Source organism: Podarcis muralis, chromosome 7, assembly GCF_964188315.1.
Source record: "Podarcis muralis chromosome 7, rPodMur119.hap1.1, whole genome shotgun sequence".
Classification (NCBI taxonomy): Eukaryota; Metazoa; Chordata; class Lepidosauria; order Squamata; family Lacertidae; genus Podarcis; species Podarcis muralis.
Window position 1 is genome coordinate 52005243 of NC_135661.1, and position 256323 is coordinate 52261565.

General features: G+C 43.2%; 4 protein-coding genes across 18 annotated transcripts; 2 read left to right on the top strand and 2 right to left on the bottom strand.

The window, feature by feature from the left end:
• Window positions 1-29178: 29178 nt before the first annotated feature.
• Window positions 29179-160401, top strand: SMPD3 (sphingomyelin phosphodiesterase 3). Of its 6 annotated transcripts, none has more exons than XM_077931741.1 (10): window positions 29179-29367; window positions 30735-30912; window positions 70560-70654; window positions 119591-121217; window positions 132991-133066; window positions 140726-140881; window positions 143485-143574; window positions 144159-144222; window positions 148606-148768; window positions 149453-160401. In XM_077931741.1, exons 4-10 carry the CDS (start codon window positions 119871-119873, stop codon window positions 149552-149554), a joined length of 1998 nt encoding a protein of 665 aa, XP_077787867.1. In that variant the 5' UTR covers window positions 29179-29367; window positions 30735-30912; window positions 70560-70654; window positions 119591-119870; the 3' UTR covers window positions 149555-160401. The 6 variants fall into 6 exon arrangements, with proteins under 6 accessions (XP_077787867.1, XP_077787868.1, XP_028595401.2 ...); XM_077931742.1 differs by lacking the exon at window positions 30735-30912 and adding an exon at window positions 77232-77309; XM_077931745.1 differs by lacking the exon at window positions 30735-30912 and adding an exon at window positions 77232-77309 and having other exon boundaries at window positions 29213-29230.
• A 6760-nt stretch (window positions 160402-167161) lies between these two features.
• Window positions 167162-202377, bottom strand: PRMT7 (protein arginine methyltransferase 7). 2 transcript variants are annotated; one of them, XM_028739565.2, is made up of 18 exons: window positions 202259-202377; window positions 200015-200183; window positions 198567-198603; window positions 196166-196315; window positions 194201-194309; window positions 193764-193876; window positions 192974-193215; window positions 191843-192023; window positions 190410-190537; window positions 190046-190184; window positions 182204-182287; window positions 180848-180895; window positions 180501-180590; window positions 179552-179713; window positions 178924-178998; window positions 171185-171345; window positions 168564-168660; window positions 167162-167419 (listed from the first exon to the last, which is right to left on the bottom strand). In XM_028739565.2, exons 2-18 carry the CDS (start codon window positions 200107-200109, stop codon window positions 167258-167260), a joined length of 2073 nt encoding a protein of 690 aa, XP_028595398.2. In that variant the 5' UTR covers window positions 200110-200183; window positions 202259-202377; the 3' UTR covers window positions 167162-167257. The 2 variants fall into 2 exon arrangements, with proteins under 2 accessions (XP_028595398.2, XP_028595399.2); XM_028739566.2 differs by lacking the exon at window positions 202259-202377 and adding an exon at window positions 201955-202198.
• A 758-nt stretch (window positions 202378-203135) lies between these two features.
• Window positions 203136-210778, top strand: SLC7A6OS (solute carrier family 7 member 6 opposite strand). The gene is made up of 5 exons (XM_028739569.2): window positions 203136-203394; window positions 205908-206282; window positions 208677-208871; window positions 209605-209722; window positions 210077-210778. The coding sequence occupies exons 1-5, from the start codon at window positions 203224-203226 to the stop codon at window positions 210199-210201; spliced, it is 984 nt and encodes a 327-aa protein (XP_028595402.2). The 5' UTR covers window positions 203136-203223; the 3' UTR covers window positions 210202-210778.
• Window positions 210779-212833: 2055 nt separating this feature from the next.
• SLC7A6 (solute carrier family 7 member 6) lies at window positions 212834-243580 on the bottom strand. Of its 9 annotated transcripts, none has more exons than XM_028739563.2 (12): window positions 243378-243580; window positions 239108-239260; window positions 234586-235154; window positions 230142-230267; window positions 224701-224845; window positions 223249-223372; window positions 218960-219063; window positions 217439-217535; window positions 216579-216728; window positions 216165-216348; window positions 215755-215868; window positions 212834-214448 (listed from the first exon to the last, which is right to left on the bottom strand). In XM_028739563.2, exons 3-11 carry the CDS (start codon window positions 235130-235132, stop codon window positions 215777-215779), a joined length of 1569 nt encoding a protein of 522 aa, XP_028595396.2. In that variant the 5' UTR covers window positions 235133-235154; window positions 239108-239260; window positions 243378-243580; the 3' UTR covers window positions 212834-214448; window positions 215755-215776. The 9 variants fall into 9 exon arrangements, with proteins under 9 accessions (XP_028595396.2, XP_028595390.2, XP_028595389.2 ...); XM_028739557.2 differs by adding an exon at window positions 241888-241948 and having other exon boundaries at window positions 212834-215868; XM_028739556.2 differs by having other exon boundaries at window positions 212834-215868.
• Between the last annotated feature and the right edge of the window lie 12743 nt (window positions 243581-256323).

A 256323-nucleotide genomic window follows, 5' to 3' on the forward strand; every position in this document is an offset into this window, starting at 1 on the left:
ACACCAAAAATAAGGAATGCATTGTAAGACCATAAGAAAATAACTATTACCCATGTCAAGACATTCACTGTACTTTGCTAGAATATACGATTCTTCATTCGTATTAAATCAACATATTCACTTGAACAGGGGTGTTATATTTCAATACTAAACAAGGCACTAATCTTTGAAATAAGAACAGGTGGCAAGCCTTCTTACCAGGCAGGTATCCTGTTATTTATCTCTATTATGAAAAATAGGCATGCCATTTTTGCAGCAGCTAGAGATTTAAAAATAGGATACGATCCTAAATTAAAATCTTAATTAAGGCTGCAATCATAAACATCCATACTTGGCTGTATATATTATTGAAACCAATGCAAATTATTTCAGAGATATATGTTTAAGACATGGATATCCATGAGGAATATGAAAATGCACCTCTTTGGAATGATCTGATATGTGAAACAGACCTTGATGCCTCAGAATCTTCTTCATTTCTTTTTTTGCCCAGCCAGATACAACATTTCAACATAGGGAACTGGTTTATACTGAGGCAGACCACTGGTCTACCTAGTTCAGTACTCTCTCAGAAGTAGCTTCCAAGAGTTTCAGACAGGAGACCTTTCCCCAGGCCTATCTGGAGATTCTAGGGGTTGAAAATGGGACCTTCTGCATGCAAAGTACCGTATTTTTCGCTCTATAACACGCACCTGACCATAACACGCACATCGTTTTTAGAGGAGGAAAACAAGGGAAAAAACATTCTGAATGAAACAGTGGATGTATCATTTTTGTGCTTCATGCTGTGGCCACAGACATGTGATCTGATGGTGAATTTGGGGTGACCCAATGCAAAAATCCTGAGAATTCCTGTGGATCCATGCTTTGTAACCACGTTTTTGCACCATTGCAGCCCCAGGCAACAGTGGGTGCGTGCTTTTTTTGGTGCAGGCTGTAGCCATGGACATGCTATGTGATCTGATGGTGAATTTGGGGTGACCCAATGCAAAGATCCTGAGGATCCATGTGGATCCATGCTTTTTAACCACGTTTTTGCACCATTGCAGCCCCAGGCAACAGTGGGTGCGTGATTTTTTTGGTGCAGGCTGTAGCCATGGACATGCTATGTGATCTGATGGTGAATTTGGGGTGACCCAATGCAAAGATCCTGAGGATCCATGTGGATCCATGCTTTTTAACCACGTTTTTGCACCATTGCAGCCCCAGGCAACAGTGGGTGCGTGCTTTTTTTGGTGCAGGCTGTAGCCATGGACATGCTATGTGATCTGATGGTGAATTTGGGGTGACCCAATGCAAAGATCCTTAGGATCCATGTGGATCCATGCTTTTTAACCACGTTTTTGCACCATTGCAGCCCCAGGCAACAGTGGGTGCGTGATTTTTTTGGTGCAGGCTGTAGCCATGGACATGCTATGTGATCTGATGGTGAATTTGGGGTGACCCAATGCAAAGATCCTGAGGATCCATGTTGATCTATGCTTTGTAACCACATTTTAAGTGGGGAGTGAAGGAAAAACAAAGAAGGGACATGAGAGGGGTGTGCAGAGAAGCAGCTGGCTAAGAATGCTGGAGAGGGATTTAACGGGTGGGAGGAAAGAAAGGCAAAAGTTCCCACCCCAAGCCAGCCATCTCTCTCTCTCTCTCTCTCTCTCTCTCTCTCTCTCTCTCTCTCACTCTCCCTCCCTCCCTCCCCCTCTCTCTCCCTCCCCCCCCCTCTCTCCCTCTCCCTCCCCCCCTCTCTCTCCCTCTCCCCCAGCAGCACCGGAGCACAGAGAGGAATTAGAAAGAACGACACTCTGCTTGCCTGGAGGGGAGGGGCTTTCCCTGCTCTTTGTTCCGTTTCAGCAATCACAGCAACGAAACAGAGAAGGGTGGGCAGTAAGACCCTGAGGCAGAATGCAGGAAAGCTGCCACTTCCTCTTTTCAGGTTTCCCTTCTCCGTGACTCGCGATTTGACTTTTGCTTGATTTTTTGGCTCCAGGGACCACACATTCGCTCTATAACACGCACAGACATTTCCCCTTCCTTTTTAGGAGAAAAAATCTGCGTGTTATAGAGGGGAAAATACGGTAGATTCTCTGCCACTGAGCTATGGACCATTCCCTTGATATATTCAAACGCCACCACTGACTGTAATTAGGAGTACAGTCGTACCTTGGATCTCAATCGCCTTGGCTCCCTGTGGCGATCACACAGGGCCCCTGGACGTTTAACGGTCTATTGATCCCTGTGCCACCACTGTGCTCGCTTCCCTGCTGCCACCAACCCATTTCTCTTGGGTAAAACACTGAGTCCAGACAGTTGTTAAAATTGAACCAAATAAACAAGTTTATTTTATAAACATTAACGAGTTTATGGTTTCCCAGATAATATTCCTGTCAGTATCTTAACTTTAGTTTCTTTACCGGCCTATACCTTCCTAATACCTTCTGACTGATTATCTCAACTGTTTGACTGACTCCTCTTAACAAATTCTCTCACTCTCTCACATCAGTCTAGCCCAACCCACAGACTTATCCTCTCTGTCTCTTCTAACTCCAGACTGTCTTCTCAACCACCCTAACTCTAACTCCTAACTCCTCCCCTTGGGTTTCCATTGGTTAGACATTTTACAATTAGTTAACCCTTTCCTTATGAACCCAGTATGATGTCACATACCTAGGAGGGCAAACGGCACATCCCGAACAAATCAGCTCCCGATTTGGATCATGAATGGTGAGGTTTGCGTACTCTCCTAATATATATTTTAAAGATAATTTTATTCTGATTTGATTGTTTGCTTTAAAAAATCTGAATATAGACAGGATTGGACAGTCTTTGTATCAATCACTAACATGGACCCAGAAGGTAGACTGGTGCAACCCATCCCTCGTTCTAGAAGCTGGAGACAGCAGAGGCAGAGGAGGCAGGCCCTCTGCAAATGCGTCTTTTATGACCGTTTGAATAAAGTGTCTTCAAAAACTTGACCCCTTTAGGGTGAACAGTGGGATACTAGTTCACCTCCAATCACTACTACAGCGTTGCTTGAGGTCTTGTTATATTTTTGCTGGAGACCAAGTGAACGGCTTCCTTAAGGAAAGAAGCGGAGGTGGTGTTTGTGTGTGTTTTAAAGCATGTGGGGCATATTTTAGAGGAAAGCATTTGAAATATTTCACACAGGGATTACAAAAAGCTTAATATGATTAGAACTTTTCAGAATATCCACCATATTAGGGTCTTGGGTTCTTGAGATTAAGTTCCAATGTGCCAAAGTGGAAAAAAACAACACAACTTAACTGTCAGGTAAGAATTTCTCAAAGAAAGAGCAAAAGGTTATTCTTTGCGTAGCCGGATTTACGTCAAGTCCTAAATTCTAAGGGACAGGTTCTGTCATATCATGTGTCAGGATGTCATCTAGAACAGGGTTTCCAAATCTTTATCAAGGCAAGTAGCCGCAGGTACTGCTGACTCTTAATATTTCACCATACTGAAAAGTGGGTAGGAGATTCTGCATCTGTGTAATGCCTGCCTTTCTCAGACCTGCTATTTATTAATTGGACTTCTTACCCAAACTTCACCATACGGTTCCAGGGAGGGTCGCCAGAGCATGTGATACTGAGCTTGATGGACAAGTGGCCTTATTTGCTATAAGGCAGCACTTGTCTGTAATGTTGCACTCCTGAGGTACAGGGCTTTTTACTATCTCCCCATTGCAGGGGAGTTTTTTTTGACCAGGTGTCCTGTTGTTATGGGACATATCTGAAAGACCATTTCAATCATGAGATTAGGAATGATGCTCAGCAATTACCCCCTTTGAAGCCTTCAAAGGTGCCCAGGCATAGACTTGGCATGAGAATTTGCTTAGCAGGTATAATATTCTAAAGTTCTAGACTGGAGTCCTGAAAGAGTTGATCATATTCTGCTCAAGTCAGCACTGCCGAAGTTCTTGACCTGGGATTGACAGGTGGTCATCCCTTAGGCCAGCCTTTCTCAACCGTGAGCCCCTAGATATTGTTGGACCACAACTCCCATCACCTCTAGCCAGCATGGCCAGTGCTCAGGGATTTTGGGGACCCAAGGTTGCGAAACGCTGCCTTAGACATTAGCAAGGTGAAGTCACATGCTGTGACTATGAGAGGCAGGGTCATGAGACAGCTTCACATGCCATCTCATCATCCATCCCCTTGATATTTATGGGGGGAGTCTTAGGACCTCTGACTTGTGACTCACATGAGAGCTTGAGGCACTGGCAATGGGAATTCAGTATAGATCAGGATGGTGCTATGCATTAACCAGCCCCAACTGAAAGTGGGTCATTCACTGTTGTGTCTAGGGGTTCTCCAACAACTGATGGAATGTAAGAATGAAGCAATCTGGAAACTGTTTTATTGTAGTTGTGCTGAAGTACTCAGTAGTCTGGCTTGCTTAGTTAGAGAAGTCTGTGTGTTGGGTTATTGTCCATTTTATGTCTAATACTTGCTATGCAATGAATAAAACTTGTACTCTTCACCCCAAAGCCTGCCTGTTGCCTCTGAATCCAAAAGAGCAGCTGCCCTTAGCAGAACACCTGTGTGCTTGCCTGACCAGTCTGCTGTCCAGGTGCTCACTACTGATGGGCAACTTTAAAGCCTGTCTCTCTAGGCTTCTCCATCTTTAAACTGGACTTGCACTGGACAACCTTCCACACACAGGGCTTCTCAAACAAAGAGCTGTTATCTGTAAAGAAGAACACATGGTTGCCCTCCAGCAGAATAATTCTCCTCTGTTCCCTCCATTATTTGCACGCTTGAAGATTCCCAACTCTTAAGTGACAAGCTAGGCCACGTCTTCCCCACCATGGCAGGGGACTTGAATAATACATAGGGGATGCAGAGAGAAAACCCTGGTAAAACTTTAGTGCACAAAGTGAACAGATAATACAAGTATGCAACATGAGCTGAAAGGAAAGAAGGGTTGTTAGTTTTGTGGGCCTTCTTTCAACAGGCCTTGTTCAGAGGCATTTTTTCTGAGGGGGACACAGAGGTATCCCTAAACATTTTGTGAATCTAAGTTTGGCCTCATTGAGGGGCAGTATTTCAATATGAGTAGGAAAATGAGAGTACCCCTAAACATTTTTTTAAGAAAAAAAAAGCACTGGGTTTAGATCCACAAGAAAACTCCAGCACAGTTAAACAGCTAATAATAATAATAATAATAATAATAATAATAATAATAATAATAATAATAATTTATTTATACCCCGCCCATCTGGCTGGGCTTCCCCAGCCACTCTGGGCAGCTTCCAACAAAATATTAAAATACCACAATACATCAAACATTAAAAGCTTCCTTAAACAGGGCTGCCTTCAGATGTCTTCTAAAAGTCTGATAGTTGTTGTTCTCTTTGACATCTGGTGGGAGGGCGTTCCACAGGGAGGGCGCCACTACCGAGAAGGCCCTCTGTCTGGTTCCCTGTAACTTCGCTTCTCGCAGTGAGGGAACCACCAGAAGGCCCTTGGCGCTGGACCTCAGAGTCCGGGTAGAACGATGGGGGTGGAGACGCTCCTTCAATATACTGGACCGAGGCCATTTAGGGCTTTAAAGGTCAGCACCAACACTTTGAATTGTGCTCGGAAGCGTACTGGGAGCCAATGTAGGTCTTTCAAGACTGGTGCATTTGCCACCTCAATAAAATTCATGCCACCTGCCCTGGTTGCTACTAACACACACACCCACCACTTGGCTTGTTGAGTGACTGGCAACAGAATTAACCCTTAATTACCTCTGCTGTTGCATTTCCAGCTGTTGTGGACTACATTTCCCATCAGCCTTAACTAGCACAGCCATTAGGGAAGATTGCCAACATTCCCAGCCCTTGCATACGAATACATTTTACAGAGAGAGACTGTGGGTTGGGAGCAGCTTTTGCTGACTGGCTGTTGTACTCTCATGTTGTACTCTGTTATTGCAGACAAGGAAGAGTGACAGCATTTAAAGAAAAAAACCCAACAACTTCAGAGCAGATGACTGGCCACAGCGGCGACAGCTGTCTTACTCCCGGTCATCACCCAGGATTAGTGAAGGAGCTACATTCTTAGTACGTTCCCAGATTAATGTTGAACAGTGAGGAAAGCTCCTTAGTTACAATTAGAGGCAATGAGGTTATGCTGGGGCAGCTACAGTGTTGTCCAGCCAGTTTCCAAGAAAAAGAAGGAACAGGCAAGAATTCTAACAGGGCCTTAGGCTTGTTTTAATCATAGTTGGGAAAATCAAAGTACTCACAGCAGAAAAAAGCCCCAATGATTCCACAGGTCAACAAGCCAACCATTTAAGAGCACCACAGCCATTGCAAAGCCATCTGCCATCTGGAAGAGACACAGATGGTCAAGGAGAGGGTCCCCTCCCCATGACTGTAAATAAATGTCTCGTCCTTGGTCATCACAAGGCCCATGGTTATCTGCATCATGATGGGAACAGCAACAGTTGTATGGCTTGGCTGATCTATTTTTTATCAAATAGACAGATAATGTTAATGGAGTAGACAAATGTCTTTTCCACATCCACTTTCATCATTGGCTCATCTGCCAAGGAACCTCCCAAGCATCTGCTACACAACCTCAACTCGTTGCAGAGGCTTCTGGGGCATGTTCTATAATATGTGCTCAGTTCATGGAGAGAACCCTGGTGAGAACTATTGACCCTTACTGCCACTCCATGTGACAGGTCCAGCTCCTAATTTGAGGGGGTCCCTGGCAATGAGACCTTCAGTGAGACCTTCTCCTATGTCCCCTGTTGCGCTTAAGGCAATGGCAGCAACAGGCACCCTAATCAGTGCTGGGCAAAAATGCAAGTATATTTAACTTGCATTGCATGATAATTAAAAGCCAGAGGACTTCTCAATCAAATATTATTTAAATCAATAGAAAATGTGTGTATGCTGTAATGTATGAAGAGTGGTGCAATAGGTTTTTCCACAGTGGTACATTGTCATTCTATGCCCCCCTGCCTCTTCAGATTCATCTCTGTTGTGTTGCTAACATTTGTATCTGTTTAAGTCAATTTTAAAAGCTCTAGACTAGAGGGTCCCGTTCCTCGCATCTGCTGCTTCAGCCAGCTTCCTATTTTGTTACTAGAAGCAAATCACCACCGAGTGATCAAAGGTGATGCCTTTGTCATGTTCTAGATGCATTGACCTACATTATGGCTTGCACTCCAGGCTATGTATTCCTTTGAAGTACAGAGGGACACTGAAAGCCTTTCTTTTACATCTGCTCTGCAAAGACATAAAACAAAAGCACAGACAAGTAAGAGGATTTAACCTCTTACAGGAAGATTCTTTTCCTTGCATCCTTTCAAGTATTAAGGACACGCCTTCATCATTACCACCAATCCCAGGCACTTCAGGGAGGCTGCCTTTCTGCAGTCAAGATGGGGTGACGTGGGGTTCAGAGACTCTGCACCTATGGAATGCTCTCACCAGGGAGGCTCACCCAGCATCTACATAATGAACTTTTTAGCACTTAGCAAATACCTTCTTATTTTTCCCAGTTTCTCAATCTTAAATATCTGTTTGGTGCTTTTTAGGTTCCCTTCTCATAATGCCATTCTCTGCAGCTAGTTTTAAGGAGAGCCATGGTGAATCAGGCCAGTTGCCCATCTAGTCCAGTATCCTGTTCTCACAGTGGCCAGCCAGATGGAAAACCTGTAAGCAGGACCTGAGCACAAGAGCGCTCTCCTCTCCTGGTAGTCAAATGCACTGTTGTCTCTGCCAGTGGAAGAAGAACATAGTCATCCTGGCTAGTAGCCACTGGTAAATCTTATGTCAGGGACTGGGCAGAGGAGGAATGGTGGAGACCACCTCCCCAGCTTGACCCTTCCAGGGAGGAGGAAGGCAGTTTGGATTTACAACAGGGGTTTGAGGGAGGTCACAGCTCAGAGGCAGACGAGGGGGAAAGTTGGGAAATAATAGGAGAGGAGGAGGAGGGAGAGGAAACACCAGAGGGGTGACAGCTGATGGACACAGTGTCTTTTGAAAGCATTCCAGACCCCCCCCCAAAAAAAACCCCCGGCAAGCTTTGAAAGTAGGAGAGCAAAGAACTCAAGGACAGAGGCAGTGATGAGATTGACGAATGAGGAAGCGGAAGTGATGGGGGGTGGAGATTCACTCGGGATGCCATTATCTAAGAGGCTGGGTTCTATAGCCTCTCTCTGTAAATTCTGAATAAAAAGCAGGCGGTAAGAAATTTCCTTGCCTTTGTACATTCCTGGCAACCTGCCGTGGGAGTCACTGGCAGCAGCCTTCCACAAATTTGTCTAATTTTCTTTTAATGCCATGCAAGTTGGTGGCCATCATTACCTCTTGCACGGGCAAATTCCATGCAAAATTCCAAGTTGGAAAGCCATATTTCCAGCTCACATTCAGGTATCCTGAACTAAACTTGAGGAGTGTGTAATTACGTTTGCCTGTTTCATTCCCACCATTCTCTTGTCTCTTCTTCCCTTTGCAAGACTTTGGCACATAACTGCCCATCTCAAAATGTCTGGTCCCATTTCCAGTCGTGTCCACCTATCCCCCTGCCACCCAGAGCCCAACTCAAGAAGGTGCCCTTCAGATGCTGTTGAACTACAACTCCCGTCATCCCTGACCATTGGCCATGTTGACTGGAGCTGGGGGAGGGGGCACCATGTTGTAGAAAACTACTCAAGTCTTTCTAGTAGTTAAGCCCACAGCTTTCCCCTCGCCAAGAGAGAGAGAGAAGTTACACATGATGTTGACAGTGTGGTTAGCAATGACACCCTGTGCTTGGAATCACAGTGGTGAATTGGTATGCTGCAATGTGGGGAGGGTGGTCATCCATCCCCAGAACAGGTGTGAATAGTTTGCCACTTTCTAGGCAAGAGTCCAAGAGGTTTTGCCCCACTGCTTTCCACTGGAAAACCAACTCTTTCGTGCTAAATTGGAGCAAATGTCAAATCCGATTGACATTTGCTCTGATTCAGCGGTAAACAGTGGGTCTCCCCGGAGGAAAGCGGAGGACAAAGCAGAAGTTTGGATGAGCCCCTGGTGTTTCATTTTTACAGGATGTCATTTCTCCAACTTGCTCACTTGTGCAGAGGTTTTTCTGGTGTGACCCGCCAGGACTGCTTCACACCATAGCTTATTACTCTGCCGACTATCAGCTTCAAAAATGATTCAGAGACTGACTTCACGCAGAGCAGTGCAATGAAAAAACAACAATTTTCAAAAGTATTTTCATCAAAGGGTTGAGGGGAGGATATAGATATTAAAAATATTTCAATTTAAAATTAGCCCCACTCAAATTCTTTCCCCAGTGCTAATGAAAAATCCACTTTAACAAACCCATTATGGTAAATTCACAAAGCATTAATCATTTGAAAAATGGGGCCTAATTAACTGGTGGATTAATTAAACAAATCAACAGAGGAGAGGATGAGTTCTCCAAGTAAGCAAAAATATGAATCAGAACTTGCTTTCTATTTTTGGTGGAAAAGATGTGTGTGCATGCGTGTGTATATTTATTTTCCCTTGTTGAGGATTTTGAAGTTTTCCGCAATGTTTGCATGTACTGAAAGGAAAAAGAAGTCTCAGCTAAAACGTAATTTTCAAGGTGGGGACTCTTCCTACAAGTGAGCTGGACAGTGTGTTTTGCTCTTTAACTGTATATACGTTGCAAGTTAAATGGCCTTTGTGTCTTCTGCATTGGACACTTTTCCATTGCCAAAAAGGGGTTGGGGTTGGGAGAAAGACTGCACAAAAGTTGCATAGGCTAATTTGCATACATGCAAATTTAGAAACAACAGCACAAGAAGAGCCTGCTGGATCAGGCCAATGGCCCATCTAGTCCAGCATCCTATTCTCACAGTGGCCAATTAAGTGCCTATGGGAAACCCGCAAGCAGGACCTGAGTGCAGGAATCCTGCTTTGCAGGTAGAAATCTCAGGTTCAGTCCCCAGCATCTCCAGGCAGGACTGAGAGCATCCCTTTCCTGAAAGCCTAGAGAGCTGCTGCTAGTTAATGTGGACAATGCTGAGCTAGATGGACCAGAGGTCTGACTTGATAGGCAGCCTCCTCTGTTACGCCCATGCACAGGGAGCAAGGTGCCCAGATCCTGTTGCTTGAGCCCTTGCTTCAGCTCCCCTTTGCCCTTACAGTGGGGTCGTCATTCAGCCCTGTGTCCCAGTTTTTAAAATGTTTGCGCAATCTTTCCCTTGTGCTGCACTCATTCCCCACAGCACAACAGAACATCTTCCTTCCTTCTTGCTCCTGTCCAACCAAGGCACTTCTCCGGTCTTTGCATCCCTGCACTCTGAAGTGCCTCATTCTGAAAGAGGAGCTCAGCATTTTTGCATAACATTAGCTAGCCCAAATTCAGATGACAAATTCTCCTTGGAAACATGAAAAAGCTCTGCATTTGAAATTCACAGCGGTTTGCCATTTCTGCAAGGAAAGTGAAACTAAACCAAAGCAGCGGGTGCCAAATCAAGGCTTTGGACAAAAAAAAAGAGCAAAACGCCACAAAAATCCTTGGAGGAAAAAATATTTTGAGTTAAACATGGTGTGTTAACCACTTTGTTGAAAAAGCAGTTTCTGAAAGATGAAAGTGTGTTTGTTCATGTCCCCACTGACTGTTCGCTCTGAAATGTTTGTGCCTAACCAAATGGTTGGTTCATTCTCTGGAAGGGTATTTTTAAATCCCACATGCAAGCCAGCCAGAACCTGGGATCTTACTCTAGAGGAGCATTGACAGTGAACAGTGAGTCATAAGCATTTTTCAGATGCTCAGAAAACTAAGTGACCCCTTACACATTGGCTAAACAATCAGAATATATCACCAAAAAAGGGGAGTGCAGATTTTTATAAATTTGCATGTGCTAATTTATGTTTGTAGATGCAAATTTAGATATTATTGTCGTCTTATCCTGAATTCATGTTGGAAGTAAAACAGCAGGGATCATTCAGTTCGCAGCTTAAGTTAATTTTGCTAGTGGTCAATACAACTAGCCAAGAGGGTGCCAGGTGAAGGTGTTGCTTAGCAACTAAGTAGAGTGGCATGATATTTGCTAAGCTGGCACACACTCTGATTGGCTGTGCAAAGCTGTGGGAGTTTTTCCTCTGTACCTTTGATTGAATGTCTCCCTGCAATATACAAGGCTTGAAGTAAGAAACACAAAACTGCTCTCAAATACACAGTTTTTGTTTAGTTTTCCTCAGCCATGTGTTATCACCAGTTCTTTTCTCTCTGGGCTCCATCTGTGTTTCAACAGGACTTGGACTGAGAAGAGTAATCTCTGTGAAGTAGGAAACAGGGCCACTCGAAAATGAAGAACTCAGGACAGACATATATGCAGATTAATGTCCCCCTTTCTCTTCTTCCTTGGTGATTTCAGTGGTCTGGTCTAAGTTCCCCACCCATGAAAATCTAAATGCTTGGAATGTATCCACCAATGGACAATGTTTGGTAGGCAGTATGAAGCCTCTGGAATGGACAGGCCTGAGCTGACTGCACAAGCATTAGAAGCCCAGTCATGTGCTTTGTGGCATCTCCAACAGCCAACACTCAGCATCCTGGCTTACCTAGCTTCAGCTGAAAATAGGGAACAGCTTGTAGTGCTGTTCAGACCGGTGTTGCATTGACTTTTTTGCCTGTCTGTTTCATGGGGAAATTTGCAACACTTTGCAGAAGGATAAATCATCTCAAGTTGTAAAATGGACTACAGATGCAATATAAAATAAGGTATTCAAATCTGAAGGGGCAGAAAATTGATCAGCCCCAGAAGTGCTCCCATCTCTTACTTATATTGCAGGGTGCTATGGGAAATGTGCACTTTCGACAATGAAAAGTGCTATGAAATATGCTTGGGAGCGCCTCTTACAATGCATCTGCTCATGACTGGTTTTGTGCCATTAGAAGAAGAAGAAAAAGAGAGATCAAGATCTGGAGGGGTCCCTCCTCCTTTAAGCCATCGCACAGTTAACTGGGGTGTCTGTGGCTTCTCCCCCTCCCTTGACCCGGCCTGGGGCATTTTCACCCAGGTGTCTTTAGATGCTTAATTTGGATAGTAATCTTGAAAAGATTGTCAGACTTCATATCCGAAAGGTTACCTTTGCAAACAGCCAAGTACGTAAGTAAATAGAAGTCATATGATTAGTTGCCTCATTGAATCAATTGGATTATTCGCATGGGCGATGTTATCCCCTCTCTATGTGCTGTATTGATCACAAGCTTCCAGGAGAATGGGCAGCAGTGGGAATAAAGGCCACACAGCAAAATCCTAGTTTTGGAAGTGGAACAGCCTTCCACACCCTCCAGATGTTTGGACTGCAACTCCCATTAGCCCGAGGCACCATGGTCATGCTGGCTGGGGCTGATGAGAATTCATTTTTACACGGAAAATTTATTTGCACAGAAAAAAAATACGTCTGCCCCCATAGGATGCTTTGCCACATAGTGTTTGAAGTAACCAAATAAACTAGGGCTGCACCAATGGGGGTGGGGAAATACAAAATATGGGAGGGAATGGGTTTTTTGAAGGTACACAGGGCCCCCATGTACATATTTTCCTGTTATTTTGACTGCAGATTCTCCCCGCCACCTTCTCCTCTGTTGCTTCTTCGCTGCCCTTCTGTTCTCTCCCAATGAACCAGGGGTCGTGTCATTTGAGAGATGGCACTGCAATGCTACAGGACCCATCTAATTTGGCTATGTAGCATTGGTAGGGAGGACTATACAAAAAAAAGTCAATTGAAATAAAATGTGATAGTTTCTGATATGTTGGTTTTGTAAACTGCCCTGGTGACAGGTGTTGCCACATGGGAAATTGGGAATGCCGAAACTTTAACTGCAGGAACCAACCTGAAATCTCCATGTTTGCATCCCAGATGTCACCAATATGGTGCCCTCCAGGTATTGTTGGACTACCACTCCCATTATACATGATGTTTGGCACTGCTGGCCAGAGCTGATAGGAGCTGGAGTCCAATAAATTCTGGAGGGTGCCACTTTGGTTACCCCTGCTGTACCCAATGCTTTTTTATGTGGGTACTCAAGGGCACGCAGTACCGGCACCCCCCCAATGTTGAAAGTGTGACATTTACTGTAACAACTTCATGGTGAGTTGTTGTTGTTTAGTCGTTTAGTCGTGTCCGACTCTTTGTGACCCCATGGACCAGAGCACGCCAGGCACTCCTGTCTTCCACTGCCTCCCGCAGTTTGGTCAGACTCATGTTTGTAGCTTCGAGAACACTGTCCAACCATCTCGTCCTCTGTTGTCCCCTTCTCCTTGTGCCCTCCATCTTTCCCAACATCAGGGTCTTTTCCAGGGAGTCTTCTCTTCTCATGAGGTGGCCAAAGAATTGGAGCCTCAGCTTCAGGATCTGTCCTTCCAGTGAGCACTCAGGGTTGATTTCCTTTAGAGTGGATAGGTTTGATCTTCTTGCAGTCCATGGGACTCTCAAGAGTCTCCTCCAGCACCTTTTTTTCCTAAAAAGAGAGCACTGTCTGTATCAAATCTATGTTTCCTCCAGGCGACAATCCTATGCACACAGTGGTGCAGGGCAGGCCCAAGACATTTTGGCACCTGAGGTGAACCACAAAATGGTGTGTGTGCATCCCCTGGCCAGGGAAGAAGGGCTGAGGGAAGATCTACATCAAGAACAAGCGGGGAATAAAGATCTACATCAGAAATAAGGAAGGAGTAAAGAGCTCCACTGGGAACGGGGGTAGGGGAAGACCAGCAGACCTCCTATTGGGCAAAATGTTGAAGTGGCACTGGTGGGCAGAACTGGCCTCCAAGGAGCACACTGGCAGCAGTCACTGCTACCGCAGCGGCAGCAGCAGGCAAGGCATTCCTTGGAAGCCAGATCTGCTGCCCCTGTGGATCCTGCTGCCTGAGGCGGTTGCCTCACCTTGCTTCTTGGCTGGTCCGGCCCTGCAGTGAGGGCATACTTCCGAGACTTTTGATAAAGGTCGCCAGAGGACCATTTGACTAAAATCCACAAGATCTAGTCGCAATCGAGACTACTCACAAGCCGCCATTTTGCAGTCTTAAGTCACTGTAAATCCGCAAATCAGCTGCCAAATTTCCAGAAACAGAACTCTTGACAACCACTGTTGTTTATAAAGCTATTTTATTCATCTTCATCCGACGGCATTTTCCAGGCATCCTCTTGCGAGAGGCCATTTTGCATCTTTCCGGATTTGGCTCTTGTTAGGGCCTTGGAGAACCACATATGCTGCCCTGAGCTCCTTGGAGGGAAGGGGATTAAACTGTGCCAGGTCTTGTTTTTGGCGAAGAGGAATAAGAGCTCTTGTTAATTCACAAGCAACTTCTTTCCTGATTAGAAAGAGATTGCAAAAGACATTTGCCAAGGGACTATTGGAGGAGACCCCCATTAACCTCCCCTGAATAAAGCTTCCTCTATCAGCTTTATTCATCTCACCTCTCAGGTGTGATTACTAGGGATGAGTTCAAATTCCATTCATTCCAAAAGGAATTTCACAATGAACAAATAAGTATGAATGGGTACATCTCTTATTATTCATAGTGATACATATTAATAATCATGCCTGCTTGAGGTGACTTTTTTCTTTTTTCTGGAATCAGTGGTGGTGGTAGAGGAGGTGACACTGGTGTGCTAGACTCCCAAGTATGGAAGAGAACCAAACTCAGGTTCAAGTCCAGAAGTCAAGATGCCAAAGTATGAGAACAAGGCAAGAAATTCATAACTGAACAGAAGACATGATGATGTCCGAGCAGTTGGCATGCCCCTTCTGCCAAGCTTCAAAAGATGGGACAAGCTGTGCAAGAAACCCATGCTCTGTTGGGGCAGGCACATCTGATCCCAGCTATGAAGGAAGCACCTGATTCTTGACAACAAGGCAGTCTCCTGCCCTTCTACTCCAGCTCTGCCACCACTGCCTCCTGTTAAGCCCCTCTCTTTGGTTGGTCAAAGCACTCCTCTCTCCATTATGCTCCCTCCTTTCTGACATCTTGAATCACAAGGGGAAGGTCTCTCTCTACTATCCCTTCCAGCCACCCTCCCAATCTGCTCCTCCTCCTCTTGCATCTGGCATTGCCAAATCATGCCAGTTCCTGATAGAGCTGATGGGCCCAATACATGGTGACTATTCCTGGTGGCTGCTATTTTATTTTCCCAGAATGCCCTAGATATTTTGCCATTCTTGACAATCAGAAGCCTTTTTGAAAAAAAACTTTATTTGGACTGCCATTGCCACTCCTCAGAAAAAGAAATATCTCAGAACAATGCAATAGATGGAGCATTCTGGGAAAACAAGAGGGCTGTTGGCAGTAGTCGTGACTGAAATCTGCTCTGCTCCCACAGCCACCACAAGAAAGACAAGGAAAATGTAATGAAAATGAATGCAAAAGTATTGACCTAACCATGTTTCTCATACAAATGCATAACAAAGCATAGCCTCTGGGTCTCCAGGTATAGCTGCATTGCAGCTCCCACGAGCCCCAGCCAACATGGCCATGAGTCAGAGATTATGATTAGTTTATGATGAATGTTCACTGCACTGATGTTTTGTGAGAAAGGAGTATACAAATACTTTGATGAAATAATAACACAATTTTTAAAATTACTTTGATTTCTTACCTGCCATTCACCCTAAGGTCTCAGGGTAGGTTACAACAATTTAAAAACACAATATTAAAAACAGTTTAAAACAAATTACAAGGCAAGCTGGGATACAAGCACAGAGACAATTGCTAGGGTAAAATGTTGTGCCTTGAGCATACAAGCGAAACCATATAATGAAGGTACTAGGCACATCTCTGTGGGGAGGAAATTCCACAACTTAGGGGCTGCCACAGACAATGCCCTCTCCTCCTACCACCCAGATACATGAGGGATGCAGAACTACCAGGAGGGAACCTACTCCTGATCCCAGCAGTGAGAATTGGTCCAACAGAATCTGAAGGGCCACTGGTGACCTACCCCTGCTTTAATGAATTAAAAGGAATAGTTCATACTGAAAATAGTAAAGAATAATTAAATGAAGATATATGATCGCTAAGATGTATAAGACTGAATCAAATACCGTATTTTGTGCCCCATAGGATGCACCGGCCCATAGGACGCACCTAGTTTTTTTTGGGAGAAATAAAGAAAAAAAAATTATTCCCCCCCAGGTGCGGGGCTGGAAGAACCAGGTCGGGGAACAGCAGGAAGGCGCGCTCCGCCTCCCCACTGTCCCCCGAGCTTGTGGGGCTGGCGATGGGGAGAAGTGCGCTGAGCCCGGGACTGGAGGCAGCTCTGCGCAGCCATAGGGAGCTGGGCGGGACTTCGCGTCCCGCTCCCGATGGCCGCGCAGAGCTGCGCTGAGCCCGGGACTGCAGGCAGCTCTGCGCAACCCTCGGAGCCAGTCTCCCGAGGGTTGTGCAGAGCTTCCTGAAGCCTGGAGAGCGAGAGGGGTCGGTGCGCACCGACCCCTCTCACTCTCCAGGCTTCAGCGAAAGCCTGCATTCGCCCCATAGGACACACACACATTTCCCCTTCATTTTTGGAGGGGAAAAAGTGCGTCCTATAGGGCGAAAAATACGGTAAGTGCTGGAGATGCAAAGAGGTGGTGGGAACGTTCTTTCATATGCGGTGGACTTGCAAAAGGGTAAAAGAGTATTGGAAAATGACCCATAATGAATTGGGAAAAAAATGTTTTAAAGTACTTTCCCCCCAAAACCCAGAATCCTTTCTGTTGGGGATAATTCAGACTGAAATTCCCATGTGTCAAAAAAAAAAAGGTTATTTATGTATGCTATCACTGCTGCCCATGTTTTGTTAGCCCCAAAATGGAAAACGAGCGAGGTCCCAACTGAAGAAGAATGGCAACTTAAGTTGACAGAATATGCACAACTCGCAGACTTAACATTTAGAATAAGAGAACGAGAACAACACATGTTTAAAGAAGATTGGAAAACGTTTATTGAATATATGGGAAATAATTGTGTACAGCTGAAAATGCTGGCAGCATTAAGATAAATTCAACAGTGTAAATAAGTTTTGATGGATGCAACAATGGAATACTGGATGGTACAGTTTTTGTCAAATATACAGGGATTTATGATATGTGAAATGAACCATGGAAAGAGAAGAAGGGAAGTCATTGATATCTTAAGGATGTAAAATGAGTATCTTAAATTGTAAAACAGAAAACTTAATAAAAATATATATACAAGAGAATAATTAAATGACGGGGTTGGGGAGTCTTGCACACTCCCACTGATGTTATAACATTGCAGTGGCCTTGAGCGGAGACTGCCAGACTGTCTCCTTAATGCCATAAGGACATGCTGCGCTCCCTTGGTCCTCTTTAGCTTTGCTTCCCGTTCATGCCTTGACCTTACCTCCAGCCTTGTCTCAGCTTCAGGCTAGGCCTGTGGCTAGATTCTGGCAGCTGCGTTCGACAGAGAGCTATTTACCCAGAGGATTTGCCTGGTCCTTCTAGTGCTGCAGATGCAAATAGTCAGGATTTTGTGGTTTCTTGCCAAGGCATCAGAAGAAGGTGGATTAGGCTGGAACCCTTAAGTTGCGGATCTTCTTTTGTTGCCTCTCTGATGATGCTCTCTGCAATTATGCACATCGATAGAAGGATTAAGATAGAGAAAGTTTAGCACAGGATCACGGGAATGTAGGAAGTTTCCTTGTATTGTTCCAGACCATTATTCCATCTAGCTTTGCATTGTCTACACCAGTGATTCCCCAAATATTTTCGGGCCACTGCCCCCTTGGCTCCATAAACTCATCTCCAGCCCCCCTCCCTGCTCTACCATATAAAAAGCATTATCCAGACTAGCAGTTTTCATGAGCCACCAAGGAAGATAATAATACAATAAACTTCAAAACAGTAACAGTTAATCACACACTTATTCAAAATCCAATTAAATTAATTCAACAAAACTGAAGAACTTGATCCAGTGATACTAGCTTTTCTAAGTCTGATAGTCATTTACACCTCCAGTGCCCCCTGCCACCGTCTTGCCTCTTAGTGCCCCCCCAGGTAATCCTACCACCCTTCAGGGGGTGCTGCTGCTGCTCACTTTGGGAATCACTGCTCTACACCAGGCATAGGCAAACTCGGCCCTCCAGATGTTTTGGGACTACAACTCCCATCATCCCTAGCTAACAGGACCAGTGGTAAGGGATGATGGGAGTTGTAGTCCCAAAACATCTAGAGGGCTGAGTTTGCCTATGCCTGCTCTACACTGACTGGCAGCAACTGTTCAGGATTTCAGACAGGGGACATTCCCAATGTACCTAGAGATGCTGGAGATTGACCCTGGGACAATCTGCATGCAAAGCAGATGCTCCACCACAGAGCAACGGGTTTTCTCAGTTCCACTGGGACTTCTCTGCTCCAAATGGCTTTCACTCTGCATTGGCTTCTCCACCCAAATTTCCTTCTATGAATTGGCACTAAGACAGAACTGCCATTATACATACGTGGGATGACAAAGCACTGCATCTAGAATGCCATTCGGTTGCAAAAGCAGCATCGCCAAAATCCAAGTTTGCCTCAGTGTTGGATGTGGGAACTGTGATATATGCCAGGGGGCGCTGTGTTTTCAGTGCACTGCTTTTCGGACCTCTTGAACTCCTGTCGTTTGCATGCTGTGCTGCTGAGCAAGTCCCCCCCCCCCCATTCTTGTTACGTAGCAATAAAGTGCAGTTGTGTTTGAGACGCCTCCTCTTTCCTGATTTGTTCTCCTGCTACCCCAACATGAACACCCCTCCCTCTGCAGAGGCCCAAAGTTTCCGCCTTGCAAAGTAACAAAGTCCAGACTGCTGACATTGCTCATCTGCTAGGTCACACCTGCTTCTTCACTTCTTTACCCTTCTGTAAACAAAATCTATTCACACACACACACACGTACATACACACGTAACTGCTCTGCCCTGGTTGCCATGCAGTTGCTAAGGTATAAGTTATTTCTTATCAAAGTTGATCCAACTGGATTAAAAATGGAACATTACTTTTAAAAGGATAGAGCAGAATAAAGCATTATATGTGAATATATCGTGAGCATAAATGTCTTATTAACTTACTAGGTTGCCAAATACACAAGTTGGCCCTGGTGCTTCTGCTTATTAGGTTTGCCAGCTTACTAACATGCTTAAAAATATAATATGCATATTAATCATGTCAGGGCAGCCAGTCAGAAAGCCCTGTGTCTGCAGCATTTTTGCTTGTTACTGCATCCCTGTACCGGGTCCTTGGTATGTGTTTGTGTGAGGGAGTAAAAGAAAAAACCCTGTGCTGTGTGTCTCAGGCCTGATCACCCATGGCATACCCAGCAAGGATGTTGTTCAAATTTTACAATACCGTTCCACTCCAAACTGGGTCTGTGAAACCGCCTCCCTTTGAAGCCCAGGGAAACCCATACAGCCACGTCGCTGCAAATTTCTAAGAAAACTCTGAAGACTCTTGGTTCCATCTTGCCCTTAGATAATGTGCCCTGCAAAAGGATGTTTTAAAGAAGCTGCTGGCTTAACATAAGTGTCAGGAAACAAGAGCTTGATTCCTTGTCAAAATGTGAGTCATCTGCTCCCTGAGCCCTGCGGCATTAGAAAAGAGTGGCCTTGTTACTTATAAGAGCACACACAGCCCACATTTTCACCTTCATAATTTGGGTGGGTGATACCAGCACAGGGAGACTCAACATTAAAAGGAAGATTTACACAGCTCCTGAGGTAGTTGATGAAGCAGAGAGCCACAACAGGCGTCACAATCAATCCCAGAGAGGTTAAAAAACCAAACAAACTCCAGAGCAGTCATGAGAGTGAAGTTTGAACCTGAATTTGAAGGGGCAGTTTTAACCTTGTGTTAATACCGTGACGAGGAACCTTCTTCAGATCTAGGGTCACTTTTCTTTCTGGGCAAGATTCCAAGGGGCACATCATGTCAGTGGTGGGTGGTGCCAGAGGCAAAAGTGGGTGGAGCAACTAATGCAAATTCTACCTTTGTACAGTAGGCTAGTTTCTACACCTGCTCAGACACATTGTTCTATTTGGGCAAGCAGGAGGCATTGACAGAGTTCAAGGACATATCCTAGCCAGGCAAAAATACTTTCAGGGTGTGAATCAGGGCAGGGGAGGGGGGTGGCGTAGGGAGAGATCCAAGGGCCAAACGGAGTGCTTGGGAGACCATTTTCAGCCCCTGGGTCTGTGGTTCTCCCTATCAAATTGTCCCTGAAGCTGGGGGATGTGGGAGTAGGCAAGTCCCTTTATCACCCCTGTGTTTTCTTCCAAGGGTTTCTTACAGCGGCACTGGAGAACGGGAGGGGGGCAATTTAGATCAGGAAAATAGCACTGGGGAGCACAGGGCTGCTGCAATCAGAATTGCCTCCCCGCCCCCTTTTAAGAAAACCAGGAGATCTGATTACATGCAACATCTCTTCTGGCTGTTATGAAGCATAAGGCAGAAGAAAGAGACACGACAGCAGATTTGATTCAGGATAAATGGCAGAACTTCTTATGCCCTGTCTGTTCAGCAGGAAGCCTTTCTTATTTTTCAAGAATAGAAAGTCTCCTTTAATTTTACTGTATTTTGCAGCAATGTTGTGCTCAGCCACGATACCATTCTGTGCCATCCAAAGTCATGTTGCAGAATATAAAAGAGTGATTAAAAGGTAATTGCTGGTATTGGACTGAAGAAAGCTTTGCAAAGTTCCAGCTGTGTCTTCAGATGCTGTCAAGAGCTCCTTGATCCCTTACTCTCCCCTTCTGCTTTACAATAGAAAGTGCCTACCGGGCCCCAAAATATTGTCTGATTGAATCTAATTTTTAGCCACTGACCGAAACTGTATTGATGAATAATATTCTTGAGCATTTGTTTTAATTTTTTTAAGTGTCTGCCATGTAAACATCATTAAAACAACAACAGCTATCTAACCTTGAATTTTATGTGTGCATATATGCATTAAATTAACACACATTTATTAATTGTCTTATTTTAAGAGGAGAAAGAATGCATCACAGAAGCAGTTAAAACTACAACAACCACAACAAAAACATGCTGTGGGGGTGGGGCTACACAAGGAACCCCTAATTTGGTCTTCTCATCACAACCCCCTGTCTGTTCATCTGTCCATCCGTCTGCTCTCTACAGGTTTGGCTACTTCTTGAGGTATCACTGCCAAGCTTGGCATGAGGGTTCCCAAGATGGGGGTGGCCGCCTTCAGGCCGGGGGCCATTTTGAATTCAGGTGACAGACTAAAAAGTGACCTTGATGTGATTTTGCCCAGTTTTAGGCATAGGTTCTGCTATCTCTTGAGATATCGTTGCGAAACTCTGCATTCAAGTTCCTTAAGTGGGTGGGGGCAGCAGTTTTCATTCATGTCTGGATACTGGGCACCATTTTGAATCAAGATGGCAAGCCCAAATGTGGCTTTGGCACAACGTCACCCAATTTTTGGCAAGATGGGTCCAAATTCAGAAATTACACCATCCATTTAAAAACCGCTACTATATTCTTTGGGTTCTAAAAATTCCTGGGCAGTGCTAGGCACTTCCCCGCTAATCCTAAATAATCCTAATCCTGAGATCCAATGTAGGATGGTAGTGGCCCCGGTTGTACAGCCAGAGCCTTGGCAACTGCCCAAGGATACTGGTTGGGAGCACCAGCCTTCCCAGCCTGCCATCAACCTCCTAAGATGCCTACATGCCAGGTGGATGTTCATTTTATCCATCCAAAATCTGCCTAAGGACATTTGGGGAAACTCTGACCAATGTCCCAATCCCATTCTTCTGTTTCTGTTCTACTTTTTGCTCTTTCTCGGTTAAGAACATTGTCTTCCTTTCCACTGTACAGAATTTGGATTGTTCTCTTAAAATGTTTCTCTCCCCCCTCTTTTCAAACTCACTTATAGAGCAATTTATTTTCACCATATTGCTTTGTGTGCTGACTGCACTTGGAACATTGTTTGGGGGATAAGAACTCTCCGCTCCTGTTGCAGCTTGAGAGCTGCCAAGATTCACTGAAAGAGCCTCATATCACACTAAGTGCACCCTTAGCAAGGAGAAATCCAAAGCAGTAGTAGAAAATGGCAACTGGTTCTGGCTCAAGCCTCAAGTCTGAAGGGGCTTCTCAGTTTGTCCCCAGAATAGCCAATGGCTGTCAATTATATTTTATTATTACCATTAGTTTCAAGTGGCTTTCAGTGTTGTTTTTTTAATAGAGATACTGAATTATTTTTTAATATATATATTTATTCTCTGTTTTCAATTGTATGTGTTTTGAATTATGCTGTGAGCTGCCTTAGGTTCTGTACCAGAAGAAAGGTGGGTTATATATATGAATAAATGTGTTAAATGAAGTCCTACTTGGAGCAGACCTATTGAAATCAATGAACCTAAGTTATTATTATTATATTTAACCCTGGGATCAATGGGTATAGGGTAGTATACAAATTTAATAATAAATAAATAAATAAATAAATATCCTGCCCCCCAGTCCAGGACTCAGCAAATTAAAACAATACAGATAAAATACAAAAAGGTAAAAACATATAAGATAATCATTAAAAAGTAATTCAGCTCAGTCATGTTTACCCTAGTATAGTGGTTGGAGAACTGCATTGCAAAATCTGGAAAAGTGAGAATTTTAAAAGATAACTGTGTTTCGGTTCACGTATTGTTTGGGAAAGTGTGAACTGGCTTGCTTTTTCTTTAAATGCAGAAGGAATCCAATTTCTTCCCCACCCCTATCTTCTGAAGCACCCTGAAGGATGCTTAAGGGAGATATCAGTTCTCCTGCAGGGACGCAACAGGATTGCTGGGGTTCAACTTGTTGGAGGGGGATTTCCAGCCGGTGGCAGAGAACAGAGTGACTCCAGGAGACATAGGTGTGAAAACCCAAACAAAAACGAAGACTTTATTACTAAGCAAATAAACACAAACTCTGGTGGATGTTATTCCTGCAGGCAGGCAACAAAACTCAGCTTTTTTCCTTTATAGCAACGGTCACCTGCAGCCAATTAATCCCAGAAACTTCTTAAAGGTATACACACATGTTTCTGTGCCGAATGTCCTCTAACACCCCCTCTCATTCAAACAGAAACAATAGTATTTTAAACAGAACAGAACATATTTACATATCACACACAGCAACTCCCAACTTTGCTACCAGTCGTGCATGTTTTTCAAAGGTTAACGCTTTTGTAAATACATCCGCCACATTTTGTGTACTTTCACAATACTTCAGCATTATCTGGTTCTGTTTTACATTTTCAGCTACATTTTGATATTTAATTTCCAAATGCTTTGATTTGTTTCTAAACTGGTCAGACCCAGACAAAGTTATTACGGCTTGATTATCTTCCATAACTTGAATAGGATAATTACACTGTACGTTTATATCCTTGAGGATCTGAACATAAAATTTAACTTCATTACATAATTCCGACAATGCACAGTATTCGGCCTCTGTTGATGATGTGGCCACTATACTTTGTTTTTTGGATTTCCAACCTATTAAAGAATCTCCAAATTGAAATACCATTCCAGAAATTGATTTTTTATCAGGCAGGTTGGCCCAATCGCTGTCAACGTAACACTGCAATTTGGTGGATCCTGAAGATGGTAATCTTAAACAATAATTAAGTGTTTGCTTTAGATACCGGAAAATACGTTTTAAACCTTTCCAGGCATTTTCTGTAGGACAGCTTACTAGTCTGCTTAGTATTCCAACTGCATAACTCAAATCTGGTCTGCTCCACAATGAAATGTATAATAAACTTCCAATTATTGAATGGTACATTTCAGGATTTACAGGTTCTGTGCATTCTCCTTCATTTTTGAAAAAACCTATTTCCATTGGGGTTTTTACTCCCTTGCAGTTTTGCATATTGTTTCTTTCAAGTAATTCCATTATTTTGTCTTTTTGACTCAACAAAAACTTCCATCGTTTGTTCTTTGAATTTCTAAACCGAGATAATTTTTTACTGGACCCAAATCTCTTACTTTAAATTCCTTTCTTAGTTGTTCTGCAAATTTTTCCACTTGCTTGTCACTTTTTGTAGAGTAAAGCAAATCATCAACATAACACAAACACAATTCTTGTTTATCACCCTTTCCTTTAGTGTACAAGCAGTTATCAGCTAAGCTTCTTTTAAAACCAAGATTTTTTAAAGCATTATCAAGACATTCGTTCCAATTTCCAGCTGACTGTTTGAGCCCATAAATTGCTTTGTTCAGCCTATATACAGAATTCTGTTCTCCTGCCTCAAAACCTGGCGCTTGATTCATAAAAATTTCTTCTTGCAGATTTGCGTTAAGATAAGCTGTTTCAATATCAAAATGGTTTACCTTAAACCCACGTTGTGCTGCAAGAGCTAGCAATAAACGTACACTTTCACTCCTTGCAGTAGGAGAAAAGGTTTCATCAAAGCTTTCACCTTTTCTTTGAGTAAAGCCTTGTGCTACCAGTCTGGCTTTGTACTTAACATCACCATCTGCCAAGTGTTTTATTTTATACACCCATCTACAGCCCACTGCCTTTTTTCCTTCTGGCAATGGCTCAATGGTAAAGACATTGTGTTCTGCTAAAGATTTCATTTCTGCTTTCATTGCATTTTTCCACCTTACTATTTCCTGGTGTGGTAACTTTAAAACTTCCTCATAATCACGAGGTTCCTTTTTCACATCAACAGTTTTAACTTCTTGTATAGTAAACCTTTCTGGAGGTACCCCCTTATTGCTTCTTTGTGACCTTCTAACTTGAACACTCTCCCCCTCTGAACTATCTTCCCCTTCTGATTCACCCTGCTCAGGAGAAATTGGTTCAGCTTTAGGAGATTGTGTACTGGGATCCTCATCCCCTGAATCCTCATCACTGTCACTTTCAGAACTTTCTTTAATTTGTGGCTTTTCTTCCTCAGATTTCACAAATTTATCTGTATCATCAGAAGATAACACAACTTCTGAATTTCCATGTAAACGAACCCAACCATCTTGCTCACAAAACTCTGCATGTCTTGATATTACAACTCTGCCACGCCCTAGTGCAAAACGATACCCCTTTGACCAAGTTTGATAGCCAACAAACCTAAGTTTCTTTGCCTTGGGCTCTCCTTTCCTTCTCTGTCCTTTTGGGATGTGAACCCAAGCCCAGCAACCAAAAGTTTTAACATGGTCCAAAAAGGGTTTTTTCCCATAAAGCAAAAAATGAGGGGTGTTGTTTATGGTAGAATGAAACAATCTGTTCTGTATGTAGTTAGCACACAGAATTCCTTCCCCCCAATACTTCCTGGATAGGCCAGAATCACATAGCATTGAATCTAGCATTGTTTGTAAAGATCTTATCTTGCGTTCTGCAACTGAATTTTCTTCAGGCGAAAAAGGACACGATTTACGGTGACAAATACCACTTTTTTTCAACCAAACTTGGAGGGCTTCAGACATAAACTCGCCTCCACGGTCACTTTGCAACTGGGTAACTTTGTAGGGAAACTGCCTTTCTATATAGTTGACCCAATTCTTAATCAGTTGACCGGTTTCACTTTTGTGTTTTAACAAATATACCCAAGTATACCGGCTATAATCATCCACAAGAACCAAAAAAAACTTTGCTCCTCCTTCAGACTCTGCAAATGGCCCACAAAGGTCTGAATGTACTAAAGCAAATGGCCTCTTGCTAATTCTAGTACTTTCAGGATAAGACCCTCGCTTACTTTTAGACTCCTTGCAGGTATTGCAGTCTAGAAAAACTGAACATTTTTTCATTTTAATTCCCTTGCTTAATTCTGGCATTTTTGCAATACTGCGGAAATTGGCATGCCCCAAACGACGATGCCACAGATGCTGGCACTCATCATGCAAGGCTCTATTACAGGCTTTAACACATGCCCCAGACTCACTTACTAGCTGGTCTTTCAAAACAAACAAACCATTTTGTAGTGACGCTGTAACCACTTTTCCAGCTTTCTCTATTCTACAGCCTGAACCAGAAAAGGTTACTTTAAATCCCTGCTTAACAAGACTTGTAACTGAAAGCAAATTATTTTCTAAACTTGGTACACATAAAACATTGGTAAACTTGGTACTTAAACAGTTGATATTCACACTACCCTTTCCAGCTGACTCATGCACTGTTCCATCAGCTAGTACTACATTTACAGATTTACAAGGCTGCTTTTCTACAAGGGTTTGTGCAGACTTAACAAAAATGTTTGTCGCTGCTGAGTCTAAAATCCAGTCTTGTCCATCGTCGTGACTGGTGCCTCGAACTGCTGCAGAAACATACTGGACTCGACTCTTCCTGTCTCCTCGCTTCCCAGCAAACGCAGGCCGCCCTTGTCTTGTATTTTCTTCCACAGACACAGTGCACTGTCGTACTAAATGCTTGGTTGACCCACAACGATAGCATCTTCTAACTGTGAACGCTGCTTCCTCTCTGTGGTCTACAACCTCTTTAGGTTGCCGCTCCTCATCAGTTGCATATCTTTTACTGGACTGCCTCCCATTTCTGGAGTTACGGTGAGGGTTTGTGGCCTTCTTCTCATGGCGTCTTTCCTCCTCATCAAGCAAACGCCTAGTTAAGAAATGCATTGTTAATTGGCTTTCTGGGATTGCTTCCAGAGTCATCACTAAATTGTCCCATGACTCAGGAAGTGAAGACAGCACAATATAAACTTTTCTCTGTTCAGAAAAATGCTCCCCAAGTTCATTTAACTGTGAAAATAAATCACGCATTCTTTGAAGGTGTGTTGAAACACATTCACCCTCACTTAGTCTGGCTCGGTACAGAGCTCTCATTAGAGTAATTTTGCTGCCAGCAGTGTCTCTAATATGTATTGCTCTCAGTGCTTGCCAAATCTCACTTGCTGTTTCAAGGTCTCGCACATGAGATAACTGAGACTTCTCTAAACTCAAAATTAAATTGGCATAGGCTTTGTCCTCCAGCCTTTGGTCTGCTTCATCTACTTCTTCATCCTCCTCTTTTACAGGAGGGTTAACAATAACAGTCCAACATTGTTCTTTCTTTAAAAATGCCTGCATCTGTAAACTCCATGACATATAATTGGACTCTCCCAGTTTCTCTACTGGAAAATAGGAAGCTCCCCCTTGAGCTCCAGCTCCAAGTCCAGCCATGGCACCACCCAGCTTTCAGCTTTCCACTCAGTTCTTACTCACACGTGGCTTGAAGAAATGTTCGGCTCCTGGTCCCAAACAGACACTCCCTGCCGATGCCTTCACACAGCCAGCTGCTTGAGAAACGCTGAGTTGCTTCCAGTCTCTGGGTTCTTTTCACGCTCTGTCTCTGCCCACTCAGGACTGGGGACTGGGCCCATAACCTGTTGGAGGGGGATTTCCAGCCGGTGGCAGAGAACAGAGTGACTCCAGGAGACATAGGTCTGAAAACCCAAACAAAAACGAAGACTTTATTACTAAGCAAATAAACACAAACTCTGGTGGATGTTATTCCTGCAGGCAGGCAACAAAACTCAGCTTTTTTCCTTTATAGCAACGGTCACCTGCAGCCAATTAATCCCAGAAACTTCTTAAAGGTATACACACATGTTTCTGTGCCGAATGTCCTCTAACACAACTTGGGAAGCCATGCTGCGACTTTAAATTTCCTGGTGTGATGGTGTTCCCCCTGCCTGGTGTTCGTCCCTCCCCCTTGCTTGTCACTCACCTGTTCCACTGCCTGTCATGGCAAAGGGCTGTTGAGAATCCTGGACCTCAGAAAGCAGAGAGGCAAAGATGCCTGGATACAGGCAGCAGGGAATGAAATCAGAGGGCCTTTCATGTGCATCAAAATCCTCCCCAACTCCAAATGTTTGCCTGCAGGTTCTAAAGATAATCATTTAAATTGTGATTTTCATGCAGTGGTGGCCAACCTGGAGGGCTTTAAAAGGGATCCATGGAGGATATGGCTACCAATGTCCACTAGACTATGGACTACCTCTAGTGTCGGGGTGGCAAATATCTGAATACGAGCTGCTGGGGAACATGAGTGGAGAAAGTACTCATGTCTTGCTTGCAGGCTTCCCATTACAGCATTCGGTTGGCCACTGTGAGAATAGGATGCTGAACTAATTGTGCACTTGGTCTGATCCGGCAGGTTTCTTGTGCTGCAAAACATCAACTTCTCACAAGCCCATTTCAGCTCTATTTCAGAAAGCCGAGGAAAAGGCACATGATAATAACAGTGCTCCATTTCACTTTTTAGCAATTATGTGCATTTATACATCTGGAAGACACAACTGGCCATATGGTTGGCTTGACCACTAGCCTCAAGGATTAAAAAAGAGCATCTGGCACTGCAACATCCTTGCTTGCTTTTTACTCTGTCCCTCCTAATTACCTCAAGAGGCTTCTTTATTTATATCCTCAACTCTGCTGAGTGCTGGATTTCAGATGTTCTGGCTTTCGTATCCCCACTGTAAACCAGATGCTGGCCTGGGGACTGGAACCACACTGTTTGCAAGGGATTCCTGCTTTCAGGCCACTCAATAATTTTGTTGAAAACTGATTGCTAAAAAAAATATGTCCACAGGCATATCTGGCAGTACAGCAAAGGAGTATGTATGTATGTATGTATGTATTTATTTATATCCCACCTTTTTCCCAGACAGGGACTCAAGGTGGCTTACAGCTTAAATAGAAACATGTACTTAACTATGTACTCAAATTCAAAGCAGAATTCAAGGGGTTATAATTATTATTCCACTTCGCATTTCCAAATAAATCATGGCTTTAATACCAACCCAGTTCTTACAGCTACCCCTTTGAGACCACCCCACCCCCCCATGTAAGTTTGAAATGGACCTCAGCGACTTTCTTGGTTACAGGACCTTCCCTCGATACCTTATCACCTTTGCACACCAGGCGATAGGAGCTTGCCTGTCTCATGGTGGTGGTGGGGGAAATAACTCCTGGCAGGCAAGCACTACAACTCCCAGGACCCCCTCCTGCAGAGGAGCGTGCGAGAGAGCGATCCGCCGCAGAGGTGGCTGGGAGATGTAGTCCAAACCTTCCTCTTAGACTCCCCGCTTGGGAGAAATAGTTTCCTCCTTTGGCTGGCGTCACTTGTGTGTGTGTGTGTGTATGTGTGTTTTGGGGAAGAAAGAGGGGGTGGAATTGGAACGATCGCTTCAGCATCAATCAGCCAGGCGGCGCATCCAATGGGAGAAGCCGGGGGCGGAGTTGGGCGGGGATGAAGGATGGAGCCTGCGGTGGCCACGGCGGCGGCGGCGGCTGGTGCAAGAGAAGCGACGCGCATGGGTAGGCTGTGTGTGGAGCTGTTCAGCGCAAAGGTGCTGAGCCTCGCTCGCGCTTAAGGAGGCTCCGCCGGCTGCTGCTGCTGCTCCCTTGGCTGGCGGCATGGGACTGGGATCCGGCTTCCTCCACTGCCACGCACAGTAAGCGATCGCACCTATGCAAATATATATGAATGTTTGTATGCGGATTTGAGAAAGGGAGCGATCCAAAGGGATCTCGCTTTTCGCGTGGCTGCTCTGCTTGCCCGCCTTCCTGCTGTTGTGCGCGGGTGTGGAGTTCCAGCGTGGGGAAGGCGATCTGGAGTAAGGAAAAAGGGAACGTGGTCCACGCTGCTGCCCCTCCCCAAGCGCCTGCCTCTGCTGTTCCGGAAGGGTGTATGTATTCATATCCTTTGTGTGTTTGCTTAAGCCTCGGCGCGCACGGACACTCCTTGCGTCCAGAAGGCGCTGCGAGCAGGCGAGCAGATCGCGGCTTTATTCCTTTTATGCACTGAGGCGGGGTCACGCGAGTGGTGGCGAGACTGAGGATGCCCCCACCTCAATTATTATTTTTTAAAAAAGAATAACTTGAGGGGTGCGCTGAGTCGGTCCACAAGTCCCTGCAGGCACGTCTGCGGGGAGGTAGTACTATGCGGGGTGAAGCGTGGAGTAGAGTCACTACTACAGCCATAAGTAGGAGGCGGTGGGCAGCCCAGATTGCAAAATGGTTCCCTTGCATCGTACAGCCCCTCTCACCAACCTGCCTCCCCCACCCCTCAAATCTCCCCCAAAATCCACGGTTAATTTTCTTCCACAGATTAAATTTTCTCATTCAGCACTGTTTGACTGAGGTAGGTGGGTGGAGAGAAAGCTAAGCTGGGTTGGGCGTTGATCCCTCGAAGCAGAGAGGCGGTGGGGGAAATCCAGCGTGGCTGTGCTTATGGCCGAACGGCAGACCTGCCCTCTCCTTTGTGATTTGGTTTTCCCTTTTCTTTCTTTTTTGCTGCTGTCTGTTGCACACCAGTGGTTCACGCCACAGACTTCTGTGCCTAGCGACAGGGCTGGCTGTGAATACTGAGCAATGCCATATGCCATCAAGCCAGGAACATCGCCTCTGTGCTGATATCGCACCCCTCTCCCGGGCTCTCAGTTCTGGTGCCCAGATCAACCCTTTGTCCCACACCGGGTGGGTTGTGCTGCTCGCAGTTCTGGTCCTGGGTGGATTATTGTCGCTTTACGGTTTTCTCAGTCGCCAAGGAGTAAAAAGAGGTCAGCAGCACAGCAGGGGGAACTCGGCGAAGTGCTTATCTGGGCGTGGAAAACGAGAGACAGAGAGATTGAAGTTTAATCAAGGAGCAGCATGCTTTCCATGCCAATGAATCATGGGGCCACGCAAATACCTCCTATGATTTGCCTTTGGCTGTGGGGGGAAAGAGATGCAAAACTAGCAGAGAAGCCCTGCCTAATCCAGGAGGGAGCCAAACGCAAACCAATTAGCTCTCTGCCATATGGCTTTGTCTTTCTTGCAGCCTACCTCTGGACTGTTCTATCCAGGATGCCCATCTAACAGATAATCTGCAGCATGCAGTGCACTGGAAGTCAAAAGTACTCAGAATATCTGTTGATAAAATGGTCAGAATAAAATGTGTATCACAACAATAACCAGCCAGGACCCAGAACAAAGGTGGTTTATTTCAGGATAAGCTGGTGGGTGTGTATCTGTATCTGTGTGTGTGTGTGTGTGTGTGTGTCTTTTAATAATGTCAGCCATTTTTATTTGATTTGATTGTTGCATGAATGGTTCTGTTTGCCATTTTCTTTCTTTTTCTTTTTTTTTTTAAAAGCAAAGCTCTGTGCTTCTTTTGTTGGTGTGTTTGCCCATTTGGCTCTCTTGGGCAGCCTTCTCTGCCTGAAAGGCTTTCCTGGCGAGATTTTGTGCATGCCCCCCCCCTTTCTTTCTGGGATCCTGCAGGAACAGAGTCAAGAAGATTTCATATCCAGCTGGGCATTTTTGCATCTGGCAGCTGACGCGTGTTCAGAGTGTGCCAGTGTAAGAGCATCTTGGTCAAGAAGAAAGGCTTGCAGATCATTGAAGGAACACAGAAAGGGGAGGTCCCTTTGGGATTGGTGTCGTGTCCTTTATGTTTCCAAACACTCTTTGTGATTCTTGGGATTATATCATTCAAAGTAGCTTACTGAATCCGGTCCTTCTTTATATACCTTAACTGCCTTGTTCTACCCATGATTACTGTGGTTGGGTTCACCGCCATCCCGCCCCTTCTTTCATGCTTCTAGGTGGAGTGGAGAGTCTTGGCTCACTGTAGTAGCATAACACTTAAGAGTATAACTGTGAATGCAGAACTGGGGGGGGGGGAGTGATAATCAGTCCAGGTTAAATAAACCCATATAAAGGGCTGTGAACTTGATTGTGTGCTTAAGATGCCAATACCAATGTTCAGATGTTGGGGGGGGGGCACCGCCATGTGTAGTAAAATGCCTGCTGTATAAAAGGATAATTGGCTAACTAGGTATAGCATAGTGTCAATAAATGGAACATTCCTAGCCTCTGAGTCAGGCATAGGCAAACTCGGCCCTCCAGATGTTTTGAGACTACAACTCCCATCATCCCTATCTAACAGGACCAGTGGTCAGGGATGATAGGAGTTGTAGTCCCAAAACATCTGGAGGGTGAGTTTGCCTATGTCTGCTTAGTTGTCTCCAACTAAGTTCTACTCAAAGTAGACCTACTGGAATTGATGTACCTAAATTTGTCACATCCATTAATTTCAGTGTGTCTTCTCTGAGAAGACCTCAGTCAGAGACAACCACCTGGCTTTTTGACCCCTTTCAACAGAATGAATAAGTGTTTCCCCTCAATGCATCCATTTTAGAGAGTGGGATTAATCAATATATAGAGCATGATACTCTTAATCTCAAGGTTGTGAGTTTGAGCCCCACGTTGGGCAAAAGATCCCTGCATTGCAGGGGGTTGGACTAGATGACCCTCATGGTTCCCCTTCCAACTCTACAATTCTATGATTATTGTTTTATACTTTCTGGGTGGCCACCGTTGTGCCTGTGGGTTCATTATAAGGAGTAGCTTAGGAATTCAACCATGTAGTTATTGAAAGTAAGAAATCAGCCTCCAGATCTGTCACTGTTTTGACATTTTACGGAAAGCAGGTATATAGCTCTTATGCTGTGCACAGAAGCATAGGAAGCTGCCTTATACTGAATCAGATCTTTGGCTCATCTAGTTCAGTAATGCCTACACTGACTGGCAGCAGCTCTCTGGGGTTTCGGACAGGGAAGTCTGTCCCAGTCCAACCTAAAGATGACAAAAAATTGAACCTAGGACCGTCTGCATGCAAAGCAGGTGCTGTACTACAGAGCCACAGCCCTCACTGTACAGAAAATAGAGTCAGCTGAGAGATAAAACAGAAGAGTAGATCTCCCATGTGGTACTGGGCTTTACTATTTCATGCTATCCAGCCTTTCTCAACCTGTGGGTCCCCAGATGTTGTTGAACTACAACTCCCATCACCCCTAGCTAGCAAGACCAGAGCTCAGGGATGATGGGAGTTGTAGTCCAACAACATCTGGGGACCCACAGGTTGAGAACCACTGCTTGAAACGGAGGGGGGGGTGTCAGTTGTAGAAATGCCATACACACATTAAATGCACTATTCACGCCTAAAATTATCATGTCAAGGAGAAGGTTCTAGGCTTGTACCTTTTGACCATATCTTAATTAAGAGGCAATGTTTTTTAAGGGAAGATGTTTCAAACACGAGTTACACCCCCCCGCCCCCACAGACTGCAGTGGTACATCCCGGCAATAGGTACACCCCACAAGGGTTCTGCTCATCTGGTCCAGCTCTTAGAACCACTTTCCCAATGTGTCTAATGGAGTGCTTGCTGCGCCCACAACAGCAGCTCCCAAAATACTAGAGAGGAGGGACATGGCGCCTTTCAGGTGTCAATGGACCTCAGCTCTCACCAGTCCCAGCTAACATGGCCAGGGATTAATGGGAAACTGGGAGTCCAATAACATATTGAGAGCCACAAGTTCCTTACTCCTGCACATCTATTGGCACATATCACCACTGTCACTGGCCCCCTGGTTGCATCTATGATGGACGTATGCAGGGGGGGGGGGGATACACAGCACATTTATGTTGTATGCATGCCTGTTGAGGGAGGGGTGCTCCCATATCAGGGCTGGCCCAGCACATTGAGCCATTGAGCCAAAATGGAAAGTGCTGCCTTTCCCACCTTGATGTCACCTTGATACTGACTCTTCCCCGACCCCTGATGCAAGCTCCTCTTTTGCTTCCACCCCAACTGCCGAGAAAAAGGGGAGAAAAAGGAGGCCTGGAAAAGAGGCTGGGGGTGTGTGCCAGTGGCAGTGGGGGTGGACAGAGACAGAGGAGGATGTGAGAGGGGAGTAGGAGGCAGTGGAGGAGGCAGGCAGTGAGCAGCTTGCTCTTTGGGGGCCCAGATCTGCCTCCCCTCTCAGTGGTCCTGAGCCTGCCGCCCTGAGGAATTGCTTCTGCATTCCTCATGGATGTCTTGCCCCTTTCCCATATTGTTGAATACGGGAGTGAAGAACACCCAAATAATTTCCAAGTCTGAGCCCTGTGGACCCAGGATCGGTCAAGACCTGCCCTTGATCCCTGTTTAGGCAGTAGGGCGGTTCATAAAAAACCTTTTTTAAATGGCTGCTCCAAAGGTCTTATCTCACTATACTAGGGATTATATAGCTATATCTGAAATTTCATGCATATCAGTTAATATATCGACCCTCCTCCACAAAAATAGCTGTTTACTTGGCCATTTACCTATGTCATGAAGGCTGAAATTTCAATTCAGTGGAGCAGGGTCAAGATATTAACTGATATGCATGAAATTTCAGATATAACTATATAATTCCTAGTGTAGTAAGACCAGACCTTTGGAGCAGGCATTTTCAAAAAATAGTTTTTTATGAACCGCCCTATTAGGCAGTGATTTTAGATATGCCTGCAGCAGCATGCTACAAAAGGCAAAGTTGTTGCTTTCCATAGCTGTCGCCTCAGTTAAACTCCTTTCCCCTGGCGCATACCCTGCCCAAGAGACATAGCTGAAAGGCAGCTTGCTGCTCTCTCTTTTTGCACTCAAGGGATCCTCCCTTATCACTTTAGACCTCGCTCAAGGAATTCTCCTTTGTAGGTTTGTAGTGGCTTCAGCAGTTTGGCATCTGGGTCAGGGCTAACCACTTTGCCCCTCCTGTTACTGACTTGACAAATCCCGGTCTCCCAAGTAACCTAACCCAGCAAGGAACAATAACAGATATAAACCTTTGTTTTTGTTTAAGCAAGCTTACTGCACCCAGACTTGTAAATGTGGTATGTTATTTTAATACACCATTTTGTTTTATGATGCGTATGCTAAAAACTGCTGGTTTTATTTATATTTTGGATTTTTTAGATCGTTTTTAACATCTGATTTCATCAGTAGTTAAAGAATAAAACAAAATAAAATGCAAGCACAAAGCCTGCAGCTTGCACAGAAAGTCACATGCAACATTACCTGCCTAAAATTGTGGCTGTGTGCTCAGTGCAATGTCCCTCTCCTCTGCACCCCAGCTACAGTTCTCAGGGCTCACTAGAGAGAAAGAATGTCTATTAAAGCAGGATGTTTTGGAACCCAGTTCCATGTTGCTAAAGAGGCAGATCTGAAGAGCTTAAGGCCACTCGTTTGCCCTTGCAGGCATCTGTTTCTGCCAACTGAGGAGGACGCTTCATGCATCTGATGATGTAGACCAGCCTTTCGTAAACTTGGGTCCCCAGATGTTCTTGAACTACAGCTCCCATTATCCACAAACACTGGCCATGCTGGCTAGGAATGATGGGAACTGTAGTCCAACAGCATCTAGGGACCCAAGGTCCACCAAAGCTTTGCCTGTAGGTCTCCAAATCAGTTTGCAAATTCTTTTTTAAAAAAAAGTCATCATGAAAATTCATCAGCGTTGCAGTCCATCCCCCCCCCCCAAATATGTATGTTTGTATGTTATTGTCATCAATATATCCATTTTTAGGCTCACTTTACTGGAGTGTATCCATTTTTGTACATCTAACTGGGCTGGAGAACTGCATTGCAATGTCTAGGAAAGTGCTAATTTCAAAGGATGCATTTCCATTTGCGTATTATTATTTTTATTGCAAATTAGTTTGATTCACATTTAATTCCAAATTTCGCTCCCATCCCTATGCCAGATTCATTGATATTTTTTGTTGTAGCAGACTGATTTGAGAACCCCTCTGAAAACCATGATTGCATTTTGCATAGAATTCAACATCCTCTGTGCGAGAGATGGTGGGTGCTCTGATCTTTTTGTTTTCTGCTTTCATTTTATTAGAAGGTCTGTCTCCAATCTTATTTTTAGCTTCGCAATTTTGCCACTCGACTATCATATTCCCAGGACTTCAGCAGCCCAATAGATGAACAAGTATTTCCTTTCAGTGTTTACAACTGAACGCTTCCCTTGTTGCGCTAAAATACAGGACAACTACATGACAAGGGAATGTCGCTGAAGCACTTTCCGTGCTAACCTGATTGAACAAGGAAAACAGAATCATACTGTTGCCCAAGGCAGGAGACACGTTAAAAAGAAACTTCGGGCTGCGATTCTAGACACACTTGCTAGGGAATAGGGTCATTCAGACTGGAGAGCCATGCAGACATGGAACATTTGCCCAACAGCCACTCCGTGTGATGATGAGTTCATATGGGTGGCAGCCTAATAGGCTTGATCTTCAGCATTATTTTATAGATTTCACTGATCTGTTAGACAACGTATTGTGTGTGTGTGTGTGTGTGTGTGTGTGTACGGACCTATATCTTCTCACACCAGTTTTGCAAAAGAAATCCTGCAAACACCCTCCTTTTGCAAACTTTCTCCTTTATATCTCAATGTTCTGGGGAAATGATCAGCTGATATAGCAAAGACAACTCTGGCTACATGGTTACTTGGGAGTAAGTCCCACTGAATTAAATAAGGTTTACTTTGGAGTAGAGATGCACAGGATTGAAGTGCTGGTATCACATTTTATACAGTAGAGGTTTGATTCCATGGAGAACTACGATTCTTGTTATCTGTTTGCCTGTCTATCATCGGCCTGTCTGTCCATCTGCCTGTCTATCAATATTCTTCAGGGTGTCTTTTAACCAATTGATTAATCAATCCAGTGAGCTTGCAATGTGCATTTCTAGGAATCATGGGCAGCTGAGCAAGGCATACCTCAGTGAGTTCCCTGGTGGAAAATGACTTTGCCTCACCATGCACCTCTGCAGGAAAGGGGCCAGAGACTAGGGGAAGGTGTTTAACGAATGCAGTGCAGAATACTGGGAGGCTGCCCATATGGACTAGAACCTTACAACCTGACAATTATTTCATTATCTGTTCATTTACTTACGGAGTTACTTATATTCATAGCCTGCCTTATAAACATTTGTTATCTGGGCAGCCTACAGAATGAATATAAGATTATAAATACAGCCCACCCACAACTTGCATGGGAATGAGGTTCCAGTGATAGTGTGCATATCTTGGAACATGAGCTACCTTACCTTCTGGAGGAGGCACGCCAAACAAGTCTTACTCCACAAGCAAGGCAGCTCTCTGGGCTCTGGGACACTTGTCAGGAGACATTGCAAGGCCATCTGAGTTCCTGCAAAATCTCTCGAGAGCCTTCAGAGCCTGTGCAAGAGCCTCCCAGAGCAAGGCGGAGAGCTTAAAAGTGCCTTCCGTGCTGGGAAAGCCCTGTGCAAAAATAGCTTTTAAACTCTCCACCTTCCATGCATCAGATCTGTGTGGTTTCAACTGGCTGATCTTCAGCCATGTAAATTGCACATGTCAAACATGTGGGAGTTGTGAGTCTACTGCACAGCCAGAGCCGGCCTGCCCATGAGGCGGGGTGAAGTGTGTGCCTCAGGCGGCAAAAGTGCAAGAGGTGGCACTTTCCCTGCCCCACTTCCTCCGCCAAGAGCGAGCCGTTCCAGCACAGGGGCGGCAGGGCCAGAGGCAGTGATTCCCATTTCTCCTCAGGTGGTGAAACAGGGTGGGCTGCCTCTGTGTACAGCCACGATACAACAATTGAAATCAGAATGCAGCAGAGGGCAGCAGAAAATAAAAACTAGGCTGAAACAAATTTACTAGTTCACAACAGATTTCAAAGGCGAAGACAAATTTTAAGAGGCATGCAAATTTTTAAAAATGTATTTATCTCACATCAAGTTGACAACAAGATAGACACTAGGTTATTCTCTCACAATCCAGTTGCCACCACGGACACCTGCAAAAAAAGGAAGAGAAAGGTTCAGAAATTGATAGATCCTAAAGAGAGATCTTTATTAGATACTGATGTGAAAATTCAGAACATAGGGGGGTTGGACTAGATGGCCCTTGGGGTCCCTTCCATAATTCTATGATTCTATAAGCAGAGTAGTTCTTTGATTTCCTATGTTCCTAAGTGAGGTCCTAGAATAAGAGATGTTGGGAAATGCTATTGTACATTCATTAGGGAAGATTGCCCAAAGCAAGATGGACAGAGTCGTATTTGATTTACTCTAGCCCTCCATGAGGACTGTCATTTTACTCTCAAAAAAGAAAAGAAAAAAGCACCCATGTGAGGGGCTGGTTTTATAATTTAAGGTCTTGTGGCAACATCTATCCAATCTGCTTGTTAAACAAATGCTTTGTTAATATGAAGCAGTAAACAGAAGGCCTTTCATACCCCTAAATCTACTACAGCAATAACAGTGACTTAAAAAGTATGGCTTTTCACTCCAAACACTGGCAAACCGGAGTTATAATTTAAATGTAAGTAATTCCTGAGAGGGATATTTTTGCAAGATCGAATACAAAACAGGGTAAGGTACTGCAGAGAGAGCTTCTAATTCTTCTTTCAATGAGTTACCATTACACTGCCAGGGTGCCATCTCAGTGAAAAATGAAAATTAGAAGCTGCTCATGTTTCAAAGAGGTTTGTGGTGGTCTCAGGATTTTGCAGAGGCTGAAATGGACAGGTTCATTAATTTCAGTGGGCCTGCTCTGAGTATAACTTAGTTGGATACACGCAAGTCATATATTGAACAGAATTAGCTTTGGAGTTATACATACTGTATTGTTCTTATAATTTCATATATAACCTGCACCATTTGTCCTTGATAGCTCATTGCGCTTGGGCGATCTCAGAAAGTATGCAACAAATTTGCATTATCTGCTGTACATTTCCAGGATTAAAATTGATTTTCTGCATAGAGTTTGTTTAGCTTTGTAGGTATCAAATTGTGTCTCCCTAATTGATACATTTAATGAACTTAGACCATATTTGTAGATGTGAGGGGAGGAAATGCCCTCTCCACTGTTTACCTATGTAGATCAGGCGATGAAAAGTTGTTCTCAGCATGCACAGAGTTGTGTGGAGATGGTCTTGCAGTGTTTTAGGTGAACTTAAGCAGAAGTCCCACCAGGCTGTTTCTGGGGCTACAAGACTTCCCTTGTGGAAACAGGGGGCGGGGGGGCGGGCGGAGGAGATCAGTTTAGAGATGAAGGAAGAATCAACAGATTTATACACAGAAGCTGGTTTTCTGATCCATCCAAGTTCTACCTATACGAGGCTACCTCTTGCATCAAGTACTTGCTTATGTCTGTACATCATTGTAAAGAAAGAAAGAAATCCTGACTATTTAAGTGCACAATGACACAGAAAAGGAATATGTATATTAGATACATATAAAATAGTCAAGCCCCATGCAGTACTATATTTCTGCTGCATAATTTTAGAAGTATAATTGCATAGGTATTTTTATGCAGTTATATGTGTTGTTTATGTGCTGGTTACTGCAGGAAACCTGGAGTGTATTGGTGTGTGTGCGTAATATTAAAAGTATAATAATGTATATACATAATATATGAGAAATTTTAGCATGTGTGGATAAGTGCACCACTGAGACCTTCATCCCTAGAGCAGCTGCAGGTGGTGTCTGATTGATGGGGACAGGAAATGCAGACGAGGCGTCCTTCCTGCTTTGGCTCATGTGGAGCAACACAAGAAGAAGAACCTACTGGACCAGGTCAATGGCCCCTCTAGTCCAGCATCCTGTTCTCACAATGGCCAGCCAGAAGTCTGTGAGAAGCGCCCAAGCAGGATTTATGCACAATAGCCACTCTGCCCGCCTGTGGTTCCTAGCAACCATGACTGAGAGGCCTACTGCCTCTGATAGTGGAGGTGGAACATGGACACCATGGCTAGTGGCCACGGATTAGTTGCCTAATCCTCTGTGAACTTGTCTAAGTTAGTGGCCGTCACAGCCTCCTTTTAGAGCAAGTCCCACAGTTTAACTATATGCTATGTGAAGAAGTCCTTTCTTTTTTCCATCCTCCTGAATGTTCCTTCATTGGATGCTCAGGAATCCCATGCTATGAAAGAGGGAGAAAAACCTTTCCCTGCCCACTTTCTCCACGGCATGGATAATTTCATAAACTTCTGTCGTACTGCTTCTTATCTGCCTTTTCTCTTAACTAAAAAGCCACAGGTGCTGCAACATTGAACAGGGACTTCATTGGAGGGCTCAGGGTGCAAGAATCAGCATTTGCAGCTGCCGTAGACGGCTCCCTTCACGTTACACCGGGAAGAGCAAATCACTTACTTCCTGTCTCCCTGAAATAAAATAGAAGCCAAATCAATCCATAGGGATGTTTCACATGGACATAATAACCAGTTGTTTACATGTTTACCTACTTTATTGTAAATCCTACTTGGAGGTGCCAGGGATTGGGACCTTCAACGTGAAAAAAAAGGACCTACCGTGCAGCTATGGCTCCTTAATCAAGTGTAACACTGTGTTTTAAATTCTGAATTTTAAAATTGTTGTAACCTGCCCTGGGATCTGCTGGTGAAGGGTGGGTAAATACTTTAACTATTATTATTATTATTATTATTATTATTATTATTATTATTATTAAATTAATTAATTAATGTGTTCTTGGAGCAGTTAATATAAGTATATGTTAATGGCAATATGGGAGGAAGTAGATGCTGGGTTGGTATTTGGAGACACACACACACATTCTCCATAAAGTGGAGAAGTAAGACATGTTCAGAAATTTTATTTTTTAATTAACAGGAATTAGACAGCTTTGGCACAAAGACCAGAGCAAGGCATTCCGCAGAAGAGGTTTATCAGCCTGATGTATAAATGCTCAAGATATAATAATAATCTGTATAATATGCACTAGGCTTCCAATTTAGGTTAATTCCTAAGCAGTGAAGTCACTCTGGTTATAGCTTGCTATCTTCAGGAAAATGGTTTTTGACTGGTCTAGAATATCCTGAATAGTCTTTTGCAAATGAAACTATAATTTTGGAGGATTTCTCATTTGGAGTGTGAACAACTGCTACCTTTTTTTTCCTTAACAGGCTTTGCTCTTCTCATTTTTCTCACATCTTTTATTGATTCTCTCCCCCTCCAAGCTTTGTCCTAGAGCAAGTGGATTATACTAAATGTATTTCTCATCCTCAAGGCACCTCAGCAGTGGCTCCTCTGTGCCTTATACTCTCTCTGCCTGAATGTAAAACTAGACTCTGGATGATAATGTTTAATTTGGTACCTTTGGCAATTCACACTATCATTCAGCACATCCCTGGACACTTTTTGGCCATGGCTGGAATGCACCACTATTCCCATAACAAAGGGCCATCTGAATCATTCATTGTACACAGCAATTACATTTTCTTCTTTTTGGAATGTTTGCTGTGGCATGTGGACATGCATAGGAACATAGAAAGCTGCTTTATACAGAGTCAGACCATCTAGCTCAGTATTGTCCATACTGGTCCGATGCCAAATCCTATGGAGAAGGTGGCAAGGCTGGAGGCTGGTCAAAAGTTGCCTCAGCACAGACAGTTCCCACTTATTCCAGCAAAGCTTGCAGCCAGACTGAAGCCTTTTATGCTTCTGTCTCCAGATTACCACTTCCATCCTCCATACCTTAAACAGCCTGAAGATGGGTTCTCCTCCTACTCCATTCCATAGTCTTCTTCTGGTGTGCTCCTTTTGTCTCAAAGCTGGTGATCACAGGACCATAGAATTGTAGAGTTGGAAGGGATTATGAGGATAATCTAGGCCAACCCCCTACAATGCAGGAATATGCAGGAATATCCCCATATAGGGATTGTGATGGCATCAGAGGAGTGCCAATGCAGCCCCCCACTCCAGGTCTGGATCACTGCTAGATTCAGAAGCCATGAAAGCTGGTGAAAGAATTCTCAGAAATGGTTTTGGGGCAGGGGAGTTGGCTGAAGGCAGCAGCAGAGGGAGAAAGAATTGGGCCTCTACACTATGAATTGAGGGGACTGAGAGCATGTTGGCAAAGAGCACCCCCAAAACCTGGAATCAATGGTGCTCAGGGTGGTTTTTGCCTCCCCAAGTAACTGAACAGTTCTGAAGACTGTTCTAAAAGAGTCTGAAAGATTACGGTACGTGGGTGCAACATGAAGATAGAGGTAGAGATCGGTGAATCTCTAAATTTCAGTTTCCCTCATTTTCCCAACCTTAAGCTTTCTGCTCATTTCCACATCAGTTTGTGATCATGATTAAAAACAAAACAGAACTCCGCATGAAAATGTGTATCCATTTTTGTGTGCATTTCACCTGATCGACACATTTTTGTATGTAATTTTGCCTGTTTTTGCAATAACACGGTTGAAGCAGTCAGTTGTCCCCATCCTCCTTCTGCCGAGTCGTTTTGGAAGACTTTACTTCTGGACCCAGCCGGCACTTGACAGGAAAGGTTTTACCTGCCCCTTGGAGCGATCCTCGTTCACAAAATGGCTTTGCATGATTAATACCTGCTTCTCTCCAAGCACCAACTATTAGGGGATCATAAAGGCCTTTTGAAAACCAAACACCTTGGCACTGTGTACAAAGCCCGCTTAGCGGTGCGAAAATGAGGTCCAAAGAGCTGCGGCGGCTTCCCAGTGGCCCTTCCGTCATCTCTCGGGTTTCAGATGTTGCTTTAAACATGAATAACTCTTTCTCCCCCACCAACCCAAGTTCCTTTTAAACCTTTGTGCTGAATATTATTGAAGAACTCTGAACAAAGGGCAGAGGCTCTTGTCTAATGAGAGGAATAGTGTCCCGAAGGATTTTGTCTGATGGAATATTCATTAGGCAGACTGCCAGCCACAAGGGTCCTTTGACAATTGCTGGGTCCCACTAAATTTGGATGCAACAAAGATTTTGTGCTACTTCTTAGCATGCAGTCAATGAATCCTTGCCCACTTTTGTTTTCCCACAAAGAATGGGGTGTGTCACAGAAACTGGAGCTTTCATAGTGCAATCCATTGACTGAGGTCAATGGGACTTATTCCCAGGTAAGCATGGATACCAGAGGTCAGCAATCTTTTGGGTCCTGGGGGACATTTGCCAATGGGAGAAGCTGTCATGGATGCTACACTTACATTGCAACAAAGCATATACTGCCACTGATTCCATGGACTATGACAGAGCGCCTCTTTCAAGACAAATTCCAGGAAAGCCTTCCACACTCAGCAATTTATGGGCATACCATTAAAAAAACAAAAACAAAACCCAGACAAAAGGAATTTTATAAATGATTTGAAAACAGCAGAATATAGGTTTTTAAAGAATAGAGACATATGTATATGTGCATTGCTAGTACCTTAATATGCATTGATAAAACTTCAATACCTCCCATCAACAAAATTTATCTCAGGGTGATTTACTAGACACACACACACACACACACACACACACACACACACACACGATGCAGATAATCACACATATAAAACCGGCCAATCTATAAAAAAGAGTCAACAATATGTAAAAAGAACTTCAGAATCTTGAGCCGATGCTTTTTTAATATAGATATATTATGTCTAAAGAATGCAATGGTGGCGCCAGGTGAGCCTTTCAGGAGAAGTTGGGACACTACAGTTGATCAGCCATCTTCTTAGTTGTCAGTGACTTCTGTAAAACATGTGATTCTGTGTGGCCAATAAAGTTCCGTGTTGGTCACAATGTGACATGTCGCTCATCACACCAGCAAATCATGCAGCATGCAGGTGCCGTGTAAGGAGATATTTACCTGCTGACATCAGACGATCACAACTAGTAACACTTGAGGAATTTGTGAATTCCATTACAAACTGAAATGATTTGCACTGTCATGGGGTGCAATTGGATGGGATCATTGCATTAGTTTTCCTGATTATAATGCTAGCACTTCTAGCCCAGGTTCTAATGTTCCCTTTACACTGCATTAACTACTACATTATGGAACTGTGACATTTTGATCAATACACTGTCATGTTTTAAATGGAAAGAAAGAACTGTACTGTAGAGATCAGAACATGATCCTGAATTTTGTCATGTGGAATTGCAGTGCGAAAACTCCTGTAATTTTCCAGGTTAATGAGGTTGACCCTGTAAGCAAATAACACAGAAATGAGCATGAAATTTCTGCTAGATTCCACTCCTTTTCCAGAAGTGGCTTTTACATTGTGTGAAAGGTCACATAAAATGTCGAAATTATCAGCTAAGGAAACATAGGGAAAGTGTGATAAAGTGCTGTCCAGACCTCACTATGAACACTTTGCTTCAAAATGGGTGCTCAAACCCTTAAAATGTAAGTTCCCTGTGAGAGACCAGGATGAAGATTGGCAGATTTTGTTCAGGGGAAAAAGGGAAACTAAGCTAAGCCTGCTTCAAAACATGCTTCAGAGCATGAGATATCTTCTGAACTAGTTCCTAACCTAAGAACCTTCAACCCACCAACTGCTTTAATCCCAGTTGGGCCTTCCCTGACATTCCCCCTTCCCATAAACTTTCACCCTGACTCCTTGACCTTCATGCTCCATCCTTCATGCAGTTCCCTCTTCTTATCTAGTCACACTCCAGAACACAGTTAACTACAGCACCTCCTGCACTAATATGCAGATTGCAACCTAATTATCTATGGGCTTCCACCATTCTGGGAAGTTCCAATGTAATGCTCAGCTCAAAAACTGCAAGTCCTTTTAAAACACGTATTTGGAGAGGCAACACATTTACGAATGTGTATTTAAATGTGCTCTTTTTTGTGTGCACATTATTGCCGAATTGAGCAGCATGCCTACATAAAGAAGAGACATGGCCTGGAATTAGACTGATTCAGCTACCCCTAATTACAGTGACAGGATCCAATTGGAAAATAACACGAATAAAAAGTGGGAGGGAAGCAAAGCTGGAAATGGCTCCTAGGTTTTGCAGAGGGTGAAAATGAATTTAGAAATAGGCCTGTTGTTTTGCTTTTGCTGTATTCTTAACCCGGGCAACACGTGTAGTGTTTGCTTGGCCATATAACTTCTGTCTATCTTTGCAAAGGAACATAAGACGTGAGCCCCATAATTGGATCACACAAAAGACCCATCTGGTCCAGCATCCTGTTCTCACAGTGGCCAACCAGTACACTACAATATCCTCTTTGAGGTGAGGTGAACAGAACTATACACAGTATTCTAAGCAGGGCCACACCATAGATTTGAATAATGACATTATGATATTGGTAGTTTTCAAACCCTTTCCTAATGGACCCTAGAAAGAAATTTGTGTTTTTCCCAGCCACTGAACACTCGGTCAAAATCTTCACCAAGCTGTTCAGAAGACTAGATCTTTGGCTTGCAGTAGTGTGATGGGACAGAACCATAGATCTGCCCTTCTGACATGGGCATTGCTGCACTGGCCTCAGGCAATGGTGAGGATCTTCTAATGCATCACCTAATATACACATCCTTGTATGCATCTTTGCCTAAAATGTGCATTTAAAAGCAGCTTTCCCAAATGCGGTACATTATTTTCATTAATATAAGCATTTTATGCACTTTCCTCTAATATATTTTTGTGTGTTTAATATATGTTTATTTAATATATATTTAATATATTTATTATTTTTAATATATAATATATTGATATGTATTTTATATATATTACGTGCATTTTTTATGTGTTGAAAGATTGCAAGATTCAGGAAAGTGCAAGTTTGAAGGATAGCTTTGTTTTGGTTTGCAAATTGGTTTGGTAACTACAAATTATGCAGTCTGAATGACTTTCTACCCCATTCCCACATGCAGGTGCGACTTGTTTATTTTTAAAATCCATGCTTCCGCAAGTGTGAAATTTCTGTCTGTGGTGTTGGATCCGTGTTGACTCCTTCACATTTTAAGTTGTAAATTGTGGCTTGATGTTTCAGCCTTCGAGGGATGAGCCTGCAAATGTGTGAACCAGTTCTTAGATTAGTTAATTGCAGTTTTTTTCTGTTTCTGTTGCCCAACATACTACTGAGATGAGATCTCTGGGGATAATTGCTGCCCTGCCCTGTTATTATGCTTTGTTTGAAACGAGAAGTCTTTAAGTGTATGTCAGGGCAAACAGTGTTCTGATTTGCACAGCACCTTATGAACAAACAGACCCATTTGAACAGGGGGTGGAGTGGGGAAGGGAACCGTGTAATTATGCAAAAGGAGCAACCTTTGTGAACAAAGCTACATAGAATATGCAGCACAGACACACTTACCAAGGACTTACAGTGAGAGTTTGCTCTAAGGAATTGTATCATATTTATTTTGGTCAATGGTCCACTTGGTCCCAGTGTCATCAATCTGACCAAAAGCAGATTCCAAATGTTCCCCAGGAGGACTTTTCCCCAGTTCTGTAAGCCATGGCTGGGGTGGGGGAGAAATTTGATTCTGCTTGCATTTAAATCTACCCAATTCAAACTTTCCAGAACAACATACAAACCGAAGCATAGCTATTCTTTGAAATTTGCCCTTCTCCAGCTTTTGCAGTGCACGGGATGTGTACAAAACTGAATGCGTGCCTAAACATGCATATATTAGTGACAGTGGGAGAGGGTGAAAACAACATGACATTCAAATAACAAATAACCATTGGCCATGCTGGTTGGGTTGGGGCTGACGCGTGTTGGAGGCCAGCAGCATCTGAAGGGCATCATCTTGGCCAGTCCTCCTTTACATATTCACTGAGAGAGGCCATTGGCCTATCAAGCCTAGTGCTGTCCAAGGTCTCTAACAAAGGTCTTTCTCAGCTCTGTTGCCTGAGGTTCTTTTTAACAGGAGATTCCAAAGATTGAACCTGGAATCTTTTGCTTACATGTGTTTGCTTGACCACTGAACCATGGCCCTTCTCACTCCAAAATGCCTGTTTTATTTAGATTGGAGTATTTGAGAAAAACATTTCCCTTATGAAGCTCTGTTATCTTTGGGTAAAAGCAATTTGCACCGGAGACTGTTCACGAGATAGCCCAATATGCTGTCTTCAAGAATCATGTATCTCTCATCCCTGTGACATTCCCTGGCTCAAGTATGTATTTTTTTTTTTCAGATTTGAGATTCCCCACTTCTTCTGCTATGATTTTCAGTGTGAGCTTTGGAAAAACTGGCACTACAAATTTTTGGGAAGTCAGTGCTTCCTTTCTGTTCCTTGGTGCCCCTAAAGCCACACACACACACACACACACACACACACACACACACCACTTCCTCATCTATCATACAAGCTATATTTACAGCAAATGTGAATATTTTAGTGTGCATTTGGGGAGTGCAGTCGGAGCTTGCTTTGACTCCAGTGGTTTATTGCTGTGTGCTACTGATCTCTGTGGTGCATCCACCTTACCCTTAGAACAGCTGCAGAGGTCTTGCAGCACCTTAAAGATCTTCCTGTGGTGAAACCAGACTAGAATCGTCTGCCATGACATCCTGCCCTCCTTCAGCAGACACACGGATGGAAAAGAAACGTTTTTTAAACTGCTGAGCCAAGTGGCTATGAAATGTAGGTCAGTTCTGTTTTTCTACAAAGCCCAAATGCATGTAACATAATTACACAGTAACCATTCATAACAGCAGTCGCTGGTGATAATCTTGCTAGCTATAGCATGCTAATTAATTTAACCACTACAGTGGGGGATTTCTGATGCAGTCTGAACCACACAGAGTCAGATTTACTGATGCCCTCTAGTTCTGCAGTTTACATTTAAAGCTGTCCTCGTATATGTGTGTGTGTGTGTGTTAGCTGAGTATAATTATTTCTATACGAAGATGAAGTTGGCAAATGTTTAGATGGACCTTCTTGGCTCCATGGCCAATAGGCAGGCACCAGTGGCAGGTCTGCGGCTGAGATGTCACCTGGCCAGGTTTAAAGAAGTTTGATCATTGTGTTCCTGCCCCAGCTGGGATTTTTTCATTCTTTTTTCTGTTGCTCAATCACAGAAAAGACAGTCCTTTCAAAGCTGCATATACCCGTATTTAAATGAGGAGCAGTGGAGAGAAAACTCCCAGGAAAACAAAAGTGGGAAGCCTCAACAGAAGTATCGTGTCCAGATCAAGGGAAGTAATAGCTTCACTCTATTCAGCCTTGGTCAGACCCCCACCTGGAATCTCACGTCCAGTTCTGGGCACCACAGTAAGGAAAGGATATTGAGTAGCTGGAACATGTGCAGAGAAGGGCGACCAAGATGATAAAGGGGCTGGAAACCAAGCCTTATGAGGAATGGTTAAGGGAATTGGATATATTTCACCTGGAGAAGAGGAAGGTGGTGGATTCTCCTTCGTTGGAGCAGAGGTTGGATTGCCATCTGTCATGGATGCTTTAGCTGAGATTCTTACATTGCAGGGGGTTGGACTAAATGACCCCGAGGATCCCTTCGAATTCCACAATCTATGATTCTTGGCTAAAAAAACAAAACAAAAACAATTATTGCCTTTAAAAAATATATATCAGTGCATACAGATTGGAACCATCGCTTACTGCAGGACGGTAATAAAAATCTTTTAAACAGAGGATCCCAGGTTTGTAGCTGTGCCCTGAGAAAAACAGTGCATGCAAATCACACATAAAGAATGGCCAGCTTTGGAATTAAAAGAAAATATATTTACCCATGGGCAGGACCTGGGTGCAGATCCAGGTCAGGTGGGGCTATGACTGAATCTTGTGGGTCATGGGAGGATCGTGGGTGGAGCCTGTAACAAGTCATGGGTAGTGCCTGGCAGAATCTTCATTCCGCTGATTTTTCAGACCACAGTACTGGTTACCGGGTAGAATACTGTTTTGCTGGTACAATATGTCTTTCCACTGTTGGAAGCAGTATGCCTCTGAAAACCAGCTGCTGGGGATAGCTAGTGGGGAGAGTGCTGTTGTGTTCAGGTCCTGCTTGCGGGCCATGTGTAGACATGCAGTTGGCCAGCATGAGAACAGGATGCTGGACTAGATGCTGGGCAACCAGGCAGCAACCCAGAAAAGAATGCAGCCCATAGAAGGTTGCCCAGAAGGAAATGGGCGCTTGGGCAGGCGGGCAGGGGGGATTCTCCCACCCCTGATCAAGTGGATGGAACACTTTTCAGATCACCTTTCATATTCTAAATGGAACAGAGAGTTTCTCCTTCCTAATAGGGGAGAAATTTGTTTCAGTTCACATTTAAAGACTAACTCATACTTTCCAAAATTGTAAGTGAATTGAAATGTACCCATTCTTCAAAATTCACGCTGAATTTTGCAAGGCACTTCTCCAGCCATAGAATGGGCACAAAATGCATATACTGGGGTAAAGTGTGCATAAAAATGCACATATCAGAGAAAATAATATGCAAAAAAGGCATTATATTGGGGGGGGGATGAATGCACAAATGTGTACTTTGGGAGAAATTTGCACTAAAATGTTGAAAAATCTTAATGAGGACTTTAAAAACCCCCTCAAATGTATGTGGAATTGTGAAGAACTTAGTTGGAAAAATGAGAAACAGAGAGAAACCAAAATGGACAGCTTCGCCCATCCCTGGTTCTGTTGTACAAAAACTGACTTGAGAAAAGGAATGATAAAATGTTCCATGGTCTCTATGCCATCAGTGATTCACTGGAAGCAGCTGTAAACTAGGAGTAATTTCACCCCGACTGGTGGTTTAGAAAGCATATGGGGGCAGGGGGAATACAAGCCTCTGCTGCAGAAGCAATAGCCTAAAAATGGAATCGCAGGCACAAACTATTTTTATTGACATGACATGAGGACAAACCAAAATAGCCTCCGGGGACCGCTTTGTTAGAATGAGTGGATGCTGAGGACAATGATTTTTCAATGAAGCTAGCGAATTTGCATCTGTCCTCAAAAGGATAGAGGCATTTCATAAGTGTTCCCTGCCTGTATCAACAGCGTTGTCTGTGTCCTCCTTCCAGCAAAGTGTACGACAACACCGTCATTGCCTGCTCCTAGGAGCTTCCATTGTTTTGTAATTTTGCAACGTCCAGAAGCCACCGAGGGTGTCCACAAATGAACTCGGCAAGGGGTGTGTGGGAAGTGTGCCTAGTGTTTTTCCCCCATGCATTTGTTGTTTCGTGGCAGACAACAGCATTTGATAATGAAGGGAAATGCCAGCTTCGCTCGTGTGATCTGCGGGAGGCAATGGCACCATAGGGCTCACTCCGACATGCCTGTGGACTTGGAAAGAGCTGGCTTTGCAAAGAAAGCGCACCACTCCAGTGTTGCCAGGACACAATTTGTGCATCATGTTTCAGGGCACACAAGAACTGTCAGTGTGGTGCAAGAACAGAGGTGGGACACCTGTGACCGTCCAGGTGGTGTTGGACTGCAACATCCACCAGACCCTGCCTGCATAGCCAGTGGTCAAGGATGATGGGACATGCAGACCAGCAATATCTGGAGGGCCACAGGTTCCTCGCCCCTGGGATACAGGAAGGCTGGGGAACATGTGGCTTTCTCCCCACCCCTGCTCTGGAAGTAAGCCTTCTGAGGTGTAGAATTGAAGTGTGCTTCCTGTTTATAATTCAGTAAAAAGAAATTAATGTGCCCCTGTTATGAGATGTTTGGGGAACTTTGCTGTATAGACTTAATGGCTATATTATACAGTGGTACCTCTGGTTACAAACTTAATTCATTCCGGAGGTCCGTTCTTAACCTGAAACCGTTCTTAACCTGAGGTACCACTTTAGCTGATGGGGCTTTCCACTGCTGCCGCCCCACCGGCGCACGATTTCTGTTCTCATCCTGAGGTAAAGTTCTTACCCTGAGGTACTACTTCTGGGTTAGCGGAGTCTGTAACCCGAAGTGTTTGTAACCCGAGGTACCGCTGTACATTGGACTGCATGGTGATTCTATATAACCTATGGGTATCATTCATGTAGCACAATTCTAAGCATGTTTACTCCTCAGTGTGCTACACTGTATTCAATGGAGGTTACTCACAGAAAAGTGTGCAAAGGATTTCAGCTATGCCTGCCTTTTTCCAACTTCCTCCTCCTTCATTCCACCAAAACACGACAGGGAGGAGGATGGAGACAAAACCATAATTAGTTGACTCCACCTCTCATTGGCTGTGGCTCCCCCTACTGTCAGCCTCCCTGTTTTCACCCTACAAGTACCAATGGGCGGCAGCCGTTGCTGAACCAAGGATGTTATCTGCGACAACCACATGCCTGTGGGAAAGCAGCAAGTGGGATTTGAGCACAAGAGCATTCTCCTCTCCTGTGTTTTCCAGCAATGGGCATTAAGAAGCATTGGTGCCCCCAACTGTGGAGGCAGAGCCAGCAGCGTAGCTGGCCACTCGGGTGCTGGGTGCAGCCCGCATGTCCTGCAGCCGGAGGCGGGACGAGCCGCCCATGGATGCGGGGCAAACTGCCCATGGAGGTGGAGTGCACTGCAAGGAGCCTCTCCACTGCCTCCCCCTCAGCTGTAGGGTGATGGAGGGAGAGGCGGAGGGCAGACGCAAGTCCCATGCTGCCATTTAGACAGTGTGGAATCTGCAGGCGCCCAAGCCACCATTTCACTCTCAGGAAAGATGCGTGGCTCAGGCACGCTGCAGGCCTCGCAGTAAGTGCTGGCCCTCACGGTGTGGTGCCCAGTGGCAGACACATTTTGTTAGGTTTGCTGATTGAACTAAAAAGTTTTGTGAGCCCAATTTTTATTTTTATTTTTTTAAACTCCTATTTTTGCCATTTTGTCCCCCCCCCTTAGTGATGACACCCTGCTTCCTCCGCCACTGTGCAGAGCATAACCATCGTGGCTAATAGCCTTCAATAGTCCCCCCCCCCCAATCCATGAAATTGTCTAATCTTCCTTTAAAGCCTTCCAGATTGCTAGCCATCACTGGCTCCTGAGGGAGCGAGTTGCATAGTTCCCTATCCCTGCTATAAATGTTGCTGTAAACATTTCACCTGCAGCTAACTTCACAGGGGTGGCGATAGTGAGGTTAAGCAGGCAGTGCTGTGAAGGGCAATGTCAAGAGATGATGTAAATATTTCAAAGAGCTTGCTAACTTGGAAAAAAAACACCTTCATTATCTTGAAAAGCAAAACCCAAAGCCATATTTCAGTTCAACAACTACATACATATTTCCCTGGAAGCATATGGTATCCCATATGGACACAATGGCAAACAATGGCAGCCCACTAGGTCCTTCCAGAGGGATGGAACATAACACAAAGAACCGCTGCAAAGGAAGATGATCTGAGTTTTTCCAAACAGAAAGTATATAAAGCAAAGAGTTGTGCTGCTTGATGAGGTGGCTATGCGAAGCTTTTGTTTCACAGTGTAGTAGCCGAGTCAGATAATGCTGGCAGCTGTAATATTTTTATGTACAGAAAATGTCAGTGACGCATGCCTTTCAGGACTGAAGATGCTCAACCAATGTGTCAGGCAGAAATAAGCCTGTTTTTTGGTGTGGGGGTGAATGAAATGTAGCAAATCTTCCCTAAGGCAGGTTTGGGTAATCAGGGGCTCTGTGGCTGAACATGGTAAGGATTTGGGTCAGGAAATGAGTTACTATGATTTTGCCGCTCAGGCTGACCCATTTACAAGGAAGCCACACTGTACTCAAGGCATATCACATGCTATAGTGGGCCACAGGGCTAGAGCCAGGGTGGAGCCAGGGAGTGTGGGCGCTTAGGGCACTGATTCACCCTGCCAAGGGTTGGGGGGGAATTTTAATATTTAAAAAAATGGAAGCATGTTTAAAGGACAGGGACATTTCTGGAAATTGTTGCCAGCTGATATTTGGTTCAATCGTATTCCTATTGTTTATTGTTATATTTGATTGTTAATTCAAACTTAATTCTATTGTGTTTTATGTTCACTTAGTATGGTAGGTGAATCTGGTCTGGGACTGTAATAAATTTCATTTCCTTTCATTCAATCATTCCCCTCCCCATTAAAAGATTTGCAATTCATTACTTTCAGCTATTTTATAACTATGTTTTCAGTTTCTTTTTTGGTACTATGTTTTTAATTTTGACACCCTTCTTCTCTTTCTCCTAATTCTTAATTATTTACTATGCTGTCTTGAGATTGGGTTGTAAGCAGAGCTCTGTACTGGCGGCCTCTCAAAATTCTCCACCATATTTGCGGACTGGGCAATGAGGAAAAATTTCACTAACTATTGAGGGGAAGGAAAACATCTTCATGTTTTTTTCCTCAGGGGCAGTGGCGTAGCGTGGGTTGTCAGCACCCGGGGCAAGGCAAGTAATTTGCGCCCCCTAACCCGTGGATTTGCGCCCCCTAACCCATGGATTTGCCCTAACCCCAGATGTTGCGCCCGGTGCGGCCGGGCCCCCCTGCACCCCCCACGCTACGCCACTGCTCAGGGGTGGGGACCACCATTAGCAAAAGCAGTAACAGAGCTTCTTTCTTTTTTCCTAAGTTAAAAAACAACAACTATGGCACCAATTGGCACTGGGTTGATGGCCATGGTTACCATTTTGAATCCTCCACAATGCCCCAGAGACCTAGCAGTATTTCAACACAAATTGCAGCCACCACCAAACTATTATGGCTGCCCTGGTCTGCTCTGGTGGTGCAAAGGAGCCCAGGGAGTGAGGAACTTTCTTCAATAAATGCTAGAGGTGGACTGAAGCTTTCAGAGCCTCTGCCTCCCATCCATCTCTCCTAGGCTCCACCCTTTTTTAGAGAGTCAGTCTCTCAAAGGGCCAGCCCTCTCGTCCGTAACTGGGCACTCCTTGTGTGCTCACTGTCCCCTGCCTGTTGTGCTTCTTATGCAGTTGGACTGGTGGGGTAGGATGAGAGACACTCAGATCCTTGGGCCCCGGGGAAGTTGCTTCCCTGGCTCTGGGTCTATGGGCCTTGGTGTTGCAGGACCTAATCCAGAAACTCCTGTCTACCAGGCACAGCAGCCCCATGGTCACCAGTATCAGGTGCTCAGTCACAAACCTGGATGCTCTCCATGGGTGGTGATGCTGCAGCCTCTGACTCGGTGTCTTGGTTTCTGCTGAAGTCCAGGGCCAGGGCAGTGAAGGAAAGTGAGTCAACATTCTGAAAAGTGGCCTTATGTTTCAGGGGGCAGGGAAGTGAGGGGGCAAGAAGTAAGAAATATCTCAGAAAAGAATGCTTTCTGGGAAATTTCAAATGAGCACTAATTGTAAGCCTGCATAGCACATTGCAGTTGCGAAGTGACAGGCAGAAAGATCCAGTAGTCCGCCAAGACCCTCAACAATTTTCCAGCGGTCTGGGCAGAGGAGGAGTTTGGGAGTCGCCATTTTGGAATACTGCTCCCTATCGTCTCTGGTCATTGGCTACACTGGCTGGGGCTGATGGGGTGGGTAGAGTCCAAAATATTGTTTGGGGGAAGGCTGCAGTAGGAGAACAGAACCCAGCACCATCTCCTGCTTCCCTTTGTACTCAGAGTTGCTTGTCTTCCTTCCACACCCCATACTGCTGTGTGCAAGCAAGCAGTGGCTTCCATTTGTATCCGCTATTGCCATGGAGAGAACCAGACTTCTCCTTCCCCCAGCTCCCCAGCCATGCACAGCCCCTCCCTCTCTCCCCTTTAATCACCCCCGCTCATCATAATGACAGGCCCTTCGCTAGCAGGCTCGAGACAATGTGCTTCAGAAAACAGGAGAAATGTATTCATTTAATTCCTTTCTAGTTTTCCCCAGAACCTAATTACAGGAGTGAATTTTAAAGACTCAATAATCCCAGCCAGGAGCATGACCTCCTCTCCTGAATGCTTTAATTTGGCAACAAAGCAGACCACATTATTCCTTGCCTTTACGATACGAGAGCCACTCCGGTTCCCAAATACTTTGCTACAGCCTGCATTGTCTGCAGCGCTTACGGCCTGTCGCCTGTGAATTATGGCATTCCGGCAAGAGCGAAGGCGCAAGGAACACAAAATGGCAATGAGCTTAACCAGATGTAACAACTTCTTCAAACCTCGACTCACGTGGTTTAAAACCGTAAAAAATTAAAAAAGCAACAAATTATTGTTCGTTTCACACAATGCGAACTTTATAAGAAAGCAGCAATCTCCATAAATCATACTTTGACAAGAGCCATTACATTTGGTCTTACAGCTTAATCTTATTCCAATATCTAACAAAGGGTGGAACCTTAGGCCTGTGGACAAATGCAGCCCTCCAGGCCTCTCTGACTGACCCCTGAAATGCTCCCAGGCCACACTCCCTCTTTAGCCACCCCTATCTCCTTGGGCTACGCCCCTCACCAGCCCTGCTTCACACCCTCCTTGAGTGTTTTTGCCTGGCTGGAATGTATCCTTCAACTCTGATTAGGCCTCTTGTTTACCTGGATGGAGCAGTGTGTGTGTGTGTGTGTGTGTGTGAGAGAGAGAGAGAGAGAGAGAGAGAGTAGAAACCAGCCTAATGTACAAATCTAAATGTACATTTGATGCTGTGCACACTTTTGCTCCTGAACCCACCCACAACTTTTATGCAGCCCCTGAACGTTGACCAGATGGGAATGTGGCGTTTGTGTTGAAACGGGTTTCCTACCCTTGTAATAAAGCTGTGACAATGAGACTTTTGATTAATTCTCACCCTCTCTCAGAGCCGATAGGAAAGCTTATGGTATGCCAATATGGTATGCCACCTCTTCCTCCTTTTGGTAATGTCTGTTGTTTCTAATCTTTTGCCACTACAGGTGGCGACCATTTTAAGCACGTCCAACTGAGGCACAGTTGACGCCACTTGTAGTACTTGAGGTGGACTTTCAGCTTCAAATTCACTATGTCTGGTAATTCCCATGGGTTTAAAAGCTTCAAAAGTGATGACATGCTGGTGATGGATTTCTTACCCACCCTTCACCATAAGATCCCGGGGTGGATTACAATATAAAACAGCAGTATTTAAATGTGTTAATATAATAGAGTGAGTCTTAATAACCCCCCACATATCTGAGGTGTCAAAGGCCAGGGTAAAGAGGTTTTCATCAGCATATGTGGAAGTTTTACAGTGATGATGCTAGACAGAAATTCAGGGCTGCCACAGAAAAAACCATGTCGCAGGGTGGCCATTCCCCACACATATCAATGCAATTCCAACTATCCCTCTCCCCAGACCACACCCCTCAGAGGCCTGCTCCATGCCACCCTCAAGGTGCTTTTGATTGCTGAGAATGTGAGATAATGCCCCTTCTTTGTCTCGATGGAAGATGGCGAGAGGTCTGTCTCTGTGCAGAAACCTCTGACTTTTGCGAGGTTGGAATGCAGCCTGCTGCATGAAGCTAAGAGCCACAACAGTTGCTTCACCCACTTTTGTCTGTGGCCCCACCAATCCCTGACATGTAGCCCCGGGCATTTGGTTCTCGGATGGAAAAAGAGTCGTTAGTAACAGATTTATTATTAATCTGTAGAGAGCAATAACTTCTGCACAATGCACTGGGCGCGGGAGGAATCAGAGATCGGAGCCACTTGTCTCTCAGGGTGATGTTTTATTTTTCAACACTTTTTATTTTTATTTTTACTTTGCAGTACTGTTTAAAAGCTTTGCTGTACCCATGAAGGGAGAAAGAGGAGGGGGAGAACAGGAGATTGTTTGAGGCTTGAAAATGGAAATCTAAATATAGCACATGTCTAAATGGGAGCGTTGCTTGTATTCCACCACCCTTCTCCTTCAGCAAGCAGGTTTCGCTGGCGATAACACTCCTGGGCAATTGCTTTCTTGATGCTGTGATTGCTGGTGAAAGGAGATAATTTATTCCAGAAGATCAGCAATGAAAAATGGGTGGGTTGTGGGATTTATTTATTTTTTGCGGAGCTGCTTTTTCAGGTATGCCACCCCCCGCCTCGCATAGGACCGTTTGTCACCCAGGGATGTTGAACCCATCCAATGCCAGAACTGCCTCTTAGCGGTGCTTGAGGAATTTGATCTTATCACATTCCAAAATGAACTGATCTCCCATGCAGATCAGGCCATAAGTTGTTCTTAAGATTTTGCACTTCTCTGCAGGCCGTGGCTCCAAAATGCATTGAAAGGTATTTTATTGTGGGCTGAAATACTTTTGGAAGTGAGTTATTTGTGGAAAAGTATGTTTCAAGAAGAGTTTTGTGGCAAGTATTTTCAAACGTATGTATTTAAATACATATTTAAGTACAAATTTTCAACCAGATATAAATTTTTAAATTATTTATTTCATAAAGTTTCTAAACACCTTTATTGTAAAAAACAGAAAACCTCCCTCAAATATTAATACAGATGCAAAACAGAACAGACTTCGGAATGAGCACATGGGAAACTGACCAATTTGTTGCACCTGAACATCCTTTGGGGACTTGAGATGTGCAGCTCTGGGAGCAGCTGATACCTCATTGCTGCCCCTTAATATATTGGTCATTAAAAAAACCAACTGCTTAGAGATATACAGATTTTCCCAGATGCATCAGTTTGTTCTGCTCTGAGTTCTGATTCTCCTAAGCGTCCTGTTTAACTGGAATTTCTCATATTAATTCCAGCTTTGGACCACAAACCGCTTGCTGCAGCTTTCAGTTGATTCAGTTCATCCGTCATTCCTCCTCTGTGTTACCAGTGTGTGCATTGATACAACCCTGCCAAAAGGCTACCTAGCTGTGGTCCTAAGTACAATTTCTAGATTCTTGTTGTGCAATGTTTACCAAATGTGTGATTTCTTGATTATTGGTGCAGTGTTTTACCGAATGTATGGTTTCTAGATTAGCTTAGTTTTCGTGTTAATTGCTAACAGGAAAAAAACCTGTTTGCAATCCCATAAACCCAGAAAATTGAAATTAGGGACGGTATACTGGGGCATATACTTACTTCCTGCAGTTTTCATGGGGGAATAGAAGCACCCATGTGTGGAAAGGGTGGGGGAGTAGCAACCTGGTCCGATGATGTTTGTTGTTGTGTCACAGCACACCCACTGGTGTGAATAAAATGTTGTGTGGCATGCCAGTATATTGGTCAAAAAGCTACATAACACAACAGGTACCCCCGTGCTTCCCCCCCCCAAAAATCTTTAGGGGTACTTTCATTTTGACTCAATAAAATCACAATTTTATAGTTCAAATCGGGCGAAAAAATACAGTAAGTGGACAAAAGTACAAAGATTTACAAAATGTTTAGGGGTATGTATACCCCTGCATACCCCCCGCCCCGGAAAAAAGCACTAGCTTCCCCAGTATAAAAGGGGCGTTTGAAAACAGGACAGAAGCACTAGCATGACAGTCAGGGCAATTATCACAATATTCCCTACATTTGAATGCACTCTAAGTGAAACTGAAATGGACAGGTTTCACAGCCTAATGAACTTGCTGAGGTTTGCTGCTCCCCCTCCTTCATTACAGCGGACATCCCTGGACAAAGCAGAATTCAATCAACAGGTAGGAAGTTCTTTGAGCTCCTGGATGTTCCCAGCTATTCTTAGGTGCCTGACCTTTCTTCAGAAGCAAGAATGAACTTTATGTTGTCCCTGTGAATAATGCAAAGTTAAATAATACGAGGATGTTGAACATAGTTTTAAGAATAACAATATGGATTCTTCCCTTCCCTTCTGACTGTACTATTTTTAAACCAAATTCATTGAGATATGTTATAATTTTCCAGCTGTGAGCAGCTCAGCTAAGGTATAGGCAGTGCGAGGTCTGTTTCCTCTCTGTCTCTTTTCTAATAATTAGGAACCTAGCCAAGCAATACGGTAGAAGAAAACTTAATTTCTTCCTTTAATTTAATTTGAATAGAGAACACTGTTGGGAACATAGCAAAGCCATCCTTTTTCATTCAGTAGTTTGGGAAGCTCTCCCAGATTCTACCGCCCAGAAACGTCTCCTAGTCAACGCAAGGGATGAAAAAGGAACATTCTTCAATTAGCATCCTACAGCAAAGCAGCAGTGCGTGTTGCTGACGAAACCCACGCGATGGAGCTTGTGCGGCTCGCATGCCCTCTTCCAAGCAGTGCTTTTGATATTAGAACAGAGGGTGCAATGTTGAGCAATTAATGGATAGACTGGGTGCTTAATTGACAAAGAAATAAATTTGAGCACCCGAAGATTTGAGCATTGTACACAGCGCGTAACATGACAGAACCTGCCCAACAGTTTAAGGCTGGCACGGGAGACCTGTTTCAGCCCAAAGGCTGAATTCCCTTTAGAGCAGCCTTCTGGGGGCCCAGTGGCAGGAATGGGTGTGACCTGCCCAAAACTAGGTAGAGCAGCACAATCAGCTGGATAGCTCAGTTGATTAGAGTGTGGGGCTGATAATGGCAAGGTTGAAGGTTCAATTCCCATAAGGGACAGCTGCATATTCCTGGACTAAGGTGATCCACAGGATCCCTTCCAGCTCTATGAATCTATGTGGCTCTTGCCATCATACAGTAGGCTGTAAATGCCACAGAAACACCAGTTGCTTCCACGCACAGCCTCTCCATCTTCTATCTAGGCAAGCAAGGGGCATCTTGTTCCCATTCATCAGTTCTCATAAGGATGGTTGTGGTGTCTCTTGAACCAATGGACTAAAGTAGCAGCAAATTTGTGTGTCTGGCTGCCTGCTGTTGCTCCATCCATGTACAAGGTGCTTTACAAAGAACAACAGAGCACAGAGGAGGAAAGAAGGGGAGAGAAAGATACTATCAGGCTCAGCAGAGAGTGAAGAAGAGATAGCTGGAATGGAGTGAGAGCTGGAAGGGCGGGGGGGGGGGGAGGTGTGAGAGGTTGGTCCATGTAGCTCACTACTGCCCACACTGACTAGCAGTGGCTCTCCAGGAGGTTTCCCGAGACTTACCTGAAGATGCAGACAAATGAACCTGAGACCTTCTGTATGCTAAGTTGTATCACTGGGTTGAATATTCAGTGACTGAAAGGAAATTCGCAGGAGAATAGTGCTTGAATTTGTTTTTACCCTAGTAGCAGCAAATCCAGGTTTTGAGGGGTGCTTGGGCAAGACACCATCCATGGAAGTCCCCTCTCTCCATGAGTCTTCCACCTCAATGTCCTCATTCCCTGTTGCTGACGTGCCTCACTGTTGGTTGCTTGCATGCCGGACAGTGCCAGTGTGAAAATAGGCAGGTCCAGGTCCTCCCCGCCATTGTTGTTTGTTTGCTCCTGCACTCTGGGCCAGAGCCAGAGGCAAGTGAACAAGCCGTTTGAAGTGGTGACCTGTCAGTGCGCCCACTGCTGGTCTGGAGGTCCTCAGCTGGTGCCAAATGATGCCTTGACATCCATCTTGCACTGTAGCCAAGACAAAATGTAGTACAATTGCAGCTTATGCGCATTTAACTTCCACAATTTCAACCATGCATGGTTGAAGACTGGTTGAAATTCAAGAAGTTATATGCAAGCTTATAAAGTAAAGGGACCCCTGACCATTAGGTTCAGTCATGACCGACTCTGGGGTTGCGGCACTCATCTCGCTTTATTGGCCAAGGGAGCTGGCATACAGCTTCCGGGTCATGTGGCCAGCATGTCTAAGCCGCTTCTGGCGAACCAGAGCAGCGCACAGAAACGCCATTTACCTTCCCGCCGGAGCAGTACCTACTTATCTACTTGCACTTTGATGTGCTTTCGAACTGCTAGGTTGGCAGGAGCAGGGACTGAGCAACGGAAGCTCACCCCATCATGGGGATTCGAACCGCCGACCTTCTGATCGGCAAGTCCTAGGCTCTGTGGTTTAACCCACAGCGCCACCTGCGTCCCTTCTGCAAGCTTATAAGAGAGGTTAAAAGCTCATTTTGCTTCATGTTTTCCCGGTGTGGAAAGGGCTTTTAAGCTCTTTGCCTTTCTTAGGAGAAAAGACTTACTTGGCATGTGAGTTCAGGGATGCTCTTGCGAGATCTCAGACTGTGTGAGTTCCCATGGGAACTGCTGGCACCAGGTGTCTTGTTGTACCAGGTATTCCCAGCACAGAAAGAGCTTTTAAGCTGCCTGCCTTGCTTGCCGGACAAGGCCCTCTTATTGTGCCGGCTCCAGAAGGCAAGGGGTGCTTATGTGGTGGTGGTTACAAGGGGGCAGTTTGAGTATGCACATTTTTCTGTATACGTATATTCTGTATATATGTATTTTCTGTATATTTCTATATGCCCCCTTGGAACCAAACCTCCACAGAAGATGCACTCATACTGTAGTGGGTTCATGGTTAGAACTTGGGTCTCTCTGCTCCAATTCCAGTACTATATGCATCCAGCAAACTATGCATCAAGAGAAACCTTTCCTTCCAAAATGCCTATGTCTTTACAGAAGACAAAGAAGCGACCTTAGTTTTGTGCAGCTTAATGATGTATTTTACCAGCCAAGCAGGTCTATTGTTATTTCCTAAGAGGTTCCCTTTCAGCTTGCGCTGAATGTGTTCATTTAGGCTGCAATTGCACTTTTTATGCATTATTCTTGGGCCCCATTATTTTGCTTTTTGAGAAGAACAAGCCATTCTACTTCCCTGTTCTCTTGATGATAGATTTTAAGGCTCCTGCCCTGCTCAAGAATGAATAGCGACATGAATTTGATGACTGTTTCTGGGATATAACTTATTGAATTGCAGTCATAGGAAATTCTGCTTACCCAGGAAAAACCCACAATATGCGCTCAGCTTGGAAGCAGGTTTTAAGTGACTTGGATTGTTAAAATTATTATTGAGGTACAGGGAAGGACGGCTTCATTGCTAGACTGGTAAAGTTTCATAGCAATTTTGCATGCTGATAATTTTTTTTTCCATTCAGAGGGCATATGACTCAAGCACCAGGGCTGTGCACCATAATTATGCCAATGAGGGTTTATTTGCAGCCGTATTTCTGCCCTGCATGTAAGAGTACCAAGAAGAAAATCAGGCCTTAAAAGTTCTGAGAATACAGCTTAGGGGAGCATACACATGTTTAAGTTGTTGCAGAAAATATGGACCTCATTGTTATTAGTCTTGGCAGGAAACTGATGGCAGAAATGTTTCTGCTGGCATTTTTCAAAAGTATAGAGGTAGATTCGGGCCCCTCCTCCTATCCTAAAAGCCCCACCTTGATTGATTGTAAACAGCTTGATGCCAGGCATGTTTCCTTCAAAGAAAAGGTTCAATGAGACTTGTGGAGATGAAGAGCTTGTGAATCTTAAAGCAGTGGAGAAAGCCGTTGGTTAGTAGACTGTAATCAAAGTGTCAGAAGGGATTTCAAGAGCCATCTAGTCCACCCCCTGCTAATGTAAACAATCTGCAGCTGCCGGTAGATGGCCATTTCGGTCCTGTTCTGCGCTTGTCACATTCAGTGCTGCCTCTGCTCTGCCATAATTCAGCTTTCACTAAAACCCGGGTTGTTCATCTTACGATCCACTATGACTGAAACTCACTAAATTAATTATGTAATCAATAATATAATTGATTTCAATGCATCTCCATGGAAGAAAAACATTAAAAGCAATGCCCCCCCAAAAAAAACTATTTAAGGAGCATTTGCAGGCTAAAGAAACAATAGCAAATACTATTCTGCATTCGCTACCATGATTTCCATTCCTAACCTCCAACAAACATGCAAATTGTAGCATGTTCCACTCCCATTTTCATTTCTAATGGAATTCTCCAACATCCCTAGTGGCCATCAGAAATAGAAAGAACCACCTTCTGTCAGCCTATTTGCTGCATCTATAATGCAATTTGCAAAAGCAAGCCTGCCCTACACTAGTGGCATAAGAGTCTTACACCATACTTAAGATGCTTCCAATATTTAATAATGTATTTATATATAAACCACCCTTCCCCCTCAGGAGCTCAGGATGCTCTTCCCCTCCTATATGATCCTCACAACTATCCTAAAGATGGTGACTTGCCTAAGGAGCACCTGGTGCATGGGCAGCCAGTCTGGTGCCCTCTATGTGGGCTGCAACTTCAGTCATCTCTGCCTATTGACCATGCCAGCTGAGGCGGATGGGAGCTGTAGTCCAAAACATCTGGAAGGTGCTACGTTGGCTACACCTGACCTAGAGAGTGTTATACCTGCATCATTTGAATCTGGGTCTCCTCAGTCATTGTATCTGGCATTGTATCAACTGTACCATGCTTGTTTTAAGAGACTGTCCCCGTAGGGACAATATTGGAGTCTGGGGGCTCTAGTCAGCTAAGTGCTTTTCAGAGTAGACTCATTGCTCTTAATGAAACTAAGTTGGTCCTGACCATCAACTTCAATGTGTCTGCTCTGAGTAGGACTAGAATTCCACCCTGGGATAATGGACTCCAATATCTGATGGAGACTCCTCCATTACTTTCAGAGGGTAGCATGATGCAATCTAAGATTCTTCAGGTAGGTAGATTTACCTTAAAGAAGAGACATGTGGAGGTGGTGGATTTACCTTAAAGACAAAGTGTTTGAGGGTTTGTTTTTTTAAACAACAACAACTGGCCAATGGAGGCAGCAAATGCTACACCACAGCACAGTGTCATCTCATGGATTATTCTCTTCCAAAAGAAATACAACAGGGCTACTGGTGCCTGAAGTGGTGCCAAAGCTTTTATTTTATTCCACCCCATGCAAAATGAAAAACAAAAAAACCATTTTATATTTAAGGGAAGACTAAAAAGGTAAAGGTAAAGGACCCCTGACAGTTAAGTCCAGTCGCAAACAACTCTGGGGTTGCAGTACTCATCTCGCTTTACTGGCCGAGGGAGACGATGTTTATCTTCAGACAGTTTTTCCAGGTCATGTGGCCAGCATGACTAAGCCGCTTCTGGGAAAACCAGAGCAGTGCACGGAAATGCTGTTTACCTTCCCGCCGGAGTGGTACCTATTTATCTACTTGTACTTTTTTGGTGTGCTTTTGTTTTTTTAAAAATATTTTTATTAAGTTTCTTTCCTTACAGTCAAGAATATACAGAATAAAGACAAAAGACAAGGAACAAAGAAAGAAAAAGAAATATATAACAATCCAACTTTCCATAATGTTTTTAACAATCCAACTAGACTTCCTCACATCCTCCAAACCCTGCGTTCTTTGTAATAAAAGCGTCAGCAATTTTTTACCTTGTTCCAAAACTTACTGTATCTTTCAATTATCATGTTTCTAAATTCCCAATGTTGTATCCCAATTCTTGTACATTTAAGATAAACATAATAAAATTATTTCATGTTTCCACTTCTTCTTTCTTATAACTTAGTTTTCAATTCACCTAATCGAGTTGCTGAAGCAAAAGTTTCCTAATCGTGCACATTTAACATTCATACAGCTTATAATGTTTTTGCAAGTAGTCCTTAAATTTTTTCCAGTCCTCTTCCATTATTTCCTCTCCCAAATCTCGAATTCTGCCTGTCATTTTTTGGTGTGCTTTTGAACTGCTAGGTTGGCAGGAGCTGGGACCGAGCAACAGGAGCTCACCCTGTTGCGGGAATTAGAACCACTGACCTTCCAATCAGCAAGCCCTAGGCTCAGTGGTTTAGACCACAGCGCCACCCACATCCCTAAGGGAAGCCTACTCTCACCCAAAAGTTATTTGAGTTTGCCAATCCCCCAAATCCCCAATACCTCCTTTGGTAGGTTGGGATGGGAGAGAGATCTTATCCCGTTCTTATTTAGAGGATTTGCACTAAAAGGATGAATTATGGAATTATGGAGAACTAAATGTAAGACTGGGAAAATGAGAACCCCCCTTTTTTTTGTTTTAGGAAAACCAACATGGACAGATTCACCCATCCCTCTGGGTGGGTGGGTCTTCACCACTAATCTTTGTAATTACTTGGTCCAGAGTACAGATTTGTCCAACTCTTATGTTTCAATGTGTTATGAATCAAGCATTTATTCCCCACAAAGTACTTCTCTGGCTTGAACTTTTCAAAAACATGTTTCTGCAAAATATGCCAGGTGTCCCTTAAGATTTCATTTATTTATTGTCCAAGACCTGGACATGAAGTACAGTTGTTGCTCATACACAGCTGTGAAAAAGCCTTCTAAAGCTTATATATCTTCATGCTCCAGGGAAATGTGCTCAGCTCTCTAACTCCCAAGGCTCAGAAGCCTTTCCTGAGTTGTGTCCTGTATCAGTAGTTCAGGGAGTGCACAGTTCCCTGGAGAAAGAGAAAGAGAAAGAGAAAGAGAAAGAGATGCATTTGTGGGAGAGATCAGGGGTCTGTTTCACCTGCAATTACTGTCCAGGACTTAGGCAACTGTCTCTCTTTCTCCCCCTCTTCCTCCCATATCCCTATATATTTTCATTGGAAAATTGAGGTGTTTCAGCAACAACAAGGAGAGCAAAATGAGTCTCGCAACACTACACAGATGGAGATAGCTCTCAGAAAATATGTGAACTTTTGGCTCGTAATCACCAAGCAAATTCCAAATTTATCTGAATGGTTTCCACCCACCACAGGTTTAACTGTGTTGTCAGGGCAGATGCTGAGAGGGGTATGTGTGTTTCTTTTAGCTCAGTGATACAGTCCGTACCTTGTGTGCAAAAGCTCCCAGATTCAGTCCCCAAGATCTCCAGACAAGGCTGAAAAAGACCCCTGCCTGAAACCATGGAGAGCAGCTGCCAGTCAGCGTAGACAATACTGAGCTAGATGGACCTCTAGTCTGACAATGGAACTACTAAGAGGCCCCCTCTGGCAGTCCTTGCACCCGAGGAGGTCTGTAGGGAAGGAGGCAGTTTTTCAGCTCTTTGGAGCCTAAGTTGTTTGGGGTTTAGATGCTAATGGGAGCGCCTTGAATTGGGCCTAGAAACAAACTGGCAATCGGTGCAGCTATTTTAGAACAGGGGTTATACAAGTTCTAAATGGAACACCAGCTGCATTTTGGACTCTTCTTATAAAGGAGGTGCTACCAACTAGAGCCACTTTGCTTGTGTCTTGATATTGGCAGAGACTTTTTGCTAAACATCTCCCCTTGGCGTGTCCTCCCATTTCTTGAGACTGCTGCCTCCTTCATTTTACTGAGGAGAGCACTGTTTTATTTATCTGCTTGCACATTCCTGTTGCTAAATTTAGGGGTAGGGAGAAAAACTTTAAAATGCAAATATTTGGCTGTCCAGCTACAGCGTTCTGCTTCTCAAATGTGTCTTTTAGGATATTTTTAAATATATATTTGGAATGCAGTGGAAATGTACAAAGAGTGGTCTCTCATGCTGTGTCCTGTTAGGACAATGTCCTTCTATCATGTATAGGTAACTTTAACTGTGCAAACTTTGCTCCACAGAGGAAACAGTGAGCAAAACACAGGAAAGGATGGACTCTTTGAGCTGAAGTGCAGGAGCAGATAGGCCCTCAGTATGGATGTGCACTGACCACAGGATTTGTCTTGGATCCTGGTTTGGTGCTTTGGGAAACAGTTAAAAATAATCAAAATTATATTTCATTTAATAATGTGAATAACTTTGCTTTAAACGTATTAGGCTACCTGGGTGTGATCAAGCCAAAGTTCAGCACCAAAAGTGTGGTTTTCAATGGGGCTCTGCTTAGAAGAACTAGTATCTTGATCGTGCTCTCTGAATTTAAGTATTGTCCCCATCTTAATCCCTACACCCCGTTCTAGATAGATGACCAGACCAAGCTCTCTGAAATGAATTGGAACTGGGCAAGGATGGGTCACGCATCCAGCTAGCTCCTCAAAAATATTGTGAGCAGCAGCTTACAGGAATCCTTCCTACACGTTTGGGGCAGGGAGGGGAAATGTTTGTGTTTTGACCCAGTTGTACAAAGAATGCCTTCATCTTATCCCGTGGAGAATAAAACTGGTCTCTGGCACTCCCCAGAATATCTCTATCTTGGCCCAGCCCGTGAGCATGGGCAGTTTGTATGGAAACCCAAGCAGGAGGTTGAATCAGGAGCCAAAGGAGTTTATTTCCAAGAAGGAGGTTTGTTCCAAGCAGGCACATGTATGTGCTCAGGCATGAACAACACCTTTGGCAGCTCCAGGGGAGATCAGGATGGTTGCTAACACATGAGCAGGATAGCCTTGGATGTTGCTTCAACAGCAGCGTGGAATTCATTGAGGCTGTGTGCTGACATATCAGCACGATAATCTAAGATGTTGCTTCAGCGGCAGCCTGAATTTGAATAGGCCGCATCTCTGCCACCACAAGCAGAACCTTCTTGTATTTAAAGTGGGTTGTTGTTGTTTTTTTACAGCAGTGGCTCTGATTGTATTGAGGAGGGGAATAGTATGCCTGAAGGAGCATCTCCACCCCCATCGTTCAGCCCGGACACTGAGGTCCAGCTCCGAGGGCCTTCTGGTGGTTCCCTCACTGCGAGAAATGAGGTTGCAGGGAACCGGCAGAGGGCCTTCTCGATGGTGGCACCCTGTGGAACGCCCTCCCATCAGATGTCAAGGGAATAAACAACTATCTGACTTTTAGAAGACATCTGAAGGCAGCCCTGTTTAGGGAAGTTTTAAATGTGTGATGTTTTGTTGTGTTTTTAAAATTCTGTTGGGAGCTGCCCAGAATGGCTGGGGAAACCATGATGGGCGGGGTTTAAATAATAAATTTATTATTATTATTATTATTATTATGGCTTGGTCATGGTTTCTGGGGTGGAGCTTGAGAACCAGAAGATGATGTCAATGTGACCTCTTCAGGTCATAGGATGAACTACCTCGGGGAAGGCGTATTCGGGGTCTGCACTGGGTGTGAATCCTTCCCTCACTCAGCCACTCCATTAGAGTCTATAGTCTTATCACTGAATGTGGAAAGCTTAACCCCAGGATCACTAAAATCCTTAGTGAAACCAACTTGAAAGATGTCGGGACAGAGCTGGGGAACGGCTGTAGCTGAGTGGAAGAGCATATGCTTTGCAAGCAAAAGGTTGCAGGTTCAATCCCTGCCATCTCCAGGTTGGGCTGAGAAGCCCTAGAGAACCACTGCCCCTCATTGTTGACAATATTATCCAGATTGACCAATGCTCTGACTCAGTATATGTTCTGATGACAAAAAGTCCATGAGACCTACAGTCTTCTGGAAGTACCCTTAATGCCATTTTTTTCAAAGCAAGGGTGCTGTTTCATTTGCAATCCCCAGTATTAATCCAATGAAAAATCAAGGGTGTGTAGTTTGCTTTCACAAAGAAGGCTTTGGGAAATCCAGGGCATTTTCTCTTGAGAACTAAATTACATTCTCTAGCTTTTCGCTGCTTGTGTATGAATGCGGGCCCTTGCTTTGAAATGTCCTGTGAGGCATGGAACGATTTCATCAAGAAAAACCCACAAAATCTCCGCCCACCCCTGTCTCTTGTTGCCTGGCAAATGTCCAGCTGAGGAACCTGGACAATCTCCGGCAGAATCATGTCTCTCTGCCTAGCATCTCCTACATTCCTCTCTGCTTATTGCTACTATAGGAGTGTACAAATCAAGTACAGTAACTCCATGGGAGAGCACCTGCTTTGTATGCAGGAGATCCTAAGTTCGATCCCTGGTATCTCTGGGTAGGGCTGGGAGAGACCCCTTGTCAAAAACCTGGGGGAGCCCTGCCAGTCAGTGTAAACAGTACTGAGCTAGATGGGACAATAGTATAAGGCAGCTTCCTACATTCAAGTCCTGATTTCAGTCCTGCTATGTTTGTGTATCCGTACTTGGGGTGACATGCTTTGGCAGCCTTTTTCTCAGATACTTGAACGAGTCTAGGCAGAAACACTTGGAGGGGCTGTGAGTGACTTCTGCTATATGTACTGTAGCTTGATTCCCCCTTGCTGACTGCAGCCAATTTCCATCCTCATCGCAATCTGTAAAGGTGCAAATGTAGCTTTTCACGAAGACTTCTGGTGCTGACTTCCTCCGAAAGACACCAGCCTTGGCAATTGTGCAGTGAACTTCCAACAGATTGACAGAAACTATTCACCGGAGGGTGGGGGGAGTATTTGCACACATCAACATAGTTTCTTCGTCTAAAACAAAACAAAACAAAAATCAATAGCAATTCTTGCTGCCGGACCAACAGGGGGAATATCTGTTTACAGTCCTTACTGCCTCATAACTCTTGGATTTGATTCTACCTGGTCCATGGAGGGAAACTTTAACACTTAGCCAGCCAACGGAGTCACTCCTGAGGGTTATGCTCTCTTATAGCCTGTAGCCATATCAGAATTAGAAAAGGGAACCAATGTAACTCCACACCCATTGATTAAACCGAGGATGGAGCACTGGTGTATTTTCACTGGGAGAATGTGGACAGGAAAGATTCCCATGTGGTTGAGGCCAGGGAACTATGTATGAGATTATGTATCGGTGTATATGCCATCAGCATCACTTAAGAATGCATTTCCCCTGTTTACCATTTTTAAATGATTTTAAATATATATTTATAATATATAAAATATATTTATTGTTCCTAATAATATGCAGAGATGTTTAGCAGAATGTTATAGAACACTGCAATAATGCACAGTTATTTTGAATAGCCTATGAATTCTAAAAAATGCAAGTTTAATATTTTATTAAAAAGCCACATCATCAGTCATTTAAATATATTTCAATATTAATATTCTTCATCATCACCTTTCCCCAAGTTATTTTACTATTTCATTTACATTCCCTACTCTTAGACTCCCCCCAGCAGAGACTTGTTCTTTGTTGTGCCAATGTAGAATAAACAAACTCATTTTTTAAAACTACAATCCCCCCCATTGTTCCACTATTAACATGTGTGTTGCTAAATTTTTTCTTGCTGATTTCACTCCCCATACGGTGACAACATGGCTAGGTAGCAGAGCATATGGTTTACCTGCAGAAAGTCCCCAGTGCAATCCTTGGTATCTCTAGTTTACAAAAGGGAGCATGGAGTATGTGATCATAAGAGCGGGATTTGGGAGGGGGGGACTCCTGCATGAGAATGTGGAGAGCAAGGGTGGGTGAACCTGTCCATTGTGGTCTGCATGCCCAGGTGTCTCCCCACCCTATGGTCTGCCAAAATTCCACGAATAATGAGACATGACACTAGTGTTTGGGTCAAATCAGGCCACAACTTTTATTGACCACAGATGTAAGACACTGGGCGTAGGCATCAGGGCCTCCCTCATTGGATTGTGAAGGGCAGGGTGAGTGCTTCCACCAGGAAGGGTGAGCGGACTTCTCCCAGTTTCTTACTTTCCAGATCTTCACTTCTCCAGATTTCTAGATCAGTTTGTATTTTTTCAAGTTCTCATGAAAACACATCAGCATTTAAGTGCAAATTTCTCCTTCTATGCACATTTTAAATGTAATCTTGTCTAATATACATATTTTGCAAAGCAAGTTTGCCTAATATCATGTCTTTTTCCACGATATTTTATGTGCACTTTAGCCTAATATAATGCATTCAACATTTGGAGAAGTGTGAGTTGGAAAGGCTGGCTGTGTTTTGGTCCCCATTGTTTTGGAAAGTGTGAATTAGATTAAATGTGAACTGACTCCAATTTATCCCTCATCCCTAGGGGAGTATTCCATCCAATTCTGGTGTAGCCTATGGACAGGTGGCACATGGGTGTCCTTTTCTAGCTCTGCATTATCTTTTTGAGTTGGAACACATTATTTCATCGTTGTATCATTTAACAAACTCATAAAATAAATCGTAGAAACCTTATGCTCTGGTTTTGATAGGTCAAAGGCATTTATTTTGAACTTGGCTATTTAATTTTTGTCCACTGTAGGCAAATTTTTCTTACAAATTCCTTGTGGAATCTTCCTACCTTTCTTCCTTTTCCTCTCTCTCTTCCTCCCTCCTTGTGCGTCCCTTGATTTCATGCATGTCAGATTTGCCCATATGAATCAGACTCGCATATTAAATCAGCATTGAAAAAACCAAACAACAATAACAGCGATGCACAGTTTTAGCAATGTTTTCCAGAAATAACTGAAATGTGGCTGAGACAGTGTTCAAAATAAAATTGAAACTGTGCAAGTTACACAGACGTATTTTTTTCAGGCAGAGAAATAAATACAGCCATGGATAACAAAAGGTCTCACAAAGAAGCACATAGTGATTTTACATTTCACGCTGTGACATAATCCAGCATGATTGTAACTCAGAGAGGGAGAGAGACGTCTTGCTCATTCCCAAATCTTAACAAGTAACATTGAATTATATTCATTTTATTTCAGGAAAGGAACCCGACTTTAACAAGCTTATGCTACAGAAGGAAAGGCTGAATGAATCTTGAAACAGGGAGCCCAAGACAGTAGCAGGTCTTTTTCAGGTGAGTCACTTGTTTCTATAGTTTATCAGAATTTCAAAATGTACCCTTAAAAATGCTCTACAACAGCCTAGAAGAAATGAGATGGGGCTTCAGGCTTATCATTATTACGACTACTGTTTAGGGAGTTAAGTTCACCTTAGAACTTACATACCTTGGATACTAATTTTGTCTGTCCAGGTGGCTATTATATTCCACTGGAGCATTCAGGTTGTGCAGTACCACTCCCACCCTCATGCTGAAGTGGTCCGGCACAAAAGCTGTGGCGTCAAAGGAAACCAAGATAAGCACAGCGACAATTTGCAGTGTTGGGAACAACATAATCCAATCAATAATTTCACATCTGTAGTGGGAAAGGAAACCTTGGTTTCAACTGAGCTCTAAGCAATCAAATCAAACTTGCTGATAAATTCTAATTCAACAGTTTTTACCATAGACACTCCCTCTGAAATATTTTTTGTTGGAATTTGATGACTGTGAGGCCAACTGCAGAGTATCCTGGGTGACTGAAATTTTATCCCTCTGGATTCTGAATGTTGCCATTTTTTAATGTCTAAATTGGGTCCATTTTATGCTCTTGCATGGAGATTGGCCCTGTTTCTGGTAGAGGAGGAGGTCAGTAGGGCATGAAATCTCAGTGACTCAGGAAAACGTATTTCTTTTTAATTACATGGACCCTCTTTATACAGTTAATATGTGAAGGTGACTCACATCACAAGAACATGGTACCAGTGTTCCTGCCTCAAATTGACAACATTGGCTCTGGTTTGGGAATTACAGAAAAAAAATTATAAGGGATTTTGTACCTAGTCCAACCCCTATAGCAGGGATGGGGAACCTCAGGCCCTCTAGGCTTCTCTATCTGGCCCTCAGAACTCTTCCCAGGCCACACCCCTCACTGGCCCTGCTTCACATCCCAAGTCTTTTTCCTTGGCTTGAACTCTGGTAAGGCCTCTTGCAAGTCAAGTAGGTGACTAGAGAGGGGTGTGCTTGTGTGTGCCATAGGTGAAATGTACACATGCTGCCCCACTCACTTTTGCCTCTGGCCCCACCCACCACTGGCATGTGGCTCTGGGAAGTTTTCTCAAAGGGAATGTGGCCCTTGAGCTGCAAAGGACCTCATCCCTGAGATATGGGAAACACCCATCAGATGCCTGTCTCCTTTCTCTTTGAAGTCTTTCAGCAAGGGAAGGCCCTTCAGGCAACACCAGAGAGCAAAGCTTTGGATGAAGGCGCACTATGATGATGTCACAATGACATGGAGAGAAACCATTGCGGGGATGCCATTTTCAGTGGCCTCCCTGTGTTGCCCCAAGTTTGTAGATCTTACTCGGACAGGGAATGATGCTTGGCTCCTGTGTTTTCTCGGGCTTTTGAATGCATTTTTAAAAAAAGCTTTCTGTTGTAGTATTTCATCTCCTATTGCTTGTGAATTGTATTTTAAGATATGTGGTTTTCATTAGCCAATCTGACCCTCAGGGGAAAGTGCCTTGCATTTTACAGGATTGTATTCTGCACAGAGAAAGGTAGCTCACGGACATTGGGTGCTTATTCTTTCCTTTGCTCTCTGTACTGAACGTGCGAGGTTATGATTTCCAGCCTCTGCCAGTGAAGGAAACCAGGCCATGTGTGAAAGAACAAATCTTGCTCGCTGTTAGCATTTGACCTTTTAGAAAACTGATTTCCCCAATTTCCTGATCCAGGCATCGAGGAAGTCTTACCAAGGGAACATTCACAGAGTATTCGGGGAGGAAAGAAAGAAAAAAGAATCATTAATAATTCAAATTGCCTGAATTAAGGCAGCAGGTCCATTCTTTATGCAGTGTTTGAATTAGTATAATCTTATTTCCTTTATTTCCTGTGCAACCTTTTATTAAATCCCATTTTGTCACTGCACAGCATTAGGTCTCCCTCCTCCCACCACTCTCTGAAAGAGGAGATATGGTAGGCGGAAGTGCTTCCAAAATACTCCTCATCCAAATTTCTCCCCAGATAAATTGTTTATTTTAAGCATGCAAACATTTACCGTTCCTCAACAAGTCCAATGTAGCTAACAATATAATTTAAAACAATAGCTCAACAGGGGTTTAAAAAAAAAAAAAATTGACCACAGCAATAAAGCAGACAAAAATGAAGATTACTCAAAGCACACCCATTGAAATTAATGGAGTTTACCTAGTCATATCCATTAATTTCCATGGGTCTATCCTGAATAAATTTTGCTCAATACCACCCTGTGGTTCCAAGGCAGAAATAGGGAACCTCCAGGCCAGGGGTTGAATGTGGCCCTCCAGGCCTCAATATCTGGCCCTTAGAACTCTCCCCAGACCACACTGCCTCTCTAGCAAACACACTCTTTACTGGCCGCTGCTTTGTACCATCCTTGAGTGCTTATGCCTTTGAACATAGTGCCTTTGAGCATAGGTTTGCTCACAAGGTGATGCTGTCCTTGGGCTGAAAAGGTTTCCACCCTCACCCTCCTTGAACAAATGATTAAAATGAACACCCATCGACACCCACCCACCCCGCAGTCCTCAAATCAGTCATTAACCCACCCTACGTGCACTTAGGTTGTCAAAAGGTGCTTGCCTTCTGCCTCCAGAACATGCTATTAGGGCAGCCTCAGCCACCTTATCCTCCAAGTTTGCCCTTCAAATATTGATTTGCCTTCGTTGCTCACACCTTAATTACATTGATCTCGTTTGCACATACTTGTCATTCAAACTGCTTAGCAATTAGAGGAGGGTGACTAAGGAAGGTATTCATTTACATGCAGCCAGGTAGCGCTTTTATTTAAGAAAGTTTTCAATCTTCGAATGTGTTTTAATATGGTATTGCATGCTTTCCCCTTCAAATTGCATGTCGCTTTGAGGCCAAAAAAAGAAATAAAAATGCAGCAAGCAACTATAAATAAAGAAAGAAAGTAAGTAAGGTCTATTCATGGAGGAGAGGTCCATTGATGCCTATTAGCCATAATGGCTATGCTCTGACTCCACAGTTAGAGGCAGCCATGATTCCAAATACCGTACCTGTTGCTGGAAACCACTGGAGGAGAGAGCGCTCGTGTGCTCAAATCCTTCTTGCAGGTTTCGCACAAACATCTGGTTTGTCAGTGTGAGAACGGGATGCTGGACTAGATAGGCCATTGAACTGATCTAGCAGGCTCTTCTTCTTGTGTTGTTAATGTTCTTGTGTTCTTAAGGTAGATGTAATCTGTCTCCCGGGACACGGGTGGGGCTGTGGGTTAAACCACAGAGCCTAGGACTTGCTGATCAGAAGGTTGGCGGTTTGAATCCCCGTGACGGGATGAGCTCCCGTTGCTCGGTCCCTGCTCCTGCCAACCTAGCAGTTCAAAAGCACGTCAAAGTGCAAGTAGATAAATAGGTACCACTCTGGCGGGAAGGTAAACGGTATTTTCGTGCACTGCTCCGGTTCGCCAGAAGTGGCTTAGTCATGCTGGCCACATGACCCGGAAGCTGTATGCCGGCTCCCTTGGCCAATAAAGCGAGATGAGTGCCGCAACCCCAGAGTCTGCCACGACTGGACCTAATGGTCAGGGGTCCCTTTACCTTTTTAATCTGTCTCCCAGCCTCATCTCATAATTGTAGGGGAAAGAAGTCACACTGCTTAAGAACAGTAGTATGTCTTTGAATACCAGTTGCTGGAGAATATGCGTGGGAGAGGGGGAAATTGGGACCATGCCCTGCTTGCGGGCTTCTGATTGGCATCTGCTTGGCCACTGTGTGAAATAAGGTGCTGGGCTAGATAGGCCTTTGTTCTGATCCAGCAGGCAACAAAAGAAGTGCCCTGGAGGATCAGACCTAAGGTGCAAGCATAAATATGCAAAGAGGGTGCCTCTGGGGAGTTTCCATGCAGGCCATGAAGACAACAGCCCTTCCTCCCTTACATGGTCCCAAGGGGTTTCAAATCTAAACTGACACAGAGAAAGGAAAAGGAAATGGAGGAGGCAAAGACAGGAGAAGAACATGGATTTTTTAAAATTACAGTAACACATATTTTGGCTTGAATACAGCAGGGAGTGGAGAATATGGGAACCTGCGGTGGGGAGGACCTACCTCACAGGACTATGACTATGAGATAACATATGTGAAATACCTTGAACCATCAAAAGTCCCATTATAACATAACATAACATAAAACATAACACAACACAACACAACACAACACAACACAACACAACACAACACAACATAACATAACATAACATCATAACATAATTTTAATATTGCTCATTGGCCGAAATGGCTTCTAAGCAGTTTCCTAGTATACAACGAATTAGAAAAAATATAGCCACACACATTTAAAATGCACAATAAAAATAATAATCAAAACAATAAAATGAAACACCCATAATTAAAATGTACAATAAAAAGCCAATCAAGACAGCATAATAGTTGAAACCGCAATTAAAACAATTTACAGAGGATGTTCAAGCGGATCAGGGGAATGCTTGTCTAAAGAGGTGTGTCTTCAAGAACAAACAGAAAGCCAATACTGATGGAGCCTCTCATATTTCAGCAGGTAGAGCATTCCACAACACTGATGCTGTCAGTGAAAAAGCCCACCTCTGTGTTACCACAACCCAATAATCACCAGGCTGTTGCAAAAGTAACTAGGTTCCATCTGTTAATCCTTATGGCCCTACTGGGTAGTGGATGAGAAGGTGGTCTATACAGTCAGCAACAATGTGGGATGAGGGCTACTTTACATTAGCACAACCCCCAGAAGCCTCTGAAACTAGAGTCACAACTGTATGTGGTGAAGATTGCTCAGGACAGATTTTTGATGCAAAGGAGAATTGGTGAATAGGCATTAAACTGGCTGAAACTGGGCAAAAAGCGCTCCTAATTTTATACACCAGGGTCTGCACAGTGGTGACTGATCAGGAAAGAGGTTTGGGGGTTGTGGTAGATCAGTCAAAGAAAATACTGGCCCAGTGTTTAGCTGTGCTGAAAAAGGTGAATTCCATATTAGGGATCATTAGGAAAGGAATTAAGACTAAAACTACCAATATCATAATTCTGCTATATAAATCCATGGTTTTTTGAATACTATACGCAGTTCTGGTTCCCCCATGTAACGCAAGCAATGCACAAAGGAGATGGGGGGCAGTTTTACTGCCAATAGTATTCCCACACATGTTTCTCGCGAGGCAAGATATTACACACACACCTTCAATATGTTTCCTATATTAAATTTGATTAATTAAGAAATAAAATTTATGCTTTTAACCGCCCCCTCTGAAATGCCAGGTTTGCAAAAAAAGCAATGTGCCTGATTCTAGAGAGCAAAGTGGAAAGAATCAGATGACTGTTTAAAGAAGCAAAGAGTCAACCATTCATAAGAGCTCACAGTTTCCATGCCAACGCAGTTCCCTAGGGGATATCTAAGGAGAGACAAATGCCGTGAAATTTCTACAAAGCATGCTTAGCTTGGGAAGCCTTCTCCAGAAGGCTGTGTGTGTGTGTGTGTGTGTGTGTACACACATCCCACCTGTCTCCCAAACTGATTTTGTAATGCCACGATTTGTATATTAGTGTTCAGTCACTTTGTTCCTGTCATATCCCCCATCACCAGACCCTTAATCCCACCACCGTCTCCATAATATGCAAGAGCAGACGCCAAGGGTCAGGCTTCAGGGCAAACAAACTCTCCTTCATGGAAAGTTATGAAAGAATAGCTGAATGACTGCAGAGATATCGCCTGGTGTATGATTTCATTTTACAGATTTATAAACCGCTTCACAGCTTGAGGCCACCCAAGTGGTGCCAGTATCCAGACACATAGATGTTGGCGCGTTTTACGGTTTATTTTAATTATCTTTAAATGTTTTTAACTGTTTTAACATTTCTTCTTAGAGGTCTGACAAAAATCAAGCAGTATAAAATGTTGTTAAATAAACATGCCCACAGCTCTGCATCCCGCAACCATACAAGTGAGACGAATCATTGCAGTCCAAGGGGCACATTCTAGCCAGATTAAAGCACTTGAGGAAAGTGACGGCAAGGCCAGTGAGCAATGCGTGACTCCCAGGGGCGAGGTAGAGAGGCCTGTGGTTGCATTTGGACCCCTGGGCCTAAGGTTCCCCATACATGCTCTATAATCTCCTAGTGGCTCAAGCAGGCTAATCCCCACCCCTCGCTCCCCCAATTTTTCTTTCCTCTCTGTCTCCAGGTTAATACTTTTGACATTCCATAGTTTAGCTGTCTCCACCATAGACTTTATTGCTGGGCTTGTTCTAGTCCACTTTATGGGGTTCTCTCCATGAATCGACACCCACATCTTCCATTATAGGAAATGATGATAATAGAACAGGACTAACAGATAGATACACATCTCTGACTGCCAGGTCTGCAGCTGGGTGCAATCCGCTTGAAGCAGAATCTGCTGCCATCCCTAACAACCTACTCCTTTGGATGCCTCAGGTGAGGACCGCCACTTTGAGGTTTTTTGTTTACAATCAAGTGGTATATAATTTTTTACGAAACAAAATAAATGAATAGGTGCTCGTTTTCTGATATGGAGATTTCTCAGCCGATCTGGCATTCCATTTTCTTAGGTCTGCATTGAAGATCCCCTCATTTCAATATCCATTTGGAAAGTAGCACGTATGTGATTCAGCTGAACATCTTACCAAGTTTGTTTATTGCAGCTCTCTTGGAAATTAGAAGATTTAGTACATAAAGGGAAACACTGTGAAGTTTATTTCCCCTTCCTGGTGCTTTTTCAAACACTCTAGAGAGGTTTTTGAACATCCTTCAAAAAGCCTTTGCAGCTGCAGAACTTACCAGTCCTCTTCCATTCATCTAAATTAAGCAGAACTTTCCTCCCTGCTCACATAAAGGTTCTTTATTCACATTGGTCTTCTGTTGCTGGAAACAGTGAGATTATCATGTAGTCAATGAGATTTGGCTATGTAATCTGTGGTCAAACAAACCTAATTCAGAGCGAGGGCAAAATCTTTACTCTGCAACAGTTTTAATTGCCCTCTGTGGACAGTTTTGGGACCAGTTCTTTTTAACTTTATCATCGGTGATTTGAAGTTAGGAGAAAGCAGTAAGGTGGTCAGGTTTCTTGATAATCCCACAGTTCGAGGTGTGTGTGTGTGTGTGTGTGTGTGTGTGAGAGAGAGAGAGAGAGAGAGAGAGAGAGAGAGAGAGAGAGAGAGAGAGAATTGATGCACATTGGGACAAAAGCTCTCAATTTCACATACACACCCTTGGAGTCTGAACTGGTAGTGACTGACCAGGAAAAGAATCTTTTGGTTTTGGTCAATAAGTTGATGAAAATGTTAACCCAGTATGCAGTTGTTGTTCAATATGCAAATTTCATGTTAGGTATCATAAGGGATGGAATTCCTTGGCTGAAATCTGATTGGCTCCACTCTTTAAAATAATGGTTTTTGATATGATGGGAATCCTATATGTGGTGTTATAGCAAAAACGGACCATTCACATTTATTTATTTTTATGATTTTATAAAATTTCCTGGGTATCATTAGATTTTACAGTGATGGAAAGATAAACTTGCATGTGTGAACCAGCTACAAATAAGCCCTTAGTCAGGCCTTTTATGGTGAAGGAATCTAATACAGTGGTACCTGTGGTTACATATGCTTCAGGTTACATATGCTTCAGGTTACAGACTCCGCTAACCCAGAAATAATACCTCAGGTTAAGAACTTTGCTACAGGATGAGAACAGAAATTGTGCTCTGGCGGCACGGCGGCAGCAGGAGGCCCCATTAGCTAAAGTGGTGCTTCAGGTTAAGAACAGTTTCAGGTTAAGAACGGACCTCCGGAATGAATTAAGTACTTAACCCGAGGTACCACTGTAGCTCTCTTCATACACTGAGAGAGAATGCAGGCAGGCTGAAAGTGGAAGGGGGCCTTGCCTCTTTTCATGTAATATTTACATCACCCACCCACTTTTGCCTTTGGCCCCATCGACCACTGGCATGTTGGAAGGTTGCCCAACCAAGAATGTGGCCCTTAGGCTAAGCAAAATCCCCCACCTGGACTTTAGTCCAGATCCATGGAAATGGGTGTGAAGGGAAACAGTGTGAATCATCCAGATCCCAAATGCAGGCTGGCCAATTTAATACTATTGAATATTAATAACAGGAAAAAACCCAAAAATGGGGATTTGATACTTGTCAGTCATCCTAGCATTTTTGAACTCATTGGAAAGAACATTGAAAGGCAGGAGCACATTTCATTCTACGCAAGCATTGCCTATAACCTTAATTTTTAATAAAATGAAAGCAGAAACTTTTGGGAAATGGCCCAGAATATCACAAAGGGAGCCAGCCTTCACAGCATTGAAGATGGATACAACACTGGTTATATTTCAAAAAGGGGGAAAGGACACCAGGCTATTCAAGCACTGCAGAGAACACGGACTGGCCATGTTTACATGTTGACTCAGGTTACCTTACTTTTCTTTGCATAAGACTAGGGTTTTTTTTTTTTTACTAAAAAATAATGTTAAAAGGGGGGGTAGTCTTATACACAGGGGCAATCTCCCTCCCCCTTTTCTTAATTTTGAGTCCGCCAAAATAGGGGGCATGTTATACACGGGAGCTTGTTATACACGAAAAATACGGTATGTATTAATTACAAAGGAACAACATGTACAGTGGCTATGTATGTGCTCCTAAGACAAAGCATTTAAAATCTCAATTATTAAAAACCAAAGCAGGCCATCCCAAAGATTTTGCAGAAGGGAAGCTGGGCTGGGTTAGTCTGCGGCAGCAAAAATGGCAGCAGTGTCTTGTAGCAACTTAAAGACTAACAAATGCTATAAGCTTTTGCCATAATACATTTGTTAGGGTGGCCACCAAGTAAGTTCTAGTTAGAGTAGATCCAGTGAAATGGACGGACCTAAGTTAGTCATGCACATTAATTTCAGTGTGTCTGCCCAGAGTTGGACTATCATTGACTACAACCCTTAGTCTTCAATGTGTACCAAGACTAGTTTTTCATACCAGATACGATGCTTTAATCCAGGCTTACCCAACCTAGTGCTCTCCTGCAGTTTCTGGACTGTAACTCCCATAATCCCTGGCCATTGGCCATGCTGGCTGAGGCAGATGGGAGCCAGATGTTCTACAACATCTTTAGGGCACCAGGTTGCTTATACCTCCTTTGTCACCCATTGTTCAGGCAGCCCAGTTGACGGCGCCAGATTGGAACGGTAAATTCTGTTCCTGCCTCTTGCTAAAGCAGGAAACAAACATTGCCTTCTGGTATACATGTTAGAGCTGCCTTTTGGTAATAACGTGTCCAACTGCCTGAAAACGGAAATTAGCCACCTGATTGAAAGCGTGCCTTATAAATATTAACTATGACTTGCCTTCTAAATATAGAAAGCATATTAAAGCATCTCGCTAATAAGCAGATGGCCTCTCTTTCCCACTTGCCATCATTATCCACTCCAGACCTCTGCTGTGACACTGAGGAGAGGAACTCATCGCTTGACCTTATTTCATCTCTCCAATGGATTACTTGGGTAAATGCGGACAAGGTGTGGAGTCTTGTGTTTACAGCTGGTGCCTACCCCGTCCCCCACAACTGAGTCTTACATAGGTAGCTGATTAATACCACTGGCCCACCTAGTTCAGCATTGTCTACAGTGACTGGAAGAGGGTTCAGCAGTCCTAACGAGATGGTTGGCATTGAACCTGGGGCCTTCTGCATGCCAAACACATGTTCCACTGCTATAGCCCTATTCTTCCAAATAGGAACAAAATCGGAGGCTGCCTCAAACAGAGTCAGACCATTGGTCCATGTAAATCAGGAGGGTCTGCACTGACTGCCAGCATCTCTGTAGGGTTTAAGACCATGGAGATCTCCAGTCCTACCTGAAGATGCTGGATGTTGAATCAGGGTCTGTCTCCTTGCAAAGCTGATGCTCCGCTACATCTTCCTATCAAGATAGGGATACAGGAAGCTGCCTTATATTGAGTCAGACTGTTGGGCCATATAGATCTGTCTGGTCTACATTAACTGACAGGAGCTCTCCAGGGTTTCAGATGGGGTCATTCCAGTCCCTAACTGGAAGGATTTAACCTGGGACCTTCTGCATGCAAAGCAGATGGTCTACCATTGAGCTAGGACTTTTCCCACTGAGCAACAGTGGGTTAAGCTGATCGCGAACAAAAGCAGCTCTGTATCATCATGCATATGACCCAAAGAAGGTTTTTTTCTTTTTCTTTTTCTTTTGCACAATACCTTGTCAATGCTTGCCTATGCATTTTTAGTTTGGGAAGGAAAAGTCACGAAGGAACCAAAGAAAGTGACAGCTGCATCAAATTGCTCAGGCTTAGGGCTCTGTGCAAACATTAAGAACAAAGGGATGGAGAGAGAGAGAGAGAGAGAGAGAGAGAGAGAGAGAGAGAGAGACTGCCATTGAGGAATTGAGGATTCCTAAGGTATTGGTTCTGCTTTGGTATACAAGGATAGTCAATTCAGAACTCCAAAATCCAGGAAGAAATTTCAGTGAGGACAATTTCAGAAGCATCCCAAAGGCGTGTTCAAAATGTAGCCTTCTGCAAAGAAAGGAATATGAAGTTCACAACAGATGGCAATGATAAAAGTGACCTTTCTGACTTTAATTATGGTAGTTGCTGGTTTCAAAAATAATACTTTATACTGTGTCACCTTAATTCAGGATCACCCAATAACCTCTTTACTGTGATGCTTCAATGTAAGTTGTTATTTTTGTTGTTTGCTTTTATTTCATTTTTCACAATTTGTATTATGTGTGCTTATATTATAGTTAGCCTGCTTCACACTTCCTTCAGCAATTTGGGAACTGAAATGTAACTTCCCTTCAAAATTCTCTAACAAAAAAAGTGTCTATAAAAATGTGAATATTAGGGGAAAGTGTGCATGAAAATGCGTATTTTAGTGAAAATAACATTATAATGGATCAAATTATAAACATTTCATGCCAAAGTGCATTTATTAGGGGAAATGGCATACAAAGAAATGTGCATATCAGGAAGCATGCACACTCAAATGCTAATAAATTTTCATGGTGACTTAAAAAATAATAATTCAGAAACTGATGCAAAAATCAGATGAAACTGACCTTAAGATTGGATTAAGATTCCCTTAAGATTGGAAAAGTGAGAAGTTGCAAGATACCAAAACTGTCAGATCCATCCATTCATAGTCATGGATTGTACTGGAGTGAGTGGGGCACAAACTGTCCAGGCTTAATCTAGGGAGAATTAAGACAAGAGATGGTTGTTCAGTAACACAAACCATCTTTATTCTTCTCCCCCGTTGTCTAAACTTTTAAATCAGCTTGCATTCCAGCAGAGCTCCAGATTATGTTGTTCTTGTCGAGACTTTCCCCTGTCTCTCTGCTGGATGCTGAAAGCTTTTGATCAATATAGTGTAGAAATCTTCTGACTGACTCTGCCAAAAGCAGCCTGCAATGAGCACCGGTGACTGAAATATTTAACAGTTGAATCTTACCTATAAATCACTTGGAAAAGGTGGTGAAGAGATACATAAATACTTAACGATTGCTGGCAAACTGATGAGCTGGAATTGTAGCTGACGTCACTGAAAATTTGTTGCCACCACAATCTTCATTTATTTGCAAAGCCTCAATACCTAAGGAAATGGAGTGTTCTTTCCCTTTCATTAACTACTGGTGGCCTACAGGTAGAATAATAGAAAACTCAATATTGCCATGTCCAGGGTTGCATGGCATTAAGAGAGAGAGAGGGAGAGATCTAGAGTGGGGGTGGGGCAGAATCCATAAGGCTTGCCAGGGAATCATAAAAACCTCTAGAACAACTTTGCAAACTTGGTGCTCTCCAGATCTTTTGCAATCTGACTCCCACCAGTAAACCTCCATCCTAACCAGTACAGAGCTAAGGGACAAAGATGGGTCCAGGAGCACCCGAAATTACATACCTGCTCCTTCAGAGGGAGTGCAACCCTGACATTTATTATGACATAACCTTTCTAATTCTTTCTAACACGTGTGCCACAATAAACCATTTAGTCTTTCAAAATTAAGCAGGAAGCAAGTTTAATATCCAACAGATCTTGCCCTCCCCCTGTTTATGTCACCATGTGGAGGCTCCATGAGAGGCCTTGCTGGATCAGACCAAGGGCCCATCTCGTCCATCATCCTGTTCTCACAGTGGTCAATGAGATGCTGATAAGAAACCCATAAGCGGGACAATGGCACCACAGCTCTCTTCCCAGCTACTGGTGTTCAGAAGCATTCTGCCTCCAACATCAGAAGTAGAACACAACCTTTGCTGTTCATAGCGATAGATAGCCTTATCCTCCAATAATTTGTTGAGCCCCACATTCAAAGGCAACCATCTTGAAATAAATGCATTGAAATAAATATGGGAGGATTGCTGAACATTTCCCTGTAAAATATTCTTCTGCAAAATGCCCCTAATGATACTATCTTTTTTCACATCTCTGAGGGTGTGAGGCTAGCCTTTAAAGCATCATTTTTGTACAGGACTAGTAAAAAAAAAAGCACCCAACATTGCTGCATAATTAAGCCTTGATCAACAGCTTGCTTTTATAATGTTGCAAAAGGGATTGCCTCAGCTTACGGTTCACTTCACTGGGAATTTTTGCTTCCTGGACACATTTTGTGTTATTTTTAAGTGGTATTGGGGGGGGGGGGGGAGGCAGGAGTGGAGAAGCAATGTTACAGTAGCCCCAAATAATGAAACAGTGAGGATCCTATTTTCCATCCTGTGCATAACCCAGATCCACAAATCCCTTGGCACCCACAGCTCTAACGGCAGGATTTTACGCAAAACTTCCAAGTGGCGTGCCAACATTGCCTTCTTAAGTATTAATAATCGGCATAGGGCTGGCACTGTTATTCTTTGCAATAATAAAGACATTTAAGAAAAGGAACAGCTTGTGTTGCTAATTTTAAATACTTAGTCTGGGGAATGTTGATCTTAATTTTATTCCCAGTAAGAAAATATTACTGAGCGGGAAAGGAGCAGTCATAAGAAAGAGAAGGATATCACCTATGAATAAGTGAGAGTCATCTCCCCTTTACAAAGGAAAAATAGCAGGATATGTTGAAAATTGCTGCATCCCAGAATGAATTCTCATTCACCTGTTTTTGCCCTGTGGCAAGATAACTCAAATGGGTATGTGGTCAGCAATGTTTAAGCCATACATGGAGTCTAGCTGAAAAGAGAGCGGTGCCCAATTTTTCCTGCGTTGCATCAGGATTGCATGGGATGAAATTCTATGTGTGTTTAAACCGTACCTGAAAATAAAATATAAAGTATTGGAGGCTTATTTCTTCTTTTCTTTCTTTACTGGAAGAAAAACCCAGAGCTGCTACAATAAGTCAACGCAATGAGATTCACTTCCCCAGCAGACTGCCCTGTGGGGAGGGCATATAATGTAGCATCACTACTCCCAAAAAATATTCTGCACTTTACATATTTGTAGTATGTACACCCCACCTACTAGCCAAAGTTCACTAGGCATCTTACAACAGATTGCAAATACATCAGAATAGACAAGAGTTACTAGGATAGGGCTGCCATACATCCGGAATTTCCTGGAAGTATCCTGGATCTATCAGAAATAGCATTCAATGTCCAAAAATTGGTGAAAATGTCTAGTTATGACAACCCATATCTGAAGTGTTGCTTTTTTGGCGAATTTCCTCAAAAACTTCCATTTTCCTCAAAAACTTCCATTTTTCTTCTGGGGGAAGATTTTGCAGAAGAAGAAGAAGAAGAAGAAGAAGAAGAAGAAGAAGAAGAAGAAGAAGAAGAAGAAGAAGAAAGCTTTGGCTCGGGTTGTAATTCAAGGCTTGTTGTTGTTGTTGTTGTTTAGTCGTTTAGTCGTGTCCGACTCTTCGTGACCCCATGGACCAGAGCACGCCAGGCACCTCTGTCCTCCACTACTTCCCGCAGTTTGGTCAGACTCATGCTGGTAACCTCGAAAACACTATCCAACCATCTCGTTCTCTGTCGCCCCCTTCTCCTTGTGCCCTCCATCTTTCCCAGCATCAGTGTCTTCTCCAGGGAGTCTTCTCTTCTCATGAGGTGGCCAAAGTACTGGAGCCTCAGCTTCACGATCTGTCCTTCCAGTGAGCACTCTGGGCTGATTTCCTTAAGAATGGATGCGTTTGATCTTCTTGCAGTCCATGGGACTCTCAAGAGTCTTCTCCAGCACCATAATTCAAAAGCATCAATTCTTCGGCGATCAGCCTTCTTGATGGTCCAGCTCTCACTTCCATACATCACTACTGGGAAAACCATGGCTTTAACTATACGAAGACCAATGAGCCGTGAATACGAAGACCAATGAGCCAATGAGAAGACCAATGAGCCATGCTTGGAATGCCACACAGATTATAACTAGGCCAAATTCATATATTCCAATCCAAACTGGGTAATTCTGACGCTTGGCAACAGCATTAGTTCGCAGCAGTTCAGCTCTCTTTCTGAGCTGGGTGAAACCCCACCTTTGGGGCTTCTTCTTATTTCCAGCCTATAAGATGGAAAAGTCTCTTGACTATGCGACCTTGAATGACCTGTGGGGGTGTTGAGAAGCATCCTGCTGGCTGCACACTGGCTCTTTGGTCAAGCAGCCAAGCCCTGTGGCTGCCAAAGCAGACATGAGGTGCTTGTGCACAGAATATCTCTGCCCCCTGAGAGTGGCTGTTTGCAGAAGCTGACCTCTCCGCCGCTACCTCACAAAGACATTTGGTGTGCATTGGCCTAGCGGTGTTCGCTTATGGGTGATAAATGCCTGCATGATTTCCATAGCTGAGGTATATTCTGAGCGACTGTTTTTGGAACACCAAAACTCACAAAGCCTCCTGTATGCATTTTTGTACACATTACTTGGCTGGAGAACGCCACTGCAAAATGTGGAAAAATTTCCAATCTTAAGTTCAGTTCACACTTCCACATCAGTTTGTGGGTTTTTCTTAAGTCCTCATGAAAATTCATAAGCATTTTAATGCAAATTATTCCCGATATACATTTTTAAATATGCACATTTGCCCGATGCATTTTTGCACGTTATTTTCATTAATGTATTCTGTTTTATGTACACTTTACCCCAATATATACATTTTTGTACACAATTCAGCATTAGAGAGGTGCATTGCAAATTTCAGAGAAGAAATTTAAAGGATAGTTGTGTTTTTGGTTCTTCTATTGTTTTGGAAAGTGCATAATTAGGAAGCTTTGCCTTCTAGCTCAGTTGGTAGACCATGAGACTCTTAATCTTAAGGTTGTGGGTTCAAGCCCTACATTGGACAAAAGATTCCTGCATTGCAGGGGGTTGGACTAGATGACCCTCGAGGTTCCTTCCAACTCTACAATTCTATGTGTGCTAACTGGTTGCACAACCATCTTTAACGGTTGCACAGCAATCTCTGGTAATGTCTTCTCCCATGCAACAATGTTCCACCAGCCGAAGTCTGCCACTTAGTGAATGGATAGGCCCCTATTTATTTCTCCGCAATGTCCACTTCAGCGCCAGTCTCCTCTCTGAAGGCTTCTGGAGCCTTCAGGTCTGGCTTTCGAAAGCTTTGGCTGGCTTTTCTCTTGGACATAAATCCTTGCTTGTAATGCCCTCTTGGAACACAGAAGGATGGGCATCCTAGGACTTCCTGTTCCACTCTCATTTTCTTCAGGTCCATCCAATCAAGTCTGAGTGGTTTTGAGTTATTTCGGCCAAAGACATCTGGCCTTTTCACTTTTATTACCTTGTTGGTCCCTCTTTGGGCCTTCGTATTGGCAAGGGCACACACTGATCCCATCGCAGGAACAGTCTCCCCAGCATGGAGCCTGCAATTTCACTTTTGTCTCCTTGCTTTTGAGGCCACATCAAGCTTCTTGAGAGGAAGCATGTTTTTCTGCCACAGGCAGGGATAAATACTGCTTTCTCTCAGCCCTCATCTGTGATCTCAGCTGCTAGTAAACAGTGGCCCATCTTTCCACGAGTCCTATTTTTCTTCATTATACTCCTTGATTTCCTGACAAGACACTTTTGTTACGTTTCCTCATGTTGCCTTTCTATATACTGGCCCCCTTTGGATAATATAAACCACACTCCTACTCACTGTTACTCCAGACCAAAGAATATGTAGTGTCATTACTGGAAAGAGCACCAAAGAGAAATGAAAAATAACAAGAAAGAAATGCCCAAGGGTGCTCCAGTCCATAATAATAGGGGTTTCTAAATTTATATCTATAACAGTTACTTGATTGCATAAAAAGGGACATGAGCAAAAGTCTTTATTCCCTTCCATTCATGGTTCCTGACCATATTTTTGCACTACAGATCATATTCTGCACATCATGCTTTCCAGTCTGTGCATATTTTTCATGTCCTTCCAGCCTGGGATTGCTTCTTCCTTTCATAATGAAGAGCTGCTGGTTTGTTTTGAACAGCAGGGAGTTTTCTAGAAGAAAATATGAGCTCAGCTTCATTCCCAGGCATTTGATTAATGGCAGGAGGCCAGGTTTTCAACAGATACCCAACTCTATAGGTTACTTATAGGGACGGATGAAACTGTCCATTTTGGTTCTCTCTGTTTCTTATTTTCCCAGTCTTTAGTCCAATTTGCCAAATTTCCACATCAGTTTGCAAACTTTTAAAAAAAATGTCTTTGTGAAAATTCATCAGCATTCTAGTGCATATTTCTCCTAATGATACACATTGTTGTGTGTAACATTATCTAATATAAACATTTCTACAAGTAACAATTTCCCCTAATATAATTCATGATTGTATGTTATTTTCACTAACATTTTCATTTTTGTGCACACTTTCCAATAATATGGACATTTTTTGTATATCACAATTTTCAGAGATGGATAGATGTGTTTTGATCCTGGAAGTGCTACAACAACAACAACATTTATTATTCATTCATTTCTTACCCATCCTTCACCATCAGGTCTCAGGGGAGGTTACAGTAATTTTAAAATACAATATTAAAATCAGTTAAAACAAAAGACAGTCAAGAGACTAGGATGAATACTGAGATATATGCCCCAGGTCTTAGAGGCCAGGAAGCACACATTCAGCATATGACAAAAGTTACATAATCAAGGTACCAGACATATATTACACTCTTCCAAGCCCCAATCACTCAGACTTCCTCAGAAAGTGGTGGACTCTCCTCGGCTGAAGGTTTTTGAACAAAGGTTGGATGGCCATATCTCCAGGATTCTTACAACTGTAATTCCTGCATTGCAGGGGGTCAGACTAGATGACCCGTGTGTCCCTTCCAACTCTACAATTCTATGATTCTGAGAATGGTGAAATATAAAGGGGTGGAGTCAAACTGAGCCAAATTTATCCTCCATTTTTCATTATTTAACGCAGTGGCTGATTCATCCCGGGACCTCCAAAAACAGCACGATTAGGACTCCCCTCTATAGATTCATTAGCACAATGGTTAGTCCAGCCTTGACCCTGCTGAAGCACCACGTTGGGCAAGGTTGTATGCGAAGATAGGTTGCATATCTCCTCTATGGGTGAGAAGACTTGCTAGGAAAATATTGCAATGATTGTCAGCAAGAGCTAATAAAGGAAGGAGAGGAGAAAATAGGCTTGAAGGCTGAGATCTCAGGGGATGAGTTGGAGGCAGCTCAAGATGGGATCCATCCTAATGAATTCCCAGGATATTATTTCAAAGTGCCTCTAGTACTGTCCAAATCAGGAAACCGTAATACAGCCTTGCAGAAATCATTTCTTTGCTGCCGGTTCTGAAAGTACTATAGAAAGTGTAAATTTTCAAAGCAAACCACCAGAAGCAGAATGGTCTAGCAGAGCTTGCAGGTGGCAACGGCGAGGGGGAAATAAAAGGCAAATGTTCCTTTTTTAAAATGCCTCTTTCCTCCATTCCACATTCATGCCCTCGAAGGAAATCAGTGGCTAATGGGACTGATGGAAAGAGGCACATTGAAATATAATGTGAGCTCATATCCTTGGGGCTGCATCCAAAAGCAGCAACCACCAATTTTGGTCTTCGTAAAGGCCCTGGTCTATATGGCCTGCCTGCCGGTGTTTTGCTTTTATTTGTTGCATGGCAAACTTGTTCCATAGGGCTTCTGACAGTCTGTCTATCTAGACAAATTTTGTGATCTATTTTGGCTGGCAGGGTCTCAGTCAATGAACTGCCGGGTCCCTGCTCCCCTTTTCAAAGGGAATTCAAACTGGTGTCTAGTATCTTCAGCATTCTAAGCTATGGGTCCCACCCTCCAGCTGCTGAATTGGTGGCCAGGCATTCACAGGGGCTTCTCAGTTATAGGGTATGCTTAGGGCTGCATGTCAGATGTTGCTGGGGCCAGAGACAAAAGCTGGTTGAGCCACAAATACAGATGTTACTATTGCACAGTAGGTTAGCTCCTACACACCTTCCCAATTGTCCATCCAGGCAAACAAGAGACATCAGAGTTGAAGAACACATGCATAGCTCAGTTGATAAGAGCATGAGACTTTGAGTCTTCCAGGAAATGCACAAGCAGACCATGAAAGCTGATACCCCACCATCATTTGCTTCAGCATCTGGTATTCAGGGTCATATACACTGACTCAGGAAATAGAGGATGTATTCAGTGTAGCTAATAGCTACCAATGAATTTACCTATTTTTTAAAAGTTATATGAAGCCCCTTTCGGGTGTTCTTCTGTGTACAATGAATAGGGGAGGGCTGCATGCTTCAGAACCCAGCCTAAACACATTCATTCAGATGTCTATAGGGGACTCCTGTACATATGCAGGGGCTCCCTACAGATATTTGAATGAACCTTTGGAGATCAGGTATAGAGCAGCAGTGAGCCCCCTTCCTCTACACATGCATTGTACACATAAGAACACCTGGAAGGGGATTAAGAGGCTAGTTCTGCACAATGTAGCAGTGAGTTCCATAAGCTTATTAGACATTGCACTAGATGACTTCCGAGGTCCCTTTCAAATCGATGATTAGTCTTGATTGCATTTGTGTTTTATGAAGGACAGACTCCGCACCTAAAGAGTGGGTTGACATTCGGGAACAGGCAGATGCATGCATAAAAACATACTGAATGGAAAATTATGTATTTTCCCTGCTTTATGACAGAAGCCTTATGTGGCTATGGCTATCAGATTGCGACCGCCTTTTCCTTTGGGGGAGAGGAGGAGGGAACGTCCTGCGATCATCATAAATCATTATCCCTATGATCCAAAGCACACTGCGCTTTCATTTACCTGCTACCAAGATCTCAGCAGGCTCCCATTTATCATTCTATTCTGGCTCTTTCCCCTTGAATATAAATTTAAAATTGCCCTGAATCTCTTCAGCTTGGAAAGTAAACTGTTCTCGTTCGCCGCATGTCTTGTCCAACCCTGCCATGACAGATCAGTTCACATGTTATCAGAACGCAGCAAGCTTCCTGGAGCTGCTGCCGAGGCTCTTTGGAAAATGTGCTTCCAAGTCCCAACCCAGGAAGATGAGCTGCTGTAGCCATTACTGGTGCCAGACTATTTTGCACCCTGGGCAAGGCTAACTACTTGCACTGCCACAATTTATTTATTTTTAGCTAACTTCAATTTTCAAAAAACAGGTGTCCTGTAGAAAAAATGAAAGGCACAAAACTATATAACAAAAACTAATCTCTGACCCGCAAAGGTCAGTATTGTATTCCTCTGAGGTCTGTGCCCTAGGCAGCTGCCTGGCTGGCCTAATGATCACACCAGCCCTGGCAGTAGCAGAGTAGCTAAGAGGCCAAACAGGGAATTATGCTGCTCTGCACTATCCGTCTCTGAGGCTGAGATTGCTGAAAACTGGATGTTTCTAGGGACGGATGAATTGTCAGTTTCTATTTCTTTCAGTTCCCCATTTTTCCATTCCAAACTTGTGATTCCTGACTATCAGAAGGTTGAACTCGATGACCATTGGGGACACCTTCCAACTCTACAGTTCTATGATTCCACAGCTGAAAGTGAATGAGATGATAACAAGGCTTTCAAGTTTGTTTAATGACAGGTTAGCATAGAGGAAAGCAGAGAATAATGGGAAATAGTTAAGTAGATGCTGGGTGCTTCTTTTCTTTGATGGGGTTCCTACCTCATGCTAGTTAAAACTTATTGGCAAAATCAGGGGTCAGCAGGGGTCAGCAACCTTTTTCAGCCATGGGCCGGTCCACTGTCCCTCAGACTATGTGGTGGGCCAGACTATATTTTTTTTGGAGGGGGGGGGAAATGAATGAATTCCTATGCCCCATAAATAACCCAGAGATGCATTTTACATTCTACTCATGTAAAAACACGCTGATTCCCGGACCATCCGTGGGCTGGATTGAGAAGGCGATTGGGCTGCATCCGGCCCATGGGCCTTAGGTTGCCTACCCCTGGGCAAGATGCTTTGCATTTGTATTCAGAGTGTATAAGTTGCATTTCAGCTGACTGAATATCTTCCGTTATAAGCTGAACAGCTCCTTGATTTTAATGTGGGTTGTTGGCCGGTTGGTTGGTTGTTTGGTTGTTTGGTTGTAAGTTGCTTTGGGCAAGATAAAGTGACTAACAAATGCAAATAAATAGATAAACAAATAAACCAACTAAATGTATGTCCTCAATTTTTTAAGCAATATTAAGCACCATTGTTGAGTTCAGTAGAGCTTACTCCTAGGGAACTCTGCATAAGATTGCAATTATGCTGATACTCATGAACTGGGTATTATGGTATGTACTACTGCTGGTGTGTGAGAGTGAGTGCGTGTATCAACATTGCTGCCTGAATTTTTGGACTTCTCATGGAGGCATGGCTATTATTATTATTATTATTATTATTATTATTATTATTATTATTATTATTATTATTATTATTTGTATGCTGCCTTTTCCCCTGCTGTGCGGACTGCAATAATGAGCTCTTGCCCTTGAACATTCACCAGATGCTGGGGATTGAACCTGAGACTTCCTGCATGCAAAACAATCAAGTAATGTCCTTTCCCCAGCATACGCTGAATCGGCCCATTTTCTTTAAGATTCCTCAGTATTGTCTCTACTCTGGCTAGAAATGGTTTCCCAGGTTTCCAGGCAGAAGCCTTCCTCAACCCTGTCTGAAGTCCCCAGGAATTGAACCTGGAACCTTCTGCACACAAAGCAGGAGCTATGCCCCTTCCCCATCATTCTGTATCCCTTTGGCTACGGATTCTTATGAACTGCCATGTACAAGGAAGGATCCCTCGGAGAAAGCCCTCCAAACAGATATTCCCCTCCAGGGGTGAAAGTTGGTTCATCTGTTGTTGGAACAGCCTCACGGTTCTTTACAGCTCTGATAGTTTTCCATTGCCGTTCACTGTAGAGAGCTGTGCTTTCAGTGCTCAGAGTCTCCAGCTTGATGCTGTTTGGTTCCTCCTATGGGTATTACCCAGAATTCATTGCAAATGTTCTGTAGGAACTGGGCAGAATCCCCCCACTCCCAGCACTGTTTATTTCCATTGATACCGCTGAACTAGGTCAGTGCCTGTCCCAGAGGAGGTCTCCATAACGTCACTGCAGTGAGATGCTGAGAACTGTTCAATGGAATCCGTGCTTCCTGGTCATGGATGCCAAAGGGAAGGTTGAACCACTTGACTGTGGAGGGGGGATGAGTTGGTATAGAAGCCAGAGACTGACAGCAATGCTAATGCAGCAGAGGTTCAGATAGCAATTGCTGCCTTCCCTTTGTGCTTCTTTGTCAATCCGTTAGTCTTCTCTTCCCCACCCCACGTTTTCCTGGAGAGATTCATACACAATGCTTTGCAAGAATACAAGAGCACTAGCTTGTTTTTAAAGACCACACACAATGCTGGCATGTTAAAGAATGCTTAGCAGGAAGAAAGGAACCAGTTCATACAATAATGGATTTGTCTGGAAATGTACGCATTGTCGAGAGGTAGAAGCATTCAGTTGCCAGATCAGTTAGATGGGGCGGCCAACATGGTACCTTCTAGGTCTTGTGGACTACAACCCCCAGCATCCCTCACCATTGACCATGCTGGCTGGGACTGATGGGCATTGCAGTCCAAAACAGCTGGAGGGCACCAGGGTGGCAAAAGCTGGCTTAATTGATTAGAAATATTTTCATACACTCAGAAAGCAGCCCTGATTAATCAGGCAGCAGTTTTAATTATTATTATTTTAGCAAATATTTTAAATACAATACATATATAAATTGCATGGGGGAAGTGACATTTTAAAAGGCTCATTCCCTCCTTCATGGGAAAGAAGCGGGGATCATGTCTCTAAAAACAATGGATATTATAATTTCATAACTTCAGGCCTTCCCCATCACCCCCTGTTTACATTGGTAGGATGCTAACTGAATGAGGCTTCCCCCATTGTCCTGGTTGCTGAACTGATCTGTTAGTCACCCAGCCATCCGCCGCTGCCTTCTGTGTGCACATATTGGGTATGCAAAGTGTCCCCAAGAGAGGCCTTGCTGTGACTTCTGCAATCTAAGAGGGAAAGTGTTTTTGGTGGCTTGCCATGAAATCACTGGGATAAATCGTGCAAGAGCCATTTGGCACTTCAGAATGCCTGCCAGCAAATGCCTCAAGGTGGACGTTCCCAGAGGATGCTGCACTGTGCCAAAACTGGTGTTGCTAAGAGCCCCTGGTTCCAATATCATCTGAAGCATTATATTTTTCATTCATTCATTATTGCATTTATATCCCACCCTTCCTCCAAGGAACTCAAGGTGGCATACTTGGCACTCTTCCTCTCTATATTATTCTCATAACAACCCTGTCAGATGGGTTAGGCTGGGAGTTGGTGACTTTGCCCAAGGTCATCTAGTGAGTTTCATGGCTGAGTGGGGATTTGAATCCTGGTCTTCCAGGTCTGACATTCTGAACCACAATGCCTGTCACTGTGAGCTCATCAGGCAAGCCACTTGTCAGGCACCCAGTTTTGATTGTGTTCCCCCACCATCCCACTTTCCACCTCCTGGTGAGGTTGAGCTGACAGTGAGGTCAAAGAAAGGTGCTTCAGGACCTTGGACAGGTCCAATGGAGCGAAAAACCTGTTCAGACTAGTGCTTGGTCTTAGAGTCCACTATGGCCTGGGCCTGTCTACCTCCTATTAGGCCTCACCTCCTTGCTGGTGTCATAAAGGGGCATCACCTTTTGCTTTACACTTGCCTGTGGGAGTGAGTAGGCTCTGTGGAATGTGAGGCCCTTAGCGACGAGGAGCCTGGCAGCTCAGTGATGTCTAACTCAAGGATTGCCATCATTGGGGGGTTCTTAGATCTGGATTTCTTGGTTCAGGGGTCTCAGGTTCAGGGGGCTCTGGATTAGGCTCAGTGTCAGAGGACCTGATTCAGTGCCCCTCTGCTCCTGGCTCTCCTGGTCCAGCTGGTTTCCAGATCACTGCCTGGATCCTGACATGAACAACTGGGCAGGCAAATCCTCTGCAATAGGTGTAATCAGGCCTTTTTTTCCGAGCTGCGTGTCGGAGGCTGTGGGACATCGCATCTCAGGCGACGTTGTAAGGCGTCCCCCCCCCAAAAAAGAGTTGTTCTCCCCCTAAAAAAAAGCAGCAACAGGGTTGTCCGTAAAAAAAAAAGTGGGAGTTCCTGCACCTCTTTTTCTAGAAAAAAAGCATTGGGTGTAATGTTACAGAAATTCAACCTGTGTTGTATGTGTACCATTTCACCAAAGCCTGGGGCAATTTCAGTCTGGTTTTGCACAACAGGTTTCTAGTGGGTGGTTGTTGTTGTTTTTGTCACATGTTTGTTCTCGGTTTGGTCACCATCATTTGCCTGAACACGACACCTTACAGCAGGGATAGCCCATTTTAATTTCACAAAGCAAAAGTGGAGTATTGATAGCTGTGAATGCTGTCCTGGAAAATATCACAGTTTTCATAAAACAGCAAAGGAGTGGAGAGGAAAAAGGAGTGATGTTTCAGGAGTGTCCTTTCAGGGAAGTATTTTGAGCCCTAATGTGATTCTGCCTCTGGAACACTGTTGCCTCTCCTTATGATAGGATTTTAAAAACAAACCCATAACTGTTTACTTGCAATTTAATTCTGAATATATCCTAGGCAGGCTGTTGAACATTGTTGTGAATCTTGGCTTCCCTCTGCAAATCTCTCTGCCCCAACACACACACACACACACAAACACACACCATCCTTGCTATAAACCCTTCTGAGGCAGCTGACAAAACAACCAGCAACTAATCAGCAAAATGTATCAAATGAACGATGAAATAAATGGAGCAGGACTTCTGAGTAGGGGTAGGGTTGACCTTTGATTTCATTCTCCTTTAAATGTAAACCTCCCTAATTAGCATTTTCCAGTATGATACAAAAACTGAAGAGCAGCAATGCTCCAAAATTTGCACTTTCTCAAATTTTGCATTGCAGCTCTCCCTTCAGGCAATGGATACAAATATATATATATGCTGCAGTAAAGTGTGCATAAAAATGCATATATTAGTGGATATATTAAAGGTAAAGGTACCCCTGCCCGTATGGGCCAGTCTTGACAGACTCTAGGGTTGTGCGCTCATCTCACTCTAGAGGCCGGGAGCCAGCGCTGTCCGCAGACACTTCCGGGTCACGTGGCCAGCGTGACAAGCTGATATATTAAGTGGATATTATAGCATGCATTAAAATTCATTATATTAAGAAAAAATGTTTTGCAAAAATGTTACATTAGGCCAAATTGCATATAAGCATGTGTATATTGTGATAAAGTCAACAAAAATGCTGGTGAAATTTCATGAGGACTTCATTTTTTAAAAAAGTGGAGGACTGAAATGTGGAAAAATGGGAAACTCAGAGAAATAGAAATTGACCAATTCACCCATTGCTAGAAACAATCTTCAGCAAGGTCAGTTTCAGAGAGGGGCGTGCAAAGCAGTCTGTTTCTTACACAATCTATTTCATTATACAGATCAGTATAACACTGATGAATTTTCAGGAGGACTTTGGGGGTGGGGACTGAAGACTGATGTGGCAATTTGGAGAACTGAAATTAAGATTGGAAATGGAAAACTGAGAGAAACTGAAATCGACAGATTCCTCTCATCCCTGGTTCTTAGTTACAGGGCCTGGCTTGTGTTGGCACCTCTCATGAAAGAATGCACACAGAAGGTTTCAGCTTCATTCTCCAACATCTCCAGCTAAAGGAGAAAATAGCAGGCCTTGGGAAAGACCCACATCTGAAACCGCAGTGAGGCACCGCTAGCTAGAACAAGCAATCCCGAGTTAGAGGGAGCTGTGTTCTGGCTCCGTATGAGACTGCTTCATATGTTCAACTCAATCCCTTCCTCCGCTTAGTTTAGAACAGCCTGTCTCATATCAGCCAGCCACTGCCTATTTCAACATTGCCCCTTGGGGATTCCTAATCGGTCCCTCTTCTCCCTTGTTTAATTACTTCAGTGTGATAGACTTGCTTTAAAATACGACGGCGTCTCTTGTCCAAGTTTGCACTTATGTAAGAGGTGCATGAAGGGCGACTGTGGAAAGGGAAATGCTCCAGCAGCTCCACAGTCGTGGCTCTGTGCATTACTCACACAGTGATACATCACCCCTGCAAGCCCTCTGGCCGGGCTGCCTCCAGGGTGCCAGCTTAGGCACCTTATTTAATTGCAAGTCGAGTGATTTAAAGCCGACATTCCCCTCAGGATCAAAATGAGAAAGCTTCGGTTTTCTCTGGAAAAAAGATGAAAGAGAGAAGGAGGAAAGCATCTCTCCCCACACCCCACCCCAGCCTACATAGCTGTTAGGGATGGATATATATATATATATTTGTTTTCGTAGATTTTCACGGGTATAGGTATGCAGGTTTTGGTGTCCTCGGGTGTCTTCCCGTGTAAAAGTTGGGGTGTCTAGGCGACGTTTCGACGAGGTCTCACTCGTCATCTTCAGGCTGGTGCTTTCGGCTTCTTGTTACTGGAACAGAGCAGGATCTCAGTGTTTGAGTTCCTATAAATACTGTTGAGGGGTGTGGTGTATAGCCTCCAATGTTCTGGGCCGAGAGGAAGTTCCCAGGCTAGTGTGCCTTTTCTTCTTTTGTTCCTTAGTTGCTTGAGGGATATCTTGAGTGATTTCTTGAGTGATATCCTGAGTACCACTTAGGTGGGTCATTAGGTGTGGATTAGTTGCTAAAGCCTTTGTGTCTTGACCTCTTGAACTTTGTGAAGAGTTTTTCTGAGAAGATGGCTGTAGTTGTGCTCTGGCTTGGCTTCGTGTATAGGGGCGAGCTGTGGTTTTGTGGCCTGTGCCAGCCAGATCTGTGTAGGGATTGCAGGGGGGTGCAGCATCCGGAGGTGCCATCATGGTTTGGCTACTGGATGGTGTCTGTAATTTATCTGTGGAGAGGGTCTGGGTTTGGGTCTGGTGTGGTTGATTGGTGATGGCGTTCTGTGTGCCTCTGGATCTGGTGTCAGTTTTTGTGGGGAGGGCTAATTTCCAGATGTCTGGCAAGCGGGATGTGTCGTCACGCTTGTTCATGTTGTGAGGGTGTTTCTCTATCTCGATGGCTTCCATGATTATTCTCTTGTGGTGATGTTCCATGTTAGAGAGCAATTTGGAATCTGCAAAATTAATTTCGTGTCCTGTTTCTTTCATGTGTTGGAAAAGAGAGGAAGTTTTTTCTTCTTTTTTGACGGCATTCTTGTGTTCTGCGATACGTGCATTTATTCGTCTGTTTGTTTGTCCAATGTACGTGGCTGGGCAGACTTTGCAGGGTATTTCATAGACCCCTTGGTTTTCCAACTGGATTTTATCCTTGGGGTTTCTGAGGATATTGGCTATTTTTTGGTTGGCGCAAAAGGCTGTTTTGATATTGTGTTTATGGAGGATTTTGCTAATTTTATCTGTAGTGCCCTTGATATAAGGAAGGAGGGCCATGCCATTGTTTTCTTCTGTGTCTTGGTTTTTGGGGGGTGTTTCTTTACGAAGCTAATCCAAAAAGAAACACCCCCCAAAAACCAAGACACAGAAGAAAACAATGGCATGGCCCTCCTTCCTTATATCAAGGGCACTACAGATAAAATTAGCAAAATCCTCCATAAACACAATATCAAAACAGCCTTTTGCGCCAACCAAAAAATAGCCAATATCCTCAGAAACCCCAAGGATAAAATCCAGTTGGAAAACCAAGGGGTCTATGAAATACCCTGCAAAGTCTGCCCAGCCACGTACATTGGACAAACAAACAGACGAATAAATGCACGTATCGCAGAACACAAGAATGCCGTCAAAAAAGAAGAAAAAACTTCCTCTCTTTTCCAACACATGAAAGAAACAGGACACGAAATTAATTTTGCAGATTCCAAATTGCTCTCTAACATGGAACATCACCACAAGAGAATAATCATGGAAGCCATCGAGATAGAGAAACACCCTCACAACATGAACAAGCGTGACGACACATCCCGCTTGCCAGACATCTGGAAATTAGCCCTCCCCACAAAAACTGACACCAGATCCAGAGGCACACAGAACGCCATCACCAATCAACCACACCAGACCCAAACCCAGACCCTCTCCACAGATAAATTACAGACACCATCCAGTAGCCAAACCATGATGGCACCTCCGGATGCTGCACCCCCCTGCAATCCCTACACAGATCTGGCTGGCACAGGCCACAAAACCACAGCTCGCCCCTATACACGAAGCCAAGCCAGAGCACAACTACAGCCATCTTCTCAGAAAAACTCTTCACAAAGTTCAAGAGGTCAAGACACAAAGGCTTTAGCAACTAATCCACACCTAATGACCCACCTAAGTGGTACTCAGGATATCACTCAAGAAATCACTCAAGATATCCCTCAAGCAACTAAGGAACAAAAGAAGAAAAGGCACACTAGCCTGGGAACTTCCTCTCGGCCCAGAACATTGGAGGCTATACACCACACCCCTCAACAGTATTTATAGGAACTCAAACACTGAGATCCTGCTCTGTTCCAGTAACAAGAAGCCGAAAGCACCAGCCTGAAGATGACGAGTGAGACCTCGTCGAAACGTCGCCTAGACACCCCAACTTTTACACGGGAAGACACCCGAGGACACCAAAACCTGCATTCCTGTACCCGTGAAAATCTACGAAAGCAAATATATATATATATATATATATATATGTTTGTCTATATAGGCATATATGTGAATGACTGCAAATCATGCCTCAAAGGCTTCACAACTGGGGAGCAAATGAGGGAAGGGCAGAGAGGCAAATGTTTTATTTCTAAAGCAAATAATATTTATTCATTTGTGAAGCCATTCGTTTGCCTTCAGGGGTTGGGATTCCTGGGTTTTACCTTCGTTTATATTGCTTGAAATGTTTGCCTGTTGTAGAGACAGGGGATTAGAACATCAGAAGGAACTTGCTGGAGACCCATCTAGCATCCTGTTCTGACAGTGGCTGACCAAAGGCCTCTAAGGGAAGCCTGCAAGTAGGATCTGAGTACGAGACCACTCTTCCTTCTTTGGATTCCTAGCAACTGGTATTCAGACACACACTGCCTCTCACACTGAAGGTAGTATTCTCCTTGAATTCGGCCAATCCTTTAAGAACACTGGCACAGGAACATTGATTGGCAGGAATTACGGTGTGGGCTAGCTCTGTGTTTCCCACCCTGGTCAAACCACCTGGCAGAAAGAGTTCTGGCAGCTTGGGATGTGTCTCTGTGAAGAGGCCCACCTCTCGTTTTGAGAAGCAAATCTGCAAATCGTAATTAAAAGAAGCAGCAGCAGAATGCAATGCCCCAAACTTGGCACCAGTGGAAAAAGCAAGCGGCCCATTAGATCTGAAGGCCATTTGCTGCTGCAATGAATCATAGAATCGTAGAAATGCAGAGCTGGAAGGGACCCAAAGCACCATCTAGTCTAACCCCCTGCAATGAGATCATTTACAGCCATGTCATGATGGGTTTTCTGGCCTGAAGCATGACGTGCCAGTGGCTCCAGGCCCAGTTGTGGCTGAAGAATGAAGTTTCTCCTCCCATGCCCTTTAATTTCTTGCCATCGCCATGATTTGGAGGAGGACCAGGCAAACAGCTGCTTCTGTCGCTGACCTTCAATGAGTGCTCACTTCGCCAGGCTCAGCAGCTCAAAAGTGGGGTTGGAAATGGCACTTTGCTTGGAAGAATCACCTGTGGATCCTCTCCAGCCTCGTGGGCAAAAGATGGGCACTGACCAAATGCAATGGCACTTAGTTTCACACCATTTGCCTGTTATTTTCATCGATGTACTAGATGCCATACTTCAGCTGATTAACAAATTGCCCTTATCCAGCAAGGTAAAAGGACTAGACCATCATTCACAAAATCATGATGGATGCACGTTCTTAAAATACATATAAACTGAAATTTGTCACCAATAATTTCCCTTCACTCTTGCCAGCCTCTTTCTGCATTTTAGATTGCAACCTCCTGGGGCAGGGACCTGTCGGGGGCTTTTTTGGTTCTGAACTGCTGTTAAGCACCTAATACCTTGGTGAAGCTGTATACGTAAACAGTAAACAGATAAAGGTGCTGATCCGAGGCATACGTAAATGAAAATGAATTCCATTAAAAATGGCAATCCATTCATATACATTAATGTGTTTCTGACTGGAGTGGCAGAAATTATGAAAGCTTCCCCAACCTTTTATTAACAATATTTTCCCCATTACATTCAGAAATCTATCTTATAAAGGCTAAAAAGTTGTGATTCTAAGGCTGTAGTCCTGTAGCCACCTATCTGGGATGAATCTACATATTTCAGAGTACACACATATAGGATTTCAAGACTTTGAAGTGGATCCTACAATAAACCACACCAGATTCTCATAACAGTTTCCCAAAGGGTAACGTGTTAGCCTGCTGCAGCCAAAACAATACAGAATCTTATGACACCTTAAACATTAACTGATTTATTGAGTCCATGAAAGTTTATGCCACAATAAACCTGCAACTCTTTATAGCGCTGTACGTTTTGCTGCTTGAGGAAGACTCTTCACTGCCTATTGGATCTACTGTTGAATTTGCTTTAGAGGTAGTCAACGTAAAAAGAAGCCTGCAGCTGGATCAGGCCAAAGCTCATCTAGTCCAGAATCCTGTTCTCATAGTCACCAACCAGATTATAGAATCGTAGGGCTCCCAAAGGTCATCTAGTACAACTCTCTTCAATGTAGGAATCTCAACACAAAGTCCCCCATCCAGTTTGAAACCATACTGGACCCTGCTTAGCTTTGCAAATGTGCCAGCAGTTTTACTGCTGCCCACAAGTAGGACCTAAGTGCAATAGCACACATTTCATTCATGATTCCCACCAACTGGTGTTTGGAGACCTGCTACCTCCAACAGTGGAGGGAGAATATAGTCATCATGGCAAGTGGCCATTAATAGCATTATCCTCCATGAAATTTATCTATTCCTCCTTTAAAGCCATCCAAGCTGCTGGTCATCACTACATCTCGTGAGAGTGAATGCCAGAGCTTAACTATGCACCATGAGAACAAGCCACTTTGCATGCCGAGTGAGGACCATCCATGAAATCTCCATGCTGAACTCGCTGTGGTTGCCTGAATTGCTCTGTACATTTCTCCAGCAAGCCTCTTTCATAACACTCCCATCACAGCTCTTGATGAACAACATTCACCCAGTGATTATGATGGGGAACTTGCGTTATGAAATGGTAATGCCGGGAAGCATCCTTCGGTATTCAAGCTGAAATTCAAAGCAGAAGTCTCCTTGATTCTTGAAAGCAAACATCATTGAGATGCATGTGGGTCTCCTGCTCCTCCTACAGAACCCATCCCCCGATCAAGGTTGGCTTGCTATCCAGAGGACATTTAATATCCAGCTCAAGGCAAGGAGACCTCCTGTCAGAAACGACATACTAAGGATATTATGACTGACATCCAGATGCAAAGCGGCCTGATGGAGAAGGCAGCGCTCTTGCTTTGCCAGCTCCACTTCCATATGAAAAGTGGATGCAGTGAGCTGTAATTGCATAGGTGCAGGTAGATGAATAGAATGTTAATGGGCTGAGGCTGAGGGTGGGTGGAATACAAAGCTGCTGCTGCTGCTACAGAAAGCAGACATTCAAATGCAGCAGAGCAAGAGGATCTCAGGAAGGCGACGGGGCTCTGCAAACACTCACGTTCCGCTTTTCTGTCAGGGAAATATGTGCGCAACCGGCGGTTCCAAGGGAGAGGTGGCCTGTGGCAAATGACAGGATAGCACTTGCTGGAGAAAGTGGATAGAGAAAAAATTTCTCCCTCTCCTGTAACGCTAGAACTCGAGACTGTCCAATGGAGGTGAACGCTGGGAGATTCAGGACAGGCAAAAGGAAGAACTTGGTCACATGGTTAAATGATGGAATTGGCCACCACAAGATGTAGTGATGGCCACTAGCATAGATGGCTTTAAAATTCATGGAGGATAAGGCTTCAAGTCAGGGTGTCCTTTGCATGGCATGGAGAAAGTAGCTAGAGAAGAGGTTCTTCTCTCTCTCCCATAATGCTAGAATTTTGGACATCCAACAGATGTCTGACATGTTGCAAAGTTCAGGACAGATAAAATAAAGTACTTATCCACACAATGCGTAGTTAAACTATGGAACTTGCTCCCACAAGAGATAGGCCCCCACTTTGGATCGCTTTAAGAGGGTGATCCATGCAGTATCCTGGCTCCAAACCATTTAGGGCTTTATAATAACCAGCACCTTAATTTGTGCCTAGAAGGGAACTAAAATAGGGCTACCATACATCCGGAATTTCCTGGACATTCAGCCATCGGGTGGAAATCGCTGAAATGTCTGGGAAAATCCGGAAGTTTGACAACCCATGTCGGAAGTGTAGATTTCCTTAAAAATAGCTCAAAACTTTGTGTCCGGATTTTCGCTTCTTGAAATAAGGTGACCCTAACTAAAAGTCAGTGTAACTTGCATATAACACTTTAAATAAATGTACTGTGATTAGTGTTACTTGCAGGTGTTTCACAACCCACTTATGCCTGTGCAGGGTGTGTATATTTTCCCTCTATTTGCAATCCAAAACAGGCACAAAATCAGGAGGTTTTTTCCAAGCCCCTAGAGAGTGGCTGTATGCGATTGGTGGGCAGTTTGGTAGTTCACAAGGTGTTCTATTCCTTGCTATCATGATGATGACAGTAATGTATTTTAATGTTAACTGGGCTCTGTCGATTAATCAAAATAAGACACCAGCTTTGCCCTCATACTTACGATCTATGAGCCAAACTAGACATGACACACAGTCCTGTCTCTCTTTCCCCAGACAGTTATTATATATACTGTATACGGGAAAAGCAGCCTTGGAGGCTGCAGTGAGGACTAGAAAAGCAGCAGGTGGAGAAAGAGGCTGCTTAACATAGGAACAAAAGAAGATGCCATGTATTGAGTCAACCCATTGGTCCTTCTAGCTTAGTTTGTCAAGGGCAGTTTTATTCCTCTCTCCAAGTTATGCTTGTGGCCATTCAGTGGGGATTAATTCTATGATATCAATTTTTGTGTCGTGTTACTGGGTCTGTTTGGAGCGGGGGCATAAACCAAGAAATGGCCTTTCCTCCCCAAGAGATAGGAAGCTGCCCCTCTTCCCCAAGAGGGGGCCCTTACAGGGTTCTTAACAAAATGTGTGTCTTAAACTTGTGCATTAAACATCCTTTGTCCCTGGAGAGTTGTGTAGTGGATGAATAATGCCTGTCCCAAAGTGAGATATAGACTAAGCACTGCTTTAATCACACACATTAATCTCACACCTAGCCCATGTTCAGCAGCTCAGATAAATGACTCACAGCAGATTAAACTTGCAGATAAGCAGGTAGATGAAGATGGGTTTACCTGGTCTTTGCCCCCACCATGAGATCATATTTTGTATCTCGGCCTCCCCCCCCCCACCAACCTGGTACCCTCCAGATGTTTTGGCCTGTCATTCCTATCAAGAACAGCCAGCACAGCTGGAAATATGAATGTCAGTCTTATCTCGGCAGATTTTTTCTAATACCAATCTCGCCCTTTAATCTAGGAGAGAAGCAAGCTCTCTCCCCCCCCCCCCCACTTTCTGGTTCTGCTAAAAATACAGACAGTTCTTGTTTATTATAGGTATAATATTAAATACAAATACACTTCATGTTTGCTAAAGGAACCAGCATATAAACAGATGCATACAACAATGCATATCACTGTATAAAAATGTGTAGGTATGAATATATGTATAAAATTATGCCGTAGGAATATACTGCTTCCTGGGGTATGACTATTTTACACATACACTTTTTCAGATAGTTTTGCATACTGTTAGTTGGTTTTTTAAAAACCTGCATGAGTGGCGTTCATACGTAGGCGCTCAATGCAAGGGGCAGGACAATGCAAGCAAAACTTATTCAAGTCAGAACCACCCAATCTGTTTTTAAAGGATGGCCTCCAACTTGGATGGCTTCAAAAGACGAATTAATCGCGAAGACCATTGGTGGCTGCTAGCCATGGTGGCTGTGTTTTGTCTCCACCATCAGAGGCAGTAATGGGCTTCCCCAAGTAACTTGGTTGGCCGCTGTGAGAACAGGATGCCGGACCAGATGGGCCAAATGGCTCATTAAAAGTCTCCTAAATCCCCATGTTGCTCCCAAGACAAGCCAAATTTGCTTTCCTGCAATCAAAGCTGGAACCTTGTTCTTTGAAATAGCCCTCTGCGCTATAGAGGTTTGGTACTATACAGGCAAAAACTGTCTAAGTTGCTTGGTCCTAAGTGGGTGATAAGGGCAGTTATACACCATGTATTTTTTCAAGCCTTGAACCCTGTGATATTTGTTTTAAACTATACTCCTGGCAATGGAGGCCCTTTGCCTGCATTTTGAAAGCTACTCTCTCTTGCTTATGAAGTCAGGCCTCGTTATGAGCCTCACAGGGATGGCATATCAGTAGATGAGTTAGTAAGAAGACAGTGCAAAATTCATTTCTATTAAAGCTTCCCCCCCCCCCCAACTCTGTGGCAAGCCCTTAAGCCTCCCTGTTGCTTCAGCATTCCAAATTAGGGTCTGAAAGCAATTCAAGGGGGAAAGATTTTAATCTGAATTCTACTACAGTGTGAGATAATCAGCGGTTAAAGTGCTGAAAGAGCGATATTAAGGCTGATGTTCCCTCCTCACCCCAACTAAACTTTTCTTTTCTTTTTTGCATCTTAGTGTTTCATCACACCCTGCTGATGCCAGATAGAGGGGCTGTTTATTTTTTTATTTTCTTGGAGTGGGTAGGAGTTGCTATGGAGACCAGTCTTGAGTGACGTCCCCTGCAGAATTACTCAGTGGGCTGTGTGATTTAATTGAAGTCATCAAGCTTGGAAAGCACTGCATTTAGGCCCCATTACATTTATTGGTTGCTAATCAGTTTTCTGGGCAAATTAGACACCACTTCTCTCCACCCACCACAAGTCTAATCAGGCAAGTATCTGTGGCTGGATCAGGATCTGTGCTAAGGGAGCTGGTGCTTCTTCATTTAAAAGTGCAGTTTGGATTGTGCAGACAGGAAAGGCAATTCCATACTTATGGGTCACTACAGAACTGAGATGAAATGCCATCCCACCCATTTTCACAGCCTCCGACCTGAAATCCCAAAAGAGCTGCTGCCAGGCCGCGTAGACAATACTAGGTTGGATGGACCAAGGTCTTGACTCTGTGGTCCGTGCTTGAATGGGAGACCATTGCCTTTAGTCCCTTGCTGAAAGAGTCATGGCTCAGTGATACAGCATCTGCTTTGTGTGGAGATGGTCCCAGGTTCAAACCCTGACATGTCCAGGTAGGACCGATGGAGACGCCTGCTTGAAACCTTGGAGAGCTACTACTAGTCAGTGTAGGAATGAAAGCTGAGGGGCCAGAGGAAACGTTGTGGAGGTGCTGAGGAAACCTTCCAGCTCTATGAATCTATGACTCCCCCCCTCAAGGATTTCCCCTAAGTTCTTTGGGGATTTTCTGTGCCTAGCTGTAGGTCTTCCCTTGAGCTGAGGGGGAGTTTGTCCCAGATCTTCTGTGCTGAAGTGGATCGGTCTCCCAGGCAACAGCTGAACGGCTGTAGTATCAAACACTCATCCCTGTTGCCAGCAGTCATTTAAGAGCATCCTCCAGTCTACAGAACAATGACAATGCATACCTTTGAGCCATTAAAAGGCACACACAGCCCACAAAGCAGGAAAGGAGGAGGAGAGCACTGCTGGATCAGACCAAAGGTCCATCTAGCCAAGTGTTCTGGTCAAGCAGGCTAGACATGATATAATGATTATCATCCTATCCAGTTCCTTCTTCCTTGCTCCTGTAAAAGCATAGGAAGCCGCATTTTAACAGGCCAGATCATTGGTCCACTAACTCACATATTTTGCTCCCCCTACATTTTGCCTCTAGCTCTGCCCACCACTGGCACCCCCACCCCAGAAGCTTACCCTTGAGGGAATGAGGTCTTTGGGCTGGAAAAATAATTCGCCATCCCCACCCTACATACCACTCCTTGTGGCTGTAGCCTCCTAACCTATTTCACAGGGTTGTGAGGATCAAAGGAGGAGGGAAAGTACTGGCACACTTGGTAGGGGCATGGGGGAGGGCCTTCTTGGTGGCTGCTCCCAAACCTTGGAGCTCCCTTCCTAGAGAAGCCAGACTGGCTCCTTCCTTGTATTTCCACCAACTGGTGAAGACTTGCTTGTTCCAACAGGCTTTGGGGAGTTGACTGCTTTTAAAGGAATGAGTTTTAATAGTGCTGTGGTGTTTTTATTATATGTATTTTAATAGATATGTGTTTATATTTTTAAAAATCATATTAGGGTTTAATTACTTTTTAATTATTTTCTCCTTCATGCTTTTAGCTTTTCGTATTTTATTTGTGATTTGTATTTTTACCCGTAAGCTGCCTCGAGTCCCCGTCAGGGGAAAAGGCAGCATCTGTTAATGCCCCGGCCAAGGCCCACCTCCAATGTCTGATGCAATTTTGGCTTGACCACCACCATCTTTAATTACTATTTTTTTCCTGGCCCAGCCTCCAAGAAGTGCTGGGTGTTTCAAGAGGTGTTAGTTATCACGAAGAATCAAGCAGGAGTAATATAAAACAAAAGAACTTCTTTTAAGCAAGCTTGCATTATTTCTGTTTTAGACGGTTCTTAACATTGTGTTTTCAATTGCTGTAAGCCTGCCCTGGGATCCTAGGGTGAAGGGCAACAACTAATTTTGATAAGGGTCATGATAATAGTCTTCTCCCGTCTCTCACTGACATGCACCCAGGTAAAATTCTAGATCATTATCAAAGGTAGAAATCTCCTTGTACTCTGGAACCTATTGATAATTAAGCACATTAGGCTCCCCATTATACTCTTGTACACCTCATTAAACACTTCACAAGCGAGGCATCTGGGGATACAAAATCTCGCTGATCAGGGTGGAATTAAGGGAAGTGTTATTGCCATGTTACTTTCCCTTAGCATCCGACCCCCTAAGAAAACTAATCATGTTTGAGTTGTACAACAACCACCATCCTTCTATCAACAATGCTGGCCTCAGATGTTTGCTCAATGTGCATTTAATTCAGTTCAATTTCTAACAAAGCACTCTTTCTGTTGGGCCCAAAAGCAATCTTAGAATCCATGGACTTGTGAGGAAAGTGCAGAGCTGGTCATCCCTGAATTCCCTTCCTCTTTTGCTGCCATTGACCCAGAGCACCAACGCAAACATCCCTTCTGCCTCCATACAGATCAGTTAAACAAAATGCCCACAGAGATGAGATTTATTGAAATATAAACTAAATTACAACAGCTGCTATGAAGCAGGAGACTTAACCAGACCCAGCAATTTTTGCAAAAACAGCCAGTTCCATTGCTCCTCTATAAACAAGGCTCTGTGTGGATTCACTTGCCTATCCTACTGATCCCCTGTGCCAAATAAGGACATGAAGGTGAGATTTGTCTACTTTCAAAATATTTAACAGGGTGGGTGGATGAGGCTTTCCTCACATGCTGCCCAGTATCCAATCTGCAGTTAGAATCATAGAATCATAGAGTTGGAAGAGACCACAAGGGCCATCGAGTCCAACCCCCTGCCAAGCAGGAAACACCATCAGAGCACTCCTGACATATGGCTGTCAAGCCTCTGCTTAAAGACCTCCAAAGAAGGAGACTCCACCACACTCCTTGGCAGCAAATTCCACTGTCGAACAGCTCTTACTGTCAGGAAGTTCTTCCTAATGTTTAGGTGGAATCTTCTTTCTTGTAGTTTGGATCCATTGCTCCGTGTCCGCTTCTCTGGAGCAGCAGAAAACAACCTTTCTCCCTCCTCTATGTGACATCCTTTTATATATTTGAACATGGCTATCATATCACCCCTTAACCTCCTCTTCTCCAGGCTAAACATGCCCAGCTCCCTTAGCCGTTCCTCATAAGGCATCGTTTCCAGACCTTTGACCATTTTGGTTGCCCTCCTCTGGACACGTTCCAGTTTGTCAGTGTCCTTCTTGAACTGTGGTGCCCAGAACTGGACACAGTACTCCAGGTGAGGTCTGACCAGAGCAGAATACAGTGGCACTATTACTTCCCTTGATCTAGATGCTATACTCCTATTGATGCAGCCCAGAATTGCATTGGCTTTTTTAGCTGCCACGTCACACTGTTGGCTCATGTCAAGTTTGTGGTCAACCAAGACTCCTAGATCCTTTTCACATGTACTGCTCTCAACCCAGGTGTCCCCCATCTTGTATTTGTGCCTCTCGTTTTTTTTGCCCAAGTGCAATACTTTACATTTCTCCCTGTTAAAATTCATCTTGTTTGTTTTGGCCCAGTTCTCTAATCTGTCAAGGTCGTTTTGAAGTGTGATCCTGTCCTCTGGGGTGTTAGCCACCCCTCCCAGTTTGGTGTCATCTGCAAATTTGATCAGGATGCCCTTGAGTCCATCATCCAAGTCATTGATAAAGATGTTGAATAAGACCGGGCCCAAGACAGAACCCTGTGGCTGTCAAGCCTCAGGGGATCAGTAGGATAGGCAAGTGAATCTATAGTTATATCTATAGATCTATATCTATCTTTCCGTGTGTGTGTATATGTGTACACACACACACACACACACACACACACACACACTATTGCCATGATCTAGTTTAATAGAGCATACATACTTGTGTGCTACCAGAGGTCTTGCCATTTGTGACATGCTCCAATTTTGTGGCAAGCTCCAATTTGCTAGCTAAGGGGACTCTTGCCACAGTGCATTCTGCTGGGCCCCTTTCCTGGTGCTCCGCTAGGTGAGTTCCATTTAAATTTTCCACAGTATCTCTAATCCAATGCTATTGTAGGGCATTGTGGGTAATTTAAATGGTGGGTGTCTGACACCGAGTCCTGGGCAGCAGTGGGTGGGTGGGTGGGGGTAACACCATTACAAATCTTTCTCCCTTCCTCTCATCTTCAACTGTGCATTTATATCCCACCTTTTCTCTAAAGAGTTCAGTGTGACATACATGGCTCTCTCTCTCCCCATTATTTTCTCACACCAACCCGATGAGATAGGTAAAGCTGAGAGATGGTGATTGGCCCAAGGTCATCCACTGAATGCCATTGCCAAGTAGGGAGTTGAACCCTGGCCTCCTAGACCAATGCTCCAACCATTATGCCACATTATCTCTTTGTGATCAGAAGAGAATTGAGGATCCCCTGCTGTCTTTCCCACACTCAGGTGGTTGCATAAGGAATTCCCTCTTCTTATTCACATGGATGTAGGTTGTTTCAGTGAATGCAAAAAAACATCGACCTCAGTTGCACTGAGAGGCTGGTGGAATTATTTCACACACTGGAAGGGGGTTAGTGTGCTCGTGTGCGAAAGGAAAACATCTTTGATTGGGCTTTTGTGGTTGTTGTTGTTTTTATCAGGACATGTGGAGTCTAGAGAAAAGCAGTTCCTCAAAAGGCCTCACCACAGATTTCACTCTCCCATTGTGGCTTCTGCAGATCACTTGCACAGCTCCGTGTTTTACTTAAAAAGAGATTGCTTTCTTTCCACTGGGACAGTTTAGCACAGAAGAAAAAAGGAATGTAAACATCTCCATTTTACGCTAAATAAACCTTCTGTGTTGCCCCTAGCAAAAAAACTAAAAAAAAAAAAAACTGCAGAGATTCATGATCTGGCCCTCCTGGCTGTGATGTCCAATGCAAAACACAATCCTTGGCAAAGGATATCTTGTGGTCACAAGGAGTCATGAGCAACTGTTTGGCCTCTATACAAGCAGCAGAAGCAAATAGGGAATGGTTATTTGCTTTGCAATGCATATCCCACCTTCTCTGGTGCTGCAACGTTTAGCTTTTAAATGGAATAATCTAAAGCTCTAGTATGAAGTAGGAACCCCATCAAAGGAAAGAAATGTTCAGCCTCTGCTAGATGGTTTTCTTCTTCCCCTGCCTTCCGCTATGCTAAACTGTTTTTTTAAAAAAAATGTAAAACTTGAAAGCTTCATTATCATCAGATTCACCCGCCATCGTAAGGAGAGTCTGTCAATTAACCCTGGTTCTCTGAGAGATAATGTCATCAGTTCTGCTCTGAAAAATGGCCTGGAGCTGTCCTCCCTACCCCCATTCTCATTCCTCTTCCACTATATAACTGGGGTCAAGTTTCTTCAAACTGAATCTGCCAGACATTTCTCAGGTTCAGGGCCCACTGCTGATCTGATTCCTAACATCACTGTAAAAGAGGGATAGGGAATCTGTGCTCACCCCAGCAATGTTGTCAGACTACAATTCCCATCATCCCTGATCATTAGCCATGCTGGCAAAAATGTCTTCAGGGCCCCTGCTCTCCATCTATGCTGTAAGAAATATGCTGGGCTTTGAAGTGGTCTTGAGAGAAAGAGACATTCGCTGAAAACAGCCCAGGCGTGCTGGCAGCCAAAAGAGGAACTGAATCCAGCTTGACAAAGTAAAAATCTAATGAAGCACTGGCCCGAAGAGGTTTGTGTTCATATTCGCATTGCTTGGCCAAAAAACGCTTGCGTTTGAAATGTCCCCAGTGCGTGTATAAATAGGTCCAGAGCATGAAGCTCTGACTTTCATTTAATACTGGACATGTGGCTCAGCCTTCCTGGCTTCGTTCCATTCAGCAAAGAATGATTCGACTATTTGGGGATTTTCGTTTAGAGATGAGCCTGGCATCAACAATCCATGGGAGAGCATCTCTTGTAACTTTATGAACACATATTTGAAATACATTTTTATAGCAGCACTCAATTAAATTGACAGCTTGTTTACTGCCGACTCTGGTAGCTTATGGGCTGCCCGAGTGGCATATTTGGAGAGGGCTGGAAATTGTTTGATTTAGCTCTTAAGGGCTGAAAGGAAAGGAGTAAACTCTGAGAGCAAAGTAGTGTTTGATAGCTTCCATGCTTCTTCCCTGGTGTGACAGTAAGTGAGCGACAAGGTAGGCAACCAGGCAGTCTTGGCTATGATGGCGACAACTAAGTTTAACCTGGATCAGGCAGTATATTGGGTCATTTGGTAAATATAGCTCAACATAGGAAGCTGCCTTATACTGAGTCAGACTGTTATGTACTGAAGTTCTCACCCTGGGCCAGCAGGGGGATACTGTAGATAGTTATGCAAATGGGGGATAAAAGTGACATTCAGTGATTGGATAGTTTTAGAAAATTGTTACAGTTACGTTGTACTGGAGCTCTATATAAGCAGGCTGACTGAACCCTTCAGTTCAGTTTTGTTCTGGCCTCTGAATAAACAAGAGCTGTTTGAAGAATCGCTGTGTCGTCTGATATGTTCACCCACAACTTAACACAGACCATTGGTACATCTCACTAAGTAGTGTCTACACTGATCAGCAGTGGCTCTAAGGCAGGCACTGTTCTCAGCCTTACCTGAAGATGCCAAGGGTTGAACATAGGACTTTCTGCATGTAATACAGATGCCCTTCAACTGAGCTAACGCTGCCCCCCCCCCACATTTTTTCCCCGCTGGGGAAGGTGGGAAGAGGTGAGAGAGATTTCCATGACTTCGTTCCTACATCAAAGGCACACAGGAAGTGAAACTAGGCCCCCACCGTCGCCCAAGAACCAAAATGGGGGGCTTTGTTCACGTCAAGCATTTAAGGAACACCTGATACACATATAAAGCACATCACTTCCCCCGAAGAACCTGGGGGACTAGTTTGTTAAGGGTGCTGGGAATTGTAGCTCTGTGAGGGGAAATTACAGTTCCCAGGACTCTTTGGAGAAGGTTTTGTGCTTGAAAAGTGTGTTGAACGTTCTTTCAGTGTACGATGTGAATGTGCTCTAAGTAATATCTATTTGTTTAAAGAATGGGTAAACTGCCTACCATTTGAAAATATTGTGGTGGTGTACAAAAAATAAAGAAATAAAAACATAACACAAAGTTAAAACAGTAAAAATATATATTAAATCCATCAATAAAACCAAACAAGAACAATATCCAACAATGCTCATAGCGGCTTACAACAAAGGAAACAGGAACACATTTCAAGCAGCACAAAAATAATTCCATAATAGCATAACAATAACATAGCAAATACAAGAACACAAAAAACACATTTCAGTACTGTAAATATAAAAGATTACTTCAGATTACTTAAACAACATGAAGCATCCAAAAGCTTAAAGATAAAACAGAAACAGGTAAAAGCATAGAAGAAACAATCATTAAGCTGAGATATAAATTTAATAAACAATGTAATGTATTTCTATTTAAATTATAGTAATTTCAAAATTTGCACCTATGCATATACACTAGCCTATGTAATCTTTTCTGCTGTTTTGGGTGGCCAATGAGCAAGTAGATACCCTGAAACATCTGGAGGGCCCCACAGGTTCCCCACTTGATGGTTGGCTAGGAATCATGTTCTCCTCCCACTGAAATCTCCTTGTCTCCGTCCTCCTGAGATCTGAAATTGTGCCCTAGATTGGGGGTGGGGTGGTTTAAAACAGTCCCAAGAAATCTCATTTTTTTGCCACGTCACCCGATACTGAGCCAAGCCATCCAGTAAAGAAACTAAGATTGTAACCAGAAGTCAGACTCTTTTGGGATTGCTTTGATCTCTATTGCATCCTAAAAGCTTTTCTCAGAGGGATACTTATGGATCTTTTTAATGTGCAGGGAATAACCCTGGGGTCTGTCTTTGGCTGCTGTGGCTTATCTTATGTGGGTAGTTTAAAATAAAAATAAAGAGTGGGAAAGGGAACCTAGCTATTACATGCAAACCGAAGCTCTTATATTGCATTCAACTATCCCCACTGGAAGCACATGCCATCTTTTTGCAAGGGGTGCATGATGAGTCCCTTCTCTATTTGGTATCTCCACACCCTGAAGGACCGTATGTTGTTTACCCCAGAGACCAATTACCCCTGTTCTGCTGGGTAATTACACAATCAGGCTGGGGTTTCTTCAAAGCATGCTAAGTACCCAGTGGACTGCTGAGAGTTCTTCATGGTTGTTCCATTCTCTTGGATAATTATGGGATTGAGCACAGAGCTCATGTTACCTTGGTACACTGGAGCAAGAAGGCTACATTTAGTTCAATTTCATTACTGCATCCCCCTGCCATCTCTAAAATTCAAATCTACCATTCCCAGACCCTCTGGCATTATTTCTTAAGCTGAATCTATATTTTAATTGGTTTTTGTTTTTTTAAAGCACCCATAGGTCTTCACAGTCTACCAAGCAGAGCCAGGTATAAATCCCATGCAGGACCCTTCCAGGTGACCTATAATAAGAATATATTTATTATTTATACCCTGCCCATCTGGCTGGGTTTCCCCAGTCACTCTGGTTGGCTCCCGACAGAATATTAAAAACACGATAAAACATAAAAAACTTCCCTGAACAGGGCTGCCTTCAGATGTCTTCTAAAAGTCAGATAGTTGTTTATTTCCTCGACATCTGAAGGGAGGGCTTTCCTCAAGGCAGGCGCCATTACTGAGAAGGCCCTCTGCCTGGTTCCTATTTATTGAGCATTTGCAGTCTCCTGCCCAGCATTACTTAGGCATTCTAAGAAACCCAAAACATCAATGCACTTTTGAAATCATTAGTTAAAATCCGTGCAGGTTTGAAAGGTTCAGTCTGGCACCTTGGTTCAAAATGGCTCCAAACTGTAACAAAACCTAAATGAAAACCTGCTCCTTGATCTCAGGAACCATAATGCTGCATTTGGCTAGGCTATCTTCAGATGCAGAGTGAACGGACAAACAACTTTCCAAACTATTGCAGGGTTATAGTCAACTAACTTCTAGTTGGAGTAGACCCAACAAAATAAATGGACCTAAATTAGTTGTAGTCATTAAATTCCAAGTAAAGTCTTGGTTGAATACAACCCCTAGTAGATTCATCCTGATTGACTTGCACAGAGTTTAGATTATATCTGGTATTTACTGGTGCCCACAGTTAGAATTAAAAACAGAGGCACATTCTTAACCTTGGGAGTTTGTTCCACAGTCCTTTAACAACAGTGTCCCCTCCTGGTTATTCCAAGGGGTCTTCATTTAAAAGGGGAGGGGGCACATTTTTGTTGCCGTCATTAACCTGTTGGGGATCAGAAATAAACTGATGCTGATAGACTGTAGGAAGATCCCAACCTACCTTCTGCTCTTCCCTAAGGTACACGCCTGCTTCCATTTTATCTGCACAACAACCCAGTGAGGAAGGGTTCGGCTGAGTGTAGCTAAGATTAATCAATAAGCTTTGAGGATGGGTAGGGATTGAAACTTAGTCCAAGTGGAACGCTCCATCTGTCACAACCAGTGCCGGATTTACGTACCAATATAAGCTAAACAAGCTATAGCTTAGGGCCCCACTCTCTTGGGGGGCCCCCAAAAAATTAAATGAAAAAAACCTAGGTGTACATTTCCAAAATATAAGATAAAAAACAAATTACTTTGATAAAATACATATTTTGTTATGTGCAAAGGGCCTTAGATACCTATTAGGTTCATATATTACCATATAGCATGTATTCAGCACAAAAAACAGCTACAATTTGTTGTTGGCAAAGGACAGCTGGACATATAAAGGGCCCCATTACCTTCAGTAGCTTAGGGCCTCATCAAACCTAAATCTGGCCCTGGTCACAACATGTGGTTTGTGGAGCAAGATGTGCTGGACTGTGCTGTGCCACATCAGAACAGTCCCCCTTGTAAAATATAAATAAAGCTATCTTCCCAACCATCATCCCGCTATGTTCATTTTCTACTTGTGGGGAGTGTTTTGCGTTGCTTGCCAGATTGGCTTTTTCATCCTCCACAGCAAACTGCTGTTTTGCTCCACTGAGTTTTGGTTTAACTTCTTAGAGAAAGTTGTCTTAACACACATTCTCATTCAATAGCATTTAAAGCTGTTTGCAAGCACATTAATTTCCAAAGTCAGGCACATAATAGCTTAGCTTCTGAGCGATGAACCACAGGCAGAAGCTCAATTAGTGGCATTACATTCCTTAGCCATTGGCCGTAGCAAATTTAGAAATATACAAATGTATAAACCACGTCACAGCAGATTTGGCCAATTTGTTATGCATTTAAACAACCTACACACCATATGAAAAACTTAATCCTATGCATTTCTGCTCAGAAAGAAGCATTCCTGAATTTCGTGAGACTTACTTCTAGGTAAGTATCTTCATAGGGTTGCAGCCTCAGACATTTCCCCCCCAACAACTAAATGTTTCCAGTGCAATCCTAGACATGTCTACTCAGAAGTAAGTCCCATTCAGTTCAGTGGGATCTCCTCCCCGGTAAGTGTACATAGGACTTACATCAGCCACAGACAGGATAGCCAGTGGCCAAGGGTGATGGGGATTGTACTCCAAAAACATTTAGAGGGCCGCAGGTTCCTCACTCTGACACCTGAGGCTTCCAGGGGCCAGATTTGGCCCTCAATGCCTCTCTATCCATCCCTTGTGATTCTCCCCTGGCCACACACACACACCCGGCCTTGCCTTTCAGCCTCCTTCTTTTGCTTGAACTGTGATCGTTCCTCTTGCTCTCGCCTGGATGGAGGATGCTGCAGTCTGTGTGCAGAAAGCAACTTCTGGCTTTTGTGTTTCTGTACAAAGGTAACCCCACCCACTTTCCCCTCTGGCCCCACCCTCCACTGGCACACAGCCCCCATTTGGGGAATGTGTTGTGTGCTCCGCAATGCAACTTGCACACATGTCAATGGCCAGAAGACCCTCAAGTACTGCTTGATTTACCTTGTTCTGCACAAAGAGAATTCTCACGATAGTACATTTTACAGATCCGAGGGGCATTTTCACCAGCACTTCACAATGTTTCAGGACCTCAGTATATGCTGCTTCCTGGAATTATGCCTCTTTCCATCCTTTTCTTGCCCAGTCCCTAGATTTCTCTGCTGTTTCAAGCCTGATTAGCTTAAGTGATAAAATGCAAGACACACATAATGCTGTCTAGGAAGAACCTGCAGATAACTGGCAAGTTGCCTTTGCTAAGCGGTAGGCAGAGCTGAGATAAGAAGCAGTGGTGGCTCAAGCAGAGACGGCGAGAGAAAGAGATGATAAAATCCCCTCCAAGCTGCCAATGCAGTCTGACCACCACACTTTTAAAAAATTGAGGCAAAGGTTATGCACAATAAGAACTCTGTGGCCAGAGTAGAATCTGGAAAACCTGGGATCAAGTTCCCACTAAGCCCACACGAAGCTCACTGGGTGACCAGTTTTTCACCTTGAGTATCTCAGCCTAAACCTACCTCAAAGTGTTGCTGTGAGGATAAATAGGAAGGAGAAAACCTCATAGTGGGGTGCAGCGTCATCTCCTCCCTCTTGTCAGTGCTTGCATACCCCAAGGTGACTGTCAGCAGTAGCCAGGAAGAGCAGACTCGGCCCCAGGGGGCTGTGGAGGTAGGCAGGGGGCACCTGCTTAGGGCCATGGGCCTCAGCAAGTGCCTGATGATGCCCAACCCTGTGCTGGCCTGGGACTTGCTGATTTATTTGTTATCACATTTCCATCCCACCTAAGAAGCTGCACTGGACAGAAGGAAAAGACAGGGAAACCATGTAAAGATGCAACAGTTTCAGAGATTTCAAAGTTCCCAGGACATGCTCGGATACAGCTCACAGTTCCTTGCAGGAATTCTCTGCTTCATCCCACAACTATATCTGGTGGTAGATCAGGAACCCAGATAAATCTGTAACTCTTGACAACAAGCTTAAAGCAAAGATCCAGGCCTCTTCCAAACTCCTGTGGAACGACCCCTCTGCCTCCTTTTCCAAACTGACTTCTGGAAGAGCAGGTTACTGAGTATGCTTCACTATTGTGGAGAGAAGGGCAGGAGGGGCTCTGTTGCTTTTGCAATGTCTTCTCTTCTTAATCATGAGGTTAACAGCATGGGTTATCTTTGCACTCATTGGCCAAAACACAGGAAGGCAGAATGAGGTGTGCTACTTTGCATGGACTTGGGTAGAATACTGCCTACATGTTTTCCTTTATACCTCTGTAAAAGCTTACATTTTTTCATGAAAGCTGAATATTCAGGGAGGGGCATGAAATATTATTGAGGGCGTCAGGACCGCACAGGACCTTTATGGCAGCAGCCCTCAGTTTGTATGGTTCAGTGCAGGTATCGCCAACCTTTTTGGGCCAGTAGGCTGTTTTGAGAAAGTGCCCTGGGCTCCAGTCAGAATATGGCTGCCATAGGGTGTGTGGCAAGATACATTTCTAAAAATGCAGAAAAAGAGACAGGGCCACAAAAAGTTGTGAGCTTGCCTCCCCACCCAGTCCTTGGGGAAAAGGCACCTATATCAACCACCATTACACTCACTAAGTGCTTTGCATTGCTCCTCTGTCCAAAACTGGTGGGAGGGTGGGTGTCCAATCCTGACATCCAGTGAAGTGTGGGGATACCTGAGGGTGCATGTGCAATGGAGGAGAGGCTGAACCAGTGTAAACAGGTACTTGGCAGGAAGAGCAAAGAGTTACTCATGCATTGTGGATTTTTGAAGAAATACTTACTGAAACCTTTACCTTGTTCTGCACAAAGAGAATTCTCACGATAGTACATTTTACAGATCCGAGGGGCATTTTCACCAGCACTTCACAATGTTTCAGGACCTCAGTATATGCTGCTTCCTGGAATTATGCCTCTTTCCATCCTTTTCTTGCCCAGTCCCTAGATTTCTCTGCTGTTTCAAGCCTGATTAGCTTAAGTGATAAAATGCAAGACACACATAATGCTGTCTAGGAAGAACCTGCAGATAACTGGCAAGTTGCCTTTGCTAAGCGGTAGGCAGAGCTGAGATAAGAAGCAGTGGTGGCTCAAGCAGAGACGGCGAGAGAAAGAGATGATAAAATCCCCTCCAAGCTGCCAATGCAGTCTGACCACCACACTTTTAAAAAATTGAGGCAAAGGTTATGCACAATAAGAACTCTGTGGCCAGAGTAGAATCTGGAAAACCTGGGATCAAGTTCCCACTAAGCCCACACGAAGCTCACTGGGTGACCAGTTTTTCACCTTGAGTATCTCAGCCTAAACCTACCTCAAAGTGTTGCTGTGAGGATAAATAGGAAGGAGAAAACCTCATAGTGGGGTGCAGCGTCATCTCCTCCCTCTTGTCAGTGCTTGCATACCCCAAGGTGACTGTCAGCAGTAGCCAGGAAGAGCAGACTCGGCCCCAGGGGGCTGTGGAGGTAGGCAGGGGGCACCTGCTTAGGGCCATGGGCCTCAGCAAGTGCCTGATGATGCCCAACCCTGTGCTGGCCTGGGACTTGCTGATTTATTTGTTATCACATTTCCATCCCACCTAAGAAGCTGCACTGGACAGAAGGAAAAGACAGGGAAACCATGTAAAGATGCAACAGTTTCAGAGATTTCAAAGTTCCCAGGACATGCTCGGATACAGCTCACAGTTCCTTGCAGGAATTCTCTGCTTCATCCCACAACTATATCTGGTGGTAGATCAGGAACCCAGATAAATCTGTAACTCTTGACAACAAGCTTAAAGCAAAGATCCAGGCCTCTTCCAAACTCCTGTGGAACGACCCCTCTGCCTCCTTTTCCAAACTGACTTCTGGAAGAGCAGGTTACTGAGTATGCTTCACTATTGTGGAGAGAAGGGCAGGAGGGGCTCTGTTGCTTTTGCAATGTCTTCTCTTCTTAATCATGAGGTTAACAGCATGGGTTATCTTTGCACTCATTGGCCAAAACACAGGAAGGCAGAATGAGGTGTGCTACTTTGCATGGACTTGGGTAGAATACTGCCTACATGTTTTCCTTTATACCTCTGTAAAAGCTTACATTTTTTCATGAAAGCTGAATATTCAGGGAGGGGCATGAAATATTATTGAGGGCGTCAGGACCGCACAGGACCTTTATGGCAGCAGCCCTCAGTTTGTATGGTTCAGTGCAGGTATCGCCAACCTTTTTGGGCCAGTAGGCTGTTTTGAGAAAGTGCCCTGGGCTCCAGTCAGAATATGGCTGCCATAGGGTGTGTGGCAAGATACATTTCTAAAAATGCAGAAAAAGAGACAGGGCCACAAAAAGTTGTGAGCTTGCCTCCCCACCCAGTCCTTGGGGAAAAGGCACCTATATCAACCACCATTACACTCACTAAGTGCTTTGCATTGCTCCTCTGTCCAAAACTGGTGGGAGGGTGGGTGTCCAATCCTGACATCCAGTGAAGTGTGGGGATACCTGAGGGTGCATGTGCAATGGAGGAGAGGCTGAACCAGTGTAAACAGGTACTTGGCAGGAAGAGCAAAGAGTTACTCATGCATTGTGGATTTTTGAAGAAATACTTACTGAAACCTTTTGCAGGTGCCATAGGAGATGCTGGTGGCCAGACTGGTGTGTGGAGGTATCACCCTGGAACCCTTGGTTGACTCTTTATGGGGAATATTACAGCTTTATAATTCTGATAGCTCTTCCCTTCAGTGGACACCTCTGAACATGAGCATTCTTGTTCTTTTTGTCTTCGCAGGTGAACTTCTGCCATGGCTTCTTGTGATGAGCAATGATACACTCTGAAGTCTACAGAGACCAAACATCCAAAGGAATGGTTGCTTCGCTTCCTTCTCACTGTCGCGAAATGAAATGGTGTTCCTAAGGTGATAACTGCTTCTTGCAGTCTAGAAGACACAACTTCACTAGGACATTTTGTTTTTATTTTTATTTTTGTCTGCAAACGCACATTCTGATGGCTGGCGGGCAGTGATGACACCATGTAGAAGGTCCTGAAGGGGTGTCCTAACTGAGTTGCAATGGTTTTATACACTACCCCATTTCCAAACGGCTTTCTGTCAGCACTGCATTCTTTCTCCTGGGGCTTGATCTTCCCATGTTATTGGCTTGGAGACAGGCTTATAGCCTCCTTTGTGCCTACCACCTATGAGAAGCGCCAAAGGGGAGATGATCCGTGCTACTTCCACGCTCTGTGCATCATCATCACCACTCCAATTTACCTGGCGCTACTGGTGGTCTCTCTGCCTTTTGCCCTGATTGGCTTCCTGCTCTGGTCCCCTCTCCAGTCTGCTAGGCGACCGTACGTCTACTCTAGGCTGCAAGACAAGAGCCAGATCCATGGAAGCACGTTGCTCACAGAGTGGAAGGCCGCCAGCAATGGGAAAAGCTTCTGCTTTGGCAGCGCCAATGTCTGCCTGCTCCCAGACTCCTTGGCAAGATTGAACAATGTTTTCAACACACAGGCCCGTGCTAAGGAGGTTGGGCGACGGATACGGAATGGGGCTAGCAGGCCACAGATCAAAATCTACATCGATTCCCCCACAAACACGTCCATCAGCGCAGCAAGCTTCAGCAGCCTGGTCTCTCCTCAGGGCGGAGATAGTAATAACCGTGCAGTCAATGTGGGCATCAAGAGGACAACCTCGATGGAGTACAAAGGGGACAACTCCGGCTCGAACAACAGCGAAGATGGTAGAGATGGCAAAGCTGGAGGAGATACCAATGAGGGTGAAGATGGCAACACGTGCATTGTGCGCATAGGTGGAGAGGACAATGGGCACATTTCAGACCTGGAAGCGGATGGCACTGGTGGCCAAGTCAATAACAGCAAGGGGTCTGCAGACCGATCACCAGAATCTGAAGCCGAGAGCCTGAAAGGCCAGACTCCGAACCATAAGCAGAAAGAGGGGGATTCTGGGAGCCTAGATAGCTACACTGCCTCGCGAGAATCCCTAGTGAAGGTGCGTGCCGCAGATGGCCCTGTGGACCAGAGCACTGTCAACAGCAAGCTCCTTTACAAGGCCTCACTGATGAAGAAGACCTCCTTAAGAAAAAAGAGAAACACAGATGAGCTCTTTGACCACGAGATCTCCGCTTTCTTCCCTGCCAATTTGGACTTCCTGTGCTTGCAGGAAGTGTTTGACAAAAGGGCGGCTGAGAAATTGAAAGAGGAGCTCCACCATTACTTTGAATACATTCTGTACGATGTTGGGGTCTACAGCTGCCACGGCTGCTGTACCTTTAAGTTTGTGAACAGTGGCCTGCTTTTTGCCAGCCGCTATCCAGTTATGGATGCTGCTTATCACTGTTATCCCAATGGAAAAGGAACAGACGCCTTGTCTTCTAAGGGGGCCCTGTTTCTCAAGGTAGGTCTCTTTCTATAAAAACTGATTCAGGGACCTTCTGGTCTGCAAGCAGGACAAGTGCATATATGTGTGTGTACTTTGCATGTCTGGGCCACTATGCAAATGCAAAATTTGTGGTGTGCAATAAAGAACCCATTGCTTCGTTGGAACATAGAAAGCTGCCTTATACCAAGTCAGACCATTGGTCCATCTAACACAGCATCAAAATGAATGGGACCTGTCCCAAGTCCTGGGAGTGGCCCTTATCCATTTTGATATGGCCTGCAAACGAGAACATCCTTATGGGCCATGATTTTGGATCTCCTCTTCTCTCTTTTATATCATTTCTTTGCCATTTTGTGTGCAAAGAACTTTACAATCAGCTCACTGAACTTTGCAGCCCTGGGGAGTACTTAACCTGAGGTACCACTGTATTCTGGGCTTCCTTCCCTGCCAGATAAACATTGATATATTTTCCTGCCACTCTTTGAAGAAGTGTTGTTAATTTTTGGGATATTTTGAAATAAGAATAACAGTTTTGGAAGGATATTCATTTTAATAGCTGAAATTCTGCCCTGTAACAATAGTTTTATTCTTTCCCACATTTCCAAATTTCTCTTTATTTCTTTCCAAACCTTTATGTACCGTATTTTTTGCCCTATAAGACGCACCTTTCCCCCTCCAAAAATGAAGGGGAAATGTGTGTGCGTCTTATGGGGCGAATGCAGACTCCTTGGCTTCAGCGATAGCAACGCGAAGCCTCCGAAGCCTGTGCTCCGGAGGCTTCGCGTTGCTTCCGCTGAAGCCAGGAGAGTCTGCTCTTTGAGGCTGGCGGTGGGGAAAGCAGCGCTTCCCCCATCGCCAGCCCCAGAGGATGGGGGGCAGCAGGAAGGTGTGCGACGCCTTCCCGCTACTCTCCAACCCTCCTTTGGGCTTTTACGGGAGATGGGGGAATTCCCCCACCTCCCGCAAAAGCCCGCAAAAGCCATGCGCTCTTTAAAGGGGCTCCGCGGCTTCTGCTGGCTTTTCTACGAGGGGGGGAATTCCCCCACCTCCTAGAAAAGCCCGCAGGAGCCGCACACCCTTTAAAGAGCGCACCGCTCTTGGGGGCTTTTCCCCGAGGAGGGAGAAGGGACTGACTGGCCGTTTCAGTCCCTTCTCCCTCCTGGTAGAAAAACCCGCAGGAGTCATGCGGGGCTCCTGTGGGCTTTTGCGGGAGGTGGGGGGGAATTCCCCCACCTCCCGCAAAAGCAGGGAGAAGGTCTTGGAGTAGCGCACAGGCTGCGTGCAGCCTGTCCACTGCTCCCAGAGCTGCGGGGGGGGGGGGGCGGAATCATATTTTTTCCCTTGATTTCCCCCCCTGAAAACTAGGTGTGTCCTATGGGCCGGTGCGTCCTATAGGGCGAAAAATACGGTAGTTATTTGGTAGATGTTATAGTTGTTCATTGTTAACCAGATCCCCAGATATTTATTTTTCCCCTCTACTTTCCTCCCACACATGATTTCTAGATCATTTTTTGTTTGGTTGTCCATATTTTTAACCATCAACTTGGTTTTTCCTTTATTTAAATTGAAACCAGCTAGTTTTCCAAATTTGTCTATCTGTTCCATCACTTCTGATATTCTCTTTTTCAGTTGTTCTAAAATTAACACTAAGTCATCCGCAAGTGCTGTTAATTTATAGCTTAACTGCCCCACTTTTATTCCTTGTATTCTATCATTTTTCTTTATATTTTGCGCCAAAACTTCTAATATGAATATGAATAACAGTGGAGACAATGGGAAGCCCTGCCTCGTCCCTTTGTGTATCTTACATTTTTCTGAAATATTAGTACTTACTATAATATTGGCTGTTTGAGCTTTATAGATTGATTTTATACCCTTTAGAAAGGTTTCTTAAAATCCCATCTTTTCAGTAACTTCATCATAAATAGCCAGGAGACATTATCGAAGGCCTTTTCGGCATCCACAAATATTATCACCGCCTACTTTTCATTATGGACTTCTAAGAATTCCAAAACATTTATAATGTTCCTAACATTTTCTTTCATTTGTATCCCAGGAAGGAAACCCATCTGGTCTTCATGTATCAAATGTCTTAGAGTCATTTTCAATCTATTTGCCAATATCAACGTGAAAAATTTGTAATCATTATTTAATAATGATATTGGTCTATAATCTTTAGGTTCTAATAGGTCTTTATTATATTTTGGTATCAAAGTTATATATGCTTCTTTCCAGGACTCTGGTATCCTTCCTGTCTCCAATACCCTGTTCATAACGTCTGAGTGGAAGCATTAACTCCTCTTAAAATTTCTTATAATATCCTGCTGACCGACCATCTGGCCCTGGGGATTTTCCTGTCTTAATTTGACTTAGTGCCCTTTGCATTTTCATCATTGATATTGGAGTATTTAATATCTTTGCATTTTTCTCTGATATTTGTCCAATTTACATTCTTCCAAATACGCCAATATCAATTCTGTGTTTTCTTTCTCTTTCTTAGAAAGGTCTATGTAGAATTTAACAAATTTGTGTCTTATCTCTTTTTGATTGATTATGGAGGTTCCATTTTTTAGCGGACTACCATTTTTTAGCGGACTATGGATTATCCTTTTTTTCTTTTTCTTTCTTCAGTTGCCAGGCTAATAACTTCCCTGGTTTATTTTGTAAATTCTTTTTGTTTGTTTTGTTTGTTTCATCACTTGTTTCCCACCTACATTTACAATGTTAGTAAAATTTCAGTTGTTCCTTTCTTCCGGGCAAATGAGTCTGGTGTTCCATTTGCTGTAAGCCAGGCCACAAGGAAAGTGGGCTTCTCTGGCCTGTATAGATTGTGGCAAATTAAGAAAATGTGTGTCATCTTTCTTATTCTGCCTTCTGCTTTTGCTGTTGATAGGGGGGGGGGGGACAAGGAGCTAGGCAGTGGGTCCTAGTCCATTCAGATGAATAGGGACATTCCCCATCAACCTCAGTCTTCTCTCAGTGTGAATAAAAATGCATATGTTAGTGAAAAGCAGCATACGAAAGTACATTATATTAAGGAAAATTGTTCTGCAAATATGTGTGGATAAGTGAATTTGAGATTGGGGGAAATGAGAAACAGAGAGAAACCAAAATGTCGCCCATCCCTGGTAAAAACACATCTCTGAGAGAGAGATGCAAAAAGAGCTGTTGTGAAGGCAGGGAGGAAAAGGCAGGCATTATGATCTCAGTGGCCATGGACTTTGCCCATCTCATAAACCCAGTTGCATTGACTTTACTGTGTGGCGCATCTGTCAGTTTATGAGCTTGGGGAGCTGCTGGCTCACCTCCTGCCCAAGCTCTTATTTGGACTTTTGGCTGTACTTTCCGTCCCTTGTTCTTTATCAGCACCACATCAAACAGTTTGCAGGGGCCGACAGGGAACTCTTTTGCAACGGAATGCAATAAATCTTGGAGGATTCCAAGACCTGGGTCCCATTTGCCAATTAAGCAAGCCATGCCCTCCAATTCTTAAAGGATGCTTTCTTGAAAATGGTGGGGGGGAAATGGATAGGGAGAACCTCTCTCATGATACGAGAACCCACCGGGGTCATCCAGTGAAGCTGAAGCTTGGAAGCTTCCAGACAGATGCAAAGAAGCACTTATTCACACAACACACAGTTAACCTTTGGAATTCACTACCACAAGATTCAGTGATGGCCATAAACCTGGGTGGCTTTAAAGGCGATATAGACAAATTCATGGGCGGTGGTGGTTAAGGCTATCAGTGGCTACTGACCACAATGGCTATGTTCTTTCTCCATGGTTGGAGGCAGTGTGCTTCTAAATACCAGTTGCTTCGAATCACAAATATAGAGAGTGCTGCTGTGCTCAGGTCCTGCTTGTATGAGGGGCATCTGGTTGGCCACAGTGAGAACATGATGCTGGACTAGATGGGCCATCAGCCTGCTTTGGCAGGTCTCTTCTTATGTTCTTATGAAGCAGATCACTGATCTGTCTCTACCTCAGTAGCATCTTCAGTGATTCGCAACAGCTCTGCAGGGTTTCAGTCTTTCCCAGATCTCCCGGGAATTGCTAGAGCCCGAAACTGGGACATTCTGCATACAAGGTAGTGATGGGCACAAGACCAAATTCTGACTGGTTCCAGTTCTGCAGAGTTCTACAGTAGTGCCTGCATTGTTCTGGTTCCATGTGGATATTTTAGGAGGAATATCCACAAATCCTTTTTTAAAAAAACCCCTCAAACCTCTGCATGAAACTTTTTTAATTTCAAAAATGCGTTCACTTAGAAGGTGGTCTGAGAGCTTCCTCTCTTGTCTTTTGTTGGTTCCATGGTGGCAGCTACGTTTTCCCCTGTACAACCCCACTGAAAATGGTGGCACAACTTGCATTGCTCCCAAGGGAACTTGTTCTAGGTTTGTTACATTTGTATGTCGCTTCCCACTACAAAAAAAGTCCCAAAGCGATTTACAACACAAGTAAAAAATAAAAACAACCATGAAAATGATGAAAGCATGTTAAAAACATACTAAGAATAATTTTAACATGGGTTCATCCCTATTGTAATCACCGCACCCAACTGGAGATGAACACCGAAACAAAACAAACGTTGGGGCAGCCAGAATGTATAGACGAGAGAGAAAATATCTGTGCCTAGTACCAAAATCATAACAAAGCAGGTACCAGGCAGGCCTCCCTGGAGAAAGTATTGCAATAATAAGGGGCTATAAAAGAAAAGGTTTGTTCTCTTGTTGCCACCTGCTGGACCTCCCTTGGAGGTGGCACAAGGGACAACCAGCAGCCTGCTAGGTAAGGAGAAATGGGAGGAGAAAAGGGGGTTCTGGAAAGACACAGTGAGAAGGGGGGTTCTGCCCACATTGGCCCTTGACCCAGCCCACCACTTGGATGTGCCCTCCACTGGCAGATATCCTTCACCCTTGGTACAGGGGGTAGGAACATTTGTTGTTGTTGTTTAGTCGTTTAGTCGTGTCCGACTCTTTGTGACCCCATGGACCAGAGCACGCCAGGCACTCCTGTCTTCCACTGCCTCCCGCAGTTTGGTCAGACTCATGTTTGTAGCTTCGAGAACACCGTCCAACCATCTCGTCCTCTGTCGTCCCCTTCTCCTTGTGCCCTCCATCTTTCCCAACATCAGGGTCTTTTCCAGGGAGTCTTGTCTTCTCATGAGGTGGCCAAAGTATTGGAGCCTCAGCTTCACGATCTGTCCTTCCAGTGAGCACTCAGGGCTGATTTCCTTAAGAATGGATACATTTGTTCTTCTTGCAGTCCATGGTACTCTCAAGAGTCTCCTCCAGCACCATAATTCAAAAGCATCAATTCTTCGGCAATCAGCCTTCTTTATGGTCCAGCTCTTACTTCCATACATCACTACTGGGAAAACCATAGCTTTTACTATACGGGCCTTTGTTGGCAAGGTGATGTCTCTACTTTTTAGGATGCTGTCTAGGTTTGTCATTGCTTTTCTCCCAAGAAGCAGGTGTCTTTTAATTTCGTGGCTGCTATCACCATCTGCAGTGATCATGGAGCCCAAGAAAGTAAAATCTCTCACTGCCTCCATTTCTTCCCCTTAATTTGCTAGGAGGTGATGGGACCAGTGGCCATGATCTTCGTTTACTGAACAAAAAACCGGAAAGGTGCCTTGTACCAAGACAAAGTATTTTTGATCCATCTAGCACAACTTTTATCTTCTCTGATGGGCAGCAGTGTGTACCTAAATCTGGATTCTTTTACTGTACGGGGCTTTCATAAAATTGAAAATAAAACAAAAAAGAAGAAGCCAAACCTTTCCAAAATCTGGGCATCATTCATGTCACTGACTGCCTTCAACATGTGCATATATTAAGGATTAAGGGATTAAAAAACCAGTCTGCTTCCAGCTGCCCAAAGCTGAGTCATTGATTTATGACCCATCCAGGCAAGCTGGCAGCTGTTTTTCCACCCCTCTTGCAGGAAAGTAAGCCTCTTTTCCAGCTACTATGAGGATTGATAGACTTAATTATCAACTCCCAAGTCTTCACTAAGATGGGATGGAGGGACTTGTTTACTGCCAGGACTCCAAATAAAACAAATCAGTAAATCTTGCTCAGATCCTCCAGCCTAGCTAGAATGTGCACTGGAGCAACATCGGTGCCATTTCAAAAAATCTTGTGCAAAGCATTTTATTAAGCATGCTGGGTGCAAAGTTATGGGTGCCTAAATCTCATCGATCACCATAAGATTTTGCAAGGCATGCTGTAGTGTGGTCTGTCATGAATTCCAAACTGTCTTGTTTGCTTGTTGTTCTTGCAATTAAAGAGTCAGCAAACTAGCTCCATCAGCTCAATGAAGTTTTAGACTTATTTTTCTTCAGCAGCAGCCTCGCCACTCCCCATGGCGAATCACAAACTGAAGGGAGCGTCAAAAAAAGGCCAGTATGGTGTAGTGATCAGAGCACCCATCCCCAGCCTGTCACCTTCTGGGTGTTTTGGACTACAATTTCCACCAGGCCATTCTGGGTGGAGGCTAATGAAAGTTGTAGTGGAGGGAGCCAGCTAAGCAGGTCAGTTCCTGGATGGGAAATCCCCAGAAAGCCTTACTTTGAGTTCTGCTAAGGAAGAAAGATAGGGTAGCATTTTTATTTATTTTTTAAATGAAGCTAGGAGCTGAGGAAGGAAGGAAGGAAGGAAGGAAGGAAGGAAGGAAGGAAGGAAGGAAGGAAGGAAGGAAGGAAAGAAAGAAAGAAAGAAAGAAAGAAAGAAAGAAAGAAAGAAAGAAGTCCAAAATTGAACTGGGCTAGTGTAAGCCTTGTGTGTGAACTGTGATAAGTCCCACCGTGTTGCCTATTTACAAGTACAGATGGACAAACCCTCAGAGGTTTAGTAACCATTCTAGGGTTTTGCAATCACCTCGTTCTTATTTCTGCCTACATACCTTTCCTGGGAATTTCTGCATCAGCTTTTAAAAGCAGCTTCCCATTTATTCCTAGGCAGTAATCTAAATATTTTATATATATACACACACACACAGCCTCTGCTAATGCAAGACTTGGCTGGAATCCACCCATTCTAGATGCATGAGAATCTTAAGAGAAAAGCAACAGTGGGCAGCTCTTGCCTTTGACTATTAAGAAGAATAGGCCCTCCTTTAAATAAGAATGTGATTAGCTATCTCATTGTTTCCTGCTTTCCTTTATTATTGGGAATCACCATCGTAGAGATAACAGGGCGTTTAGTTTCCACCACATTCATTCATTTCCTTTACCTTTCAGAGGTACCTGGCAATGGGACTGTTGCACATAGGGATGATTGGACCTATAAAAGTCTGACCCATCCCAGTTTTCAGAGAGGATGGGGCTAAGTCTGCCTCATCCTGTTTCCAGGCAAATTTGTAATGGAAAATCCTTTAAAATCTGCCTGGAAAAATGAACAAGAGGGAGGTACCAGAAGATTCAAGGGAACTCCCATGGTTTGCAGAAGTATACAAAATTTATTTAAGGGATAAAACCATAAATGGGGGGGGGGAAGGACCCCAGAACACCCAAGTGGGGGTAGAGGTGTTGGCTATTTGTAGATTAGTTGCACTGCAGAAGGCGTGCTGGGGAGACCACACATTCAGGAAACGCAAAATAACTTTTGCTAGGGTTCAATAACAAAAACAAAAACTCCTTTTACACTAAATTACAATATATCAATAAGCATGACCCATCCACCAGGGTACTGAGAGAGCTCCATGCTGCTCTTTATATACCATACCCAACAGCTTAATTACCACAACTTAACAGCACCTGCTATACTGCTTCACAGCTGTAAAACTAGGTCACGTTATTTGCTCTGGCCTTTAAAGAAATACACATCTTGTGGAACAATAATGAACCTCAAAATTTAAAGAGACCATTCAACAAGAGGATGCTTCGTGGCCACACTGAATGCTGACTGAACGCTGGAAGGTTGAGAAGGAAGCTTGGGGGAGAAAAAAATGGAATGGAGTATCATGGAGAAGAGCACAGCCAGCAAGGCTGGCTGGAATCCTGAACTGGAGCACAAACATTTTGCCTTGTATTTCTTTAGCATCTGCATTTGATGCCCAATTATTTCAATGATTGTAGTCCTGCCAAATCACCAGAAAAAAAAATTAACTGCCTTGCTCCTCTACCTTTAAACAGATGTGCCTTGTCTGCTAAAACCTGCAGGTTAAATTCTTTTGCACAGAGCTTAAATCTGGTGGGGAACCTCAGGCCTGGGGGCTGAATGCAGCCCTCCAGTCCTCCCTATCTGGCCCTCTGTAGTTTGCCAAGGCCACATTCCCTCACTGGCTTTGCTTCACATCCAGAGTATTTTTGACTTACTGGAATGTGCCCTTGTACTCTTATGGTGCCGCTTGTTTGCTTGCTTGCAGGAATAGAGGCACTTGGGAGAGTGTGTAGAAATTAGCTCACCGTACAAGGGTAGAATTTGCATTAGTTGCTCCACCCACTTTTGCCTCTGGTCCCGCGCCCCACTGATATGTGGCCCTTGAAACAGTTGCCCAGAATGGAATCTTGGGCTGAAAAAGGTTCCTCCCTCTGCTTAAATCATCAAATTCTGATTGCTGGACCACGATGTGCTTTTAAAGGGACAGCTATGGGTCAGCACCAAAATTGACAACTCTACAATATTTGTGTGCAATGGCATTTAGTTTTTGGCAAGGCATTTAGTTATCATGGTTAATCACCTAGCACCTATTTTGTCCAATATTTTTCTTTTTAAAGCCATCTAAGATAGTAGCTTACTCCACATCTTGTGGCAGAGAGTTCCACAAGTTGCTATGTTATGCCACCAGGCACTCCAAGCAGTGAGGGTGGATGGAAGGAACCAGCGAATGATTAGAGCTAGTTCCATTAACATTTCATACTTACATTTAATTCTGTTTTAGCGTGCTTAAATAATATATTAACATAGCATAGCTGCTTTGTAAAGTACAATAAATCTCTGCAGGCAAGAGGGCAAGAATGCCAACTCATAAAAAGGGATTTCTGTAAATCTTGTTCGACCCCAGTTTGAAGCCAAATATGCAGCAGGCAGTCAGCACATCGGAGAGAAGAAAATGCATTTCCAAAGCTTTGAGGTGAATGTGCCTTTTTGTCTTGCCCTCAAGTGTCCTTGAAAGGCTGCACCTGTGTTCTCAACTTAGCAAGAGGCAAGCTGGAAAGCCTGTGTTTTTGAAAATGTATTGCATATGATTTACTAGCATTCTGCAGTCACTAATTAAATGCCTACCAGAGGGTTAAAAGACGTAAGAAAATGAGGCTCTAAGAGATAAAACATAAAAAAGCAAAGTCCTGTCAGGTCTGGCCCATCACGGTCCAGCATCATGTTCTTATGGTGGCCAAACAAATGCTTCAACAGGAAGTCCGCAAGCAGGAGTAGAGTGCAACAGCTCTGCCCTCCCTTCCAATTCTCAGGGCTAGTATTCAGCGGAAATCATTTGCATCCTTTTCCAAAATGAAATTCTTAGGTGCAGAGGGCCCCAATTTTCATTGCAAGTGCACAGAAGGAAGGGGTGCCACTTTCTTCATCCGTTGTGGCCCTGAGAAAAATCTCCCCTATGGAGAGCCCTGAAAGAGACACTCTCACTGGTGATCGCTGGGGGCAGCATATCATGTTGTGCTGGGCAGAAGCCTGCCCATCCTTTTCGAGAATTGCAACCCAGCCCTGTGAAAAAAGCTGTAGTTCTTCTGCATCTTTTGTGAGGGGCAGAGAAAAGAAATCCTCTGGGGTGTGGGATTTTGGCACAGAACCTGCCTTAATTTTACAAGTCTGGTGAGGGCTGGGTGTGTATTTGTCCTTTAACTTCAGGGGGTGAAACCATGCTCTTTGGGCAGCTGTTTATAGCTTCACTGGCTGCCCATGCTTCCTGAAATGCCCAATAGGACCCATTTGTGCCTGAGAACAATGCAAAAATGTAGAAGTAAAAGGGGAAATAAATCTTCACATCGTTTTCAGTTGCTCCAGAGGTGGCCTTATCAACGCAAGTGCCCAGAATGGCTTTCCCCTTGTCCTTGTCTGCGTAAGGGCCTACAAATCTCACTTGGGGAAAGAGGAGGCTGTGCAATTGGGTAATTTTAGACTCTAGAATTAATGGTCTTATTGGGAGGGTGGTGACTAAGCCTTCAAATTTATGCTCCTTGTTGAGGTTATTGATTGATTGTAGGCTCTACCAACATTTCTGTCCATCTCATTGTTCCCCAATGAAAGATCAACTTGAAATCAAGAGCAAATGTGAGATGTGCCTTCTGGCAAGATCACTTCCAAAGTGATCTCCCCCCCCCCCCCCGACCCTTTGGGTAGTATAATATGCCTGACGTTGGGCACTGGCTGAGCCTGGAGTCAGAGCAGGTGCAAGATTGGTGCAAGTTTCACTCTGCTAGAGGAACAGAAAAGGGTTGTCGGGGAGTAGAGAGAGTAAATGGTAGTCTTCCTGCCATCACAGAACCGTAAGAACATAAGAAGAACCCTGCTGGATCAGGCTCATTTACTCCAGCATCCTGTTCCCAAGGGGGCCAACCAGATGTCCATTATGGGATGCCCACATGCAGGATAGCAACACTCCTCCCCACCCCTTTGTGATTCCCAGCAACTGATTAAGAGTGGAGATAGAATGCAGCTACTTTCAAGCCTGCAGCAAACCTTGAAATGAATGATTGAGTGAGGTGCCTTTGCAGGAGAGTTCATCAAGCATCTGGGCCGACGTGTTGCCTGTTTGGTTCCTGCATGAAAAGGTGGATTATAGATGCTTTGCCACTCAACAGAAATCCTTTAAAGTATATACAGTGGTACCTTGGTTCTCGAATGGTTGGCTCCCGAACAAATCAGCTCCCAAACACCGCAAACCCGGAAGTAAGTGTTCCGGTTTGTGAACGTTTTTTGGAAGCCAAATGTCTGACACGGCTTCTGCTTGAGTGCAGGAAGCTCCTGCAGCCAATTAGAAGCCGCACCTTGGTTTCCAAATGGTTTCAGGAGTCGAAAGGACTCCCAGAACGGAGAGTACGAGAACCAAGGTATCACTGTAGTCAAAAATACTCAGTGGTAAGGAAGTCATAATGCAGGATCAACCCTGGAACCATAGGAAAGAAATGTTGTCAAGCCAAATGTTAAGAAGATAATTATCTGAAAACAATGAATGAATGAATGGATCTTTATTTGCGTCAGCCATTGGCCATAGCAATAAAACAACAATACCTGAAAAGATCCCTGCTGCTGGATCAGGCCAAAAACCCATCTAGTCCAGCATCCTGGTCTCAGGTGCCTCTTCTGGTCCAAAAGCAAGACCATGGCTAGGAGTCCTTAATGAAGTTCATTTAAGGTTCACCTATTGTCCTCTTCTCATGCTCCCACTGAGAATGGGCTCTCAGACTCCCCTCTGGCAAAGAGGAGAGCTGTGTGTGTGTCTGTGTTCTGGATCTTCTCCTCTTTTCTTTGCACTATAGTGCAAGGGTGCCCCTCCAGATGGTATTTGTGTTGTAACATTGGGGAAGCATCACAATACAAGTAATAAAGCAGTATGATATGTGGATGGTCCCGTATAAAGCTATCACTAACCCACTATTATTGCATCAAGGGCATGTTGCAAAATTCACCTAAAAACCCCCAAGAAGAACAACCAGCGCCTCTTCTCATTATAGGTCTACTCTGAGAACAGTTCTGCTTACCTGAGACCTTTGCTACAAAAAAAAAATAGTTCTCATGTTTTCCCTGCAGTTAATGGGTTTTGATCCTGAAAGGTCTGGTGGTTGTCCATTAACCCTTCTGTTCCTCTCTTATTTTCCTCCCAGGTGCAAGTGGGAAGTACACCTCAGGACCAAAGAATTGTGGGATACATTTCCTGCACTCACTTGCAAGCTCTGGCAGGTACTTGTACTGATTGCTCTCCCAATCTTTGTTTTGCTTCTTTTGCTACTTATTGTAGACTAGAGATAGAAAGAGTGGGTTTGTGCTATTCTCTTCTCAATGGTCTCTTGTCAGTACTTTAACCATCTCAGCTGAAAATGTTGCAGACAGGGAAGGGTTGTACATTACCCTAAGTATTCTGCAGAGCCAGGGCAAGCAGACAGACATCAGGTCTGCAAGGTCTGTTGGAAGCCTAAGATCCATCGAGAGAGGGCTGGGTGCAGAAATGTTGGCTTCAAGCGGGGTGGGAATTAGAGAGGAAACACATTTAGAAATGAATTTTAAAAGAAAATAGATTGAAAATACATATTTAAATACAAATTTCTTGTTTTGTTTTTTTTAAAAACATATTTATTGAAGTTTCCAAAAAATCCAAAACATAAAAAAAGGAAAAAAAGAAAAAAAAAGGAAAAAGGAAAAAAGCATTTAAAACCTTATTTTCATTAACATCTTTCCAGGACTTCCCCACCCCTCCCCCTCTTGTATTCCAAATTTCTTGAGGGCTAAAAAAAATATCGATAGATGAAGGATTGGGCAGATATACAAGTGAGTAGATGCAAAAGTGTCATAAATTAGAAATAGAGAGAGGCTACCACATCTGTTGGGGACAGGGACTCGGGTGGCACTGTGGGTTAAACCACAGAGCCTAGGACTTGCCGATCAGAAGGTCGGCGGTTCGAATCCCTGCAATGGGGTGAGCTCCTGTTGCTCGGTCCCTGCTCCTGCCCACCTAGCAGTTCGAAAGCACGTCAAAGTGCAAGTAGATAAATAGGTACCGCTCTGGCGGGAAGGTAAATGGCGTTTCTGTGAGCTGCTCTGGTTCACCAGAAGCGGCTTAGTCATGCTGGCCACATGACCCGGAAGCTGTATGCCAGCTCCCTCGGCCAGTAAAGCGAGATGAGCGCCGCAACCCCAGAGTCTGTCACGACTGGACCTAACGGTCAGGGGTCCCTTTACCTTTACCTTTACCACATCTGTTGCTCATGCTGGTAGCTCAATGGTACCAACATGAATAAAATATGGGGGGAGGTAAGCCCCACCCCACATAATTGATCACAAGACATGGTGCACACATACCATTTGAAGGCCAATGCTCATCAACTTTGGGGAGGCCCAGCCCCTTGAATAATTTATTGGGGGGACTGGAAGGACCTCTGCCCCTAGGAATTGGCTCCTATGCACTGGTTGGGGCAGAAGCTGGGAAGCTTGCAAATCTCTGCACCAACCTAGAGCTGGCACAGGAGTTGGGCCCAAATTGGGTCTAGTTGCTGTCATGGGGTGGTAGACGGTCTGCCTTGAGTTCCCAGCAGATCCCAGGCCTGCTCTGCCTGTCTGTCCCCAGATGCTGATGTCCCATACATTTGGCAGGCAGAATAGTGAGCTCCATGCTGGCAGAGTGACATTGGACAGAGGCTGGCAGAAGCTGAGGGAGCTCAGTGAAGGGACACCTCCATCCAATCCAACTACCCCCAAGCCAGCACAAAGGAGCTTGGATTGTGGTGTGATTCACTCCATGTGAAACATGGTTTACTGAACTCTCCTTGGCCTCTCCTTCCACTGTTTACTGGATCTTTCCCATTACCTTGTTTCACGTAAATCTCCAGCACAATACAACTGTAAATAAAACCAGTTTACGATGTGGAAGGGGAAACCCACCATGTTGAGTCTTTTCATGGCCACCTGAGAGTATCCAGAAAGAGACCAGGGCAACTTTGTTTCTCTACCAACCTCATGTTAGCAAATAAACTTGCCATCCTCAGCCAATCTGCGTAATGGTTGATAATCCAAATATTATTTAAATCTTATCTCAAGATAAACATTATGTCATCTGGTAAAGCTTTGGGGTTAGCCTATAAATTTAAAAGCTTTGCCCTCCCCACTGCCACCTAACTTCTACAAGGAATGGTGGCATTGGTGGGAAACACCTTATAGACCAAGTCTCTTTATAGCGATCAAATAAATTCAACTTGTCAACCTTTCCTCTCCCAGCATAAACTGTTAGCAGAAGTCTAGGACTCTTTGTAAAAATACTTCTCCTGTATATATACAACACTGGAGATGGAACATTCTAGACTTTGTTTTGTAATGAGCTGATACAAAAGAGTGATGGGTTGGAATGGACATGTTAACAATACCAACTTTGGGGAACAAAGGTTGAATGTGGTTCTTGGGTCGAAAGAGGAGATAAAAAGGAGATAAAGGACCCCTGGACGGTTAAGTCCAGTCAAAGGTGACTATGGGGTGCGGCACTCATCTCACTTTCAGGCCGAGGGAGCTGGTGTTTGTCCACAGACAGCTTTCTGGGTCATGTGGCCAGCATGACTAAACTGCTTCTGGCACAACAGGACACTGTGACGGAAACCAGAGCACACAGAAACGCCATTTACATTCCCACCACAGCAGTACCTATTTATCTATTTGCACTGGTATGCTTTTGAACTGCTAGGTTGACCTTCTGATCGGCAAGCCCAATGGGCTCAGTGGCTTAGACCACAGCACCTGATGAGTAATAGACCTCCCGATATATTTTTGATCCAATTCTACTCTTTGTTTTGCTGATCTTATCCATGATAAGATCTTCTCGATACACTTCTTCTGTAGCAGGGATGTATCAGTTTGGTACCTTCCCTATATTGGGCCAATGCCCCATTCGATCCAGCACCCTGCTCTCACCGTGGCCAATCAAGTGCCCTATTGGGAAGCCCAAAAGCAGGACCTGAATGCAACAGTACTCTGAGCACTTGTGATGCCCAGCAATTGACTTTCAGAGGCATACTGCCACCATCGATGGAGGGAGAACCTTGCCATCATGGCTGGTAGCCATTGGAGAAACATTGAAACAGTGGTAGTCAACCTTAAAGTATGAAAGTATTGAAACAAATGTAGTAATAATAATACCCAGATGTGATATTATGGCTATTTGTGCAGTTCTTGTACAGTTCCTTCATACTATTCCCCACCCCCTGCACTTTAGCCAAATTTTAGTGGATTTACTCTTGGACCATCTCACTGAGATTTAAGGCAAAGAAGGAGCATGGCAAGAGAGGACTGGAATAATCCCCCTTTGCCCCATCAGAATGTCTCCCTTTAAGGCTTCCAAGTTCCTTTCCTGTTTGTCTTTCGTATGTTTGCTTCATATTTCCCGGCTTATTTATCACACTGTATTCAAATACAAGAGAGCTTAGGTTTTAAAAGCTTAGATGTCCTTCAATAAATCTCTGTTCATTTATGGAACAAAACAGAATAACCTGAGTTCATAACAGTGGAGTTTCCTTGGCTGTGCTGGTTATCTCATCCAAAACATGTCTTGTGTTTCTAAAAAATGAGGGAAGGAACATGATGGCAGAAAAGGAAAGCTTGAGCCACATAAAAGGTGCTGGTCTGGCATGTGTTCTTGTCAAAGAAAGCCTATTTGGAAATGTTTGGAAACATACAAATTGATGGTTGCTGAAAGTAAGCCTGGCTCCAAGTTAGAATTCAGAGGTGTACGTGCAACAACTCAAGTTGGCAGATGCACCGGTGCTGCATTCTGGGAAGCAAAAGCTGTACTTCCTGAAAAAGAAGTAGCAGAAGAATAGTGTTGGGGACAGTGGAGTCAGCACTTAAAGCAGAAGTGAAGACCCTTTGTCAGCCCAAAGACACCGGGCCCTTACAGATAACCTCCTTGGAGCTGCTCTTAACTAAGAAAATGTGTTGGAGGTGATTTTGAATTGAAAATCATGAGCAGGGGGAAGACCCGCCACCAACCATGAGAAAATCTATCCATTTCAGTTTCTCATTTTCCCAAAATGAAATTCCATTGTCCACATTTCCACATCAATTTGCCCCCCCCCCAAACCCTTTGATCCTTAGAAAGCCAGTGTGGTGTAGTGGTTAAGAGTGGTGGACTCGTAATCTTGTGAACCGGGTTTGTGTCGCCGCTCCTCCACATGCAGCTGCTGGGTGACCTTGGGCCGGTCACACTTCTCTGAAGTCTCTCAGCCCCACTCACCTCACAGAGTGTTTGTTGTGGGGGAGGAAGGGAAAGGAGAATGTTAGACCAGGGAGAAGAGTCGGTGGAAGAAGATTGGAAAAAAATCAAAGTATATTTACAAAAATATAGTAAAATTAATGAATGTTAGAAGGATGCTGGAATGAAGTTACATGGTTTTAGCAGAAATGTTATAAAGAATAAAGTAAAACTGTATTGTTAATGGGCCAAAGTGTAAAATTTAAGGTCAGATTGGGTTAAGGTAAATTATAGAACAAAAATTGAGAAAGATGGAAAGGATTTGCTGAAATAGCTAAATTGAATTAGAATACAAAAAAGGGAGGTGCGAGGAGGTCGATGAAACAAGTAAATGAAAGACAAGGATATGGAAATACTGGGTGTGTTTTTTAAATGTTTTTGTTTTAAAATGTTCTTGTTTCTTTTTATTGTTGTGCTGTATTGTTTTTTACTTTGCTTTTTATTTTTTGATGTATTGTAATTTTTCATTGTCTTCTCTTTTTTTCTTTTTTTCTTTTTTTTGTAATTGTTAAACTTTTAATAAATATCTTTCTTTCTTTTTTTAAAAAAAAGGAGAATGTTAGCCGCTTTGAGACTCCTTCGGGTGGTAATAAAGCGGGATATCAAATCCAAACTCTTCTTAGAACAAATTTCCCTTGATATACACATTTCTGCAAAGTAATTTCCCCTAATAAAATGCAATTTTGTATGTTATTGTCATTAGCATGTATTTTTATGCTCATTTCTCACCAGCATATGCATTTTTTGTGCACTCGGTTGGAGAACTGTGTTGCAAAATTCAGAGAAATGTGAATTTTGAAGGATGGCTATGTTTGCGGATTGTTCTAGAAAGTGCGAATCCGGTTGATTCCCCTTTAAGTGCAAACCATAAATATAAATCTCTTACACACAAACCACATGCTTTAAATAAAAGGGTGACAAAAAGCTCCCAGCAAAGAGCAAAAGAACCAACTCCACTCATATGCATTTAATATTTTATTTAATTTAAGTGGATATGGGTCAAGTAAGTTTTACTCAGAGTAGACCGATTGGCGTTAATGAACATTAAGTTAGGCCCATTTGTTTTAGTTTGTCTGCTCTTAGTAAAACTTAGTTTAACACCACCCAATATTTTTATATAGCCTTGCAGGGCAAGAAACCCTGTCAAATGAAATCATGCAACAATAAGAACATGATATGCAATTAACTAACCGAGCAGCATGAAAACATTTCATTTCAATAAAAAAGATCAAGTAAATAGAATAGATTTTTCTTTCGTTTGAATAAATAAACAAAAATGTCACAAAATAATCTATAGGAATTATCCACTGGAAATCAGAAAGAAAAGCAGAGCAGGATGTTGGTTACAGCCAGTCTGGTGGAAACTTACAAATCAGAACTGGGAAATCCACCCCAACCCTCTGCCTCGTTCAATTATACTTGATTCAAAAGTGATCTGTTGCATTCTTCACAGTGACTTCTTTTGATTTGCTGCTTGAGTTGTAGATATGAATTTTAAAAATCACTCCTATTATGTTTAGCACCAACACTGGGTGTTCAGATTAAAAAATAAAATAAAACCAGACAGCAACACAGCAACTCAAAAATTAAAAAGACCATTTTCCACTGAGAGTGTCAGGGCTCTCAGAACCCAATCCCAATCCATGGGAAGCAAGTCCCATTTAACTTGGAGGCCTTAACGTTTGAGTAACCAACTTTGTCTGCTAGCAATTTGGCCTTTACTCAAGAGACATGTTGTTTCTCAAGTTGTAGATCCAGGCTGGAGTTGGATTTTTTAAGGCAGGGCAAATCCCATTGCCCCTTGTGTCACTTCACAATGTCTAAATCAGGCTTCCTCAACCTCAGCCCTCCAGATGTTTTGAGACTACAATTTCCACCATCCATGACCACTGGTCCTGCTAGCTAGGGATCATGGGAGTTGTAGGCCAAAAACATCTGGAGGGCCAAGGTTAAGGAAGCCTGCTCTAAATCATTGAGCAGCAGTACCTCCTTCTGACTGTCTGCAGTTGGGAGAAATAGTAGTCAGTGGCTTCCTCTTGTGGAGAGTTGTCCTGGTGGCTCAGCGAATAAGGCACATGACACACTGGGTAGCTAAAAGTTACTCATTCAATACCCCCTTGTGCCTTCAGTCACAAATTTTGTAGATCTATATTTTTTTCCTTGCCTAAAACCAGCCAACAGATATTGAATAACTGAAAACACTAGATGGGAAGCGGTTGAGCCTGAGCTAATGAAAACATATATAGCATATCGCATACATGTGTGCCGTTATTGGTGATTCAAAAGGGAAATTTCCAAGCCAGCTCCAAATTATCTTTGAACAGAATGGTGTGAATGATGGATGAGGTAAGGAAGTCAAGCAAGGACGTTTACGGCTTCTGCATCACACAGACACACCGTCCCATAAATCAAATTGCAAAAGTGAGGGGCAGCTACCTGATGATGCAAAACTGGCAGAGCCCTTGGAGAGTATCAGTTGGACCTCACTAGATAAACAAAGGCATATGTGAAATCTCCCCCTGCCCCTTTCCACTGCATGGAACGCTGCCACCGCCAAGTGTAGGTGCTCAGTTTCCATTTATAGCTGCATAACCAAAAGGACTTTCTCCCCAACCCTTTTGGTAGTGCACCTGATTTGCATACAGAAGGTCCCAGGTTTAATCCCCAACATCTCCTGATAGAACTGGAGAAATCTTACCAGTCAGCATAGGTAAAACTGAGCCAGATGGACCAATGGTCTGGTCCAGTATAAGCAGGTTCCTGTGTTCCTTGTGTTGTGCTGAGTACTTTCATTCTTTTGCACAAACATGCTCCCTTGCCAGGAGCAGTTGATTGAGCAGTTGGGAAGCTGCTATATCTATCTATCTATCTATCTATCATCTATCTATCTATCTATCTATCATCTATCTATCTATCATCTATCTATCTATCATCTATCTATCTATCTATCTATCTATCATCTATCTATCATCTATCTATCTATCTATCTATCTATCTATCTATCTATCATCTATCTATCTATCTATCATCTATCTATCTATCATCTATCTATCTATCTATCTATTTATCATCTATCTATCATCTATCTATCATCTATCTAATCTAATCTATCTATCTATCAATCAATCTATCATTGGTCCAAATATCTCGGTATTGTCTACACTGACTGGCAGCAGCTCTCCAGGATTTTCAGGCAGGGGTCTCTCACCTACTTAGAGGTGCCAGGGACTGAACCTGCAAAAGTGAGGGGATGCTCAACCACTGAGCTCTTTCGTCCTTACCCAACAAAGTTGCCACCTTAATCCCATGATCAGATGTAGGAAGCTGTCTTATGCTGAGTTAAACCATTGGTCCATCTGGCTCATCTAAAGTGGGTAAGAAGTATTTAAAAGAAAGAGACAAAGAAAGTCTGCCCATTGGCTTTCATTGAAAATGCTTTTAAATCCACATTCTACTCCAGGGATGGGAAATCTGTGGCTGTTTACATTTGAAGGAACTCCAACATGTTTATTTAGAATTGCATCTTATGGTCTAGTAGCTTAAGATACCACCACAATAAATACAATGAAACTTGGAATTGTTCCAGAACCCTTGTTTTGTGCTTCCTGCAGGGGACAGTACTGTTCGATGCGAACAACTGGATCTGCTTCAGGATTGGCTGGCTGATTTCAGAAAATCTACCTCCTCCTCCAGCACAGCCAATCCAGAGGAGCTGGTGGCATTTGATGTACTCTGTGGAGATCTCAACTTTGACAATTGCTCATCAGGTGAGACAGCCACTTATTTGCTTGATGTATTTTAAGATGCTAAGCCCTAGGCTCGGTGCACAGCACAGCAGTGCTGGTTGCACTGCCCCAAATCCAGCTTTGCCCGTGGTGGTTGGTGCCCATTGGGACTGGTGGGGCAAAGGGCAGAGAAATCCAGTAAAGAGTAGATAAATCCAGAGCCAGTGGCAGGCAGAGCTAATTTTACTTTTACCCCTATCCTCCTCCCTGCTAAAGAAAACACTGAGATTAAGGAGAGCAAAGCTGGCAGCTAGTGTCACCCCCTGGACTGTAAGAAGGCAGACAGGGGTAGGCTGGCTGGTGATAGACCAAGGTTGGTGGGGCAGTGCCCCATTCATCCTAATGGACCAGCCTTTGTTGGCCAACACTGTGTTGTGCCTGGAACCCCACTGGTCCTTACCCTCCTCTTCTTCATCACCATCCTTTTTTCCTAATTATTCCCTGCTCTCCTTCCTAGTGTGAAGTTCATGACAACGTACTGGGATAAACAAGGGTGAAGCAGAGCTATACTGAATCACTGGAGAAAGCAATGCTTTTTAATAAATGGGGTTAATTTATTAAAATAAACAGAGATAATGTGAAATGATGCTGATTTATTGCTGCTCATTCTGTTCTTCAGTTTGCTTTTAATTTAGTTGTGCTGCGTCTTTTCTTTGTAAACCACCTTACACTTGACTTTATCATAGAAAGACAGGCATTAATGGCCAAATCAATAAACAGAAGCCAGGCTACTGCAAGGACTGGGTAGGCCTTTTAAAATTCTCCATGCTGTTTGCAGGCAGCAAAATGGGGAGTGGGTGGATTTCACTGAATATCCAAAGGGTGAAATTCTCCAAAAGGTTTCCTATAAATCTCTTTTCGGAGAAATTTTTAGCTTACTGAGATTTACAAAGATTCGAGTCGGTGTAGCTGGTAATAGAGATGGAGAGAAATTTGATTTCATGGCCAACTTGCCACATTTGCCGTTTCCAAGGCAAGATGAGAACAAAATTGGATGATGTGAAAATTTTGAAGGAGTGCTGTGTTTCAGCTCACATATTGTTTTGGAAAGTGCAAATTTCCTTTAAACGTGAACTGAACAAAAAATCTCCCCCATCCCTAGAAGCCATTTATAGCCTCTGGTATCATTGTTAGCAGCACTGATGGACAACAGAGGCTCCAGCTTATCCATATTTTTTAGGTGGCCGAACACAACGTTGCGAGGAGCCAGTGGGCAGAGCCAAATGTCCTCTGAGCATTGAGGGAGCCAGGCCCCCTAAAAAAGATACATTCAGGGGACCAAGACTGCCTCAGCCCTTAGGAGTCAGTGCCTGTGATGGACCTATGAAATGGGCAATAATAAATTGGCATGAGACCGAGAGAGCTACTTTTTGGCAACCTTTTTTTTGGCCCCACCCTTAGATACCTGGATGCAAATCAGGTCACTGCTCTGTAAAGTAAGATGCAGAAGTGTGAACCCTGGCCAGATGATCTGATCGGCATAACCTTCAAAGCACTGTTTTATTTTTAGCAGTTTGGCTTCTTTCTTCTTTTCCTTACCGCTTTTTAAAAGCCTCGCATTTATGGATTGTGTTGCCTTGACAATAGACAGTGACAAATGACATCATTAGTGCCGGTGGCAGCCACTTGTGGGATTCCCCCAGGAGAAGCAAAAAGAAATTCTTTTTTCTTTTCTTCCAGGAGAGATGCAGAAAAATGATTAAGAAGCATCATAGGTTTCAGGTGTTTGCACAGGGCTAGATCTAAAGCAGAATGGGATGAAAAGGTTTAAGTGCATAAACCTCGTATGGGCCTCTCCCCATATGAACTGACCTGGACCCTACGATCATCATCTGAGGCCCTTCTTCATGTGCCTCCTCCGTGAGAGGTCCAGAGGGCAGCAGCATGAGAATGGGCCTTTTTTGCAGTGGCTCATCGTCTTGGGATCTAGTGCAGGTCCATTAATTTCAATGGGCTTACTCTGCATAAAACTTAGTTAGATACAACTCTTCCATGTTTTAATGAATTGCTTAGAGACTGCCTTGGTATTAAGTGGCATGGAAGTAAGTTAGAGTTGCCATATTTCAAAAAGTAAAAACGAGGACACCCCAAGCTTTTTTAAAGGAAACCACTGAAATTGTTGAGCTTTTTTTTAAAGGAAACCCCCAAAATTGGTGAGGTTTTTTTAGGAAGACCTGAAAGTTGTTGAACTTTCTTTTAAACAAAAACACCAAAAAACCCCACAAATTTTAGATTGACTTGCCTAAGATACAGGACAAATTGCTGCATTTCGGAAATTGCCCTTCCACCTTTGAAATCCCAGTGACGTACAGGAAAATCCAGACATAGGGCAGCCCCAAGTAAATGCAATGCAATATAAATCCAGGATGAGTGAGGAATGCCCACGGTGTGGCCTCTGGTTTCTCAAGCTGTGGCCTCTAGATTTTATTCCCTGACCATTGCCTGAGCTGGCTGGGGCTGCTGGGAGTTGCAATCCAGCAACATCAGGAGGGCTGCAGGCTGCTCAGCCCTGCCTCCCCCTGCCCTTGCCTTTCTTCGCATGCCACTGAGGTCCTTATTCTTGGTCCTTTGTGTTCTCGCTGCAGATGACAAGCTGGAGCAGCAGCATTCCTTGTTTACGCGCTACAAGGACCCATGCCGGCTTGGTCCAGGGGAGGACAAATCGTGGGCAATTGGTAAGGGATGCTGCCGTGACCTTGGGCTTGGGTTGGGAGCAGTGCTTGGGGGGAAAGCTCATTAATCCGTTCCAGTTCACCCCCTCCAAAAGGAATTAGTTCATTTCCTCTGGACAGGAAAGAATTTCCATTTCAGTTCAATTCACAACCCATTCACATAGTTCTTGCGATTTTTGTTTCAGCCTTCAGAATTTGACAAGCTGCTCTGCTGTAGTATAAAATATGCTTAAGAAGATTAAGAAAACATCAAAACACACACTCACGGTGTAACAAGAACAATGGTTTTATTTATCTTCCCCAACCCTCATTGTATTTAAGTTTAAACAGCAGCATGACATTTCAGATGGAGAGGGAACTAAAGATGGCAGCAAAGAGCTGTTCACAGGGCTTGGCAGGTGCTGCCAACCAGGTGGTTGGCATGAACAAACCCCCTCCTGGCCCAGCTGCGCCTTTACCTGCCTCAAAACTGGCATCATATATGGAAGCAGCAACACAACTCAGTACTGTATACAGACTCTGGTCTACATCCATTAGGGAGAAAGCCAAGGTTGATAGGAGACCCATGAATTCCTTTCTCTTCCTAGGTACCTTGTTAGATCCAGAAGGACTATACGATGAAGAAGTGTGCACAGCAGATAACCTGCAGAAGTAAGTACCGCCTCGTTTCTCTGCTTATACAATATAGTGGCTGCTTTTTAAATCTGCACCACCAATGAGTATTGCTTTTATATTTTGAGTAGTGTTTTCAATGGTGGTGGTGGGGAGGAGAGAGTGTCTTTCTTCGCTCTCACCAAGTAGGTGCCAGTACTCACCATGAAGTTGTTACAGTAAGTGCCACACTTTTTAACAACAACAAAGGAGGTGCTGGTACTGCGTACCCTTGAGTACCCCCTGAAATAAAAGGCTTGCCGATCAGAAGGTCAGCAGTTCGAATCCCCGCAATGGGGTGAGCTCCCGTTGCTTGGTCCCTGCTCCTGCCAACCTAGCAGTTCAAAAGCACGTCAAAGTGCAAGTAGATAAATAGGTACCGCTCTGGCGGGAAGGTAAACGGTGTTTCCGTGCGCTGCTCTGGTTTGCCAGAAGCGGCTTAGTCATGCTGGCCACATGACCCGGAAGCTGTACACCAGCTTCCTCGGCCAATAAAGTGAGATGAGTGCCGCAACCCCAAAGTCATCCACGACTGGACCTAGTGGTCAGGGGTCCCTTTACCGTTACCTTTACCCTCACCTCCAGATTGATTTGGGGCTGAATCCAGGGCAGGGTGAACAGTCCCTGTGTTGGTCCAGACTGGAGGGCCTAGAGCTCATTTCCGTTCTACTCTGGCATGTAGGATTTGCCACAGTGCAAACTGACCTCCCCCCCCCCAAAAAAAATCAAATGCAGTAAAATTCCACAGGCCCTAAGGCAAAAAAGTAAGCACTCACAAAGTTTGTGGTCTGTAGCACTTTTGAAAGCCAACTTCTCATTTATTTTAAGTCCAGTTCCTCTTGGTCTTTCAAGACACCTTGTTTGATTGGCATTTAATCCCCATGCGTAATTGATGTGCTGTCAAGCAGCTCTCAAATTGTAATGTCATCTTTAAAAAGAAAACTTGCTGAAGAGCTTGCAAATGATACCCATCTGAAATTGCTATTGTCATTGACAAACTAGATGAGGTTTAGAATGGACTCTTGTGGAAATTCTTCAATAATAAAATTTGCCCAAGCTATAGAAACTAATTTATCACCCTATTTATACTGGCATCAATAGTTCTGGAAAGAGCCCAGTAAATTAGGCTTCCATTAGACTTCCAGCACCAACCTCTGGAAATCTATTAATAAAGTTAAGAAGCCCGCACTATTAAATACATCAATAAGAGTGACTACATGGACCTATTTCCTTATTTAAAAGATCAATAAACACCGTTGCTACTTAGTCACAATGTGCCTCCACCTCTGACTTGATTAATAGGCTACTGTTAGGGCAACTAGTGAAGAAACGGCCATTTAATTAAGATATTCACAGACCTAGGGTGGATTGGTTGTTGGTCTCTTTCACTTAATACCAATCCACTATTCAAAGGGGCGGTCACCTGCCTATCAGTCAAGTTTTATTGCGGGTCTAAAGCTGTCACAATGTTGTATACAGTCAGGTTATAGTTCTATCAGCCCAGACAATCTTTGGCACCAAAAGGGCAATTTATCAGTTCCTTATATTGATTATCATGGCGGATGTCACTGAGATTGAAGTGGCACACTTTTCCGAACTACATAATTTTTCAGTGGTATCGGAGAGATGGAGTTACTTTTGTGACAGGGTGGTTTTGGAGGACTTTACAGCTACTTTTAATACATACTATAGTGGATACAGTGGGGAAGGACAGCCTTAGCTTAGTGGTAAATCATCTGCCTTGTGTGCAGGTGGTCTCAAATTCTGCCCTGGGATCTCCCGCCCCAAACCCTGGAGAGCCACTGCCAGTTAGTATAAACCAGTAGTGGGGAATTTCTGGTCCATGGGCTTAATGGGGGCTGGCTGCCAGGGGTCCTAATTTGGCCCATGAGACCATTTTCCCAAAACCATGCTCACCTGCGCGGCACCTAAAGTCGTACATTATGTGGGGCATGTAAAGCTGCAGCTCTCCCCCAACAGTGGAGTGTGTAGTGCTGCCAATCAGCTAATTGTCTACACCCGCAAACCCCTGTGCCTCTTATTGTGTAGTTGGGTTTCAAACTTCATGAGGAAAGGGAAACTTTTCCCCTGCCATCATGGTGCAGTCAAGAAACTGAAAGGTGGGAAGTGTCACTTCCAGGGTGCCATAGGCATAATTTTCAGCTCTGTGGCATCCAGAACCCAAGCTTCTTTCTGTTGACTGACCAACAAAGATTGTTTCCTCTAGAGGAGAAAAAGGGGGAGGGGGAATACAGGCAGGGCAGTAGATTTTAAATCTCAGTGGAAATATGTAGACACATATATTTTATGTCCTGGGGAGAAAAGCAGCCGAGGGTGGTAATTTGAGTATGGATGGGGGAGAAATTCAATTCAGTTTGCATTTAAAGGTGAACTTAACCTAATTTGCAGTTCGAAAACAACATGTGAACTGAAGCAGCCAGCCTGGGTGGCCCCCTAGAAAGTTTCAGTCTGATGCTCCCTTCTCAGTTAAATGCATAGGTCTCTGGTAGCACATGTAACTCATTGTGCAAAGGTAAAAGTCTTTCATGGACTGGCTGGATGCAGAAGAGTGGTGGGAGGCAGAAATTACAATGTGCAAAGGGATTCCAGGCATTCTTAAATCCACCATTTATATAAAGTAACCGCACCATAGAACACAGCCATTTTTCAAATTAATATATTGCAGGAAATATGGCGAAATGTGTTGCACACACCCAAGCCACTTTTCTCAGCTTCTTGCTTAATTTGCTATTATGAAGCGGAGATAATCTGCTGGTGTTTCAACAGAGGTCAATTCTGTCAGAGCCACAGCTCTTTCATTTAAAAAAATGAAAATTCCATGAGTTTCCCCCCACCTAAGCAGTCTGAAGAATGTCTTGTCTGTGGCACTTTTGAAGACAATTACCGGTAATTATACAACGGTCCATATTTGAACCACCATCTTCATAGAAATGAACCTCCCTCTTTGCAGTTAAAAAAAAAATTGCATCCAGGGATCATTGATAAGTATTGATTCCTTGATACTGAAATTAATCAGAAGCAAGCTAGTGTCAATTAACTTAGGTCTCCAGAGATAATACTTCAGAACATGTTAAAACTGGATTTTACATTTTAAAGGTTGATAAAGGCTGGGTAATAAGAATCAATTGTACCAATTATTTTCATATGCTTTTAAGTTTCCTGAAAAGGAGCCACAGGCCTTGACAACTGGTGTCTCCTTTTCTTCTGTGGAAAAATCAAGATTTCATCTCTCTCATTTCCAAAATAATTGATGGTATAGTCTGGTAATTTTGGTGTGTGCCTTATTCACAAAGGCCAACTGTGGATCTTCAATCCAAGACTACTATTTGAAGAATAAGCCCATGATTAACCACAAATTGTCAATAGTCCTATGCACACTTACTTGGAAGTAAACCACATTGCGTTCAGTGAGATACTTCTGAGTAAACATCTAGGGAAGTATACTGCTTTGACTGCCCATTCCGCCAGAACTGGACAGCCAAAGAGAGGCATACTTCATTGTCCAAGGATACAAGAATCAGAGCTCAGTGGCAGAACATCTGCTTTGCATGCAGAAGGTCCCAGGTTCAACCCCTAGGTAGGATGCATAGCTGTCAACTTACAGATTTGAAAATAAGGGACCAGCAGCCTCAAAAATAAGGGATCAGCAGCCAAAATAAGGGATTTTAGTCAACCAGCAGCAAAACAAAGCCTCAAGAGGTGGATCCCACAGTGCAGCAACCCGGCAAAGGGGATGCAGCAAGGAAAAACACTGTCACAACGCAGCCAAGCAACACAGTTGGAGCCTCCCTCCTCCCTGGCCGGCAGGGAGGGAGGGAGAGGAGCTGCTTCCTTTGAAACCCGGGAAATTTAAGGGACATCATCAATCCGGGACAGCAGTGGGAAACAGTGCTGGGATAAGGGAGTTTCCCGCCAAATAAGGGACGGTTGACAGCTATGGTAGGATGGGGAAAGATTTATGCCTGAAACCAGGTTTCTGACTGCCAGTCAGTGTAGACATTCTAGCTAGATGGACCAACTTATATCTTATTTTTAAAGAATTGTACAGTTCTCAGGAAACATTAGGCACTTTAGAATAACAATAACAACAACAACAATGCACATGAGATAATTTGTTGATATTGGGTATGTGAGAATTGTAATGTGTATTTATATGCTATTCCATAGTTTTGCGTAGTTAAGTGGAAATTACCGATATAAATTGAAACTTCAGAAATAGAAGATCTTATACCTTTGCTATCTCCAGTAAAGCATCCGCCACCAAAAACTGGGAACCCATTTGAAATTTGTTAGAACAGTGGATGACACAGATGTAGATCTGACACATAATAAACCATTGTGTGTGTGTGTGTGTTTAACCAGGACAATGGAAAGTGAAGAAGGGCGAAAAGCCTATATTGTCTTTCCTACCAGCAAGACCCATCCTTCAAGTCAGAAGGGGAGGAAGAGAGCTTTGAAGGGGAACGGGAGGCGAATTGACTACATGCTTTACACTGAAGAAGGACTCTATCTAGAGTGGAAAGTGGTAAGCCCAGTCACATATGAACAGGCATACTGATAACAGTTCTGCATGTCAGAATTTGGCATCAGCTGTGATGGACAATGCTTCTTGATTCAAGCAGCATTCCCCAAGGCTCACTATGAACAGTCGCCCTCTGATGGGATCCCATTATGTTAAGATGCCCCTGGGAGGACGCCCAGTTTTGTTTTGTTTTGCTTCAGCCATACTGTAGGCAGGGCATCATCATTCTAGAACTCAGAATCAGCCAATGGAACTGAATGTCAGAAGATTCAGGTCAGGCAAAAGACAGGACTTTCCCCACACAGCAAATAGTTAAACTGTGGAGTTCGCTCCCACAAGAAGTCAAGGTGGTCACCCATATGGATAGCGTTAAAAGAGGATTAGATAAATTCATGGAATACAAGGCTATCAGCAGGTACTTGCCACAATGGCAATGTTCTCATCCCACTGTTAGAGGCAGGATTCCTCTGAAGAGCAGTTCCTGGGACCCACAGGTGGGCAGAATTCTGTAGGTCACTATGAGAACAGAGCCGTGGACTATTTGGGTCTTTGGCCTGATCCAGGCTCTTCTGATATGTTTATTTTCATCTGAAACTTTAAAAGTGGCGGGGACACACACACACACACACACACACACACCCCATAGAGCTCTTTTTAAAAATCATTTCTTTTGCTGTTCCTCCGCAGGAAGTGGAAGAGTTCAGTTTCATTACTCAGCTGGCAGGCTTAACTGATCACCTGCCTGTTGCCATGCGCCTGATGGTTTCAACGGGAGAAGAGGATCCTTAAAAAAGGACCGTTTTTTCGTCCCCCAAGTGTGGAGAGGAGGGAACTTCCAAACTTGTGACCAAGATGCAAGACAGAGTGTGGGATTTTTCGGATGCCCCCACCCGCTCCAGACCAGGCTTGACTCAGACTATCCTCTGGCTGCGATTCTACCTGCTTTTCAGATTCCTCTCCATTTGCATCCTGTTAGGAAGATGTTAAAAAGGGAAGCAGAGAACGTATGTGAATGTGTGCATGGGGAGATGGGGAAGGGAGGGGGGTGTCAGCCCACCCACAAGCGTCACGAGTTGCCGGGCAACTGGGCAAGCCTGTATTTCTATACTTTCACTGTGGACTTAAAAGGAACCAAGGTAGAAGTCCCAATTCTTTTGAACCAGTGCCATTCTTACAAAACAATGTTTTTTTATATATATACTGATATATAGCACAATTTAGTTTGTAATCAGTCTCTGTGTTAGTGCTGCTCCAAAAGCGAGTTTTCGAATCATTTCTTTATATATCCTTAATGAGCTAATGCTTAATTTCTCTCTTCTTATTCTTTTTTTAAAAATCCTTTTCTTCCCCACCCCCTTTCCTTTCCTTTTTTCTTTTTAGCCTGTTAATGTTGTAGTAGCATGCCTGCGTCAGAAGCATGCCTCCACATTGCATGCCACTCACTTAGGAATGGAATGGTCAGTGAGGTACCATTGGGGTGGAGGTGGGTGGGCAGGTAGGGGAAACGAGAAGGATGGCAATGGTAATTCAGAACCCAAAGCATCCTGGCGACAGCATTCTTAGGACCTTGAAAACCCAGGTTTGGAAAACAGTGTCATATTGCCTATAAGCAGGCGACTGTCAAAACAGTAGGGCCAAATCCTAAAGTATTCTCTACCAATGCAATCCTGGAGATAAGATTTCAGAAGACACCATGGCAGATGTGGCAGATACAAGTGGCGGCATCTTTCCTGGACTGGTCCATTGCAGCTTGCAGTACGAGAGGTTTAGCACACAAACTTTCAAAGCTGTCTTATGTCACCACCAGACAATAAGTTGTATCTAACAAAGTAGAATGGAGTTGCCCCTCATTCTCCTTCCCTCAGATGTTTCCCCAAAACCTGTTTGGGGTTCCTCCCCAACCCTCCAGAGCAGATTTTGGGATGCCCAGGAAGGAGGGAAGGGAAGGAGGTTCTGTTGTGCTTCTGGGAGTCCGTCTACTAACAGGACAACTTTCTTGGATACAACCCCGTCAGTCTAATAATCTATCTCAACATTGTCTGCTCTGACTCTCTGGTGGCTCTAACCTGATCTGCAGCAACTTATGTGTGGATGGGGCCATAATTACCCTTCAGGTTCTGAACTTTTGTGATACCAAAATGCATTTAATAATGCATATTTTAGAATAAAACGCATACATTGAGACAAAATACATACTTAAATATTTTGTGATGAAATGCATATTGAAATCCATATCAAAATATCGAAATACAAATTCTTGTGGTGTTTTTTTTTTAAAAAAAGACAGGTTAATACGGAACAGGAACAGATTGGATTTATGAATAAACACATGTAAAGTTGGCGTAGACTATGGAACCCACCTCAGTTATGTGAATATTGGAACGTTCCTCCACCAAAAGATGGTTCTCAGCACATGGAAAGGTAGTACGTCAGGGGAAAGGCTAGCCTAAATCTTCTCCGTAGTGCGTTAGTTTAATATAGGTGGTGAGCGGGAAAATTGAACTATGTAAACCCAGCCATCACAACCACAAGGGAAACATGACCAATGGTGTCTGCTGAATGCCTGAATTGGCCCATAGACCTACTGAATATGTCAACAAAGTGGCACGGCTGAATCCAACGCAGTTCCAGTGCTGTCTGGATGAAGGAATCGCATGGAACAGATGGGTCATGTGCAATGCAACCACACCAGTGCTATCAACCCTCAATGAGGTATAGTGCCAATGCAGTTGCTTACTGTTCTGCCTGCCCATCCAAGTGGGATTTCTTCATTTGAACACGATCAGAGCAACATGGAAATCAATCACAGGGAAACAGTGGCTACTCTAGTGATGTGTATATTAGTCCTCAAGCATTGTGAGAACAGAGAGAGCAATGCAAGGAAATAGGTGGTGGAGGGCCTTAGCTAAAACACAAGCAACTTCACCAGAAGCACATAGCAAGACATAGTAGGGAAGTTCTGTAAATTCTAAATCAGACAGACTAAAAGGTGCCACATTCGGAAGATGTGCCTGTCACTCCAAGGAGAGGAAGATCTCACACATTACCATTTGTACCTCTTAACTTCTGTTGCAGAAGATTTGTTTGCTCATTCTTCTCTTGTGCTGATGGACTTCCATTCCTGCCCCGCTCCCCCAGCTTGGTAGTTCAGCTTGATTTGAGGTGGTGGACTGAAATTTCTGAACCCCACCCCTCTTCCCACAGCAGGGCTTGTACAGCATGTATGAAGGAAAGAGTGCCTTTAAACACATGCAGAGTGCCCAAGTTTTCCCCACTAAGAACCATCCAGTGTTCTCTGCCCACCCATTGATAGAGGGAGTGGCTTCTGGGGCAGCGTGGCCTAAACATGACTTCCACTGTCCAGTCACAGCACCTCATTCGTTTATAACCTCATTCACTTGCAACACACAGGAGGCTGTGATGGCCATCAATTTGGATGGTTTTAAAAGAGAATTAGACTGGAGAGTTAGAATGAAGGAGAAGGCTATTGATGGCTACTAGCCATGATCTTGTGTTCGAATCCTGCTTGCTGGTTTCCCACAGGCATCTATAAAGTTCATGAATAAGTACCCAAACACTATTATCTATTTCCTACCTGAACACAAATTTATTTTATGAACTCTAAATAGACCCTCACCTGAAACAATCTGTTTCTCTCCTAGTCTGCACTTCTGATTTGACACTTTCCTTTTTTAGAAGTGACAAGCACACCTTCCAGAGCAGGAAGAATCTGTACCTCTCCAAAATAGTATTGCCACTTATAAATGGTGGAAGATCAAATGTCATAGATCAACCCAATCTGCTTTTCATATCCCTCTTGAACTCGGAGGCAGAATTTTCAAATATGCTTAAGCAGTTGTGGGCTTGTCATTCAGCATTATGCCGCTGCACACTGAAACATGTTCCTGTCATGTATTAGGTACACTGGGAGGCACTATTGTTGCCTGTTCAGCTCCACGGTTGCCAAAATACATTAGGGTGTAGCATAGATTGAGCCAAGCCGCCCCACCAGTCTTTAGCGAAATCTCTGATTTCGTAATGCTTCAAAATTCTGCGTTTCTGCAGCTAAGGATGACAGTGGTTGTTGCCAGTGCAACCAGTGCAACATTTTGGATCATCTCGGGAGGGAAGGGCAAGCCCCCAGTTAGTGTATCTTTGTACAGATGCATTAATTGGGGGCCATCCTCAGTGGAGAGCATGTCTCAGAATCTGGCAACAGATCTCAGTGCTATGGCTGTGAGATTGAACAAGATGTACCATAGAACCAGATGGCTCCAGAAGCAGGGTTTTTCTTTGCCTCTTCTGAAAAACAAAGAACAAGAAATCAAGGAAGATGAAATAAAAGACTGGTGGATCAGAGAGAACTGATTGGAAATGATGCAAACATTTCTGGAGAAATGGAATACAGTGCAAACATTAAAAAAAAAATCAGTCATAGGGTTTTCTCTGTAAAAGTCAGGGTAGGTCCACTTGAAATGGCTCTAAAAGGGATTTGAAAACTGACTTGGGCAATGGGATCTGTACCAGGTTCCGAAGTGAAGTCCATAATGGCTGCAAAGGCTTGCTACAGGTGGGCCATAGCCTGCGGCACATCATTGCACCTGTAAAATTCTGGAGACATCAGAGTGGGAAGAAATTTGCCTTTCCACAACCCTCGTAGAGAAGGAGACTTGACTGCCTCAGCTTTAAGGGGAATCACCTTTCTCCTCCCGTGCTTTGAAAGCCTAAGCAATAGTAAAACTTCCACAGATGCCTGATCAGGCCATTCAAAAGCAGGGAACTCCAGAAAGCAAATAGCTGTGAGCAGAGATTGCAGCAGACCTGCTAAGGCACCACCAGTGGTGCAGACTGAGACAGGGTGGAAGGCAGGGAGGCCAACTGGAGGCAGAGCCCGAGACAATGACAGGTGATGCCAACTGGCTCTACATTTGTTCCCATCCTCCTTCTCTGTGCTGTATTCTACAAAGGAGGAAGCTGACGGTCAGTGCCACCAGCCATTGTAAGACAAAAGGCAGGCAGGCTGTGAGGTTGGTGGCACAGAGCCCATTTGCCCTAGATGACTAGCACCCACAGGGGTGCTTTGCATGTTCCAGGGAAGCAGAGACAGAAAGTGTATTAATCAGGACTAGTTTGGATCATGTCCAAATCAAAGCACCTTTATGGACTGTACCAACCCCTGTGGTGGTGATGACCAGGAGCAAATAGCATTTCATCGCCCAGTACAGAAATCAATCTGCAATAAAAACTGCTAGCACATTTGTAAAGCTAAGCAGGGTCCAGTATGGTTTCAAATTGGATGGGGGACTGCATACTGAGATTCCTGCATTACAGGGGGCTGGACTAGATGACATGGGCTGGACATGGGGTCCCTTCCAACTTTCTGATTCTATGAGAGAGAAAAGAAAAATACTCCCTCCCCACATATTCATCTGTCTTCATTGCATCAAACTTTCTCTACAGGGGCATGAACCAATGGATTTTCTAGTTCATGACGCAAGCTAAACCTGACTGATTGTTTTATCTGCAACATTGCTTCTCATTCTACTTTTCTGTTTTGCTTGTATTTTATTAACTTTTTTCTGTCCAAAACAGTATGAATTACAGCTCATATGCTGTCCTCCATCTCTGTCTAGAATGTTTACCACTAGCAGTAAAACTAAGCCAAGGCGCAGTATTTAAATAGTTCCCTTTAAGCTGTGTAAATTACCACCAGATATCCACATTCTGTGAGTAGCTGAAGTAGACATGCTGTGTGGTCTATAAGCAATTGTACCAATTACTGCCAAACTGTGCTACACTATTTACACTTTTTAAAACCCACAAAAGCTAACTGTCTAAATTACAGGTTACTTTCTGGGAAGTCTTGCTTTTCTATAAAAGAAAGAAAGAAAGAAAGAAAACCAAACCAGGTTTTTCCTTCTTCCCCTTTCAAATTTAGATGCGTTGAGATTTCTTTTTTGTGTGAGTTGTGGGGTTTCTTTTCGGGGGGGGGGGGGTCAGGGTCAGTTTTGAAGTAAACTTTCTCAGAGTTTATCATTCTTGGATATTCTCCATTTTTAAAACTGCAGAAAATTTGATAGTTGTAAAAAGAGGTAGATACTTTTGGATTAATCAACAACAATGTCATTTGTAACCATTGAATAGTATTGTGGGTCAAACTTTGGGGAAACTTTTAGGCTGGGAATCGTATTCCTTTGCCTTATTAGTGCATTGACCTTGTGCCTTCTGCTGCCTTGATATGCTATGGGAGAGCTGGAATCCTGTTTGAGGGCAAATGGAAGAAATATACTTCTCATTCCAGAGAACGGTGTTTTGAAAAAGAAAAGTAAATTCCATACATCTGTGATCACATTCTTTCCTGTTATTGCAAATTTACATTTTGTCCAGACAACAGCTGTATTATGTACATGGCCTAAAGTCCCTTAGGATCCAATTTTATTTTCAATGATGGGGACACCAGATGGAAGGATAAAACACCCAGATCTTGGAGCATATTCCAGTATTCCACATAACCCATTGGTGGGAGGAAGTCACAGGAGCGGTTTCAGTTGTCACTGAATACCACCTTCTCCTCCCTATTTGTTGGGGAGGGGAGAAATCTTGAACTTATGGGAAGGTGGTGAACATGGTGTGCCCTTTGTCACCTTGTCCTTAATCCCTAGTTGAAATGTGGCTATTGAATCCTATGCATGCCATCCCAGTCCTGCAGATAAAGGCTGTCCCTGAGCTGCATGACTGGTGCTGGTTGCCATGCCTTGCCCCAGACCAGCCTTCCCCAACCTGCTGCCCTCCAGGTGTTTTGAACTACAACTCCCATCAGTCTCAGCCAGTGGCCACAGGGGTTGTAGCCCAAACATCTGGAAAGCAGCAGGCTGAGCCAGAGGAAGCTGAGCACAGGCTCTGGTGTATGTTGAATTTATAAGTCTCCGATTCATGCACAGAGTGTCACAAAGGGTTATCACCAACCAAGCTCTAGTCAGAGTAGGCCAACTGAAATTAAAGGACCTAAGTTAGCCATGTCCACCGATTTCAGTGGGTTTACTCTGAGTAGAACTAACCATGGATATAACACAATCCTTTCCCATTGGCTCCCCTGTATGTTGCAAGGGAAAATGCCGTGATTTATTCACATGCACATCAATCATAACTGTGTTGATATGTGTCTGCATTTTACATTTAGGCATTGGTTCCCAAGAACTTGATTTCCCACACTTCCACAACCAGCCAGTTCCCTACCAAAGGGACTCCCCCAAGTGTTTTTCTAAGACTAGGAAATGTTGACATTTGAACAGGCATCATGTGCACATGCACAATGCCAGCAAGGTGATACTAGAGATAGAGGATTTCTTATGAAAGCCACCTCAGGTTTGGCTCATGCCGACCGTTCAAAATGGTTAACTGGTCGACTCAACGAGCTCCCCAAAGGCGTGTTTAAATGGGAGAATCAAATTCAAAGGAGCAGAAACCATCTGCATCTCCTCAAAGCCACTCATGACTCAATGAGATACTTGCTCCCTAAGGGAGGATGAGACCAAGGTTTGGGCTGCCTGCATAATTTATAGAACTCTACAAGTATCCTGCGAGCTATAAAGCCTTGAAAATGGGTGGAATTTTTGTACTCCAGGAAAATGGGGACATATGGTTCTGGGCAGGGTCAAGTATAGTTAAATCCAGACAGGTGGTCATGGCAGGTCTCTCTATCCAGGAATAAGAACACTGGACAGTTCCCAGTAGGTCTTGCTGGCTGAGTTGTGAAAGATATTGCCACAATAGGGAGCTGAAGCTAGCTGAGGCCTTCTAAAGCAGGAAAGACCTATTCTGCATTAAGCCCCACCTCCTTGAAGGAGACAGCTACATTCCTTAAGAGGCCCTGACCCAATTCTATGTCCTTTGGCTTTTGTGAGGTCTAGAACAGTTCTATTCAACCTTGGGTACCCAGGTGCTGTCCGATATACTGGTGGGGAATGATGGGAGTTGGAGTCCAACAACATCTGGGGACTTAAGGTTGAAGAACAGTAGTCTCATCTTCTAAGTCCAAGGTTGGCTGTAGGTCAACATCCTCTAGGCAGGAGATCACAGGACCAGCTACTGAATATTCTCTCCTGAGAAAAGTGACCTGAATCTTGTACTCATCTGAGTCCTCTTCAGAGTCCTGTAGGATCTAGCATCATGGTACATGATATGTATCTAGGAAGTATAGCCTGAGACAGCACTATGCTGTTCTTAAAGTATTATATAACACTACCATGAATCCCCTTAGATACAGGATACTCCATTGTCCTTTTCAGAGTTGCCATGGAATTTCACCACAGACATTTTGAAAGTGAATTTGTTGGTCCCTTGTTAGGAGAAACATTTAGGGGATTTTAAGGGAAGAAAAAAAGTTTTGAAAAACATTGAGCAAAGAGTTTTACAAACATGCTTGTTTGGACTCACAATAAACAGGTTGCTAGGCCATGGTGTGCTGTGACCTGCCATTCACCAATCAGCATTAGGTATCCAAGTACAGGGAGTACAGGACTGGTGAGAAAACTCCCTGCAGTGAGAAAAATCCAGGTGTCAGAGGGATCAACAGATTTTGTTTAAAGTGATCCTTCAAGGTCATTTTGGGTTGATTCCTGCTCCAGAGAAAAGTATTAGGAATGTCAAGGAAGGAAGGAAGGAAGGAAGGAAGGAAGGAAGGAAGGAAGGAAGGAAGGAAGGAAGGAAGGAAGGAAGGAAGGAAGGGGTTTTTAATGAGAGAAATTAAACAAGACCAACTATGTTTCCAAGAGAGCCTCTCCACATCCCTGGTTCTTCTTAGGCAATTGCAGGACATCAGGCCACCTGGCTACTTAAGGGAAAACTCCTGCTCAAGCTAAATTACATTCAAGAATATGCTCAGGGCCCCTCAGTCTATAAATTCACAGCCCTCTTACCTAGGAGTAAGTCCTATTTAACTCAGTGGGACTTGTGTTTGAGCAAACAGGAATAGGACTGCACTATCAGTTACTGAGTGACTGTGATTACACTGTCCATCATAGAATATGGTTTTCAACTGGATATACTCGATGTCAAGGGTCACCAATGTGATGTGCTTCCACTGTTTTAGACTTCAATTTCCATCTGCCCCAGCCAGCATGCCCAGGGATTGTGGGAATTGTGGTCCTCAACATCTCGAGGGCATTGCACTGGCTATCCATGCTCTTTACATACAGTCCGTAAGAACACACCCACCTTCACAACTTCCTCTCTTGAGAAATATTGGACTCAACTTCCTGTCTGTAGCTACTGCTGTCTGATATTCTGTAAGCGCTCTCCTTCCTTCCCTATTAATACTGTGCTTATTATTAGTGCAAAGTACATAACCTAATGACTCCCCCTTGCCATGCCTGCTGTTGCTAGATGGAATTTTTAAAATTTGTTGGGTCTGATAGCTTTGTTAGATAATATTTAGCAACTGATGCTGCACGTTAGCTACAACCTAGTGCTCGCCAGAGGTTATGTGCAAAAGGTGCTCCCTTATTGAGTCTGTCCATCTAGTGCTTCTAGCAGGTGTCCCCTGTAGCCCTACCTAAAGATGCCAAGGATTAAACCTGGGACCTTCTGCATGCAAGCAGTTCTTCTCCAACTCCCGTCAGCCCCAACCAGCATGGCCAATGGTCAGGGATGATGGGAGTTGTAGTTCAGCAGCATCTGGAGGGCATCAGGATGGAGACAGGTGCTACTATGTTGATCAAGCATGATGAAATAGGGAGGGAAGGACATGTGTATACTTAGTATCAGCTTGTTCTTTCATGGCAGAAGTAGACTTTATGAGAGACACAGAGTTGGGTTTATTGCATATCTGTTTCCTGCTTCTTCATATAACACAACATGTAGCATGACAACACCACACTGCACATTCCTTGGCACACAATAGTTGATTGTGCAGCATGGGGGCGGGGAAACATACAGCATAATGAACCACATTAATGGTTGTGTCATAGGATACATGTTACCAAGAATCACTGAGAGACAATAAGCAGCAGGGGCTCTGTGCTTCTTGAAAAGTTGAGGTCTGCCCAAGTTACAGGATTCACAGAGTGTCCAGCCTTATTCAGCTGTAGTGATCTCAGTCTGAAAAACCAGACAGAGAAGCAGCAGCATTTCCTGAAAGCACCCTCCTTTCTCTTGCCTTGTTTCAATCCTGCTGGGGTTTGTTAAACCACAGTAGTGGGAGACTGTGGTTTCACTTCCAACTACATTCACACTGTGTTTCACAATCCTGGCTTCTAATTAGAGCTTAAACCACAGTTTCCCATATCAGATATAAAATAGTGAAACAAGCCTGAGAAGCACTGTATAAAGTTGTAAGAGACAAAGGAGGGAATAAAGCAGGTAATGCATGCCCAAACCTCTTCTTCTGGTAAACCATGGTTTGTCAAACTGACATCATTCTGTATCTGAACTAGGCCACTATCTCAGACATCACCTAGTATACATAACAGCAAGCAGCCACAGTAGCTCAATAGACCCTCCATGTTCAGATGCAGTTTGAATACTGGGCACTGTGGACAAACAGCAGGAGAGAAGTCTTCATGTCTTGCTCTTAAGTTTCCCAGAGGTAGCTGGTTGACCACCTTTGGTGAGAAAATGCCAGACTAGATGGACCCTTGATCTGATCAGACAGGCAGTTCTCATAATGTTCTAGATTGCCATGATTCCAGAAACATCAGCCCTAAAATATGCTCTCCTCCTCTTCCAATGTCTCCTCAGTCTCATTCATCTTCTCTTTCTGTTTCTCCTGCTCCAATTTCTTGTTGTTCTTCTCCTTCGCATCTTCCTTCTGCTCCTCCTCCTCCTTTTCCTTTTTCTCTTTCTCCCCCTCCTTCTCTTTCTTCTCTTCCATTGCCACATTTTTTCCAGACAAAAAGTCCTCTCTTCTTACCATTATGGAATACTCAGTCGATGACCATGCTACTGCAGCTGGAAGCCACTTCCCTGAGTCCCTAATGAGTGGCTGCAGTCTCATAGAATCAGCCCAGTCCATTTTAACATATGCTTAGCCTGGAATGCAAATCTGCTAGTCAACACATATCGGCCCAGCTCACAGAGTGAAATGTTGCCTGTCTCTGTCCAGCTGGGGAAAGGGAGTTTGTGTAGACTTCAAACTGTGTAATAGAAAAATTCCCAATTTAACTGTTTTCAGTGACAAGACAGATTAATCTTTTTTAAAAAATAAATAAATCTGGTATTACTAAAGCGGTCATTCTCCTTTGTCCATAACCTGCACACAGTTTAACTATGAATCTTTGTCTTTTTAAATATTGTATTAATAGATTTAGAAAGCCTAAAAAAAACTTTTTTAATTTCAATGATTTTTTCTGTATCGTATCCTTCTAAAAACTAATGTTTTTATATGGTAAGCACATACAAACCTTCTGGCATTTTTGTTATGATTATATATAATATATAAATATATATTAAAGAAAGCCAAATTAAAATGTTCCATCCATTTCTTTGTGTGTAATGAAATGAAATCAGCTTACACCTCTCTCTCTCTTTTTTAAAAGATATTTTGGCAAATGAAGAGAAGTCTTTCTTCTTCACTTCTATGGTGCTGAAAGGAATATGGTTGATGCAAATGATATAATAAAATTTTAAGGCTAAAAAAATACACCTTCTGTCTATTATGGATTCTATGGGCAAGATACTAGTGTGAAAAAAGGGGCAGAACATCTGATGTAAAACACATGTCTCACCCTCATATTTCTAAACAGAAGTGAACCTCTAAAGGCATCAAGGACATGGTTGTGGCACTATATATATACTACATATATGGTGTATGTGGTTTGCCATATTTGGTGCAATCTGGCCGCATCAGTGTAAGAAAAACCTACAATGTGTTTACTTCAATTTACTTGGTCTACTGACCATAAACATCAGACACACTGCGGGGTTATCAGTACAGCCACAGCAAAAGAAAAAGAAAAAGAAAAAAGAGGGGGAGACAATAGACATTTCCACGAGAAATAGATAGAAATACCAACCATTTTGACTCAGAACTCTTTCCTTTAAAAGTTGTCACCTGACTCTGATGATGGCAGCAAGGAACATGGCTATACATTTCCATGATTGCAGGGCTGGAATCCACCATTAAGGCCCGGGACACAGAATTCCCCAAGGATAGGGAAAGTACTCAGCAAATAAAAAGGGATTTAATAATTCTATAAAAATTGCAATATAGGAGAGCATGTAACCTGAAACACACACAACCCGATTGCCAGAATCCAACAGGTTTTGGGGGATTCTGAGCTAGAATCAGGGTTTCCCACTTTTGAAACAGATTCTAAAATGGCAGACATTCAAGTGGAAAATGCAGGCCTGCCAGGCTCAGGGATTTTGTGGCTTGAAGCATTAGCCTCTGAGGCTTGGGGCCAGCTTAGGGTGCACTGGGCTTGTTTGCAGTCAGGGCTCTTTCCAGGTGTGGAAGGGACCATTGGGGCGGTATGTACAGAAGCAACACCCATGATTCTTAGGCGGCATGTACTTAAAATATTAAAACCCAACCTTTAAATGAAATCAACTGTATTAAAACCAGGAAACAGCACAATGGCAACATAGCCATCAAAACATTACAATTTGTAAGGGAAAGGAAGAATCATTTTCTGCCTCCCCCCACAAGCCCTGCAAATACAGTGGTGCCTCGGGTTACAGACGCTTCAGGTTACAGACTCCGCTAACCCAGAAATACCTGTAGTACCTCAGGTTAAGAACTTTGCTTCAGGATGCGAACAGAAATCGCACAGCGGCAGCAGCGCAGCAGCAGCGGGAGGCCCCATTAGCTAAAGTGTTACCTCAGGTTAAGAACAGTTTCAGGTTAAGAATGGACCTCCAGAACGAATTAAGTTCTTAAACTGAGGTACCACTGTAAAGGTTAAGGTTTTATGTTCTGTTGTAGTAATTAGAAAAAAAGTCAACTAATGGTTTCCAGAATGGAACCACCTGCTTTTATGCATCTGTAATAACTTTCGGAGGCAATCTGTCTCTAAATACCAGTTGCTGGGAACCACAGAACGGCGGTTTCAGGCCTTGGGCGGAATCCTTTAGTCTATCTTCTTAAATGGGGGGGGGCTGTGAAGTGGTGACCCACACCCCCCTTGTGGTGGTGATCCCAGGGTTCCCCTTTAAAGGGGTCTTGAGGGGAGGCATTGGCCATACGCTGAGAGGTTGTCATTGCTCTCCCCTCGAACGGCGGTGAAACGGGGGGGCAGGCTCTCAGAACATATGTCCCCCAGAGCCAGCCCAATCCCCCCACATTCTGGATAAGCCTGATGTCTCCCAGATGCCTGGCTGGGGACTGGTAAGGATAAACACCCAATGCGTGAGCCAAGGTCTCCCTACATCTGAAATTTAATAAAGTTGTGGCCAATTTTAATCCCATAGCACGTTGTCTTGAGTCATCATTCCGCTCGGGGGTCGCCTGGGGGTTGGGGAGACTCCGCCTGTCCACGCAATGGGCCTTCTCTGCAGTGGCTCCCTGTCTGCAGAATGTTCTCCCCTGGGAAGTTCGCCTGGCGCCTTCATTATACACCTTTAGGCGCCAGGCAAAAACATTCCTTTTTAACCAGGCCTTTGGTTGATCTGATTGACATCCTATACCCTTTTAAAATGTGGTTCTTTGGGGGGGGGGCTATTGGGTTGTTTTTATTTTGATTATATATACTGTGGTTTTTATGTTGATCTTTTCTGTGAACTGCACTCAGACCTCCGGGTATAGTGCAGTATATAAATTCAATTAATAATAATACAGGTGGCATTTATACAACACTGTTTATATAAGGTGGTCTTGAAAATAGGAATGGGAGGTATCGGATAGGGATGTAATTTTTGTCCCAGTCTTTGAGTCCCAGTCACGGGGATCTGACTCTCCCAGTGTCCTATCAATAGGCATCAATAGCAGAAACACCAATTTGAGCCTCGTCTGAATCTGCCAGACCCGAATTTCACCCCTAACTTCAAAGCTAATTGCACTCACAAAACTTTATTAAGCTGACATGTCCTTCTGTGTGGATCAAAACTCTGCTGCCTTTGTTATTTAGAGTCCGGCCCTTGAGCAAGTTAGTATTGATCTGAGGTCGGTCCAGGCTCCCAAATCAGCTGAAATTCATCAAATGCACACAAGCTCGAAGGAGTTTGACTTCTATTGATTGCAACACAAGCACCAAAGCCAAAGCATCCGGTTTGCTTTTCTGCCCCCTTTCCCCTGAATTTTTCTCAAGGGTTGCTAATCAGAAGCCATAGGGGCAAGCTGAGTTGAAATCTGTGTTTCTTCTCTCGTCAGAGAAAAAGGAAATCAATAGAACTCAGGCTAATAAGACCATGCACAGGACAATGTTGTTTTTAATGAGCTCTCTCTTACACACACAAACACACACATCTTGTGAGACAAGACATCATCTCCCTAGCTGCTGCTTTCAGTATTGCTAGTATCCCATTTACAGTCAAAACGCCTGACTTGAGCACTTCAGCTTTCAATAAAGGAGGCCCCCCAAGACCACAAATGTTCATTCTTGGGCATTAAACCAGCCTCCTAAGTGGTCTTATATGGGGGTGTTCAAAGAACAGTGCTAGCTTTATATACTGGGCAGTGGTAGGAGACCTCTGGTCCAGGGTCCTAATTTGGTCCATGAGGCAATTTCCCTTAACACCAAACCCACCTGACTCACAAATGATGTTACATGTGATGTCAGGCATCCTGCAAAAGAAGAATCAGGAGCTTCAAGTGCACTCATGAATGTTTATTTGCAATTGTTGCTAACAGCACCGATCAAGCATGCCCCCTCCTTTTTTGTATTCTACTGACCTAAGGCAGCTGCCTCACTTTGTTTAATGGTAAGACTGGCCCTAAAATGCAGATCTTTCAGAGGATTTTGATGAATGTGAAAGTTGGGGGGTATTGCAATTATTATTGCTTTTGAACCATTCATGTTGAAATAAATGATTCATATTTTTTAGGATGTATTGCTAATCTGTCATGGCTCAGCAAGGATCTGTCCCAGGTGGTTGAGTTTGGGGGACAGAAGGGGTAGGTAGCTTGCTGTTGATCCAAATCAGGTAGAGCCAGGTTTGTGGTTCAAGGGTCAAGTTCAAAGGCAGTAAAAGAGGGTCAAAAGGGACAGAGGTGTGCAATCCAAACCAATCAGGGACAAGATCTCAGGTTGCAACTGAGGAGAGTGAGCCGGGCCTTGAGATAAGTTGCTCAGTTATTGTGGTTTTTGAGTGTCTTGGTAAAACAGAACACCAATTAATCAAAAAGAGGCATTCGCCTATCCTTAATTAACACATACATCTAAGATGATGTGCCTCATTTACAGGCAAAGGTTTTCTAAGCCCTAAACTCATAGATGTTGAGAAAGCATATAGCTTCCCCCAAAGCACTTACACAGCTCAGGATGAAGAACCAGAATGCAGATGAGCTCAGGCACTAATGGTTGGGGTCATTAGCATAGCCAGTATTGATGTCCGAGCACCCTTATTCACTGAACTAAAATGGAATTTGCCTTACAGATATACACGTTGAACATTAACCAGCACTTGTTCTGCAGCATCAGAACAAAACCTTGTACGTATCACCGAGAAAGGGACCGGCTCATACATTCATAGAATCATAGAATCATAGAGTTGGAAGAGACCACAAGGGCCATCGAGTCCAACCCCCTGCCAAGCAGGAAACACCATCAGAGCACTCCTGACATATGGTTGTCAAGCCTCTGCTTAAAGACCTCCAAAGAAGGAGACTCCACCACACTCCTTGGCAGCAAATTCCACTGTCGAACAGCTCTTACTGTCAGGAAGTTCTTCCTAATGTTTAGGTGGAATCTTCTTTCTTGTAGTTTGGATCCATTGCTCCGTGTCCGCTTCTCTGGAGCAGCAGAAAACAGCCTTTCTCCCTCCTCTATGTGACATCCTTTTATATATTTGAACATGGCTATCATATCACCCCTTAACCTCCTCTTCTCCAGGCTAAACATGCCCAGCTCCCTTAGCCGTTCCTCATAAGGCATCATTTCCAGGCCTTTGACCATTTTGGTTGCCCTCCTCTGGACACGTTCCAGTTTGTCAGTGTCCTTCTTGAACTGTGGTGCCCAGAACTGGACACAGTACTCCAGGTGAGGTCTGACCAGAGCAGAATACAGTGGCACTATTACTTCCCTTGATCTAGATGCTATACTCCTATTGATGAGGCCCAGAATTGCATTGGCTTTTTTAGCTGCCGCGTCACACTGTTGGCTCATGTCAAGTTTGTGGTCAACCAAGACTCCTAGATCCTTTTCACATGTACTGCTCTCAAGCCAGGTGTACATTCACTGCTGCATTGTGACAAACACACTGCTGTTCAGTGGTAATCATGAAAGAGGGGAGCACAACTGTAAAAAGTCCTATTTCTTTCTGCTTTGTGTCCATGACTCAACAGAGTATGAACTGGAAGCTGCTTTGCGGGGCACCACAAAGGATTCTCCCAAGCTTTTAAGAGGATGGGTCACCCATGTTGCACTCACAGGAACCAATTTGCCTGCTAGTAGGACCTCTTATGGTGCCAGGAAAAGTTTCAGTAAATATCCCCTCAAAAATCCACAATGCAAGGAATGTCTGCTCCTACATGGAATATGCCCCCTGAAGCATGCCCACATTTCACTGGATGCCAGTTCTGAACAGAGGAAAGGTACAAACAGCTTCCTTCTGTGTGTGAGCATAGCAGTGGGTGATGTAGGTGCGTTTCCCCATTCATGGGGGGGGGGGAGTGGCTGGGGGGGGGCATTTTATAATCCTTTCTCTTTCTGCTCCTTTAAATGTATCCTTACAAAAATCCTGTGAGGTAGGTTAGAGCGAGATGGTGACTGGGCCCAGGGTCACCCAGTGAGCTTCATCAGAAGTAGCACTTAAGGCATGCCTATAGGTTCATAGTAGTTTAAATATTTAAAAACAAGTGGGACTTGCAACAAAATGTTGCCATGCAGAGTATTCCTGTTCAGGGTTCCAGTAAGCCAGTAACCCTTTTCTAGGATACTCCATTCTAGCTACCCTCCATTCCCACACACTACAACAGTCAATGAGCCCAGCCCTAACCCTTTGGGCTTCCCCCAAATAATTTTTGTATTTCTGCAAACTATGCTGCATTTCCATTCCTCCTTGTGTGGGTGGCTTATGCTACAAAAAGGATTCACTCAGAGAATGAGTTCACTTATTAGTACATAGGATATTAGTACATAGGATAAAATAAAGACACATTTCCTATTTTCTACCGATGGTTCTGGAAAGGAGTTGGTTACCATCTAAATACCTTTTCAATAAAATTGTGTATCCTTTTGATATCACACACAAAACACCTCCCTGATGCTGTTGATTAAGTGGGCAAAGGCTTTAGCGCCCTCTAGTGGCTCACATAAAGGATGGACACTCAAGGTCTTCAACAATTATCTCAACTGCTGCCTATCATTATAGAAGTTTTCAACTGTGACCCATCAGACATTTCTAAAGAGAAGACTGGTAATTAGGGGTGGGCATGGAGGCACATGCTTGTCATCTCTGACTGATCTACCTGTGCAATTTGTGGCCAGTGGGGTGTACTTGGTATGTTCTGGGCCAGCGGCCTAAATGGATTTAGTCTGCACCCTAGGACATGCTATTAGATTTCATACAATGTGCGGAGGTATCATAGCAGACATGCAGAGATTTTTGGCAAATGAAGGGAAGGGATTCCCCAGAAACTGAACCTATTGAATCAGCCTTGCCACAAGACAGGGCATTGGTATACCACACCCAGCCAGGGTTTCAGACAATGATCATTCCCACCTTTTACTTCCTATAGTTCTCTCAGTTGAAGTTGCGGGGGCTTGAAATTGGAAACCTTGTGCATGCAAGTTTGTAAAACTTCATTGTAATCTTCTTTATATACCAACACTTGAAGGAATTTGTCTTGGCTCATGTAAATTACTTAAGATGAAAAGGAATACTATGCACTGTCTGGCCAAAGGAGGAAACTGTGAGGAAACCAGCCAGACCAGCAACAATAGGATGGCAGAACAAGCCTGGTTCCTAGAAAGCAACAAGGGAATCTTCTGAAGCTGCAGCTGTCAATGATTCAGTCCTCACATTAATAAGGGGAAACAATCTGAAGCAGTCTCATCAGCATGATTATATCTGAATATAGCATTATTACTATTCATAACCTGATTCAGGCACCATTTTTAAAGCTTTACATTTAGCCGGCATATATAGGATTTCGCAAGCAATTTCCCATCCAGGCATGAACCAGAGCCATACCAGCTTACACTTTAGAAACATGGCTGCATGTGTATACATCTTCAGACAATGCCTGGGGGGGTCAGTAATAGCTGCTGTAACCCAAAAGAAGAGAAGAGAAGCCCATCATAGCTATCTCTTGATATATTTATTAAGATCTGGTCAAAAAAAAATTGAGTGGAGGGGAGGGGAGACAGGAAGGTTTTTGATTGGAAAGCTGCCACATTAATCCAAGAGCTTAAAATCCATGATAACATTGCCTGTCTTTGGGTTGAAGCTTAGGGTGTATGCAACTGCAGAGGGGTTATCAATGGGAGGTTCTGACCCAGTATCTGAACTGAAGAAAAACACAGCCTGTTTGCAGTGGGGAGTCCATTGACAATAGCCCTGCAGAAACAAGCAGAAGAAAAATAATCAGCTCTGATAAAAAAATACAATATGCTAATTTGTCAAGACCAACAGTAATCACTTTACTTTAGGATATCAGCATGCTGATTCATAACAGAATGTGTTGTTATGATCAATGAAGTCTGAATTCCATACATTCAGGGAACTGCTGCATCAATCTCCACAAGTTGGTGGTCTCATAGGCCTTCAGACTAGGCCCTTAGGACTTCTGACATCTGGTGCATAACTTGGTAATGCAAATTATTTTGCTCTTTGGAATGGAGGAAACAGCAAACTGGGCTGAACTGGAATGCCAATTACTTGATTACCTCCAAGATTTCTAAGTCTGCGGTCCTATATAAATTTACATTGTATTGCACACACAAGGTTTCACTTCTGAGTACATATGCTTGGATCAGACTGTAAGAATTACAACATACACACAGAAGCTACACTTTTAAAAAAAGGCTAGTGGGGGAACTTCCCCTATGCCCTGGCTTGGCAGCAAAATCTTGAGCCTAGTGTGTTAACTAAAAATGGAACATAGCCATCCTAGAGTACCTCTGATAGATGTCACACGTCTGAAAGACACAAATGAATTATAGCCTCTGGTTTATACATGTTTCCAATGAGGCTTCTAAACTGCATCCAAGCACATAGTTTCCACTGAAAAATTGCGAATTCAGATTTACAACATTTATAAAATGTTTGCAAACAGAAGAAGCCTTCTCTGTGGGTAGGTGTCTTCTCCACCATCAGCAAAGTCAGGTGCCAGAATTAATGAGATTGGGAGACCACTTCTGCTCCCAGGCTTTTGCTGTTGTTTGACTCCAGCATATGGTACCATGGCTTAATTTGACCTGGATTGCTCTGGCCTTTTTATCGTTTTCTGGATTTTTATTGATTCTTACGGTTTTAAATTATTTAATGTGCTGTACAGCACCTTGGGATAAAATCTGAAAGGCGGTAGAAAAACATCTAAATAAATACATTTGCCTAGCATTTCAGAGAAGACAGAAGAATTATTTAAGCCCAAAAATGCCCCAGACCATGAGACAGAAGTGAATCACTCAGATTAACATTCTTCTCCCTCACCCCCCCCCCCCCATGGAGCAGAGTGAAGATGAAAAAGAATTAAGCATACTTTTTCATTTGAAACCTGCACAAGCCCTGTGGTAACAGAAATGCTGGGTGTCAGATGATATTCCATCCACAGAACAGCTCCGTGGCTCTTCCCAGTCCTAGAAAGAAAGAAAGCCTCAAGTATTGATTTTCTGCTAACTTTGAAGAACACCAACACACTGACATACGCACAGATTCTTTTTGAAATATGAATAGTATCTTTCCTTCTCGGAAGCAGCTTAGGCCAGAGAAATGAAAGAGCATGAATGCTACACCTATGGGAGCCTGAAACTTCCATCAGCTGGAAGATGGATGTAGTAAGTAAGCAAAATTTCTTGCAGGAACCAAAACGATGTGTATAGGACAGTAACTGCAGTAACACATTAAAGACCTGAAGCAGGATCTTTCTGCCCTCTTTCATGCCTATATTAAGTCAAACCATGACATGGCATGAATGAGCCAACATGCGGGCTCCTAGAGAGTAGACTGCAGCCATTTTTCACCTCCCGTCATTTTGCTGCTGCAGTGAGTTAATTTGTGGGTTGGCTTAGTGTGTCACCTGAAACTGGGCTCATGGTTTAGCTCTTCCAGACAAACTACAAGCTGTAAATCATAGAGCAAACCTTAGTTACAAGATGGTAGTTTATCTGAAAGCTAAACCACAGGCTTGGAATTTCTTCTCCAGGAGCTGCACGTTTCCACATGCATGCTAAGCCATGGTTTGGCTTAGTATAACTCGTAAAGTGGGACCCAGCTTCTTTTGCATTCTGTCTTTCATTTTAAGATTCAAACTTTAACGCAAATATCTACTATTTTGGTCTTAGCTTAAATATCTCATGTGTAACTGATGTGATTGACTTGTTTGCTAGCACAAGCTATATGATACAGTCTGAAAAATCTACATCTGATGTTTAAACAAGAATCATGCTAGAGACAAATATTGATCTTTACTGCACAGGATGTTCCAATACTTTACAGCTGGTACAATGATAACACCATAATTTGGTTCAGTGGTAACACCACACACTGTGCACTGGTTGAGAAAGAAATGATCAGCCAGGGAACAGATGGCTATATTTGGAGACGAGAAATAAACGTCATTATAAATTGATTCAGTCATATGTTGAAATGTAATTTATACATTATTCATTAAGAGCAGTATGTTATCTCATACATGAAATATGTTAATTATTATTAAGCAAATTATAGAACTACAAAAGTTTTCTTCAGAAAAATGCATTATTAAATGTAAGTGATATGAATATGCTGTTGCTCTAAAATCTCAAACACCCATCTGATTTTAGCTCCCAATCTTATACCAAGTTACCTCCCTTGAAATAATGGGGCCTATTTATTATGTTTGTTTATTGCTTTTGATTTCTAGGCCCTGAAATTTCCCCTCCTCCTTCTTTTTCATCCAGTCATGCTGTCCCAATTTTATGGTTGTTTTTCAGAGCAGCCACCAATTCCCTGGGATTTTTTTATTTTTATTTTTATTTTTTGGTAAAGCTGAGCATGCTTGGCATATTGCTAATACTGGCTCAGGCACTAAATTCATGGGGATGTTAAAAAGCATGTGGTTCCAACCAGGCAAGTCAGTGAGGAATGATATCATGGTTTATGGCTATTAAAACACAGTGAGAGATCCAGGAGAATTAGGAGGGACATATTCCCCTGTCTGTCTCCATCAAAGATCCGCCAGGGTGACCTGGGCAGTTTCCATCCAAAAACTAGACTGGAACAGATGCTAGTTCTAGTGATATCAAGCGTGTTAATAATGATACTTGACTTTGCATGCACTTAGTGCTTCTAGAGTATTCAATGTGCCTCAGATATCACCTTAGTGCAATCCTTACAATTTCACAAAGTTGGCCAATATTGTTGTGCCTATCGATGTGGTTGCTCAAGAGCGAACAGGCAAGATCCCTCACTGGTCTTTTCAAAGGCTTTATTATTGGTGCAAAAACATTTACAATGCAGAACGCCTCTATTCCATGTCTGGCTCAGTCACTAGCAGAATCTGAGAGTGGGCGGTCCTTAAACTTTTCCCAGCAGAGTGGTCTCTTGACCCCCAGCCGACGCCTCCCCTCTCTGTGCGAAAGCCTACTGCACGGGGAAGGCTTGGGTAAAGGGGGACCTGCCTCCCCCCCGCTTTGCTCATGCACGGTGTCTTGGCTCTCTGTTGCATCCTCCGCGCCCTGCAGCTCTTCCCCACTAGAGGCGGGGCTTCCTTCCTCTGCTGAGGAAGTGCTGCTTCCCACGATTTTTGGAGGCTCTCTGTAATCCATCTGCCCTTCCACCTCTCGCCTCTGAGCTGATGGCAGTTCCCTGAATATTATATTTGTAGATGTGAGGTCTAGAAAGAACTAAGGCTACCCAGTGAAGTAATGGCAGAGACCACAATTCTTAGCCATTCTGCTGCACTTTTAGGAACATAGGAAGTTGTTTTATACTGAGTTAGGACATTTGTCCATTTTTTACACTGACAGTGGTTCTCCAGTTTCTCACATGGATATTTCCCAGTCCTACCTGGAGGTGCTGGGGATGGAACCCGGGGCATTCTGCATGGAAAAGAAGGAAGACTGAGCTACAGTGGCCACAGTCCTGAACAGGGCTTGCACATTTTCTTTTGGTGATACTCACTTTGTCAGATTTATTATGCCTTCGTTCTTGATAGTGTGTTCTGGCACAGTTTGTTGGAAGTCAAATATCAAAATTTTCAGCGGATTGGATATTGATTTGCAAGGGTATTCCCACAGCGGGTGAGGTTCTGCTTCCCTTGACTCCCTGAAGTCCAAGGAGTTCTATGGAAGAAAACAAAAAGGGAAGCATTGAAGTGCTAAAATATTCACAGATAAGGTATTCATTTAAAATATTCAGAGAGCATTGACATGCTGAGGCAAGATTAACTTTTAGCAAGTCAAGACAGTAACATTTATTTCACTTCTAAAGTGAAGAAAAGAGACATTTCACTCATTTACAGAACCAGGCATTCTCTGATAAGCTATTAGCCCAGCTAAGAACATACCAAAAGTCAAAGCAACCAAATGCCAGGTGAAAACTCAGCAGATTCTGCCATTTGGAATGTATGTGTTTATTCACCATAATGGCCAAATATTCTACAAACTTAGCGTTTGTTCTCTAGGATGACATCTGGGCTAGGTAAAGTATTATATTTTATGGATGACAGAGATAGATACTGCAAAGTGCTGGACTAGGCACTAAATGAATGAGCGTGCATAATCAAACCCACAACTCTCTCTGTCCAGCACATGCTACAGCCAGTCCAAAATTCTCAGACTGTGTGTATGGGAATAAGGCGAGTTTGTTTTTAATTAAATTGATAAATTCTATTCTCTGCAACTACGCTCAAGTCTATTTTCCTTTTTACAGCAATCTTTGCTATAGCTTTGCAGCTGCTAGCACAACTCATTAAGCTTGTCATCCCATGTTCAGTTTCTGTTAATTGGTTCTCGTGGGAAACTTGCAGATTCTAGCTTCGCACAATTAACTCAGGCTGGTGTCAATTTACTCTTGGCAGAAAGCCCAGGTCTGCTTGACCTAGAAACTACTCACTCTGATTGGTTAACGACCAGCACTCTGCTCTGTTATCAAGGGATTGCTAGCTCAGTTTGAAGTGAGGTGTTGTTAGGAGTAGAAGTGCTGTGTATGGTTTTGAGAGAGAGAAAGAGAGGATTTATTTTGTTTTGATTTGTATGCAGAAACTCTGCTGGTTTTATTTTTCCTTTTTTAATAAATCCTGTAAATAGTTATTCTGAGTCTAGCTGACTAGTCATTACTGCCGCAACTAGCTTCCTCGCTGTGCAGGAAAACTCTGCTACGTTTGGGCTAAAGCCAATAGGGCTATGCCTGACACTTCAAAGTTCCATGAGGTTATGGGCATTGTGCTGCCAGCCTGAGTTGCGGTGGTGTCAGCATCAACGGCGTTGGTTCCAGTAGTTCCAGAAGTTGTTGTTCTTTGGCTGGTTCCTGACCGTGGTGAGCTGGTGACGCAGCGGACACAAGGACAACAGCTGCAGCGTGTGAGTGCTGGGTGCTGTGGTTCCTGTTTTCTCTCTCGGTGGTCGTGAGTAGCTGGTTCCAGGTTCCAGGGACATCGCTCTCAAGATGGCCTCACAACCAGGTCAGATGGCTTTTGAGCGTCTGAATGACTCCAATTACTTGCTGTGGTCGGAACGCATGCAGGCAGTGCTGCAGAGGGATCGTCTCTGGCAAGTGGTGAGTAAGTTTCCTGCGAAGCCTGATGATGAAGACCTCGACAAAGACCAAAGAGCAAGGGCCACAATTGTCTTGGGGCTGGAAGATTCCCAGTTGCCGTATGTGAGGGGAATCAAGACAGCTAGAGGTGTGTGGCAAGCACTTAAAGAACTCCATGTGCGTGAGACAGCGGTTTCCAAGCTGTTCATTCGCAAGGCATTGTACAAGGCAATGTTACAGCCTGGGGTTACAATGCAGGAACACCTACACAGTTTACAGTTAAAGTTTACTGCGCTACAGGAAAGAGACTGTGCGTTAGACCAGCAGGAGAAGGTGGCTATTATTTTGAGTTCTCTCCCGGAAAGCTGGGATAATTTAGTTTTGTCTCTAGAAGGCATACAGGAGCGTGATTTATCAGTCAGTTACGTTACTGGGCGTTTGATTGAAGAATGGCAGAAGAGGCAAGAAAGGTCGTTGGCTGCAGAGGCTTCTACAGGTGGGCGGTTTGGAAGGAGTTCTCATGCCGTGCCAGAGGTGAAGCAAAAGCAGCGTACCGGTGAGGAGTCAGCGTTTGCTGTTAGGCGTTGTTTCCGATGTGGGTCTTCAGCGCATCTGAAACGACAATGTCCGGAGTTGGTCAAGTCTCAGTTGCCGGTGCAGGAGCAGAGACGAGATCAGCAGCAGCAGCAGCGTGAAAAGAAGTTCTTCAAACGAAAACAGTCGGCTCAGCTGGTGACCGGCGAGGTCAAGATTGCTGATGAGAAACAAGCGGTCTGGGTAGTCGATTCAGGAGCATCTCGCCACATCGTGAATTCAGATGAATTGTTTGTTTCCAAGAACTCAGCACAGCGCAGCCAGGTGGCTCTAGCAGACGGAAGTACTTCCGAAGTGATTTCGGGGGGTGCAGTTTTTGTTCCTTGTCTTCGTGAATGCCTGCAAAATGTACTTTGTGTGCCGTCATTAAGGAGCAATCTGATGTCTGTAGATTGTTTGCTAAAAGCTGGGTTTAAAGTGTATTTTGAAGGAGACAGTTGCATTATTAAGAAGGCTGGTGAGATTTTAGGCACTGCTAAGTCAGAGGGAGGCTTGTTTTGGCTTAAAGCAGGATCTCAAGTTGCAGCAGTAGTCAGTAAATCTCAGCCTGCAGTGAATAACAAAGCTATACATGACAACTGTGTGCACTTATTGCATAGGAAAATGGGGCATGCTTGCTGGAAAAGTGTACTAAAAATGTCTGAATTGGCTGATGGGGGTAATTTAAAGAGTTGTAACAAGTACCTTGATTGTAATGTGTGTAAAAAGGTTAAAACCCACAGAGTCTCTTACCCCAGAAGCGACAGAGTTAGTGAGGCACCGCTACAGCTGGTTCACATGGACGTAATTGGCCCATTTGCTGTAAGCAGGGGTGGATCGCGCTTTTCACTAACAATTGTGGATGACGCCACGCGTTACTCCTGGGTTTTTCCCATGAAGAATAAGGGTGACGTGTTCACTAAGTTTAAAGGCTGGGTGGCATCTGTGGAAAGATTTCTGTCCATTAAACTCAAAAGGATTCAGACGGACAGAGGTGGCGAATTTATGTCAAATGCCTTTAAAGATTGGTTACAAAAGCGTGGCATTGGGCATAGAAAAACGAACGTTTTTTCCCCAGAGGAGAATGGCGTTGCAGAACGAAAAAACAGATCTTTACAAGATATGATGTTTGCCATGCTTGATGATGCTGATTTGCCCATGTCTTATTGGGGGGAGAGCATGCTCACCGCGTGTTATCTCCAAAATAGGCTCTTTCATCAAACAATAGGTACAACCCCATACTTTAAATTGTTTCAGAAAAAACCCAAAATTGACCATTTGCATGTGTTTGGATCAAAAGCCTGGGTATTAATTCCGAAACAAATGAGGAAGAAGGGAGATCCTAAGACCAAACAGTTAGTGTTTGTGGGTTACCAGGAGCTGGGAAAAGGTTTCCGCTTTGCTGAAGGGACAAATGGCATTGTGATCTCCAGGAATGCCAGTTTTTGTGAACATAGTGGCTGGGAGAGACTACATGCCAATACTGAGGTTTGGTTTGAACCTTCCCAGGAGCTTCATGACTCTGAAGGTAAACATAGAGAATCAGAGTCTGAGGGGGAGGAAAGTTCAGATAAGAGCTCTCAAGAAAGTGGAGTTAGCCAAAGACCAGTTGCTAAGCAACAAAAGAGAGGTCGTAGTTCTGAGGAGGAAAGTGGGTCAGAAGAAAACTTTTCTCCCAGAAGATCTAAAAGACAAAACAAAGGAGTGCCTCCGGTGCGTTTTTCTCCAGATACTGCAAATGTGTTTAGTGTAATTGCAGAGCCCAAGAGTTTTCAGGAGGTGTTAAAGTTACCAAAAGAGGAGGCAGAGCGCTGGAAAGAGGCAATGGAGGAAGAGATGTCCTCTCTGAATGAGCACAAGGTCTTTACACCAGTAGCAGCGCCTGAGGGGGCAAAGATTGTAGGCTGCAGGTGGGTGTACAAACTTAAACCTCTGGTGACAGGAGAGTACAAATACAAAGCTCGTTTAGTGGCTCAAGGATACTCTCAGAGGCCTGGAAAAGATTATGACGAGACTTTTTCCCCTACTGCTAAGGGAGACAGTGTAAGGCTGATTTTAACGCTTGGAGCAAAGAGAAAACTCCTGTTAAACCATTTTGATATCCAGACTGCATATTTACATGCATCAATATCAGAAGACCTGTATCTAGCCGAACCGCCTGGTTATGAGACAGGTTCCAATAGTGTGTTAAAATTAAACAAAGCTCTATACGGTCTCAAACAGGCTGCAAGATCTTGGAACAAATGTTTCCATGAGGCCTTAGTGTCATTTGGTTTCAAGCAGAGTACAGCTGACAATTGTGTTTATGTACGTGGTACAGGCAGTGATCAAGAGTTTTGTCTGATTTATGTAGATGATGTTTTGTATGCCTGCAAAACAGATAAACAAACTAAAAGGTTTGCCAAGCAATTGTCCAGTAAGTTCAAAGTGAAAGACTTAGGCCCGGTTAGGACATATCTAGGGTTGGAAGTGTGCTGGGCCCAAGATGGCAGCTGTCTAATTAGTCAGCAGAGCAAAGTCAAACAACTACTGACTACATACAGGATGCAGGATTGCAAAGGGGCAGTGGTGCCTATGGATCCAGGTTTCATAAAAACACTTCATATAGATGAGAGTCCTGAATTTGAACATCCTGATGTATATCACTCTGTAATTGGAAGTTTATTGTATCTAGCACAGTGGTCCAGACCTGATATTAGCTATGCAGTAGGCATATTAAGTAGATTGGTCTCAAGACCCACACTAAATGCCTGGAAAGGGGTAAAACAAGTTCTGAGGTATCTCAAACAGACAATTGGCTATATGTTACAATTAAATTCTTCAGAGGATGAAATGTTGAGTTGCTACTGTGATAGTGACTGGGGAAATTTGCCGGATAGAAAATCTGTCACAGGACTAGTCATAATGGTCGGTGGAGCTTTAATCAGCTGGCGGTCACGCAAGCAAGACGTTGTAAGTGTGTCATCAACGGAATCAGAGTACGCCGCATTGAGTGAATTGTGCAACGAGGTGATTTATTTCAAGCATTTGTTAGCAGATTTAAATGTAAATTGTGGAGAACCAGTACAAGTTTACATTGATAATCAAGCTTGTATAACATTAAGTAAAACAGAGGGTTTCAAATCGCGTTCCAAACATATCTCTGTAAAATACCAAAATGTACGTTGCTGTGTACAAGACAATGTAATCACCTGTACTTATGTATCAAGTGAAGAAAATGTAGCAGATGTGTTAACTAAACCATTGGCAAAGATAAAGAACAAGCGAATGTGCAAGGGTTTAGGTTTGCTGGAAAAATGATCTCCTACATAGGTGTATTTGGTGTTAATTGTTCAGCAGAATCTGTGAGGGGGTGTTCAGTTTCTGTTAATTGGTTCTCGTGGGAAACTTGCAGATTCTAGCTTCGCACAATTAACTCAGGCTGGTGTCAATTTACTCTTGGCAGAAAGCCCAGGTCTGCTTGACCTAGAAACTACTCACTCTGATTGGTTAACGACCAGCACTCTGCTCTGTTATCAAGGGATTGCTAGCTCAGTTTGAAGTGAGGTGTTGTTAGGAGTAGAAGTGCTGTGTATGGTTTTGAGAGAGAGAAAGAGAGGATTTATTTTGTTTTGATTTGTATGCAGAAACTCTGCTGGTTTTATTTTTCCTTTTTTAATAAATCCTGTAAATAGTTATTCTGAGTCTAGCTGACTAGTCATTACTGCCGCAACTAGCTTCCTCGCTGTGCAGGAAAACTCTGCTACGTTTGGGCTAAAGCCAATAGGGCTATGCCTGACACTTCAAAGTTCCATGATCCCAGACATTTCTAAGTAGTGCTTTCAAATAACTACACATTTTTTGCAATTAAGTTAATTGGTCCTGTGCTTTCGAACAATGAAGGCTGAAGACTTGCAAACATTCATTTTCATCATAAGAAGGATGTCGTATAAAAGTTCTTGTGGGAGTAGTCAGTATTTTAAGTAACATCATTGGACCTTTATTTGTCTGCTAGCTTTTGTCTCCTGTGGAATTGCTACTGGAACTGTTTTCTATTGTTTGTGGCTGATTTTATTTAATTGGCCCTCTGTTTGTTCTGTTGCTGCATTTTTAATACTAGGCATTTGTACTATTTTAATGGGGTGTGTATATATGCTTTTTAATTACATTGTTAGAAGTAAGGTTTGTATTTTAATGATTTGTATTGGGTTTTAAAATGTTGAATATCACCTCAGGTTCCTTTGAGCAGATAGATGACTCATTAATAATAAGTAAATAAACGAAGAAAAGGTCATGCCTGGAAAGCTACAGATTTCATCAAACAGAACTGCTCAGATTGTGGGAGGAGGAAGGGGGGTGTTATAACAAGCTAACCTGAAGGGGGGAAAAATCACCTATTCAGAACTAGGATAAGAAGCTATGGTTGGAATCCAGACTTAGTCACGCTTACAAGAGTCTCATTCATTCATTCATTCATTCATTCATTCATTTATTTGAAGATCACAGGGCAGTCTAAAATGTAAAAACAAATACATATATAGCAAAATAACGAACAAATCCAACAAAGGTCATAGATTTTTTAATTAGCCAAAGGCAAACCTCCTTTGGGAGTGCATTCCAGAAGTGAGGAGCCACTACAGAAAAGGCCTGCTCTTACGTTGCTACCCTCTGGACCTCTCACAGAGGAGGCACATGAAGAAGGGCCTCAGGTGATGATTGCAGGGTCCAGGGTGGTTCATATGGGAAGAAGTGGTCCTGATCCATTTGAAGGATTTATTGGTCAAAGCCAGCACTTTGAATTGGGCCCAAACACTAATTGGAAGCCAGTGCAGTCAGGCTGCCAAATAAATGGTACCTCAGCCATGATTTGATCCAATACTACATTTCTTAGCTATTGAAAATGACATAACAGAAAATGATATTTAAAGAAACTAAGCGATATTTTATGAAGGAATCAAATCTTGTTATCAGAGGATGACCAACTGGCAGGCAATGAACCAGACATGACTCCTGCTTGTTTCAGTTTTTGCAACTTGTTATCCCACTTTAGCTGGGCAAGTGTCATGGGCCAAGCCCAGCTTCTGCTCTTGTCAGTGTGTCTCCCATTGATAAATGAGAGGAAGAGTCAGAGAGCTCTGTGTTATCAGAGACTTTTGGGGTGCCTCCTCATTCCATGTGTGGTAACCTGAGCAATGTTCAGCAGCACCCTCTCATTTAAAGTGCTGGGAGGGGCTGTGCTGTGATGAGAGGGGTGGTTACACTGCCTAAGCCTTGTGAGTGTGATTGCCATAAAAAGGACGACACAAAGCATGCCTCTCAGCTGGCCAGATCCCCTCTCAGCCCTTAAATGAGAAAACATGCCAAAGATCAACAAAGTGCCACTGCTTGTTTCATGCCTGCCAGATTCTTTAGCTTGGGGGTGGGCAGAAATGACATTGTGGTTGATGGGGTCTGGCCTCCAAAAATCCTGTCATGAGCCTGAAGACCATTCCTGTACTGTACGTCCCATTTAATGCACAGGTTGGCTAGAACCACGATTACAAGCAATTTACCTACAACCACATCTCTAATTCAGTTGGCATTTATCCAACACACAGGGAGGATAGTCTAACCTTTATCATCTCATCCATAATATGCACATCAAACCCTTCACAGGTACCACACGGACTGCGGATTCGCCACAAGTCCTAGCGGGAAAGAAAAGGGGGGGACACAATGTTATTGTTCAGTGTTTTAAAATTAAATTAAATTAAAACATGAGAAATTGTATCAAAACTCTACATTTCATCACTCCCAGGAATATGATAGCTATATTTTGAGAATTAAATCGTTTCAAAGAAACAGAATGTCAAACGACCAGAATGTCAAACACACTTATCCATGATATATTAAAACCACCCCAAAAATAAACTCTAATATATCAAGATAAAAACCACTTGAGGACTAAAGAAAAATGCTGCAAACTAATAAATACCAGATAATTAATTGTACTTTGAGGAATCTGTATCATTAGGAACTGATCATTTCCCCCTCCTCTCTCTTTTTTGTATGTGTGTCAGGTCTTTTTAGAGTGTAAGTCCAAGGAACTATCTTACTACTGATTTTGTAGCTGCAAAATGGAATACTGTTTGGCTAAATGATGAAGTGCAATTTTTTTTAAATAAACAAAGCATAGTATTGTAACTAAACCCACCCACACTGCCCTGGGGGCAAAACAGAAACCAGACATAGTTTTGTTACCTTGAATTCCACAATCATCATGTGAAGTGAAGCAGACTGGGGCAGGACAGTCACATCGCTTGTCAGGTGGCTTGCCAGGGCTGTCCGGGCGTACCAGAAATATAAATTGTGCCATGGCAACAAGCTCGTAGAGAAGAAGGGTTCACCAATTAAAAGTGATACCTTGGGGTGGGGGAAAACATACATGAGGCTCAGATGGGCAACAGGGTGACAGACCACACTTTGTACCATTTGGCAGGCCTTCCAAGTCTGTCATTCTGCATAGGTGGGATTGGTTGCCAGTTGGGTACATGCAATGTAGAATGGTAGCTTCAGTTGCATGGACTCCATGTGTCAATTCCAATGAACTGGACCTGGGTTTGCCACTGCCAGCCAGTCAGCCAGCTCTAAGATGATGGTAAAGATTGAACTAAACTCATACCATGACATATTGCCTACGTAATGCATCTATAAATGGTATGGCCCGTAACAGCCGCAATTTCACAGCACTTTGGAGCTTAAGTGAACATAGAAAGCCCTTAACACATTTTTGTAGTAGTAGTAGTAGTAGTAGTAGTAGTAGTAGTAGTAGTAGTAGTATTTTTATTTGTTTAGCTATAAAAGCCATAACAAACACAAAAACTAAACTGCCAGTCAATTTGGAAGAGGTAATTGTATCTTTTCAGTCTTGCCCAACATACTGAGTGGGTTCAGAGATCAAACCATGGTGTAGAGCCACAAAGCTCCTGAATACTTGTTCAAGAAATGTCAAAGCAAAGTTTACATTTATGTGTGAACTACTTCACCACTCTAAAGACCAGCAGTGGAGCTACTACTTAACTTTTATATATTGCATACAACTTCAGCGGCCAACTAATGAGGGAGTGAAATACCTCTTGACATGCTTTGATAAAGATTATCCTCTCAAAGAGTAAAATGTTTTGGTCACACAGATATTTAGTTATCTTACCTTTTTATCTTCAAGATCTGAAGAGATCAACAATTCAGGATGTTTCTCTATTATTTTAATTTTATCTTCTAGATGATTGGCCTTAAAAATCTTTTTTATGAAAAAGAAAAGATGAAAGGTCTTAGTGTTTTGTTTTTTACTGTTGTCCAAGAATGAAACCTCTTCCTAACTACGTAACGGAAAAACATTCTGAAATGTAAAATGACTTATTTTGGGTAACTAAAATGCTCTACTTTCATAGTGGGCAGGCACTTTTGCCATTACAAAAGAAAACAAAATAAACAGGAGGAGTAATAAACATAAGACAGCAGTTGCATGCAGATATGACTCCAATATTCATTACTTACTTTCTGCATGAGTGAATGAGAAACTGCAGAGCTCTCCAGTGTAAACACCTAGAAGAAGAACAGAACACACTGGCTTAATCAGACCTGCAATTTTGGGTGGAAATTTGGGAAGGAATACCTGTCCCATGAGCAATGAAAGGACCACACTGGTGATTCACTGGGGAAACTCCTATCCTTGAATGACGCTCTCCCTTCCATTCTGATTGGTGTAACACCCCTTGGTTATGTGTGGTCTGCTCCACTTTGCAAGCAGCCAATAAAGACTCAAGAGCAAGACTTACAAAGAACATCAAGAATGTCCTGTATAGCAATTAACTGCTCAAATAAGCAGCGATCTACTTAAGTAATCTCGATAAAATAAATACATAAATATATAAACATGCACAAATATTAAATACATAAATATATAAACATGCACAAATACTGCATGGCATGGCCCATTCCATTACATAACTTAGCAGTCAAATGCTCTGCCACTGAGCTATACCTTCCTGTCCTGTCCCCTTTATAAAGATCTGAGGAATGAGATCATCACCCGACTCTTGCTTACCATCCCAGGACGTCCATCTGCGACCACATTGTTCTTTCTTTTATCAGATCAAAATGATCAGACAACAGCAAAGGTTGCTAGGTTTATCGAGGGTGCAATGAGATTAAGGGCCACTATCTGAACGATAATCTTGGTCATTTGATTGCCCCTTTTACCCATTGTTGTCTTTTTAACTGTATATATTGCTTGTTTTATGTTGCTAAGGCCGTTGGCTAATGTGAATAAAGTTTATCTATCTATCTACATAACTTAGCAGGACCTAGGGGATTAAGAATCCTACTCCAGTCAGTCAGCTGGATAACTGTTATCATGAGTAACATACTCTGCAAAACTAAATGTATACTGATAACAGTAACAGGTCTGTACCCAAGGAACTTACAAGCTAAATTTTGCCAGTAATGGATGCAACACAGAGAAGGCTGTTCCAAGAGAAACAAGACTAACAAGGGATGGGCATGGGCAAATGCAAATATTTTTACTTTGTTTCAGGAGGAGATGAGGACGAAAGGGTGCCAAAGCATCTTTAAAAAAAGGGGGGGGTTGGAGGTTGGAAGAGAGGTATTGAAATAAAGAACACTAGTTACTCCCACTAGTTCTGGGAGTAAGAGGCCGCAAATGAGACTGAGTGGAGCAATTTCAGTGCTCAGAAGAGTTGTGGAAGACCAAATAAATGCCACAGACGGCTCTTAAGGAAAAGCACTGAAGATAGATATAACATAATTTTTTTAAAAAATGTATAAAGGAATTGAAGAGTCAGAACATATTAAAAATAGCAAACATTTCAATGACTGGGGGTGGGGTTGTACCTCTTTTGCTCCAAGATGGTGAGCCAGCACAGGAAGGAGGCTGCCATCACTGATGCTGAGGCAAACACTGTTTGGCTTCAGAACCTTCAGAGCGAAAAGACAAGCTGTCAGCAGTTTCCTCCTTTCCAGATGCAAAAGGTCACTGATTAAGGACTGACACATTCGCTTGTTTGAAATTACTAAGCATTGTTGCATCCCCAAGGCTGTCTAAAATCTCCATGTTTCAAGTAGAATTCATGACATTTTAAGGCAAAGGATGCATGTTTTACATTAGAAAGGTAAATACTTGTGAGAGGAAACCCACAAAACATTGTCACTATACATATTTATGGACTCAATTTTTAAATCCATGTTCTTTTTCATTTTACACCAAGACATGATCCAGTTAGCCAAGTCAGGTCATGAAGGAAAGTGAAAAACAAAGCAGTTTTTGAAAGAGTACATAGGAACCCAAGAAGAGCCTATTGCATTAGGCCAGTGGCCCATCTAGTCCAGCATCCTATTCTTACAGTGGCCAATGAGATGCCTGTGGGAAACCCTCATGCAAGACATGAATGTCACAGCATTGGCCCCTCCTGTGGTTTCCAGGAACTGATACTTGAGCAACTGTGGTTTGCAATAACTGGTAAAAGTAGCCAACAGAAACACACACCTTCAATCTCCATTCAAAGAAACTGGGCAGAAGGCTTCCTGAAGTTCTGGTGTAACAGTCCTCTCTATGCTATTTAAGGATCCCACCATCATATTCTAACACAAAGATAGCCAACATGGTTCCCTCCACATGTTTTGGACTACAACTCCCATCATCCCTAACCATTGGACATGCTGACTGAGGACACTACTTTCGCTACTCTTGCCCTAATAGTTAGGAAGGATTAAAAATTGTTTGTAAGGTTTTTACATCCAGTGCTGACAAAATGCTGGTTCTGTGTAATCCATGCCTGGCAAATTATGACCCAGCTTCACAGTCACATTCTCCTCTCCATGCCCTCCACCCATGTTAGTCCATTATACAATTCAGGAAAGGTGCCTTTTAAATTGTCACAGAGATTTATTATGGCATTCACTGGTGTGAGATAAAACCCACTTTGCCAGACATACATACATAAATTCGCTATAACTAAGGCTAAGCAATGGAGCTGTGGAATTTTATCAATGAATCACCATATTTCAGTCATTAGGTGCTGATGAAAAGATAGCACAAAAGACTTAGAAAGAAGATTTACTTCAAGTGCAGAGGACAGGGCAACCAGATGGAACCAAAGGACAAACTTAGCTGACAGGCTCGCTGATCAAATATGCTGTTCAACAATATACCGTATTTTTCGCTCTATAACACGCACCCGACCATAACACGCACGTAGTTTCTAGAGGAGGAAAATCTGTAGGCATGCCAGCCGTAGGCATTCCCTCCATAACACACACAGACATTTCCCCTTACTTTTTAGGAGGAAAAAAGTGAGTGTTATGGTGCAAAAAATACGGTACTTGCTCTAACTGGAAAACTCAACCTCTAACTTAGGCTGGTATAGTTAAATCTATCTTTTTACAAGTTTGTATCATTAAACAAAAAAAGGTTCCCAAGCATCGCTTCAAAAATCAAATAATTATAAATGATTTTTTTTTAAAGAAAAACCACCTGCTCCTTGATTCCTTGTGGATTTTTATTTTATCTGTATTGCTTAGAGAGATTTTAGCAATTCTCATAGCATCTCAAGATAGGCAAGGTCTTAACAGGCATATCTTTAGACTCTACAACAGATGCTACAAGAGATTTAAATTCTTATGTCACAGGTAGGCAATTTGCAGCCCCCAACATCTCCTGCAGTTGCACCATTATTCTGTCCCATCAGAGTTCCTATCTTCCTGTTCATTTTGTTGTTGCTCATCCTGGCATTTCTACGTAGTTACAGAACAAATATAAGAGGCAGTATTTTATTTAATAAAAATAATCTGTTTTTGTTTTTTGTTCGTTTACCAGGTTGTATCGTTTTCCCCAGCTATTTAAAAACAAATTGGTGGACTTCTGCTTTGTTCTCATGTGTATTGCACACTAAAGTCAGAAAGAAATTACTTTCACTTGCTTTCCAGAATGATAGCTGTATTGGTCCATTGCATTAAAAACCATACAGAATTCCCTGCAACTGGAGGTACATCAAGTATCAACAGTGAATAAGCAAAACAGTATTGTCAGGGAACTGCCATCGGAAGGACAGGAGGTGCAAAGGCTCCCTCAGGTTGAAAGAGACGGAGCAGCTGAAGAGGGAACCAGTAGGGGGCGAGCAGGAACTTCCAGGGAAAGTGAGTCGGAGGGGTGGCTCAGAGACGTTTCCAGCGAAAACAGTGGAGAGGTCTCAGGACCTCCTATAGGGACACCCACGCCTCGCCGGAAACTGTCACGCAGAGAGTCCAGAAGACGTGTTTCCGTGAAAGAGCTTTTATGTTGGAAACGTTTCCGAAAGCAACCACTTTCGGATTCTACTAGCGATTGACGCAGCCATGCCGGAGGGGCTCCGTCACAGGCAGAGGTTTGAAAACCTGATCAAACTCTGAGGGACTTGCATTTTACGCACAAGCAGCTCATCATCCCACCACAGCAATCCGAAAGTCCCTGAAAGCCAGCTTGTGCAAGCAGCGGCATCATGAGCGACCCAGCCGGAACCGGAGGAGCAGGAGCAGCTGGAGGAGGTCCAAGCCTGGAAGAAAGGTACAGGGCGTTGGAGATCCAGCTGGCCATGCAAACGGCGAGGCTTGAGGAGAGGAGGGCTCAGGATGCAGAAAAGGGAAAGGAGAAAACCACCTCGATAGCCAGAAAGGTGCCAGGATTGGTGCAGAAATTCGGGGGAGATCCCAGAAACTATCATGCCTTTAGAACTGAGATGCAATACGCTCTCAACCTGCAGTATGATGACTTCCCCGACGAGGAATCGCGAGTGGCTTTTGTAATTGGCCATCTCGAAGGGGGGGCGAAGGATTGGGTTCGACCCCTGATGGCAGTGAATAATGAGATACTAAAGGACACGAGGAAGTTTTTTCGTGCCATGGACCTGATGTTTTCCAGTGACATTGAGCAGGGGGTGGTACGAAGGCAGTTAATGGCTTGCAAACAGGGGAGCCGATCTGTTCGTGAGTACTGGACTGAGTTTACTATGCTGATTCATAAATTGGGGTGGGACCTATCGGCGGAACCCATCCAAATGCTTTTTGAAGAGGGGCTTTCTTCGGCCGTTAAAGATGAACTTTCCCGGGGGCCAAGGGCGGAGTCTATGGACCAGCTGACCAAATCCGCGCTGGCCATAGGAGCGCGCCAGGAAGCGAGAGCTTTGGAAAGGCGGGAAGGGAAAGGAGAACGTTGGAGGGAACTGCGCATTCCGGACATTCCAGAGCCACCTTTCCCGCCGGCAGAGCCGATGGAAGTTGGAACAGCGCGGGCGCGCGCAGTTTCAAATCCCAGTGAAGGGCGGAAGAAGGAGGGAAAGAGCGCCAAGAAATGTTATCTCTGCCAACAGCCAGGGCACTTTGCCAGAGTCTGCCCACAAAGAAAGGAATGGCAAGGGATGGCAGGAGCTGTGGGGGAAAGGGAGGAGGAAAACAAGGAGCAAGTAAAAGCCAACGCCTGGCTGCCACCGTCGGGGCACAGCAGCCAGGCCAAAGAGCAGTGAAAGTGCCCACGCCAGAACCACCCAGACCTGCTTTAGTGATAGAAGTGTCACTAGAGCTGCCAAATGGACACCCCCTACAGGTCAAGGCGCTTTTGGATTCAGGCAGCTCCTGTAATTTTATGAGTAAGGAGTTTGCAGCTGAGCACCAGATACAGACCACCCCTTTAAGTAATCCCTTGCAGGTGACCACGATTGATGGCAGAGAGCTGTTGGGAGGAGAAGTTAGCCAACAGACTGTCCCGATGATAATGAGGGTGGCAAGGCACACCGAACGGATAGCGTTTAATGTGGCCACCTTGGGAGGAGCTCCCATCATCTTGGGGATGAGCTGGCTGGCGCTACACGATCCGCTAGTGGGCTGGCATCAGAGGGTGGTCTCCTTTGGGTCAGCGCATTGCCTAGAACACTGCAAGCAGGGGAAGGTTCAGGGCGGAGACAAAGTCACCCTAGCCGGGATGGAAGTAATGGGCAGAGGGAAGGTGCCCCCGCAATACGCAGATCTGAGCAACGTATTCAGCGAAAGGGAAGCAGACAAACTGCCGCCGCATAGACCCTTTGACTGTCAAATCAACCTACTCCCTGGGGCCCAACTCCCAGTGGGCAAGCTGTACGCCATGTCCGACAGGGAGATGCAGGAGCTGAGGGAGTTCATTGACAAAAACCTGAAGCGAGGTTTCATCAGAGAGTCCCGAGCGGTGGGGGGCAGCCCAGTGTTTTTTGTGGACAAAAAAAAACACAGATAAGCCGAGACTTGTGTGTGACTTCAGGGCCTTGAATGCAGTGTCGGAACCCCTGGCTTTCCCTATGCCCCGAATTGATGACATTTTGACCAGGGTAAGGAAGGGAAAGATTTTTACAAAGCTGGACCTGCGGGGGGCGTACAATCTGATACGCATAAGGAAGGGAGATGAATGGAAGACCACCATGTTCACCCCTTTGGGAGCCTTTGAATACCTCGTTATGCCCTTCGGTCTACAAGGAGGCTCCGCGTGCTTTCAAGCGTTTATTAACCACGTTCTGGGGCCTTTGCTCTACAAGAACTGTGTGGCCTTTTTAGACGACGTGTTGGTGTATTCGGAGGATGAGGAGCAGCATGTGAGGGACGTTCGAGAAGTGTTGGGCAGGCTGCAAGCCAACCAGCTGTGGGTGAAACTGGAGAAGTGCCAGTTTCATACCAAGGAGGTGGAATTCCTGGGGTACCGCTTGTCAGACAAGGGATTGGCCATGGATCCAGGCAAGGTCCAAGCGGTACTGGAATGGAAGACACCGAAGACCAAGAAGGATGTGCAAAGATTCTTGGGGTTTGGGAACTTTTATCGGAAGTTCATCAAGAACTTTGCCCACTTGACGGCGCCCATCACCGACTGCCTCAGCAGCAAGAAGAAATTTGTTTGGACGGCGGAGGCGGAGCGAGCATTTGAAGAACTGAAAAGGGCTTTCGCCTCGGAAGAACAACTTCTGCATGTGGATTTACGAAAACCCATGAGAGTGGAAACCGATGCGTCCGACCGGGCGGTAGGGGCGGTACTTCTTCAACCGGGGAGGAGTATGTCAGAGTGGAGACCGTGTGCCTTCTTCTCGCGGAAGCTGAATAAATCCGAGAGGAACTACACGGTGTATGACAGGGAACTACTTGCCATTCACGAAGCGTTCCGGAGGTGGAGACATTTATTAATTGGGGCACAACAAAAGGTGCAAGTGTGCACCGACCACAAGAATTTAGAGTATTGGAGAACAGCTCGAGTGCTCAACCAACGACAAGTGAGATGGGCACAGGAATTCTCTAAATTCAACTTTGAAATTTGTTATGTGCCAGGTCCAGAAAACGTCAGGGCGGACGCTCTCTCACGCAAACCAGAGTATTGGGAGGGGGAGGGGGCGATTGAAGAGAGACATGTCATCCCTGAGGACCGCTGGGTGTGTGGGGCGGCGCTGGTGGGGCAACGAGAACTGGTAGAGGAAACGGAAAATGATGAATATGCCCAGGATAAGCTCAGAGGACTCAGGGGGGAGGGCGAGAGCCCCGAAGGTTTTGAGGAAAGAAATGGGGCATTGTATTACAAAGGGGCACTGTATATACCCGAAGGTGAATTGAGGGGGAGAGTACTCAAGCAGTTGCACGATAGCCCCACGGCGGGACATTTTGGGCAACACAAGACCATGTGGTTGGTTACCAGGGAATTCTGGTGGCCCAAGGTGAGGGAAGATGTAAGGGAGTATGTAAGAGGGTGTGACCAATGTCAGCGAGCCAAAGGGGAAAGACGGGAGCCGGCAGGGTTATTAGAACCATTACCCACACCAGAACGGCCTTGGGAAGCGGTATCAATAGATTTTATGACGGATCTGCCGAAGTCCAAGGGGAAAACAGCCATCATGGTAGTAGTAGACCTGTTAACAAAGATGTGCCACTTTGTAGCATGCTCACATGCAGTCACAGCGGAAGAAACAGCGAAGTTGTTTGTAGAACACATCTTTAGGTTGCACGGGGCTCCCTTGAGGGTGATCTCGGACCGCGGCAAACAATTTACTTCCAGGTTCTGGAGGAAGCTCATGAGCTTGCTGCACGTGGAAGTCAATTTTTCAACGGCCCGGCACCCTGAAACCAACGGGCAGGCGGAAAGAGCAAATGGCATTCTTCAACAATATCTGAGGTGTTATGTCAATGACAGAGAGAACGATTGGGTCGAAAAGTTGGCGCTGGCAGAATTTGCCTACAATAATGCGGAGAATGTGTCCACAGGGATGAGCCCCTTTTTGGCTAATTACGGGTGTCACCCCAGGGCATTTCCAGGGGAGGGAGGGGAGAGATGGAGCGTTCCAGCGGCTGAACATTTTGTAGAAGAGATGGAAGCGATCCATCATCAGCTCCAGCTCAACTTAGAAAGGGCCAAGGCACAATATAAGAAGCAGGCAGACAAGAACAGAAGGGAAGGTGAAACCATAAGGGTGGGGGATCAAGTGTGGCTGTCAACCCAAGGGTTGCCGTTCAAAGGGGGTTGTAAGAAATTGAGGCCCAGAAGATTGGGACCCTTTGAGGTCATTCAGCAGGTCAACCCGGTGGCTTTCAAACTCCGGTTACCCAACCACATGAAATTGCACCCAGTGTTCCACAGGTCGTTACTGTCACCATACAGGGGGGGACGTGAAGGGGAGCACGTCAGGGGACCAGCCTTGGAAGAGAGGGAACGCAGCAACCATGTAGCGGAAATCCTCGATTCCAGGTGGAAGGGAAATCAGGTAGAGTATTTGGTGGCGTGGGAAGGGGAACCGGAGTCAGAAAACACCTGGGTGACTGCAGGGGAGGTCAATGACGAGGTTTTAACAGAAACGTTCCACCAAAGATTCCCTAGGAAACCACAGCCGGTAGAAAGGTTTAGGAGGGAGTACTTCGGCACCACCGACGAGGAACAGGAAATGGAAGGATTCACGGAGTCGGAGTTGGAAGAGGGAATAGACTCCGAAGACGAGGAGTATCGAGAGACGAGGGACAGTAGCAGGTGGAGGGAAGTGTTCGAAACTTCGGACGATGAGGAAGGTTCTTTCAGGGGTTTTACTTCCTCCCAGCCCGGAGGGGAGGAGACGGGAGGGGGTGAAGGGGGCCCTGGAGGGGAGGTGGATGTCAGGGAACTGCCATCGGAAGGACAGGAGGTGCAAAGGCTCCCTCAGGTTGAAAGAGACGGAGCAGCTGAAGAGGGAACCAGTAGGGGGCGAGCAGGAACTTCCAGGGAAAGTGAGTCGGAGGGGTGGCTCAGAGACGTTTCCAGCGAAAACAGTGGAGAGGTCTCAGGACCTCCTATAGGGACACCCACGCCTCGCCGGAAACTGTCACGCAGAGAGTCCAGAAGACGTGTTTCCGTGAAAGAGCTTTTATGTTGGAAACGTTTCCGAAAGCAACCACTTTCGGATTCTACTAGCGATTGACGCAGCCATGCCGGAGGGGCTCCGTCACAGGCAGAGGTTTGAAAACCTGATCAAACTCTGAGGGACTTGCATTTTACGCACAAGCAGCTCATCATCCCACCACAAGTATGCTGGCTTTGTGACTCACCATCTCTTCTAATAAGCTAAAAAAAGAAGCAGGCATGTACACAGCTCTTCACCCAAATTCAGTGAAGTGATGCCTAATGTGCCGAGATTGAGGCAAGAAGATACCATATTGGATTTGGGAAATCTTACTCACTTTCTGCAGAGCCTGTAAATACTGCGCTGTTCGATTCTGATCGTTGAGTTCTCCAAACCGTGGCCTATTCCACAACAGGTGGGCCTGACACCTACACACAGGACTTTCAACTTGGATAGCAGTTGTGGCGTCTTCATTTCTAAAAACATTTGGATGAATGAAACCAATTCATTTCTGTTTGCCCCAAATAATGTTTACATTATAAATGGTTTTTACCAGCTATGCCTAGTACAACACCTATGGCTATTCATGGACTGGGAGAGTAACCCTCCCCAACTTACATTCACTGAGAAAACAAACTATCCCAGCCTGACAGTCTTTGTTCAATCATGAGTATCCCTTTCTGCCTCCTATCTTTAGTTACCTGCCTTTTTGAAGCTTATACCACACAGAGTAGTCATCATGAAAGGCAGTCAGGCCCACACTCTGGCCCTGGAAAACAAGTTCTTCATTTGGAAGGAAATAGACGCACTGCATCCAATGATCTCTCCACTGGAAAGGTTTAAACAAAATGGAAAAGGGGCAGACAATTAGTAATTCAAAATAAAAATGGATTGTGTGGGATAGAAAAAACCAAACAGTAAATGGCAATGGGATAATGCAGATAACTCCGTTTTCTCAGCCCTACCTGAAAATGCTAGAGATTAAACATGGAACCTCCTGCATGCAAAGCAATTGAGCTACAGCCATGGATGTTTATGCATTCAACAGAAAGAAACACATCAAATGCTGGCAGGATCCCTGTCTGACAACCAAGTGACATATAGTGCCAAGGATGTGAAACAAAGATATACAGGAGAAAGTAAAGGAGTGCAATAAAGAACACAATTTGGGAAAGCTCCAGTACTTGTTCATACCTAAACAACCCCACTCAAGGTTACCCCTGATACAGCTTTAATGCTGGGAACTGCCTGTTTAACAATGTAATCATGAGGAAACATTCACAGCAACATAATCTCTTATTGTTTAAAGGAGATTTAACATCACCCTTCTGCCTTTATTTAAAGTTCTGCTGTCACCTTTCACATTCATTTCTATAACCACAATGTCCAAAAACATACCTTTTCTTTAGTGAAATTAGGAATTGCAGAAAGCATGTTGCCTACCCTGATGCATTCTATGCTAGAAAAGTCAAAAGAAGATGAGATGGCAAATCCAATGGTATCCTAATCTTACTTAAAGTCACTAACCTGCTACAATCATAGACCACTGTTTATTTTTGTACAACTCCATCCATGGCAGTAAGTAGCTAAAAAACTGCAAGCGGCCATATACTTAGACATTATCATCAAGAATTGGACAATTTTAGGAGAACTAGTTTACTTCTGAAAGTTTAGCACAAATCTTTAGAATCTTTATGAGCATTCTCTAAAGGCTGAGCAATATTGAACTATGGTCCAACTAAGATGCAACAAACAACATGCACAAAAAATTCCAAAAGCATAACTATGCAGACGTTCATGCAGCTGGTGCCTTGGGTAAGTTAGATCACTGGCCTCTAAACATGCTATGTCAGCACACAACAACACAACATCCACTCATGCCTATCATACTAACAATGCCTGCACAGGGGGTGGTGACCCAAGTCAAATGAGATGCCTGCATGGAATTTCACATGGACTTGGTGTTGTTACCCTCCCTTGGTGAATGTCCAGAGTCAAATTCGAAAAAGTGAAAATGGCACATTTTACAGAGCTGGACAAATTAACATCTGCCCACATATATTGTTTTAGTTCAATCTGCTAGCATTAAAATGTTAGGAAGGCAATAGAATTTATAAGAGGTTCAGTACATTACCGGGATATCTTCAGAGGTGGATTGCACCCAATATGGGGCCATCGTACATTTTATTGACCCAGCGGGGTCCATGTCAATATCCCACCAGGACAGGACCACTTGGGCTTTGCCCGACTTTATGGCCTCCAGATGTACTGTGTAGTAGGCAGAGGCTCGGCTTACTGGCTTACTGAAATCTACACTGTGGAAAATAATGAATTGCAATCAGTTCATTTTAAATAGCTACTTATTTTCATTCAGGTTGTTAGGCAGAAATAAACATTGTGATTCTAACCACAAACATACACACAGAGCAGAATTGATAAACACAACGATGGAACTGAACAGAGCTCTTCTAAAAATTGTAGAAATTGAAAATGCATCTGACAGTTTTGACCAAGAGCAGCAGCAGTCAGTCATCAATGAAACATCACAATGCATTAAAGTACTCAGCAACTTCTCACCAACAACTTCATATACCATCAAACTCTTAGGAGTTTGCTACTTCCCTCTTAAATTTATTTATAATATATATGATACACAGGTGTGTCTGTGTAAGGACAAGTACTTAAGCAAACAAACCATCAAACAAACAAGCTACCAGTTTCCTTCAAGAACAATTCAGAGTGCAAGTTTTAACCTATAAAGCTCTAAATAAGGGGTGGAGAACATATAGTCCTCAAGATGCTGTTGGAGCTCTAACCCATCAACCTCCATTAGCATGACCAGGAATGATAGTTGCAGTCTAGCAACACTTGGAGGGTCATAGGTTCCCACCCACCCCGCTTGCAAAATGGGTATATGAAGGACCACCTTCTCCCATATTAATCCCATTAGTAAGCTCTTCAAGGAAGGAGACATGGTTCTGAGGGGCCTCATTAGCTGAAATGAGGTGGATACCAAGGCCCACCACCCATTCATTTAGCACCAAATCTGATGGCTTTTAGACCACCAAGCAGAAACATTTGTTTTCCTTGGCCTTTGTGGGTTTCTGGTGTGGCTTTGAATTTTCCACAGACTATGTTTTATTATATTATTTATTATTTTATGAGGCATTGTTTTAAAATGATGTTTTAAGCTGCCTTGATAATCGAAGATTAAAAGGCGGAGTATAAAAATGGTTTAAACACATAACATAAAAGCGGCACTCACCTGAACATTGTAACAACGTCACTGAGAGGAGTGAAGTCATGCAAGGACACCTGATTCAGTTGGATATCATAGACTGAAGGAGCACCAGGACAGTTCTCCATTTCTGGTGGTGAGACAATAATCTTCTCACTATCTTCTGCTTGAATATGAATGGGAAATAGCTTGTTCCAGGACCACATTCTTTGGGACTCCACTAACTGGGCGTATACTGTTGCCCTGTGAGGCACTGCCTCACATCCTTCCTAATCATTTGAAAACAAAGAGAAAGGAAACTGAGCAAGGTTCATTATATGTCCTTGGAATAAAAGCAAGCTCTGAAATGTGAACTTCTTAGAAAATATATAGGCTGCACATAAAACCCGGATTCTGGGTGTAAATATGAGGCCCACTCTTCAATGCCTTTGAACCTTCTATTTACGTGCGTTCCTATTTATCTCACAGTCTGATACCATAATGTTTACTTGGAAGGTATTCCTGTTGAGTTCAATGATACTTGTCATCAAGTGGACAGAGAATCATATACTTACTATACTTTGCATTTTTGTGCCAAAAATATGTGAAAGCTTTCTCAAAGTTAGTTGTTTCTTAAGCCATGTGCAACCAACACAGATACAGATTATGACAGGTCTATTATGAATTTTGAAGACCATTTTGAATATCTTCAGTGAAAACTAACAGTAACAAAACCGATCAAAAACAATGAAATGATTGGTTACAATCAATCTGCGAGCTTGCAAGAATAAAATTTCTGTTACATGACACCATCTGTGATCAGTGCTCACTTCCTTACCTGTACAAGACATCTGTGGGCATGCTCATAAGATGGTAAAGCTCCCTCCCCTATCAGTTCGGTATCAAAAAGTTCTGTTATCAGGATGTTTGCACGACACTGCATGTCTCCATCTAGGAAGCATAGCACAAGACAAATAGGAGTATGCTGGTTTCTTTCTTTTCTCTTTCTTTTTCAAAGCAGGCTGCTGTGCTAATGTTAAGTCACCTCAATTAGGAGATAGGGAATGGCCTCAGGACTGCTTCTGTTCTCTTCTATACAGCTGTGACCCTTCTGTTCTTCCTTCTCATCCCCTCCCTTCCTTGAAATCAGAGGAAGCCAGCCACCCCAAAACATGTCTGAAGGATGGCATACAATTTGTTTTAATGAAACAAAGAACTAAATAAAGATATCCTTTGTTCCAAGCAACATGAGAATACAGTCCACATTAATCTCACCAGGCCCCACTGTGACTTCAGTGGAGTGCTTGTTGATGATCTTTATCTTGTCGCTAAAGCCATTTTTCTCCACTATCTTCACAGCTGTATCAGCCATAGGTTTGAAGACCTGCAGTATAATAATTCTTATATTTAGATAGATCTGAAGTAACATTTGAATCAGGTACTTCCTAGGACACAGCACAGAGATACAGCCATTACACTACACCAGCTCTCAAGAACACAACCAAGCTAATGGCACCTATATTCAAGGTGCAAACACCACCAGAAAATTACTGTATTGTGTTACGGGAAATACTTACCACAGGATAAACATTTAAGCACATTTAATCCTGTCAAATAGAAGACTTAGTAGGTACTGGGTTGCACCTGTCTGTGGCTTTTCCCAATGAGATTAAAAATGTGTTTGTTTACATAGTTTATATCACACACCTTAAACATAAATGTATGTGCCCGGGCAGATAAGGGAAAAATACAATTGAAAACTAAGGTAAAGGTAAAGGTACCCCTGCCCGTACGGGCCAGTCTTGCCAGACTCTAGGGTTGTGCGCTCATCTCACTCTATAGGCCGGGAGCCAGCGCTGTCCGCAGACACTTCCGGGTCACGTGGCCAGCGTGACAAGCTGCATTTGGCGAGCCAGCAGCAGTGCAGCACACGGAACGCCGTTTACCTTCCCGCTATAAAGCGGTACCTATTTATCTACTTGCACCCGAAGGTGCTTTCGAACTGCTAGGTTGGCAGGCGCTGGGACCGAATGACGGGAGCGCACCCCACCGCGGGGATTCGAACCGCCGATCTTTCGATCGGCAAGTCCTAGGCGCTGAGGCTTTAACCCACAGCGCCACCCGCGTCCCTCCAATTGAAAACTACTAATAAGTTAAATTAAGCATTCAAACTAGCACAACAAATGAGAACAACCAACTGCTGTTTTATATTAAGAATCCCTGCCTATATTTTATCATCTTGCATGAAAGATCTAATCACTTAGGCTTCAATCCTATACACATAACTCAATGGTGTTTATGTCTGAGCAGCCATGCATAGGATTACTCCATTAGTGCCGAGTTTCAGATCCAATACATACAAAAGTTGGATGGGATTTTTAACTGGTCTAGGCAACAGAAAGAAACTGGGTTTCTAATAAGAGCCAAGAGTCTGCTCTTTGGCAAAGACTGAGAAATCTAACTTTGCCTTCTCAAAAACACAGATGAGACCTCCAATGAAGCACATACCTCCTGGCAATGTTAAAATGTGTACCTAATTAAGGCATGAACCCTGGCAAAACAAGACTGCCTTCCACCACCAAAGCTGCCAGAAATGAACTGCTCCTTGCCAAAATGTAAATATGAAATGAAAGTTGAGGGGGGAAACAGATGGCTACACACCACCAGTGACCAAAAAGTCTCCTTTCATGAGTCAATGCTTTTTCAAACGCAAAAAACAAACCCAAATTAAAATTAAAGCACTAAAATTCATTTCACTATTACTCTGCATAAATATCTAACATTAAAACCTTCCTAAGACACCATACAGCAATCCAGACCTACTCATGCGTAGAATAGCCCCATCAAAATCAATGGGATGAATTAATCATGGATAGTTTAAGCATCTATATTAAGCATAGCTAGTCTGGAATAAGCTCAGAGATCCCTTGGTTGCTTTGCCCCATTTGAAGGAGTGGGGAATACAAAGTAGACTGAAATGCACCATCCAAAGTGAAGTTTCTTGAACACTGTGCTTTATTAGCAACGATAAGGACAACAAACACTAAATATTAATGCAACGTTTCAGGAACAAAAGAGAACCATAAGGAAAGTACAAATGGCTGTAGAATAAACACACAGACCAAAGCAATATTAGTCCCTATCACATACAATTTTGTTTACAAATCTGCTTTAAGGATCTGCCTCCTGCATAACTGATTTATATCTGGTACGTAGGGACAGGGGAGCAATGATACCTACCTCAACAGCATAGCAGAAATCTGCCCCGGCTGTAGCTGCCATCATAGACAAGAGTCCAGTGCCAGTCCCAATGTCTAGGACAATGGCTCTGTCTCCTCTTTCCTTCACTCTGTCCACTGCAGCACGAATACCCTGAAAATACTTTGCATTCTGTGGAAAGAGACAAACCTGACAGTTACTTCAACAAGACCAATGTTTGTTTAAATGTGAGGCACATGCCCTCCAAGGTTAATAAATTTGAATCTGCAAGCATTTAAATGTCGTGGGTTAAAAGGCATTCTCTTTTTAGTGGATGAACAATATGCAGATCCATAAGATTTTGTTTGCAGTACACTTATTAGAAGCCTGATAAATTCAGTATGATCTCCATGATAAATGTCTGAAAACATTAAAGGGAGGAAAAGCTAAAGCTAAATACTATTGACAAGAATGCAGCCCCAGCACTTTAAGAACTACTGATATTCCCATTACTCTCTTTCCCAATCCTCTTTAAGTATTTCATTCTAAATAAAACTTTTAAACCCTCTAAATATTGGAATACACAGCAGCAGAGGCTTGGGTGCTTTGCTTTGCACTGCTTTAAGTGAAATGGTTAGTTTGCCTACAATTTTTCATACTTTTCCTGCCAACTCTTTTCAAATAGAGACACCTGGGAATTTGCAAGTGTTTAAAGCCCGATACAGAGGGACAAAATTCCCTTCAGGAAGTGATTTCTGACAGGCCGTTTTGATCCCTGACATCTTTTTTTAAAAAATGTCACCTTCTTAAAATAATAATTAAAGGAACCGCTACTCAAAAAAGCTAGTGAGATAATAAACACATCCCTTAGCTTTGTCAAGATTTAATTTTCAAACAGTTCATTTTTAAAAAAACACTTTTGAGACTCACTGGGGGCTTCTTTTGAAGAATATTTAATCTTGCCATCTGAAAAGGAATTTTATTGAAGAAGAAAGCAGGGTACATGAATATCGCAGAAGCCCTTGATAAGCAGATGGAATGTTCACAGAGGGTTCATTATCAAAATGCACTCATGACTAGACAGGATCGAAAGCAAATTGAATCAACTAACTAATGCATTTTAAAGTAATCTATGCTTTGTTTCTCCAAATTTAGCAATAAAACTTCACGTCATTCTATTAAAATCAAATTAAAATAAAAGTGTTAGTCAAAATATAGTGTTGAACCACTGACTGTTTTCTACAAGAGTCTAGTCATCTTGCTCAATTATCCATCAAACAAATAACCTCGAAAAGCCAACCTCAAAGCATTTGTTTTTTACACTTGCAACAACAGTACACAGCTGGATTTCTCTCTTTAAAATTCTATGCTGTCTTAAAGCAGCAACTTATACAAACAGGAAATGCCTTGATCTCATATTCATGATGGTAAGAAAATAGGAACTGCTGGCAAGATTGATCTCAAGGGCTATCACAGAAATAATATAAAATGCAGCTTAAAAACCACAAACTCATTTAAAAAAAAAGTGTTGTAAGTTTTCCCTTAAATAGTTTTGGACCCACCAGGAATGTGTCACCGGAAAAGAGAGAAAGATCCTGTGGCTGTGACACTGAAGTCGCTTCCTTGAGAAAGGACTTCTGGGAAGAGATGTGTTGCACCGCACAGCAGTTGGCAAGAACGTGTTTGCTAATAGTCTCACAAACCTGATCAGGAGAGCTTTAAATTAAATCCTGAGGGGGAGAGAGACAATACTACAGACAACAGGGGAACACCTGGTACCAGGAATAATAGCTTTACAGGAAACTGAGGCAGCGCTACAAAAGCCTGCTAAAGGGGCAAGAAACTGCAAGAAGGAAGCAGCTGGAGGGAATGACTCATGGTTTCAGTTGTGTCTATACTAATGCACAGAGTATGAGAAAAAAGCAAGACAACAGCTTCAAGTTACAAGAAAGAAAATTCCAACTACACTCACGGGAAAATGTGGCGTTATCTCTTAAATTAAATTTTGACATGTGCCATGATAAAAGTCTGTAATTTTGTCAGGACACGTTATTTATTGTTTACTGTTTTAACAACGTTTTCTTAAAAATTATCTTCTGTACCATGAAAATAAATAAAAACATTATTTTAAAAAAGAAGAATGTTCTGATACTAAGAGCTGCTCAACAGTGGTATGGAATGCCTCAGAAAGTGTGGGACTCTCCTTCATTGGAGGTTTTTAAGCAGAGGTTGGATGGCCCATCTGTCATGGATGCTTTAGTTGAGAATCCTGCCTTGCAATGGGTTGGACGGGATGACCCTCAGGGTCCCTTCCAACTCTACAACTCTATCATTCTATGATACTATAAGCCAGTGGAACAAAGTCAAGGTAATGGAAGCTAATGAGGCAACTTTCAGAATCCCAACAATCAACTTTTAAAAAAAGAAAACAACAATTACTTACTCTGTCATTGTCATTCAACATGTCTGCATAACATGACCTGTAAGAGTTCAGATTACAGATCAAAAACATTTCAGACAAACAGGACCAGTGTTACTATTAAAATATGCAACCAACAAAGTGCTGTACAATTGAGGATGCTTTCTCCTTCTGTAGGCTTGACAAATGGTGAGTCATCCCTTTAAAAGTTATTACCAGCTATTCACAAGAAGATAAACCTTAACTGCAGGAAACTAAAGGATGAAATCCTATGGAAACTTACTTTGGAGTAAGTTCCCTTGTGCTGCGTGGGATGTACTGCTGAGTACAAAGGCATAGGGCTAAGGTGTAAGATCCATGCTATGTTAGGGTTGTTGCTATATACTACTAGGATTTTGTTTTCCCCACTTGAACTGCATACAGTTAAAGTCCAGGACGACAAGACTGTAGCTTTTGAAGGAGAGTCAGGAGATAGACATAGAGTATATAACACGTGGGATCCTGCAACAAGCTCAGATTAAATGTGCACTTTTTGTTTTCTTCAGTTCTAGAATATCAATCCTATTTTAAAAGGAATGAGGAATCAATACCTTTATTTTAGAACCAACCAAAAAAATAAATCACAGAGTAGTGAGCTATTTTCCGAGTTTTGAAGAACTTTTATCAGAACTTAAGAAATGACCTGCTGACTTGGACTAAAGTCTTATCTAGTCCTGCATTCAGTTCTCAGATGGGATGACCAGATGCTTTTAGGGCACCACACGAAAGACACAAGTGCTATTGCACTCTCCTGCTCATGATCCCCAACCAACTGTATTCAGATACATACTGCCTCAGATATTCATGATGATACTCTGACACAACTATCATAACTAGGAGCCATTAACAGTCTCATTCTCCCATGATTTAAAACAAAAAGGTATGCATGCATGAGAAAGAAAGGTAGGGGTGGATGTTCCTTGTCACATGTCATAGTCTTAAAATAGTAATTTAAGAAGCTCTTCAAAGCCTAAGTAGATTAGAATGTGACGAGTGCCAAAGGTCACAGGTTGCACGAAGGGATGCTGGCATAAAGAACCAATCAGCACTTCCTCCTTGGAAATATAAAAAAAGTTATTTGAATCCATCTTTAGCACTGTGTTGAACTCGAGTTCCTTGTTAAACAAACAAAAACTTTATGATGTTATTAGATATCTTTTTTCACTCTTGCATTCAAGTTTCATTTTCATCACAGTTTTTTATCAGTTTTTTATCCACCCCACCCCCCCAAGAGCTCAGGTAGAACACATATCCCCACTGCCAGTCTCACAACGATCTGGTAAACATGCTAGGCTGAGCCCAACGCCAACCAGTATGCTTATGTGGCCGCACATTGATTTGAATCCAGGACTCATTAAGTCTAAACCATCATGTTGGAGTACACACTGGCCTGTCACAATAATGCATAAAATAAAAGCCAACTCCCACTATACCTTGCAATTTCCTGATGATAATCATAGTTCTCATCTTCCTCCAACCACTCCACTGCTCCAGTGGTTGGATTGGCTCTTCCGCAAAAAACCTTCATTCTTGCCCTGGTTTGTCGTTTTGAGGAAAGCTTTTATTCAGATGATCTCTAGCTTTTGATTCATTATCGGAAAACTATGGCAAAAGGAAAGAAGTTACCATTTAGAAGGAGATAAATTATTTTTAGGTGTTGTTTTATTGATATTATTTGTTGTTGAGTTGCTGCTGCTATGGCTTTGTGGTGCAAATTAAGAGTATTGCTTTGTATAATTGCTTATCTATTAATTGTTAGCCATCCTGAGCTCCAGATTAAAAAAATAGCAAGATATAAAAATCTTGAACATATAAAATAAATGCTGTTGTTAACAAAACTAAGCCTTGAATGCTTCTGCCATAGGAATTTGCCATGTGCCATCATAATGCATTACATGAGGTTTAGTGGCTGCATTTGTAAAGCAGTATGCATGTGTATGTTGGAAGTGAATGGCACTCCAGACTGCCATGTAAAAATGGTGCTGTTTTAATGCAGAAGTATGTAATGGTGACCAAGCTATTCCTGTGTAGATAAGGCAAACAGGTGAGACCTGAACCAAGCATCTTACTTCAATCAATCAATTCCTGCTCCTAGTTGTAACTCCTAGTTAGGACTAGAATCTGGTATGTTGTACCTTTTCCAAGTTTAGACACACAACCATGGGTCTTTCGGACAGTTTCTTAGTCTTGTGCCAGAGAGGAGGACGAAGTGAGAATTCTTTGTAGGGTGGAGGACTTAATCTGATTTATTCATTTTGCTTCCACACATTTTATTTACTAGTTCCTACTTCTACCACTGTTGAAACATATTAACGCACAATGTTACAAATATTTACCATTATTGTAAAAATACATTCCAGGGGGAATCAGTTGCAGCAAAAGAGTTTAAGGTACTAAAATTGTTGTAAAATTAAGGTACACTATAGTCACATTCTGTAAACAATCTAATATGCAATACCAAATACAACAGTCTTAGGCTTGAAATTAGGAAGACCCAGGCTCACTGTGTGACTCTAGTGCAATTTTCCTCCCTTAGTCTAACCTACCTCACAGGGTTCTTGTGGGGATACAACTAGTGAAGGTGAGGAGAATATGTATGTGGATCCCAAGCTTCTTGGAAGGGTGGGATAAAAATGTAATCTCTTCAGAACTCTAGACCTCGCGGCCCACAACACTCTCAAACTGTTACTAAAGTGGCAACATGTTTCCAGCACAAAACGTAAGAATGTAAGAAGAGCCTGCAAGGACCAATGGCCCATCTGGTTTCACAGTGCCCAACCAGATGCCTGTGGGAAACTTTCAAGCAGGACCCGAGCACAAGAGCACTCCCGCTTCACATGGTTGCCAGCCACTGGTATTCAGAAGCATTGCTGCCTCCAACTGTGAAGGCAGAGCTGAGCCATCATGGCTAGGAGCCATTGATAGCCCTCTCCTCCATGAATGTGTCCAGTCCTCTTTGAAAGGTATCCAAGTTAGTGAACTTCACCGCTTTCTGCGGGAGAAATGCCATAGTTTCGCTAAGTGCTGTATGAAGCAGCAACTCCTTTTATCCGTCTTGAATGTTCCAATATCCAGTTTCACTGGATGTCCGAAGGATGTTAGACGGAAAGACTCTGCATCTGCACATTAAATCCTTGCCCTTATGTTCTCTTTTTGGAGGGAGGGAGGGAGGCTGGCTTCATTCCCTGAGGTGAAACTCTGCATATCCTCATGACCATTTCAGTCTTAGGTTCTTTTTTGGGGGTGGGGGTAGAGATAAAGAGGATGGCTTCTTTCCCTGTGGGGAACTCTGCACATGCTCCTGGATCCTTTTGTCTGAAGAACTACCAGCTATGAACTACAGGTACTAGCCCAAGTTTGCTTTCTCTCCCACCTTCCTTCCTTCTTCTTCCTTCCAATCGTTTACGTATCTCAGATTGCGAGTCCGAGAGCAAGGACCTTAGTGTTTGTTTGTTTTTTGGGGGGGCGACGCTTTTAAATGAATAAATGAGAACGAACTCTAGACATGCTCAGGAGCCCCCTTAGCCAGGACAGGAGTCCACAAGAGCTCCCTAACCGGGACAGAGTGCGCTGCTGAGCCTCCTACGCTCTACTTGAGGGTCGTCAGCTCGAAGTTCCCCCCGCAAAAACCAGTCAAGCCTCCCCACCCGCCTCTAACGGTCACTCCAATACCTCACCTTGCCTCCGCCTGTCAGTCAACGCTCGTCCCACGCGCTAGGCGCCGCCATCTTCCCAGGATGCAACGCGCTCAAAAGGGAAATAGCGGGGGGGGGGGGGAAGGATCCCACCATTACTATTTACCTCTGCTTTCAACGCACACCATAGAGAGAAACAGTTAACAATTTAAACACTTCCGGTTGTTATTAGATGTCTCCGTGTGCAGGGCAAGATGGCAGCCCAGAGGAATCAGCAGAAAGCTAAATGGAATACAGAATAAATATTTTAAATGTATATCCCTCATTTTCTAAAAAGCTCAAGAACTGCAGCGAAAAAGAATATAGCAAGTACAGTGGAAATATAAGCAATCTAAATGCATGAAAAAGAACCCTTTTTATGGAGAAACGGATTCTCTTTATAATGCACTAGGGAAATAAGATTCAGGATAGCGTGAACTCGTTTGCGTTGGCTGGAAGCTTGTAATATTGATAGGTTATACTTGGTTTTGGTACGGAAATTCGTCGTGCTATGCAAATATCCCTTTTATTTCTGGCGTTTGTTACCATGATAGTTGGTTATACTCCACTGAAAAGCGGGAAAGAACTAAAAGTATCAATGTAAGATTTATATAACATAATGTCAGGTACAATGTAATGTTACGACATAACGGCCACGAAGCTCACTAACCTCTCTGACTATTATTTTTGCTATTTGTTAATTAATTCTACCCAAATAAAACGATTCCACCCTTCTTGTCCCGCGCATGGAACCACGCGTTTTACTTAACAACCATGAAGACTGGGCCCTCGGGATGAACGCTGCCTTTTGCGTCATCCGGGAGGCGGAGCGACGAGCACGAGTCAAGAGGCTGTGACGTAAACGAAGGAGGTTCGGATACGCATAGAGAAAAGGAGAAACAGAGCCTAGCTTTTCTCACTCTCCTTCCCGTCATCCCCTGCGAGCGGCGCGGCCTGGGCTGGTTGCCATGGAGCGCGCCGCGGTGCTGCGCGTCAAGAGGAAGCGCGGCGGACCTGTGCCTGCCGAAGCGTTGGTGTTGGCCTGTAAGCGGCTGCGGACGGAGGAAGGCGCTGCCACACCGGACGGGGATGAAGTGGAGAAGAATCTTTTCAAGCTGGTGGCCACCGTAGCCTCGGAGGTGCGGTTGAACAGGACTCGGTGCTCTGGCCTGGGCTTGTTTGGGCCTGTCGGTCGTCGTAGTTGTCCAATTCTTTTTACTCACAGAAGGCTAAGTTAGGCCTCAGGCAAAGGCATCAAAAGTAGCTAAAATAAAATTACTTAAAGATCATGTGGGGTGAAGTTAACAACGCGGTCATGTATAAAGGTAAAGGGACCCCTGACCATTAGGTCCAGTCGTGACCGGCTCTGGGGTTGCAGCGCTCATCTCGCTTTATTGGGCGAGGGAACCGGCGTACAGCTTCCGGATCATGTGGCTAGCATGACTAAGCCGCTTCTGGCGAACCAGAGCAGCGCACGGAAATGCTGTTTACCTTCCTGCCAGAGAGGTACCTATTTATCTACTTGCACTTTGACGTGCTTTTGAACTGCTAGGTTGGCAGGAGGGCCATGTATAGTTCTACGCAAAAGCAAGACTCCTACGAGTTTCCTGGGGCAAAGCCATACCTATGGATTCTGCAGCTACATGGTGGTCTTTCACGACTCGTGTCAAAGGACACGCTTACAGCTGGCAGATTCCTGCAAAGTATGATTTTAGCACCTAGGATAGCTCAGTTGGTAGAACGTGGGAGTCTTAATCTCAGGGCTGTGGGTTTAAGTACCACATTAGGCCAAAAGATTCCTGCATTGCAGGCGGTTGGACTAGATGATGATCCCCCTGGTCCTTTCCAACTCTTGTATTCCAGGACTTATTATTGAGTATTTCATTGTGCTTTTGTGGAATCATGAACTCATTATTCATAGTATTGTTGACATCTCTCTAATAACCATTTCTTCACTCTGCATCACTTTTTTCTTTCTTTTAAGGACCATCTGATGCCAAACAGGCTAGCCATTATTTGTTTGTATCTATAGCTCTCAAACATTTAAGGTGTTAGGTGATACAAAAATGATTAAATTTTAGGGAAAGAATGTTACTGCTCCCCTCCAAATAATACTTTTCAGGGATTGTGAATGTAACAACCCAAATTTGTTTTGAGTGTATGTTTAATTTGTTGTTTGTTCTTGTGTGAAAAAGAAAAGAAGACCCACTGTATTAATTTGATTATAATTCTTCAACACTAATATTTAATACATGTTGAAGTGCTTTACAATCCTGTGCATCGGGGTGGGGAATTTGTGTGACCATCTGGGTGCTGCTGGTCTACAACTCCCATCATATGACCCCACTGGCCATACTGACTGTGGGGGCTGATGGGAGTTGGGAGCCCAACAATATCTGGGGATCACAAGTTCCCCCACCTGTGTTAATACATGTTTTCTCAATGCAAGCATGTTTCCTCAGGTGACCAGGTAAAGGTTGGTAACCCGTTGTTCTGCTATGTAAGCTCACCTGGTATTAAGTTCCATTCATCTCAGTGGAGTTGCTTTTGAGTAGGATTGCGCAGGAAGAGAATCAGGGTGTGACTGGGATGGCTGCTTAACATCTCGCCAAAGCAGAGGGCATTGATCTGCATAAAATCTGCATACATGTGTTAATTTATAGGTATAGTTGCAAATTTGCAAATAATTACTGTAATTTGAATAGAAATGCATCTTCCCATAATGGGGGAAATGGTAACCCGGTGCCCTGTGTATCTGCTTAATATGTTGTCCAGGTACTAACTATTGATGGACCACTACCTCCTGCTTCTGCTCTGCCTTATTACTTTATCTTTAAACTGGTCTTGGACCACTTAGCTATTCAAGTAGAGGTCTGTCTGCTGACAGTGCTTCAGGTAGAGAACTGTCCTCTGTAAACTAGGGCACATGGCCATCATAGCAGTAGTCCTCTGCTCACACTTACTTGGGGATGTAAGTACCATTGAGCTTGGTGGGGTTTGCTTGGAGATGACATGCATAGGGTTGCCCTGGTAGACATCAATGTTGCTAGACTTCCTGCTATGTCCCAAACTTTAGCTTTAGAAATGAATAAGGAATAAGAGGTAAATCTCTACCATTCAACTGTACATCCTTCTTTAATCCGGTTCTTGGAAGAAATGTAATCTGATGATTCTGAGAAAGTGGTAGGGAAAGGGTTAATCCACACATTGCACTATTTCTCTGCTCTCAATTTCCCCTCTATAAAGCACTTGCCCAATGTATTCTTTTTTCCTTTTAAAATTGAGCTATTGGAGCAACACTATACATATAGGTTTGTATACAACATGGATTTTGGCTCCCAAAGTCTGTGATATAGTTATTTGTAGCCAGGCTTTCTTTGCACAAATTGTCCCCAGGTTGCATAGAGCAGATATACTGTGCATTGGAATGAGATAGGTATGTTTCTGTAGTGATTATGCTGGCAGAATATACAGAATTGTTTACCTGTTATCTTTATTTTGTATACTTTCATTTCCCTACACAGCAACTGGGCTCTGAGCAAGCAAGCAGTCTTCTTTGTGTTTGTGTATTGCTTATTATGGCTGTAGATTTGTTCTTTAAAATAACAAGCATTTAAGGCATGAATTGAAGTTGCATTTTTGCTTTCTTCAGGATGAGCCTGTTGAGAAGTATGTAAAAGAAGCCATTACCAAAAGCAAATCAGCTCAACTCTTGCGACCTTCGCTAGGAAGTGCCCAGAGAGTAATTCAGGACCTTCGTTCTTCCAAGTATGCCAGCAGGCAGGAAAGCCGCTACCGTCTAATCGCCAGCCACCGACCAAATTTCTCTGATGGAGAAAGTGAAGTACTTCCTGCGAATGGGGAGGAGTTGAATAAAAGCAACCATTTGGTCTCTGGAGCAAAAAAGGACACTACACATGAAGAAAGCCATGGTATTGCAGACTCCTGTGGAAAATTTCAGTTGTTTGATATTGAACAAGAAGAGGATGTAGAAAAGGATACTGGTATGTCAGCTGCACACTTACAGGTTGGTATTGAGTCCTGAATGGTCAGGTTTCTGGATTAAAATATAGTAAGCCAGCAGTTTATACAAAAATGTGAACTCTATTCAGACATCACACCAAACCTTGAATTGAATCATAATAGGAAAGGACCTTGAAAATCATCTAGTTCAATTGACCGTAGTTCACTGCTAGCGATAGTTTAGAATCCAAACCATAGCTTGATTTATTCCAAATTTAATAAGTAAACCAGAGTTTTGAGTTTCTTCTCTGCTTTCAATTTCTCTGCTTAGCATTCCACTTTCTAGGTAAATTGATCCCTGGAGGGGAAGCAAACATTATGATAAACCATACATGAACTCTGGTTAGCAAACCTAATTCTAAAACATGACACTTGATTGATTTTACCAGCCAATCTCAAATAAAGGTTTTCTGTTCAGTCAATACACCAAACCATAGTTTAGGGTTTTTTAATCATTGTTTAGCCTGAAATCTGAATTGAATCTTTATGTCTAGTAATTTGAGTTTATAAGCAAGCATTTTTAATATGCTTTCCAGTGGTTTTGACTAGCACAATTGGCAATCTAGTTGGGAGAAGCAAAGAATTTCAAGACAGTGACAAAAAGGATGCTACTTGCAGGTGTATTTGTTGGCAATGTAACTGTGTATTAGACTGTTTGCATAAGTCTCTGGGTGCTCAATTTTGAAGCTAAAATCACCTGCTAATTCATGTTTCAAAAACAGTTTCCAATTAAACATGTGAGGGTTGTTTGGGTACATAGCCTGTTGCTTTTGGTGTGTATGAAGGGCCCACAGCTTAGCTGTAGAGCATGTGCTTTGCATTCAAAAAGTCCCAAATTCAATCCTTGGAGAGCTGTTGCCAATCAATATTGACAGTATTGAGCTAGAATATGATGGGGAACTTTCAGCTGACCCAGTTGTGACAGGCTTGACATCTGATCTATGGTGTCGGGCACAGGAAAGTTCAACTAAAACAGGGGAGGAACCTTAGAGCTCATTCTACGTACACTTCTTATTCTAAGTAACACTTCTAAGTATATTCTCAATATACATTCTAAGTACACATATTCTTCCTTTACAGCTACAGCTTCAATTTAAGCTGTGCTGAGAAGAAGAATCAAGAGCACACTTAAGAGTGTACTCATGATTCATTCTTTTGAAGTTGAGTAACCTGAAGTCATAGTTGTTTCTTAATGTGTAAAGTCTTTGTTGACCACTAGATGTCAGCAGTTGGATGCAGTGTAGAATAGCATAACTTCTAGCACCTTTCAGAAACAGGTACAGTGGTACCTCGGGTTACATACGCTTCAGGTTACATACGCTTCAGGTTATAGACTCCGCTAACCCAGAAATATTACCTCGGGTTAAGAACAGACCTCCAGAATGAATTAAGTTCTTAACCCGAGGTACCACTGTTTTAGTGTATTGTGTGAAATTTAATCCTCAGTTTGCTGGTATATACATGGATACAGCGAAGTAATGCAAAACACAAAATAGTAGGGTCTAAAGGGCCTCCCTGTTGTGTATATTTTGGTGGAGGGGTGGTGGTGGTGTGTTGAAGAAAGCCTAATTGCTAGGTGAGTAGAAAAAAAGAAGGGGACAGGCACCATGTGTCTTTTAAAATCTTTTCAATAGACCAAACAACAAATGTTATTTATGTTAACAAAGTCTGACTTATAGGAAACCATTAGACAGTGTGGATTAGTAAACCTTACACTTGCTTCCATCATAGGCTGAGCACATTTCCATCTGCTTAACCCCATTCCCTTGCAGCAGAAGACGTCAGTGGGCTTTGCTAAGTAGACAAGAGCAACATCAGGGCAGGGAATGCTGCCAGAATAATCTTGGCACAATATGGATACCATGTTATTTCTCTTCCTGATATTACACTTAACATGATGTTACTGTATTTTCTTAAGTGCGTTGAGAGTCTCCAGGATACAAGTATTCTAAACAGAAAACAAAGTAGCCTGTTCCTTAGTGCCCTTTTACAGCTCTAACTGAGAACATCCAATGAACAAAATTCTAGATAGATTATTATAATTTGTCACATTTACCTTCTATTACTGTTTGAGATTTTAGCAAAGAAGTATCCACTGCCCAGTGTGTTCTAGTTACACCAAGACTATGTCTACTTATTGATGCTTTTAAATGAGTAAGAGGCAGAATGATGGGAGACAGATATTTTTGAACATGCATTTTTAAACAAGTGGTTTGTATCCTCCTCCTTCCCCCAGCACAATATAGTCAAAGTTAAATTTGCATTTTGCTTTTGCATTTAACAGGAGGTAACTATTATTACTGAAGGGGTTTCAACCAGCAATTTGAAAGTCACATATTAGTTTATCTTTTAGCTGTTTATAGTGAGATGCTTATAACACTTGTGTTCTATCTAACAGAAACCGGGTTCAGATGCCATTCTCTGTAATGCTGTTGAAATGATTCGTGAGAGTTTAACCATAACGGACAGTAAAGAAGCAGAGCATAATTTAAAGGAGGAATATGTTTATGACATCTACTGCATGGAAACAGCATCTCCATGCTGGATTGAGAACATACTGTCTGTTCAGCCCTACACCCAGGATTGTGAACTGGTAAGCAAATGGAAAAGAATGTCAAATAAGTGACAAAGGGGACTAAAGAAGAGAATGAGAACCTACTGTGAATTTAGGTCAACATTAGAGCATAAAAGCAAATATATGGGAGCATTTTTAATTGCTAATCACATTTAAAGACAAGGTTTAGTTTGACTGACTTACAAGAATATCCAAATAGGTTAGGCGGGATATAAATAAAATTTTATTATTTATTATTACGACTGATAACTGAAATAAACTCCCAAACACCGTTTATTAGATAAAACTGAAATAAATTGGATAAATCAGAATGTTTTATAAATTTCACTGGGAAAGGGTCCATTTGAAGTGGAGGATAGAAACACTTTTACTTTTTGGCAAGTCACAAATAAGGCAGAGGGGAACAGTGTGAGATTTGCTCATTCACATTCTTGAATAATCCTTAGATTCAGGAAGGTTTTCCTTGCTTGCAAAACACAAGCTGTATTTGCTAACTGCTCAAAGGCATAAAGGTTTTTACACAAACACACACACTTAATAGGCATAAACAAAACAGGTTTCAGCAGGGATAGGGGAACATATCTGACCATAGGCCATACAGGTCTAACAACACCTAGAGCGGGGTGGTGGTGTTTATGGAATCCATCGCTTTTCATTTCTGATGGCTCACTTTTGCATTAGTTGATGCTTAGCAAGTGAGTTGCAGTGGAGACTTTCATCTCTGAAAATGCTTTTCAATTTTAACATGCAGGTGGATGAAAATCACATTGCCGAAGAAATATATGATGATGAGGATGATGAGAACAATGAGAACAATTGGCGAAATGACTACCCAGATGAAGATGAGTTCCTCCCTGGGGAAGATGAAGGTATTTGATGTGATGGGCAAGCCAGTCAGCAGTTTCACTTTAATTGTTAGTGTTAACCATTAATTTTACTCCCATTACTCCCAAACTAGGTGTCAGAAGACTCAAGTGAAACCAACTATGGTTTTACCCTGAGAATGAGTAGCCCACATATAAAAACCTTGATGGGTCTAATATGACCCATCACTTCTCTAATTACTTTGAACTGGGAAGTGGATGACGAGATGATGAGCAATCTGAGACAATAAGCAAATAGAGGAAAATATAGTGCCTGGGGCATTGGCAGAACTGCAAACCTAAGCATCATTGTATCCTGTAAAATCTTTCCCACGTTTTCAAATTATTTTTTCCTCCTAGAATCAGAGCATGGAAGCATCAGTGATGAAGATAATGGATATATCAGGAGAACATGGGAAAAATATCAGTCTGATGTCTTGTTGGAATTCGAGTATGATGGGTTGCAGGAGCTGGATTCCGAGTAGACACTGGAACCTTAGTGCTCAGAAGACATTAATTATGTGTGAATTTGGAAGTTCATGACATACGTCGTGCCACTTATGTACAGTGGATGCTGCAGTGCTTATGGAAGCCTGAGTGTCACTGGTTGTTCAAGGGTAAACAAGAGACTTTAAATTATGTATCTAAAATTGAGTAATCTAATCCTTATTCTTGCAGCTGTTGTCTCCATAATATGGTGCATTATGTGGGTAGGGCATCTCTGAACTTGATGGATATCAGTTTTTACTATGTTGGAATCTTTGAAGGCTTCTTCTGAAGTTAAGTAAGAAGAAATTCCTATCTATAAGAAATGTTTTAGTTTTTCAGGTAAAACTGTAAAACTGGAAATGCAGAAAAAATGGAGATAGCAAATATGTATTCTGAACAACTCTTTCAAGGTCTCAATCTCTTGCCATAAATGGAGCTTCTGCCATAGATTGACAGGAGACCATTACTCATTCTGTGAATTGTTGATCTTTGCACTTTAGTATGATTGGATTATCGAGTAGTATGGCGTTCCTATTGACTTTAATATACAAATAAAAGGCAGCTTTTGTTGAATAGTTTCTTTGACTGATTTTTTCCCCTCTGAAATGGTCCTTACCAGTAGGTATTTTTAAGTAGATAGTTTGCTGGTAATCCAGTGAAATGTATTACTGTACTGTTTGGTAAGTTGTCTGAAGTTTGTAGACAACACCGACAGTTTGACTCCTTGTCTTGTTTTTCTTTCTAGTAAGGTGAAGATGAGCTGCATTGGGTTTGACTAGGGAGTTCCAGCTACCTTGAGGGAAACAGTATTGCATTCCTTCAGTAGGGTCTGGGTTTTAATAATTATTGTCTGGGGGCAAATATCCCTTTTTAGAGCAAAGGTGCTTGAATGGGTGGCGGCAGTGCATATTCAGGATGTTTTGTGAGAACAGGTTACAGTCATACCTTGGGTTGAAGTTGAGTGCTTTCGGTTGCGCTTCGCAGCGACCTAGAAGTAACGGAACATGTTACTTCTGGGTTTCGCCACTCATGCATGCGCAGATGGTCAAAATGACGTCACACACATGTGCGAAAGTGGCGACACGCGCAGACACACAGCCGCAGGTTGCGTTTGCTTCAGGATGTGAACAGGGCTCCGGAACGGATCCCGTTCACATCCTGAGGTACCACTGTATCTGGATCCATTTCCATCTAGCTCCAGAACCTAACATGACATTGTTGACAAGTCATCAAGAGTTTTGGAGTCACAAATATGTGGTAACACCCAGCTCTATCTCTCTTCCATCTGATTCAGAAGAGGCAGATGCTTGACCCAGGGCTTAGAGGTGGTGGTAGGCTGGTTGCAGGACAATAAACTGAAGTTGAATCCTGAAAAAACAGGGTCATTATGTTCTGAGTTATTGAGGTGAGAAGATGGCTTATTCTAAATGAGTTTACAGGCCCCTGGAAGGAGCTGGTCCACTGCTCTGTTGTTCAACAGGGATTTAAATGTTGGTCTTGCTTCAAGTCCTACCACATTTTCATTGTGATGCAGGTGAAGATGGGCCCTAGAGGTCTTGAGTTTTCACACATACCTCCTTTGCTGGGTTGGATCAAAAAATAGTACCAATTTACTGTGCTTTCAGTGCTTTTTCTAATAATTCCTAGACAGTGAAGGGTTTTTTCCCCTGTTGCAGCAAGCAACAGAAAATTTAGTAATACCAAGTTTTCTCACCACTCAAATACCAGTACAAGAGGACCAGTGCACTACAATAGGTGTTGCTGAGCTTCTGTATAAAGCTTATCTTGTAGGCTTGCTATGAGAATAAAATGGGATGATTGTGTATATTGCCATGATACCAATATAAATATGAACAACAACAGAACTCATCCAAGTTTCTGTTACACATGGAGATCTGTATCTGGATGTATGTAACTACTGTATCTGTAACCAACTGGGTCAGGCTCCTAATTAACTGCAGTTCCAATTGCTCTCATGTAGTAAGAAAGGTACAAAGAAGCATTAAAAAAAAAATCTGTTGGAGTTCCTTTTTTCAGAAAGGCTTGAGCATGGAGCTCTCTGTGTGCTGCTTTTCTACAATTAAACTTTGGATGGGGGGGGGGGTACAAAGCAAAATTCAAGTAACACTAAAACATTTCAACTAAACATGGGGTAAATTCAGTATTAGAAATAAACAAACAAGGATGGAGCAAAACCAGCTTTATCAGACTAAATAATAAATAAAACCAACCTACACAAAACAACGCTAGCGTTAAGCGCACTGCAAAGGCCCACAGCAGCATGTCTTAAAAATAATATGGAGTGGGGGGTGGGGGTTATGCCTCCAGATGGTCAGTAGGTGGCTGGAGATGAAAATGACGGAACATCCTCTTCCTCAGCTTCCTCATTTCCACATTAAGTGGAAATACTTGCATGACACTCAAGGTACAGTCTAAATATCCCTGCACGGTTATGCTTCCAAGTTCTGCTGCTGCCCTTCTTGTAATTCTCAACCAAAAGCATATGCAACACTGCTGCAGCAGTACTGACATTCTTCCTGTCCCATATCACTTTTCTTATATGTATGCATTCAAAGTAGTATGGTTAAGTGTACATGTTTTCTTCACAAACAAAAAGGAGCAGGCGTATCAGAGTCTCACCGTTTTATTCCCACATAGTGGAAGTTTCATCTTCCTCCCACAAAGTTCCAGCACACATTGACATCATATAAAAGCAGCCATTGTTATTAACAATCAGTTGGACAGATCAGGAGCTATCCTTTGCAGTCTTTTTAACAGTATGTTGGGAGTGTAATAACCTAGAGAAAACTTTACAAAGGAATGCCAAATTTACACATGGGAATAAAATAAAAGTATGTGCTTTTAAGGATTATGTTTTTACAATTTCAAATAGGTCACTGTTTATTGAAAATAAAAGTAAATGCTTTATTCCAGTTTCAAACCTACTAAAGAAGCGTTAGGATAGATGGGTTGTTCCAATTTTGGGTTTACTGTCCATTTTGAATCATTATGTTAAATCTAAAGAATGAACTTCTTCAAAGCACTTCTCACATTTTCTGCAGGTAAAAAAATAAACACCAAAGGAATATCTGGATAAATGGACCAGATTATAAATCCAGCTGTGACACTAAACCATTAAAATCTGCAGTGCAGGAAAGCCCCACTTTTTTTCACAATCACATGCCTATTAATGCAGGTTCAAGTCCTTTAGTCACAAATAAGACATCTGAATTGAGAGATTTCAGTATTTTTCCTCAAGCTGCATCAATATAGTTGCCCTGTTATAGGGCTGTGCACTACAGTATTCAAACTAATATTTAGACAACAATGTCAAGTTCTGGGATTTTTATTATTTAACAAATGCAGATAGGGTTTTGTTCAACTAGCCATGTAGAAGTAACCAGAAACTGTGTAACAAAGGACTTCTAAACAAAACCCTTTGGTTTTTGCCTCAGCAATTGCATATATTTCTATTATTTAACACTAGGAAACCCATGTAAGTATGGCAGTTTGCAGGCAGGGATGGGTGAGCAGTGGGTGGGTTGGAGGGGGTGGACAATACAGACATCCTCTTTATCCTTTGTAGGATATTTGCCTTCAGGAGCAGGACAGGTTAGCAAGGTTGCATGGAAGGCCCTCTGCAACTCTCCCATAGCCAACCCCTGACATGTGATGTGCCTTCCCGCAATTATCCCAGCCAGCCAGTCTCAGTTCTTGCTGGATGTTAAGACTGCTAGTGGCACACACACTCCACTGATACACTGAGAAGATAACATTGGGAATGAGAGAGAAAGCAGCTGCTTCTGCAACTACACTACAAGCAGTTTACTGGGCACACTGGCCCAGGAAGCTATTGGTGAGAAGTTTTGATGTGGCTCCTGCTGCTACTAAACATGTGGGTCACAAGGAGAGAGGTGACACCCACCACCACTGTTGCTGGGAAGACTGGCCCAGGTAGCTGCCACTGGAGGGTGTGGAGCTCAGTGTGGTCTCTGCCACTGCTAAACTTAGCAACCAGACTCTGACATCATAAGGTGAGAGAAGAGGCGATTGCAGCAGTTGCTGTGCACAGTTTGGTGAGCATGCTGCTGCTGAAGGAGTTCCTTGTTTCAGTTCCTGCCATGTCCAAACTGAGCAGCTGGCCCCAAGCAGCATGAGAGGACAAGGAGGTGGTAGCAGCAGCAGCAGCAGCAGCTGCTGCTTTTAATGGCTGTTGTTCCAAATGCTACCATCTGCTGGATTACTCCCAAAGAAAAGGAAAGGTCATATCATTAATGAACCTGTTCTCCAGCTTAAAACACCAACAGGTAAAAAAGATGAACAGTGCAATGATATGAGTATTTACTCATCGGTCCTACTATGTTCAATGAAGCATATGTCCAGATACAAGTGCATAGAATTTCAGCTTGATAGCAGAGTGTCTACTCATAAGTAAGCCTCATTAGACTTACATTCGGGTAAGTGGGTATTGCATCCTTAGTTTTATCTCAAAGCATTCCCAGCTGAACTGACCTCCCCAAGCATGTAAACCACTCATGCAAACAAATTCAGTATTGAACAGCATTAAGTATAAAAACATAAATTCCATAAAGGGTGGGGGATCAAACTAATTGAGAGGCTTGCTTCTCTATTTTGTCCTTTAGTGAGTTCTAATACAAAGCTCCTTGATTTTTTTTGGTAGAGCAAAGTTCAGTGAAACATTCTTACATAGAAAGGCAAGAATAACCGTAGATCATCCAGCTTATTTGAGAATCAGTTTACCAAATTATCAGACTAAAGGATATTGACAAACTGGAACATGTGCACAGGAAGGCAACCAAGATGGCCAAGGGTCTGGAAACCAAGCCTTATGAGGCCAGCTTGGTACATTTGGCCTGGATAAGGGGAGATTCAGAGGAGATATGATTGCCATCTTCAATTACATGTTATTCATGGATGATGGAGCAAGCTTGTATTATCTTGTGTGGGTTCTAATCTGAATTGTCCAAAACAAAAACTTACCAGCTTTTCCTAAAGCTTAAAAGTTTTACTTTGTTTAATAATAAAAAGCTAAACTTTAATGTGAAGGAGAGAACAGCAGCTTCAGAGCATTAACTGCCACCCAGTGTGCTATAGGTGAAGGAACCAGTCCCTGGATCTTTAGTGACAAATTCAACTCCTCTTATGCAATAGTTTGTCATTAACGTCGATCTACAAAGGACTACTTCACACAAAACAGCTGAACTGTTGATAAGTTGGGAGAATTATTGGTGCCTGTCAAACTCCAGCCATTTGGAATTTGTATCAAGCCTGTTGCTGGGCTGCCTATTTCTGAGCTCTAGAATACAACACTCAATTTCACTATTAAAGAAAAGTTTAGAATCTGTAGATGAAAATCATAGTAAGTTCTATGCCTGAGAAGACTGGCTTTTCAATCACAGTTTATAAAAAAAATAACAAACACTAGATCATGACACAGTATGATCTGGCAAGTATCCAAGTTTAGTAAGAATTCCAGATTCCAGTGAAGTTTTCTGTCAATTCATCATTTCTTGAGCATCTTGTTTTACCTTTTTAGCCACTTTTGCATCTTTATATAGATTTGTTTTCTAGTTTTTCTTCTAAAGTATCCATTTCTGTCAGAACACAGTAGCAAAGTAGCTGAGTGGCTCGAGTGACAGCACCTGCCCAAGAGGTAAAATAAACAATTAACCAGGTAACTACCTACACAGCAACAGTTAGAATCACTAGCTTACTGAAATGAGACTGGCAGCTGCATCAGTGGTAAATACATTCTTAGAATGAGGTCTTAGTACTACAAAACAATATTTGTTATATATAAGCATAAAAAATACACAACCATTTTCTCTTTTCTTTTAATGACTATCACCCACTTAAAAGTTTTCTGAAATTACAACTTATGTGATCCTTCTATTAATCATTCATTAAAAGAAACAACCCCCCCAAAAAAAAACCTTACCTAAAATCTTGCTGACAAAGGGTGGTCTTTTGGAAACGGGTAAGGAGACTCCCACGAAGTATACTGGAATCCCTGAGAGTGCAATGCCAATGCCAATCAGGGAATTAATGGTGTCACTATAGAGAGGCACCACTACCAGAAATACTGAGCATATGCAGAAGACTATTGGGAAAAACAGGCTCAACTGTAAGAGAGGAAATGAACTAGAATCAAGAACAGCCAAGTCACACTTCAATTTGTACTTTTTTCATTATCTTTTAGCGTAAGATTCTCATCAGAAACCACCTTATGCCAATCTGGAACCACTTTCTGCCTATGTAACAAATGGCACAATGCAAGGCTACTCATCTCGGCGCATTGGTGTAATGTCTCTGAACGTATTAACTACAGAATTTGAGCTGTTATCATTCTCACCTTGAGTGGCCTGTGCCGATCTGGTTGCTTCCAACGGAGGTAGAGTTGCCCAGCAATTGATAGTCCTACAAAGAACCAATAGCTGAAGCTGAAGTAGTTAATAAGCTGGAATACATCTTCTACAGTCAAGTATATGAGAGTCATGGTACACTGTTAGGTAAAAGGAGATGAATACCATTAAAACCTCAAGAGAGACATTTTTTTAAAAAAATTCTCTGTCATTAGCAGCACTTGCTCATTTTTTTGGTAGTATCACCATAACACAGCATCCTCAAACCTGTAGCCCTCCAGATGTTTTGGACTCCAACTCCCATCAGTCACAGCCAGCACATTCTTAGAATGTGCTGCATGGGCACAGTTCAGAACAATAAAGGCATGCAGAAAGGTATCCTAAGTGGCTACTTCACAATGATACAACATCTACCCCCTGGCAGCTCCAAGCTTAACCCCCACCCCCCCACCCCCGATGGCATGCCCCATTTATTAATGAAATGCTTATTGGTAATTTTAAAGTACAGCTGTTATGATCACTGTATATTGTGAGCAGTCTTGAACACAATTTCCTTTGTGGAAAGGCAGCACATAAATTAAATCGTAATCTAATTTGGGCTGAGATTCAATATCCAGAGGTTAAGCAGGGAATATGTTGTTTCAATTTACAATTCTAACTTATAGGGACAGGGTGAGTTACAAAATGAAGAAATTTAATAAGTTCTATTAGCTCTGTCCACCGTCCACACTGAGGGAGCATCAGAGTTTCTACATTTCATCAGGTATATACAAGGTGAAACATCTGTAACTAAAAAGTCTATCTAGTTACTCCATTATAGGGGTATAAAAAGCCACAGTAGTTAACTTACGTTGAAGAGAAGCGCTGGGACTGGTGTAAATCTTCCTATGTGGATCATTGACAAAAGGTCAGGCAAATGACCCTCCCGGGATCCAACAAAGAACAGCCTGCCAATAATAATGATGAGGATGAGGATGAGGATGATGTCAGATTAGACAGTTATATCTAATATTAAGTAAATAGCAGCAGCTAATACATCAACCTGTGATTTATTTTATCCAAGCCAATGCTCAACTAGTCTGATCTGAAGTCCAAGACAGTCTAGGACTGCAACCGTTATGAAAGATTTCATGCATCACAGAATCTAGACATCATTTGCTTCCCTTTTATACAAATGTATTTGCTTGGTTGAATGAGCAGCAACATTCATGCAGATGGTGCTTATTTTCAAATTGGAAACAAAAGGAGTCTGGGTTTGGTCTCGACAAGTATCTGTTCCCTCCTACCCACCCTGAAAATGGTTCCAATTTTGTTTTCTGCACACGGGGCAGCCTCTTCAATCCTCCCAACTCATAGCTGCATTTTCCTCCTTTGTCCTTTTCTAAACTTCTGTGCAAGATTCAAGCAGATTCTTTTGAAAGGTCATAGCTCAGAAGGAGAGCACCTGCTTTGCATGCAGACAATCCTACATTCCACTCCCAACATCTCCAAATAGGACTGGGAAAATACTCCTATCTGAAACCCTGGAGAGCTGCTGTTAGTCAGTATAAGACAAGACTGAGCTAGATGGACCTGAGGTCTAACTCTGTGTACAGCTGCTTCCTTTCCTGAAACTGCACCCTTAATAGAATCTGTTATAACTGACTACAGGCATGTTTATCTGTGTAGAAGGATGAATTTAAGAACAATAGTCGAAAAGGTATGTAAGAAAAGAGTAGCTTTGTGACAGTTTATGCCAGGGGCAGGCAACCTAAGGCCGGGGGCCAGATGCGGCCCAATCGCCTTCTCAATCTGGCCTGCAGACGGTCCGGGAATCAGAGTGTCTTTACATGAGTAGAATGTGTCCTTTTATTTAAAATGCATTTGTGGGGCCTGCCCAGTGTTTTTACATGAGTAGAATGTGTGCTTTTGTTTAAAATGCATCTCTGGGTTATTTGTGGGGCATAGGAATTTGTTCTTCCCCCCCCCCCCCAAAATACAGTCTGGCCCACCACATGGTCGGAGGGACAGTGGACCTGCCCATGGCTGAAAAAAGGTTGCTGACCCCTGGTTTATGCTCTTAAAACTGCAGAAGTGAAGTTTTGTATCCCATCTAGTTTGTTACAGAGTATTTTGTTACAGCTAGTTACAACTAGTTAGTTTTGTTACAGCTAGTTACAAAGTACATCTGTTGATTTAAAGGGGGGACACACACCAAAAAACAACAACCCTGAAGACAAACACTGAAACCAGGAATATAAAGATCATGAGCATCTTCAGAAAGCCTGTACAATTTATACCAAGCATACAATGGTAACTCACCCACCCACCCACCCCTCTCTCTCTTTGGGGTAGGTATAGCCTTACAGATTACTAAAATTAGATGCTTTACCTAGATGATGCCAAAATAGATGCATTGAGTCCACCAAAACAGGACAAGGCAACAGCAATCGGGATTGTCCAACTGAACATGCCAAATACTTGCTCAGCAAATGTCTAATGTAAGAGGGAAGGGAGAAAAATTAGAACATGTTGAACCTCCACACACAGAGAGATTTATTTGTAAAATATATGGTCAAAAAAGTACCCAGTCTGTACAACAGAGTAAACAACCCATCAGCAGATGTGGAAAATGTGTCCTGCTCTGAAGTTCAAGTCCTATTAGATTGAATTTCAGAAATAAATTCAATTTGAATTTACTGTTTTAGAAAGTCCAAGGTACAGAGAATTGTGGGCAATCTTGAACAAATTAGATTGCTAAATGATTCTGCTTCTTTGCCCTGCCTAGGGCCCTAGGCAAATATGCTGCATCACAAATTATAAAAAAAGCAATAAAACAGTCTGACTCCAAATTAAATTGTTTAAGGAAAGGGTGGCTTTTAGCATAAGGAGACAGAAATATACTTGTTTGAAAGCTTTACCAAGAAATACATCCCAAATAATTTATGGTTGCTGCTCTTATAATGACCTACAATTCATTTATGACCTTCCTTATTTTTACTGCAACTCTGCATTTTTCACTGCTTTTCCTCAGCACCACCCAAGTCATGCCTCCATAATTAAATATTTCCTCTTCCTCTATCATCCAGTGAAAATACCTTCTACTGTAATCTCACTACTATTGTGGCATTTCGGCTCCACATTTGAGGAATGATGTCCCATTCTTTTTCTCCAAAAAGAGAATGCAGAATAGCAGGCAATAGCAGTGCTGCATGGGAAATAGGATGGCTAATATACAGGGTTGTAGGTATATACTGGTTCCCTGTGAACCATGGTTTGGAAACTGAAATTGGAGGCCAGCCTTTGGAATATACACTACTTCCACATTCCTCATTTTCTGGAGCAATTTCCTTCATCTCTTCCATTCCCAGTGTTAGCCATGGATTTTGTGTTACACACTCACTGATGCAATTTGTGTGTTTAGTAGGATCCATCACAAATTGAAGATGCGTGTTTTGAAGCAAATTTTGAAAGGGGAGATGGGCGAGGAATGTGTACCTAAACCATGATTTGCAGGCAGCCACCAGTACCTCTGCACTTAATCCACTATGGAGAGAGATTAGACTGGGTCATACCAATGGCCAAATCTCAGACTTGAGCATTCCAGTTCTGGTTTCAGATGTGAAGCACAAACCCAAATTCACCAATTTGTATGCCACAGTGGCATATTCAACAAGGAAATCAGGGCTAAAATTGGCACATCTCATGGCAAGGATGAAAATAAAATATGCAAGCCTATAGATTGCCAAACCATAGTCCAGCCTTCTAGTAGCTTGAGCATAGGACTTCAAAAGGAAACCATGCCTCAAATTTCAGCTAGCTGCAGAAACAAAGGCATGCCTGTGCCTTCATTTTGCATATGTAAAATGGGGTGGAAGAAGCCTTCTGTCATATTCTCTAGCTCCTCATCAGTGTCTAGATGAAACTCGTTCCTGTGTCTTGTTGGTATTCAATAGAGTAAACTCAATTAAATTAATGAAGCTAAGGTAAAGGTAAAGGTACCCCTGACCGTTAGGTCCAATCGTGGACGACTCTGGGGTTGCGGCACTCATCTCGCTCTATAGGCCAAGGAAGCCGGCGTTTGTCCGCAGACAGCTTCCAGATTATGCGGCCAGCATGACTAAACCGCTTCTGGTGAACCAGAGCAGCTCACGGAAATGCTGTTTACCTTCCCACCAGAGCGGTACCTATTTATCTATTTGCACTTTGACATGCTTTCAAACTGCTAGGTTGGCAAGAGCTGGGACCGAATGATGGGAGCTTATCCCGTCGCGGGGATTCAAACTGCCAGCCTTCGGATCAGCAAGCCCTAGGCTCTGTGGTTTAGACCACAGCACCACTAAGGTAGTCATGTCCATTAACTTCAATGGGTCTACTCTGAATAGGACTAGCCTTAGATAAAACCCCATATACTGTAGATATTAGGTATTTAATTTGGTTAGTACTTTAGGCACATTCCAGTATTTAAAGGATTCAGTATTTAAAGGATTGCAGTAGATTAATGGGGGAATCTGCCAGGTTTAATTCCAAATAACTTTTAAAAAAACCTGTTCACTCTGTGAAGCTGGTTTTGTCTTTCTGCAAAATATTCTGAAAAGAAATCATCACAAAGAAAACACCACAATTTATAAACTGGATTAACTATAATCTGGGTGATTCAAACAAGCCTAATGAGTAACAGTAGTAGTAAAGAGAGAGACTGTGAATGTTATTAGGAGCTCCTAATAATATTCAATCAGTTTCATTTAAATAGTACAGTGGTACCTCGGGTTAAGAATTAAATTTGTTCTGGAGGTCCGTTCTTAACCTGAAACTGTTCTTAACCTGAGGTACCACTTTAGCTAATGGGGCCTGACACTGCCGCTGTGCCGCCGCCGCACAAATTCTGTTCTCACCCTGAAGCAAAGTTCTTAACCCGAGGTACTATTTCTGGGTTAGCAGAGTCTGTAACCTGAAGCGTATGTAACCTGAAACGTCTGTAACCCAAGGTACCACTGTACATTTCATGAATGTGTAAGATGTTCTATATAACAATGTAAATGTATGTGAATATAACAATGAAACTGACTTTTTGAATATTAAAGGCTTTGATAAGTACTGTGTCCCTAATTCCAGTTTCATACTTGCACAGTTGGACAAGTTCTGGAGCGCAACTTCTCCTGAACTGCAGTCAGAAAGTACTAAATGGATTAATAATGAAATCTGATTACTTAAAGCTCCAATAACCCTTCTAACTAAAAAGATTAAAATCACAAATAGGCAACATACACCAATGAATTTCACCTTGGCCAAATTACAAGAAGCTTCTGGCTGTGTATTTGAACCTGGAAATTTTACATTTGGGATGCTATGCTAGATTAGTCTAAAGAGAATGATCAAAACACCAAAAATTTAAAAAGCTTGTTCTAAGACACAACAACTTAACTACTCAGCTTAACTCCCCCTTAAAAAAACAGTTTTGTTTGGTAAAGTGTGCTGACCTAAAAAGGCTTAGATCCCTCATATGTCATTAAAAAGTTGTAAATATCCTATATAGGATTCTGTAGTAATTGGAGTGACCTTTAACACAACTGAGTTCTTGGAAAAGAAAGCAGAAAAGTAACCTATCAGCCCCATAGTGATGTCTAAAAATGTTAGGCATTTAAATACCTACATAAGTAAATAGATAAGAAATCAGATAGTCGGTCAGATGTCAAAAGATCAACAGTGGAATGAATATAAAATAAAAATATATTTCAAATACCTTTTGTGCATTAGTTGCAAAACATCTCATGCAATTCAAAGAATAAACAAGACTGGGGGTGGGGGAGCAAGCAGGATGTTGTCAGTAGGTTTCCCCAATTTCACCCTATGATTACCCAAACTGCAAACCAGTAGTATTCTTAGCAACAGGATCTGTCATTCATTGTCAGAGTGGAAGATAGTGGGTTAGAGCAATGCATGCCCCCCCCCCCCGACTTCTTCCAACCTGGCTTGGGTCTCTTGCCTGAAGCAAGAGCCCAAGAACACACTCTGTTACAGTGTTGATGCAGACTCTCTCCAGAACATTTTTACTTTCTACATGTCCAACCCACATGCATGCTACTTCCAGTCTTGCCTAAAGTGACAGCATTTCTGCAGAGTCTCTTCTATTATAAATAAGACAACATTTTCCATGAATTGCTACGCTGGTCTGAGTCCTTGCAAGTGACCAATTTTCCCAATTTCTAACAGCCCTAAAGGGTTGAATTCAGACTAAATTAGTTGGTCTAAGTTCCCATTGAAACAAATGGTGACTGCAAGTCATGACTTAATTTTAGTTACTATTGAAATTGGGAGAAAGTTGCTTAATCTGAATCCGATCTGATAAATTTAGCATTACTATTTTTGCACAAATTATATTTCAGTCAACCAACTGAAAACAATTCTTTGGGAAGGTTCATTTTCACATATATATAAGCTTCCAAACTGCATCCTTCAAGGTTGTTTGTTTCATTCTGGATGACTGTCGCCAATTCAGTTGGATGTATACACACAAGTTTGGAGAAATCAAAAGGTAGTCTAGCCATAAACAGTGCCCAGAAGTTCTAGATCATATAGAAACTGGGTCATCTGAATCATAAAAAGGCTGCACAGCTCAAGATGCAACTTAGTCAAAGATAAGTGCATAAACACACATAACAATAGCAATATCAGACTTACCACTGCCACTGCATCACTAGAAAGCACAGCATTAATATCCAGCACTGTATAATATGCTATATTGGTCAATATGTAGATAATTGTCACAATTGGCATAGAAACAGCAATAGCTAGAGGCAGGTTCCTGGTTAAATGAAACAAAATAAAACAAAAACACACAACTTAGAAGTAGCTGTTACTCTTTTCATCCTGACTAATACCTACTGGGATATCACAAGGGATGCGGGTGGTGCTGTGGTCTAAACCACTAAGTCTTTTGGGTTTGCTGATTGGAAGGTCAGCAGTTCGAATCTGCACAACAAGGTGAGCTCCCGTTCTGCCCCAGCTTCTGCCAACCTAGCAGTTCGAAAGCTTACCAATGCAAGTAAATAAATAGGTACTGCAGCCATGCACTCTGACTTCCATCACAGTGATCCGTTGCACCAGAAATGGTTTAATCATGCTGTCCACTTGACCCAGAAAGCTGTCTGTGGACAAACACCAGCTCCATTGGCCTGAAGCGAGATGAGCATCACACTCCATAGCTGCCTTTGACTGGACTTAACTGTCCAGTGATCCTTTACCTTTATTTACCTTACGGGGATATCAGGTATTTACAATCATGTTTGGACTGATAAAAGCTTCATATGAGAACTAGGAGTTCTATTAAAAACAAGCTAAAGAAAATGCCTTATTTTCATTACTTTTGTGGCCTACTTCTCACAGAGGTGTTTGGGCTGTACCACTTCACACTGCAGGGAGAAGTTTACGTGACTGTTCCTCCATGCTGAAAACAGTGCTATACAAAGAAAAAGGCAAGGCTACAACACTCTTCCCTGGCACCATCTTTTCAGTGCACAAAGATCCTTCTTTTTGCATGGAGCTGTCATTCAGTTATATGAGCCCCCATTTAAAAGTCCAAAGTGTTGCATCTATGAGAACTAGGCCTAAGACAAAGCAGAAGGGAATCAAACCCACCTTAATCAATGGTTGAAGCGGAGATCAAGGGCCATTGTGGGGTGCAGGAGGGAAGGGGCCTGCTCTAAATCATTCTGGGCAGGTGTGAAACCCAGGAGACCCCAGAGGGCAACCCTCACAATTCCCCCCCCCCCCCCGGGATAGGAAGAGACCAGCAGGGCCTCCTATTTTCCAAGAGGCTGCTGTAGAGGTGGCACCAGGACTGCTGCCCCTATGGATCCTGCCACCTGAGGTGGTCACCTCACCTAGTCTCATGGGTGGGCCAGCCCTGACTATGTCCAGCTTTGTCAATCCTGCAAATCGGAAACAATGTGCAGTTTGATACAGCCAGTCAAGCTTTTCTTAATGTCTCTCAGGCTTCAAAATTCTGTTAGTTACTCTTTGTAGTGTCAAGGTTCAGAATTGTTTATGTCCATGTAAAATATTTATTCAGCTAGAGATAGAAGATACTTTAAACAAACTGAAAAAGGTGAAATAGCTTTAAGAAACATTTACCTTTCTGGATGTTTTATTTCTTCAGTTACAAAATTGAGGGTGTCCCAACCTGAGTATGAGAACAAGGCAGAGTAAAGTGCAAGAGAAATACCCCCAAGATTCCAAGATGATCCCTCAAAAGAGTCCTGAAAGTGGTCCGAGTATCCTGTGTGTAAAGGAAAAGCAGAGGAATAAGAACAGTGTTGGAAACCATACCAGATGGCACTGTTAATACACTTTAGCGGAAAATAAAGGCAAGAAGAATGAGAAAGTCTCAAACTCTCTGAAGACAGCAAAGTGAGATCTACCACCCTCTCTCACACACGTGGCATAACTAGATGGGAGAGAATAAGATTTTAAAATGCTGCCTTGTATTTAAATAAATGGGGGGGGGGCTACTAGCAGGCAGAAAACTAGCATAGCAAGCTGCGGGCTGGGCTAGACTGTCTCCTGACAAGTTATTAATTTAATTGAAAAGAAATTATTTATTTATTTATTTACGTGAAGGAACATTCAAGGAATTGTATTCCTAGCCTACAGTGACAATCAAACACCTCATTCTACTGCATGGATATACCAGGCTGCATATCATCTCCCTGTTGCTTGCCTTTAGAGCAAATAAGGGCATTTCAGTTAGTAGAAACATTGCTTTATTGTTAAAAAGGTGTAGTTATAGGTATATCAGTACTCAAATCTGAATTGTTAAATTGTGTTATTACTGTTATTGTGGTTTTTGTTGTATGTGTTTTTTGTGGTTGTTGTTTGTATTGAAAAAACGATTAAATAATTTTTTAAAAAAAGAAGCACGAAATTTAAAATTTTATAAAAAAAACCCCAAAAAACACACATTGCTTTATTTCTGAGGAACTCTAGTTCAATACATACCCAATTTACATGCATCATCAGAGACAGACTTGGCTCACAGCAGTTCAAACCACAGTTAATTAAACTGACTGCAGGCAGCCTTGGCATGACAACTTCACCTCTTGCCAAAGTACTTTTATATACAAGGTATCTAGAGTCTAGATATTTTATGTATAAAAATGCATCCAAAATGTGTTTCTCCATCACAGATTGGTTCTCAGGTTCAAATATTATCTGTACTACTAATATTTGGTTTGGTCAGGAAACAAACTATGATCCCAGTTCAGGTATAACACTAAGCAAAGGCTCAGCATGTTGCTCCCACTTTGCTTGGGAAGAAATGAAGTGCGAACCAACTACAGGTTCACAGAAAAATATTAACCATGGTTAATTGACGTTGACATTGATCACTGAAATATTTTAGCCCATATCACTCAAAAGTTTTAAGACAACCAAAATTACAAACATACAGATGATTAATAAAGGTACTTAAAGAAGGTCTATTACTAGACTACAGTAGCTTTCCATTTACAAAAGCTAATTAATATTGTCCAATTTGGCATGCTTTCCAAGTGTGTTTTTAAGCTGGATAAAAGCAATTTCACAAAAGCAGCTTTTAAAATTAATTGGTTTTATTTGGCAAACACTGCAAAAGCAGCTTTTAAAAACATTGCAGTGTCTCATTTAGAAATCTGTTCAATATTTAAGAATATCACAGCATATCTGTTTTTTCTCACCATATTCACCACTTTATCTCCTTATAAAGCATTGGGAAGATGGAATAGCAGCCAAGTTAGAACAGTGATGGATAAAGGGTTACATTAAAAGCAAAAATCATACCGCCAGAAGAGCACATTGTGTAACATTAATGTATTATTCTGCACAGGCCCAACGGATAAGGAAAGAACATGGCATATAGTCCTTCTAAAATACAGATGTAGTTTGGCATAGTAGAAATGCAGACTTCCTATTTTCTCAAGTCAGCATAATAAGAATGCTTCCAAAATAAACAGGAAACAAAGCTTGTTTTAAAAAATCAATAATAAAGGTGAAAACCCTGATAAACCTACAATAGCTAGGATACCATAGCTCATGGGAAAAATATTTCAGCAAGCTCAGTTGTGTAAAGTTGAACAATAGGCAATAGGAAAAACATGGCTTAGGAGGAAAGTGCTATGTGGGCTTTGCTTTTAGGTGCACTCTTGTCAGCAATCTGCACATAAAGGTCATATAGGCTGCTTGTAAATGCCCGTAATATGACTGGCTCTGGGATCAACCTGGTGTTAAAGTAACAGAAGTATTACACTTAAAGGTGCATAGGGTAGCTCAGGGCCAAACTCAACATGATGTTAGCTGTATCAAAGCAATTCTCGTCCTATAAACTGCTTTGAGGTTCTATTACAATCAAGTGATATATAAACTTTGTTAAATAAATTAATGTGCAAACATTTTTCTAATGTAAATAGCTGCTGCTTGAGAAGCCTGGATAGGGCAGAGACTACAGTGGGAGGTTTAATAATTCCCTCTCCCTGTGTTAACAGCACTCTCTCTCATTCTCTCTCTCTCTCTCTCTCTCTCTGTGTGTGTGTGAGAGAGAGAGAGAGAGAGAGACTTCATCAGAATCATGGGATGGGGGGGGGGGGAATTAACACCTATCCACCACTATTTCCATTCTATTCAGTCGCACCCTGACAGCCAATTGCCATTGGAAGGGCAGGGGAGCCCAGTTTTCTTTCGTCTAAAAACTTACTTTAATAAAAACAAAAACAACACAGAAAAGACACACTTATAAGACACTGACCAAACTCTTCTATTTAGAAAGTGTTTAACCTCATTGAACAAAGGAACTGCTTTGCAACCCCTGCCTGCAAAAAAACACAAAGGGAGTCTGAGCTGCATGTACAATGTCTACAGTACACATTAACAACTTTCTTTGGATAGCAACTGTTATTTGGGTGAGGAGACAGAGCCAATTTGGAGTTGGAAATTAATGGGTTTAAGCCCACGCACACCATCAGCCACCACCACCACAATAATAATAATAATAATAATGGTGGTGGTGGTGATTGTTGTCTGTTTTAAATTAATTACGCATACATAAACCTGAGGTACTCATTAGATCATGTAGACCACGTGGTTAGATTCAACTAACCAAGGCACTTACATTTTGGTAAGGCAGTAGCAAAGCATATTCAACATAAAAGGTAAAGGTACCCCTGACCGTTAGGTCCAGTTATGGATGACTCTGGGGTTGCGGCGCTCATCTCACTTTACTGGCTGAGGAAGCCGCTGTACAGCTTCCGGGTCATTTGGCCAGCATGACTAAGCCGCTTCTGGCAAACCAAAGCAGCACACGGAAACACCGTTTACCTTCCCGCAGGAGCAGTACCTATTTATCTACTTGCACTTCGTGCTTTCGAACTGCTAGGTTGGCAGGAGCAGGAACAGAGCAATGGGAGCTCACTCCGTCGTGGGGATTCAAACTGCCGACCTTCTGATCGGCAAGCCCTAGGCTCTGTGGTTTAACCCACAGCGCCACCCTTCATATTCAACATAGCCAGTCACTAAAACTGCAACCCAGCAACTCCCCATACCCCATAACAAGAAGGTATCCTTTTTTCTCAGCAGTGGCATTCTTGTAATATATAATCCCTTAAGGAAAAACCTGAATCTAGTTCATGTGCTTTGGGATAATAAGCAGCCATAGCATGGTGTCAGCCCTCTAACACCATCCTTTTGTACTCTCCTATAATATGAAACAAAACTGTCCATTCTATGGATCAGTTAGCATCCACAAAACTGCACAACCAATTCCATATCCCCAAGAGTGCATTCAACTTCTACTTCTAAAACAGCAATATCTCAATGTGAGAAATATCTACAAAGGCCTGGTAAAGACACTACTGCTGTGCCCCAGGGGAGGCTGGTCCATTAGGACAAATGGGGTACTACCCTCTGCAACCTCAGTCTGCCATCAGCCAGCCTCCACCTGCCTGTTTTTATTCTTCTTCTTACAACCAGTCCAGGGGGTGGTACTGCCTGCCAACTTCCTCTGCCTTAGTTTCAAGTGTTGCCTTTGTGGAACTCAGCAGGTAGGAGGATGGGAACAAAAGTAGAATTAGTTGGCTCCACCTGTCACTGGCTTTGGCTCCGCCTATTGCTAGTCCTGCTGCCTTCTGCATTACCAGTCCCAACAGGCACCACTTCTGTGTCTTAAAACACTCACTTCACTAGAAAACAGGTTCCAGTTACTCTGAATGTGTCAAAGAGGCTATTCTTCTACAACAGTGAAGGCTAAAAACAATTTTTCAAAAAATACACTGAAAATTTTAGTTTTTAGAGAAACCTGCAGACACTTTGAAATGTACATAGAGTATTGTTAAGGGTAAAAATAAATGGCCTGAAGTGCCTAAAATGCCCTAGGGGACATGGTCTAAAGAAACTTAATGCAGCCATCTGTCAAAGCCAATAAATTTGGGTCTAGTCAGTGCCTGGATGGTAAGCCACCTGGGAAGCTGATGTGCACCACCTTGAGTTCTGTGATGGAACATCGGAAACTGCTTTATACCAAAGCAGACTATTGCATCAATCCATCTCAGTTTTGCTTACACTGACTGACTGACAGGCTGACATGTTTGCCAGTCCTATCTAGAGATACTGAGAATTGCACATGAGATCTTCTACATTAGGCACGTCCAACAGGTAGATCGTGATCTACCGGTAGATCACTGGACATCTGTGGTAGATCACTGGTTCCCCCTAAAGAAGCTGAACAACTTTGGCTCCTCTAAAAAAAGCTCAACATTTTGGTCCTTCACCCCCCCAAAATGGGCCTTCCCTCCTCCCTAAAAGAAGCTCAACAAGTTTGACCTGAACAGGGCTTTCCTTCTGAAGAAAAGCTCAAAAACTTTGACCTGAACCCCAAAAAGGGGGTAGATCACTGCCAGTCTTTAACTCTGTGAGTAGATCGCAGTCTCTTGGGAGTTGGCCACCCCTGTTCTACATGAAAAGCAGGTGCTCTGCCACTGGGGTACAGAAGGTGGGATATAAATGAACTTCAATAAAATCAATGAATAAAACTAAATTAATATTTCCATGACTAAGTAAAACAGAGGCCCAGCTATATGCAACACTTTGTCATGTGTAGTTATCAACTTAAGGGCATACATAACACAACAAAAATGAAGCTGCAGAAGGATGCAGATGTTTTTTATTGGGAGGAGGGGAGCATCTGGTGTGTCTGTGAAAGCATTAAGAAGCTGCTCCTCCATGCTTCCACACCTGTATATTTTACATATGGTTTTAAATTTCAGAGTAAAACCACAAGTAGTTCCCAGATTTATGTTAAGTCACTATCTTACTGTGGGTTTTTATTTTCAATTTTGCCTTCATTCCTACCTAAGAGTACAGATGCAAGTTCTAGTTTTATAAGCAGAAGTTGGTTCAATTAGAAAGTTGGTAACATACCATACCTGAAGCTTCCTATTTTTTGAAGGGATCTGAAACTGCTGTGAATTTTATCAATAACCCAGTAAGTGCTCCTTAACATTTTTCTTCTGATCAGTACAAACCTTTACACATTAAGCTATTAATCTTACCCTGGCTTAGTTTAACAATTCCTGTTATGATGATGACAATAAGGGCAATGACTTTGGCATAGGTGAATGCATCCTGCACCCTTGTTCCCCATTTAACATAGGCACAATTTATAAACGTTAGAAGACCTAGGAGACAAAAAGGGAAGCAAGGAGGCATTAGAAAGTGCTTTGTTTTTGTCTTTTAAGAATCAGTCATTGGTTTGAAATTCTTCTCCATGCTAGAGCTAACATGTCACAATTACATATTTGTGCAAATAAGCTTAGGAAATCAGGATAAGGAAAAACTGTATTTATAAAGACACAGTTTTATTACTAAAACTTGTCTGTTATTTAACAGTTGGTTAACTTCCAACAAACTGCAAAGCAGAAAAGATTTCAGGACATATGCACATCTAAGGAGAGGGTTTAGAAGGCATGAAAATACTTCTTGGCCCAATTTGCAGTCAAATCATTTTAGGAGTAATCTTGTACCTTTGGAATGAAGGAAGGTTGCAAACGAATACACATTTTAAATGACAACATTCTTATCGAAAATAGGAATCACCACTTAAAAACTCTTTGACAACACAGTCTGTCAGTATAGTGGTTAAAAATACCCAAACCACTAGACCTAAAGGGCTAGAAAAAATTAAGGGTAGTTCCATGGTCCAGGGAAACATCTTAAACGAACCATTTTGATGGCATTTAAAATTTTTTTACTAAGAAATGAAGAAGCAAAAAGCAATGCAAAAGGCAATGCAAAATTAAATGCTCCTTTCCCTTTAACCATTTGAAATGCCTTAATTCTCATATTCTTGATTATTTCAGAAAAATAGAAAGCAATAAAAACATTTTCAGCCATCACAAAAATGTAAAAATTGCTTATAAACAAACTGCAGGAAAAAAGGGCTGAATTTCCCATCTTTTTTCAGCAAGTCCTGAACTGCTCAATGAAATGGGAAGAGATTGACTAAAAGGAGGCAGGTTTACTTCTAGATTATGAGAAGCTGAAATTGAAAAGGATACTTCTAGTAACATTTCTAAAGGCTACTCAACTTATTACCATGCCCTACAACTCAAGTTGTTTCTATTTGACAAGCCAACCTAGATACACAGGGAGTATCTTATGACAACACAAAGTACTTATGAAACTACTCAGTAAACAACAGTATGATGAAATCTCTCTATCTCAGTATAGCAGAAGAGTATTTATTTATTGGTTTTTACGCAACTTAGTATCCACAACTGCATTTTCCTTCCTAGCCCCTGAGATCACAGATCAAGGCAAAGAGTGTAGCCTGAAATAAAAACTATTTTAATCGTGTCAATATTCTAACACATCACTGTTTCCACTGACTTGGGAAGAGAATGTTTTCATGACTTCTTGTGAGTAAAAAACCACCACACCAACCAGAGTTATGCGCATGTTTTCCTATCCTGGGTTCATTTACAAATAATAATAATATATCATTCCAATCTGTGCTTCTCAGCCCCACACTAATTCTAGCCAGAGTGGTAAAACCACTCAAATCCTAATTGCCAGGAAAAGGTTGACAGACTGTGTAGTTCCCCAGAAAGCTCAAAAAAGACAAACCAGTTTCACTGAATTTCAGCCACTTAAAAAGTAGCTTTTAATGCTGCCCCAATTCAAAGCACTCCAAATGAAGAAACAGAAAATACATCATGACAGTAAGGGTAATAACAAATAAAATGCGGAAATTCACAACTTTTGAATTTAATTAATCTAATCAAGTCACAAATGGGGAGCAAGAAAATAAAGGAACAATAATAGCCATATTTGGATGATTGTAGCTTGTCTTAACAAGTCAAGATATGTGTAAGCCTTTTGTCTGTGCACACCCTTCACAGCTCTACTCAAACAAAATGCTGAAGTATTGCTTTAACCATAGTTTCTGATTTTGTTATATGGTTATCAGCTTCAGATCTTAAACAACCAGACAAACATGCTAAGTCTACACTGAAGTCCCAGTGAAGCATTCAGCCAAAGAAGGAGAGGACAAACTGTGCAGGGAGTGTGGTGCCACACCCTCTACTCCCAACCATTGTGCATTCAACAGAAAGATATGAAGGGTGGTTCTAAGTGTATTCAGCCAAATGTGCATCCTCAGACTGTCATACATTCAACGTGAAAGTCGGGAGTGGAGTGCAGTGGGCAGTACACATCTGGATGGTGCATGCATCCCCTACACAGTTTGTGTCCTCATGCATTTGGATTAAAGCCTAAATAAGGTTTTACAGCCTATAGAAATGAATCCAGATCAGCACAGAGTTAAAAGCTTATTCTCTTCGTAAGAGAAAGTAATGAGAAGAAAGATCTCAAGAATAGTAACAAACACAATAAGCCAGGGGTCACCAACCAAGCGGCTACAAGGACCATGGTGCCAACAAAGGCCTTCACTGGTGAACCCAGGCAGGGACCCCAGACTCTGAAAAAAAGACTTTAAAAAGTCTAAAGTCCGCCTACAAACAAAGGTATGGACCAAAATGTACAGATCCCCTTATAAGTGATTTCTGTGAAATGCGGAATTTATACCCAATGAGTGAAGACAGTTCTATGGCCAATGAGTGAGTTGTTTGGACACCAGGTAATAGGAATCCTTAGGGTCTTAAAGAGCTGCTGTTTTCCCCTCCTCTTCAGTGCACTTTTCCTGCTTCTATCTTATTTTCCGGGCAGAAATTCAACAGGTTAATTTCTTTCTCAAATGGAAATACAATCACCATGATAGTACTTTCTCTAATCTTGTGTTGTGGTGCCATGTTGTATTATGCCCCCCATAACAACCATGTTGTGCCTCCTGGTCCAAGAAGGCTGGCGACCTTGACAATAAGTAATGTATCCTGTTTATTACTGTGAGCTTTCTATAAGGCCCAAAAACTAGCAAATCATTTCAAACATCAGAATGTAAAAGATGTTTTCCTGTATCTTACTACAATTGTCCACTAAGCTCATATGAATAATTTTGCATTTCTACTTTATTGCCTCTCACCTGCATTCTAAAAGATGTTACAAATTTTGAATATTTACAACTCTTGTCAAAGTGCATGGATATCTACCTGTTTTGCCTACTAACTGTTTTTCCTGCTAACAATTATCCAATGCTTCTGGAAAGTTCCTTAGTCTCCTCCTATACATATTCAGTGAATGTGCATAGCACTTTCAATAAGTTACTTCCAGTAAGTGTGCCAGGTTTGCAGTCTTAGCCTTCAAGTAAGTAATCTTGCCTAATCTCCTTGCATATGTACAGAGAGAGCCAAACAAAAATCTGCCTGTTATATCTTAAGCAGACAAAATTTTGCAGTGCAAGAGACATGTGGGCTGCATGGCCAAAGGTTCTGGCTTATGCTCCTAGGTTGTAAAAGGCTATATTTAGTTGCAAACTAAATAATGTTCTCACTGTTATAGCAACCAGTTAGTATGCATGGTTGTTCAGGGAAAATATGGATTTCAAGATCTGAACCTAGATTTTTTTTAAAAAATCTATTCCTCCTAACCATTAAAAAACTAAATGGAAGACTCCTATTCCCCCCCCAAAATTAAAAATAATAAAAAAAAAATTCTCCACATAGCAGATGTTGATGATAAACAGGGAATCACTGTCTTCTTCATGTCCCAATTCATGTCCTAATTCCCAGAAACACAAAGAGCTGGCCAAAGTTGGAAATAATATACTGGCCCTTGTTGGTTCCTCTAAGAAAATCCTAATCCTAGGAATGCTAGAAGATTTTCTGCCTAGAGCTCAAGACTTAATTGCTTCTATTTCTGGCTACTCGAGACTAAGGATATCTCAAGCATTCAAGTGGTCTTCAGACAAGTACAGTCCTGCTTGCAACCTTCATGCAGCATCTGTTCCTAACAGGAAATAGTCCCAGAATCCATAGTGGGAAATTGACACTATGACTGGATCCAGACACATCAAAATAGTGTTTCAGGAAAACATGTTGTAAACCTCAACATGGGAAATCACACTGGTGAAACACAGAACCCCACAGCGCCATCTGGAGTCACATATAAAACACTTTTTGTTTACTAATGTAGCTCAGTCCTATGTGTAGCAGTTTCATACCAGAGATTCTAGGATAGGTAGCTTCAGCCCCTGTTGGGAATAGATCAGGGCCCTTGGGAGTGCCTGCTGCTTTCCTCTAGCCAAATTTAACATTTGAATTTGAGGGGACAGGAAGGAGAGAAGGTAGAGGTGAGCTCTATGCAACTACCTTCTACCCTTCTGCAGGTTTTCAACTGGAATGCTCACAAAAGCTTGACTCCATTCAGGGCAAACAGTGGGACAAATTCAACCCTGCTCCTTCTGTCATTAATCTTGCCATAACTAATTTAACTGTTTTGGAAGCATATTTGACTGTTGAATCATTGCAACTGATGCCTAGATGGACTCCTTTCTTTCCCAAGCCTACATTAAGGCAGCACTTTTGTTAATAAAATACTTACATATACAAGCCGCTGCAATAATTCGGCAAGCGATGTAAGGAGGTTGACAGGAAGGGAAGACAGGCTGCACGATATAGTTGGCAAATGTTATTGCAATAATTGCCTGGCTGGTTGGCTCAATGATCAATAGTGAAGTCCACAGTCGTATAAAGGCAATGAAGCTTCCAAAGGCCTCCAATATGTATGCATAACTAGCTCCTGATTTAGTGATAGTGGTTCCAAGTTCAGCATAACACAGAGCTCCAAATACTGAAAAAATCCCACCAATTGCCCAAATTACTAGTGACAATCCATAAGATGTACTGTAGTTGAGTACTCCTTTGGGGGAAACAAAGATACCTGAACCAATCATGTTTCCTACTATTAGGCTAATCCCATTAAGAAGAGAGATTTCCTTTTTCAGCTGCATTGTTCCTTGGTTTCCTTCATTTATTTGAGTATTGCCACTTTGATCTATTTTGTCTGCTTCCTTAATTGGGTAATATTCAGTCAGTGAATTCAGAGGTGACAAATTCTCTCTCTCTTCCATCATGATGTTCGCATGCATCCACTGCAACGCCAACCCCAAACTACAACAAAAGAGAAAGATATAATTAAATACTAGCAATTAACTTTTTGAGAGCTCTATTGGCTATTGAGTAATGTATAAGCGCTATAAACAAACAAAGCAAAACAAACCTGAGACATTTTTGATTTATAGTGTGAAAGGTGGGATACAATTAGTCATATAACCAAAAAGCAGCATTGAAGCATTTATTACAGGGCTACTGCTCAAAACCAATTTTAAACTATAAAGTCTTAAAATGCTTCATCACAGTAAGTACAGCACACATTACACAAGTGTCTTTGTAGCAGATCTCTGGTAATTACTCATTAAAAGTTTCATTCCAAAGCCTGCACAAAATTGAGTCTTAAAGCAAGCCTGTAAATACCCACATGCCTTGTCTGTAGTGGGCAAGAATTGCCTCCAATAAGACAGGAAAGTTTTAGTATGCTGGAAAATAGTTCAGTCTTTCCCCCCTTCCAAACCATCTCAAAAGGTATGTGTCTGGGCAGACAAGCTAGTAACCTTTGTGGACTTACTTGCAAGGCTGTATTAAAGTAATGTTACAAGTGCCTATTGCTATAATTATTCATTTAAAATTCATTTACTGCTTGCTTTATTATTATAACTATAGTGGTACCTCGGGTTACAAACGCTTCAGGTTACAGATGCTTCAGGTTACAGACTCCGCTAACACAGAAATAGTACCTCGGGTTAAGAACTTTGCTTCAGGATGAGAACAGAAATTGTGCTCCAGAGGCACTTTAGCTTTGAGGAGAGACCATAGTTCAATGCTAGAGATGGTTGTTTGACCAAGATCTCTGGTTCCACCCCCAGGATATCCAGTTATGGAATCTCAAATTGTAAGGATGCAAAAGTTATTGTCTAAGACCTTGGAAAGCCACCGCCAGCAAACATAAATAGTCCATGGGTTGTATCTAAGTTTTACTCACAGTAGACCCATCAAAATTAATGGATCAACTTAGTCATGCCCATTGATTTTCAAGCCTCTACTCAGAGTAGGACTGGCATTGGCAACAACCCCATACTGGGTTGGGTAGAGCATGTAAAGGCAGCTTTATATGTTCAGCTACAGAAACTTCAAAAATAAGGCCACTTTACACATAATGTCTTCTGACATTGAAATTATCTCAGTGCAGAAAAATGTCATCTCCAAATAGGCCCCACTTAGGAAGCATACTAATTGAGGTCACAACCAGACAGCACAGACAACACAAAATCCAGAAGGGACAAGTATTTATGGGACCATACTTCTGGAGTTGATATGCTTTACAATAAGGAAGGACAAATATGTACACACAGCCCATTTGTTATATTTAACTTACATTAGGAATGTCCTTTTGCATTTTTAGAGCACCATCCACCAAGCACAAGCCCCCTTCATATCAAGCTTGGCTTTTATCACACTCCAGACATCCATCAGTAAAATCATCCAATTAGTCATTCATTCTCTGAATTAATGCACTGTCTAGAAAATCAGACATTTCTGCTTATAATCATAGCACAGGTTAATTAAGGAACATTTGTTAGGCATCTGGTAGATTGTGATGGGTTATCATGGACCATATTCTGTTCATTTGGTTCTTGAGGTTGTTGTTTTATTACTGTACTAATGGTTGCTAGGTTTAGAACTCTTTATTTTTATTCTCTTTGTAAGTCACCTAGAAATTATTTTTACGTTAGGCAACTAATAAAACAAATACATAAATAATGAATAGAATATTCCTAAAAAATAAAAACCATAGAAAGTGTAATATCATATCCGGAAGCAATAGTCAACCTTTTTAGATATAGGACACACATACAAGACTTACTTTGGGGCTGGGGACGAGTTACCTGTTGTTTCTGCTCTACTATCTCTTTCTCCCTTTTCTTTCACCTACTCTTTAAACAGATCTTAAACACAAAAAGGTGACCACTCCTGATAAGGCTGTGATCCACTTGGGACTTTCCACTTACCAGCTGGAAGTTCAATGCTGTAAGAGACAAACTCTTTCATACACTGGGGAGGGGGGAAATTTCTGGCTTTAGTTTAACTAGCGTTGCATCATATCTGATCAAACCAGTTGTTAAAAAATTGACTATGTTAAGTCTAACAAACACCACCGCTTCACAAATAAACCTATTGTTATTTTTAGCGGTCGGTGTCACATAAGTAACCTGAGCTCCTCTTGTGAAAGGAAAACCACACTAGAATGCATTTCCCTTTGAAACAACGGAAGGCAGTACTATTCTCAGTGATACTTCTGCTGTCTGCAGCTGAATTGATACTCTTTCCCAATTTATTCTATCTCAACATCACGAATACCATCACATTATTGTTTCTCTTAAAAAACACACCAAAAACTCTTTCAGGGGACACAGTTGTAATGTTCCTGACTGTCAACGTTTTGAGAGCAGGCTATTGTATCATGCACACCCTCTTTTCATGCATACAAATTGCTCTTGCCATTCCTCAGACAGCCTATGTCTGCACCAGCATTAGCCATGCATCCTCTAACCATGTTCTCTCTTGAATAGGCTTTCCAAACCCTGACTACAAAGGGTGCATGGGTTAGCACTGACCATGCCCAAGATCAGTATAGGCATAAATCCTTGACCATGGTTAAAGCTATGAGAGGAAGGGTGAAATGAGTAAGTGCCATAGAGGGATGAAATACACAATCCCACAGCTTGCTCCTAATATCGTAATCATAATAAAAGATTAAGAGCAATACTTCTACACCAAACAATAGCTGTACTTTATCATCAGCCCAGAGGCCTGTAACTTTCTGGACAGTCAGTTTCACTGATTCAGTCATCTTTACATTGTTACTGTGTTGAGTCTACAGAAAAACCCCTGAAAATCAGTATATATACTGTATTTGCTTGGTTTCAGCTAGAATTAACTAGAATTAACAACTGAGATGAAATTTTCATGGTCCTTCTCATTCTTTTTTGATTAAGAAATGGAATAAATAGGGGCAGAGACATTCATGAGTTACGAACTTAATTCGTTCCGGAGATCTGTTCTTAACTTGAAACTGTTCTTAATTAGCGTGCTTCTGCTAATGGGGCCTCATGCTGCCACTGCGCCGCTGGCACACGATTTCTGTTCTCATCCTGGGGCAAAGTTCTCAACTCAAGGTAACACTTCCAGGTTAGCATAGTTTGTAACCTGAAGCGTTTGTAACCGAGGAGTTTGAAACTCGAGGTACCACTGTATATGTATGAAACAGCCCCCCAAGTAAACAGACAGAGAAATTGTCAATTGCAAGAAAGACTGTACCACAAAGTACAAACTAATGTGCAGAATGGCTCCCCATTTGTGGAATGCTTTCCCCAGGGAGGCTCACCTGGCACCTTCATGATATATTGATAGGTGCCAGACAAAAATGCTCCTATTTAACCAGGGCGTTGGCTGATTAACATTCTATATCCTTTTAAATGTGTTTGTAGGAGGGTTTTTTTGTTCTCATTCTTGTTTTTATTATATATTTGCACTCTCATTTTGTATATTTATGTTGTGAACCACTCTGTGATCTTCAGTTGGAGGGTGATATACAAATTTAATAAATAGTAATAACAGTAACAATAAGAATAACAGAAAAGTGGATTCCTAATAAACAAGCAATAGAAATCAAACCCAAACATGAAACCACCCACCCCTCAAATTCAGAGATGGTTTTGCTGCTGTTTGGCAAACATTCATAAAGAATTTGTGTTCTCAGACTAAAGGTGTCACTATACATGACAATGAAATATAGGGGGGGCAGTGAGAAACCTACAAATTCTAGGTGTTTTTGAATACTTTTGAATAAATTGGAAGATGGGGGAAGGCCCATTAATGCTATTTACACCAAAAACTAAAATAAAAAATTGAATACAGAGTTCATGGTGGATTTATAGCAGGAACTACAATGACAATATACACACAAATCTCCAATGCTAATTTTGTGTCAGTTACTATGTACTTACTGATTGAACGGCTTGTACAACGGCTTGCACACTAGTTACAAACTTTGTACGACAGCATCAACAATTCCAGCATTTTTAAAAACTGCCTTCCCAGAAATCAGTAGCTGGTCACAGTGCTCTCTCCTTCTGTCTCATGAATCAGCATCATATATTCTGTAGAATATACAAGTATTAGGATCTCAATAAAGTGGACTAAAATAAATAAGGACTGTGTTGAATATTCACTGCAGAGGAGTACAGGATATTCATAGCATTGTTTGGCATAAGTGAAACTACTACCAAACTATGGTAGGTAAAGGTAAAGGTAAAGGACCCCTGGATGGTTAAGTCCAGTCAAAGGCAGCTATAGGATGCAGCGTTCATCTCGCTTCAGGCCGAGAGAGCCGGGATTTCTCCACAGACAGCTTTCTGAGTCATGTGGCCAGCATAACTAAACTGCTTCTGGCATAATGGAACACTGTGACAGAAGCCAGAGCACACGGAAATGCCATTTACCTTCCCACCACAGCGGTACCTATTTATCTACTTGCACTAGTGTGCTTTCAAACTGCTAGGTTGGAAAAAGCTGGGACAGAGCAACGGGAGCTCACCCCATAGCGCTGATTTGAACTTCCAGCCTTCCGATTGGCAAGCCCAAGAGGCTCAGTGGTTAAGACCACAGTGTCACCCACGTTCCTACTATCAAACTAAAGCAAAAGAAGTTTGGTTATCATCACAGAGGAAGTATGAATCTGTGTTGTGTAAATTAGCAGAACTCCTATGCAGATAAAAATGGGAAGTGTAAATGTATCCTAAGATACAAAAGGAGACAGAATGGCACAGTGGGAAGGCAGGAAAAGAAAGGAAAGTACTAATTACACAGACTTAATTCTGGCACAGGAATCAGGTGCCTGATTTGTGAGCGTCTGCAGGGTGCTGTCAGACTAATACCCTAAACTCAAGTGACTTTATTCAGAAATATTTCCCACTGATTTCAGTGGACTCTACTTTCCAGTGAAACACAATTATAATCAGGCTGCAAGTTCTTGAAAACAAGATACTTAAAAACCATTCCAATGCAATACGTATACACCATCCTATATGTTTCTATGGTCATGGTCAGCACCAACTAGTTTCCCAGCTTAAGATGGATTGGGGGGTGGTGGGCCAGTTTGCCCCCATTCCTTGAATAGCCTTCAATAAAGGTGCCACAGGTGCCACTTCTCCACAAGTCACTTGCCTTCCAACTGGCAATTGTAGTGTGTCAGGTAAAAGGTAAAGGGCCCAGTCGCGGACGACTCTGGGGTTGCAGCACTCATCTCACTTTACTGGCCGAGGGAGCCGGTGTACAGCTTCTGGGTCATGTGACTAGAATGACTAAGCCGCTTCTGGCAAACCAGAGCAGCGCATGGAAACGCCGTTTACCTTCCTGCTGGAGTGGTACCTATTTATCTACTTGCACTTTGTGCTTTCAAACTGCTAGGTTGGCAGGATCAGGGACTGAGCAATGGGAGCTCACCCCATTGCAGGGATGCGAGCCGCCAACCTTCTGATCGGCAAGCCCTAGGCTCTGTGGTTTAACCCACAGTGCCACCCGCGCCCCTGGTATGTCAGGTAGCATCTTTTAAAAAAGCAGATTTAACTCAAGGTACTTCAGTTGTTGATATCCCTTTTAAAAAGATGCAAAGCATTGCTATCAGTACAAAGAACAAAGACAATGAAGCTGCAGGCTTTGAAAACATGCCCTCTATGTGTAACATTAAACACAACAAAAGGGAGCAGAACCACATCCCCTGGTCCTGCCCCATCAGTCATTCATGTCATCAGTAGTACTTCAACAAATGGGGGTGGGGCTTTATGCATACACTTTTGTACACATAGGCTTCCCATGTGACCTGCTACCACCATCACATAGGGTTCTTGAATGCATGGAAGCCTATGCACACACAACTGTGCATGTGTAAACAGCCGTTTTCAATCATCCTGAAAGGGGGAACATGATCCCTCCTCCCCCATTTCTAGGCTGCTAGGACAACAAAGTGTAATATGTGTGGATGGGTGTTGATTGTGTACTTTCCTCCATGCTGCAGTCCCCTTTTAGTAGTAGTGGTAGTATTTATTTCATCCATTTGTCACTTATATATAAAATGTTTCAAAACAACTTACATCTTATACCTTTACCTCATCTCTCCCACTCTTTCATACAGATGGTGAACAGCAACATTATTTTTTAACCCTGAGGGTAGCAAAATATATTGATACAATCTCTGGTGCCTAGGAATATTTCCTGGGAAAGTAGACAAGATAATTGTTTCACCACAGCTATCTCTCCTTTTCCCTCATTCTCTCCAAGTAAAAGAGAGCCTAGTGCCCATTTATTTTAGTGCTAGGCTGCCAGTGATATAGTATGGTCCTTTTGTATTGCATCCTGAGGACTGTTGCGACCAGAAATTGATCAGAGTGAGGGAAAGTGTGTTTCTTTGTGTGTTTAAGTGTTTGTGTAAGTACAAGTGTAATAAAGGGTTTGGAATTTGTGTAGGTATTGAGTGAGTGGAAGAGTATTGAGTAGAATATTATTTTTGGAATGCCCTTCCATTAGATGTCAAAGAAATAAACAACTATCTGACGTTTAGAAGACATAGGAAAGTTTTTAATGAATGATGTTTTAATGTATTTTTAATCTTTTGTTGGAAGCCGCCCAGAGTGGCTGGGGAAACCCAGCCAGATGGGCGGCGTATAAATAATAAATTATTACTATTACTATTATTATTATTATTATTCTGATGTTTTGCTTTCCATACTATTTTGCTCTATTTTGTTGTTTGTTTTCCTGGCTTTTTCATAAACAGTGGTATACAAAATCTGAAAAAAGAAAAGTAGATTTACTTTGGCAGCAGCCCCTTATCCCCTGTTCCATACAAGTGAATGGGGGAAACTCTATTCAGACCTTCTAAAATGTTTAGCTTGGAGAGGGCCCCTAATGGTAGTTCCCACCCTTTCCCTCTGAATATGAGTCATTTTTACTGATTTTAATACTGTATTTTTTAATTGCCCTGGAACCTCATGGTGAAAAGTGGATAAGAAAGCAAACAAAAACTCCCATTCACTTGTACGTGGACTTGGCTGCAACAAGGAACAGGAGCCGCCATTAATCCATCCAACCCAAAGTGCCTTGGTCCTCAGCTGCAGGTGTCAGGCTCCACTAGTGCAGGGATTCCTAAACTGTTGTCCATGGGCATTGTTTAGGGGCAGGGGATGAGAGCCCCTCACAGGGGCCTGCCCAGGACACCTTGCTGTCTGGGACAGAGGACCAAATGGTGCCCCACCCCAGTAAAGGTGTACAGCACCTACAGACTATTCAAGTTATTTTACACAAAAATTAGCTGCATTAATTATTGTTATATTTATTTATATCCCACCTTTCTCCCCAGAAGTGGGATTCTAGGTGGCTCGCAAAAATTAAAACAAACATTAGGCTAACCAAAACATCACAAAATAAGTGTGCAAGCTTCCAAGTTGTCCAGAACTCTTCCTCAAGTCAGATCAGCCTTTGTCAACCTCATGCCCTCCAGTTGTTTTGGACTACAACTTCCACCAGCCCTGAGCAAAATGTTTGGAGGGCACCAAGTTGGCAAAGGCTGGGCTTAGCTATTAGCCGGTGTAGAAGAGAGAAAAATGATGCTTAACTGAGGCCTTCCCCTGACAGCCAATTTTTTCTTTTTCTCTTGTCCCCACCCCATTTTGCTTTTTGTCTGCCTTCTAGGGAAGACTGATGAAAAAACCTAGAGGACTTCGGAGCTTGCACACTATTTGGCAACATTTAAGTTGGCCCCACAGAAACGTCCCCAGGCAGAAAACCCTGACTCTCCTATTCCTGGTGGTGGTAACAGCAGATAATAACATCAATCAGAAAATAGTAATAATAATAAATATTCAATCTGAATATTCAGCATTTGAAACACACAGAGAGACACACACCCCAAAACCCACTGCCTAATGGCAGGGCCGGCCTGAGCCACCCGCCACCCTCCTCGCGCTGCCCCGACACCCAAAATAAAATAAAATAAAACCTTTTGTGGCGCCTGCACTGGCGATAAAGAGAAACGGGACCTCGGAGGCAGCGAGAGAGAGGCGCAGAAAAAAAAGAGAGCAGAAAAAGCCGGTCTCCTTCCGCCGCCGCCTCGTCCCACCCGCTGCCTCTGAGGTGAATCCCTGAGGCACCTCGAGGGCGCCCAGCCCACCTTGGCTCTTCGCTCCCCTTTAAGCCTCGCTTCTCCTCCTCCTCGCTCACCTCACGCCCCGCCGAGCCGGAGGGATGCTCAGGCGAGAACGCCAGCCAGCAAGCCGGGCAGCCTGCCTGCTGCCGCCTCCCGCGCAGGCGACCTCTAGCCGAGCAGCTTCCTCCGCCTCTCGCCTTGTTTTGTTTTCCCCTCAGCGAGGGCGGCGAAGGAGCTGGGCTGCCGGCCCAAGGCCCCGCCCCGCCGCGGCTGAGGCGCTCGCCTGAAGAAGGCCGCCCTGGTGGTGGTGCTGGTGGTAGCAGCAGCGGCAGCGCAGGCGGCGGCCTGGACGGGGCTCCTCCCACCGCCGACGCCCTCTGGCGTCTTCTTAGCTTCTCGCAGGCTCTCGTCAGAAAGGCCCGGCGGGCTATTTTGGTTTCTCAGGTCGAAGAAGCAAGACCACCACCGCAAAATCACGAGAGAGAAAGGGTTGAAGAAGGGGAGCAAGGCGGCGGAGGGGGGGGGGAGTAGGGGGCGTTTACATATACACAAGAAAAGGTGAAAAGATTTGGCACAGACCCCATTGGGGTCAGCAGGGTTTGTTCCTAATAAAACGTGGGAGGAAAGTTATAAGGCGGGCAAACGGATGGGCACACCCCAAACTACAGGAGGAACAGGCATTTGTAGTGAAGTCAAACAAATAATTACGATTATTCATCAAAACTATATTACTAGGTGACCAAGCCAACTCCCTACAATGCAAGAATCTCAGCTAAAGCATCCCGTACCAGATGGATTTATTACAATTTATTATGGACATTTTCTGCAGGCAACGTGCAGGATTCCCTTCCCTCTGTTTTATCCTCACAACTGCCCTGTGTGAGGCACGTTAGGCTGAGACATGGTGACTGACTCAGCATGTTAAAAAAAGAAGATGGGGGGGGGGCTGATTATATGGGAGGCAGCACATTGCAGAGGAGCATGGATTTTCATTGTAAAGAAAAGTGTTTAAAAAGCATGATGTTTTTGGGAGAGAACTTAGTTCTACACCAGCTGCATAGAAAGCTTAAGTTGACAGTTCCATTCTTAAGTAAAATAATATTTATTTTTAACATTAAGGGTTTCAAATTTTGTAAGCAATATTGTTTCTCTCCCTTTAATACATGTATCTCTTCTTCATTTACTCCATCTCCTGAGCCTCAGACTGACAAATCAATTAAAGCTTAAGGCTGCCATCCTAGGCACACTTATCTGGAAGTAGGTCCCATTGAATGCAACGGTATTTACTTCTGAATAAACTTGGATGGGATTGCAGTCCACATATGTAAAATGGCCACACCAGGCCGTCAATAAATATAAACAATACAATAATAAGTCAATAATATAATGAACATGGTGACCATTCACAATGTAATAACAACAAAATGCACTGTGTGAATATTGAAATATACTCGGAGTCAAGAGTGGATTTCATGCTCTTTATTCAGCTCATAGTGGTGAGGAGGAATGGAAGTTTCCCCACAATATCTGCTTTATATACATTATTTACACAATGGGCTGCACGTGATAGGCTATTTCCGAGATTCTCCTGTAGGCCAATCAGGTTGTGGATTCACTTCCACCTGGAGCTGGATTGGGTGGCTCCTGCGGACCAATCATACTGCTGCATTTTGGATCCTATTGTTCTAGGACCAATCAGACTGCTGCATTTTGGATCCTGTTCAACTCAGTACATAACAAATATTAAAAAGAAAAAACAAGATATCCTCATCAGCATCCCTTCCCCAAGATGCTTACAATCTAAAATTCACCACAGGAAACAACAGAAAGGAAGAGCAGGGGCAAAGAGGAAAGTAGTAAGCAGTTTACTATATGTCTCTAAGCTTAGCTACACACAATAGGACAAGAGAACAGGCTTGGGGACACCCTTGGGCAGCATGCCTTCAATGGCACTTCCTTTCTGAGTGGCTCAGAGCCAGCTCTGCCATTAGAAAGTGTGAGGCCTGGAGTAGCACAGTGCTCAAGGACAGAGCACTGTGTGCTACTTAACCTGGCTCACTCACTGGATCATCACCTTGTCGTGTTGAGTGGGCTTGCACGTTCCTATGACCCTTGTGAGCAAAGCCATCAGGAATCTCGTACTCCCAGCAGGGTCACCCAAGGTGGTAAGGTCAAAGGGAAGGAGCTAGACAAAGAATGATCCAAGAAGTCCTCAAGGGCAGAACAGGCGGGTGATAACAAGCGGTATGTTACAACGGCTGTGAAGGTGGATGAAGGCTGCAGCAGATAAGAATCTACCGGTTGTCGTGACTACTCATGCCATCAGGACAGAGCCTTACTGCGAAGACTGTGTGTTGGTCAGCGTGCACTGATCTACACACATAAAATAAATTCACGCACAGGCATCTTCCAGAAACCCACCCCAAACCCAAACCCCCAAAGTCCCATGGCGATCAGCAAATTGTAACGGGGGCAGGATCATTAAATCTGGAAGCCCCTAGTCATGAATTGGCACATGGGCGGTGGATACAGATTCAGTCATTCTGACTCAAGAAATGAGGCAGTTGAGCAGCTTGGCAGCTGTATCCATGAGTGAGCAGCCCTTTTTAGGATCCATTCTACTCACCCCGAAAAGGGGGAGGGGCTAGAAAAGGTGCCCTACGCAAGGGAGAAACGTGCTAAGAGGAAGGCACACTTGGCAAATTCACACTATGATCAACTCCCACCCGGAAACTAATGTCCCCACTGTGGAAGGACATGTGGATCCAGAATTGGCCTCCACAGTCACTTACGGACTCATTGTTAACACTGTGTTTATGGAAGACAATCTTACTCAGTTACGAGTGATCGCCAAAGAGGAAGAAGACTTAACCTGACCTGCAATCCCTAAGCTAGTCTGCTGCCCTCAGGTGCCATGGAAGACACTGACTCATCACTAGCATTGAGAGTGCTTGGCATGCATATCTATGGTATGACAAAATTAAGGCGCATAGGGCCTTTAAGAATCATATTGTCAGAAAAGCACTGTACAATGTTTGGTTAAGATATAAAGATTTGTTAGAAAATAAAACCCCTAGATGGTTGTCACCCTTGGAGGCCAAGGCACTCAAAAAGCCCAATATGGAGGCCAAATGGCCAAAGTATTGGGAAATTTTGGAACAAGATGGAGACAAATTGAAATTACAGAGTCATGAGAAAATGAAACTTAAAGTACGTGATTGGCTCCATTATTATCAAATAATGGAGGTTTATAAACAAGATAGGAAAATTGGCTTCCAGGTGGAGAAATCAAAACTAGAAACTGAATTGTTAGAACCCAATACTAAGAACTTGTCAAGAATGTACAATTTGCTGCTGAAATGGAATACGCAAGATGAAACAGTTAAATCGGCTATGATTAAGTGGGCACAGGACATCGGTCATAACATAATGTTTGCTGACTGGGAATGGTTGTGGAATACAGGTATAAAATTTACGGCCTGTAATGCTTTAAAGGAAAATATTATGAAAATGATCTATAGGTGGTATATGACCCCAGTCAAGCTAGCAAAAATTTATCACTTGCCTGACAATAAGTGTTGGAAATGTAAAGAAACTGAAGGTACTTTCTACCACCTTTGGTGGACGTGTCCGAAGATTAAGGCTTTCTGGGATATGATATATAATGAAATGAAAAAGGTACTTAAATGTACTTTTCCTAAAAAATCAGAGGCCTTCCTCTTGGGCATTGTCGGCCAATTGGTGTCAAAGAAAGATAGAATTTTCTTTATGTATGCTACGACAGCAGCAAGAATACTCATCGCAAAGTACTGGAAGACACAAGATCTACCCACTCTGGAAGAGTGGCAAATGAAAGTGATGGACTATATGACACTGGCTGAGATGACTGGCAGAATCCGCGATCAGGGGAAGGAGACAGCGGAAGAAGAGTGGAAGAAATTTAAAATTTATCTTAAGGACTATTATAAACTTGATGAATGCTAGAATGTTGAGGTTATGAGAAAGAAAGGGTGACAGTGATATAAGATTAGACTGAAGGAAAGATTAAAAGGACAGAGGCTTGACAGAAATATTTAGAAGTTGCTAAAAAACTCTGGACATTGGGATGCAGAAAGGGGAGGTATGGGGGAGTCTGTGAAATAAGGTTTAGGAAAAAAAGGTTACGAAATTATACACGTTTGTATGTCTTTTTATATGTTTGTATTGTTTTAAAAATATTGTAAAACCAATAAAAAATTTTATAAAAAAAAAAAAAGAGAGTGCTTGGCTTCTGAACAAGGAATGGGGTGCCATCTTGCCCTTTGCCAAGCCCAGGCAGCAAGCTATCTTGGTCAGGATCTAAAACACACTTGTTCTGTTTTAAGCAGCAGGAGACAAGGTTTCAGTGGCACCATGGACAGTTCCCTGTGCATTTCAGACTGGAGACTCCTTTGAAGCAAAACTTAGATGTTGTTTCAGCAGTAGTCATCCTCATTTTATGCTGAATTTTTGTTTTAATGATACTGTTTGCTTTTATGTTGCAGACTGCTAAGATATATATATATATATTGCTTTATGAATACTTATAAATAAAGAACACATGATTTACAAATATGTGTTAAGTGGTTTTAACAAATTATTTTTTATTGGTGTTTCAATTATCTCATTTTTACCTTTTTTTTACTTTATATTCTATTGTTTTACTATAATATGTTATATTCTATTGGATTTGTATTATGGGCATTGAGCACCAATTGGTGGAAAGCTAGGGTACAAAGTTAGCAAACAAATGAGCAGGAATCAACATCCCAACTACTTGCTGGAAACCGAGATGCCTAGATGAATTATCCAGAGTTTATTATCCAGCCCTCACCAGCTCCAATCCTAAAGTTACAGACTAGGACAGTGGCCCTTTTAAAGAACAGATATTTCAACAGAAGCAGGGCTAATAGGATGTACCTGGCCAGCAGCCTTCATGAGTCCTCAGAAGCAGCTATCTGTGACAGAGTTCATGCCACCACATGTCCAGTGGCCTGGATTTTGGCAGTACCTACCTACCTACCTACTTGGACTGGACTACTGGATGTGACACAGCACTAGACTAGGCTTGCTGTGACCTGTCCCTGCTGTTTGAGGTGCAATACTTCTGTGGACCCCAGTCTGTGAGAAGACAGAACCTTCAGTTACCTCAATTCCTATATATTTAGTTATTTAGTAATCTCAGTTTGTTACCTCATCTTCACCACAGTGGTCCTAGGATGGGGTACATTTATTTATTACAGCATATTAAATAAAATTAAAACATCACTTAGAACTGTAGTTAAAATGCAGTGATTACTACAGTCCAGAACAAGATGGAAGGGGGAAAAGAAAATCAAACCAGATTTTGGCATCCTTGGCTCAAATCTTCCAAAGCAGTTTAAAAATTAACTATTGCATTATCAAAGGAGGGAGAACAGTCAAAAGAGATCCTCTTTCACGATATATGTCAGAACCATAAGCAGGCAATTCCAACCAGCATGGTTATCTTGTGCACAGTTTAAACGCAACTGGGAGTGACATTCCATTGTAAAGAAAAACGACCTATGCAAAGGAGAAGGCCCATTCATCCCAAAATGACATCATAAGGCAAATATAGTCATAATCTTTACCCAAATAAGCAACAATAAAGCTGGGCAGGTTTATATCCACAATAAAGAGCTTTCCAAGTTAGAGAAAAAACTGTTTAAAGAAAAAACTGTTCAGAGGAGGTAAAAGGAACTGAAGAAGCAGAGAAGTATGCTTGCTATGAACAAAAATTATTTTGTTTATATTGTACATTTCCTGAAGCCTGTTTTTAAAGAAAGGGGCACTGTCAACCTTTAAATCTAGTTTAATATTCTGCAGTGATGGAGAGGTTACAGAAGAGCAGACTATTAGATCATTACAGCAATGAATACAAGAGGGAGTATTTTGGCAACTTTAGATACTAGTAGTTTATTGTGGAAGGAGTGTTTGTGCCTGTTTCCTACTCCTCCTGTTCCTCTCCATGATTTTGCTTGACCATTGACTGCTGTATAAAATCCTCTGTAAAAGATTTAATAAACTCCCAGTTCTTTCAAAACAGCCTGACTCTCCTCTTCCATTTTGATTGTAGCCAAGGTTAGTTCTACTCAGAGTTAACCCTTTGAAATTAATGGGCATGATTAACTTAAGTCCATTAATTTCACTGGGTCTACAGTAAAATCCCAGACTTCCAATGATTAGTAATAATAGCCCATGCCCTGAGAGTTAAAATCAAAGAGACATGAGACAAAAGGAAAAGAGATTGGGAGGGAGGAAGAAAAAAACTAATTCAAGCTCTTGAAATCTTTAAGGTTTTTTTTCTGGCAAGAAGTGAGAACCTCAGAGGATTTGGCTCTTGCAGTGCTTTGCTTTGCTTTGCAGTGCACACTGGCAAACATCTGAACTCTCACCACCGACCCTGCCTGCTTGCTTGCTACCTGCTTAACCCACACAGCCAGTTAGTCAGGGTGACAGGGAGGGCAAATAGCACTGCTACCAGGATACCATGATTTATTTTTTTAAGAAAAAGGAAGCAGTGGGAAGGAGAAAAGCTTAGTGGCCAGACTGTGAGGCCGACCAGAATGCATCTCATCTGTGGCCCCCTTCAAACCTGACAGAACCAGCATATGCACCCAAATGTTACAGTTACGCATAGTTACCACAGGCTACAGGTTAGTTTGTTCTCAGGCAGCTCCAGTTATATCCTATTGCCTAATAGCAGATCAAGCAAGTTTATCAGGTTGTGGGAAAGATTCTGAAAATGATTAACGGTAAGTAGGAAATGTGCGGGTTTGCAATGAAGTAGTTGGTTCCTTGGTGTGTTCAGATGCCTTTCCTTGCCCCAAAGGGCTGGGCAACATCATTGCCTGGGGTAGGTGACATTTTCAGGTCCAGCCAGTTGACACCAGGTCTGCTGGGGTTGTGGCAACTGAGTCCTTATGTGGGGTGCAGTGCCAGCTAATAGGGTTGTTTATGTTATTGGTTATATCCTACCTCATTTTTTAAAAATAAAAATAAAAACCCTCTTTTAAGGTGGGTTACAGATAATGTGTTGAAGCCAGACTGATTTTGTTGAACTTTTTGGTGTCCTCACCCCTGAACCAATTCACATGCCACACGGCTATCACATGTTAGTGACTGTGCTGTATGCCAGCCACTCCTTCAACCTGGGGAATTGCACTTGTCCTGTCAGCCAGCCCTCAGGGCTGTGGCTGCTGTTGCTGAATGTCAAGTTGGCTCTCCTTCACCCATGACCTGATTGCGGATGAGGAGGTTGTATCACTGCAACCTAGGTGGGTGAGACGCCCCCCCCCCCCCAGGCCACAGGCAGGGAAGGATGGAGAGACAGGGACAGGACCTAGCAGGACATGCCTGGATGGAATGGGGATCCCTGTGGAAGCCAATGCCTGCATGGGGGTGTCTGGCCACAGCCCCCTGCCCCCCCCATGCCACACCCCTCATGCAAGTTGAGGCTCCCCATCCCTGTCAAAAAGTCATGTGTGAACATGACCTATATAGAATAATCTCACAAAGATGTGGTGTGCTTGAAGATTGGCATGACTTGTTGGCTTATCCCAACTGCTCCCATTGAACTTTACGCAATCCAGGCAGCTGAATAAATATTTGGCACTTCCTAAGATTTGGCACCACAAGGAGAAAGAGCCAATTGCTTCACTATGCCTGAGGCTGGCTCCACCACAAATCCCAGAAGAGATTTTTGTTGCTGCAACAAATGTTTGTAACTGTGAAACAAGAACCTCAGCATCGGAAGAGACTTAACCGGATTATAACATGGTTGTGGGTTTTTTTATACAGCAGCCTACTTTCTCAAAGGCCTCAAGAGGTGTTAAAACTCAGTTGAGTTAACTTTTGGCACTGTGGCATGTTCCTGTTGGGTAGAAAAGTGTGTTTGATACCCTCACTTCTCAAATCAGTGGCAATGCGGTCTCTCAATGCTGCATTAACAGCTTTTATGAGTAAGGAGCTGTATGGAAATGAATGATACTTTTGTAACCCAAGGTAACTGATTGACAGTGTCATCTTCCAGCCTGAACTGCTACTCAGGGTAACAAAGGTGTCCCTTTTTGCATTGCTCACTATGGAATAATGGTGGCAAAATCATGTAGATGAGCTGTAAGTCAATGGACAAGCATATGCTTTGAATAATAATAATAATAATAATGCCTGCCAACCTAGCAGTTCGAAAGCACCCCCGGGTGCAAGTAGATAAATAGGGACCGCTTACTAGCGGGAAGGTAAACGGTGTTCCGTGTGCTGCGCTGGCTCGCCAGATGCAGCTTGTCACGCTGGCCACGTGACCCGGAAGTGTCTGCGGACAGCGCTGGCTCCCGGCCTATAGAGTGAGATGGGCGCACAACCCTAGAGTCTGTCAAGACTGGCCCGTATGGGCAGGGGTACCTTTACCTTTTAATAATAATAATAATAATAATAATAATAATAATAATAATAATAATAATAATGCGATACAACATTAAAACTTCCCTAAACAGGGTTGCCTTCAGATGTCTTCTAAAAGTCAGATACAGTGGTACCTCGGGTTAAGAACTTAATTCTTTCTGGAGGTTCATTCTTAACCTGAAACTGTTCTTAACCTGAGGTACCACTTTAGCTAATGGGGCTTGATGGTGTCAGGTGAGGCTACTCTTCTCAGCCTCATCTTCTCCGCCTGCAATATGCAGATAATAATATTCATCTACCTTACATGGAGTGCTCTCAGGATTCCAACAAGATAATGCAAACTGTGCATTAAACATCCAAAAGCTTTTAAAAAATAAATATGCTACATAAATGCTTAATTTATGTGCAGTGACACTTTGGTGGGAGATGTTCAGGCCCTTACTCAGCTGAATGCAATGAAGGGCTCTTGTTCAGCAACATCTGGAAGGCCAAAGTTTCCCCACACCTGGTCTAAAACTATCAGACTGCACCACTGTTCCTGTCCAGATGGAACCAAGCCCAGCTCACGGTCATCCCTTGCTACCTTTGCCTGTCTCTCAACTGGGTGAAAGTACATTCACCCTTTCACTGCCTGCAAGGCAGATGGAGCACAACAGAGTACATAGGCTGAATTTCCAATGTACTTCAACATAGTGTGTTAGACTCAAGCAAGTGTTTCATTGACCTTGTGGTCTTAACTGAAAACTGGAGAGCAGGTCTGTTTGTGACAGAGTAGAACTACATATTTGGATCAGAAGTTGTGTAGCTAACAGATGTTCTGCTCTAAGGGATTTGAACAAGTTGGTGCAACAGCAGAAGCAGTAATTGGTTTGGGCCTTGTGGCTGTGTCCTCCTTTCTTTTCAGTGATCTCTGGAGGTTTTTATGCCCAAACAGAGCAATCTATGGGACTTCTGATTTTGGCTGTTGACTTCAACAAGATGTGGACTGCACAGACAGATGTTTCATAACAAGCCATGTTGCCAGAGAACTGTTGGCAGCTGTTCATGCTACAGTACAGTGGACCCCCCCCCCAATAGAGAGAGCAGGATTTTGTACTGTACTTTCTTTAATATCCCTCTTTACAATCTTGCACATAATTAAAATTTATCACTAACATTAAGGGCTTGGAACTGAAGGGCAGGCATCCATGTAACTTCCCCCTGGTTTTCTTTTTTTTGGGGGGGGGGAAATGGGCAGTCAGGTAGCAAGGAAGGGTTTTTTTTAAAAACTGCTTTCATATTCCAGATTCAAAATTGCTCCTCTTCCTCTAAAAGCCACAACATTGTAGTGAGGGGAGCTAAGGAGGCTGGGAATTGCCACTGAACAACCAGAATGCAAATGCAGAATATATATATACTTGAATACCAAACAATACTGTACATTATGTGGCATTGGATGGAAGTGGTTACTCCAAGTTGTAGTCAGTGATAAAAACTGGGGGGGGGGCAGGAATAATGGGGGAGAGTTGGGGGGTCAAGTCCCTTCCCTGAATTTTCAGGGTTTTTTGGTGTGTGTTTTTAAAGAAGTTTATAGTCTTATAGTTTATTTTATTTTATTTCCTATTTTATTTATAAGGAGATATGCTGGTAAGATCACTCCCTCTAATAGCAAATTCAGGCGGTTGAGTGTCAACAGGGTTATAGCCAAAATGGGGCCAGTGGGAGATAACAGGGCACACTTGGACACATCACAAGATCTGTAGAAGTACAAAACCCTAAAACGGGGGCAACCCCCTACGCAGTAGCTCAGTGAAGACTGAGCACACCCAATAGCTACAGACTCCTGTGTGTCAGGGGGAAAAAAAAAGGAAAACTTGAGGGTTGGGTGAGAAGGAGAGACGGAGAGGAGGTTGCCCTGCTTGTGCTGCAGGATCCTTAAACAGAAGCACTCCTGCGAAGTGAAGATATACTACAACATTTTTTTGTTGTGGGTCCCACTTGCTCTTCCCAATTGTTGACTATATCTTCAATTGCTTACCTGTATCTTCCTTCTAGCATACCATTTGGGGTGCAAAAACACTAGAAAAACCAAGAAGTCTGAAACCCTAATTTTAAAATCATGCAAAATGTAAAAATGTATCTTACTAATATTTAAATACATTTAATTTACTTAAATGATATATTCTGCATTTGCATTCTGGTTGTTCAGTGGCAATTCCCAGCCTCCTTAGCTCCCCTCACTACAATGTTGTGGCTTTTGGAGGAAGAGGAGCAATTTTAAAGAAAACCCTTCCCTGCTACCTGACTGCCCATCCCCCCCCCCCAAAAGAAAAAACAGGGGGAAGTTACATGGATGCCTGCCCTCCAGTTCCAAGTCCTTAACATTAGTGACAAATTGTTATAGGACTAAGAACAGAGCATGTCAGCTGTATTTGCCTCTTGTAATTCTAGATCCTGCTTGTGTTTGTTCAGAGGCTCTCATTCACAGCAGCCACTCCCAACATCCCTACTTCTAGTAGAAGATGCCTCCATGATTATGCAATTTGTATACGCATGTTAAAAATCTCTCCTTCCTTTGCTTAGCGGGGAATGACCGCCCATTCATTTCATGTTCATGCAAAAGGCAAAGAGTGGGCAAAGTGTTTCTTGCAGCAGCTTGAGAAGTTCCATCTCAACAGAAACATGTAGGTTATGGTTTTGGCACTAGTGTGATGATGCCTAGTTGTCCTGAGGGAATTTAGAAGCAGAACATTAAACTGGGGCAAATTGTTGAGCAAGAGGAAAGATATTATGCATCCATTCTGCCATATAGCACTGATCCAGCAATAGTGGGTGCTCTGATGCACATGTAGAGCTTCCCCTGCCTGTAAGTAGGACTGCTCATTTTTGCATCCATTCTACCACATAGCATTGATCCCACAGTACTTTGCAGCTTTGGGCACACTAACTAGGGAGCTCCCTCTGTCTGCAAATAGGATTGCGGATTTAGGCATCTGTTTATGCATAAGAGCCTGCTGGATCTGGACCATCTAGTCCAGCATCCTGTTCTCACAGTGGCCAACCAGATGCCTGTAGGCAAGCTGGACACAAGCGCAGGAACATTCTCTCTTCCTGTGGTTCCCAGCAACTGGTATTCAGAAGCATTGCGTGGACAGGTGGAGTCCCCAGATCCCACGCGGTCCCCCCGTCATGTGGAATAACGACTCAAGACAACGTGCTATGGGATTAAATTGGCCACAACTTTATTAAATTTCAAATGTGGGTAGACCTTGGCTCAGGCATTGGGCGTTCTCCCTCCCTAGTCCCCAGCCGGGGACCTAGGGAGCATCAGGGTTATCCAGTGTGTGTGGGGGGGATGGGCCGGCTCTGGAGAACATATGTTCAAGCAGAGATAGCCGCCCCCGTAACGCCGCCACCGCAGGGGAGAGCAATGACGACCTTTCAGCGTATGGTCAAAGCCTCCCTTCAGAAAACCCCTTTAACGAGGAACCCTGGTATCACCGCCGCAAAGAGGAAGATGGACAAAAGGATTCCGCCCAAGGCCTGATACCGCCAAAGTTGTGGCGTTTTGCTACGGGAAAGGCGAAACCTGCCAATGCAGGGAAATTCCTTTCCGGCCCTTTAACAGCGACCTTAACGTAGCAGCGCCCGCATACCTGTGAAGAAAAGTTAACCTGCAAAACCTGTGAAGAAAAGTTAACCTGCAAAATAAGACATTAACTGAGGGTGGGTAGGGTGGGAGAAGCTCTGGAGCCAAGTGAGGATTCCCAGGTAAGATCCTCCCTCTATTGTGTGGGCAGGTAATCCCTCCCCTACCTGGCCTGGTCTCCTTGGCAACGCTTCCCCCAGGTGGGATTGGACAACTGACTGAGGTAGGCGGAGACCTCCAGGTATCCCACCTGAGGGAAGGCAAGGCCAAGCCTATGCTGTTGGAGCCGCTCCAGATCTAGGGGCTGCACGCGTCCACGCAAAGGGCGCCCCCCGTTTTAAGCGGGGAGCGGTCATTGCTGCCTTCAGCTGTGGAGGCAGAACACAGCTATTGTGGCTAGTAGTGATTGATAGCTCTCTCCTCCATGAATTTGTCTAATCTTCTTTAAAAGCCACTCAAGTTGGTGGCCACTGCCGCCCCCTGTGGAAGTGAGTTCCATAGTTTAACTGAGCACTGGGTCTGTTACAGCATCGGTCCAGCAATAACTTGCCACCTGGGTGCTCTGATGTTTTATGTGCTGCTTCCAATGCCTGCAAGTAGGACTGCTTAAAATTTCTAGTACAGAGCCTCTGATTCAATGCAGCTGGTGAGAATTTTTGCCAAGTGGTGCCAATACAGTGGTACCTTGGGTTAAGAACTTAATTCGTTCTGGAGGTCCATTCTTAACCTGAAACTGTTCTTAACCTGAAGTACCACTTTAGCTAATGGGGCCTCCTACTGCTGCTGCACTGCCGCTGCACGATTTCTGTTCTCATCCTGAAGCAAAGTTCTTAACCAAAGGTACTATTTCTGGGTTAGCGGAGTCTGTAACCTGAAGCGTATGTAACCTGAAGTGTATGTAACCTGAGGTACCACCGTATTCACTTGCTGAATATTAAGGTTTGGGGCAG

Excerpts from the sequence above, each read along its gene's own strand:
- SMPD3 (XM_077931741.1), top strand. The coding sequence starts at position 119,871 with ATGGTTTTATACACTACCCCATTTCCAAACGGCTTTCTGTCAGCACTG. Across the intron at positions 121,218-132,990 it reads AGGGGGCCCTGTTTCTCAAG|GTGCAAGTGGGAAGTACACC; the intron begins GTAGGTCTCTTT and ends TTTTCCTCCCAG. Across the intron at positions 148,769-149,452 it reads TCTATCTAGAGTGGAAAGTG|GAAGTGGAAGAGTTCAGTTT; the intron begins GTAAGCCCAGTC and ends GTTCCTCCGCAG.
- PRMT7 (XM_028739565.2), bottom strand. The coding sequence starts at position 200,109 with ATGAAGGTTTTTTGCGGAAGAGCCAATCCAACCACTGGAGCAGTGGAG. Across the intron at positions 190,538-191,842 it reads CCACCTCTGAAGATATCCCG|TGGAGAGATCATTGGATGCA; the intron begins GTAATGTACTGA and ends AAACCTTTCCAG. Across the intron at positions 178,999-179,551 it reads TGATGATTGTGGAATTCAAG|GACTTGTGGCGAATCCGCAG; the intron begins GTAACAAAACTA and ends CTTTCCCGCTAG.
- SLC7A6OS (XM_028739569.2), top strand. The coding sequence starts at position 203,224 with ATGGAGCGCGCCGCGGTGCTGCGCGTCAAGAGGAAGCGCGGCGGACCT. Across the intron at positions 203,395-205,907 it reads TGGCCACCGTAGCCTCGGAG|GATGAGCCTGTTGAGAAGTA; the intron begins GTGCGGTTGAAC and ends TGCTTTCTTCAG. Across the intron at positions 209,723-210,076 it reads CCTCCCTGGGGAAGATGAAG|AATCAGAGCATGGAAGCATC; the intron begins GTATTTGATGTG and ends TTTTCCTCCTAG.
- SLC7A6 (XM_028739561.2), bottom strand. The coding sequence starts at position 235,132 with ATGCATGCGAACATCATGATGGAAGAGAGAGAGAATTTGTCACCTCTG. Across the intron at positions 230,268-234,585 it reads TATTGCAGCGGCTTGTATAT|GTCTTCTAACGTTTATAAAT; the intron begins GTAAGTATTTTA and ends TTTGTCTCCTAG. Across the intron at positions 216,729-217,438 it reads TCCCAGCGCTTCTCTTCAAC|TGTACCATGACTCTCATATA; the intron begins GTAAGTTAACTA and ends TTTACCTAACAG.